This window comes from Paralichthys olivaceus, chromosome 13, assembly GCF_024713975.1.
Source record: "Paralichthys olivaceus isolate ysfri-2021 chromosome 13, ASM2471397v2, whole genome shotgun sequence".
In the NCBI taxonomy this organism is placed as follows: Eukaryota; Metazoa; Chordata; class Actinopteri; order Pleuronectiformes; family Paralichthyidae; genus Paralichthys; species Paralichthys olivaceus.
The window spans coordinates 6,501,965-6,745,757 of NC_091105.1; the positions used below are offsets into that span (position 1 = coordinate 6,501,965).

General features: G+C 41.4%; 16 protein-coding genes and 1 non-coding gene across 36 annotated transcripts; 12 read left to right on the top strand and 5 right to left on the bottom strand.

Moving 5' to 3' along the window:
* The first annotated feature begins 81,748 nt into the window (after positions 1 to 81,748).
* LOC109632990 (ribonuclease ZC3H12A) lies at positions 81,749 to 88,005 on the top strand. Its single transcript, XM_020092563.2, has 6 exons — positions 81,749 to 82,098; positions 83,006 to 83,442; positions 83,980 to 84,119; positions 85,554 to 85,788; positions 85,933 to 86,039; positions 86,175 to 88,005. Exons 2-6 carry the CDS (start codon positions 83,078 to 83,080, stop codon positions 87,170 to 87,172), a joined length of 1,845 nt encoding a protein of 614 aa, XP_019948122.2. The 5' UTR covers positions 81,749 to 82,098; positions 83,006 to 83,077; the 3' UTR covers positions 87,173 to 88,005.
* A 970-nt stretch (positions 88,006 to 88,975) lies between these two features.
* On the bottom strand, positions 88,976 to 91,513 carry LOC109633014 (centrosome-associated protein 350). 4 transcript variants are annotated; one of them, XM_020092597.2, is made up of 8 exons: positions 91,376 to 91,513; positions 91,064 to 91,155; positions 90,899 to 90,983; positions 90,426 to 90,610; positions 90,247 to 90,343; positions 90,016 to 90,160; positions 89,551 to 89,790; positions 88,976 to 89,175 (listed from the first exon to the last, which is right to left on the bottom strand). In XM_020092597.2, the coding sequence occupies exons 1-8, from the start codon at positions 91,389 to 91,391 to the stop codon at positions 89,118 to 89,120; spliced, it is 918 nt and encodes a 305-aa protein (XP_019948156.2). In that variant the 5' UTR covers positions 91,392 to 91,513; the 3' UTR covers positions 88,976 to 89,117. The 4 variants fall into 4 exon arrangements, with proteins under 4 accessions (XP_019948156.2, XP_069393561.1, XP_069393560.1 ...); XM_069537460.1 differs by having other exon boundaries at positions 91,064 to 91,180; positions 91,376 to 91,510; XM_069537459.1 differs by having other exon boundaries at positions 91,064 to 91,180; positions 91,359 to 91,498.
* On the top strand, positions 91,422 to 101,402 carry LOC109633013 (mucin-21). 5 transcript variants are annotated; one of them, XM_069537454.1, is made up of 11 exons: positions 91,422 to 91,550; positions 93,519 to 93,647; positions 95,067 to 95,135; positions 96,720 to 97,790; positions 97,926 to 98,000; positions 98,139 to 98,173; positions 98,318 to 98,413; positions 98,934 to 99,096; positions 99,268 to 99,329; positions 99,468 to 99,569; positions 100,246 to 101,402. In XM_069537454.1, the coding sequence occupies exons 3-11, from the start codon at positions 95,099 to 95,101 to the stop codon at positions 100,495 to 100,497; spliced, it is 1,893 nt and encodes a 630-aa protein (XP_069393555.1). In that variant the 5' UTR covers positions 91,422 to 91,550; positions 93,519 to 93,647; positions 95,067 to 95,098; the 3' UTR covers positions 100,498 to 101,402. The 5 variants fall into 5 exon arrangements, with proteins under 5 accessions (XP_069393555.1, XP_069393554.1, XP_069393556.1 ...); XM_069537453.1 differs by lacking the exon at positions 91,422 to 91,550 and having other exon boundaries at positions 92,952 to 93,647; XM_069537455.1 differs by lacking the exon at positions 91,422 to 91,550 and having other exon boundaries at positions 92,952 to 93,647; positions 97,929 to 98,000.
* A 1,314-nt stretch (positions 101,403 to 102,716) lies between these two features.
* Positions 102,717 to 122,301, top strand: inpp5b (inositol polyphosphate-5-phosphatase B). 6 transcript variants are annotated; one of them, XM_020093471.2, is made up of 23 exons: positions 102,717 to 102,992; positions 104,007 to 104,077; positions 104,388 to 104,485; positions 104,761 to 104,790; positions 104,902 to 105,012; positions 106,184 to 106,327; positions 111,660 to 111,747; positions 112,863 to 113,033; positions 115,061 to 115,162; positions 115,449 to 115,563; positions 116,453 to 116,569; positions 117,216 to 117,403; positions 117,537 to 117,648; positions 117,741 to 117,850; positions 118,584 to 118,719; positions 118,834 to 118,944; positions 119,194 to 119,359; positions 119,613 to 119,848; positions 119,977 to 120,084; positions 120,537 to 120,621; positions 121,063 to 121,190; positions 121,298 to 121,409; positions 121,824 to 122,301. In XM_020093471.2, exons 1-23 carry the CDS (start codon positions 102,819 to 102,821, stop codon positions 121,931 to 121,933), a joined length of 2,823 nt encoding a protein of 940 aa, XP_019949030.2. In that variant the 5' UTR covers positions 102,717 to 102,818; the 3' UTR covers positions 121,934 to 122,301. The 6 variants fall into 6 exon arrangements, with proteins under 6 accessions (XP_019949030.2, XP_019949031.2, XP_069393544.1 ...); XM_020093472.2 differs by lacking the exon at positions 102,717 to 102,992 and having other exon boundaries at positions 103,933 to 104,077; XM_069537443.1 differs by lacking the exons at positions 102,717 to 102,992; positions 104,007 to 104,077; positions 104,388 to 104,485; positions 104,761 to 104,790 and having other exon boundaries at positions 104,994 to 105,016.
* Positions 122,302 to 122,823: 522 nt separating this feature from the next.
* On the top strand, positions 122,824 to 137,127 carry mtf1 (metal-regulatory transcription factor 1). 2 transcript variants are annotated; one of them, XR_002202998.2, is made up of 12 exons: positions 122,824 to 122,959; positions 124,059 to 124,575; positions 128,079 to 128,317; positions 129,583 to 129,714; positions 130,547 to 130,620; positions 131,234 to 131,355; positions 131,755 to 131,832; positions 132,045 to 132,147; positions 132,228 to 132,874; positions 133,190 to 133,259; positions 133,605 to 134,274; positions 135,775 to 137,127. XR_002202998.2 is itself a non-coding variant. In XM_020093251.2 (11 exons), exons 2-11 carry the CDS (start codon positions 124,117 to 124,119, stop codon positions 134,057 to 134,059), a joined length of 2,379 nt encoding a protein of 792 aa, XP_019948810.2. In that variant the 5' UTR covers positions 122,824 to 122,959; positions 124,059 to 124,116; the 3' UTR covers positions 134,060 to 137,127. The 2 variants fall into 2 exon arrangements, 1 of the variants encoding a protein (XP_019948810.2); XM_020093251.2 differs by having other exon boundaries at positions 133,605 to 137,127.
* A 1,331-nt stretch (positions 137,128 to 138,458) lies between these two features.
* yrdc (yrdC N(6)-threonylcarbamoyltransferase domain containing) lies at positions 138,459 to 142,934 on the top strand. The gene is made up of 6 exons (XM_020093254.2): positions 138,459 to 138,765; positions 139,807 to 140,002; positions 140,091 to 140,205; positions 140,285 to 140,404; positions 140,570 to 140,700; positions 141,750 to 142,934. The coding sequence occupies exons 1-6, from the start codon at positions 138,597 to 138,599 to the stop codon at positions 141,814 to 141,816; spliced, it is 798 nt and encodes a 265-aa protein (XP_019948813.1). The 5' UTR covers positions 138,459 to 138,596; the 3' UTR covers positions 141,817 to 142,934.
* Positions 142,935 to 144,233: 1,299 nt separating this feature from the next.
* LOC109633410 (glycoprotein endo-alpha-1,2-mannosidase-like protein) lies at positions 144,234 to 156,180 on the bottom strand. The gene is made up of 4 exons (XM_020093253.2): positions 153,887 to 156,180; positions 151,375 to 151,484; positions 145,742 to 145,818; positions 144,234 to 145,004 (listed from the first exon to the last, which is right to left on the bottom strand). Exons 1-4 carry the CDS (start codon positions 154,398 to 154,400, stop codon positions 144,368 to 144,370), a joined length of 1,338 nt encoding a protein of 445 aa, XP_019948812.1. The 5' UTR covers positions 154,401 to 156,180; the 3' UTR covers positions 144,234 to 144,367.
* Positions 156,181 to 157,130: 950 nt separating this feature from the next.
* Positions 157,131 to 166,161, top strand: lin28aa (lin-28 homolog Aa). 2 transcript variants are annotated; one of them, XM_020092761.2, is made up of 4 exons: positions 157,131 to 157,269; positions 158,087 to 158,259; positions 162,130 to 162,314; positions 165,060 to 165,414. In XM_020092761.2, exons 1-4 carry the CDS (start codon positions 157,260 to 157,262, stop codon positions 165,277 to 165,279), a joined length of 588 nt encoding a protein of 195 aa, XP_019948320.1. In that variant the 5' UTR covers positions 157,131 to 157,259; the 3' UTR covers positions 165,280 to 165,414. The 2 variants fall into 2 exon arrangements, with proteins under 2 accessions (XP_019948320.1, XP_019948321.1); XM_020092762.2 differs by lacking the exon at positions 157,131 to 157,269 and adding an exon at positions 157,507 to 157,646 and having other exon boundaries at positions 165,060 to 166,161.
* A 3,643-nt stretch (positions 166,162 to 169,804) lies between these two features.
* mecr (mitochondrial trans-2-enoyl-CoA reductase) lies at positions 169,805 to 173,870 on the top strand. Its single transcript, XM_069537447.1, has 10 exons — positions 169,805 to 170,136; positions 171,391 to 171,488; positions 171,647 to 171,778; positions 171,861 to 172,004; positions 172,209 to 172,311; positions 172,402 to 172,504; positions 172,614 to 172,687; positions 172,786 to 172,846; positions 172,936 to 173,008; positions 173,105 to 173,870. Exons 1-10 carry the CDS (start codon positions 169,967 to 169,969, stop codon positions 173,266 to 173,268), a joined length of 1,122 nt encoding a protein of 373 aa, XP_069393548.1. The 5' UTR covers positions 169,805 to 169,966; the 3' UTR covers positions 173,269 to 173,870.
* Positions 173,652 to 177,356, bottom strand: smpdl3b (sphingomyelin phosphodiesterase acid like 3B). Of its 2 annotated transcripts, none has more exons than XM_020092752.2 (9): positions 177,108 to 177,356; positions 176,640 to 176,762; positions 176,320 to 176,533; positions 176,027 to 176,124; positions 175,775 to 175,918; positions 175,500 to 175,669; positions 174,948 to 175,128; positions 174,632 to 174,771; positions 173,652 to 174,465 (listed from the first exon to the last, which is right to left on the bottom strand). In XM_020092752.2, exons 1-9 carry the CDS (start codon positions 177,118 to 177,120, stop codon positions 174,103 to 174,105), a joined length of 1,446 nt encoding a protein of 481 aa, XP_019948311.2. In that variant the 5' UTR covers positions 177,121 to 177,356; the 3' UTR covers positions 173,652 to 174,102. The 2 variants fall into 2 exon arrangements, with proteins under 2 accessions (XP_019948311.2, XP_019948312.1); XM_020092753.2 differs by having other exon boundaries at positions 176,640 to 176,708; positions 177,108 to 177,245.
* On the top strand, positions 177,324 to 182,056 carry rpa2 (replication protein A2). 2 transcript variants are annotated; one of them, XM_020092759.2, is made up of 9 exons: positions 177,324 to 178,305; positions 178,430 to 178,524; positions 179,284 to 179,385; positions 179,548 to 179,661; positions 179,909 to 179,983; positions 180,454 to 180,570; positions 180,709 to 180,855; positions 181,269 to 181,363; positions 181,624 to 182,056. In XM_020092759.2, the coding sequence occupies exons 1-9, from the start codon at positions 178,293 to 178,295 to the stop codon at positions 181,709 to 181,711; spliced, it is 846 nt and encodes a 281-aa protein (XP_019948318.1). In that variant the 5' UTR covers positions 177,324 to 178,292; the 3' UTR covers positions 181,712 to 182,056. The 2 variants fall into 2 exon arrangements, with proteins under 2 accessions (XP_019948318.1, XP_019948319.1); XM_020092760.2 differs by having other exon boundaries at positions 180,712 to 180,855.
* Positions 182,057 to 182,182: 126 nt separating this feature from the next.
* On the bottom strand, positions 182,183 to 188,624 carry themis2 (thymocyte selection associated family member 2). Of its 2 annotated transcripts, XM_020092749.2 has the most exons (7): positions 188,600 to 188,624; positions 187,411 to 187,533; positions 186,894 to 187,034; positions 186,407 to 186,808; positions 184,319 to 185,544; positions 183,972 to 184,086; positions 182,183 to 183,304 (listed from the first exon to the last, which is right to left on the bottom strand). In XM_020092749.2, exons 2-7 carry the CDS (start codon positions 187,511 to 187,513, stop codon positions 183,207 to 183,209), a joined length of 2,085 nt encoding a protein of 694 aa, XP_019948308.2. In that variant the 5' UTR covers positions 187,514 to 187,533; positions 188,600 to 188,624; the 3' UTR covers positions 182,183 to 183,206. The 2 variants fall into 2 exon arrangements, with proteins under 2 accessions (XP_019948308.2, XP_069393545.1); XM_069537444.1 differs by lacking the exon at positions 188,600 to 188,624 and having other exon boundaries at positions 187,411 to 187,623.
* A 16-nt stretch (positions 188,625 to 188,640) lies between these two features.
* On the top strand, positions 188,641 to 192,696 carry ppp1r8b (protein phosphatase 1, regulatory subunit 8b). Of its 2 annotated transcripts, none has more exons than XM_020092756.2 (7): positions 188,641 to 188,782; positions 189,227 to 189,287; positions 189,593 to 189,746; positions 190,575 to 190,792; positions 191,230 to 191,374; positions 191,670 to 191,734; positions 191,897 to 192,696. In XM_020092756.2, exons 1-7 carry the CDS (start codon positions 188,727 to 188,729, stop codon positions 192,248 to 192,250), a joined length of 1,053 nt encoding a protein of 350 aa, XP_019948315.1. In that variant the 5' UTR covers positions 188,641 to 188,726; the 3' UTR covers positions 192,251 to 192,696. The 2 variants fall into 2 exon arrangements, with proteins under 2 accessions (XP_019948315.1, XP_019948317.1); XM_020092758.2 differs by having other exon boundaries at positions 188,776 to 188,983.
* LOC138413601 (small Cajal body-specific RNA 1) lies at positions 189,356 to 189,514 on the top strand. The gene has a single exon (XR_011245982.1). It is a non-coding gene; the product is annotated as a small Cajal body-specific RNA 1 (non-coding RNA).
* Positions 192,697 to 193,063: 367 nt separating the features above from the next.
* On the bottom strand, positions 193,064 to 201,755 carry cyp4t8 (cytochrome P450, family 4, subfamily T, polypeptide 8). Of its 2 annotated transcripts, XM_020092751.2 has the most exons (12): positions 201,148 to 201,755; positions 200,398 to 200,542; positions 200,215 to 200,259; positions 200,000 to 200,127; positions 199,179 to 199,303; positions 198,891 to 199,045; positions 197,789 to 197,895; positions 197,206 to 197,396; positions 196,983 to 197,116; positions 196,678 to 196,742; positions 196,103 to 196,185; positions 193,064 to 194,765 (listed from the first exon to the last, which is right to left on the bottom strand). In XM_020092751.2, the coding sequence occupies exons 1-12, from the start codon at positions 201,325 to 201,327 to the stop codon at positions 194,591 to 194,593; spliced, it is 1,533 nt and encodes a 510-aa protein (XP_019948310.2). In that variant the 5' UTR covers positions 201,328 to 201,755; the 3' UTR covers positions 193,064 to 194,590. The 2 variants fall into 2 exon arrangements, with proteins under 2 accessions (XP_019948310.2, XP_069393546.1); XM_069537445.1 differs by lacking the exons at positions 200,215 to 200,259; positions 200,398 to 200,542; positions 201,148 to 201,755 and having other exon boundaries at positions 193,168 to 194,765; positions 199,179 to 199,335; positions 200,000 to 200,121.
* A 1,342-nt stretch (positions 201,756 to 203,097) lies between these two features.
* Positions 203,098 to 205,983, top strand: med18 (mediator of RNA polymerase II transcription, subunit 18 homolog (yeast)). The gene is made up of 3 exons (XM_020092764.2): positions 203,098 to 203,459; positions 204,426 to 204,520; positions 205,320 to 205,983. The coding sequence occupies exons 2-3, from the start codon at positions 204,448 to 204,450 to the stop codon at positions 205,874 to 205,876; spliced, it is 630 nt and encodes a 209-aa protein (XP_019948323.1). The 5' UTR covers positions 203,098 to 203,459; positions 204,426 to 204,447; the 3' UTR covers positions 205,877 to 205,983.
* Positions 205,984 to 212,016: 6,033 nt separating this feature from the next.
* On the top strand, positions 212,017 to 241,039 carry LOC109633011 (forkhead box protein O6-like). The gene is made up of 2 exons (XM_020092594.2): positions 212,017 to 212,642; positions 239,173 to 241,039. The coding sequence occupies exons 1-2, from the start codon at positions 212,154 to 212,156 to the stop codon at positions 240,895 to 240,897; spliced, it is 2,214 nt and encodes a 737-aa protein (XP_019948153.1). The 5' UTR covers positions 212,017 to 212,153; the 3' UTR covers positions 240,898 to 241,039.
* The last annotated feature ends 2,754 nt before the right edge of the window (positions 241,040 to 243,793 follow it).

The following is a 243,793-nucleotide window of genomic DNA, read 5'->3' on the forward strand; positions in this document are numbered from 1 at the left end:
AATAAAAGTTCAGGTCCTATTTTCTATGGCAATGTGGAAAATCACAAAGGGAAACCGTACAGAATAAATGTTACAGATGGAGAGGCTAAAAGAGAGTAGAGGGTAAGTTCCAAGAATCGTGATAAAATAAATTATATCTGAGACTGGGATTTCTAAGGCATCTACTGTATTTGAGGGAGCTGATGTGTTGAGCATGACAAGGTCTTGAGGATTCTTTTTGTCCACATTGTTTGGACTGCTGCCACCTCTCTCTGCCATTGAAAATCCCCCCAGATTTGCACTTTGGAGGTTTTGCCAGCTGGCGTATTTATGATAAAAGCCACACCTAACTAAATCCTGCACAATGTGGTGTGACTGAAAACAGCTCAGATTGCGTCCAAATTGTTGCTCTGCTCCAGGTGATTTAAAAATCTCAGAATGTCAGCCAGACCCAGCTGCTATCGATGGCTGAAATAAGAATACTGTTATTATGCTAAAGCATTTATCAAGGAGATCTAGGAGAAATAGATATCGAAATTTTGCTGCTTCAACTCTGCGAGTCCATGGTCAGTTTTGGGTCATTTCAGAATGTATATTAGATTATCTGAGGAAATGTGGCTAAGGACAGTGTTTGCAGTAGTTATTGGTGATGTGGGAGTAATCATAGAGGATTTGGAGGAACAGCAGTCTTATTTTGGACTTATTGATTTTTTAACCGCCACTGGCAATGTTAGGAATTCCAACCCTCCAACTGTTTTTTTGCGAGGAGTATTAGAGCCCCTCCTGCACCCACAACAGCACACTCACACTCATTGTGTTCCCTGGTAACACTTTCAGATATTTTAGGGTTCACTTCAAACCTCAGTTGCATTCGTTGCCCATCGGCTGTGTTTTGTTGCCAGTTCAATTTACATGTTATGCATCTGGTACACATTCTGACAAGTGTAAAAATTGCACAGCTCTATCAAACCCCAGGCTTTCAGTGGAAAGCTTAGCGAAGAGCTCTCTTAATTTCTCTTGCTGATCCAGTCCCTCCCCATTTTGGATCCCTGCACACATACTGTTGTGCATTACAACCAGCGTCTATACTCTCAAGCCCCTGCTGCCTGCCTCTCCTCTTCTTCCACATCTGATTTCTGGAAGAATGAAAGCTGATGCCCCTGTAGGGTTTCACTACTGCACCATCATCCATTGATTCCTACTTTTACCTCCAAACTATGCTAAAATGCAACTCACTAGAATCCTACACTTTCTATAATACAACAGTGAGATTAATATATCTTGTAATTCTCTATGCGAAATGTAATTTGCTGAATATCAATGGCAATAAATGTGTTGGCAACTGCATGAATGCTGTGGACATTTGTGTCATAAACAACATCAACAGTGTGTTAGCATTGTCACTATATGAGGATGTTAGCATGTGGATGCTTTTTAGTATTTTGCTAAAAGAGCTGCTGTGCCTACATATTCCATACAATGTATATAAAGATGGACGACGCGTCTCCACTTCCTGCCACAATGCAGAAATGAAGCCAAAATATAAAAAATGTGAACGCTGCCATTGCCTTGCACTGATATCGCCATTTGGAGCCAGGGTCTGCATAGTAGTGATAAAGGGATGGAGCTGTGGTATCAAGGTCCTGCCGATACACATGCTTGACCAGTTGTAAGTCACAGCTGTCCAACTATGAATAATAGAGAAACATTTATTTCACGTGTACTTTTACTTTTTAGTTGTTCCCATCTGCTAACATGGAGTTGTTGGGCTTTACCAACACTGTAGTGAACCACCAGAGGGCGATTGACATGAATGTTGACTATCATTATATACAGTCCATTACACATCATCACAGTCACCGTCACTTATTGAATATTATTTTACATCTCTGGACTGTTTGCACAGTGATACCTTCTACTTAAATTCACTATTCAATAGGCTGAGAGTTCAGACTGATTAACAGGCATTGTTAAGGAGACTTGCATGTAAGTTGAATTCATGTCCCTGATGTGAGCTGAACACAGTCAGAGTTTTTCTCATCTGCCTGGCCTCTCTCACTGGACCAGGCGGGATGCCTCTGCTGAGATCATGAAGTGCAGAGCAACAGTCGCTTCTACATCAGGAATCATCTTGTAATTACTGTAATGCTAATCAGCCAGTAATCACCTTAAGAGCCTGTCGAGCCCTTGACAGAGCATCGCGGGGGACATCATTCTCATCAATGTGACCACACAGCTGACACAAGTCTCATCTTGTTACAGGGCCTCATTTGAACTCCCTCCAGCAGGAATATGCTGACGGGGATATCCACCCTCCAGCTATTGTTCCTCTTCTAATATCCTCAAACAGAACAGTTTCAAATCGAGCTTTTCACAGAAGTGAGCGTGAGGAGAGGACCTCCACCGCTGTTCTCTAATTTCTCGAAGAAATCGTATTTTCAGATGGATGTAGATGAGAAAGAGAATAATGATACTTAGAGGGATTTTTTCCTACTAATTAAGCTCAAGGAGACAACTTCCAACAACCTTTTTCGCCAACCAGTGGTCAAAAACCTAAGGAAGCTCAATTTATAATCATAGAGTGCCTACTTTACCGAAGAGTCCCCTTATCAAACCACATTTAAATTCACTTGATTTAGATCTGCACCTCAGTGCACACACTCAGAAATATCAGTCGTCTAACTTTGCCAGAATTTTTTCCAATCAAGATCAAGAAATTGTCATACCCCACCCCTCTACAAAATTTTATGGAAATCCATCATGTCAAGAAATTGTCATACCCCACCCCTCTACAAAATTTTATGGAAATCCATCATGTAAGTTTTGCGTAATCATTCTAACTAACAAACAAATGCAGATGAAAACCTAGTCTCCTTGGTGGAGGTAATAAAACAGAGTAAAGCAGTCTGTCTTGACATTTAAAAAACTAAAATTTTTAAAAAAATCAACGCTTGTTGAATTAATTTATCAAGTATTAGGTTTTTTTCTGCTGATCAGTTGATGTCGATAGCACAACAACTCCTTTAGCTTCTGCTCAATCATAAATTAGAGCCATGTTCCCAAAAGCCCCTCTCATAGACTCCATGTCCATCCAGTGAAAATAAGAGCTGTTTTTTAGTGTTGCGGTGCCAAATGGAACATGAGGTTGTTTGATGAACAGAATGATAAGTCAAGCATGAGTGACTCATTTGTCCCAGAAGACGGGACTGCATTATGGTAACTTCTCATTTGGTATTCTCTGCTCAATTGCATTGCTATGCATTCTGTTGTTACTCTTTGCCAACATGTTATCGCTTTATTGCAGAGCTGCCACTATTTCATTGGAGTAAACATTTGTGCTACAGTCTATTAAAATGGTTATGAAAAAACACACACCGTGAGTCATTGTCAAGGTGTATTTATTCCTCATTTGTGAGAGATATGAAGGTAAATTTAATATCTGAACTTTTAAACACTTTCATTCAGTCAGTGTGGGTTTTTCCTGAATATTAATGAGAAACAAGCAACCCTGGAGAGTATCTTGAGTGAGTGACTGGTGAGCATGCTCTGCCCCACTGCCCTATGTTCAGCTGTGGCATTGTTCATTAAAATCCCCTGAGAAACAAATGAAACTGTGGAAATAGCATAATGGATTTGGCTTTTCTTTCCCTCTTGTATTAAGACGTATTTTACGAATGCAAATACACATTCAGTGGACCTCCCGAGCTTCTGTTTAATTAGGGGCTTATATACTATATTTTTCACGGCTGCTCAGAGGCAGAGTTAAAAAAGCACTCAGGAGTCAAACTGCAAATAAGGCACATAGAGCAAGTCATGGGGTTTTATTCTGTGTCAACCGCAGCCTTTGGTGCTGCCTGTTCCAGAGCTCTTTTTAAAATTACTCCTCCTTACCTCCTTCTATGGCCAATTTTTCCACCATTAAGCTGACAGATTTACTCTCGTGATTTAATTCAATCAATTGGAAAGGGCAATGAGATATATTCCAGCCATGGGACAAAGGTCTGCATCATTCGTCTGCACTCAGTCCAAGCAAAACAATTATACAAATAACCTTTGAACACATTACCTTATTTACTTCATTAGGTTAAGTGGTTCCCTTTGAGCTACAAGGCCAGATAATCTTCACTTGACTCCGACTTGGCCACGACAATGAGCTGTATTTTAAGAAAATGCAGCAAATATAAAAGGTCAAAAGTCATCTAGCAGCATATATCTGTCAGTCCACATCCACGCCAATTGCCTTACTTTCATGCACTCACATTGAAATCTTGCTTCCATGCCGGTAAGAGCTTTTAGTCACCTTTTTATTGTGCAGCTCTACAAATGGGAAAAAAAAAGGATTGCAGCATTTTGAGGTGAAAGTGGTTAGTAGTGAATATAGACTGTCACTGCTGGGAGAGAAAGAGGGAACGAAATGAGAGAAAACAGGTACATCTCCCCCAGGTCTATAATCCTGAGATTACTGTTTGCTCTGGGGCCTGTCTGACTGCACTCCGGGCCGCCTCTGCTTCACTTCTAATCTCCTCGGCCCCAGCTGTCCAAGAATTGATTTGAAGATTCTCTGAATCAATTACTCTTCTGTCCAAGGTCTCATTGCCTGTGATAGATACTCGTACGTGCACATGCGCACATGTATATATGCACACATGGAAAAAATATAAAGAGGAAAATACACGCACACACACAAAGGCTATTTGTGCCTCCGTAGTAAACACTCATTCACAGAGGTTAATTGCAAAACCTTTGAGACACCAGTCTTGAACCAGGCTTTGTCCTTCTCTGTTGTATCTCATACAGTTGGGTATGAGGCCATTAACTGGCCACAGATGAGATTTGATCATTTACTTAGTTTACGTTCTCCACTAATTTGGTTGTGAAGGTTGAAAGAGCTTCCACCTTCATTTCTCATTGAGAAAATATTTTTACATTGTTATCTTCACCAAGGAGTTGAGGTTTCCCCGCTCGTCCATTTGTTTGTTTGTTTTATTGTCAGCAGGATTATGCAAAAACTACTGAATGGATTTCTATGAAATGTGGTGGAACAATGGGACCTGGGTCGAGAAAGACCCCGCTAAATTTTGGCGTAGATCTGGGCAAAGGGGTGGAATCATTCATGTGTACATTTTGTATGAATCTGTGCTTAAATTCAATCGATTTATATTTACTTCTCCCTTTTCCTCCACTACATATATCAGCAAATATTTGTACCTTCAACTCCACCACATTTGTACAATGCACTGCGTTACATGTTCACATTGTTTATTTTATTTTTAAAAGGGCCATTATTGAGACGCAGCCATAATAATGTGATAGACCTTTGTTTTAGGGAATAGGATACATTCAGGAAGTTCTTTTACTTTTATATTTTACTCAAGTAAGAAAGCTCATATGAAACTTTTGCTTTTACTTGGGAACATGTGTGTCCATTTATTTGTACTTTAAATAGGATAAAATGTTCAAGTACGTCCTCCACCTCTGTAGGAATGTGTGCAGTTTGTTGCAGCTTGATTGAATTTAAAGTGACTGTTTGGCCTCGGCGCTGGTATGAGCTTGAGTGCCATCCTATTTTGTTTACAGTATGCCATAGTATGGTGCAGTTATTTAAAATCTGCTACCACACCAGATGATATCATGTACAATACTGAATGTTTTATTCAGTACTTCTGCTCATGACCCTGAATTTTTCAAGTGGTTGTAATAAAATGAATTGGATAAACACTAACACAAAATGCTAATGAAATGGAGTATTTTCAAAATACCTACTGTTAAGTTATTTGTGAGTACAATTCCCCTTCATTGGTCAGGTTTAACCACAGACTTGCATTCCTAAATGTATGAATAATGCATGTGAGCAGGGAATATGGAGGTTTCTGTGTAAAGGGAGAAGAAGCTTGAGCATGAATGTTGACCAGTGCCTTCAATTGAGCTTATTATTTATTCATCTATTTTTTATTGAGTCATGGAAAGCCACAGACAAGCCCACAAATGTATTATTGTGGAAGCAGTGGAGAAGAAATTGACTCCTTTGGTGCAGGGGAACTTTTAAGTTGAACTTGCCCAGCCTCTCAGCAGTAATTATTATCTCTCCATACAGCCATGCAGCGTGGAGGGGGAGAAATCCAGGGAAGCTGGCATTATTTCTTTCTCTCGTCCAACGCTGTTTGTAGAAGCTTAGAAATGCAGTTTGCAGCTGCAAAATAATTACAGTTTATTGCCAATTAAACTAATGAGTTCTAAAATAGCCTCAAGTGTGTTGTCTGACAAAGCTGCGTAAAACTGCACACTGAGAAAAATCAGTAATGTAAGAAATTCAGCAGGAAGAATTGGTGATAACTAAAGGGAAGGAAATTGAAGGTCAGTCTAAAAGAACCCGTCAAACACACACTTCTCCCCTCACACCTGTCTGGGCTGAAGCACCTGAGTGTAGAAAGAGATGTGCTGCTCTTTGATAGATGTCATCCCCAGGCTTGGCCTCCAGATCCTCCCTAAGCTGCTCATCGTTAATAATGCAGCATGCTCTTACTCAAACCTGCCTGACAGATGTGCATAGATTGAGCCCGAGGTTCCCCGCTGCTTGTAAACAGTCTGCAGTTATTTTTAGGGGCAGGTTTTACTACAGTTCTACAGCGTGTTTTAGGTAGAGGTGACTCAGACAAAACAACAGAGTGAGCCAATTTGTCACTTCCCCGAAGTCTGCTCTGAGGTGACGGAGCGCCACGACTGCCATTTTGGTCCAAACTGAAATATCTCAACATCTATTGGATGAACTCCAGTGAAACTTAACTGACTATTATGCTCATGAGAGGATGAACTCTAATAACTTTGGTGATCCTTGGTTTCTTTTGAGAGTCAAAGTTTGCCAAAAAACATTCATCTCTGGTTCAGGATGAATTGATGGGGCTTTAGTGATCCTTTGACTTTTCATCCAGCATTCCAAAGTCAAACTTTCACTTTTGCAATTATTTTATAACCAGTTACATGCAAACCAAGTAACATTCCCATCAGCCCTATACCTACTTTGCATAGTTGCTTATTAGCAAACATTACCAGACATATTAGACAAACCATACCTGCTTAAAATTTGAATGTTAGCATGATCATCATCATCATGTCTTCAAGCTGACTTTAGCAATTTGCTCAAAACAGAGCTTTACAGAGCCGCTTCCATGGCCATGGGCTTTTCTTTTTTCTTCAGCGAATCAGATGCCAAGTGTTCAAGACTCCAGTGAAAGAACAACACAAGACAAATGTCTAAAGGAGATATTAGACAAAACTTAAAAAGATATTCACCAGGTCAATACAGAATACCCTTTTCTCATGATAGTTTTGCAGATTCCCATTTGAGAACCACTGCTCCAGAGGATATTTTAGCACATCTCTCTTACATGGCACATTAAGCATGCTGTACAGGCCTTATATGCACCAACAAGCATCTACAGTTGACAAACAACAGGATTCCATGCACTGATCTGACAGCCAGGCAGCTTCTCTGCTTACAGTGTGAGTACCTAAGAAATAATTAATGTCTTTTTTATAATACATTGCATTTTGTATTATACATTCCATCATATTATTTATATTTCAAACTATAGCTGGCATCAGATCACAGGTATAAATTAAGATTTAATATGTTAAATGTGTTTGTTTGCTGATCGTAGCTTGCGATGACAAATGGGAACATCACAAACAGCATCTACACATGTACAGCAACTGTTTTAGTATGAACTCTCTGAACTGTGTGTTTGTGTCACTGTCGTTCGTACGCTTGAGTTGTCTCTTAAATGAAAACAGGGTTCAGTACCAATGACAAAAACAATTACTAAACCTTTTAGCTGTACTCCATCAACACTGTGTTCCTATGAAACATGGAGAAGCTCACAGTACAGCAGCTCTGCAATCCACATCAAATTGCACTGTAGAGCTTTCCATTATTTATAAATGGTCAGTCAATAGTGAGGCCTTTTCTCTGAGGGGCTTTCACCATCACTCTGAACATCCAGTATGATATGTGATGGAGAACAAGCGTCTCAGTGTGTGATTTTTATTGTTTTAAAAACTAACTGTAGTTATTTTAAATTAAGGCTTTCGCTGCATTTCAATCCGGAGGGGGACTGATCGGTTATGCTGCTGCCAACCTACCCAGCAGTGAGTCATTAGAGCAACAGTAGGATGAGTCAAGGCAATGATTCATAATAGAAATGAAAAACGAGCGTGACTGTTGACATTAGAATTCAGTGCCATGCTCAGTGATGGGATCAGTTCACATTAACACTCTGTGGTCAGTTGTGGCTCTTACTGTAACTGTCACGCAGTTAAAGCTGCTGAAGCTTGGGAGATGTTGGTTCAGCTGCGGGGACGTCACATGGACTGAGCTTTGAGACTTCAGATAAATGACTCTGACTTGACGTTTACTGTGTTTACTTGAAGGCTACAGCATGTGAGTGAATAACAAACAAATATAAAAGCCTGCCATACCACATGAATCTCATTGCATTGCCCTCAGGAGCTGTGCATTTAATTGTGTTTGAAATAAGCAGCAGCAGAATGCAGAGCAGTGACCCGACATCTGGAGTTTAAATCTGATCCTTAATCGTTCAAAACAAACAGAAAGAGCATATTCCAGAAGTGTCTCTGCCGTACTGCTGATTTTGTAATGCTTGAAAAGATGCTGCCACCTTTGCCTCCGCACAGATGTGAGGGGCCAAGAAGGCGCGACAGTGTGGTGTCCCTCGCTGGCACCCCTGTGTCAGCCATCATTGCAGGGCCGCGGTGGCACTGAGGTTATTAAAAACACAGCCTCTCCATCTGTCAGAGCGTGGTGTGTTTCTGGCCTTTTGTCGCTTTGAAGATGCAGCCTGTCAGGCTTTCCACCCCATGAAGTGATGGGAGATAAAACCAAAATCCGTTATCAGCATGTCTGTCAACTATCGACAATCCCATCTGTCTTCCCCGATAAGACTCGTCTCGCATCACGGTCTACAATTTTCACAAGGCGTAGACAATTCTTACTGATGCTTCGAAAAAAGGGAAATGTGATAAAATTAGAGGCAGTCTCATTAAAGATTAAATTTGGTAAATGTTGAGCCTAATAGAATTTCTACTCACACAGAATGGTGCGGGCAGAAAACACGAGCAGCTACAGTTTGAACTCTTGAGTTCAGTTCAGAGTTTGAGTTTCAAGAGGCCATAGATGTTTTCGTATAAAAATGCTGCTGCCTCAGACCTTAAGAACTTCAGATGCTGAAAATACTGTAATATGCAGAAAAACAAGACAACTCTTACTGCAAAGCAAAATTGCTTTGACGAATGCATCGGTTAGGGTTCCTTCTGCAGAATATTCTCCATTCAGGATAACTCAGTCTCTCTATATCTTTAAAACGGTTTAATACGTTATACCAATTAATGCAGCATGAACATTTACTATATTTTAGCGCTATCAGTTTCCAAAACTTGTCTCCAAACAATACGCTGGGATTCAGCCAGCAAATCAGTTTGTGGACTCTCACTGAATGCAACAAGGAAACAAAGCATTGCAGTTGCACAACACTGCACGCGTTAAAGTATCTGTGTCTGTACACCAGTATGAGCGCTGCATTATTAATATACAGTATGAAGGCAAATGAGCGTTGCCATTTCAGAAACCAGATAATCAAATGAGAAAGAGTGGAAATAAAAGCTGGATCAATAATGAATGAATTTGTCCCAGATTTTTCTGCTTGCAAAACCCGTCTGCAAACCAAAATTTAATATCTTGTGTTGCAGGAAAAAATTATAAAGTTTTAATTTCATCGTCATGTGTTTTTCAAGTAGTTTAGAGTTCTTACTGTGTTCATTCTCTTGTTGACATCAGTAATAGAAAAGTTCAATTCCAAAGTCTGGTATGCATTTTAGAGTGCAATGTCTGCATTTATAAGTAGTTTCCTCTGCATTCTACTCAGAAGATTATTTTTTGGGGGTGAGTTTCAATATTTCTGTGATATCTGCACACTATCATACATTTCCATTTCACTAGAAATTCAGTCATCAAATGTTAGTGTTTTATATTGAGCAGCATCTAGTGCTGCGAGCATAGAGAAGAAAGTCATGCTGTTACTTTTCAATGACTCCCTGTAAATAAAGAATCTAGGACTCACCATGATAAAGCTTCCTTTCAGTGTCACCTTCATTAAACCGAAGTTTTCCACCAAAAATAAAATAAAAATCTCATATTTGTCAGAGCTGCTATTTTAGTCTGTGTACAGGCATCAGATAAATCTCATGGTCTTATTGAGGTTGACCACAGTAACATAGATTTCACTGAATGCAACATGCAACACTTGTGTCTTTGCTGTAGGCCACTGGTATATTCATCTGTTAGCACCGGGGGTAAAAAACTTTATCATACTCACGACACAGTAATTGTTTGTAAAAGTAAATTACTTTACTAATAACTCATCAGTAGAACTAGTTACTTGTTACATTATTGTTATTCCTTACATCTTCTCTATGTGTAGAAATAGTGGATGAGATATTCTCACTGATATTCTCACTCTTAACTGTACGTGCAGGCAGCAATCTGGATGTTTATAGTACATTTAGTTGTAAAATGCCTTTGTTAAACATAAAACATTGATATATTATAACAATGTTGAAATTGAAGCCAGTTGTGGCATCCTGGGCTCTTATTTGTCAATGTCATAGATTTTAAGGCTACATTAGCTTTCAAAGCTCGTTTGCTGCAGTTTTTAAAGGTTTTCCTCTCACTGTGGATTATCTGCAGAGTTCAGTGGCTCCAGTAATTAGCATTTGACTTGAACATCCTCTTTTTCACCCCCGCATCCCTTGAGTTGTGCATGGTTTCAGTCATACCCTCCCACTATTCCACAATTACAGGCCTCCAGTGTTCTTCAGAGGGAAAAGTAGTAATGGGCCATTATTTCAATGCTCACCAACCATAGCGTTTATTACTGGCTGCCCAGACTAAAGAGCAGAGGTGGGACCACTGGTGGAGAGGGTGGCTCCTGCCTCTCACAAGGGATATACTGGGAAAAGAACAAACCCGCCTAAATAAACTGTTGTTGGCCTCAGTGAGAATACACTTTCAATGTTTTCAAATTGTCTGGTTGTAAAACTCAGAGGCTCTCAAATAAATGTAGTTAATTGCCAGAATAACGATTTCAACAACTGGTCAAATTGGCCGTTTAATATGAGCTTTGGATATTAACTTTAGATTCATAAGAGAGAGACTAACTATGCAGTCAAGGGAAAGTCACAGTAAACTCCAAATGAGAGGAAGGACGGGATGATGGGTGGAGAGAGCGAGGGTGCTTGGTAAATGAAAAGGGAGAGAGAGAGTGAGTGAGAGAGGACAGTCACCAACTGACTAAAAAGTGGCCTTTTATCATTTATTCATTTGAAATGCAAAATCGTGGAGGCAGACACTGAACATCCCCAACTAAGCCCTCCTCTCCTCTCCTCTCTTCTCCTCTCTCATTTGCATTGAAAGGACTGCAGGGTTCATGTGAAGGCTGGAGCTCATGAGCTTCATGGCACCGTGTGGGCCCCTTGAGCCAGTTCATACGCCCACATGTTAGAGAACATGCAAGACCTCTGAGCAAAGACAAGGCAAACAGCACTCACTGCCCCCACTCACATTTTTGGCAGCTGTGCACAAGGAGACACAGACTGGGATAAATACCCAAGTGTTGTGTCTTAACATGTAACATGCTATGAGCGCTACTGCCTGCCTCGCTAGAGTGATTCAATCAGTTTGCATTGAACATTAACTAAAATTAAAATAAAGTCAAAATGAGCACAACAAATGAAAGTCTTTATTTTGCAAATAAATAAAACCTTTGGTTTGTTTGGATTTTCAATAATTGTTCAAAACTTAAAAAACCAGAACATTTTAATAAATATATATTTTTTGCATCAGCAATGTGCCAGTGATCGCTACATGGTGTAAATTTCAGTACAGGCTAACAATGTTGCTACTCTATAATAATTTGTAATATGACGCGTAAAAGCATCCACACAAACAGTTAGCTGCTGCACTGGGTTGTGGGTGCTTCTATGTGACTACACTAAGGAGGTTTTGTTATTGTCTTCGTTTGTTTAACTGCAGAATACAGCAAAAACTACTCAACCGAGTTTTACTTTCTTTAACATTGTGAGATATTGTGAGAATCTTTAAAAATTCAAAGCAATATGCTGAATAATAAACTATAACTGTGGTATCTTTAGAGTTTACAAGCTACATGTTCACATCAACCGTACAATTTCTCTACATTCTAATGTGGCCAAACTAAACTGCCAGTTTGGCCCATCTCTCTAATACCTGAAAAATCCAATCTACTCTCGGCAGAAAAGTATTATTCATTAGCCTGAGGAATTGACACTCCTCAAAAGCATATACAAGTACATTTAGTATATTTTATTTATATTTTTGTATTTAAACTAGTACAATGTATTTCAAACCACTGCTGTGGTATAAATATGTAAATTATATTATCTTGACTAAAAGAGGGTTTAAATATAACCAGCCAAAGAGGAGGAGTAAATGATTTGACTAACTCTGCATGTACATCTAAAAGGATGAAATTGAGCAGAACTGCAGCCACTGTGCAGTGATCACCTGAGCACGGCTCCAGCTGGACTTTCATTTGGCTCCAGAAATCCCACTAACTACAAAGAACTTTGTGTCCCACACTGTGTCGTGTGTATCAGTGTGTGCATGTGTACGGGTGTGTGTGTGCACGGGCTTGTACATCCGGCAGACGCTGTACTGGAGGGAGGGGGCAACATGCTGACCGTCACTTTCCCTTGCTGTCAGGACCAATCAGTGTCTGCCAAGTTAATGGAGAACACAAAACCTATTTAAAAGCTACATTTACCACTTGGCTGATTCCATTACATTGTGTAATTTCCAGGTGTCACATTTCCCCTCCACACGTCTGTCTTAATGCTCTCCCTAGCACCCTCTGATTAGTCAGCCTCGGCTGGCTCCCCGAAATCCAGTCTAGCAGAGCACCCCATCCGTTTACATCCTCCTTAAAGGGAAAAAGTCCTCACTGCACATTTTATTTGGGTGTTCAGCAAGTTACCAAATAATACTGGACACCAGCCTGGGCTGTAAAATGCTGAATGGTGCAAGCTTCCTCTGTTCTTGGAAGGGTCGATCCTTATATGTGCCATCCTGATTTTTAAAAGTTGGTCCAGCATTTCAATCCTTTTTGTTTCAAACTCAGAGTTTGAATCAAAGTCTCTGTTGAGTTTCATGGGTTGCTGGTCATGTCCTGGAGCCATTGTCATGTATAATATAATATACACAATACAATGTTGTTTTTCTTAAAGCCCAAAATAGAACTCAATTCATTTTTTCTGCTTATAACTGTATCAAGATCAGTGGAAGCCCACCATTGATTGGTTAATAAGAAGCAGCTGAGTGAAGTCACCAGTTAAAAATCAGTGTTCGATTCCCAGCGGTGCAAACGCTGGTCAGGGGATAACCTCCATTGCTTTGTCAAACATGGTGCCGATGTTTAATCAGGGGCCAGACATTGAATTGTAATCATCCACAGACCCAGGAAATCAATGTCGTTTGAAGATGCAGTCGAAACCTTCATTTAATTTGTGGCATGAACTGTCACTGTTTTTCAGATCCGGAGCCACATGGGAGCCACAGCTACCAACTGTTTGGCCCAGAGAAATCCTGCAGCCTAGAAAACAAGTCATTTTCTCCTTCAGAGTTTATAGTGAATGGAGTATGGGCACCTCCTCCCCGTAAAGTCACTAGCCTTTTACAGTGTGTTATGTGTGAGGACACTCATTATAATGGGTCATCTTATCACTCTATCATAACTATGTGCTCAGAGGGAGGTTGAAGCTGCCACACATGTTTTTTGTTTTGTTTCCCGTTTTGTGTCTGAATGTGAGCTTCGACAGTCAGGTCATTAGAAATGCAAAGCCTTGCCAACACGAGGATCCTTTTCGCTCCTTTTAATTACATGCAATACCCAGCAGTTATGAGATCTATCGAGCTGCCAATACTTACAAGTGGGAAAATAATGACATAATTGATTTCAGAAATGGTGATCATTGCTATTGAACTAGCACGGTCCTCAGTGTGACTCACCAGTCATAACAGATCAACACAACTTACAGAAGAAATGCAGGCAGATAATAAGATATAGACCAATGAGGATCTTTTCTTCAGCTGCTTCAAGGTTGTATTGTACTTGTTATAGCAAAGCATCCAATCAATATCATCAGTTATATGTTAATTCATTGATACTTTGAGTACTATTAATAAATGTGAATTGCATTTTTGCTACACGACAGATTCATTCCTCTCTTCTAACTGCTCATATAAAAGCAATGGTTGGGAAACACTGGGGGGTGCCTCCTTATTTTAAGTGCAGCTGAAGTCCAGCCCACAGCAAATTACAGGTCAGCAAGGTTGGTATGTATATTGGGTCCTCCCACTCAAGTCACTGCTGAATTGCCCACTGTTGGAGGAGTATATTAAAAGGACCCAAAGGGCCACTAATGATCTGCTCTCCATCAATGTGCTGCTTGCCAGGAAATGTCCCGTGCTTTAATTAATGATTCTGAAGCTAACAATCAATTCAGGCGTATGTTAAAGGAATTAAATCTGTCCGCTGAAAATGTACCCATTTGGTGGGTGGACGTGGTAATTGTTAGCATTACTGACAGTCGAGCATGTTGTTTAAAAAAGATAGAGGAAAAATAACAACAAGGCAGGCTGTCCATCTTTCCTTGGGTCAAATGGAGTGTGCGGATAGGGTAGCATTCGTCATGTGAGCTGTGAGCTATTTTCTGTCTGCTGACTGACTGGAGGCGATCCTTTAGGAATTCATCATTTATCAAACCGGTTGAGATCCCCTCCGGCAGGTCGGGAGCGGATGAAGCCTGACACCTCTGGGTTTGCCTGGAGAGAAAAAGGCCAATCGGGATGCATTAGCTCCAAGCCTAACTACGGCATTATTACTACTTTCATTAAACCGGGCTTACAGATGATAACAAATGAATACTCGAGCACCATGGGATCTACGGCTACTTGCACTCATGCAAACAGACACATTTTTTAAACTCTTTTTCCTTATTCCTCTCTCTTCTCACACATTGAAACACTGCTTTGCACTGCCACAGAACTTCAGGGGTAAAACTGTAATTAAAGTAAATGCTATAATGCTAATAAAACTGTTCACACTGGATATTTTGTGAATATTTGCATATTTAAAAGAATAACTGCAGGAAATAGACCCTGGAAATGTCATAATAGTCACAGTATGACTTTACCTTTCAAAATGGATAATAGGCTTACTGACTAGTTATTATTACAGAGCATTATGTCCATGTCTAAGTGTTCTGAAACAGGTCTATGCAGCTTCATAATACATCTAATGGAATGATTGAATCGTTAAATATTACACAGTTGGAAAAGGTTTTTCCAGATAACAACAGTTAGAAGAAAGTGTGAATGAGTCAATATAGTGAGGACAGGAATCTCTGCCCTTTGTTCTCACTGTGCGTGCATGAAATGGCAACACACAGTGAAAGAGAGGACATGACGTGTCATACAGACAGAAAACATAGAAACCAGGCTGGTTGAGCTGTGGAAACAGAATACTTGGCTGTTTAATGTTTTCATTCCGGAATGGCATATATGGTCAAGGCAGCCTTCTTCTCCTTTGTTAGCACGGTGAAAGCAAACAAACGTTGACTTTTCCTTCTTTGACAAAAGCCACAGGGGTCCCTGTTGTCTTGTAGGCCCACACACTGGGATAAACGCACCCATAGTCCCTCAGGATAAAAACATGCTGGTGTTACACCACAGCCTACCACCATTCAGGAGGGACTCGCAGTCCAAGTCTGCAGGTGTCACACAAGTATGCTGAAACACAAGTCTGTGGTCAGCTTCTACCCTGCAGATCTTAAGCACAGCCTTGTAATCTCTCTCTCATCTAACAGAGGCCTATACAGAGTATCAAACACATGCCCACAGAGAAGCAAAACCATACACTGTGACAGAACCTTCCATTTCACCAAAAAGGTACGAGGACAAACATCACAGCGATCTGCAGACACAAAAACCTTTACACTGTACCCGAAACCCCAAAGTGAGGGAAATTGTCATACCAGGACCCAATCTACCAAACAGCCTCTGTAAACATGCTTGAACCAGACTGTCTTTAAAGATGGACGACATGTCTCCACCTCCTCCAGTTGTGGAAAAAACGAAGCTAAAATGTCACAAATATGGTGCTACCATTTAGCTAAATTTGCACCAGGGATGGTTGCTGAAATATCGTTTTGATTCTTAAAAAAAGAGAAATTAATGGAGGATCAGGGAAGAAAAGAGCAATTTCCTAATCTTTGAATGCAGGGGGAGCAGAGAAGTAAGGAAAGGTTGACAAACAGAACCAAAGCTCCTGACTGGATGTGACACATTAACTATGCACTGTGCATTATTGTTTGATGGGTTTATTATCAGAAATGATATTGCTTTTTCATTTGGCAAATAAAGGTAATAGCTGACTCACAACATCCATGTACACTGTGTGCCGTGTAATATTGCATAGGAAAGGCTCACATTCCCTGGCCGAGCAGGCGCAGGGGTTTCTGGGTGCTGCTCTGCAGGGTAGCATAGTCAAGGCTGTAGAAGCTGTGAAGAGGTTTTTGAACTAGAACTGCAGACTGAGAGAAAGACACTTAATACAGGTATACTTAAACACCATCTGTATTCAAAATTAATTAAAAAAAATAATGATAATAATAAAAGACGGTTTTATTCACAATTAGAATTTTTAAAATATTTTTTTAATATTATTTCATCAAGTTCTAAACCCAGACAGATCATTTGTCTGGTGCATGCTTAAAAACACACACTCATGTAAAGTATATATATATAAACACTCATGTACATGTCTTTGTTCATCTCCTGATACTATACATAGCATATTCTAGCAGGACTAGTAATGAATGCCCGGTGGGATGACATGAATATGCATGACCACATTTGGATGTGTATATTTTTCATCGTGTGTGCTTGGCGTGTACTCATCACTGCTTAAAATAGTAAGTAATGTTAATATTTATATTAGCTAAATCATCAGCAACTCCTTATTTGCAATTAAATATATTCAGCATGCCTCATTTGTTTACATGTAAATGGAAGGTTAAGGTATTAAATGTGAAATCAATAATTAAAAGGAAGCACTAATTGGATGATCGTATTTCCAATGGTTTAATGGAAAGAGCTCCCAGTATGGGGACCCATAATTAGATTCTCTGCAGCTCTGGGTTAGCAGCCTTTGGTTGAAAATTTCATGTTCGTGTACATGAGGGCAAAGAAAATCTCTCAAGGCAAACTACTGCACTGCCTACATGTATTTAAGTGTCAGCAGCAGAATGTTGTGAATTCTTAAATATCATGTAAACAAGAAACCTGGTTTCTGCAATTAGGGGTCAGAAATAAGTTTTCTTTTGTCCTAGCCAGATTTCTCTTGGAGGAGGCTGGCTTCTTTAAAATATATATGGATAACCAGGTTTCTAATTGGCTTTTTGCAACGATGCATGAGCATAAAAGAAAACTCAGAATTTCAGAAGTCTAAATAACAAGTTTATTATTGTCTATTAAGGTCTAAAGCAAGGTAAAAATTTACAATAACCATGTTACTACAGCGCATGTAAACATGTTCACGGATAACATGTGTAACATTATTTTAATGATAGCAGTAGATAAAGGTCTAACGTGGAATTTGCCTCTGTACTTTTAATTAGCTGATGACATTATAGTGTAAGATCCCTTCAGACACTTCATATCTTTCACCTCGAATGCAGCTGTCTTGCTCTTCATTTCATCCGCTGACATCTTTTCTTTCCCCACAAGCCTGCCTTTGACTTTGAGTACCTATTGTGCAGTTTTCACCCAGACAACACCTGATGCCACAGCATGGTCACTAGGCTCCATGCAGCGCGGCACACAAAGAAGATGAGAGCTCCATATCATTGTGCTTGGGCACATGGACGCCTGAAGATTCAGGCAGTCATACGAACAACTCATGTACATAGACTTGAATCAATAAAGAAATGAAAGTTTCTTTATTACAGTCACTCCATCAGCCAAGGGTATGGCGGTTTTGTTTCGAAGAATGTTTATCTCTATTTGCCATGTTTGAGAAGGGGGCCACGGCTGGATGATGTCAGTTTTGCTTCACTGACTCAGTACATTAGGTCGACTATTTGCTCTATGTGAGAATCAATAATGGAGCATCTGCAGAGGACTATTAGAGTCATAATCTTACATGAGGCAGCATCCCCATGATTCACACAAAGAACACCTTGTACAAGGTTAATGTCAAGAGTTGCAAAAAAATCTAACACTGTAAAACAAGTATTGGAAGGGACAAAATATAATAACCTAAGATGGAAATTTTTTTTAGTCTTTTTCCATCAGGCGACATCTGTAAATCAAATTTTAAGTCGTAATGCTGTGAGATTTCTGATGGAAATGTCCAAAGGTGTGAAGATGGACAGATCTTGTCGGTCGATGTGATACATCACTAGTGGTTTTTACACATTTGGGAAGAGCTCCTGAACATCCCAATGTTTTTTTTTTCTCCTTTCTTGTTTCACATGGTCCCTGACTCACTGAGCCATGATTGTACCATGGGCCCTACCTCTCATCAGGAACTCTTCAGTTCAGGCAATCATTCATGCCCTTACCTGTGTTCCCCTGGCAGTTGCTATGACAACAGCCTCCGCTTGATCAGCCGCCTATTCGTAGAGTGACACTTGAATGACCACTTCATGGATCAGTGAAAGGCACCCATCTGGATAAAGAAATACAGAAAGGTGTGATGATAATGATCACAGAATCATCGATCACTTTGAACTAAAAAAAGTTTCAGTTCTGTCTCGTTGCTCCACAACAGTAAACCAGTTTCAGATACATTTGTCTATTGACCAGTTGACCATGAAAACCACTGATCCACGAGGCCACGCTGCTTAAGGTCGAACTAGATTGATGCCTGTGTGATCATTTATTAAAAGATGTTAAACCAAAGAGGAGCACATATTCTGAAGGATAGAGAACGTGTTCATACAGCTTCTCTGGCAGAGCACCAGGGGAGCACTTCTTCCAAACAAGCGCTGCACATGGGTTTTGTTGCTATGACAACAAAATCTTGACAACACATCATCATCGCTTTTTTATGATAGATTAGCATCAAAACTTAATTTTTTACTTTGGGTGGGGAATGACTCGAGGATGAACCCATTACATGTTAGTGTGGACCTGGATAAATGAGCAAATCCAGGCTCTTTGGCTGCCCTTGTTTTGCTTGCTCCATGTTGGATGACCTCATTGCTGCTCTATGTGACAGCCATAGAGCAGGTGATGTTCTGTTGATAACAGCTTACAACATTTTTACAATGTATGTGAGCAACATTCAGTAGCGTCCACACAGAAAAACATGGCACACAAAAGATTATGCCGTGTGCAGCACTTTTTCTCTTTGTAGAAAAAAACTGCTGGTGCTCTGAAAAAATGCTCTTTGGACAAATGCTCTTATAGGATTTCTTTTCTTCTGTGTCTTTTTTCTCATGAGCTTGCTGACGTTCTCATGATGTCTGTATCTGTGCCTTAAAGATTTTACTGAACTGAACTGAGAACCCAGCAGCAGCAGCCATTTAATATATTTGCATTGTGTTCATCTTTGTAAATTCATTTTCACCAAATACTACAGGACTGAAGAGTTAATGTTTCCTTTAAATCTTGAGTTGGCTCCTACTCGGGAATTAATTCACTGAAACTGTTGTGTAGTAACTGATATTGACTGATTTCATATGTTTAAAATGTGTGAAAGTAAATTCCTGACCTTTGCAACAGTAGTTTGACAAGAACAATCATTACTCAAAGTCCACTTACCAGCCTTGTCCAGAGTTTTCAACCCTATCTAATGATCACCTGACATTACAAAATACTAGAATTTCATAACGTCCTATATATATATATATATATGCTAAAGAATCCTGGACCAGCCTTTTTCTCTGGCTTCTTCCTTTGCCATAGCTACACGCATTCCATCAACGTTCATGGAAATCAATTACTTATCAACATTGTAAAAGAAAATGTAGTTTGTTTTTATACATATTATAATAGAGTATTTAATTTTTTAAATACAGGTTTATTACCAACTTCTGTGGCTAAGTTTATTCGATCAGATAGATATTCTAAATATTCATGTAATGCCATTCATTTTAATCTTACATTCATATGTGAGTAAACTAAAAGCATGTAACTGTGAGTGAGCATCATTTTTTCATGACAGGCTGTGCAGCACACATGCTGTTACCAACCGATGTAAAGTGTTGCATGCTGATGCCAGCTCCTCTTGTACTCAACAAGACGGCAGATCAGAGTTTGGGGAGACTCTCTGTCCTGTCATTTCCATAAACTGATTGAGTTCTGATAAATAACCACGTCAAAGTACCAAAGTGTCTTTATTTTCATAGAGGGCTACACCTGAGGCACACCCACAAGCAGACAGCCCTCAATAAGTGAATAATTACCTCTGCCAAGGAGGTAATTATTCTGTTTCTGTTTGTTCGTTGGTTAGAAGGAGTACATAAAAAAAACTACAATACAGATTTCCATTACATTTTTTGGAGGGGTGGGACACGGCCTTAGGAAAAATCCATTAAAGTAATGGGAAACACTGCTTTGACATGGCAAGATAGGGCATTAGCCTTGGCGGAGGAATACACAACTTAAGATCCCTTATTCTGGGTCACAAGAGGCAGATTACAACCATATTCATCCAAAATCATATATTTTCACTTTTCATTTACATACTTGTGTAGTTGTCGTACATGAAGATTACAAAAAACAGACATAAACATTTGCCTCCTTATTCATACAGCGGAGATTAAAATGGGAGTAGAGCTGTCACAGAACAAGGATTACACATGCACCTTGCAGCAAGATGAATGCTTAACTCTTGTCAGCGGGGTTGTGTTGCAGTGAAGCTTGGGCTGAGTGCTGCTGATGCAGCTCAAAGCATCGCATGGAGCGTATCATGAAGCAGAGCGGCTCATACAAATGAAATCCTCTGAAAATGCTTTTCATTTTCAGCTGTGTGCCACAAAAAATGGTTTTGCTTATTGACTTAAAATTGGTCCGATCCTCATTAAACCGTCTGGTTTGGGTACGATGGCTGAGTGACATCTTTCAGCATCCCTTTTTATTGGTTTTAATCATAAACGTGTCTTTGGCTTAAGCAGAGAAATGCTCATCACTCAGTGGATTCAAGTGAACAAGTGTTGCATGTGATTCAACAAGCAATACAACTCATATTTTACTTGAAGTAGCACTGATACTCCAAGCTCCTTCTCCTCAGCTCGATACGGAAGGCGTAGATGCATTTGCTGTGTAGCAGTAATGTTGCCTCGAGAGCGGAGATACAGTAATAGACTATGACAGGGCCTTTTCTCTACCTGCCCCCGGGGCAGTTAGTCATGTGTGGTTGAAGTCGAGCGAGCCCTCCCAGGACCTTTCCAATCTGAAGCATATTCTGTCAGCAACCCCCATCTCCCCCTGCAACATTCTGCTCATGTCATCTATCAATCTTTACCTTCGCTTATTCACTGAGCCCCATAGTCAGGCCCATAGATGACAGGGACTGCTGGTGCTTCTGGGGCTTCACAGCTCCTCCCTCCCTCTGCAGCATGTTGGTGGAATGGGCCATCGAGCAGCAGACGGCCGATCACATGTGACAGTATGAGGACCGCAGACCTTAGGAGGAGGCTGTTTGTGGCGTAAACAGGCTCTGACAGCAACACTGACTAACAATACACACAGCTACAGAAAGTGGAGGCTATTTATATCAGCTAACACCCCCCCACCCAACAACCAGGTGACAGTGCAGAGATGAAGCACGCAGGAGACCAAAGCCCCTGACATGAGAAAGGAAACAAAACAAACCTCTTCCTGACAACACAATAAGTGGATATGAGGAGTCAACTTTCATCTTAGCAGAACACCTTAATACTGCTGAGATGTCACTTCAGCCTCTTTTATATTTCAGACCTATCCGCTGCAAGCTGCCGTCATAAACTGGCAGTAGGAGGTTAATAAAAGGTGAATGGACAGGCGTGTACCTATACGATGTAACTGATAATGCCAAGTAGCCTTTTATGGAGGAGCATTGTCCCACTTTGGTGCAGAGCAGTCAATGGCAATTTTTCACATCTGTCATGTCATGGCACCTCAACAGTTTGGCGAAGTCCCAGCCAAAGTGCTGACATCACCACTTCTGCACACAGACCAGATTGTTATTTTTTACACAGTGAATTATCAAGATCACCTGAGACAGTGTAGGAACGCAGCCTGTTTCTGCAGCAGCGGGATACAATTATGTGAAATGACAACGTAAAATGACCAGTATACTGTATTTTTCAACACATCCTAATTTAACACTTTGCGTGATGAAAAAAACATTTCATAAGTGACTCTTACTTTTTTTCCTGTTATGAAAGGTGATTGAACCTTTAAAGTTGTGGCTCCAACATTATGGAACATTATATTTGTTGACATTATAATAGTGCTTTCTTTCTTTTTATCTTAATTTCTTTGTTTTATGAAAGAAAATATCAGATTACTGTTCCCCACCATCTCAGTCATAATCTGTCTCAACTTGCACTTTTCCCCTTATTTCATATCCACATCAGCTATCATAGGTGCACTATTCCACAGGCAAGACAAAACATAAACCACCAAAAAAAAGAAGCACAAATAATTGAAAGCAACAAAAACAGTTTTGTTGTTTTCTGGAAATACAAGAACAAAAACTTGCTAATACTCAGGGGTAATAGGGCAATGCAAGATGGGAAATGGATTAAGAAATTAACTTGTTTTCATCTTGTTGCAGCTCATTATTTCAAAGAGAATAAGATATTAAGATGTTTTTTCGATAAACAAAGCCTGATTAATATCCATGGCAAACAATGTCTAATGGTTCCTGTCTTCTTTGAGATTATTCTGAAAGAGCTTCACATGGTACAAAGAAGCCTTTCATGCAGCAAACCCCCACTAAAAAGAAAAAACTAATCAACAATAATTCAAATAAAAAACAAAATCACACTGTAGCTGTCAGGAACAAACAAATAATCCTGAAAGCAAAAAAAGATGAATTACTATTTGAAGTGCATGTCCATTCATTTAAACGTTTTACTAAACCGTCAGCTTGAGTCCCACAATTTAAAACTTTTGTCACTGTTAAAAAAAAAAGAAAGATATGTTTTTGTCACATATTCCTGCTCAGCTTTGTGATGTATGAATAATTACTCTAGTAAATATTTTGGATTCAAACTGTACAGCGGCCCAATGCTGGCTGAATTCAAACAGGTGGTTTCCCATAAGGACAGAATCTGCTTCATTACTGACTCAGAGTTGTCAACTAGATCAAAGAGGATCCGCAGCCTCTTTCGTTTTCTGGAGGGATACGGCTCCGCGTATGGCCAGGCAAAAGTAAACAGTAATGTACTGGTGGGGGGGGTTTCTCTCTGATCATCAGCAGCCTCAGCGTCTACTCTTTACTTCTATGTAGATCTTAACAGTGCATGAAAAAGAGAATAAATTAAACCGTAATTCCAGGTGGAATCTGAGAGGCATTGATTTTTTTGCATTCCATTGACGATGAGCAGATAAGAAAAGGAACAAGCTCCGTGACGCCTGAACCCTCTCGCTAAATAGATACAAACGAGGTATTTATGTGGCGTTGATGGCGAGTGGTTGTCATTTCAAAGGTTCCCATTGCTCCGCTTGAACGCGTTTAATGTAATGAAATAAGTGTGATTATTAAATGGATCAGAGGAGGGCTGGAGTTTTATTTCACCTTTTATTTACTCCTTATTGATGATTATTTAAAGGAACAGTTTGGTATTTTAAGAAACATGTTTGTTCTTCTTAAGAATATTGATATCACTCAAATCTATACAGTTAATATGAAGCTACAGCCAGGAGATGGCTTGCTTAGCTTATCACTAAAATGCTCTATCTGAAGGTGAAATATATCTGCCTACCAGCATTAGTAAAGCTCATCAATAACCTTGTGATTTCTCCTTTGTAAAGGTATTTTTTCCTGTAGACAGAGCGAGGCTAGCTGTTTCCCTCTGCTCCCAGTCTTTAAGCTAAGCTAAATTAACAGAATGCTGGCTCTAACTGTATTTTTAACATATACAAATGAGAGTCGTATCTTGACAATAAAGTCTCAGCAAGACAGTGAATTGGCAAATTTTTCAAAAAGCCAGTTTTTTAAGAAAGGTTCCCAATGTTATCATAGGCATGTTAATGTATATGTACTTTATTACACTGTGATGCCAATAATTAAGTGAACATGCAGTTTTTCATAGTTAAGCATTTATTAAGTATGACACACAGCGAAAAACTGAATATTCATCTCCTCGTCTCCACATCTAGCTCAGTGGTCATTCTGCTGCAAATAATAAATCATTGTTCAAGTCAGGAGAAACCTGGAGAGCAAAATCTGTTTTCTCTAAAAGGTACTCATGCCTATTTATGATAGCAATTGATTATTCTTATTGTCTCAATAACATAAACAACCTTTCATTGTTTTAGCTGGAGCCTGAATAAACGATAAATATATAACATATACATTTGCGAGCTTTCAATGTGCTGTTTGGCAGAAGTACATTACATGAGTAAATGCACTTACAGGCATATTTTAGGGACGGATATCTAAGAGTGTGTATAATTCGGTGCACATCCAATTAAAAATCTGGATCCAGCTGATTTAATTGTGCTTTCACAAGGAGACAGTTGGGCCTTGGCAGAGAAATGAGCTCTGTCATAGCAATGTCGCAATGATGACATTAAAAGCAACAACATAATCTCTTTTCCTGACCATCTCATATGCATCAATGACGGATGCCACCATTAAAGCAGCATAGACTGGATATTTCTAATATGTACTCAGAAGTCGGGTGTTTTGCTTTGCAGCCACCATTTTAATGTAGCATACACTCACATAAAATCTTATTGATTGAATGAAAAAGTGCTGGCTTCCACTCCACTCCGGCATCCCAAGCAAACAGCACTTACAAATTGTGATCTATGATGAGTAAAACTCCTCACACTGGCAAGCTGCCCTTTCATTTATCTCGGCGAGCGTAATCACTGTTTATCTGTTTCGCATCATGGCTCCCACCTGCACAGCACAGTCACTTTTAGTGACATTAAGTGAACATGTGGAATTCACTGCGCCTGGGAATACTGCCTCCAGCACCATCCTTCCTGGTCCTTCACTCTAATATATTCAGAATCACATTCATCTCTGCTAGCTGATTGTAATATTTTGGTTGTAAAAAATGGTGAGAAGTAGAAAATACTTAATATTCAAACAGGTTAATGGTTAAAGTTATTCCTGCAGTTGAGGATAATATATTTAGGCAAGTTAGGCAAGATGAAGAGCCAAACAAGGTGTGAGGAAAGACCAGGGGGGAGTTAATGATAGAAAGGCATCAAGAGGAGCGATATGGTTAGTGATTAGATCTTACCACATGGTAGATGAGTAATTCATGTGCTTTTAATGTGCTACAGCTGCAGTCTAATGAGAGGAGACCTGGCCACCAGCTCCCCCTGACTCTGCAGTTATCAGTCACCTCACACGTGTTATGGAGACAGATACTAGAGATTTCCTCTATCTGCCACGTAAGACAAGAGAACGAAATAGAATTTAAATAAGAATAATACAATATCATGATCAAAATAATAGAAATGAATATAATTAGTGGCTCTAAATTGCTCGTTGGCATGAATAGAAGTGTGAATCATTGTTAGTCGACGCTGTGATAGACTGGCAACGTGTCCAGTTTGTACACCACCTCTCCCCCATTGTCAGCTAGGACTGGCTCCAGCCCCCCAGAGATGCTCAAAGGATGAGCTGTATAAATAATGGGTGGATGGATGACAAACAGATGGATGCATCCATGAAAACATGCAGTTCTTCAACTCATACACCCCCTCTTCTTTGCTTGGAATTAATTATTGGTCTTGTCAAGTGCTTTGTATGTAAAAAAAAAAAAACATCATGATGTTGAATTGTAAGACAATAACTGTCGTCCACATTAGTCTGTTGATTAAAAAAATGTTTTGTTATTCCTTTGAACAAACAAGGATTTAAAACTGCCAGTTCTGTCTACCCAAACACCTCTTTACATATCAAGTGCTCTATAGCATCCTCATTGTTATGCTAAGAGGGCTGGATTCATATGTGAAGGGTTTGAGAAATCATGACTAACAAAGGGATCTACACTGTGTGAATGGGTGGAAGTGCAGGGTGGGAATGGCAGAGCAGGCAGCTAGCAACAAAGCAGTGCTGGCAGTTCCTGTGCGGCTTTGACTTCCAAGAAGCTTCTCATCCGACACAGAGCTGGGCATAAGAACTACTAGCCCAGTCAGGAGAAACCCTAATAAGGTAAGGCCTTATGAATTATTGATTGTGATGCCCCCCCTCCCTTCCCACAGCCCAGCTCTCCTTTAAGATACAGATTCCCTTTAAATCCAATAGGCTTTGCTTGGCTCTCAGCTGTGGCTCTCTGAGCACAGCAGCTCTCCAAGAGAAAGAGAAGCAATGGATGTTCCAGAAAGAGAAACCAATTAGAGGCGGCATGGTGTCCTCTACCCTCCCTGTTCCCCCCACGGTGCCATCCCATGATCCTTTAACTCCTCTCCATTGGTCAGAGTCAAATCTTTCCCCAAAAAGTGCCCCTCTAATGTTTGGCTGCCGTTCTTGATCTGTGGGCCAGGCCTTTCTATTCTCTGTGGTCCGCCGCCCAGCCCCTCAATGGTCAGTCCGGACCCCTCAGATTGACAGCTTGCTCATCTACTGTGAGACCACACTGTTTGTTGTTGACATCAACAAACAAACCCACAAGTCTCTAGATCACTAACCATTCTGTCAAATGCACCGACAATGAGAAGTTGGAGGTTTTCAGTGGGATTAGATGATCAATGTATTCCCCCGTCTCATTTTGCATTCTGTTAACACGTCAGTCACCACTCAAGGACAGACAAGGCTGTGTGCTTAAGATGCAGAGACCACATATATGAAATGGTAATAGTAGCAAGTAGCTAATCTAGTTTGATGGTATTTGCAGTTCATTGCTGTCTGAAGAGCAGTCGCTGGAGTCTGCAGCTTCTCTCAAATTATTGACAATTTACCAACCATGTAAATAATCAAGCAATCAGTCACTCTCAGTTAAATGCTAACAACTGCTTTGGAGCTGAAACAATGTGTTTAGCGATAGAAATTGTGGAATAGAACATTTACAGGGCAAAAAGGCAAAAACTCCTACTTCCAACTTCTTGAACTTGCAGTATGAAACTTTTGTCCTCCTGACAGTGAGAGAATTACACAAACGCTGTTGACGACTGTTTTCAGACATGAACCCGGGAAAATGTCTGTAAAATTGGTTTGTCTTTGAGATGTAAAGAATACAGCAGGAGATTGTCCAGGTCAGAGGCAGGACATGACGTACAGATTCTGATGAGGACTGCAGTGTTTTTGTTTGCAGCTCATCAACACTGGCATTGGCTCTTATCGTGAAAAACTCTTGAATCACGTCTTTCCGATTTGACACCGTCATTGGTGTGTTCTTCGTGCATGGTTACTCTTTTTCATAATGAGATATTTGTATCCTTTTTGTTTTCTACGTTTTTGCTTGTCAATGTCATCAACATGCACTGAAAGCAACTGACTCTCATGTACAGCCCCTCCAGAAAATTTCAGGAAAATGTCTGAACTGTCTGAAAGCACCTTATTATGAATGCATTCAAATGTAATTCGTTCCTCTGAATGCAGAGTTTGATTCTGGAGTATCATAACGTTTTTTGGATTCTTGAATAGGTTGAGTGCAGTTTTATTCATTCTCTCACTTCATTGACCAGGGGTGAAATGATTTGTGCTGAAAAGGGCAGTGTGAATGAGACTATCATGGAATGTGCAATATTTTACTCCAATATTTCTTCTCCCTTCTGACTAATTTCACCAAAAAATAAAATTTTTGGTCTCAAGGCTATTTGACTTGCATTTACAGACAAATTGCAGAGGTTTTGCTTTTTTGGTCTTGTTTGAACTGAATCAAGAAAAAAAAATCCTAAATGAAGGCTGAGATTCAGTATCTGTTATGGAATCTGGGGCCCACACACACACACACATAAATGAGTGTGCAGGGAGATCTGGTATTCATGTGGTTGCTCACCTCGAGGCAAGTTCTTCACTTATATATGACTGTGTATAGTATCCATTCCACAGCTCGCCATGTGAATCTCTGCCTCTCCCTCGCTCATCGAGGCAGGTCATAGGGGCTGCCGGATAAGCAGAGCTATATTGAAATATTCAACAGCAGTCAGACTAGACCAGGGTGTTAATGCTTGGTGTCTTGGTGTGCAGGACAGAGAGGAGGAGGAGAAAGATAAAGTAAAGAAGTAGAAGAGGAGGGAAAACAGGAAAAGGGATGATGGCAGACCCTGGCTAATAAACTTTCTGAAGCTTGACATTTCCCAGTATGCAGAACCCTTGTTAGTTTCCTGACATCCAGAGCCCTCTCCTGGCCGGATGGATTCCCTGTTTGCCATTTTGCTTCCCGCTTCCACTCATTCATCAGATTTCTGCTCCTGCACACCCTCATACCCCTGCACTGTCATTACACATTAGTACAGCTGATTGTTATCAAAGGGCTCTCTCAAGACTATAAATCTGTAGTGTGGAAACAGCAGCAATTGAGTATAAGGTGAGAGTGTGTTACCAAACTCTACAAGAGCTCCTATAGTGATTTGTGTGGTTAAGGAAAAATGGTTGACATCAACACAAAACACTGCAGACAGTTGCTTAATCTGACTCAGACAGAATTGTACACTGCGTGAAAAGCAACCGAAAAATATGAAACTCATGGAACTTTGAAATAATGTTGATAAAATGATTATGCTTACATCAGGTTTTACCTTTATATCCAGGTTTGATGAGAAGCCTGATCCTTGTGATTCGACTTGTAATTATATTGAAAATAGATGCAGGAAGAAGAGAGCGCAGGTCTGATTTACTGCAAAAATAAAAAGAGCACATAATCACCCTGCTCTTTTTCTCCAGCCAGAACATGGTGTATGGCTTATTAGGTGAATAATGCGCTTACAACTGACAAGCCGCTGTTGACGACAGATAATACAGTGAAGGATGAAAAGGGGGACGAGAGGAACAAAGTGTTGAGTTCAGAACATTTGTTCTTTTTGGACATCATGAACTCTCTGCTGACCTAATCAAATCACACTTTGACCTTTTACAATGGGATGAAAAGCAATATACTGTGAATTACAAGTGGCTCACCATAACCTGACAACACTGTCTCATAGAAATCACATGTCTGAACAATTAAATCACAACAGCAAAAATATTCAGCAGGAAATATAAGGCAGACAGAATTACATTACATTACATTTAGCTGATGCTTTTATCCAAAGCGACTTACAATGCATTCAACAATGAGGGTACAAACCATGAACAGCAAGAATCATGTAAGTACAAACTACAAAGTGCTACATGTAAGTGCAATATATAAGTGCAACTAAACTTTTTTTTTTTTTGACGATGGTTATTAGACCATCATCTTCTTGACCAAGGCGTAGTCAGAAGAGATGGGTTTTTAGCCTGCAGCAGAAGATGTGTAGACTTCTGCAGTCCCGATTGGGAGCTCGTTGAATTATTTCAGATCAAATCTTGTTATATAACCTCAACCAATCAAACTCCTTTGTTTTCTCGACCCATACATCCACCCCAACCTCTTCCTTATGTGGACTTGGTTGCTTAATCTACTATAGATCACCTGACCTTCTTCTTTGCTACCATCATAAATACTATTGCCGCTGGAGGTTATCTAACAATAAAACACATCTATAGGTCTTAATAACCTGCTCACACAGACGACCTATAGGCTCGTTTTTTACAGGAGGACAGGCATCCCACTGCATGCACACTCACACCCATTGCATGCTGAGATACACTCAAGCTGCCCGCATTAACAGTATCCAACAGTGGAGAAAATGGATCACAACCAAATTTGGCTAATGAGATTATTTTTTTTTTCTTTCACACAAATTACGTCATTTGCACAATCTTAACACATGAAGCACACACCCCCTCTCTGGAAGTGTGGAGCATTCCATGTTTGTTGCTTTTTTGAAGTCCTTTTACTATTGACACTGTCAGTGAGCCCAGCAGTGTGCATTAGACATTAAAATCTCACAATATCTAAAATAGGCCTCTGAGCATTAGAAGGAACTCTGCTGCTTTTAACTAGCTCTGGAAAATGGAAGCTTATGCTCCCCCAGTCCTTTGTTTCCTGATGGTTCCAACTCCACACTGCAGCAGCTCTGAGGAGCTTGAGACTTCAGAGGACCCTCTTGAAGCCATAACATCAACCATGCAGAGAGTAACACAGAAAGTGTTACAACAGTGTCCTGGGGATTTGACTGTTTTCAGGATAGATAAGTAGGAAAAGCTTGTGTTAACTTTGGAAAAAGTCGCTTGAGAAACCCACCACAATTCACCTCTCCTGTCTGTTCTATAAGCCCACAGCATGAAAAAGGGAATTAATCTGTAGGCATAACTTATCCACCAAGCTGCAGCATCAACATTAGAAATAATGTTGATTCAGCTTTGATTGTTTCTCTTATACGTGAAATAAAAACAGCACAATTTGGAGAAGGTTAGAGGTTAAACCAACTCTGTGGTACATTCTGATTTTTCACCCCACAGGGATAAACAGCTCATTTAATTGTTAAAAGTTAATATGATTAGAAAAGTTAGATAAATACAAATTTCATTTGTACATTTCTCTGCAGCCCTTTCCCCGATATTGCGTTGTTGTTCCCACTGAGACAGCGGACACAAATGCATAAATTAATCAACTGAACTTAAGAAGGCCCCACACACTCCCTGGATATGCCCGCCTGGAGAATACAATATTGATGTGGCTAGAGGAGGAAACTTCCCAGTTCTTCTCCTGGAGGTCTGCTGAGCCCTTAAATCAAGGTCAGAGTGAGTCACCACTAGTCTAGCAGAAGAATGTGAGGGGGTCAGAGGTCAGGAGCACAGGGGAAACTATGCTGAATGTCAAACTGAGGGGAAGATACAGCAGACCAGACAAGGCAACAACACAGCCTTGTGCTCAGCTAGCAGCCCTGGTCTGTTGACAGAAGTGTTTTGCTCATTCTCCGAATTGTCCAGCATTGCAAGTCCAAAACAGATCAGACTGACACTGACCATGCACCACATGCTGGAGCAAATGTGATAACATCACAATGGACAGCGGGTGAAGGTGGCTAAAGGAACAAATACAAACATGTTTGTCTCCTGAGAGCTCAACAGGTAACATTACTTGAGATGTTTGCAGCGGCAGTAATTTTGAACATAAATCAGTGTGATTAGACCGACCTTAATTGGCACAAACCACCATGTCCCATCCACCAACATGGAAGAGGTGAGGTTTATAACCTACACTGCAGCCAGCCACCAGGGGATAATAAAGGGTTTCACTTTTGGAGAGCTGTCGTGTCCTCCATCTTTATGCAGTTCATGTTTTCAGTCATGAACTCATGTGCTTGAGCACAGCTGTCAGTTTACCAGATATGAAACCAGAGACTGTACCTTTGTGAACAATAATGGACAAAGAGGTCAGTGGGACCAAATGGAGCAATAATGTAAGTGCACTTGGTGGTTCCCAGGTGCACTGGGGACAACAGCACATGTGAACTACTCTGTCCCTCTGAAATATCTAATCTGATTTTCAGGGACATTGCTGACATGTGATCCAGGAGGATTATTGAATTTGACCCTTCACCATCCTCATGAAAACCATTTAACTTTACCTACAGCAATAGTTACCTAAAACCAATATGTGTTAATAAATGCACCTATTTCCAGAGTTAGATTAAAGTATGTATACAATTTTCATGTTGATGCAGTAATTATGTATCTGCTTAGACCCATGCAATAAGCTAATCAATGGCAGGCTCATGTTATATCTTTATTCAGGCTTAAACTGGAACTGGATGAGACACAAAGCCTGTATGGAGAGATGCATCATGGATTCCTATCTTACAGTAAAATGTTTGCGTATAGGGCTCCAATATTTCCTTTTGACCATCATGTTCTTCTTTCCGTATTAATAGAACCCACAAAACATCTTGGACTCATAGATTCTTTTCTGAACGTTTCACAGTAAGGAGCCTGCTGAGTGGCACTTTTTTCCTTTGACCTGCACTGAGAGAGCAACTTTATTCTTGCTTTGCTTTCGTTCAATATCTAATGTCAGCAAAAAACTTTGCTGCACATTTCTAATCCATTGGTAACATAGTTAGCATGCATTAGATCAGAGGGATAACATGACTTGTTTACAATGTTACATGAACACTGCTGTCACCCTGACCATTCTGCCAAACCCCTTCACAAATAAGACTTTTCAATAAAGCCATGCGTTATAATCCGGTTAAAAATAAAGAGTAAATAACCATTGAATATTCGTATTGAATTACCTAATCTGACAAACTGACATAATTCTTATTGACTGCAGCCCATAGGACAGGTAGAAAGGAAAAGGATCTGAGAAAAGTCAACTTAACAGCAGGATAGTATTTAGTTGTGAAAATATAAGTCTGTTACTTGATTCTATCCATAAGCCCTACTTTACTTTACGTCAGTAGATTTTGGTGCTTAGAACAAAAAATAAATCAGAACTTCAAGTAAAACACATGCAATTATGAGTTTACGCTCCGATTGTTTTTAAATCAATAAACACGTTTTCCCTGAGTTAGAACTTTAAGGCCCTGAAGGTGAAATTTTCCTCCTTTCTCAACGGGACATGGGGGTTGATATAAATTACCACAGCAACTGCTCATTAACACCATTGATGGGCTGATTAGCTGGTCATGAAATCACTGTGCACATTGTGTGCATAGCAATCAGCTCCATATTTTTATCTGCAGCGCACATCGTCCCAAACGGATGCCAGGAAAAGGGGGGAAGACGAGAGGAGGGAGGTTTGATCAACTTAATTAAAGCCTATTAGACATTCAGTGAGGTGGATTGGATCAGCTCTGTATAGAATAGAAATGAATGGAGGAGACGCTGATAAATGAGAACGAGCTGGTGTACAAACAGACCAGAGCGGGATAACTATCAAATAGAGAAACAATCATGTTGTCCCAGTTCCAGATTATAAAATAGAGGCATTACTCAGGGATAGATTGCCTGGTGTCTGCATACACCCTGCTGGGTCACTGGAGCCATTACTGGAGCTTATATTTTGACATAAAAATCCTGCTGTTCAGCCCATCAGCTTGTATGTAACTATCATTAGTCTGTCATAAGACACAGAGCATGCAGCAATGTTTTGCTATAAGAGACGGAGAGGACTCGATTCTGCATTGACTGTCTTTACACCTGGCCTATTATCTGGCTAATAAATGAGGTTATAAGCCTGTATTTCTTTTAGGTATGAATGAAATCCCCTGGCTTTATATGCATAATGTAATAGACATCACTGATGGGGGCCTTGGAAATGCAGGAAAATGACAACTGCAATTACTCTGTAAGCCGAGAATTTACATCATTCAAAAGATGAAAAATGTGCAGGCTTAGGGAATGAAATAACGACTCATGTTCATATCCTCAAAGTGAGTATTCAAACAGGGAGGAATGACATAAGAGCAGCACCTTTGCATTGAGAGGGGCGCTGAAACACCTTCAGACCTGTCATTACTGTTCCTCATGAAATGAGCATCAAAAGAGGGGAAGATCCCCCACGGTGACATTTAGAAAGTTGCCATACCACCGCTTTGATATTTCAAACAGATCGAGGTTTAAACATGCTGTCTTTGAAGACTCTGGGTTTCTAGAGAATGTCAAAAATAATACAGACACTTTACAGAAGGGGAGGATTTGCTTATGTTTCATCAAACAGTTTCCTTGATGAAATCTGATGCTGCCCAGCGTACAGTAAAAGCAAACACGAGCTCAGAGACAATTTTTTTCTTCCCGTTTTCTTCTCATATCCTGCATATGCATCTGTCAGACTATCACTGAAACACAGCGCAGTCTGTATGTACTGCGAGCAGTGTTCAGTTGTACATGTCGGTAAAAAGCAGAGGAACTGAAAAGCTGCTTATGACTAATCTCTGAAGAAAATAGATCTCTACTTTTATTTATGGTATAAATTGCTGTTATGCAACTCGATATCTGTTGATAGCTAAATGCCTCTGCGGAGGTAAAAGAGTGACATTTAAATGTTCATACATATTGTAGTTTGCCAGGTTATTTATCTATAACCTACTTTTGAATATGTTTTGTGCTTTAAACCTATAATCAGGTACAATCCTTTGAACCTTTTTTGTTGTAATTAAAAACATAGATTAAAAGATGGATTTGTTGTGTTGCTTCAACAACCCACAATCAAGCAGTTTCTCAATGCTGTCGATAACAATTCTTCAAACCCAACAACAACCAGGTTCAAGGTGGAATGTGACATTTCTGACCACTTGTATGTCTATGGACCACTAACAAGTGGGTTTGTGTTGTGCACTGCCACAAGGATGCACTTGCACACACAAATACGAGGCCAACATTATATACACAATACTTCTTTTCCTGCTGATCGAGTGTAAGTAAAGGCCAGCAAAGGCAGTGAAGAGAAAGTTTAACAAAATGAGCACACACAGATGTAAACACATTAGAATATCTATTCAAAATGCTGAAAGACATAAAGGACATAATGTGCTTTTTCGTTGTGTGTTGTATAGTTTTTTTATGGTAAAGTTCTGCAAATTTTGAAGGCCCAACGTCTCCAATAAAGGGAGCAGACATCACAGATCCTGAAGCTCCTGAAATGTTTTGTCAATAGACCGGCCAATCATCATGATGTTGTGTGACATCACGATGCCCTACATTTGCATAATGCACGCCTAGTGACCAGTTAAAGTCAGGTAAAGCGAGAGCAGAGGCCGAAATTTCCTACATGCCCCAGAAAAGGTTGACCAATCACAAAAGAGTGAGCCAGCTGGCCAATCAGAGCAAAGTGGCCATTATTATTGAGGAAGTTTTTCCTCTCCACAGTCGCCAAAGTGCTTGCTCATTGTGGGATCTGTTGGGTTTCTCTATATGAATACGATTTTAAGGTCTTGACCTTGTATGTAAAGTGCCTTGAGATAATGTATATTATGATTTGGCGCTATACAAATAAAATTTTATTGAATTTAATTGAATTATCGAGAGGGGGAGCTAAAACCAAGCATTTCAGAAAGAGCTGCAGCGATGGAATATATAAGGAAAAGTGATGAGTTTTCTGAACATAAGAGAATGTTAACCTTTTCAAGTAATATTGTAAATTAGAATTATGAAACTTAATATGATTTTTCTAAATTGTAAAGTCTGCTGGAACACTGTTCCAGAGAGCTGCAGCACTACAAAGTGTTTACATTTGCAATTATAACTCATACATCTAAAAGGATTAGCATTCGTTAAGAGATTACTTGTTGTACAATTACAACAGTGGATGAAGACATTTTGTCAGAGAGAGCTACAATATAAACAGACTGAATATTATGAAATTCTGTCTTACTCCTGAGTTAGCCTTCCCTGCTGGCCATGACAAGTAGGCCGTACGAAGGGTGCTCCTCCCCAACACCCACAGCAGCCAAATAATGGTTTGTTATGGCCATGCCATGAAAAGTGATGCAACACCACTTTGGCCATCCATGCTTACTCACCGTTAAATAGGGATATCTCCTTTTTTTCCATAACACCTTGCTCCACTGCTCTGTCCATCATAATAAGAGTTCTTGTATCCTGGCCCTGCCTGCGAGAGAGTAATCGGCGTGAAGCAGAGAATAACATATCACTTGGTATGCCTGGAAGCCCCTGCAAAGCCATAGCTCTAATGAAATATTAATCTGTGGCTCCCCACTAATGATAATGCACTATCAGGCATGAGTTAGTCCAACTGAGGCAGACGCTCTTACTGTCACACTTGTGTTGTGACAGGATATCTCTGCCATCTCATCCCACAAATGAGATTTGGATCTGTGAATGCTTAAAGTGCTGGACTGCTGCTTTTATTAATTCTTTACAGCCCATGATTTCCTCAGACAGCTGCACTTTTGACCTTTCACCCAGTAGCCTGTTATACAGAGCATGTGACTATTAAACTGAGGGCTTACTCTAATGGCCTGTGGTTCTCTTTCTACATCTTTCTTTCTCACTTTCATTTTCCCTTTTTGTTTCTTTCCATCCTTTGTCACCATTTTAGATAAATGTACTCAGCTTTATTTTTTACTTGTATTAACCATCCATCCATTAGCTATAACCCTTATCCTTTGAAAGGCTGATGCCAATCCCAGCCCTCATTTGACAAGAATCAGGTCAGGTCTTTTTAATATAGAAATACTTTCAGGCAAACATTTCCTTTCATGCCTTTCAGATTCTCTGTCAATAGATTAATCAAATAACCAACTAATTCCTCCTACTTTAGATTTTGTGATTGTAATTGATAGAACTTGATATACTTTATGTACACATACAGAAAAAGACAATTCTGAATTCAGATGAGACCTTACATGAAATCAACAATGTTTGATCCATCAAAATATTCTGGAAAACATATAAAAGCCAGCTTTAAAGGTCCAGTGTGTATTGTCTAACAGTATCAAGTAATAAGGTTGCAGACTGGAGACAACTTTATACCCTCTCCTGAAAACTTAAAAGGCCCTCTCAAGAACCAGTGTTTGGTTTGTCTATTGTTGGCTACTGTAGTAACATGGCAGACTCTGTGGAAGAGTAACCTCTCCTCGATATAAGAGATTCATGCGAAGCTAACAAAATCACAACAATTATTAGTTTCATGTGATTATACACTATTGAAAACATAATTCTGCATATGGAATTACATTTTTGTTCAAACTTACACAGTGGTCCTTGCACAATGTAAGATTAGATGAGTGGGCCCACACAAAGAAGTACAATACTCTCCAGTGTCCAAAACATTCTCATATTGATTGTACCACGCTGAAGCAACACTGTCCAACAGTCGGCACTTATCTTCACACATTACACATGCAGCTCTAAACACAGAGGTACAGCACATGCTTTTGAAACACATGAGATCAAATCTACAGAGAAGTTGATTGACAACCAAGTTCAAAAGGAGTATTTTATCACTTAGCTTCAAAAGGGAATATGTTGCTCTGTCCTACATTGAGGCAACGCATATTCCTTTTAACTTGAAATTAATTTCAGCCAAGCAAGGAGGGAAACATTTGTGTGCAAAATAATAAGGCCCTTTCTATCAATTCTTTGGGAGATGCTATCAGTGCTTTTTGTAATGAAACCGGAGATCTAATTCAAGGAGGAACTCTGTTGTCAACAGTGATTTAAAACTCACAGCAGAGGCCCCTCGCTGAGACGAACCCTCTCAGCCACTAAAGATGAGACTGAAAATGTTGTTCCCTCCACCAGAGATGACAAACAGAGTTTTGCGTGTCATCTTTGAAAACACTCAATGCTTGTGTGCGTTAGCATTGAGCACCGTGGTGAAGCTGCATCCAATGCACATGGTTGTCCCCTTGTTTTGTGAAAGGCAGGAACGTCGCCTCCAGAAGGGAGTCACTGCTACAGCTGAGGTCACAAGGTCAAGGACAAGAGGCGTTTGGAGTGGGAGAAAAATGAGTTACACTCTCTGACAAGCCGCATCCTGAGTGCAGTTTTCAATTACAGCAGTAGTTAGAGTGTTATGTGTGCATGTGTGTACCGCGTTTGTGTGTGTACGCGTGTTCATTTCCAGGAGGAGAGTCAGCCAGCAGGATCTTGGCACGGGGATCCCTGCCCATCAGGACTTGACGAAGGGAACAGATGGAGCTCTCTGAGGTGTGCTCTCGGTTTGGAGTCCCCTTCCACCACACCTCCGCCCCCACCCCCACACACTCATCACTCCCTCCATCCACCACCACAGCCAGCTGTGGACAGCCTCTGCAATTTCATCAAAGCAACTAGTCATTCTTTCTAGGTAAAGCCACAGTCTAAGATCCCTCGAGAAGCCGGCTTTCTCTCGAAATGCATGGCCTCATGTGCGGGTGACACAATACACAAGAATAAAAAGTGAGAGGATCATCTGAGTAATGTGTGATATTGGTGGCGGGCCAGCCGTGCTGTCCCTATCGCTACAGCTGCTGTAATTGGGCTAAATTAAATGAGTGTTGTTAAATGATATGAGTTCTGCCTGGCCTCAGAACGGGTGAGTGCTAGTTCTCTCTCTCTCTCTCTCTCTCTCTCTCTCTCTCTCTCTCTCTCTCTCTCTCTCTCTCTCTCTCTCTCACAGTATTGATTCAGATATGTTTTATTTTCCACAGGATAATATAGTCTGACTCAGATTTATAAAACTTTTGTTTCAGGATTGACAAAACGCTTTCAAGCTGCACTAATCAATATTTTTCTATTAACAGTGGGTCCCATGACTAAATGTAAAGGTGTTGCTCATAGTGATAAACCCACACAGAATTATCACTCTAACATCTTAGAGTCTTGGTTTCGATTCGCGTTCTTTAAAAACTTTAATATTTTGTTCACTTTTAATCGCTGTCATCAGCCTCATGTCCAATATCGGTACAGAAGTAAAAAAGTCAGATCAACCCACAGAAAGACAAACTGATAAAGTGATAACGTTTGAAAGTAGCTGGTGAACAAAGTGGAGCTTTTAGAGCCAGATATTTCCCGCAGGAGTTGGTGGAGACCAGAACACCTAAAAGTTGTTTCTCTCATTCGCTTGGTGAACAGAGAGTCACCTCGAAATGAACACTAAAGTTGCTGTGTGTCCTCTGGATGTGCTAGTGGGTAACTGTAAGCTAACACAAGAATCCTATCAAGGTGATAATTTGTCCCTGCGACCAAAAATATCACTGAATCCTACTTTTAGTACAATCTTAATTAAGTTCACTTACAAACCTAAGATGGTGAATAATAATAAAAATTGAATTAATTTATTGCTCTTCTATATCAGCTAACCTTTAGGGTGGCACATCATTTTAATGTAAATTAACCATGTGCCTTAATGTAGATTTTATCACTTACTTCACTCAACGTTATTAAGTCAGAATTAGAACGGCACTTGTAGAGCACATAGTGTACCTCAGATATCAGTCCTCGGCAGTATGGCTGATTGTTTTCATAAAGATTCATTTTTATTGTGCATTCATGTCATCTCGTGAACATCATCTCAAGTTGGAACAACTAGCAAAGCCCACAAAAATGTTGGTGCAAGACATTGTGCTGATGATGTCAGCAATTTCCATTATTTTAGAATCTAAATTATGTGTTTGCCTTTCGCACTTTATTTTATTTTGTTTACAGCGTCCATGTCATCAAAGCACTCGAACAAACCAAAGTCGGCACAAACAATGACAATTGAGGAAATTGAAGCTTCCAAGGAGCAAACAAATCTGGATCTGCCCCTTTGTCTGGGTCCACCCCAAAACAAACAAACAAACAAGCAGGGCTGAAAACATCACCTCTTTACAGTCAACCTCCAGTGCACCATAAAGACTGGTTTTAAACAGATGTCAAATCAAATGAGCAGCGCTGCATTTTCATACCCAGCCCTCGGTGTTGTTAACAGAAAGATTATGATTCCAGGCACATCCACTAAACGCTGCTGGATCCCTGTTGACACCTCCTCTTAAAGCTGTTGCATGTAGATTAAGTCACTCTTTTTTTTCGTCCGTTATCTCTTTTGTTACCTAAATAAATAGACCAGCTGTCTGTTTATTTGTCGGCTTTCTTCCACTGGCATATTCTAATCAATACACTATAAGGTTTTAATTAATCTGCAGACGGCTTCTGTATGTTCTCTTAAAGATAAAGAAAAGCAAAAGCAGACTTTGCTTTTTTAATTTCCCTGCATTGTTTATGCCTATGATTGCATTTCTACCAACCGACGGCGCACATATTCAACAAACTTTTTCAAATCTGCCAGGTCGAACTCATTATGTTTCAGTCGGTAATGTGCTGCTGTTATTTTCATGAAATGTATTTACCCCACAAAAAAAAAAAAAAAAAAAGAGTTAATGCTGCTTCTCACAAATCTCATGCTTACACCAGGGAGATGCTCCATACACCCTTGAGTAGATGCACTGGAGCAGTTGGGGGTTGAAGACCTTGCTCAAGGGCACCTAATTAGTAGTTGGGGGCAGGAGATTATTCGCTCTCCTCCTGCACCACGAGAAGTTCAATCTGGTGACCTCCTGCTCGCAATCCTGCTTCACTAACCTTGAGGCTACAGCTACCCTCCATTGTATAAAAAAGGAGCAGGGAGCGACCTACAGTACACCAATTGCAATCTAGCATCACCACATTAAGGTGTTTTCCATGCTTTTGTCTTCCACTGTACTCCCGTGTGAATCAAAAGGACGGAGCCGGTCTTTTTTTCCACATCCTAATAACCTCTATAATCTGCCCAGTGGTTTCTCATTTATTATTCTTTATCGATTTTCATCATCAGTCCTAAACCTCCCCCCCAGCCCTTCTCCCAATGAATCATTCTCCTCTCTCCTCTCTCCCTCTGTCTCACACACACTTTCTCCAGCTGAGGTTGCAGCTCCCAATCGATTCAGTGCCCCGCGCATATGAAGTAGGGTGCTTTTCAGTAAAATACATCACACTCATGCATGCTAATAGTTTATTGTTTTGCAGCCAGATCTAGTACAGAATGCATTCAGAGGAGCGGGTTATTGTCCAATGTGTGAATTGCGGTTCGCTACGCGGAGACAATTTATACTATTCGACGGCTAAATTGACAAAAAATAAAACTTGGGAGTGGAGCAAGAAACATTTAATATATATGAGGAAACACCTGCAATGTTTACATAATGTGAGAAAACTCTGAGAGAAAGTTCAATATCAGCGAAAACATTTTTTAAAAACTATATACAAAAAATTATTCAATTGAATTATAGAGAAATCTAAATTATGTAATTTGTTTGAAAAGTACATCTGGCCAAAAAGATTCACCTGTAATTGGATAGTGTAATTTAAAATCTATTTAAGAGTGCGGCTGCAATTTTCAGTTAGAGTTAATGAGTCATTACCTCCTGTGTGTTTGTTTGCTTACCACAGAACTTGGTGGAGTGATGTGTTGTGGGTAAGGGAAGAAATCATTTGGATCTGGTTCGTGGGGTGGGTTTAAAAATCTTTTTTTTTTACTTTCTTTAACACTGTGAGAGAGAGCGTCTTTCAACATTTTCCTTGATTTCTGAATATCAAGGAATTATTCATGGATCTTGATGAAAAAAAGTCAGTCAATATTTATGATTGTGTTCAATTTGGTGCAGATACAAATACAAATCTGGATCTAGTCAATTTAAATGTGGTTTTATGTGAGACATGACCATATAAATGAAAGAAAATGTCACCACACAAAGGATTGTTACGAACAGTTCGATTAAACATACACTAATCAACCATTTAAACAGGTAACAGTGGATGAGCAGTGTATATCCTTGGCATTTCTTAGTTCATCTGTATTACTTTAAGTAATTAAAAGAAAATCAGCCACAGCATTAAAGGTTCAGTGTTTAGAAGTTAGTGACATCTGTTGGTGAAGTCACATGTTGTAGCTGAATACAACTCCCCTCACCCTCCCCTCCCAAACATGAAAGAGAACAGTGGCAGCCTTCAGTTGTCATAAAACTCAAGGTGTTTAGTTTGTCCAGTCTGGACTAATGTAAAAAACATGGAGCCACCGCTTGAGATGTAAATATAAAGGGCTCATTCTAGGGTATAGAAAACATCATCAGGATTATTTTATATTCAGTTTCTGCCTATAGATCCCTTTCACCTAAATCTTACACAGTGCACCTTTAACACCTGATGGGTGTTCGTATGTTTCCTCTCAGTGCAGGTGTATCTGTGCAGCAGAGCCGGAGTTATCATTGTTTCACACAGCTGCACTCTCTGTGGTGCCAGTGGGTCAGATCCACTTACTGAACTTTCCACCTCTGTGTGTTTTCTAATTTCCTCTGAGCAGACTCTCATGTCCTCGTGATCACTATCTGTGGAAACAATGCCGTGAGGGATTAATAACTTGGGAGATGGAGGTGGTGATAAATGATGCCTTGATGGTCCCCTGTCTCAGACCGTACAAATTAACTCCAGTTCTCTTGCCATTATTTCTCTTGCTTCTCTTTGCTGCACTTACTAAAGCCACTCCATTATCTTACCGTACCATTCCATTGTGTTTGATGGTCATCATCAAGTTTCTGAAGTTTGCCAACAGCGGAGAATGAAAATGTTCACGGCTGTTGCTCTGAGTCACTAAAGATGGAAGAATTTTAGTATGATGGATGATTTGGATCAAATTTGATAATTTAAAATGCTTTTCAGAGTTTAACAAAATGTGTTTACGATTCTTAAAATATTGTGTCAGCACAATATCTGTGTAGAATAATAACCTTCAGTGTGGTGTGTCGCTCCTCTGAGTAAGAGTATTTACAAAGATTTTGGCTCAATTTTTGTAGAGTTGAAGGAAGTGGAGATATGCTGTCCATCTTAACTTACAGTCCATGGTCGCAGCCCTGCCCTCTACGCAGTTTGATCTCTCTGACTGTCAGGCTGCAGTGTAACAGTGACGTGAAGCCTCAGATTGTGTCTCAAGATGATAAGAGATATATTGCATCGACCTGCTTTAAGTTGTCAGATCATAAATTATCCTTCTTCACCTCCATGTTTGGATAGCACATCTGATCATGACCACCTGCTCCAGGTTCTTCACAACAGCGTTAATCAAACAGAACATTTCTTGCTACCATTGCTGAAGACACTGCCTCCTGCTCCGTGTGCAGATTAATGTTTCCTTTGTATCGATAAGTCTAACTTCACACAGCTTCTGGATTTTCTATTATTTTGTGATGTGTTGAGTATTGAAGCAGAATACATTCCTGAGAGTAAGCATATTTGTCATCATGTAGCTGAAGAGAGAGAATAAAAATGGAGAGAGATTTATATCTGACTCAAAATGATAAGTACAGAGATGATATTTCCTGTCGTGGGAAAAACATACATTCAACCAAAGTAATTAATTGTTTCTTATGCTGTAGTAAACAAGAGGGTGCTTTGACTTATTATGTGAAAACAATCATAAACATTGTCGTTCCAAGATGGACAGATGTATGAATGGATGGATAGATACATATGGATTAATAGATAGCTAGATGGATGGATGAATAGATAGATGGATGGGTAGATCTTTATGTTACAAAATAGTGGGTTTCATATGATATATTTTTCACACACACACACACACAAACACAAGTTAAGCAGAGGCAGGTGTGCCCATTGGAATTCTTCTGGCTCAAGCTGTGTTGAAGAAAATAAAAACATTGAGAAAACTGAGATGACATGTAAAGTGCTTTCAATTTTGATCCCTTTCCATTGGTGTAAAATATGTTTTAAACAGCCACAATGGTTTATGCACTTATAGCTGCTCTACTCCATTAATGGACTTTAAAGTTGCTGAGTTACGCTCTGGAAGTCCCATGAAGTCGTTCACAGGTCAGGCTATAGGCTCCGTGAGCGTTTCAGTGGGCTACTACTGGACACATTCATGATTTATCAAAGATCAAATAATGATATTTAGCCAAGAGAAGTCAGCAGATTACGAAGCCTGAGTGTGTGGGAATGACTCATGATGGGGTTGTAAAACTGCAGCCGAGCACTTACTCGCCATACGGTTTAGTGGATTAAGGAGTGCCACAGTCACACTCGCTTAAACGACTGTGTCAACAAGGAACGCATCTCCCAAGTCACTGGATAAATCAATGCATCGCACGCTCTCCGAGATGCTTTAGAGGTTATGCAAATGAACGAGGCTGGGATGTGACATTTTGAAGGTCCTGGATGGATCACCCCTATTAGCAAAGGCTTTGACGGATCTTAAAAGGTACTCCCACCCCTCCCGTGATGCAGGTTTATTCTACTCTCTCACTCCTCTTTCAACATGATTTGTGGTCAGCAGGGTCAGCGGTGAGTTCATATAAAACAAACAGAGCCCCCGCTGTAGGGGAGCCCACCTGTGAAATGGAAGCACGGAGCAAAGAAGCTGTCAGGACTCAAGAAGCAGAGGGTGTGTAACCTATTCGATGTTGCATCAGACTGAACAAATGTAGTGAAAGAAACCAGGGCTTACTGAAACCAAGACCGCTGTAGTGTATGTTTGTATCACTCTGTTGTTGCACAGCAGTGATTCATGGAGATGAAGCCTGTAGTACGACAGGCTGTCCGCAGCCACTGAGCCAGGAGCCCAGCTTTACCACAACAGCAATCAGAAGCAATAATTGTTCATGTGCAAAAGTATCACAATGGAAACACACACATCATAAAGGGAGAAATGAATGTCATCGTCATTCTTCCTATTAAAGGGTGAATATTGTTTGCACAGCACCCAGGTGACATGCTTCATATAAATTGGTTGCAGCACTTAACTGATGAGATGGCAATAGCCAAAAAAAAGAGGCACATTACATTATGGTAGATGAGGCTTTTTAAAAGTCCATAAATGAAATGATTGAGGTAAGAATAGAGGCTGATTGAATGCTGACATACAGCAGCGCTCCATTAGAGGTGGCATCTTAAAATCCCTGATGTTAGCTGCAATTACCACTTCACCACCAAATTACCAATACCAATCAATCCAGTCTACATGTGATAATATTTCATAATGATGATGAAAAGCATTGGAGGACTGATACTGATATTCTCTGCACACTGGAAATACCCCTTCTGCTATGATTAATGATTGGTTCATCTAAAGGAGATGAAGATTTTGTCTCTAATCTTATTGGTTAAGATAAGTCAAGGCATTGCTACACTATATGATCAGATTTTCGGACTTTCTATGTCATGATATCCCTCCCACCGTATAATCAAATAAATTATTTTTCAATCTATACAAGCATAAGGTTGTGTCTATATTTCTGTAGAATACAGAGAAGTGTTTATGACTTCTTCATGACACCACTAATCAAATGATGTAGACATTCTTTATCTAAACCATTTATCCTTTGAGGATCATGGGGGGAGTTGGAGCCAATCCCAGCAGACATTGGGTGAGAGTTGGGGTAAACCATGGGCAGGTTGCCAGCGTATCACTGGGCCAGCATTCAGAGACAAACAGCACTCACACCTTTCAATTAACCTAACCACTATCTGCATGTCTTTGGACAGTGGGAGGACACACACAGGGAGAAAATGCAAACACAACCATGAAATTCAAACCCAGCACCTTCTTGCTGTCAGATGACAGTGCTAACCACTGCAACACTATTTTGCCAGTATGATATAATGTGAGAGGGATGTTTTACTGATCAATATAAGCTTGAGATTGTCTCTCCAGCCCAGTTATGTGCAGATACTGTATCTTTGGAAAATGTGTTTTAGCCATTTTTTTGTTGACCTTTGCACGGTCAATTCCAAAAGTTAATCATCTGGAGATAAACTCCCACGTAATACTGCCTCAGACTTTAGTGAAAACATGTCCATGTATTTTTGAGTTACTTTTGCTAAATGACTGCTCATTCTGAAAGCACTAATAAGAACCTTCCAACTGACATAATACATAATACAATACATTTTTATATTGATTCACTAACACATCCACTTATTAATAATTCCAATTTGAAAGAGTTATGAGATTTATTTCCAAAGATGTCCTGAACAATGAATTATTTGTAAATAATATATATATGTCATAAATTAATGAACAATGCTGGTAATTGCATGCAATTTCAGTTTGAACATCACATTATGTGTAACCACCCATAGTTAAATGATGTGTTGCTGCATTGCTCTTTGCACTGTCATCACTGCCCCTAAATCTTCATGAGAGCAGAACAGCAGTAATAATAAATAATATTCAAGTTGTCATCCACTAGTGGGGGCTTTTTTACAGAAGCCCACTCACTTCTTCATTATGCTGCAGCTTCAAGTCCCAGTATTAAAGACAGAATTACGGTCCTTACTGGAGCAGAGAGTTCAGAAACAGAAGACATGCACTCATTCATACCAAGGGACATGAACAGTCTCAACACAGAGAACAAAAAGACGAAGGAATCACTGGGGATTTCCTGACGCTTGTCACAAAGGACCAGAGTCATGAATATTTAAAGCGGTACCACCAGATGAAAAGTCTAAAGGTCTAAAGCTGATAACATCAAAGTTAGAGGAGAAAACATTTTATTAATTAAAGTCGGCTCTGTGTACCTCACTCAAATTACTGTGTGCTGTCTACAAATCAAATGCTTTTTGTAGACTTTGAAATTCCATATAGCTTACAGACAATACAAGCGAATCATGCTTTAACAAAGGAAGGTTTCACTCTCTATTCATCTCTATCGGCTCATTCAGACCTTCTCTTACACAAGAGCTGTGTCCCAATTCAGGGGCTGCATTCGAACACAGAGTCCATCATAACATTGTGCAAATAGTCTGTCACATTTCAAAAGCTCCTCCATACACAGCAAACAAATGCATCCTTCCATGTTCGAGCAGTGAAGTTGGCCTGAGGTGGATCCACCCGTTGCATCCTTCTTGGACTTTTGGAGAACCCAGGCAAAAGGGTAAGGGGGAATCTGACAGTGGGTTTGGTGTAGTTTCATTTACAGAGCCAATCATTGAACTCCCACTGCTGCAGACTAATGTAATCAGCTGTTCTCAGGGGCCGCCTCTTAGCCCACGCCCTTGATTTACTTACCCTTGTGCAACATTCCTTATAAACCATTCATTCCCGCACCATGGTCAACCCACAACAAACTGTAATTCTGCTGCACAAACTTTCCGGACTTCAGCCAGAGACAACCTGAACTTTGTGTTGTGTATTGTTAACCCTGACTTTAATATTTACAGCACTAATCTTCGAGGAAGAGTTTCGGGTCAGGAGGGTAACACTTTCACCTCAGAGCTGCCTGGCATACTACGATCTTTTATTGCTGAGTGGCTTAATTGAAGCAGTTGAGGCTATTCTTGATCAAGGGCACGTAAGAGGCCGCAGCCGGGGGAACTGAGAGCGGTTCCTATTAAACTCCCAGACCATGTCCCAGACCTGCATTTTTTCAGGCCAAAATTTAAACTTGTGACCTTGTCCAGTGTTCAATTTATATCCATTAGGCCGCTGCAGTGCCAAAAAATTGATGACTACTACAACCACTCCACTCGGTGTTGCAACATTATGTGCCTTGATATGAGAAACGGCATTTTCGTTTTGCACCCGCCATTCATAAATAGATCCTCATGTCTCCATTCCATATTTCACTGGAGGACAATGGAGTGATATTGAGGCATGTCACACAAATCTCCACTGGCACAGTCTGACATCTAATCTAATCTTGTCCTCCCTCCATTTCTTTTCACTGCTGGTTTAACAGACTATTATGCTTTTAGCATTCGTGGCTTCCGGTGCACGGACCCTCCTGTATCTTATTGAGCGACTTCTCATCTCGGCAGGACATTTGATTTACCACGGCTATGGATGTCAGGGCGTCTCATAAACCTCCGCTTAGTCATTTATTTTGTTTATCCACTTTGGAACAGATCAGAACTTTCCAAGGACTTCACTGCACTCATACAAGTGCAACAATTTAGTCCTGGAAATTAGAGAGAGATGAGCGACAACACAATAAAAACCAATCAGTTAAATCAGTAGATGCTATTATACATCAGAGTGTACACAACATGTGAGGCAGGTTTCTCTGCATGTGTTTCATTATTCCTTTTTGTGGTGGCGTATGTATCAGTGTTGAAGCAAAAAAAAAAAAAAAATGTTGTGAGTCGTCTCTTTATTCTGATATTCTCATCTCTTGCTGCAGGCGAAGACAGCAATACACCAAATGCACACCCACATGCATCATTTCAACAGCACCCCCTTTGGTGACAAATCCATTCCCACAAGCATTATCCAACATAATATTACACTCCAAAATAGCAAGACTGTGAAAGGATGGACTCATACAAAACGCCAGAGCAGAAATTTTAATCGCCCTTCATCACATCTAATTAATCACATTTACGAAACCATTTCTTCTCCCTCTCGTACCACACATCCTGTATGAGCGTTTTTAATATGAAGCCATTTATTTAGTAAATGTAATGATTAATATGAAGCTGCAATGCAGGCTGTAATTTTAGAATAGTTTATTGATCATGGCCCGGGGCCTTTGGCTCTGGGTGATATATGGGTCTAACATATGAGCAACCTGTGCTGCGATGCAATACCTGTGGTACACAGATGATGAAGTCACGCATTCAAAATCACATTAGCATGGCTTCGACCAGTTTTACATAACGTATCCCCAGATACCACAGTTCCCACAGGGATGTGAATAAAGCATAAGGCCCTATGCAGTATCTTCCTGTGTTCTAAATATCCTCTCTCAACTTCTTATAAATGTGCAGTATTTATCATTTGGAATTCTACCACAAAAACCCTCTGTGTATCACTGGGGGAAGGCGAGGGAAATGGCAAAGGGAGAACTGGAATAAATTATTCGCAGACAAATCTTTTATTCCAACAATGAGCACAGAAAACAAGTGTGCCAGCTCCCCCAGTAATTCAAGAGGTACTTTTCTTTTGTTCTTCCCTTTGTTTTCAGTGCGAATGTGGAAATAGAAGTTGCTAAATAAGGCTCCTCCCATTTCCCAACTCCCCACGAGTTTCATCTGTCTTTCTTTCTTTCTCTCTCTTACTTGGCAGCCTCTCTTCAGCAATAGATCATTACCTGTTGTCTGCTTCTAGTATCTTATACCTCTGAGTCAGGCCCATATTTTAAATTGCATGTGACAAAGTCCGCATTCTGAGATGTCGAGAGCTGCCCCTCCATTGTTTATTAAGTTTTCCAATTGAATAAATTACCTGTGGTGGCCGCGTAATTGACTTGACCTTATAAAATAACAAGAGGGATGGCTCTAATGTGGCACAGTGGACGTCACACCTTTCCTCACCTTGTATGACCCCCTCTTTTAAAGTCTGGACTGGATCGCTCTTATTAAGACTTCATTACTGCAACACTATCAATATTTCATCCTCATTGTCTGCGGCTGCTTTTGGTTGCTGGAGTAGATGATAGTCAGGGTGGAAGAAAGACTTGGTCGAAGGAATGAGATCGAGGGAAAGGGAGAGGGAGCTCTTTCATCATGTGTTGAAGCAAACGTGGCTGTAGCATGGGGTCTAACATAATGAGTCCCACACCCATATTAACGTGTAGTCGTGTTTTTATGTTTTTTTTGTTTTTTTTAAACCCAGCATGATGAGCGGAGTTTCCAAATAAGACAGTTTGCTTTCAAGCAGCTTGGGTACATTGGAACCCCAAAGGATCAAATTTGCACTCCTTAGAAAACCTCTAATAATCTTGGCAACATCAGCAAACTATACTGTCTCGGTGTTGTCTAGCTTCTCAGTTAAACTGTACGATACATGCATGCATCTCCAATTAGTAAAGAAATGCTCAAGAACATTTTCCCGATATCTGAGTTTTGTCCAGGGATTCAAACTGAACCCAATAACAGCCCACCTCATCTAACCCTTATCTTGTTTCCTCTCTGTATTATTACAACAGTCCAGGTGCTGCACTCTGGGCCGCTTCAGGGTAAAAAACTCTACAAGTCTTAGAATAACACTCTGTTTTTCTCCAGTAAAGTATGTTCTCTCTGCCAGCTCCATCTCTTGATCACGTCGAGTGCTACGTCAATCTGAAAAAGTATCACAGTTTCTCCAGGAACGTTTCAAGGCCTGCCTCGTTCCTGCTCCTGCGATTCAAGTGCTTTCTTGAATTATTGATGCCCCACAGGTGGCTACTGTACGTGAGTGATGCATAACCTAAAGGATTTTGTTTAGAAAAGTAATATTCGCACTAAATCACTGTTGAATGTTACAAATTACCACAGTAGATAATTTACCAACATTTAGAGGTAAAATGATTTTGTGGTTGTGAGGTAAAGGAGGAGCTTCTCAGCATCCACCAGCAGAAGTGCTGCAGTGATGCAGATGTTTTGTACAATTAAATGTGTTTGCTGGTTAGGTGTCTGTTTTGTGTGTGTGTGTGTGTGTGTGTACATGCTGTGTGTGCATACACTGAACTGCTCCGTGTGTGGAAGAGAGAGAGAGAGAGAGATATGTTGAGATACCTGGCATCGCTGCTGCCTCTGTTTGTTTGGCTCCAGGCTTTCAGACTGTCAGTGCGAGGTCTGTGTAGTGAAACAAAACATGCTGTCATCTCCGTAACAAGTCTCGCCGCCGGGACATGACACACACACACCTCAGTGAGACGAGATGCTGCGCCACAGCCTCCATCTCTGCACATTCTGGCTCCAGCAGTTGACACTTAGGACAATCGCCACTCTAGGGATTTAAGGAAACGTAAAGATTCCTATGTTTTATTTATTTTTTTCATGACATTTCTTTAGCCTTTATGCAGCAGAGTCATTTTTGTATAAGCACATTGCAACTTGCCAAATTAGCATCGGTGCAGATATGGTATCACGCAGTCTGAAATGTGGAGACAGACGTGTTGACCCAGGAGGAGGTGAAAACGCTTTTTTTCTTCCCTCTCATTTCTGAGCCAACTTTCATGTTGTTTGTCTTTGCCCATCTGTTGTCTAAACGCCACGGTCCTGGAGGCACATCAGCCCTAGTCTGTAAGCTGTTACAGACGAGAAGTCAAGCGCCTCTTTCAATTACTCTCTTATTGGCCCAGACCTCCCTCTGGACAGGCCAGGCCCAGTGTCACTCCTGCTGGTAATGAGAGGAGATCACTCCCCACGGAGGAAGTGTCTCTTTGGGTTTGCGTTATGTGTCCTCCCATCCTAACTCGACAAATAGGAAGTACAGGGGGGTTGTGGCTTTTAGCACATGTCTACTGTATTTGTGTCCTTTTCTTTACTTCGCTTTTGTTGTTTTCCTCAACTGAAATCACTTCACACACACACACACACACACACACACACACACACAAACACCTTCTTTTTCCTGATCTCCACAGGCCACATCAAATCTGTGACAAATGAAAAGTACCTTTTTTCTTTTCTCGAGCCTCATGTGACATTTTGTTCACCAGACCACGCTGCCCTTTTTCCCTGCCTGCAAGTTGTCTTTAGCGGGCTAGTGCAATAACAAATAAAACCAAAACGACTCTCACAACTCAACTTTTTGCTTTTCCCCAGGGATTGTAAGTGTGTTATGTGTGGAAAAGGAGGGGGTGGTGAGGGGTGTTGGCGAGAAGGTTGAGTGCGTGTTTGCATTTCGCAGCCAGACAGCTGTACACCAGCCCAGTGTGAAGGTCAGGGTACAGCCCGGCTAGCAGCAGGAGATGTCACACCAGGACAGGCCATGGCAGCCATGCACAAAATTGCCTCAACAGATCACAGACCGCCACCCATCTGCTGTGACGCCAGATTGGGGGGGTTGCAGAAAGTTGAATTCAGTGGTCGAGCTAATAGCCCTCTGTGAGATTCACCACAGTGGTGTGGAGCCATTTGTAAATTCTTTGTTCTCTCACAGATTTTTTGGGAATAGATTAAATGTGATTGAAAAGCTCTGCGATTATAACTGAGGTTTCACATCCAGCACTGAGTGATTGTGGGATGGTGGTGTGACTAATAATATTTAATTTAGTCTTGAATATATGAATTACTTAAAGTTATTTAGCTACCTAGTAATATTATGTTATGTCATTCCCTCCAGATGTGACAACATGATGACCTGTGTTGTTGCCAGGCAGCACTTTCAGTTCACCATCCCACCTTTGACAACTTGTTAGTTTGTCCTGCAGGCAGCCTACGTCACACCACCTCCTGTAGTGGAAGAAAAACAGCCAGAACTGCCAAGACAAACAAAACAATATTGCAAGTCGGTCATAAGAAACAGCCACGGGTATAATTACAGGCAAATATAGAGACGTTTATGTTTTTCCAAAGCTGCTTGAATGTGCAAACACTTCTCAAAAGCAAACCTGTTGCATTAGTCACAAAGTTTTGAAACAGACTCTGGATGTAAATATAATTCAGCGGCACATCATCCACTTTCGAGGAACCTGACAGTCAGAAAAGTCAGAAACATGTAAACACGAACATCATCCAGCAAAAAGTGATGTGACTCAACTGTACACGAGGAGAATGACCTGACAAGTGCAGAGAAGTTTCTGCGTCAAAGTTTAATTACGTTCTCATAGTGTGGAAATTATAAAAGTGCTGACCTCTGGGAGAATTTGATGGCTTGCAGTCACACTGCATAGAATATGTATTATTATTATATACAGCTTTGAGATTGGTTGGAGGGCTGAACAGAAAGTCTGTGAGCAAGCGCCTGTCTGTCTGCAGTTTCTATTTCTGTTTCCGTTCTCTGTGGCTGATGTGTCCCATCTTGGAGGAGTCAATCTTCCTCACAAAGGAGGAGCCTGCCTTCCCCGGGGACATCGTTTATTCATGTATCAGATTTATTTTTTGCTGCCATGGCCTCCCAGGATTCACACCGCATTTATTACAGGGGGGTAATGAAAATTGAATTCATATGGCAAAGCCCCACATGCATTGTGTGACTTGGGCGCAGTGTGAAGGTCTCCTCCCTCCTCTATAGTCTGCTGTAACCACACTTCCTAAGTTGATATAGAAATTTGGAGTTTAAAAAACTTTTTAAGGAGAAAAACATTTCAATTTGAAAGAAAAAAAAATGACGGCGAAAGGTATTTTTTGTTTCTTTTGCAGTCTTAGTTCGCTGGGGGAAGAAAATCAGCTGCTGGCAGAAGTGAAGCTCATCTGCTCTTTGGAAAAGAGTCAAACATCAGCATGAAGTTGAAGTTGCACAGATGCATTAATCATCTCATATTTATTTTAGTCCAAGAAACACAGCTAGGTATGTCTCTTAAATAAAACAATTATTTCTTCTCATGACGTTTTGGACTGAATTTCTCCATGTTCCATTGGAAACAAAATGTCAAAGATTAATCGGTTCTACATAAATTAGCTTGAATTGGCTTCGTTTCGTTGGAAACACAAAGGACAACTAAAGTGGTGAGACAGCTTCAAGAACATCAGCATCAACACGTATTATATCTGATTATATCTGTGTTTGTCACTCGTAATAGATCTTTATTATTCATCTCTGCGTAAAGTGAATACAACTTTATTCACTTTATTATATCAAACTAGATCTTAAGTTAATGTTTAGCACACGGCTAAAATCACAGTTTGATTGACCTCTGTCTGTCTTTTCTCATTTCTTGTCGTGGAAAATACTGAACTTTATTAATTGCCTGCATAAAGTAACATTATGCAACTGAGCTTCTTCATTAATTTATATAGTTAATATTTCTTGGGCTGGACAGCAAAAAAGAATTCAGTTATAAAACTCAAAATCTATCGCTGTGTGTCGAGATGCTCTAACCCTTCATACACAGTCAACAGGAATACAAGAGTAAGTGGCAGCAGATTAACAGTTACACAGACGCCTGTATTTGAAAAACACATCCAGTTAGTCTGAAGGTGCTGTAAGTTCAGAAAGAAAGCAAAGCAGAGGGCTGGACCTTTGTGTAGTTTATCCACCACAAAGAGCATACACGCTAGTGCCACGGCAGCGCCATCACTGTGTGTGTGTGTGTGTGTGGGTGTGTGTGTGTGTGTGTGTGTGTTTGACAGCTCGGCCTCATGCTGATTTGAGGAACTCCTGTTTCCTTCTGTATTTACCCTCAGGTCTCTCTCTCCTTTTCCCTCTCGTCTCTCTCTCCATTATGAGGAAGATTTATACATTTCATGGATAAGCAGAATTTTTCCATTTTTCACAGATGCATCTCTGACAAATTCACAAGAGTTTGCATCTTTTCAGTGGCTCAATCACATTGTGTAAAATATCTTCTTTCTGCCAAAAAATCCAATTTTGCAGAACAACTTCACTTGTAGTGACTGTGGCAATGCATCATTATAATTTATTCACTGATCATTTATTTTGTTTGCAACATTTATCCGTAAGTATTTAGATACTGCAGCAATCAGATAAATGTAGTGGAGTAAAGAGCAGAATACTTAAGAAAAGATATAAACACAAAAATAAAGAGTAATATGTATAATCTAAACCGAATATATACAGTATGACAGTACTGCATTTGCTTTCTGCCTCTGAAATAACAATGAACTTTGAACCATTAGGATAATAAACACTATTTGAAGTGAATGATTTGTTAAATAGTTTTCAGTGTTTAGAGTTTATATTAAATCTTGCCTGCCTGCTGAAGATAGTAAATCCCTCCATGCCCCCTACAAATCACCTGCTAAGAACACGTGTGTGTCCTTCTCAATGAAGTGTTTCACAGATTCATAAATCTTGGGGATTTGACATCGCTGAGTTTTGTGGTGTATTTGGGCTGTATCATGGATGGATGACAGATCAACTCATTGAATGAATTATTCATTTATGTTTATTTATGGGCTTAGATTAACACTTTGAAATAGTTATTTTTAGTGACATTCCAGCAAAACCTAATTCACACAGGACTGCCATGCTCAACGTGAAACTTTTCAAGTGATGCATGCCAACTCACAGATATTAAGTCAGCAGCACACAGATTCAAATAAACTGACAAAATAAAGAAATGCTCTGCACTGAAACAGGGAGTCAGGAACCTTCAGTCTCTTTCCTCCAACAAGTCTTCATCTTCTCCTGCTTCATCTTCCCGTTCGCCCCCCCCCGATCGTTTGTCTCCTTTACCTTGAGTATATATTTCCTTCATCTGTCTCCACACCGCCGTCTGCTGTGCCGTCTGCACGACAGGTTGGCCTTTTTAAATGACTCTTTGTCATTGTGTGGAAGCGTCAAGTTACTTCGGTGAGCTGTTTGCCCTCAAGTGTGAGGCAAAGAGGACAAGGGTAGAGGGAGTGGCGGAGTGATGGGAGAGGAGGAGATGAAGGGAAGAGGAGGCGTACAGAGGGAGGAAGGAGATGAGAAAGGAAGGAAATCAGATTTAAGGAGAGAAAATAAATCCCCCCTTCGCCTTAAACGACAGTGTGAGGGAGCATTTTCCGTGGCTGATACAACAGCAAATTATGAAAGATAATCTCTGGTGTGAGTGTGTGACACAGTGATAACTTGGGCAGGTGGAGAGGAATCCTTCATCCCTGAGTCCAGGAGTGGAGCCAGCTGATCTTATCAAACATGGCTGATGAGGCCTTTGCTGCCGGTAATTTTTTTCCACACTCTCTTTCTCCCTCTTTCTCTGTGCCCCCTCCTCTCTCTCCCATTCTTTCATTTCTGTCTTACAAGCTCACTGGGCCTCGGTCTGCTGACATGCTTCAGCACAACCACTAAGCACATCCCTACTGTCGGGTCCTGAGTTCACACTGCTGACACTGCCAATTCATTAGTGTCCACTGACGCACAGCCAAACTCATAACGCCAAGAGGCATTATTTTATTTTCTAGATCTTTCCTTTCTCGCTGGGAACCTAAATCAGGTGGAGAGTGAAATGACAGTAAACTCATATTCTGAGCAGCTGAAGCCACAACCGGGCTCATTCATGTGTGGCTGCCTTCCTCTCAGCCTTTTCAACACTTTAATTAAATTGGATCTGCCTCCTAATTATTCTAATTGATAAATTATAACTTGATTATGTCACATTACGGCTCTGTAAATCTAAAATGCTCATTTGCTTGACAAATGCAGCAGTGACTAACGTGCATTTGAAGTGAGCATGGGATGGCCTCAGCCGCACTGAGGGGAATGCGCAGTGCAGAGATTCTCCCATTTATTTTTCGGTTGCTGCGCAGGGTTGGTGATTATTTGTCTCCTTTAATCACTAGAAGCCGGTTAATTAGAGCCCTTTTCATTTTGTTTCAATAACTAATCTGGGAATTGGGGGTCTAGAATTTATAAAGCATGTGCTGTAATTATATCCAAAATACATTACCGTGCTTTTTTTCCCTGTGTGTTCGATTCTAGTTGGGAAATGACAGAACCCATGGGCTCTATCGCTGGAATGGCTCCTCTTTGAACCACATCAGCCAGAGCTTGATGATGTTCAAATTGAAAACAAGCTCTTACAGCGGGAATTGTTTAATGTTATGAAAATTTCAATATGTGCAAATGGGAATCTGTGAAGTCAGGGGTGTTGCTGCTCACCTCCCCGCAAACCAGGAATGACGGGCAGCTCAATCACGAGCCCATCATGAGTTTAGTAACAGGCTGCGGGTGCAATTGGTGCAGTGCCGTCTGCAAACACCAATTTATAATAACAATTGAATGAACAATAATCTTTCCCAAGATGCCTGCTCATCTCGTTCTCACCTTTGACCTTCAGCATGACCCACTGCATCAGCTCCACCGCCTGCAGGCATCAGCAGCACACAGAGAAATGTGTGGGTAGCAGGTTCACATGTATGTGTGCTGTATGTCTCTGTGCGTGTGAGGGAAAACAACGCTGAGAGAAGCAGTTGGTGTGTGTGTGTGCTGGGTGCAGGGGTTACAAACCCTTTGAGACCTCATTAACAAGGGAGCTTTCACCACTTTGTGTCATGCGGCATCAAAATGTTGACTGCTGCTCAGAGACCGATAACGGCCAGAGAGGATGAGCACATAATTTGAGTCATTTTAACTTTAGTTCAGTCCGAAACATTCTCATCAGACTGAAGTCGGAGCTGAATTTACTTTTGTTGCTCATTTAGAAGCAAAACAAAACCTTGAAGAAGAGGAAAGGCAAACAGAAACAAGGAGTAATGATGATATTCATGTGCACATGATGCAGCAAAATGTAAAATCTGTGTTTCTTATGCTGAAAGTCAAAAGGTTAACTCATAAAAGCTAATTAAACGTCTAAAATCGAACAGCATGTTGGTGAAAGCTGCGGTGAGATCGCTCTGCAGCACCTGCTGTTGGTTAGTGAGTATGAGCTCGCTGCAGCAGTAACAGATGTGTGCACTAATGTATATATGGCTGGTTTGTTATATGAATGAGTGTGTAGCGGATCAGCTGATGATCATCTCTCGTGGGTAACATAAATTACTTCTTGCTGCTGCCTGAACTGAGCTCTGTTCACGCAGGCGTGTAGACACACATCAAACATCTCTTGTCTCCTTCTCATGTTGTTTTCAGGATGAGCAATCCCCACCAGCATTGGAAACTTGCTGGAGGAAGCAAAAGCAGCCTTATAGGTACATGTTTGAGAGGGAGCCTACAGCATCGAGAGGTTTGGAAGTTATAGAACTGGAAACACAAAGACACAACCAATATATTACTGCTGATAATGTACCGGACTAATGAAGAGCGAGTCTCAGCTGACAGTCATGTAATAAATCAAATAACCAATTCAAACCAAACTGAACTAAAAACTGAACACATGAATATACATCCTAGTAATAACAACTTCCTAAAATTATGTGTAGGGCTTATGACCTGCACTGCAACAAGCCACCAGGGGGCAATAAACATGACGTGGCTTCACTTTTGGGGAGCGGTCATGTTCCTCTTTATAGCCAGTCTGATGATCTATGATCTAAACCACCCTTTGGTGCTTTAGATGCGCCTGTACTATCAGCTTGCAATAGTTAACTGGATGTGATTGGAGTAAATCATATCACTGAAGTTAGAGTTAATTTCATTAAATGAGTCGTTTGTTTCCTCCTCTAAATCTTGGTGTTTGCTTTGGAGTGATCATCTGACCTCTGGCGTTTCTTGTCCTGTTTGCAAAGTCACCCTGTTCCAAGAAGCTGGTGACTGCACCGTACATCATAACAAGAAAAAGAGACGATGGCCAAACATACTAAATAGAAATATCTAATCACTGTAAATCTAATGGTCTTTTCAACGATGTATTTACATAATCTTTGAAAAGAGCTAAATGTGTTGACATCATGTTTGAAAGGGAGTCTGCCCTTATTGCTTAGAATAAACATTTGCCAGTAAAGGATTTATCTAAGACACGACGTCCTGTATTGAATATATATTGTAGAATGTCTCTCAGACAACTTTGACCTTGACTGTGTGTTTTACATAACGTTGTAGATGATTAGACCTTCTTAGCATTTAATCATGTGCCATTAGAGGTGGAACATTGTTATTGTTCCCTGGATCTGCAGAAACAGAAAAGGTGGAATGAATGTATCCTGTTCTGATTTTTTTTTTCACAAGATCAACTTCAAACTGAGTGGGGTTAATTTTGAAGTTAAGTAAACATGTCGGCTCATTCTACAGACTGTGATGGCACTGGAAATTTCCCTCTGACACGTAAACCTGAAGGAACTGAACGTGTTGTGTGAGCTATCGCCGGCTTCATCTATTGCTTCTGTTTCATGTTCTCTCTCTGAGGAAATTGTATTTTCCTTGTTGCCACAAGCTGTGATTTCTTCTCAGAGAGGATGGTTTTCATGTTAATTATTCTTTATGCAGATTTACTGATACTGACTACAGTGATGATGCCTGTGAACAAAGTGATTGCACAGGATTTAACATTTTCTCTTTTTTGTGGCGTGATTACATGATTTGTATTCAGAAGTGTATGGAACTCATAATTACAAAATTTCTCATGACTGACTTCTGAGAAGAAACAGCAGAAAGAGGCAGAGATGCAAATTCCGTCAGTGTAGTTTTGAATTCTGATCGGGCGATTCAAAAACCTCCACAGCACTTTGAGTCTTGATTTTTGTGTGTTCGTCCCCGAGCTCACACTGACGGCATAAATCTCACTGGGTGGAGGCCAAGGACAATATTGAACAACCAACCACAGCAGAGTGACAGATTGATCTACCGTGAACATGATACACATGTAACCGCACTATTCATCTTCTCACTCTGTCAGCGTATTAAGATGCAAGGTGTGTTTGTCATGCCCTGGTAAATAAACTTTTATTGCATCAAAGCCTCAGGGACTCATCTGAATATTTAAAATCTTTGGATGAATGCTCTGATTTAGTAGCTTTGAACACCCCCCCCCCCCCTCAGGGTGCTGACAAGAATTTATGAAAGTCAGCTTCAGTTGATCATAATTAATCATTGAAATGACAGAAAGTAGATGTTGTTTGATGGGAAATCGTGAAGAATGTCTATGTATTTATTGGTAAATTAATTAACATGTAGCATACGGAGACTTTATCAAGAGCAAATGCTATTCTTTTTGAACTTTCAGCCATCCAACCCAAATGCTAATGAACAAGAAGAGGTTATAATATCATCATCGGAACGTGGCGGCGCCCAAAAATCTGCCTTTCACATTTTAGTTTTGTGTTTTGAAAGAAAAGTGGATATTCTAAACTCTGTGTGTTCTGCACTCTGGCGAAATATCAAAAGTGAATCTTCCAGGGATAGTGGGTTCAAAGCAATATCAAACCCTCGATCCATCATCAGTGCCGTATACCTCCGCAAAAACCCATATGAAGTGAGGAAGATATTGATCATGATACAGACACAACGAAAATCTGTGTGAGGTCAAGAAAAAAAAAGATCCCTCCGAGGGACCTGCAATTCCCACAATCCCCAGTTAACCTGAACATCAGCACAAAGTAAAGCGGCTCTCAAGGTCAGAAGAGACGCCTCTACCTACATAAATCATGAGAGGAGTCATCACAAGAAAAACTCGAATGCCCATAAGCGTCACTCAGCCTGCCTGTGTGTAAGCATTTTTTGCTCAGTGTTTCCTCACAAAGGCGTCCATGAGATTTTTCTCCTCTGTTTTCTTTTTCAGTTTTTCATGATTCATCTATTTTATCTTCATGTTTGTTCCAGGCTATCCAGTAAAGCCGGGCGTACAGGCCTTTGTGCACAGCTGTTCCCGTCTTCTTATCGCCTCTGTGTGTTTGTACTGTGTTAAAACCCCTCTAAGTGAATATTCACCTTGCCTTGAGAAGCGAGCCTCTGCTATCAAAGTTTCGGCAACCATCTGGAAAAGAAAAAAGGGAAAACAAGCAAAAATAAATCCCCCAAAATTTACTGCAGAGAAATGTTGATGTGAAATGTGTTTTTGTCAGTAGCTTCTGCTAAATGATTTTAAAGCTTCTACATTCCTTAAGAGACAGTTTGTAATATACATTTACCGCCATCATCAGGCAATTATACCCACTCAAGTCTGGCTATAAATGTGATCTTATCAAGTGTCGCCCTGAAGGGGTGGAGCAGATCTTCGAGCAGACTGCAGAGTAAAATGAAGACATATGTTAAAAGCATATTCTCCATTCAAAGGATAAAGCTGTTAATATTTCTGTATTTTTAGTCATGAAAAGACTGAAACCAGCAATATGTTAGTTTGTCTCTCTTCTCCGCCCTGTACCCATGCGTTCCTGAGGAAGACGTGGTGAATCTTTAAACATGCATCACTAAAAGTAGATGTACTTCAATATTTTTAAAAGTTGCAGTAACTTTCCAAAACAGCTGGGCACTATAACTTATATGTATGTATATGTTTCTTACCTTGGTTCCACACTGTTTCATATTCAGTAGGTAAGAGAGAGATAATCCCGATAGGATAGAGAACGCTCGGTTACGTTGTAACTTTGGTTCTCTGAGTGAAGAGACTATCTCTCAAACTACGTACAAACGGAATAGGATATTTCAATTGTATTGGATTTGGCTGCAACGCTGTTTACCTGTTTACCCCTAAAGCTCCAAAAGTGTTCTGTGGACTCAAACACTTCACCCACCCCTCCATCGGCAAAGTGGTGAGTAGATAATGAGTGAATTTTCATTTGTGGGTGAACTATCCCTTTAACAAGTGTGTTTGGGCTCTATATGCCCCAGGTCCCAAACACCATCGTTGGGAATCACTGTTCCTCGTCATTTTCAGCAGCAGGATCGTAAATGTTCATCGTAAGTAAAAAACACGTCACCTAGTGCAGCGATGCAGCTCATTAATGTGTTTTAAATAGTCTCTGGACAACGATGGAGCTCTGAGGCACAGAATGAGCTGTGTCAGGGTTTATCTGCACATGGACCTGGTAGCTTCACTCTGATTTTTGGACTTTTCATGGGAGTTGTTAGGAGTTAGGAGTTTAAGTGTGAAATCCTCTAATTTACAAGAACATGATATAATTAAACTGTGCTTCTCCTCCATGTACAATAGTACTACATTACTACTGTTCTTTATATTAAACCTTTACTGTTTAATGACATTTGTTCCATGTTGAACTTTCATATCCATTATACCATAAACCAAAAATGATTACTACTGCTATTGTCATTATCCATATACATTTACACTTTTACTAAACAACCAAAATATTTTAAAGTTTTAATTTATTTTATTGTTTTCTCCTTTTATACTAACAAAACATTCTACTATACTATTATACAATAAAATAACTATTATTCTTATTCTAAGTAAATTTATACTTTTATATTAAATACTATTTAATACCCGTACCTACTTTTAATATTAATTTATACTCTTTTTTGTTTTATTGTCATGGGAGCACATTTAATTTATATTCCATAATTACTCTATAGTAACAATATAATACCTGTGTTTTGTTCCATCTGCTATGTCATATGTTGTGTTTATATGTTTCATGTCTCACTGTTTTAGTATGATCATAACTGAAAACAGTACATGAGGCCTTAAATTAAAGAGAGGTTCTGCTTGAAAGGACAGTTTGACTTTGATGGTCCTTGCATGGTCTCTCTTCTGCCTCCTGCAACAAGCGCTCACTCATCTGCATGTTGTTGTAGTCTGTTTCCCACAAAGCCCCATTAGCGTTTCTTTATCTTGAGTCTTTGATGCACCTTTTGAGAGAAATGCTTAATTAAATAGTCGATACTTTGTAGCAATTCCTGGAAATTTGCTTATTATTGATCCCCCCCTCCATCTCTCCTGCTGTGAACCAGATGCATTTCTCTATTGATCCCACATCAGACTGTGCAGTGTACCGGCACAGTATTTTTAAATCTCTGGCTATTACACATTGATTTAAAAAAATGTTTCATTTTTTGCTTCAAAACACTCACAAGTTTAGTCTGAAGAGGAGCAGTTTTCTGCTCAATAGCAATACCAGGCTCTCGTGGGTTTTAATTGGTGCTCTTATGATGAAAAATGCAATTATTTCCAAGACTTTATCCCAGGTACTGTGATTTATCATTACCAGGCTCATAATAAATCCTTTTCCTCTGTCGTCACTAGCATCATCATTTTTCTGACAGTGTTTGAACTGTTCCAAGGCAACTGCCACCTCAGTGTTAATTCATGCCTAATTTACATGATTTCTATATATGGCTCCTACTTCAAGGTGCACCCATTGCGGTTTCTGATACAGAGGTGCTTTGTTGTTAGGAAACGGGGCGGAAAGAAAAAACAAAAACAAAAGTCTATTCCTGTCGAGCGACAACCCTCCGCAGTCTCGTGGATGTCAGAAGTTGAATTTACAAGACAAAGGCGGTGAGTTCACTGCCGACACGCAGCGAGTCTCTCTTGACAGACGGATGAAAAATAAACGGCAGCAGCTCAAAGAAAAACACATTTTCTGTAAGCTCGAGTAAGACATTCGCAAAGATGTCCACTGTTTCTAAACGGCAGTCGGGGTCTGTCACTTTATTCTCTCTGTAGTATCTATTAGCCATGTGTTTATTGTCGCTTTTAGTCTCTACTTTGTTTTTTTCTTTTTCTTTTTCACTGCATCTACAGTGCATCATTATGTGACAGTATTTCACACTTCAGTTCCAGTAAAATTATTTATTGGGAAGAACCTTTAAAAGGTTAATATGGTGAATTCAAGCCTCCTCTTGTCTCAAATGCATTTAAATTTAGATTTGACCGAGTATTTTGCTTGCAATTAGTCTTTGAAATTTGAATGCACTGGTTTCATGAGTGTAGTATTAAACCTAATCATAGCAGGAAGTCCAGTTTTTTCACATTCATTTCTGCCTCTATCCCAGTTAAGCCTGTATATGTTTGAACTGTAGATTTAACACAAAGTTTAACTTGTGTATTTAAGAGAAGTCCCTGCGTATGAATCTGTAATGATGTTTTACTGAGCCTCAGCTTATGAATATGCATGTTTTAAATCTGGGAGACTTCCACGCTGTTTGGGAATTTTCCCCGGCAAAGCGTGTCAAGCATCACATGGTTTATGCTACAGGAGGATAACTGACGGATAGAGAGAGAGACACTGTTAATGTATTCAAACAGAGAGAAAACAAGCAACACATTGTCTGATAGGCTGCGTGTGCTGTATGTTCTCTGCCTTTGTGGCATCGGTATCAGCAGGTGGTCGCACAATGAGGCGCAAATTCTGGGATATGACATCAACTAAACTGATTACAGATCTGTGGTGCTCTTTCATCATTTACAGCTATCACTATAATATTCAGATGCAGATATAGGTTGTGGAGCAGTTAAGATTAATGTCCTTGTTTTACAGCAGAGTTCAAACACGGGTTCTATGCAAATACACCAAGGAAACAAGGGATGCAGCAGCACTGGGTTGTGTTCCACTACTGTTTCCACATTGGCTTCCTTGTGGTTCTCATCCAACTCTATAGTCGGCTCCAGTTAATTCCAGCAGAGTGTTGGTCCATATCATGTCATTTGTATTTGTCAGTTTTGCACTCAACCCAGCGGTATGTAGCCATGACGACAGCTCATATTGTGTAAAGTTTTGGGATTTCCAAACAACTAGGGTTATTGGGATTTGTGTGTGGTACCTACAGCACCGGAAAAATCCATTTAAAAAAGCAAAGACTCTCTTCATACAACCACAGACGTCAAAAACAGTTGTACACATTAATTCATTCACCATGCTGTATATTTAAGATATAGATGTGTTGTAATATTTAAACTTTGCATTATAAGGTTGATATTTGACAGTCGTGCTCGTGGAAAAATTGAGGATTTTGCAAATTTAATCACCAGAATTTGCAGAAGAAATGAGATTGTGGAGCTCTGTGGAGTAAACAGGGAGTTATTGTGGACACAGCCGTGGTTTTGTGATTATCTGCAGTCATTGGCTCAATAATGCTGGAAAGAGATGTTGACATTGAGTTTGTCAAATGTCTTTAAAACCACAAAGGATTTGAACGTGTGTGATTTCATTCTTTAATAAAGCAGTTTAGCATTAGCAGCTGTTTAATTCACCTCAGATTATTGTGATCTCAATTTTCTTTTCTTATTTCTTTTTTATTAGAAAAGTGTGAAATGTTTCTAAAGGGACATGTTTCTTGAATTTCTATTGTTATTATTTAATAATGTTGTAATTACTGACAGCAGGAGACTTACATTACCATTAATCGATGAATTGATCTGGATTTTTTGCAAAATATAAACCTTGTTGGCTCCCTCCATCTCTCTCTCTCTCTCTCTCTCTCTCCCTCTCTCTCTCTCTCTCTGCATATGTGAGTGAGAGACTGTGCCTGTTACTGTGCCCATGCAGGTGATGAATGACCAACAGTGGATAAAGTACACAGCAATAACCTCCAGGCAATCCAGTGCACACTTAGGTGCAGGCCAGCAAATTTATCATTCAATCGTCAGAGGAGTTTTATCAAATGTGTTTTCTCCTGTGTCTTTAGATCTGTTTTACAGTTTGTAAAAGTGACTCTGAGTCAGTGTTTGACAAATGTCATTGCAGCCAATACCCCAAAAACCCACTCAGAGTTCAAATCCATAATCCAATCAGAATTAAACAGCGACCCTGACAAGAACTGGAAATATGGCATCCAGATAATTCAATAATATTTTTGTAAATTGTCAAATTTTTAAAAAGCGGACAGAGGAGCAAGAGAGGTACTACAACAGTATGCTACAAATAAACAGATGACCTCCCTGTCTCTCCTCTCTCTGCTCAGACAAGTGGAATGCGTGGGTTTGGGCGGCGTGGTGTAGGAGGCACAAACCCTGCTGAGCCCCGTGGGCTATGAACACTCATCAGCACATGGAGTGCACTTCACAGTCTTGAAAAAGAATACATACACTCCCCCCAATCACACAAATCGGTCTACAGCAGTGGAAAAGTTGCCTCAGCAAACCGCTTGTTTATTTCTCTCTCACAGGCTAATTGTTAATCATTTTCATTTTAATTGTGGTAGTGGGACGGGTTCTCGATCTGCGGTGGCAGGCCTCCCAAGGCTCGCCATGGCGTTAATGTGATGTTCGGTTTAGTCTTGCAGCAGCAGTCTGTCCCCCCAGCCGCCACTGAGCACAGCATGATGGCAGCCCATGAGGGACGTTACCAGGCCAGCCTCTGCGAGGCGTAATATGTAAGCTGCTTCTCTCTGGAGGCAGGAAGCCTGGTTCTCTGTCTTACCAGACTCTTGCAGCTCTCTCTGGGGGCTTGGCAGTGCCCATGTGGGGGTGGCAGTGATTGATGATGCCCACTCCATTTAACACACAGTAGAAAGCCAGAGGCAGATGGGGATCTACAGATGTATGCTTCGCTGCAAAACAACACAAACCCAGGTCTCGAGTAAGTTAGCTTTGCCACAGTACGTCAGTGTGCTGTTTTACAAGTGATCATGTTGCCATCTTCCTGCAGATAGACCATCCTATTGAACATGTATCATCCAAATTGGCACATGTCAGGGGAAGGGTAACTAATGATTCATACTTTATCACTAAAGGCAAAATGACATGAAGCCTGTTTAAACATTATTCCACTCTGTGGGTTTTTTAAATGCATTACACATGACATTTAATGCATGAGTATTATGCATGCATGAGTATTCTTATTATGCAGTTACTGGACCATTATCACTTTGTGTTCATGTCATGTAGTGTAGTGCCATGACCAGAGAAATTGCAATTGTGCTGCAGGTCATCATTTGTTCATTTTGAAGAAAATGTGTCTCCCCCCCGTTTCTTCCACCAGTTTGATTTGACGTATTAATCTTATCGACTTTACAAGAGTGCAGATGTGAATAACTTAACCATCCCAAAGTTATTTTCGTGCAAAGGGGGGAAGAGGGAAGGAGGAAGTTATTTGTCGGTCTGCTGAAGTGGGAGGAAGTCCCATTTAATTGGATTTTGATGTGCCGTGTTGTCATGGCACCCAGATCCCATCCTTACACATGAACTTATGTGGGTCTGTGCATTAGTGTGTGTGTCTGTTTGAGCATGTAAGACAGAGGAGCAAGTGAGAGACGAGGTGGAAGAGAAAAGGAGACAGATCGACAGACAGAAGAGTAGAAAGGAAAAAAAATAATTAACAAACGAAGTGAGTCGTCATAAAGAGTGTTGGATGATGGAGGTATGAGCAGTGATGATGTTTGAGAGAAATTATTATTCGGTGCACATTTATCATAACGGGCTCAGGCTGCAGCTGGTTAAGTGGCCACAGATCCCTCAACCAGTGGCAAGTCAAATCACAACCAAGAGGTTTAGTGCATGTGTAATGAAGGGACACAAAGTCCATCTGCATCTCAGTCTGCTTTCATGCTTTGATGTGGCATGTGCTCTATCTCGATTTATCTCCAAAGGCAACTATAAACCACAGATTAGCAAGACACACACACACACGTCGCCTGTCTGTGCTGGATGAGGAGCGCAAACACAACAATCCTGAGCATGTTTTTAACCCTTAATTAACTGGTAAAGAAAACGTTCCTGTTTAAAAACGACAGCTTTACACATTTTATGAATGCCCACAGCATCTTTCCTCACTTCCCTGGAAAGGTTAGGAGTGCCAGCATTTGCCTAAAGGCATGCCACTGCTTGTTCAAGTTCAATTTTTGACATTTTATTTTTTTAGAGACCCCCAAATTCCAGTTGAATCAGAATCTTGTGCTCCTGCTAGCTTTTAACAACTAGCTATTAACGTCAAAGCAGCAGTTATTGTTTTTGAACAATAGGGGGGAGTAAAATAATCTGTAAATCTGGCCATGTTAACAAAATGGCAAGTTTATGCAGAGAGAGAGGAACATTAGTATTTGTTTGGAGTTGTGTTTGGGCATGGCACAGTGGTGCAGTGGGATGCCCTCACTGATTCTAACCTTAGTTCTCCCTGTGCCAACATGTGTTTTCTCTAGGGCCTCCCGCCCAATGTCAGCTGTGATTAGCTCCAGCTCTCCCCAAGATCCACAAAGGCACTAAAAGGCTTATTTGAGCTAAGGGGTGCTTCAAAGATGAGGATAATTCCTGTAGGTTTGTTGCTAAAAGTGACCTTTTTCATATTATAAATTGCAGTGTGAACCATTGTTATTATACAAATATTGATCCATGCAGAGTCTTTGTCAAAAATATATAGTTTTACTGTAGTCATGTAAATAAAATAATCAAAAAAGCAATGATATTTTATCCAATTATTATTTCAGCAAGAATTAAAATCTATAACCATCATGTTAGAAACTTGCTTTTCTTATTTTTACTTGTCGAATCATCATGAGAGTCATGAGGTGAAATGAGGTGGACCTTTAAATTTGAATCAGAACAGACACGTGCATGTTTGCTTCCTTCTTTGACTTTGTGTTTGTGTATGAACAGTGAGCCGAGCTGGCTCTGAGCCCTATAGACTGAAGTTAATGGAGCTGTGAGCATGAGGTGAATGCTGTTATCAATGGGAGAAAAAAACTACCACAAATATTTCATTCTCTTCAGAAACACTGTCGCCTTAACTGCTGGTCCCAGTCCACAGAAACCGTCATTAGTCTATAAATCCGGCCAGTTGCCAAGGATGCTAAGTGCGACATAAGGCAAGATTAACCATCTATCCTCAGAAGTACCAAACTGAGTTACAGTTGAGTGTGAATGTAAACACTAATATTGACATGGGGAGCTCTTAAAGCTTAACTGTGCACAGGGGAGCTCGAGCCAATCCGGTCGCTCTCACAAACACACAGAAAAGTCTTGCATCACAGAAAACATCCTACTTTTATGAGTGTGAGGCGTTTGATTCTGAGAGGTGTTCCCAAAGCAGCCAGCAGACACTCGTGAAATCATTTACAGGAGTCGTAATTTAGAACAACAATGGAGGATGATTTTAAAGAGCGAAAATGAGTCTCAGTGTGTTAAATAATACTCTGACACTCCTCGTGGTGATGACTTACCGTGTGCTCCGTATCATTTTCATATCGTATCATCTTCTTTTGGTTGAAAAATAGATAAGGGTGCACCTCTGTGGTGCGTGCGAGCACTTGGATCCCACGACAGTGTCGACAAGAATCTGGAGCATCCAAATTTAGTCAAACGAAATCCAGGGTTAATCACCCAGGATGCGACGCAGGCACTCAAACATCTGTTGGAAAAGAGAAAGCGTGGTGGCTTGCATGGGAAATTCATCTGCTTCTCAAATACATAGAGGGAACAGAGAAATTACTTTCCAATGTCTGGGTGAAGGAAAAAACATTAATTCGTTTCAACAACTAAGCTAAAAATGATGTTGGAGTAATGTCCATCGGAGTGTTTTGACAAAGTCACCACCTATAATTCCTAATTGACTTCCCTCTCGTTACCCGTTTGCTTCAGAGAGATTAATTATGCTATGTAGGAATTCTCAATAGTGTTTCCTTCTGAACAAAATCCAGTTTCAAAGGTAGGCATGCAGCTGAGCACACACACACACACACACACACACACACACACACACACACACACATACACACACACACACAGCTTCAGTCTGGTTTTATTAAGCTAGGCTGTGCAAATGCTGCAGATATTAACCCACATCAACTGACGGTTTATTGCCGGCCAAGTGAGCTTAAGTGGCTCATAAAAAAACATCAAATATTTGAAATTCAAATCTGCGAAACGTGGACATGAGATATGGTGATGGCCGCACAGCTCACGAGCTCAAGCCTGCACTCGAAGACGCTTGGTTCTGTCTCTGCTTTCTGTCCCGTTTCAGTTTGGATCTCAGACTCTGTTCTGAGCAGTGTCGTAAACAGCTGCTTGAAAGGGAAATTCTCCAAAGAAAAGTTTTCCTCCAGCTGTTAAACAGAGTAAAATCTTGCCTGCTAATTGTCAGGGAGGAGGAGGGTTACCTTGAAAACACTCTTCAACCCTCACTTCACATTAAGTCCAACCAATAGAGAAAAGTGAAGAGCGAATGAAACAGACTTCACTCCGGAGGAAAAAAAAAACTTAAGACAGGCTCCTATGGGAAGATCCGTGCCCATTCATCTTTAATGTATCTCAACTTGTGCTCCGAGGCTCTGAGGACCGACAATGGAGAACAGACGGAACGAAGGAAGAATGGGGAAAAGGAAGGGGAGACTCTGGAAGGAGAAAACAGAAGACGAGGGGGCAGCTTACCGGGGAATAGGAGGATACTGTGAATGATTGATGAGCAGACAGGGCTGTTGGGTGCATTCGCCAACCAATAAAAAATGGACTAATCAATCCTCTTCACTTCCAGGGATCACATCGCCATCACCGTCACTGAGCTTGTGGGATTTTTGGGAACTTTTCAGTCTGTTCACCGACCAGTTTTCAAGAAGCAAACACGTTGGAGGAGTTGGAGCCAAATGGTTTCCAGCCAACTGGAGTCTCTCCATCACCTCTCCCTTTTTCAATCTCCCTTTTCCCTTGCCCCTGCTGTCTGTCTGCCCATCTGTCCTTTTGTCTTTCTATGTATCTGTCCATCTGACTGTTGTTTGGTTAATTTGCCTGGATCAATCTTCTCCCCACAAAAAAATGTCCACACTCATCTCCTGTGTCATTTCCCCCTTGACCACCTACTCTCACCAGTGTAATTTTCCCACCAAACTCACCTCCATTCATGCTGCATCCTGATTAGTCTTCTCTCCCACTTGGTGCCATCTTTCCCTCCAGCAGCTGCCGCGCTGGTTTTAGCTAAACACAGAGTGACCCCTGCTGGTGGAGAATATGCTCACAGGCGGCGTCTTATCCCTCTACTCTGGGGGGGGACATCATCCGTGAAATCAGCCTGGCATCGGCTCCACGGAGAAAGACCCTCTGCTCTGTCTCTGGGCCACGTTCACCCCCTGCACCCCCCATCACTTGGGAAGTAGCAGCAGTCAGCAGGTGGGGTTTGCCCCCCCTGCTTCATACTTCATGTCTCCACAGTGTTTTCTCCCTGTGATTTTATTACTACGACTGACGAAGGCTTTAAAAGACTTGAGACAATCAGTGCTTCCTGTGGAACAACAATAGTTTCACTGTTTCATTGTGAGGTGATGCACAATCAAGTTCTCACATTATTTACTTCAGTAAAACTAGTGGCAAAATAATATTAAAAAAACCCACTCGAGTAAAAGTATTGCATTTTGAATCACAATTATTGAATAACAAATGTATATTTGCTAAATATACATTTGTTATTCACATTGGCCCATTCAGATATACTACTGTATGTAGTATGTTGTAATATATATACAATAATTACATTAGTATTATTGACCTCATGTAAGCAGCATATTGAAATTTTAATTCTTAATCATTTTTATTTAGTACTGAGTAGTTTTGTATAGGCTTTATAATATTCTATACATTTATTAAAATTCAAATATATAATAACAATAGCAATCAAATAAAAGGACACAATTTCCCACTGGAATGTAATAAAGAAGAGTTGCTGAAAAATTCCCCTTCAAAATTATACCTATGGCCACTATCAGCATATGTTATAAATATATATATTTTATATCAACAAAGTGTAATGTGGTTGTTTCAATCAATCAATAAATCATCACACTTTGTCTATTGAGCACTTTTCATACAATGTAACACAAAGTAATTTACAGAATAAAAGCAATAAAATAATACAATCCTTCCACCGCATCTACGAGTAAAACAATATGAACAGAAACTAAGAAACGTGTTTATATAAACTCAGAGAATTAGCACCACCTCAGCTTTTAAGTGCTTTTCAGTCGTAGTTCTTGTTTTCATTCAGCAACTTTACCATTCTACTACATTTTTCATCATATTCATTACCTGTTTTCCCTTTACCACTTTTTCCCTTTTGTACATTTTCAATTCGGACAAATCTGTGTAGAAACCCTGGAAACTCAATAAAAACAATTTATAATAAAAAATAAATATTGCAGACAACTTTTCACACTTGGCCGAGGTGGAAAAATTGTTGTATTGACAAAAGCAAACTGTGACTGATTGCAATGGAAACAGACTTAGCAAATAAATCATGATATAATATTTGAGAATGACCTTCGTATTGTTATATTTCTCATGGCTCACAAACAATGTATCAACAATATAAAAATATTATCTCATTAATATATTTTGACCTGGTGTCTGAGCTGGATTAAATCAGACCATTTTCATCCGCATTAATTTCACTTCCTGGCGTAGGTCACTGTGTGGTACCCTGTGTGTCTGCAGACTTCAATTCAATTTTCAGCAGATTCACGTCCGCTACTGAAACCGCAGTGACTCATCCATCTGAACTACAGCAGCTTCCTCCAGAAAAGAAAGTTAATATCATTGTATTTATCTGCCGGTGCTCTTAGAAGTCAAAACAGAGAGAAGTGAATCATCTTAAATTTTTCTAAGACGCTTAAGTTATGACACAGCCGGCAGAGATTTCCTTTGAAATGTGGAGCGCAGCGTGCCGCGGCTGTCGACAGTGAATTAAGCGTAATTGGGTTTCAGCGCAGAAAAATGTCCCGCGTTTGACTTCAAGTTGAATTTTGCTCAGAAGGGAAGAGAATGAATAAGACATGCAGATGGGAACGTCAATATGAACTACGGGTTGGCTCTTTTGCTTTCATCGCTCACGAAAGGCATCGTGACACTGCCGTCTCTCTTCAGGGGGATTCAGTTGGACAAGTGAAATGGATGTATAATCTTGAAATAGGTGATGAGAGAATCTCTTGGTTTGTTTGATGAAATCATGTCGAGCCGTCCTTGTACTGAGGAGGGATTTACTCAATGATACACAGGGAAACGTCACATGAGGATAATTCACTAAAGTGCTGATAACCTTGGAAGTAAAATATCACCTCAGACATGAACTGAAGGACTTTCACGTGGCGAGTTGTACCTGACTCCCCCAGCAGCCAATCATGCTCTGCTCAGACGTGTGTGGTCACCAGGCGATAGACACGGCCCCTCTCACACTCTCACTGGATTCATTCCATGATTTATTCCAGATTTCATTTGATGAGACTGACCCTTCGCCCTCGCCACACAGGAGACTGAGTTATAAACGTCAGCCGTGAGATTTTGATTTAAGGAGATCCGAGTGATTAAAAAGTTAATTGTTGAAATGTTGTCGTGGTGGCTTGTTTAATTATGGTGGACGAGCGGATTCATTTGGGGGCTCGACTTGAAAATAGCACTGCGGCTGGATAACTGACACCGTGAGGCTTGTCTGTGCGCATTCAGCTTTATTTACTCTGCAGAAGTCACAGCAATGACCCCTGGGGAAAATAATTAAGGTGGAATCAACATTTCATGGCATACGTGACGAGCATATCAAGACAATTAAAGCTCTTCAGAAACAAAGGGGAACGGGCCTCTAAGCGGGAGAAAATGCTGATAAGCAGCGTTCCGCAGGTTTGAATTGTGAGGTACAACAGACAGTTTGGAGCATTCAGATGCAGCTTATCCCCAGGCTGCCGCTTACACAGGATAATTAGGTCCAATGTTGTAGCTGGGGGAGGAAGCTGCTGGAGTGGGAGTGCACACATTCAATCATCCTGTACTTTTTACAGTATTGTTAAGTACTTGAATTATTCCCCAGTCATGTCACAGGGGAACTAACAGACTGCTTTACCTACTTTATTTCCACATTTGTCAGGGAAATATTCATTTCCACTGATTTATGTGTCGGATCGTATCGCTCCATCAGCATTAATGTATTCCCATGTTCTTGAGAAGCCATGAGGCGCTTTTCCGCCTCCTGCAAAGTTTGGACCAGGTCGTGGTAAAGACCCCACAGGCCGTTTCTTTTTGCATAAATGGTCCTTTTATTCCACGCCAGTAACACAGCAGATACTCAAGTGAAGTTTGTTTCCATTGTAGAATCTTGACCCCTATCTCTCCATGTGAATCAGAAAAGAGCACATTCAACGATTGGTCAACAAGGACACAGCGTCAGTGAAGATACTAGTTCACGTTAACGTCACCCAGTTGCAGACCTGCAGCACTGGCGTTTACGGACGCTCTGAACGTAGCACTGTGTGGTGCAGCTGCAGGTCATTCGAAATGTTTCTCACAGTAGCTGCTGCTTGTGTTTGTTTTATATCTTAAAGTGGATAAATAGCTTATGTGTCAAATGTTGGGGATGGAACTACTGATAATTTTTCATTATTAATCAATAGTTTATCTCATCATCATCATCTTTAGTAGATGAATCATTTACTCCATAAAACACCAGGAAACTGTGAGGAATGCCCATCTCAGCTCCATGTCTTCACATATCTTTTTATTCAATCACATGAACCAAAGATATTCAGTTTATGATGATATAAAACTGAGCTAAGCAGAAAATACGAGAATTCAGGGAAGCTGGAGGAAAAGGATTTTGACATATTGTCTGTTTTAAAAAAGGAGTCAAGATGATTATTTGTCCATTTGATCAACAACGATGTTATGGCTGCATGTGTTCTTGCTCTTTGTGTTTATATTTAGGCTCACTAGATCCTGGGGTATAACAATTAACACATCAGCCCATTTATCGAACTCTTAATGCTTAAAGCTTTTTATTTCAGAGACGGTAATAAATGATAAATCCACATTATGAAAATAAAACTAATAAAAGGCGACATGTTTCACAGGTATCAACACATAAACACAATCATTTATACACATTCAACATAATTGGAAAACTAAATGATGGTACCCATGGAGAAATATGAAGTATTTCATGTGTGCTGTACTCATTTCACGCCTGATGGAGTCCCACCTTTAACCGGGAGGTGCATGTCTTCGGATGCAGTTTCAGGCGCGGGTATTCTAATAAAAGAATAATGGAAGCATTCTCCTTTTTTAATTGGACATTGTTAGAATGACATATCAATCGTCCCTTCCATGTATACTGTAATTGAAACGTTCCCTATTTCCCCCTTCACTGTCTCTCTATGCAGAAGATTGAGACTGCTTATGTTGGGCAAATCTGCACAGCCTGTGTCATTGCTTATTGTCGAGTCTGCTTTACTGAGCATCACATCAACATGTTCATTCCAATTTTTATGTTTTCTTACTCATGTTCATGTGGATCATCAATTCTTCTGGTGTAGATGCATATAAATGTGAAATGTGTTTTTGATTTGTCAATATAAGCTGCTTTCAGACATGCACTGAACCCTGGAGATCCTCCGGACAGTCTCTCGAGGGGCTTTATGTCCGACTGAGAGCCCCCCTGTAATTTATACATTACATCCTGCCTCCGCCTGTAGCACCACCCCTCACATGGAGGCTGCAGAGATTTGTGTTGTTGTGAACACGTCTTAGCAGAGAATCTCCTGCTGGGATGCACATGTGTGAAAGGAAACCTCCAGAGAAAGTCTGGACTCATTTCTCCAGACCTCCGAAGTCCATGCCCAACAAACGGCTATCAACAATACTGTTAACATTGGTGATTCATTCCCCATTGTAGTTTTTGTCTTGTGCAATTTTCCATCCCCAAAGCTCTGATTCCCATTAGCATTTTTGTAATTATCCAGAAATTCTATTAAATGTCTTGGAAAATAAATGACAACAGATGATCACCCTATTAAACCCGCAGCTAAAACCCAACATAATGTGCACAGTATGGTAAGGTAATCATTTTCATTAGAGGGGGGAAAAGCAGTGAATTGCTACCTGTGTTTAACTACTCAAAATTCCATTTCAAGTATTCATGGCATGAAGCTGACAAGCGAACTGAAGCCGAGCAAATAAAAACTGGCAGCAGCTGGATGAACGGCTGCATGTTTGGGTCATGATAAGGAAGAATTACACTTTTGCACATCACCGAGGGGAGGAAGACAAAGCCTGGCGTGGGGTTAAAAGTGTTATAAACTGTTGGAAAATAACCCAGTGGAAAAATAAATTAAACAAAACTCTCTCTTGGTGGTTGAGGCTTTTCCACAGTGGGAGATGTAAGTGATTCAAGGCTCATCAAAATCACACAGTATGTCCCCCAAAGCACACATAGTAAAAAGCATGATAGTGGTCCGCAGGGCAGGTGTGGTGCTGTATCAGTCTTCAGAGGGCGTTCCTAATGGAGCCATTACAGAGTCAGCTGTCATCTCCACAGAACTTCATTAATCATCACAAGAGGGATCACTCCTGCTCATTAAACAGTAAACCCTTCACATCCACAGTCTGGACGATCAAATTCACCCCTTCAGACTCTTGTCCAGATTCTCACCAAGCCGTCAACTCATCCGTCCATCGATCCGTCCTGCCATCCATCAGTCCATACATCCATCCGTCTATCCATCCATACATCCGTCCATACATCCATACATCCATCCATAAATCTGTCCGTCTATGACATCTGACTTATTTTCCACCTTAGTTTGGCCAACATCAGTCTGTCCCTCTCACGTGGCCTAAATATTTGATGTTTCTGTCAAATGCCAAAAACTTTTCTCAGACCCTGTGGCAGCTTTAGATTACATTACATGTTAGGAGAGTAAGTGATATTGTAATAAGAATGAAGTGAGAGAATAATAATAACAATAATATCAGCACATAAACAGTATCAGAGACTGTATGTAAAGATGGATGATAGGACAGCTCCCCAAAAGTGAAGCTGAATGATCTTGGTCACATCCTGGTGGTTGGCTGCTGTATATTAACCCAGCCTCGCCCATGTTAGTGGATGGGAACTCAACCAAACTAAAATAATGCTATAAAGACAGGGTGAAATGTAATGATTGACAGCTGAAGCTGACTTGTGATTGGCCAACACGTGCATCAGCAGGATCTGTACCGCGTCACACAACAATCACTATGCAGCCTCTGGCAAATGATGTCAAAAAGCAAGATGGCACCCAGTTTATCTTGGTTTCATTCTTTCTCATAAGCAAGTGGAGATGCATCGTCCATCTTTATAAACAGTCTATGATTTGAATAGCAATGTCAAAGTGCAAAATAGCTACTGTACAAAACAGCGTATTGCTCACAACAAAAATTGTTGAACAATTGGTCAGAAAAACAAAACATGTGAAATTGTCATCTTGGCCTCTGGAAAATAGTCATCAGTCGAAAACACAAAGGCAGAAGAGAAGCATAGATGCAGAGCGAGAAGGGGCACAAGGCTACTGGACGTTAGCACAGCCATTTGGCAGCTTGGCTCCAGAGGGCCCACTCGCATTGGGTGTGAATCAGAAATCTAACAGCTAATGGCAACAGTCGCCCCATGGTAGCACTACTGACAGCAAACTAATGCCCACACACACAGAGTGGAGCACATGAGCTGTCAACACCCCATCATGACCCTGTGGCTATAAACTGGCAAAGAAGAAAGAAAGAGAAGAAAAAGAGGAAGTGGAAACTGATGCATGTTATCTCTTTTCCCAACACCTCTTAAACACACTTTACCACCAGAGGTGAATATTCATTTTTAGTGTTTTCATAATCATCAAAATGTTGAGTCACATTTCAAAGTAGAGGAGAGAAGAGGTCAGATCTATTAAAGCATGTATTTAAAGCTGTCACCTGTCCATGTGCAAGAGGATGATGGGAAATTAGAATAGAACCAAACAAGAGATCAAATTGAGTTATCAGGAGATGTCCTGTAGGGGCTGAACTGGGTTCAGATCTGGTTACTGAAATGATTTTAAAGCTTAAGATTCACATATTTATATGTCATTTTAACCAAACCATTCATTGACCACTCATGTCTTTTTGCATTTGGACACATCTGCATTTATATTTCCTATTAAATGAATCAGGTTTTTCTTTAAATTGTCCTTTCATCATAGGTTTGGTAGAAGTTATCTTTAGTTCATGGTGTATAAATCTTCCTCTTTTCTTTAGTTTGCCTTCAATAAGAACTAGCTGGAGACATATGCTCTACTGTGTGCTGTTCCAGCTGCTTGTGTTTTTAAAGGGGTATTGAGACTCTGCAGGGAGATTTCCCAAATGTCCCAGAAAATAAAGTTGTTGGAGTCATGAGTCAAACCACAAACTTTGTAATAGAAAGTCTGTGTAAGAAACGCAAGGAGTTTGGAAGACGTAGGTATTTACCAGACATGGGTCAAAAGAAATAATGCTATTGGCTGCATTGTAGGAAAAATATGATCTGGTGGAGGAAGAGCACCACTTCAGATTAGTATGAATTACCTTTAATAACCATGTATTTTACAGTACAAGAAAAATGAAGTAAGTTAAAGCATATATTCAACAACAATGTCAAAGCCTCCCTGGCCAAACCCTGCAGGCCGTCACGAGATGAGCGCCAAGTAGATTGACGGAATTGCTGAAGAGCAGCATTCCTCCAGATGAGCAGTATCTCGAGCGTTCAGCATCACCACCAAGCCGAATCAAGTTTGTCTTATCAGCAGACAGGTTGAACCACAACACTGAGCATCATCAGCAAAGAGCAGGAGCCCAGAGGGGATCAGACATCAGAGTAATCAGCCACTAAATGTAAGAAAAAGAGAGAAGCTGTCACACCATGAAACTCGTCTTTACTCAGAGGAAAAGGACAATTCTCTTTAATAATGTTCCAACAACCACCATGATTTACTTTGCAATAAACAGAATTATAAAACAATCATGTGATTTTTTTCATGCTCAGCATCTACAAGACGTAACCGTCCACATTGACGGAGACGAGTCCAAAACCTGGAGCCAAAGCCGAAGAACAGCAGCTCGTTCCAGACGTCAGCTTAATCTTTCTCGAAGCTGCACAGTAGCACACATGGCCCCAACGAGACTGTCATAATTCTCAATTTTAAATACATTTTTCACCGATGCTCCACAGCGTGTGGATCAGCTGAAACTCACGCTTCTTTCCCTGAGATCCAGGCAGAGATTGCATTAATCACCACAGTTACCCCTCCTAAGTGAAGACAGAGAGCAACAGCTGGGGGAGAGGAGCTCAGCTTTAAACAGTACAGAGTGCAGGAGGTTCAGCCATCGCTTCTTGTTGTGCATTCTGACATCAGTAGTAATGAACACCTTGGGGCGTTGCCGGCCTGCCTGAGCATGAACTGCTATCACACATGATGCTGGGCATGGAGGCAGTTATTGTCTGAGTGTCTTTGTATGAGCTGGTGTTAGTGGGTCTGTGTGTGTGTGACCATTGCAGTGTACACTCCTCTGTGCACCTGAACGCCCCGGTGCGTTGCTGCCTTTCACTGTGCAGATGTGAGTAATATGCAGAATAACAGGAAGGCCTTAATGACCTGGTCTGACAGGAACAATTAATCAGAACGTTGGTGGTGCTCTCGGACGAGACCGGGGCGTCACGCTGAGGTTACACCTGCAAGTGCTGGAGCTGCAGTGGGATCCAGAGCACCAACACACACTGATCTTTAAAAGATGTATGGCTGGCTGGACTGCTTTTATTTCAAATAAAGAAACATATGCACACATGGTTTTTTCTTATTAATAAATGCTCAACTCAGCCACATACTAAATATATTTTCTCATAAAGAAAAGTCTTGTCTAGGCAAATAAAACTAAATTATAAACATTTCTATCTTGTATCCTCAGCTATAATGTCTCAGTCTTTTACAAAAATAGAAAACAGTACACATATGGACAGACTTGAATTTATTTTATTATTTTCAGTCTCATTTTTCATGAATTTTTTGGGTTTAAGTCCAATATTTATTCCCTTTTTGCTCTGTTTTGTTCTCCACCACCTCCTTAGGGAGGTGCCTGGCTATTCAGCTGCTGAATGTGCACTGAACATAATGGAGATATATTTCTGCAGGTAGGAACAAAATGTGGATATTTGATGAACTGCTGCATCTAAAATGCTTGAAAATGAAATGGTACAAAACAAAAACCGTAAAGCTGCAGGGTTACCAAAAACCAAAATAAAACAATAATCATAAACATATACACATTTTACCTTACACAAGAATATGTCACACTTGTTCAAGGATTATTAATTGTCATATGTTAATTTGGCACTATGAGTAAATAACTTTTTAAGGAGGCAAGAAAAACACATCGTTAATGACTGGTCAGTTGTAAAACTGGAAAATGACTCTAATTAGGAGAATCCAAAATTAGCATACATGATATCTGGATACAAATACAAATATCTTCAGTGTTTATATCTCAGCAGGTAGATGTTCACGAACAGCCGCTGCTACATTACAATTCTGTGCTCACATCCTGCTTTGGGAATTCAGTTGTCACTAATCACAGTAAATCAAATTAAACGCAGACTCAAACCCGGGCGCTTTCCATTCTGCTGCTCTTTTGTCCAATCTTCTGTCAGTGCTGGAGCCACCTAGCCAGTTTCGATGCCTTGCCTCCACTACACACTCTCACTCACACACACACACACACAACACCAGGAGGTCTTTGCTTGCTGATCTATGTAGGACAAGCAGTGGGGTGTCTGAAGTAATAAATGAACAAGATGAATGTGGGGGATATGTTCATTTGAAAGCTCTTGTCACTGAGGGTTTGTCGTCTGGCTGCACAAAGGGTGGAGCCGTCCTGCCTGATTTGCTGTAGATTCAAACCGTGGCCAAATTGGAAATCGTGAATCACTCTGACACCGTTGGCGCAAGATGGATTACTCCAGTTAAAGGCTGCCTTTTCTTTACTTTGGTCCTTTTTAAAGAAATCATACAAAAATTAATTTTTCTGACAGACGGCCGACCTGGGCAGTCAATGAAAGGAACAGCAAAAGGAGGCAAGGACTGAAGCACTACAAAGCCGGTCTTATCAGCGCCGCACTATCCCGAGCGCATCCAAAAAGCTCTCTGCAGCACAATGGGCCTGGCAGAATATTTGATCAACTGTCTCAGGTTTAACAAGGCTTGCCAAACTACACCTGCTGGAGGAAAAAGATATGCCTTTGAGCAGGGCACTGCCTCCCTCAAGATGTTAAGGAAATAAGCGTTTGATGTTCACAATACCCAGTCGGCACTAATCTCATCCAATCTCCAGCTCTTCAAGATTTGCAGGACTGAACAATGGCTGACTGGAAACCAACCTCACCTTCCAGCATAATCCATCTATAAATTACAAACCAGTACACTCACACGACTGTGGACTAAATAGAGCTTTTACAGACTGAATTCAGTGCAATATAAATGTCCTTAATGCCAATGACACGGTGGATATTAATTCATGGTGCACTTGGAAACTCTCCCACACACAGTCAGGTGGAGGATAACTCACTTGGACAGAGGTATAAATTCATGTGCTCCCTGTTTCTTTCTGTCTTTGAGTCTGAGTTGGATATGTGTGTGTGTGTGTGTGTGTGTGTGTGTGTCTCTGTGTCTCTGTGTGTCTATGTGTCTGTGTTCACCCCAACTCATCGTTGCCGGCTGCAGCTCATTGCCCTGCAGTAATATCAGGCCTTGCAGACACCTGGGACCAGTGGTGTGGACCCTCAGAGGAGGCAACCGCCTGGCAACTGGCCCTGATTACTTTCTCCACTCTCTGGAACTCAACCCTGTATATGCCATTAACCAGCTCCACGCAGTGTGATCCCAACTCGACCGTGCCATTAACCCTGTACACAAAGGGTTGTTTACAAACGTACACACACACACACACACACACACACACACACACACACATACATACACACGACACACAACCCCAGGTCTTAACCACCAGCATCATGTGAGCACAGCCTGTGCAGCTGGATAACATGAAACAAGAGTGACATCTAGTGGCCAACTTGGAGCACAACATACAGGGGCCGTTACATACGAGCAGGATTTGAATATAATATAAAATAATATAAAAAGAAATGTGGCAGAAGATGTGACTCTTGATTATATTGTCTGATAACTGAAAAAAGAGTTTAAATGTGATCTCACTATAAACTCACTGTTGCCTTCCATACACCAACCCAGTGTGGGCGGAGTCTCCTGTGTGTTTAACGTTAATCTCGCACATCACACTTCCATATGTGTAACATTAATTATCCAAATTTCAATATGAAACACTCCTAAATAGATAATAAAATAAATACATACAATAAAATCAAAATAAATTACAGATATTTGGGATGCATCAAAAAAGTACTAATAACTAATAACACCAGTGATAATACACAGAATATGAACAGTTGTATTTAACCATCGAAAAATGCTCTAATGAATCACTTTCTGTAGCAGTTTGAAATATGTTGTCTTGAATTCTTGAATTCAACTGAAAATATCCAGGTTATGTTTCTCAACATACTCATTATGTTGAGTAAGTTTTCATGTTCTGTGATACAAACACGTCATCATTTGTTTCCCCAGGGTGAACTGAAACGTCAACAATAATCAGACTAGATGGAAAAATACAGTTGCTGAGGGCGGGGTTATGGTTTGGCCCCCTTCTCACCAGGGGGCGCTGTTTCCCAACATATGATTTTCCTTTTTCATTTCCTTCTCAAAAAATAAATTGAACAGGAGATTATCTCATATACAAGAAATAAAAACACTTAAATCAAAAAATCACATACATTCTTATATTTATACCAAATGAATGAAGGGATGTGAAAATGTCAAACTACACATACATCCTTAAAAATAACCAGGACAATACTCCAAATAGGTTGACAAGGACAAAAAAGACAACGAAACAAATTTAAATACTTTGTCCTCCCCTTATTTTACCCTCATATAATTATAATACCTCCCATCACACCTTCCCATCTTTTAAAGTCAACTAGAGAGTAAACTTCCACCGGCTGTATGTAAATGTAAAACAGCCACAGACCAGCCTGTACATCAGGTTCACGTTGTATTTCCTTCTCTCACTTTGGAAACACTTTGTCTCACATGTGACTGAGCCGCAAGGAAAGAAACACAACCTTATCTGACGTATGCAAATGTTTGAGGACTCTGCGCGTCTCCCTGTGGAAGAGTTTTTTCAGGAGGGAGGTGCCAAGAAGTCTGAACATTGTCAAAGCTGCTGAACGTGAAGAGGACTTCACTGGGACTTCCGATCACACGAGGACAAGAGGAGACGCCAGGAGACGCCAGGAGACACCAGAAGACACCAGAAGACACCAGCAGGTAAGTTGTCGCTTCGCCTCTGCAGTGAGATTTGTTAACGATGAAAGTGAAAAGGAGGCTGTAACCTGAAACCTTTCACCCACCGGTTCCTGCAGACATGTCCGACCTGTCACCTCTGTCAGAAACAGCTGTATTCTTACAGTCAGTGTGTATTACCTCACAAACTGTTAGCATACACTTTACTGCGAACACACTGTGTGGAAAGCTGCAGCCTTCCTCCCTGTAGTTACCTGACAGAGGCCGATCACACTTTACAGTGAGAAGAACAGGCCTCTTTACCTGATGGTTGCTTTTGTCTCCTGGTGTTTAACAAACAATAACCAACGTTGAAACTTATCTGATGCCGTTTGTTTCTCTTCCATGTTCTTGAAATATAGTATATATATTGAGAAGTAACATGGAAAATGGAAGATATCACATTAGGAAGGAATAGAAACTTCATGGCTTGGATGAATTATAATGTATGAAAACTTTTTGGAATGTTCTGGGTCCTATGATTTGTGTTTAGTTTATACTTACATCACAGTGCCCTGGTAGACCCAAGGAAACTAAAAACAACATAAGAGCAAGATAGTCTCACTAAGTTGCACTGTGGCTTAATATGGCTAACACAGTTATTTTAAAAATGATGATTTACTCTGTTTTGTTATTGATTAACTGATTTATCTTTGTTGCTCAAAAGATGATTTCTCTATCTGTACTTTAAACACAAGCCTTCACAAGACGACTGACCTTCATCACATTTAAAATTCCAGTTGACATATCCAAAGATATCTGTCAGACTGAGATATGTGCGTTAGTATGGAATAAGATGCAGAACGTCAAACAGAAACAACAGATTGTTAAGATATTCGATTTGAGTTAATTCAACATGTATTCCTAATAAATGTCATTTTTCTTCCGTCAGTCAGTGAATATCATCCAGAGGAGGATATAACACGTCTTCTATGCAGCTGAATAGAGGCCCAGATGCTCCATCATGGATCAGGTACTTCCCAGCCAGAGCTCAGCTGCAGGTCTGCTGGAGCCAGACAGCGAGGAGCTCCAGCTCAGGGTGGGCTCCTTCAGGAAACTGGGTTACTCCTCAGAGGAGGTCAGGTCTGCTCTGAGGAAGCTGGGGCTCAGCACAGACACCAACTCGGTGCTCGGGGAGCTGGTCAGGATCCGGACCAGCACCGCACCCTGGAGTTCTGACGGAGATGAGAGGAGAGGCGGACTAAAGGACCCTCTCCTGCCTCCCAGCTGGGCCAATGGACCCAGAATCACGACACAACTGGGGCACCAGAAGAATACAGAAACAGAATTGAGACCTATTGTGATTGACGGCAGCAATGTTGCCATGAGGTAAATCTGAGAGCAAGTGTTTCCTCTCTTTTATGGGGCCAGTAGATCAGTAACTTAAATCATTATCTGTCCTTTTCGTGGTTATGTTTGCTACTTTGAACTGCAGAGCTGCCACATATGTACACAAAGAGTTACTGCATCCAGCGACCTCAGGGGCTGGTGTCATCGACCTGGGGACAGAAAACTACCTGTAGTTTCAAACTACCATTGCCTAATGCCACGTTGTCTTTCACCTCTGACCCTGAAACAAATGCATCTTCCTCCTCCGCGGTGGTGGAAGATGTTTTTTTAAAGGCGTTCACCATCCTGTCTGTGCACGTTTTTGCAAAGGCAGCAGCTACAATATGCAAATTCCAGAGACACACCTCATGATAGATAATTAAGTGTAATGTAAATACATGACGTTCACACTTCACAGTAATAACCTGAGGGGAGGCCCCGTCAATGAGAACACTCACGTTTGAACAGATTTACTATTTAGTCAAATTATCTGTGTTCATTTATTTCTACTTGTTCCCCCGCCTCTGTCTTTTACAGCCACAGCAACAAGGAAGTGTTCTCCTGCCGAGGCATCCAGCTGGCAGTGAATTTTTTCCTGGATAGAGGCCACTGCACCGTCACTGTGTTTGTTCCCAGTTGGCGACGAGAGCAGCCCAGACCCGACGCCCCCATCACAGGTAACAAAACAAGAATGTACGACACATTCCCAGTCAAAGCAGAAACGTGTGATTGGCTAAACCTTAAGTTAGCAGAGGCAAACACCATTATTTGACTGTAAAGTTTTGCAAACAGGTAAATTCAAATGATAGATAATGGTTCAAACAGAAATAACATTAAACTCTTTCTTTACCTCTTTTACTCCACAAATTTGCAGATATACGCAGTTTTTTTAAATGTGGGAAAACCTGTTAAAAAGGTGATTGACTGATTTTTCCATCACCAGTAGAGGGGTTTGCCTCTCTGTAGCTGTAGGTACATGTGTATTCCTCTATCTGTTGTATTCCCTCAGCAGTCTTGTGATAATGTTTGAATGTTGTCCGAGGCTGAGCTGCGGAACACGTGACAGATGCATGTGGCAACACAATCAAGATTATGAAAGAGAGCTACTGAGTTATGTTTTAACACGGACCCACGAGAGCAGCGGGTGTGGGAACCTTAAATGATTTCCTCCAGCACTTTCCATGAGGTTACAGTATGATGGTGTGATAGTCGTATGGCAGCAGGGCACAATAAAGGGCTCTACATGTTTGATGGCTGAGTCATTAAGGTTTCTGGGTGTATCTGAACAATCCATGTCAAGATCACGGCATCTGACTTTTGATGCCTTTTATTCCATCTCTTCTTTCCACCCACTGATAATGACAACAACAACAACTTTCAAAAAATGAAGAAGCTTCTGCCCTTTTCAAACTGATGCATCATCACCTTGTGCCTCTCAGGATTTAGTAACCGCTGCTCCCCAGGGTGGAGTAATCAAAAGGATCTGTTTTCATTCAGCGAACAAGGAAGTAAAAATCAGCCTGCAGTCATTCCAGGGAAAGCCCCATCAGGAAGTACAGCTGTGTTTTTACTCCCACACCTAGTTGAGAGTTGCTCAGGCTGAAGTTAAGTGCTGACAATCATCTACAGTAGGTGGTTGAGTGAAGACAGTCACCCTGAAACACACAGACACTTGTTAACAGACGTGGTTGAACGTACTGTCTGTGTGTTTCGTGTCACCTGCAGGCCTCTTGGATGGTTCATTTCATTTCACTTTGAATTTGCAATAAGCGCTAACAATGCACATATTGTGTTTCCATTCACTCATGCAGGTAGAGAAATATGATATTATGTACATGGAGATAGTTCTGATGTTGGTTCAGGTGATCTAATGCCTTCTTTGTGTTCTGGGATTTGATCGCTGGAGCTTTGTCGGATGGTTCTTCTTTTTTTTCTTTTTTTTTAAACCTTGTGGTTATTGTTGCTTGACTGTGCAGTCGAGGATAATGATCAGTGCATGTCACATTACATAACAATGGTATGCAGCTAATATACAGCTGTGATAATGATACACCACAGTTAAATACAGCGTTAAAGGGTAATGGCTCGGACATGATTGTTTGCATTTCCAGACCAACACATCCTGATGGAGCTCGAGAGACGTAAAATAGTGGTGTTCACGCCGTCGCGGCGAGTTGGGGGCAAGAGAGTGGTCTGCTATGACGACCGCTTTATCGTGAAGTTGGCGTACGATTCGGACGGAGTGATCGTATCCAATGACACCTACCGTGACCTCCAAGGAGAAAGGCCTGAGTGGAAGAAATGCATCGAGGAGAGGCTCCTCATGTTCTCCTTTGTGAATGACAAGTAAGCAACGAGTGTGTTTCTCTTTTCCATCACTTTCCTTTTCACAAATAAGATTTAATGCAGCTGCAGAGGGAATTCTACAGCTCGAGAGAAAATCCTCCTCCTGATTTCTCATAAATGCGTTTTATTTTGTGTTTCCTCCAGGTTCATGCCCCCTGATGACCCTCTGGGTCGCCATGGCCCCAGTCTTGACAACCTCCTGAGGAAGAAGCCTCTGCCTACAGAGACGAAGAGGCTGCTCTGTCCTTATGGTGAGATTCTATTAATACATGTGTCAGGAGGAGAATCCCTTTAGCTGCAACGTAGATGCATTGGGTGTTTTTTTTGGACAAAACAAAAATGTGGCTCATTAATTAAATGACCTTTACCTTTTTTTGTTTTCTCAGACAAAAAGTGCACTTATGGCATCAAATGCAAGTTTTACCATCCAGAGCGAGCCAACCAGTCCTACCTCTCTTTGGCTGATGAACTGAGGGAGAAAGCCCAGATTTCTACTGCGAAAGAAGAGAAAAAAGTCACATTATCACCCAGACAGCTGCAACCTGACACAGGACCTGCTCATAAAGCAGGTTCTCATCCTCGAGACTCTAACACGGAGCTTGTGAGAGACGGGCAAAGTTCCTCATATCCAAGTGTCACCAGTGAAAACAAACTGTTGTACTGGGAGGATCCTATGAAGAGTTTCAATCATTTGCTCCACTCAGGCCAGAGTCAGAAAGATTGGCCTGGGCTGCACTCGGCTCCCAATCATTACTACACCAACGTCTCTAACGAGTACCTGGATTCAGGCTTCGGCTCTTTTGACAGCCAGTACTCTGATAACTTGCATGGCCTCAGCAACTCCCACAGACTCAAGTCCCAGCAGCAGAGTGGCCTCACTGGAACCAGACACAACAACAGCAGCCCCTCCTGCAGATGCTGTTCTCACACTGGGCCCTCAACAGCTCACCCACAACACCACAGGAGCCTGGACTCTCATTGTCACCTCAGCTATGCTCACATGTTCCCACCAGCTGTGCCACATCATAACAGCCTCCCCAGCCCACTCCATTATGGCGGTGCCCCCCATCAGCAGCACAACTACTGGTCAGATCCCTTTCAGGGGCTTCCCCAAGCCACAACATCATGCAGTCTCCCCTCTTCTGTCCATTCGTCACACTCCCACGACTCTTGCTGCTCCTACAAAGGCCACGAGTATCACTCCTGGGGCCAACAACCTCCTGCTGCCTTTGACCCACAGAGGATGGAGCTCCGCAAGAATCTGTACACCATCTTCAACCCACATCTGGTGGATACAGTCATGGAAATGTTCCCACATCTGATGAACGCAGAGAAACTGGCTGAAGAGATCCTCAAGCTGAAGACTCAGAGAGGAATATTGTGATGAGCTTCTTCCCTTTGCGCCCTCAGATCAAACAAGGTACATGACCTCGGTTCTATTCTAAATACTTTTTAGTGTTTCTTTACTTGAATGATTAAAGCTGCATGCAAAGATGTTTAGTTCTGTGAAATAAAAGTGAAATTTGCCTTAATATTTATAAACAGTTTAGACATTATAAATGTCAGAGTGTCAGAGTGAATAAATTGAATTCTCCGCCTGGCCCCCTCGTATAAAGTCAGCTAAATCTCCGAAGGAGCTGATGTGAGAACACACTAGGAGATCCTCCGCAAAAATGGAGAATATCACCTTGTCATCCATGTTTTGGATTAAAAAAAAATAGTTTTGATTGTTGATGCATATTGTGTCAAATGTGATTTATTTAAAGTTCTCATGTGACAGGAAATCACTGTATAAAGTATTACTTATTCTTTTACTTCCGCTGTGGTTCTCCAGAACAGCCTGCTGTTCAGTGTTATCTCTGTGAGGTGTGTATTTCAACACATTGTGGCCAACCATTGTGTTGATTCAGGTAATCAAAGTGTCCAGGCTTGCATGTAGCGTTTACAGTCAACTGTAATCCTATAAGGAAACTGAGAAAAAGACTTTCATGCTAGTAAAGGGAATTTGTTTGGTGTGTGTCATTAGCCGTTTCCTGTAAAAAGGTTTCATGGAACACTCATAGAAAAGAGTTCTTGAAACACGACACACACGTTTGGACTAATGTGTGACTGAGGATGTGATATATACCTACTGTAAATTTAAACTGTAAGATACAGTAATTGTGTCTGTAAAAAGAAAAAACATGTCACTGTTAATAAACTAATGTGTCAGATATTCTCTTTTCCTGTTGGACTTGAACCAGTTTTTCTAAAGCTTAGTTAGTTTTTCTGTAAATAGTTTTATTTTTCCAGTAACAGAGGAACCTAGTGTCAGCACTCACTCGTGCTTACATCACAACCGACAATTCCTCCTGAATTTCACAAGTGCACTTCAGGTCACTTCTGTTTTTCCAGCTGTGATCTAAATGTACACGATTCAATGACTTTATTCGGACGGCATTATTCCAGTATGAACCAGATTAAGACAACAGTGTAAAACACACAGCAGATTCAGATAACCTCAACCTGAATGAGGTCATACTCACATCAAATTAAAACGTGGAGTATTAGTATTAGTCACAGTTTACAGACATGTATTAGTCTTGCGTTATAACGTTCCATTGGTGTTTTCACAGCGTTTTGCAACATCGGGTCATCCGGCAGTTACAAGCTGCTTGATGTCATAATCAGGGATGGGCATCCAAATGTATTTTAAAGTAAAATAAAAAGCACCTTTATTGTTAGTGCATCAAAATAACAGCAGCCACGCGAAGATGCATATTAAGAGAACTTAAATCTATGAATGTAGTTGTATGTATCATCTGCTTCACATTGGTTCATTCATAAACCTCCAGGCTTTGGTTTGAGTTTTTTCAGAACAATTGACTCTGAGGCGAGTTGTTCTCTATTTGCTTAGATCAAGAGGCCCTTCAGGCGAATACTTGAGTGTCATTCAGAAGAAGACAAATGTTTGCACTCAACAGGTTTGTAACACCTCCTGTTATCATACTTTAAGTTGGTGTTGGTTTTTCAGTTGAGCCTGACGTGTGTTTGAAATTCTGCATTTTTCTCTGTGACACATTTACCTTGTTGTTTGTTTTATTGACAGACCAAATCTACAATTTGCACATAAAGAACGGTCACACACTGTAACACACTGCTTCACACAGTGTTGAAATAGTAATAGTATGATACTTCAGAGACATGATACACAACATGCAGATTTTATATGTGTACTATTGTGTTCTACAAAAATACCTCATTACAATAATGCATCAGATCCATGACTGTAACTACTGTTCTCTGGTCAGTTGGTCCTCTATAGAAAAGCTTGGCGTGATGTATTCTCGTCATTCCCAGGCCATCAGTAGTTTGTGGAATGGTACAAAGGCACCGTATCCAGGTTTGCTGCAAAGGGCAAAAAGCAAAGTCAAAATTGAAACTGAATAAATCAACAAAAGATAAAGTAACAGAGAAAACATGACATTTGCATTAAAGCTTTCACATGTGCAACCTATTTAAGTTGCGGGTAATTATTTAATTTCACCATCAACAGAGGACGAGATTTAAGTCAAATGAGTTCACTCCTTACATGCTGTAATAAGAGCTATCAACTTGATCTCAGACTCAGATTTGCATATTCAGGTCTGTCACTAAGGATTTGCTCAAGTATGTGCGGAGGCAGCGTTTGACAGTTGAATACCTGCTGTCAGTCGTGTTGCGTCACAGTCACAGAAGCTTCATTTTTCTTTGATCGCACAATAAGGAAATGAAGTCAGTTACCATTCAAAGTAGCTGTGTCCCCTGTGGCTGCCGCCATGCAGCCCGTGCTCAGGTGTCTGCAGCTCCACGCCAAGGTGGAGTTCTGACTCCCCCTGCAGGTGGCCCAGGTAACGGATTGTTCCCGTGCTGACTCGTCCAGAAGGCAGCATGATCCTGACCCGGTGGCCCGGCTGCAGGTCCATGGGGGAGTGGGGGACAAAAACCCGGTGGGGCCCATAGGACGTCCTCCACGATCTCACACTGAAGGAACAGGAAGGCTCAGTCAGTAACGAAGCCTGAGACGGTGAAAGTCAATTCTACAGGACTTTAAATCAGGGGTTCCTAAAACTCCCATGGCCCCAGCTCCTAAAATAAAGATTCCAGAGACTTGTGACCCGTCTTCTCCTCTGTGGTGCCTGGTTGAAGCATATGAATGATATTTATTTTAGTTTGTAGTTTCACATTTGCTGCACACACGTCCTGTACCTGGTGACTGAAGACGAGGAGGATGCGAGTCTTGAGCTCAGCGCTGTCGATGAAGATAAGAGACTGTCTGACAAACTGCTTGTGCAGCCGTCACCTCTTGACGACAGCTCACTTCCTCTGTGTAGGTTCATGTGTCTTGAGAGACCTGTCCATTAGAAAACAGCACGTTAAGTCTCTGGTCAATCTTAAACTCTTGCATGTATGAAAAACGTCATATTTCTGTCATTTTACTTGAGCTCTCCTCAAACACTTCTCCATTGTCCACTCCTGACTCTCCCTGATCATCACAAGTGGCCACGTTCACCAATACTCCAGCCTCAGAGGTCAGCTGAGGACACAGAGGGGAGTTATCATTAACAAAGTCATAAACACACACACACACTCACACACACACACACACACACACACACCTGACCACGTAGCTCTTCCTGTTTTCTCTGCAGCTCCGCAAACCTCCTCTCCCATGACACTCTCTCACAGGCGACCCTGGTCTTGAGTGACAGGATGTCTTTCTCAGCTTTGGTCAGTCTCTTGTTCAGGCCGGTCGTGCGGTCGGGGCTCCCCGGTATGGCTGCGATCCCTTTACTTTCAAAACCTGACAACAGAAGTCAACTGGTCACCGAGACACATGTGCTCTTGCACGTGTGCGGAGAAAACTATATTTACAGCAGGATGCAGATAAGATATTTTTCTTTAGGAAGCAGATAAAAAAGAAATTCATTTTTATTAGTTTACATCTATAATTCCAATAAAGAAGTTCAGTTATTAAAATTATGATTATTATTATTATCAGCTACTCTGAATAGAATTAAACCAGTTAAATAAAATCTGTTATAATCAAAGGTTACAATTTTGTTCATAGATTTTTATCGCTGACTCTTACCCACAAGTTGTTTCATCTGTCGGCTCGTCTCCTCTGTAATGTGTTGTTCCCTTGGCAAGAATCTGATTGCATTATATGGGCAAATCTGCAAGATTGATACACAATAAATAACAACCCCGTCTAAACTGGCATTCAAATTTCAATACAAATGCCTCATGCACTCACCCAAAGGAACCTGCAGGTGCACAGTATCCCTTTAAATGTCCATGTAAACACAGTCCACAGGATATAAGCCGTCATGTTGGAGCATTTTCTGACTGGAGAACGAATGATATGACAATCCTGTCAAAAAAATATTTGAGTGTATTCAGGACTGTGGTTTTACTACACTGTGGCTGTCAGAGTCCAGAGGATCAGGTGTAGGCTGCTAAAGAAACTAACTCCTGTGGGTGGATGCTGCAAACTCAAACAAACACAAAACACAGACAGTGACAAGGATCAGACGGAGCTGGACACTGACCTTTGCCAGAAGCTCACCTGTAGACCGTCCCATGTGAGGTCATATGAAAATAGTGGCTCCCATTTCTGCTCAATGGGCCTCTGTGTGTAGTCCTGCACGGCCAACGCTGCTAATGTGTAGCACACAGAGCTCAGTGGCCTGTTGCTACGTATCAGGTCTGTGTGAACGCTGCTGCTGACGACTGCTGGGAAGGTAAATCTTCTCTAATCTTCTTAGTCATGCAATGACAGAGTGTAGTTGTATCCTGGCTGTTTAATTTGGTCTGCCGAGCCTCAACTGTAAACAATAGGATCCCACATGTTAAAGCTGTTGAAATCTGTCTGTTGTGTCAGTGAATCAGAAGAACTGAGGAAGAATTAAACACACGTCAGGCTAAAATGTGTGTTTTTACTTTTTTTAGAATGGACTCCCACAAACACTATTCTAAAATGGAACCATGATTACGAGATTAAAGTGACACTTAGTCAATAATTCTGTGTTTTCAATCATAATACAATTCAAATGTGAGATTTGGTCCCAGAATTATATGATGCAAAACAAAAACACATTTAAAATAACAGAAGGTCAACAAAGTCTATACAAAGTTCTGCCCGTCAAACAAACTGCCTGACCTGGTTCGTTTCATTTCCTCGATGAGATTAGTTTTCATCACTGTTCAGTGGAGGGTGCTGTTCACCAACCACGTTAAAAAGCTGTTGTTTAGGCTAGGGCAAGTATTTGTTCCCAGTTGATTATTCACAGTACACAGAGTTTTTGGTTTCAGAGTAAAGCTGGGCGTTCAAATGAAACGTGAGCCCACAGTTTCCATCTGTACGGTGTGAATTTAGTCCGAACTCCTTCCTTGTCAATTTGTTGCTTTTATGAAAGTAAGAAAAACACTCATCTCAGGTCATGTCCTTACACAAGCACACGCATTTTACATACGTGTAAACAAACAACCAAACAGTGAAGCTAGATTCACACCGTTTCATCAGCTGTGTAATATGTTTTATGTCATTTGATTATTGTTTATAGGATAGGCAATATTTTGCAAAGTAATTTTTTTTTATATTTAGATGGACGTATATCTGGACTTAGTGAAATTATTACCAAGATACAAAAACATAATCATACTCTGTAAGTATACACTATATATTTTTTATACAGGAGATTTCTCTGACTGTACAGCCAAAATACTTTTTAGGCCACAGAGATTTGTTTGCTGCAGTACTGGGAGTGGCCCCAAGGGGACAAAAAGATAGCAAAGCTAAGTGGCTGCACTTACCAACTAATAAATGCAATGACTACCAGATGATGCAGACTGAGCCTTTTGGATGCAGTCATTATTTCACTGAGTGATATACAGAATGTAGAATAAACAATCACACCATGCCGCTGGGTATGTCAATTAACGAGCAGATAATTCTCTTACAGTAAAATTCAAGGCCGAAATTTATGTTATTTTTAGAATATTTCAAATGATCCTGTTTATCCTTCCATTATTCATCCAAACACAACAGACACATTTCTTTGTTTCCTGCAGCTGCCATGAAGAGAGTAAGGATTTCTGTCACCCAAATTGTGCAAGTGCCTTTTGTGTCGTGTCCAAGAATTCTACGTTCTTTGGGCCACAAAGGGGTAATTGTAGTGTGAGGGGGCTGGTGGGCAGAGAGCGGGGTCTGATTTCACATTGTGTTGAACAGAAACCAGAAGGTTTCCTATACAACAGCCCACAGGGCACTGCAATCTCACCTGTACTCTTATAGGCCAGCAAAGGCTTAATCCACTGAGTTATTTTGGTAAATCTTTAATTGCAGGGTGCACAGTTTTAATTAAACTTTATCAAAGCAACCCAACACTGCAGCACGTTGTAATGTAATATCGTCTGTTATGTTAAATCGACTTACGGGAAAATGGGATTTAAAGATATTGTGATAGCTGATGGTGAACGGGGAAATTAAAGTATTCATGTTGGGGATGGAATCTGTTTTTAAATTCATTTCTAAAATTTGACCGTATCAATATCAAAATATCCAAAATTCCCCCCCGTCAGAGATCATCACCCCATCAATTCTCAGGCATCTTTAGATCCGCCCAGCAACAGGAGGCTGTTAGTCTCCTCCTCTCACCCTGGTATAGCTGTGCAGGTGAGAGTTTCCACTTATTACGTTGCCACTCCAGTGCTGTCAGCAGGAAGGAGAAGGGGGGAGGTGACGGAGGGCAACAGAGAGAAAAGGAACACCAGTGTGAGAGAGAGAGCTCATTCACTTCAAACCCAGCTGACAAAACGTCCTGCAGAGTGCACCCCAGGTGAGTCGCCTCCACCGATTTTAAATGATGACTTCTGTATGTTTTAAATGTAACTAAATGCAGCTTAGACGGGGAATCTCAAGGTGATGAAGGACAAAAACTGTGTTACCACAGTGGATGCTGCAGCAGGGGGATGTTGTGGGATCGTTTATGATTTGCTAAAATTTGCTAGAAACCATATTTAATGTGTAAGGTATGTTATCTAATGAGAATATGAATGAAAAACAAGTATTTTCATATATATAGATTCATTCATATAATTTATTGAGAGTCTTAGTTTCCAAATAACTAATTCCCCTCATTTCAGATAGCTTGTAATTTTGTTGTTTTGTTTTTAAATCTCAAAACTGCCTTAAAATGAACTGATTCTGTTTGATAATGAAATTACTCCCAACAAAAAAAACATTGTCAGGTTCTGTGTTTGTAGCGTCTCCTCAGACAGGCGTCATTTATTCTTATCAAAGTGAGTAGAAATGTGTTTTCTTATGAAGGTTTCCCTTTTTCTATATTCTAATACAAGATGATGCTGTTATTTTAACTGGTCTTTGGCGTCAACTTCATGTTTCATATATATAACATGATGAGAATGTAAGTTTAAGTCAGGACGACCACGAGGATGTGGTTTAAAACATGAGCTCTTCAGCAGCTGGACACACTTCATCATGCAAAGAACAGAATAACTGTTAGATATCCAAACTTCACTTCACCAATTAAACTCAGCATTTCGACCTAGATGCCAAGATGGCTTATGTTGTCACTCAGTTTCCAGGGTGTAGAGCCCTGAGGAGTCCATGCTGGAATCCAAGGGAGAGGGGAAAATAACAAGCCACCTGACGGTTCTCCCAAGGGAACTGATTGAGGAACAAACACATTTTAATTGTGTTTGCTGATTTGCGAACAGAGACACTTATCATATAATTGCCAGTGACTGCATGACCTCATGAGGGGGGGAATATCACTAAAAACTGCTCGTCAGGCTTAAGCCTAAAATGTTTTATTCCAGGAGCTGCAGATGTTCGGGAATAGGTAAGTGCAGCATTAAATCTCACATTTATCAGTTTCGGGTTCTGTGACTCAGCCAAACAATTAAAGGATCAGTTTCAGCAGAACAATTAGAGGATTGTAAAGAGAAGAGAACACAGATGACTCCCACAGATCTAAAGAGCTGCCCACTGAGCGCGACAGTAATTCAGTGAGTCCTATTAGCATGGGTAAACAGTTTGAACTGTGCCCACATTACCATTCATCATAAAGATCCATTGTCTGCGCACAAATTAAGTTTGTGTTGCTCAGTTTGTTCTTGTTTGTTGGTTGTCATTACGTCTGCAACAAAAACCTTGTGTACTTTAATAGGAGAGCATCCTGCAGCTGCCCATTCATGTTTATTGTGTGTTTTACCTTAACATGATTTTATTACAGGCTGGACAAAGCGCTCCCACCCTTTTCTCCACATGACAATGGCCTCTACCACTGCTGTTAAAGACACAGGTATGAGTGTGTGTTTGCTCAGGCTTTTAAAATCATTGTCAGTGGTCACAGACACGTTCCCTTATTTGAACAAACCTTGTCTGTCAAGTTACATCAGTTGTGTTTGTATATCATGAATGTGTCTCATAAAGATATTGGAATCTGTACAACATACACAATTCATTACCTTAGACCTAAAATCAAGATATGGAAAAACTCCAGAAAGATAAAGTAAACAGAAATAAAAAATAGTTGAATTTCACATGTGAAAATCACAGTAATAATTCAGTCAAAGCGCAGGAATATACAGTATAGTAGGATCTGTTTGTCTTCTCCTGCCGAGTGACGTGTGTGTGTTGCAGTGCAGGTGTTTTTAAAAGATGCTCCAACTTCTCAACCAACTTCTTCTGCCAATAGCGACTGTTGGTTGATGTTTTCTATCCAAATTAATTCAGTGTACTCTAAAGAGTAAATTATTTGACTGCAATACATGATCAACTTTGTAAATTTAATGGTCCATAGTTGCCAAACTGTAAAGATATGAACAGGGGCAGTCTGGAAACTGGGACTCAATTTTCACCGTCCCAAAAGCAAAGACGTCCCACTGTCGCTCTCCAGTGAATTAAACGATGACACATGCACGTTGGCTTGGTGATTATTCACAATGCTGCTTGTGTGGCCTCACACCTGCATTTACTCCAAACCAGCTCCTCTGATGCGTGCATTTTATTTTGGTAAAAAGCGTCTGCAGCCACGCTAACAGCCATGTGAGGCTGTATTTAGCCACAGTGGTAACATGCTAACATGCTCACTAAGACTTTTGGCCATCATCCATCATGCAGCTCTTTATCAGATGTAAATTGACTTTAGCATGTCGACTTGCTAACATTTGCTAATGAGCATTCTTCAGTATGTATTCAGATTTTATTCTCTTCTCATAACTTCCCTTACAAGAAGTTAAAGCGAAGCTAAAAATACCTGCCCTGCTGCTATAGAGGCAAAGTTTCACCAAATTAGTTTGATCACTTAATGGTAGTTTCTGAATATTTAAGTCTGTGACAGACTGAAACTCCCATTCCGAAGCACACATTGCTTTCATGGCGAAACTTAACATAACTACCTCAGTCTGATGTTGCACAGCATGATTGAAAATAAACTACACATACCTGCACTTTATACATATTTGTTGTTACTGTATTTATATTTATGTCAAGGAAGTTCGTAGATTTGAATTTGAATTTGATAAAGACCTACGTTAATCCTAGAGATACAGATGTTTAAATATTTTACTGGATAAGAGAAAAACCTAAACAGATTAGTTCCAAAGTATTGAAGGTTCCATCTCTGGGTACCATGTCCATCTGTATCAAGTTTAATGGCAATCCATTGAACCGCCAGGAAAGGTACCAAAGTGGGATAATAAATATCTGTGCATAATGGCGTGGCAATGGATCTAAGCCTTGACCGATGAACATGTCCCATGAGACACCCTGCTAGCAAAGATCTCTAATAAGCCATTTTGAGAAATGCACTTTTCCTGATATTATGAAAAGCTTAATACTGCAATTAAATACATGTTTCCTACTATGTTTCCCCAATTGTCAGGTTTCACAGGCGCCCTGCTCCTCCTCCTGTTAGGACTGCTCCTGCCTGCAGTATTAGTGTCAGGGCAAAATAACACAACTGCAGCCGTGACAATGATCAACACAGCCTCACAGCCAACCACCATGACGTCTGGAGCAGACAGCAGCACCACCCAGGCCCCCACAGCAAATGCTGCAACACAATCCATGACCGTCACCACAGGACCCTCCACCTCCCAGGCCCTAAACACCACCTCTGGGGCCACAACAATGACCACACAGTCCACAAGGCCCGACATCAGCAGCACCATCCAGTCTACCACCTTAGGAGGTACGGCACTCAACACCACCACCCAGTCCCCCACAACCACTGCAACCTCCGGGGGCACCGCACTTACCTCCACCACCCACTCATCCTCCACCAACACCACCTCTGTAGGCTCAGCATCCAACACCACCACCCAGTCCCCCACAACCACTGCAACCTCCGGGGGCACCGCACTTAACTCCACCACCCACTCATCCTCCACCAACACCACCTCTGTAGGCTCAGCATCCAACACCACCACCCAGTCCCCCACAACCACTGCAACCTCCGGGAGCACCGCACTTAACTCCACCACCCACTCATCCTCCACCAACACCACCTCTGTAGGCTCAGCATCCAACACCACCACCCAGTCCCCCACAACCACTGCAACCTCCGGGAGCACCGCACTTAACTCCACCACCCACTCATCCTCCACCAACACCACCTCTGGAGGCTCAGCATCTCACACCACTCAGTCCTCCACAGCTTCTGCCACATCTGGAGGCATGGCAACCTCCGGGGGCACCGGACTTAACTCCACCACCCACTCATCCTCCACCAACACCACCTCTGGCGGCTCAGCATCTAACACCACCACCCAGACTCTCACTACTACAGCCGCCTCTGGAGGCATTGCATCCAACACCACTCAGTCCTCCACAGCTTCTGCCACATCTGGAGGCATGGCAATGACCCACAACCAGTCAACCACCAACACTCTCACCTCTGGAAGTTTTGCAATCACCAGCACTCAGTCCTCCACAACATCTAACACATCTGGAGGTATTGCATCCACCACCACCACCTGATATCCCATCACCACTAGCACCTCCGGAGTCACAGTGATCACTGCTACTAACCCGTCCACCTTCAATATCTGTCGCTTCTAATTCTTTTCTTTTTCTACTGTTGGTTCAGCAGCCGTGACCCAACCCAACATCACCACGATGGCCTCAGGTGGGACCGGTTTAATTCCCTCCTCTTCTTCCACTGGTATTGTGTTTGCTTTTTAATCAAATATTGAGACGCTTCAATCCAATTTCCAGTCTTAGTTTTTCCCATTTAAAGAAAAGAAGATTATTGGTTGTTTTCTGTTCTTCCATACATTTGACATCCATCTTTTTGCCACAGGTGGCATGACTGGTACCAATGGAACCACTGTCTCTGTGAGTAGGATAGGCCCACCTCTTGAGAGACAAGTGTTTTTCTGTTGTCACCTCTTCTTCTTCATCATCCTCTCTGTCTCTCATCTTCATCATCCTCTCTGTCTCTCATCTTCATCATGTATGTCTCCTCTATCTCAAACACAGATGTCCTGTCCCTCATTCAGCTGTAACTACTCGGAGTGCTACAGTATGTACAGCAGTCAGAATGCCACATCATGTCCTGCTGATTCCTTTTGTCAGGTAAGGAGACAAACGACTCTTTAGAACCTCACGAAATGATTTAATGCATTGTTTTAAACGATAGTATAATTCAATTAATTAATTTCAACTTAGGTATTTAGTAATATGTACATATACAGGAAATTATACAGTTGTTTTACTAGTAATTAGTGTTGTGTCAAAGAAGTTGAACATTGACAAGATGTAGATTTGTCTGTAAGTAACTCCTCAAAGTTAAGGTTAATGATCCTTTTCTGTATGATTTGCACTTAAACTGTGTAGGTTAGAGCCTGAATAATATGATTTTAGGGGCTGATGCCAATATCAATACAGGGAGTAAAATATTTCCGATACCAAATATTGATTGATATATGTATAAAAAAAACACTTGGCGATGAATACAACCAAATATATTGGACTTGAATGAAGAAAACAAACATAAGTCAGGCTCTACATGTAAATATAATGGTCAGTGATATTCATACAAACAAGAGAAGGCAAAGTAAATACTCTCCACTTGTGTCGTTCTGTATCGTATCAGCTGATGAGGCAGATGAACATGTTCTACACCGTCAGCTGCAGTGCTTCGTGTGCTGACAGCTGCATCAACGCCTCCCAGATCAACTGCACTGAGAACTGCTGCAACTCTACTGGCTGCCTCAACAGCAGTTTTGCTTCCATGATGATGATGAACATGACCACAGGTAAACAGACCTCACACCTTTACTCCTCCTATTCCATGACTCAGAACTGTTACCTCTGTCTTTATCGTGTTCCTGTGATAAGTTATTATATTTTATTAAATCTCGTGAGTCAGCACTTTAAGTCTTTATTTCATTTCTTATAGTTTGACTCTTTTCTTCACATTGTTTTAGCAACTGGAACCACAACAACAATGAAATCCAGTACAACTACTACCACCACTGCAGTAAACAATGTAAGGACTGACGGCTGCATGTGTGTGTGTGTGCTGGGTACAGTGTGTGTGAGCAGAAAGCTTAACTTGTCTTCTTCTTCCTCCAGTCATTTGGTATTTTAAAGTCAAACAATGTAAATGTAGTTCTCTTTTTTTCAGGGAAACAAGTGTCATCGAGGTATGTGTACTGGCTCAAATTGCTACACAGGTTTTAAAACCGCAGCCCTCCAAACCTGCTCGTCCTCACAGCCACACTGTCAGGTGAGAACTGATATTGAACAGTGTACTTCAAAAGTCACCAACATCCATAATGTTGATATAATGTAGCTCCAGGAACCCTAAATACTTCATTTCTACCAATAAGATTCAAGAAAATGTTTTATTCTCTCGGGTCCAGGTTCATTACAAGTTCTGATTTTCAAAGAATACGTCTTTGTCCGTGATTATCAACCTTTAAACTGTCCTGTGTCGTATCATTAAGGTTGTAAAACAATGTTGTTTTGCTATTGATGGACACAAATACAAAGTAAAAGTTCAAAAACGTACACTGAAAAAAAACAACTTCAATAAATATTTAATTAGTAACACACAGATTAATGTAGTTTATTTAAACTAAGGTTATAGTTATATCAACACAATTGAGAACTTTGATTTGAAGAAAAATAATTTGCGTGTGTGATACCAATTGAAGTATTTTAAAACTTTAGGATTATTTTAACATTTTCAACTGCCTTTCTCAGTTTATCTTTACATGCTATATACATGAAGATATATTAGTATGATGAAAACTTCACAGTGCTTTCACAGATGAATTCACAAACTCCGGCGGGTTATGAGCAATATTTAAATATCTCGGCCTCACATTTAGACGTTTGACCTCACGTATCCTGCACATATACACATATACAGCTCTATTCACTCACTGTCGTGTTTGCAGCTGAAAAAGGAGACAGTGGACTCCTCGCTTCAGTGGACGGCAGGTTGCATTTCCAACTGTTCTGACAAAACCATATGCAAGGACTCCACACCACCCCCGTGTCATCTGGAATGCTGCAACGCCACCAGCACCTCTTCCTGCCTGTGGCTGAACGGTACACTGAATGTCCCCTCGTTCGCCACAAGAGGCCCTCTTCACACAGAACTGATAACCTGTTTGCTCTGCCTGCTCGCCATCACCCTGATGCTGTGAGGGACCAAGAGCAGGCTCAGTTATTATGTAGGTCATGTTAGATATCCAGAGCTTTGTATAACTCACTTCCAAAATTAAAGCAGGTTACGGTTTACTTCATATATCTCAGTGATATTCATATGTGATTGTGCTGTATATATAAATATGGGATAATATAAATGTAAAGTGATAATGTTGATTTTATTTCTTTTTATTGAAGATTCTCGATCACATTTTTATTTCAGTTTCAAGACCAGTAACAAATGTCTTTTGTTTTTCTAATTGAAAGCACACATCACTAACTTCAGGAAAATCTTGTCTTTATAATAAACTAAATAACACATTAAAAAACGTTTTTATTGGAGTGAAGTTTAAATTAAAGCTCAATGCTTTGTTTTAGCCATGACCTTGCCCACGACTTATTAAATTTCCACTCTCACCTGATTTTTAGACACATTTTAAATTTTGGATGGGTGAGTGAGCCTAAACACTAGATTTTAGTGGTCGTGAGCATTTTGTACCATGTTTTTAATAAAACATTTCCCCCTTAGATGAATAATTTTTGAAGCCATTGCAAGAGTAACGCAGCTAAAAGTCTATATGCACTTTATGAGACTCAAACTCTGAGCTGTCACAGGATGTTGTGAAGGTTTGCTGAAGAACTACTGTCAATGTAATCACAATGAAATGTGCAATTCAGGACTTTTTAGCTACTTTTTGTCAAAATATTTTTTTTGATGTGGTTTGGATGTGTACGTGGTGTACAAAGTATATTTTTTGGTATAATGGTGTCATCTAAATGTTACATGAAATCAGACTGGTGTCAGGTTGTTCTAGTTTTGTGTTTCTGTAAAATATGATGATAGTGCCTGAAGAAATATATCTAATAAACTTTATGTTTGGTGACTCTTGATTTGATGGCGTTCTCGATGGGGTGAAAGGTGAAGATATTTCTTGGGCTCACAGAGGTTTTCATCTGTACTTGTATGTTTGTCAGATATATAGATAGACAGACAGATAGATAGACAGACAAACAGAAAGACAGATAGATAGATGGATAGATAGACAGACAAACAGAAAGACAGATAGATAGATAGATAGATAGATAGATAGATAGATAGATAGATAGATAGATAGATAGATAGATAGATAGATAGATAGATAGATAGATAGATAGATAGATAGATAGATAGATAGACAGACAAACAGAAAGACAGATAGATAGATAGATAGATAGATAGATAGATAGATAGATAGATAGATAGATAGATAGATAGATAGATAGATAGATAGATAGATAGATAGGCAGACAGACAGACAGACAGACAGATAGATAGAGAAACGTGCAAATTCACATTTATTGCAGGAGCAAGCAGAGAGTTTGGACAGAACCTGTGCGGCTCAGGGTTGTGAGAGTTCACTTTTTGACCACAAGGTGAGAAGTTGTAGCAGTGTCACACAAAGACTGCAGGACGAATAACAATGGAACTTGGTGGAAGGAGTGTGTGGGTCAGGGAGGAACCCATTAAATATTAGTGCAGATTTAACATTGCGAGAGTTACATTCAATTCATGGACGTTAATAAAACAAATTCAGACACATTTGTGGGGACCGACAATGAAATTTTGTGCAGATCATAAAAATGAGGTTTCATTTTCCTGCCCCCCACAATAACACTGTACATCCCCTCACCTGTCAAAAGGTGAACTCTCAAAACCATGAGCCCTATAGTTTCTGTCCACACCAAATCTTTCGGATTACTCCTGCAGAATCTGTGAATTTCTTTGCACATCTTATATTTTAGTCATGTTCCGACCTTTACATATACAAACAACTACTGCAATTCTGCACGCTTGTCTCTCATTTTATCAGCTCTTTTATTTAGTCTCTTCGCTCTACGTGCAATGCCCTTGACATGCTGCTGTAAATAATTCCCTAATTTGGGAAAGTAAATCTATCTATCTATCTATTTATCTATCTACTAGGGGACTGTTGCTGAATAAATGTGGGCCTGTAGGTCCATTGAGCTGCGGGATCATCAGAACTCCTGAAAATCTTTTGATACGACTCAGTTAAAGACCTGATCCAGGTCTATTGAGGGACATAATCCTCTTTGGATCCGTCGCCCTGCTGCTGAGGCCTGTTAATCCAAACCAATCCAAACCAAACCGAGTGGATGACACCCCCAGCTGTGACGTCACGGTGGGTTCTGAATCAGTGCGTGGCAGAGACAGTGGGTCGGGCTGGGGCAAGGGAGGAAGGAAGGAAGGAAGGGAGGAGAGGGCTGAAACATCTGGATTAGAAGAGGGAATAATGTCGCTGCTCACGCGTCTCTGCTGCAGATGTGTGACAGAGAAAGAAATCAAAGTTTGATCGAGATTCACGTGGAATATTCCTGCGAGTTGTTTACGAGCTGGAGAGGGAGAGAGAGAGAGAGAGACAGAGACAGAGACGTCGCTATGGATCAGTCCGTCGCTATTCAGGAAACTTTGGAGAGAGAGGAAAACTGCCTCATAGTATCCTTCACAACCTGCATGCAACTATGAATGTACTTTAAATGTAAGATAACGTGACTCAAGCTAAATTAAACCTGCGCGACTCTTTTGGAGAATATCAGAGTCCGCAGATCAAACAGATTAGATCAAAGCTCTGTTTCGTTGTTTACGTGTCTCAGAATAAAAACTTCCGGATCTGTGGATTCAATGAAAACAACGTATTCGACACGTTGTTGTTTTTTCACGAGCAGGTTTAGTTTGGGTGGGACTTCCCACGCATCGAGTCCAAGTTCTGTAGTTGGAGCTTTCTTCCACACGGTGGCAGCTTTGTGTCACTAGCTGCTGTTTAAAGTGACTGGCAGCGTAAAGAAAAGTTGTTGTTATATTAGTTATATTTTATTTTTACATCTGTCTGAGCTGGAATTTTAATCATTTGATTACATATGCGTAGCTTCATTGAAAACAGTACATTGTATTTATAAGCTAATCATGTGTTTTGTTCGTAAAATGGGTCCATACGTTTGTAAAGTAACTAGTAGGCTGTCTACGGCTGTTAGGTAAAGGTAGTAGAGTAAAAACTGGGAGAAGTATTCAAGGGAAATAGGGTAAGTACGTCAAAACTTTATTTAACTGTGTGTATTTAGTGACATGACAACAATTGCTAAACACTTTCAAAATTGAAGCCAAACTTAGTTGAAATTAGTCAAATTAAAACTGGGCCATATAGAAAAAAGAGTAATCATAACAATAAATGTACCATTATTATTTTTTAGTTAAAAGATTTTGCTCCTGTGTAAAGGTTTTGATTTTAATCTCCTTTTTTATGGGCCAAAATATAACAAACAGCAAAATATTCAGATCTGAGGTATATGGATTATATGATGTGCTTTTAGAATGCTTACATATTGATATTGATGTGATTCTTATTAATATTGTTTTATTCCCCAGCACTACAAGTCATATTTTTGTGTTTAGTTATAAAGAAATATGCAAACATATTTTCGCTATACCCTTAACTGTGAACATGCCGTCCAGTGTGAGGTCATGTCTCATAGCATCACAGAGAGCAGACTGCTGGGCCTGGTGGAGTCTTCGAAAGAACATGCGTGAGTTTTAAAAGAAAAGTTGTAATTGGCAATAACATGACTTCTCTGTGTGTTGTTGAACCAGATGCTCGTATTCAAAGGTTCACGGTGTCATTTGTTAAGAAGAGGAATTAACTGTGTTGTGTAACCCATAGCAACACCACAAACTGAGATGATAGATTTCACTGTGTTGTGCAGTAGCTCTACACTAGTTTCAGTTAATCCACACCCTGTTACCCTCTCATTACATTTGGTTCAGATTGCTAAATACACGTGATAAAAAAGTAATTTGAAAAAGAATCTAGCCTGATTTAAATCCTGTATTTTGTAGAATCTTTATTTATACTCATCGAAGGATGGCCATCACCGCTGATGACGTGTCACTGGAGGACATCGTACCCGTCTCCCTTGACTTTGCTGTTGTGGAGAGTGAGCCGCTTCCATGTTTCACATCATGACACGTTCGACTGACAGCAGACTGAGTTATATTCTGATATTCTTCTCTTTTTCTGCTAGTTTTTCCTCACCCTTGTCCAGGGTTGAGGGCAGAGGATGCTGCACCTTGTTAAGCTTTGAGGCAAATAGTGATTTGTGAATACGGGCGATACAAAAAATATTAGATTTGGACAATGCATGAAAATAACTTGTTTCTTGTTAAAAATGACCTGACGCTACCATTGTCTTTCATTCTGCACTTTATTTAGTTTCCTCCCCAGAGGAGCTGGCAGTCGTGGGTGCGTTTGCCCTTTTTTCTTAATTACAAATATGCTCATATACATTACAAATACCAGGTAAAACTGAATATCACATGTTTCTTTCTCATGATGTTCTTCATCTGATTCTAGGGGCTGATACCAGGGTGAGAGTAAGCTACCAGGAAGAAGAGCTGGAGCTCAGACTTCCTTTTGGGTCTCACTCACGGCTCTTTCTCAGTGAGGTCAACAGAGCGTGGAGTGGTAGGTCAGCACTCACAGTCTGAGGCGAAGCGTTTACATAACATCCAGCCAGTCATCGCTTTTTGTTCAGGGCTCCTGCAGCCTCTGAAAAACCCTGAAAAGCTTGTGGAGAGTATTTTCCGTTTGACGCACATGACAAACTACAATTCATCCAAACCAGACAGTTGTGCAATCATCTGTTGTACAAAGCTGATCATCTTTTGCCTAAGAAGTTCATATTTTTATATCCTCTTTCTTGAACAAAGTTGGAGTCACTATGTGTGAAGTACAAATAACTTTCTCTTACAATGTTTGAATAAAACCTGCCCAGCCAGTCTTCAATTGCCCTGGGGTAAAACAACAAAACTAATTCGAGCCAAAATAATCTTTATATCGATATATTTTGACATGAGATTATTGTTAAATACATTTTCAAAAAATATGAAATGCAACACAAGTGTATTTGTGGGACTGTTGTTGTCTCACAGCTTTCACTATTGGCTGGCAGAGAAAAAAGGAGCGACTCAGACAGACAGAGAAAGAAGGGGTGGAGTTGGAGGTGTGTACTGTGTTTAGTTTATTTCTGTCACCAGCTTTTACAAAGGGACCAGACAAAAACAGTATAAAAGGACGTGTCACTTCCTCCTCGATACTTCTCCTGGACTTCTTTTTAACTTGTAATCTGAATAGAGGAGGTCGGTTGATGGGTTGACAGACGCATTTATCAGGGATGTGTCGCTTTCGCCACTGGCTCACTACTCTTCGCAGTGGAAGCATGGACGAAGACCTGTGTGTCGCGTGTGTTACATTTTTAGTGGAACGCTAAATGAGCTGCTGGGGCTTTTGACCCGGTGGGGGATACCAGTGATGGAAAGATTAGAGGACCAGGCTCCGGGTGTTGTTAAAACGAAGAATATACAAAATGGTAAAGGTAAGATGGATTAAGTGAGATTCCTGAAAGCGTTTTCCTCAATACACATTTCAAGAAGTCTAAATTTGAAGGTGGTTTTACAGAAAATCGAAACCTGATGTTTAAAAATGCTTTGGAAATTAGAACAGTTCTTCTTCACACAATATATATATACTATGAATCTTACTGTACCTCCTCCACATGTGCCTGAAAACAAATTCAAGCTGTTTTTTTCATCCTGACTTGTTCTGATTCTCTTCCTCTCTCTGTCCGGTTTTTCAGATGTTTGTAAGTCTCCCACACACATGCCCAAATTCGGGTGGATCAACAAGTACCACAAAGCCAATAAAGGGCCGGGAGTTGTCAAACAGGCGCTCGCACCCCTCGGCACAACTTTCGCTAAACTCAACCAACACCGGAAAACAGGTTTGTCGTCAATTTTCTATTTGGGTATTTGTTCACAGCTGGTGCTTGAGTCCAGTAACGCTCCAGTTGACCTGTTTTGGAATATGTTCATTTATGCAGTTGGTGACAGGTTGCAGGAAGAACGGGGAACGCTCTTCTTTCACTCCATGGCATTTTCTCATTACATCATAAAACTGGATGGTTTCAAAAGTGTTACTATTGCAGTTGAATGCCATCCTCCCAGCATGTGTATGATTCGTGAGAAATATACCAGACTGACATTTTGACTTGTCATAGCAGAAAGATAAATTATGGCTCCATTCCATTCCAGTGCCCCAGTGAGCCGGGACGCTGAGTCAGCATTAAAACAGGGCCATAGTCCTGCCAGAGCTACAGGACAGTCATTATTAATATCATTATCATGAATAACAACACTTCTCCTGCTGTGATGTGGAAATGACTGCCCAGACTTTTTTTGTACAGCACCTTAAAAGACGGTCACTAGGGGGCCCTTAAAATACAGGGATTAGTCAAAAATAGAAAATTGATTCAAAAAGCATTTTTTTTAAAATGTCCTAGCTCTCATGAGTTTTACTTTTCAAAAACACATAACAGAGCCAAACTAGAATGGTGCTCAGTAGAGAGCATTCCTATGCCAAGGCCGGACAGACCTACACATGGTTGTTCATAGTGTTTAAGCATAATCCTGAACAAGTAAACCAGCAAACACAAGTGAAAACATCATCTCCTCAGTGGAGTTAACTGGAGGGGTTTAAAATCAAGAGACCTACTATATATTAAGTGATGAGAAACTTGGAACAAGGATCCATGTGTGATCTTTGAAGGTCACAATGAAAATCTGCTTTGTTTATGAAAAAACAAATGTTTGTGTAGTTGCAGTAACATGACAAGATGTTTTACATAAAGAGTTCACACATTATGTTTGTGCATGCAGGGAGCCATGCTGTTAATGACTGTAGACTGTATATAAATAAACATATATATCCTTATATACAGTCTATGTTTATGACAGACTTACATTTTTGTGCAGATTAATTTGGGGTGAGGATGTAGAATTTCTGTTTTCATTGTGAGAAGGGGCTTTTGCTAAATTTTGTGTTGATTTGTCAGAGAATAATTCATGGATCTTAATGAAAATAATAAAAATGTTCAGGGGACTGGTATGTGGGGAAATTGGTTTAGGATCCAAACAAAAACCCAGATCTAGTGAATATAAACGTGGTTTCATTAGGGAACTGTTGGGCCTTGGTGGAGGGAACACTCTACTGAGTACACTTTGTGTTTTCGACTGTCTTTTGTTTGTTTTTCAGCAGAATTACACAAGAACCACAGAACTGATTTTCATGAAATTTTGTGGAGGGGTGGGCCATGACACAAGATAGAACTTATTCAATTTTGGATTTCTCAGAGAATAATTCAAGGGAAAAAAATCAGGCATGTTTTAAGGAACTGATATTTGTATTTGCAATTTGGTGCAGATCAAAATGAAAATCTAAATCTAGTGGATTTAACTCCGGTTTCGTTAGAGAACTGCTGTGGAACACTCTACCCAGAGTTTTTCATCGTGTATTTATCCCGTTGAAATGCATGAGCGTCACTTAATGTTGCACCAGTTGTGATGTTGTGTGCAGCCTGTAAACGGTGAGAAGGTTGTGTGCAGCCTGCAAGCGGTGTGGTGTTGTGTGCAGCCTGTAAACGGTGTGATGTTGTGTGCAGCCTGCAAGCGGTGTGGTGTTGTGTGCAGCCTGTAAACGGTGAGATGGTTGTGTGCAGCCTGCAAGCGGTGTGGTGTTGTGTTCAGCCTGTAAATGGTGTGGTGTTGTGTGCACCGTGCAGTCTGTAAGCGGTGTGATGTTGTGTGCAGCCTGTAAACGGTGAGATGGTTGTGTGCAGCCTGTAAACGGTGTGATGTTGTGTTCAGCCTGTAAACGGTGTGATGTTGTGTTCAGCCTGTAAACGGTGCCATGTTGTGTGCAGCCTGTAAACAGTGAGATGGTTGTGTGCAGCCTGCAAGCGGTGTGGTGTTGTGTGCAGCCTGTAAACGGTGTGATGTTGTGTGCAGCCTGTAAACGGTGTGGTGTTGTGTGCAGCCTGTAAACGGTGTGATGTTGTGTGCAGCCTGTAAACGGTGTGATGTTGTGTGCAGCCTGTAAACAGTGTGTGGTTCAGCTCGTGTCTCTGCAGCAGCAGCAGCAGGTAAACTCCTCCCACCACAGTTGCATGGGCAGGTCTAACTGGACTCGGTCTCCTCCTGCACAGAATGAGTGGCAGCGGTGCGGGGAGATGTCTGAGCCGGTCAGAGCCTCTGGTATGAAAACGATTCCAACATTTACTGTTTGTCTTCAGGTGCTTTAAAAAAAAAAGGCCACTGCAGTGTGTCCTGTTTAACTAGCTAGCTCACCAGCTAACTCCAGCTAGCTAGTAGTAGTTGTTGCTTCCTAGAGGCTAACTTTAGCCAGGTTAGCTCCAGGGCCAGGTTCGCGAGGTGAAACAAGTGTTTGTGCGGAACCTCACTGGTTTTATTGCTCATGTCAGTCTCAGAAGCTATCTGTCACCTTTAGCTCATCTAGCCGAACAGTGCTAAATGCTAACATTGCTCTGTGCTACATGAAGTTAGTGGTCGTTGCTGTGTGACACAACATGACACACCCGCTGTGGCAAGTGTTGGAGTTTCAGTGTTTGGGTGACACACACTTGAAACACACACTTGCATCACACCGTCGTCTTGTTTCCAAAGAGACACCCTCGCTAGCTTGCGGTTCATCCTCTTAGCTAGCTTAGCCTGTTAGCCTCAAATCACTTGTCTGCAAACTTTCTGAGAGATGAAGCTGCTCCGCATCGAGCTGTGAGGGAAGAGTCTCTGTAAAATCAATGCAAGTGTTTTATTACAGGAGGAAGACGCGATGCTGTTGGTTTACAGCTGTGGAGCTACAGTCCGAGATCCATTCCTCTGCAGAGGATTACTTGTAACTGAGAATGAAAAGGAAGTTATGAAACACTGAACTTTGTGCAGCTGCAGATACATTGCTGCGGGTGTATTGATACGGAAGAGACTGACACCAGAACAACGTTTGTGCTGACTTAAGATCCGCTGCAGATAAAGAGAAGTCCTGTCTGTCAGGCTCCATGCACCCAGCAAGTTTATTAAGCTCATTAAGCTCATTAGCTGGTTAATGATACTAAAGCAATGAGCAGGAATGTGAGACATGCTGAGCTGATAGTCACACACAAGACCCTCATGGGGTCAGGGCCTCACTGTGCTGGGGATTGTAAAATAAGCAGCTGCAGTATTGTTGGTTTTGGTCGACAAAGTGTTTAATTACAACAGCATAAAGCTGAGTAGGTAAAAGACAATGAATCAACGTCCATGACATTTTATTTTTGTATAGCCCATATTCACAACTCACAAATTGTCTCATAGGGCTTAACAAAGTGCAACATCCTCTGTTCTTGACCCTCAACAATAGTAAGGAAATACTAGAAGAAAAAAAACATAGAAACCTCAGAGAGGATGTTCAAAACCTAAACATATTAAACAAGTCGAGGTAAAGCAGCCGTGAGAGGGTGTAATCTGTGGATGACTAATATCATGTATGCTTGAAATTAGTCCTAAATGATTAGTATAGTTGAGGATTTGTAGGTTTACATTTTGTGAAAGTCACTAACTACCTTTTTATGGATTTAAATCAAGGTTCTTCATTTTCATGATAAGGGTCATTTTTTTATTGTTCATTATTATGGTGCTGCATTTTTCACTGATATGGTTTATAGTTGGTGTTCAAAGCGATAACAAACACTGTAAATTTCCCTTACTATAAGATAAACAATCCAAACTAAAATGGGGATGAACCAATCTCTAAAGTTACTGTAACTCAGAAAGCGCTTTAGTCAATTTCCCAGTTACATGCGGTTTTTCCTTGTGTGCACAAGATTTTCTTTTTAACCTGGAGCATGTGTTAAGTTACACCCTTCTAATGTAATTTCACAGTTTGCTGGAAGTTTTCTCAGACACACAATGGGCCATGTTCTTTTCCATTTAACACAAACACCACTCTTTTTCAGTCAAAACTTCAAAAACTATGTTAGTAATGGGGACAGGTCAGATTGTTTTTGTTACCTTATTGAGTATTGTACCAAATGTTCATAATGAGACAACTGGCGCATTTCCGATTTGATGACCTTTTCTTAGAATTGCATTTCACAACCTCTTTTCTCGGTAAAGTCAGAGTGATGAGATAATTTCTTCTGTACAACAAAGATTCAAAACAAATCAGAAAAAAAACTTTAAAAAGTGTACTGATACAGTGTTGTTGGTCAGGTGCACTCTTAAAGTAGTGCACCGTAACTTTTATAGAGTTTAATTTCCTGTTCAAAGAACCTGGCTTTCCCTTTTAGAGAAGCCAGCTGTGTTCCCTGCCAAGCTGCAGTAGACAGGGCCCATGCTGTCTCATACCTCACACTCGCCTGTGAAAGCCAGCTACTTGGGATGCACTAACTGTTACCAACCACAAAAGACCAGTTCTGTCGATTGACCACAACCGAGCCATGACTTGGCACTTTTTTATGATTGACTTGTTATGGTTCTTGGGCATGATACGCTTAAATTTATTCAACATAATAATTATTAAAGGGTTGAAATGGGTTTGTCAAGGGCTGGGTTCTTTCTCATTTGATACTTAGGGCATTTTAAGATAATTCTGTTAGGAATGACACTTAAGCAGTTTTCAGACATGACCTGTGGGTAAAATATGGAGAATTGGCTACAGAGTTAACCCAGAGTTTGCTTTTCACACATGCACAACACGGTGGGAGGTTTTCTGCACAACAGCAACAAAACCTCTGCATTTTTAAGGCGAGAGATGGAGCAGCCGGTGCAGCAGACAGAGGCAGGAAGTGACGTATTGACTCCGCTGATTCCGTGATTTTCTTGACAACACGTAGACAGTGGATATATTCATTAGTATTAGTTTTGTTTTAAATTTTTTGCTTGTGTGAGAAGAGTCATCATCCCTCCCACTTGCTTGTGGTGAATCCAGCGGGGATCCCCTGTTGTGTACCCTCATAGACTTCTCCTGGATCTCAAGGAGGCCAGGTGGAGAGAGTCCGCAGAGACTGAAGAGCATCTCACTCTGACTTTTGCGTTCACACATGCATCTCCTCTGGAGAACATACGGAGGAACAGTGCTTGTCTGAAAGCAGCTTAAATAGCTTGCACAAGACAGTGACACAGTCTTAATAACTTAATGTTATTAATTACCTTTATGCTCTGTTTTGTAAAAAGTAAACTAAAACTTATTTGCTAACCATCTTGTCCTCTGCTTTCTCCAAACAGAGAAATCAGACAAAAAGGGAAGTTTAGAAAAGGAAATTGGTTCCAACAGCGGTGTACAGAAGTCCAGGGTGTGTCCGGGCCCAGAGAGGTGAGCCCTTTTTAATAATTCACACGTGGAAGCTTTCAAAACCAAAACTCTCTATACAACTGTGTATTCTTACACAGTTGTATAGAGAGTGTACACAAGTGTGGATTTGTGTGAGTTATTGTTTATATTCAGTGTTCAGACTGGTGTTCTTTATAATGAGTAAACATGAAGAATACATTTCCTTCCTTATACAGAGCTGTATTTGCGACGTGTTTGCTTTTGAGCTTCCTTCTTCCTTCTTCTCTGTCTGTGATGAATCGCTGCCCCGATTATATTTCTAACTCGACTGGTTGATGGATGAGTACAACTGTAAGGCGCAAATTGTAGTTGTCAGTCTACATCGCCTGAGTCCTCAAAGAAGAGATTTATCCAACAAGGCACCTGTGACTTTACTGCATCGCTTGAAAGTTACTTCACATTATTAGATTCACTTAACGCAATGTCAAATGCAATACATTTTACATTGAAAAGCCCAATTGCCGCACTTGCTGCAGTGTGTCCTCAAAAGTATGAGAAAAGTTTAAAAGTATAAAACAGCAAATAATTTCAGTAGTCAGTTTTATAACAGGTACTGTTTACATACCCCAAAACAGCCTGTGAGGCATTCAATTCAAACCTTTGTTGTTAAAATTTACAATGCTAATTTGCTCTGTTCATTTGTTTAATCTGAAAGTGACAGTTGCCTTGGAATGAATGACTCTACTGTATTTTCTAATATGGTATTTAGTTATGGTTTTATTCCTCTTCTCTTTTACTCAGTCTGTACTGATATCAGGGAAATACTGCGTTGCCCCATAGTCTTGTCTCTATTGTGCCTGTGTTGATCTACTGTTTATCACACTGTTAGTCTGGAGCAGAGTTATGTATGTCTCTGGTGTGCCCTCATTTAATTTCCAGCTTTTAGAAGAGGTATTACCTGATACAAGTAGGTCCAGTAGTACTGTTGGTGCAAACTGATAACTGTTCTTTGGTTGGTGAATAGAAAAGTTAGCACACACACAATGATCATCCAGACACCTGTTCCCCCTCTGACATCACACCAGAGTGACAGAATGATCTTGGTCTGCCTCCACTAACCCAGCGTCTAACTCTTACTTCTCCTCTCGGGCGTGCAGTCCAGCCATCTCCAGTCGAGAGTACCGGGATGACCTGGTGCACTCCTCCAGCCACACCCCGTCAAACAAAGCTCAGATACTGACCATGCCTCAGTTCAACCTGCGTGACAACCTCATCAGGTGTGAACTGCTGAAGAATGAGGACCTTTACACTTACCTGGAGAACTTCAGGTATGTGGCTGTCAACGAGTGCTTCATTTATAAATCAGGAGGTCAGAGAGGGGATCTGTTCTGGTGGGTCAGAACACTTGATTGGTGGTCTGACTCTAGTGCCTGGAGCACATTGAAAATCACAAAAAAGAACATCATATGTCTCTATGTATTTACCTTAAACAGAGTTATAGAATTAGCAAGGAGGTACATAGAGACAGCTGCTTACAGCTTGGAGCTGTATCTCTCTCTTCATGTGGTTTGTTAAAAATGGTGGAAAATTGAATTAGAAGAAAGTGATTAATGACTCTGTTTCTATCATAGTGACTCCAAACTAGATTTTAGATAACTTCAATGGGAAATAAAAATGTCAGAACAGTTAGGATTAAATATTGCACAGAATTAATTTAAAGATTTGATGGTGATAAAGGAGTTGCTGAGTCCAATTAGACATGTGCCCGTCCCAATTTGGGAGGTCCCAATTTTGTTCTGGCAGGGAAGTGAAAAGTGCTATGGGATCATACACCATTTAATGTACAGGGGTTTGACAGGGTTTCGAGCCTAGTCCATTGTACTTTTGAACCATGAAAACATAGCATTCAACTGATGCCACATTATTACAATAACTAAACTCTTCTTAAGCCTCACTGTGGTGATTTGTCTCTGATATCTAGATGGAATACTTAGATCTATGATACTAGGACTATGATCCTACTTCTACACCCAGAAGGAACATTCTAAAGGTTTGAATTTCAGACACGTGTAATTGTACACTGTTCTACTCTGCTGATCAGTTGAGACCTTAAAATACTTTAGACTTGTTGAGCCCACAGTGTAGCTGTGAGCACAGTTTGGAATCAAGAAATGGTATGTAAAAAGATTAAGTCAACATCTGTGGGTTTGTATTTCTGTGTACTTAGCTCTTTGCTAATTTAAGCACTACTGTCTGAGACGCTGTCTAGAAATGCACCAGTTTAGAGGGTTAATGCACTATAGTAGTAAGTTGTTGCTCTTTAGCTCAGATCTAATTGATTGAGGATGTTGATATTCCTTTAAATACCAAGACATTTTTCGTTTTTTTTTGTTTCTGAGAAATAACTACACTGCCTCCTGTTGGTAGATGTCTGCCTTAATTATTGTCTTCATCAGAAACAGCAGTTACATTGTGCTGGGAGACCTGAATTGTCTGATTTATTTTCATGTTACACTCCAGACTGAGAATGTACAAGAAATCTTTGCTGATGTGCAGATTTCAAAAAAAAAAAAAAAAAAAAAAAGGCTTAGGAAAGCAGCAGTCCATGATTTTTGTATAAATACAGCTTCAGCATTTTTCCAGGTAGCTGAGGACAGAGAGTTTTGTGCAGTAAGGTGTGATGGTGGTCAGCACAAAATAAAGAGTTCTGTGCTTTTCCTGTGCATGGAAGGAAGTTCGTATTTCAATCTGGACCTGCAGGATAAATCTCAGTGGGGATGCACCCTCTCACCATTTCACACAGTTTGTGTACTTCAGCAAGGTACTGAAGTTCCAGGAGGCCTGCTCTGCTTATTGAGCTACTTCACACATTCGCTGAGGTCCAGACATTTTCCTAAAATGTTCTAGAAGGGCTGTATGGGAGAACAAAAATATAGAAGTCAGTTCTGGACATTTTCTGGAACTTTTCTTGCAAATTTGTCCGGAAAATGTCAGAATGAGCCCATGTAAGCAGGAAGCAGGAAAATTTAGTGAGTGAGTTGGCTTGTTGATGACGTTTCTCACAAGACACAAAAGTGGAAGAACACATATATCTCCTGAATGTTGTATATCAATAAATAAGGGTGTTGCTGAAAAAGAGCAGTTTCTCTTTGAACCTACATAAAACAAAATTTCAGGATGAGAGAGAGTGCTGCAGCAATCAGCTTAATATATTGAGGTAAATTAATCTCCCCTGATTTAAACTGCGAATAACAGAAGAGACTTTGGATTTGTTGTCAGCAGGTTAAAGTCAAGAGGAAATGCTTGTTTAAAGTAAACTCTGTATTCTCCTCGTCTCTCCCCCATTCTGTCACAGCTTTTTCCTCGGCACATACAATGTGAATGGACAGACGCCAAAGGAAAGCCTCAGTCCTTGGCTGAGCTGCACTCAGGACCCTCCTGACATGTACTGCGTGGGGTAAGTCAAATTCACCCCTGCTTAAGAAAGGCAGTGCAATTCTCGACTTAATCCCATCACACATACAGACATACAGTCCTCAAACCTATGACAAACATATGCAGGCATTGATCACGTTTTACGTAGGAGAACATGCCCTCCCACAGATTTAGAACCGTGCGCCCACTAATCCTGCCTACGTTTCTACTACTTTGATATGAGAGACTGGAAAAGTTGAGTAAATACCTCACAAGCTGTGGGTGATGTGGGAATCAAAACTCAAACTCCCATTTGGCCTTCCTTATAGTTTCCAGGAGCTGGATCTCAGCAAAGAGGCTTTCTTCTTTAATGACACCCCCAAAGAGCTGGAGTGGACGAAGGCTGTGTCCAAGGCCTTACATCCAGATGCCAAGTATGCCTTAGTAAGAAAATCTATTTTTTTCTTCTTTAAAGTCGTCTTCCTGGATCTGTATATGTTAAAGCCAAGTCCACTGTATTCTGCCTTTACAGAGTATATTTAGCTTCTTTTGTGTTAACATGGAAACTAGTAGCAGATTCTCTGTTACTCTGAGTTTCCAATGTTTTGTGTAATGGTCAAGTGTCGTGGATGGAATTTTACCCTAGATATCATAAAGAATAGCTATGATAACCCTGCCAGTTTGGTGAGCATTTTCAGACTTTAATGTTTGAAGATATTTTCTGTCTTTGTCTTCCTCTTATTTACTTTCATCTACTTCCGTTTTCTCAGAGTACTGACTCTTGCTTATCGTGTGACTTTTTTTCTCTGCTTGGCTGCTTTCCTTGAGACCTCATAGGGCATACAGGATGTCTGTAAGTCACAGACCTTGTATAATGACAAGTCATTTCCTCATCAAGTGTCAGTGCTCTGACTAAAGCACACTGACCTTTCTGTAACTGACCCTCTAAAAGCCTGGCAGATGGGAAAATAAATGTTTTCACATTAGTATGTGTATGTTGTTTCTTGTTGGATTGACAGGGGAGGCTTATCAAACTGTTTTGCTTCCTCCCATGCACAACTGTGTAATATCCTGGGATGTTCATGTCCGTCTCTGTTTTCCTTGAGTTAAGTCAGAGGATCACACTAATCTGAACTATCCAATTTGTTTTTGTAGCTGCAAGTGAAAAAACTCTAAGCAGCAAAAAGGTGTTAGGCAGCATCGTAGGGCTACAGAGTCACTCTTAACTATTAACCACCCATGAATTTCAAATATGCAGGAAATTGATATTTTAAACAACTCTTTCTTTCCTGTATAAACTGATGTTTCTTTGTTAATTCGTGCTCTGCTCCAGGTGAAGTTGGTGCGTCTGGTGGGCATCATGCTGATCTTCTATGTAAAGAAGGAGCATGCAGAGTTCATATCTGATGTGGAGGCAGAGACTGTGGGCACTGGCATCATGGGAAGAATGGTAAGACTGGTTTTACGGGGCTTTTATTATTATAGATGCGCAGGTTTATCATGTAGGTTTGCTATTATAATGTAAAGTTATTACATGTTCAAAGCAGAAAAAACGCTTAAGTTTCTGCAATGACTGTTCCTTGTATTTTCTGTGATGATGAAATCCAGGTGTGCTGCCACCAGTGAATGAATTTAATGTAACTGTGGTGGAATAGACAAATACTTAAACAAGCTGAACCAGTGTTGAGCTCCATCCCTCTCTTTTTATCTCTCTTTACTCGAGAGCTTGTTCATCCAGCCCCTCCAACTTTGTTCCTCACGCACTGTTGCAGAATAGGATATTCTTGTCTTGTATGCAGATATGCTTACTTAGCAACCTCTGCAGTGTCGAGCAGATGGCAGGCTGGTGACCAGTAGGGACTCCATCCTCTCCTGCAGTAATGAGACGCTGGCTTATAGTCTGCACCAGGAAATGACAGAAACCTGCCAAGTATTTAACTCAGTGCAACACTGGATCAGTGTCAAACAAGGGAGCTCGAATAACTGCATATAATCTTATTCAACTTTTTTTTATTCTTGAATCGGTGTAGATGTTCGACTGGCATTAATCTTGACTGATTTTATCGTTTCTACTTCAATCTCTCACTTGCTCACAGGGGAACAAGGGTGCTGTGGCAATCCGTTTTCACTTCCACAACTCCAGCATCTGTGTGGTCAACTCTCACTTAGCTGCCCACATAGAAGAATACGAGAGACGTAATCAAGACTATAAGGATATTTGCAGCCGTCTACAGTTTCGACAGCTTGAGCCTACACAGACTCCACTCACTATAATGAAGCATGAGTATGAACCATTAATACAGTTAAAGGTTATAGTATGATTAATTTAGAAATCATAGCAATACCATGACACACTTAGCTTTAGTTTTGCTGTGTATTGCAACTTCTCATTTGTTGTTTTCTCTTTGTTTCATTAGTGTGGTTTTATGGGTCGGAGACCTCAACTACAGAATCAGTGACCTTGATGTTGGCAATGTGAAGGAGCTAATTGGCAGGAAGGACTTTGAAACTCTGCACAGTTATGATCAGGTATTTAGAATGGTCTTAATCTCTTTTCTCTCTTTGAATAGTCTGTATGTGTTTATGAGTGCTGATTCTTACAAGCTGCACTTGGTCCTCAGCTCAAGAGGCAGATCGATGAGGAGGCTGTGTTTGTTGGTTTTGTGGAGGGCGAGATTGATTTCCAGCCCACCTACAAATATGACACCGGCTCTGACAAATGGGATACAAGGTAATCTCGTATAGCTGCAAATAGCTGGCAGTAAGGACATCATTCTTCAGTGGTACGATCACGCTCTTAGTTAAAATTAACATAACTGCAAAAAGAAAGTTGTGTGACATATTCCAGCTCATCCCAGATATGTTTCACTGTGTAGGTACTTAAGTCTCCTTCATTGTTTAACGCTGCATCCAAACTGTATACAAACCTCCCTTTGAAGAGTGACAGGTCTTTGACAGCGGAAGCATCTTTGTACCTGTGCTACAACTACGCTAAAACCACTTAAGAATCCAAAACAAATGTTTTCTTGGAGCTTTTCCAAAAAGATACCGCAGGAGTATACAACAGTAGATAAACAATGAGAAAACTCAGGTGGGTAAATATTTATTTAGTAATTTGACTGTGTAGCAATGTTTGCTCATCTTTCCTCACATGTTTTACAGTGGCTCCTTACAGTGAATAAGAAAACTACATTAGTTTTGAACTGGTGGCATGAATCAGTTTAGGCAACCTGAACTTTTTTGCTCTCAATTAACATCATTAATAAACACAGCTCAGCCTTAAAATGGTCCCAAATGTTCTGTTCTCACGCCAAAGAATTTCCATACAGGGATCATAGTTTACTTTGATAAAGAATGTGCAAATGCACCTTCATACAAATGTAATATTTACCTTCATTATTTTATCTAATAAGAGATGTAATGAACATGCTTGAGAATTAACATGTTAACACTTCTGCATTTAGTGAGAAATGTCGCGTGCCTGCCTGGTGTGACCGTATCCTGTGGAGAGGGAAAAACATCAAGCAACAACTTTACCAGAGTCACATGGCTCTGAAGACCAGTGACCACAAACCAGTCAGTTCCCTGCTTGAAATTGGGGTAAATGACTCTGATTTTATCATTAATTTGTTCTCATGAGGTTAGAAACATAGATTTGAAAAGTACATACATTTTTTACAACTGATTGTTTCTTCCTCCTATATGTTCCTACAGATCAAGAGAGTAAATAGTGAAGCCTATAAGAAGACATTTGAAGAGATTGTGCGCAATATTGACAAAATGGAGAATGAATGCATTCCGTCTGTAACCCTGTCCAAGCAGGAGGTAAAAGTTCCTATCACTTTCAGTCCTATTATAGTGTAATGGGAGCTGTTTTATCTTTCTGATGCACTTAGTACAACAAACTGCCTTCTCATTATGCCCCTTTAATGACTTCAGTAAACCACAACTAATGAAGCAGTGTATTGATCTCAGGCTTTGGGCTTATTGCAGGTATTTAAGGATACAGTTACAAGCCATAGAGTCGACTTTTTCTTTTAATCTCACCCCATGAATCCTTCTCTCTTCTTTCAGTTCCACTTTAAGGACGTGAAGTTCATGCAGCACCATGCAGAGACATTGAGCCTCTTGAATGATGGGCAGGTCCCGTGTCAGTTTGAGTTTATCCAGAAGCCGAATGAGTCTACATACTGCAAGCCCTGGCTCACAGCAAACCCCCCCAAAGGCTTCATCGCTCAGGGTGAGTTACACATAGTCCCAGTTTCTTCCAGGAGCCACAACTCATTTTTTTTTAAAAGCATCAAGGTCGTCCCTTTAGGTGCACATTCCTTATTCATAGTGCAAGATGAAATTTTGTTGTAGATTATGGATGTCATGTTGCTTTATAAATCCTCAAAGAGCACTACCTCAGCATTTGTAGAAACCCCTGTACAACATAATTCTAAAATAGTTTAGTAACCCATTACTTTATATGTGCACCCCTCAACATCAAGGTGGTTCTGTGGACATTGACCTTGAGGTTTTTGTAAACCGCTCGACTGCGCCTGAACTTAACTCTGGCAAGGAACAGATCGAAGACATCCTGGTGCTTCACCTGGAGCGTGGAAAGGACTATTTCATCCCAGTGGCAGGAAACTACCTGCCCAGCTGCTACGGCTCATCCATCCATTCATTGTGTCAGCTGAGGGAGCCCATCCAGGACATGCCGCAAGAGACGCTTCGTGATCTTGTGAGTGTCCTTGAAATAACTCACAACTCACAGCATATCTTGTTTTATACCTTTTCAGATTTACAATTTTACACAGACTTAACTGTTTTATCTTAACTGTTCTTTGCTGTGTTTGTTCTGAACATTAGGCAGAGAGGCCTGGAGATGAGAATGCAGTAAACGTTGAAAAGCCTCTAGACATTCCTAAAGAACTCTGGATGATGGTGGATCACTTGTTCCGTAATGCAATCAAACAGGTCAGACAATCTGATGCCAATGCTTCTGTTTTTGTGCTGTAATAAAATCACAGAACACTGTACTTCTCCTTAGTTTATGTTTAGCACATTTGTTCGTGACAGATTTGTATTGTTATGGTGATTTATGTGACTCTTGGCCTCCTCCCAGGTTTTAGTGTGGTTTCTTTTGTGGACAAATGTATTAAGCAAAATAAAAAGCTTAAGAATACTTTGGTCACAAAGTATGTCTCATTAGTTGTGCCTGCCAGCCAAGTAGCTTTGTGGAGTCTCTGCATTGATTCGCTGAAGGGAATTAACGGTGATTTATTAATTTGATTTAGGTAGTTTAAACATGGGTTGTTTCTCTAGATTTTAGTCTAACAAAGTCCTTTTTAGATCCGCAACCTGTTTGTAAATTTCTAATGTGCTTTTTAAAAACACCAAGACTCATGGGTTTTGTCTTCCATTTGCAGGAAGACATATTCCAGCAACCTGGTCTCCGGAGTGAATTTGCAGAAATAAGGGATTGCCTTGACACTGGCATGCCGGATTCTCTTCGTATCCTTCAAAACAGTCCCCAAATTTGCTTAAATTCATATTCAGAAAGCATCACAGTTTAGTTACCTCCGCCAAGGAGGTTAGGATTCTTTGTTGGTTGGTGTATTCGTAAGCAAAATGCACAAAAACAACTGAATTGATTTCCATGAAACTTGGTGGGAGGATACTGGGGGTCAGGTAAGAACTCATTACATTTTGGGTGCCTGTCAATATCAGGGTGCAAATATGGGATTTTTTTTCCCTCACTTAACATTTGGAGGTTGGGCGTCTCAACATTTTCACTGTTTCCAAAGGAATAATTCATGAAATTCAAAATCTAGCTTATTTGGGGACCGATATCTATGAGTGTGTGAAATCTGGTGCAGCTTGATTTTGAATGATTCCATTCAATATGAGGCAAGTCTTCTCAGATTATGACCTTAACTCAGTGATGACCTGCAGCGGGCAGTAACCACTCAGTGGCAGAGGCCTTGCTTCTCTTTCTGGATGCCCTCCCCCAGCCTGTGGTCCCCTACTCCTTTTACCAGCAGTGCCTAGAAAGCTGCTACAATGCCAGTCAGTGTGAGAAAGTGAGTGAGACAGAGAATCACGATTTATCCCCTGAAGATGTGTTGAATTGAAGTCTCAATCTCTGTTTTATTTATTTTTTATATATGATCATTTATTTTCTGTGCAGGTTATTTCCATGCTACCTCGGTGCCATCAAAATGTGTTCAACTATTTATCTGCCTTTCTGCGTGAGCTGTTGAAGAATTCTGCCAACAATCGATTAGATGTCAACATCCTGGGTAAGGAAACAAAGCAGGTTGCTCATTTGTGAATTTTGCTTCGCGATATAGTCAACATGTTGAATAAGAGAAGAGAAAGTGAGGAATCAAGCCAGGAAAAGTCCAAATGAAATGAAAATCACGTTTTATTGTTCAGCTCTGTTTATGACTCAGGGATTGTTTTCAGTAAATGTTTCATTACTCAGAGAAGCCTGATTCCTTAAAAAAAAAAAAAGTATGCCCTGTTTGAATGAAGTTTGAATAAAGACTTTATAAAAACAAAATGAATTATGGCTACATCTATAATGCTGGTCTATCATTACTTAAAACATGTAAATAACTGAAACATCTGATAAAGATAGTTACATAAGGCTTAACAAAAGGAACCCTTTGTTATACTTTGCAATATGAATAATTTATATTCTTCCTGTGTAGCCACCATTTTCGCCTCCTTGCTCTTGAAGTCGCCTCAGAAGCAGGATCTCGCCGAAAAGAGGAAGACTCAGGAGTTCTTTCAGCACTTTCTGTCCCAGGGCTCCTCATAGATGGAAGACTTCTCCACCGTGTCCTTCATGCTGATGCTCAACACTAAAAAACAATGTACAGTTTAGTATTTGTAATGAACCGTACATGAAATGAACTAATGAATTCTTATCTTCCGGATGGCTCTTGTGTAGATATAGTAGAATCACTTTAAGAGACAGTTCTTATCTGATATTAGTTTGTTTCAAAGCAATGTTTATGGTCTGTTGATGGACAGTTTATTGTATTTTGTGGAGCATCCTAAGAGACCTAATAATTTTTAATGTATCTATATTTTATTTAAAAAAAAAAAAAGAAGATAATTTGTATCATGATGTTTCTGATTGCAACAGCACATTGTTTTTATTTATAAAAACAGTTGGAAACAAAAGTGTGTGACTGGTGAACCTGAATTTTATCACTCAAATGCTGCGTTCCATGGACTTCCAGTGTGTTGGCAAACAAAAACATGGTTTGTCATGACAAAGTAGAAAATTATACAGTTAAATGAGCAGTGAAGCCAATAATCAATCTAATATCTTGGCACAAGTTGACATGATGGCAGGAATAACGACATAAATACATAGAGAAGAGTAGAATTTGCATTGACTCTTAGTTTACGGTGTTAATATGCATGTGCAGCCATCTTTAAGTTAGAAGAGGTGAATATGAACATCTGTCCCCATCTGCCCTGCGATTCAACTTCCAGATGCGTTCAAATGCACTTTTTACTATTAGGAGAACGAAAATTCTCGACTTCCCCAGTGGCCTGGAATGCAGCGTTAGTGCATCGACAATAAATTCGTATCAGTAAGTTTTACGATCATGTATCCGACAAAAAAAATATCAACGTCACTGAACTATTTATTCGTTGCATTATAGATTCACAAATGTGTAGAAAATACTTATAGATATTTGATTTCCCATAATTCATCTGGAATCGCTGGGAGTTCCTGACGCTGAGAGGTGGAACAGGGAGGGGAGAGAGAGAGAGAGAGAGAGAGAGCGAGCTATACATCCTTAGGGTCGAGCTTCACATCCCAGCTCAGGTAAATGAACCCTCATGTCTGTGCCTTTTAGCGCGACTCGTTATCCCGGGATAACTCGTCACCTTTTGCAGAGGAGACGGGTCACATCAGCTGTCGACTGTGAGCTGGCTAACGGTGCTAGCTCCCGAGCTGAAGCTAACGCTGAGCTAGAACCGTTGCTAGTTGACTTAGCCATCAAGCTAACGTTTTGTTTAGCTAACAGATATGTGGCTGGAGCTAAAAGACAAAAACGTGACTGGTAACGTCAGCTCCACAGTTGAGCCTGGCAGCGTTTTAAAAATACGAATAGCGGCAGACGTGTTGTTTAAAAATACACGAATAGCGACAGGTTTCGTATCTGTGCTTAGCAGCTAGCTAGCTGTGAGTAACCAAGATGTATACTGTTACTCACTCAGCTGTAACAATCAAACGACTTCAGTCACTTGCCAGGAGCTGTGTGTTTGTCCTGCAGTGAACATGCAGGGTCAGGTACAGAGAAGTTGTCTGACGTTGTCATGTTATGTGACATCTTTCATAAGTTATTCATGTGGTTTGGTGATATGAGGAGATTTAATCAACAGGAAATCATCGATCTTGATGATTTGCTTGCAGACTGTATCCGCTGCTGTCTCGTGACATCTGACATCTGACAATGAATTCAGAAACTTCTACATCCGGATGTTAGTTCCCTCCAAACGGTGGTTCATCAAGAAGCATCACTGCGTTTTAAATACAATACAATGTTGGTTCTTGTTTACGAGCAGACGTAAGAATATACATTTACTTCCTTTCATTAGTGAGGGGACAGATGTGCACTGTAGATGCAGGTCAGGTGTTATGTGATGATAAACAGATTTGCTCAAGATATGGAAACATACTGGCTCCGAATGATATCAAGATCAGTCCATACTGATGATTATCACCATACATGTCGTGTTATTGTTTGTTTTAAATGTGAAGACGGATTTCTGCTCCTGAGTGAAGGTTGTAGTTATATGTCTGATGTGAAGCACTTTTAATTGGTTTGTCCATGAATAGTGCTACACAAATAAGTTTCTCTTAACTATAGCTAAACAAAAGTAAGAACAAAAACCCATTTTACCCATTGATTTTATTTCAGGCTGTAACAGTTTAAGTGTGCTGTCCTCCTTGCCAAGGAAGGAGAGGCACCAAGGACCATGAGTGAGAATGGCCCTCAAACGGAGGCGCCCATGTACTTTGAGGTGGAGGTGGATCACCTGGAGCGGGACGACGAAGAAGAAGAAGATGACAAGATCGGCTTTGTCAAAGACGACCTGATCGCTGAGCCTTCGTCGTCATCTGGACGAGTGTACGACCGCACCACAGTGCTCATAGAGCGGGACCCCATCCGGCTGGATGAGGAGGGTGAAGAGGAGCTTCACTGTGCAGGGGATGAAGATGGTGTCATCTTTTTAACAGAGGGGGAAGGCGATGAGGACGGCTCTATGGTATTCATGACGGACCCTGATGCCATGTCACAGGGTTATGTGCACCACACCATTTCTGCTGACCAGATCCAGTTCACAATAAATCCAGGCTCGACGCCTATGCCACGCAATATAGAAGGGGCCACACTCACCCTGCACTCTGAGTGCCCAGAGACAAAGCAGAGAGAGGTAAGTCTAAATAAGTGCATCTCTTCCAAATGTAAAATATATAGAACTGCTAGATATAGATGAAATGAATGTTCCACTGAAAAGATACATTGCTCCTTGAATGATTCCCACAGGGAAACTGTTCCATTAGGGGTAAAAAAAAAATTGAAAACTGCTATAAAATAGAAATTATTATCATAATTAACAGGAAGTGAGTAGAGAAATGTGAAAAATGTAAAAGATAATGTGTGAGTGAGAATCAGAGTACTATGGACGTGTGCAAACAAATTAGATAAATAATAATTTAACAATAAAATGAACCTTGATGTGTGAAGGTAACCTGATGAAAAGTGTAAAATGGCTCCACAGTAAATTAACATTAGAGCACTGATGGAGCTGTGCAGAAAGGGAAGGATTTGTATAAGGAAATAGCCATAGAAAGAAAGTTCCCCCTGTGGCCATGACTGGAAAACTCAGTAGATGTGAGCTTCTGGCTGATTGTGTTCCTCTGGCTAACCAGAACACTGTGTGAAGGGTGGAAGATGTTTCCATGATGGAGAGGAGATTTGACAACATCCTCCTCTTAGCACGTAAATGCAAAGGGTCCAGCTCCCACCCCCAAGACTGATTCAGCCCTCTGTTAATGTCTGTCACCCTCAGGATAATGCCCCAGCAGACCACAGCATAGAAAATAGTGCTGGCCACTATAAACTCATAAAACATTGTTAACAGCATGGTGTCACAGATGTTGATGTACCAGAAAAAAACGGATGCAGGAAAAAAGATTCAACTGTGACCCTTCCTGCTGAGAGTCCTTGAGTTCTTGGTTCAGTCCAGTTTGCTGTTAAAGTAGACACACACATATTACTAATCCTGCACCATCCCTCTCATTTCCCCTTGTGGAAAGAAGAGTAGTAGGAGTCCTGGATCTCCTGAATTCCAACAACACTTCCTTTGTTTTGCTGATGTTGAGCTACAGGTTATCCTCTCCATCACCCTGTGGTACTCTGACACATCCTAAGGCTGTAGATGGTTATTATTATTTTTGCTTGGTCAATAGCAAAACTGCATTTGGCCTACTCACAACCCACAGGGATCTTCCTGTGGTGAATTTACCATAATATTAAACCTATCTCAGCCTAATTAGCAGAAATGGACAACAAAACCATCTCACATTAAGTGTTCACTGATAAAGCCAAATGTGAAGCAGGCACATCCCCAGTTTGCAGTACCTTTCTTGTCTGTTGTCATTAGCAAATTGCACAAATGGTTTATATTTTCATCAAGACTGCAACAAAATGGCACAACACTGTCGAGATGGTTCTGAGTCATCGGGAAAGGGCCAGATTCATGGTGATGTGTCATAACCCTTTTTTTTGTAAAGATGATTTGTTCAGTTGAGAGTGAGGGCACAGTGTCTTAGTGGAGCATTGTGCCTTTGGTACTTAACCCACCAGCCATATTGTCAATAAACAAACAAAATGCAGGTTTTTGTATTTACTGTGTTTGCTTCATCTTGGTATGTTATGTTGGATTGTCTGGATCACTGTTATTTTGCCTGCATTATTGGTTGGTAATGATTTAGTTGTTGTTTGTCATTGTTCAGACATTGTGACTGTGATGACAATTGCTAAGGCATAGAAGGAATTTCAAAGGGGACTATAAAGTATACCAGTTACTTATGATACTTCAGTATTTCCTCTCAGAAGTGCACACACTAGAAAATACAAAACACATAAGCAAAGCTAAATCCATCTTGTTATTTTGTCAAATATTAGTTTGATGTTGCCCATACGTATTCATTGCTTTTTTGTGGTACATTCAAATAATCCCATAGTATTTAGTAAATTGTGACAGTCATTAATATGGGTTTACTGTGGTGTGGTTAAAAATTAGGATGCTGTTTTCATTCAATCAAATGTGTATTACAAAGAAAAAAAGAGGGAAGTCCTGAGAATGACACATGGATAATTACCGCCTCCTGCTCAGCAAGAAATGATCAACACATTCTCACATCAGAACCATTTCATTTGTAATGGAATTATGTTTTCCACTGTTCGTGGGGAAGACCAGAGCGTACAGTGCTGTCTCACAGTCATCACAGTGGTGGTGGAGAAGAGTCACGAAGTGTGGGAGATGAAAACAAGCTTAAACAGACATCCCACAGTGGCTTTGAATGGGTGTTGGCTTAACAAATGTTATCTCCCACATCGTTAAAATCAAAGTGAATTGCTTTATACTACCCATCATTCACATTAGTGTTTGTCAGTATGACTGAAAGGAAGTTGAATCAGCGGTCATGTTACTGCACATGCACCAGCGTTGCAAGTTTTGTTCTTGTTACAGTAAATGTTATTAAATGAATGTGAGCATGTGAAATGAAGCATTGAGCAGACGTGAACACTGAGGGGTTTTCACTGATACATCAGTTATTTTCTCTACTAACAGAGGCTCCATTCAAACAGGAGGAGAATGTTTGATGCTGTGTGGGTCCTGTCTGTGAATCATTAACATGTAGATGAATTAGCTCTTTCAATCGTGGTGTTATTCACAGTCATTCAATTGATCAATCACACTTAATTTGTTCCGCACTTTTCATACAAACTTTGTAACACAAAGTGTTTTACAGAATAAAAGCAATTAAAACAATACATCTTGCACATCCACACACATCAAAGTAATATGAACAGGAACTGAGGAAACACAATCATAAATCTTGTACATTTGAAGAGGAAACAAGAATAAAAGTCTTCAGATGTATATCAATTATTCACATTCTGGGCAGTTTTTAAGTCTTTTACCGCTTGTGTTTTGGGGTTTTCGGCTATTTTGCTGTAAAATAAATGTTGTTTTGCTGGTCTTGATGCCTTTCTTTTAGTCAAACTATGCGGCCAAAGTTTGTCTAGGTCTAGACTGTAGTCTTTTATTTTGAATGTCATGTGAATGGGAAACGGTGCAGTTGTAAATTGTAATTTTTATTATCTCTAAGAGGTTACAGGAATAGTGTCAGCTGAGAATGTAGCTTGTCCTGTCGAGGTGGTGGACCACAAGCTCTCTCCCTCTTGCTTTGTGTTCAGCCCTGTGTAGCGTTTTCGAAGAACAGAATGGACTGCATTTATTCACGTTGCCCCGGGGGTTTAGTGTGAGAGGAGAGCAGCAGCCATACTGCAGTGGAGATCGCTGCTGTGGAATACAATTGGATGGGATGTATTGCACTGGGGGTTAGGCATCATCGCTGTCCTTTGTGCTCAGCTGCTTCATGTGCTGACGGGTGGCTGAGTCATTGAGTTGAAGTCCCCTCTGAAAGGTCACATCCACTCAGACTGTCACTTCATTGTATGGTGAGGTTGGGTTTTGCTGAGCTGAATTAACAAATAACTTTCTCCCTGGCTTTTCAGCATTAGGGACTAGTTTATGTTTATTAGTAATGTTATCTTTTTTCCTTATCTTCATTTGGGTTTTCATACAGTACCGCTGCATTCAGTTTACATTGTTTAAATAATGACCTTGACTTCTTCTCTCAGGTGAAGCGCTACCAGTGTATGTTTGAGGGCTGCACAAGGACGTACAGTACGGCGGGAAACCTGCGGACACACCAGAAGACTCACAGGGGCGAGTACACATTTGTGTGTAATCAACAGGGCTGTGGAAAGGCCTTCCTCACCTCTTACAGTCTCAAGATCCACGTCCGTGTTCACACCAAGGAGAAGCCGTTTGAGTGTGATGTGCAAGGCTGTGAGAAAGCCTTCAACACACTGTACAGGTGAGTCTACATGCAGCTTAGTTGTTTTATTTCTCCTCTTGGTGTTGTTTTTATGGTGATTATAAAGTCATGACAGGCTCCACCATAAAGTGGGTGGCCAGATTACAGGTTACTGGACCATATATATATATATTATTATATTCAACTGTTTCATATAGAATAGTTTTATGTGGTGGAATGACCCCAGGCACTGTTTCAAGTAGCTTAAAATCCCTCATGTTATCTTTAATAGCATAAGAAGGAAATCAATTCGGTCAGAGGTGAAAGATACACAAAATCAGTGCCCAAAATTAGAATAGAAACGATTAATAAAAGGAACAATTCAAAGAACGAACAAAACATTATTTCAGAGTACTGTGTTTCAGGGTACTTTCCCTCCTTAACAGCTTTCTGCTTTCTGATTATCCATTGTCCCTATGAAAATACATCTTTTAATCTACACCCAGTGTGGGAACATTGCACCAGTCACCATGCATTTCTCTAGATCCTGCAGTTTTGATTTTACATTTCAATTAGGTTTTTAAGCTTTTTGGCAAAGGGATGTGTTTGGTGATCTAAGACATTATATATCATATTTAAAAATAATTTGAATCTACTGCCTGAATGATGTGAGACTGGTTCAGCAGATGAGTATAAAACATGTTTTTGACTACACTGGGCTCAAGAAACAGTGAAGAGGCAAGATGTGACACAGCGGGTTTATTGATGGAGTATGGCAGCAGCAACCAATGACCAGAACGACTGATAGCTCCCTCAAAGCTGTCGCCATCGTAGAAAAAAACCCGATCATTTTGATGTCTCTCTCTTTTGCTCAGTGCCAGATCTGTTCTCTGTACAGAGGATCTTTACCTTTTTAGATTTTGCTATGAGTTCACATCAGTGCCCTGCGGTCCGTATTGGCTCTGTTGCCGTGACAACATGTCTCGGGCTTGGCAGAGGCGTGCCACTGTTATCAAGTCCTTGTCAGAGGCTGTTACTTAGGGCAGCAAAGCAGTGGCACACATGGGTGGATTGTCTTTTCAATAACATTACTTTCCCCTTGCCTCCTCCTTGCCCACAGATCCTCTTATACAACTCCTAGAGAGTGTGTACTTTGCTTAGGAGTCTCGCCGTCTGAATTGATTCTGTCGTCATCTGATTGTGCCCTCAACTGTCTCTTTTTTATGCTTTGTAGACATATTAAATTAAGTACAGCAGCAATCAACACATGCTGCTTAAATGCACTGTTTTGCATCGTGGTTAAACAACCTTGATTGTCTCCGCAGACTAAAAGCACACCAGAGACTTCACACAGGCAAGACATTCAACTGTGAATCGGAGGGATGCACAAAGTACTTTACCACACTCAGCGACCTGAGGAAGCACATTCGCACGCACACTGGGGAGAAGCCATTCCGGTGAGTATTTCCATTATTACAGGATTAACTCACTCTGAGTAGAAGATGAAGGAGCAGTGATTTTTATAATGTGATAGATGTTCACAGACAGCTCAGTTGTTAGTAGTTGTACGTAGGGCTGGGTGATAAAACAAAAAGGATAATTATTGCCAAATAACTTTTCCTAGATGGCAATATGAGACATGGTCGATACAACGTTGATACAACTCATTCCATCCATGTTTTGACAAACAACACCAACAGTCAATTATAATGAGAATAGCAGCACTCCGAACAATCATGTGGCTAGAAGAGAGTTACAGCCACGCCAGGTTAGGTAGACGCACACAGCACATGTAGGAGGAGCAGCCAGCAGTAGAACTCGTGCTAATGTTTTGGATACTGCAGCCGTGCACACAAGTACGTCGTAGATAAAAGAGAAAATGGTGACAGGAAAGGTTATTGAAAACTCGAGGGAAGGCGTGAACAAAGAAGACACACCAATGGGTTCGAAAGACGAAGACATTGTTGAAAAGAAGGGTCATGGGAATTTGTTAGTGAGAATATATTTGGGGGATTTAAAGTTTGTCAAGAAAGAGAGTAGCTATAATACCATATCCTTTTTCCATCTGAAGCAGAGATGACAGAAATAGTGATTTGATGTATATATTGTGATATATATCGATATCGACTGATATGAAAAACATTATCATAAGATTTTTTCCATATTGCCAAGCGGTTCTATTAGGAGCATAGCTTTAATGAAAATGCTGAATCAATTCCTCTGTCTTTAAAATTATCACTGACTATTTGCATTAGGTCTGAAGCATGTTTTTACCATTTCTGTCCTCAGGTGTGACCATGACGGCTGTGGCAAAGCTTTTGCTGCAAGTCATCACCTAAGAACACATGTACGGACTCACACAGGTACATTTCAGGGATTGTTATGTAATCTTGGTCTATCTTGAGTAGATTACACAGACATGTTTATTTTTCAGCTATGCTTGATTTGCATTGTCACCAACACAGAGTTAAAGTTGAGTAGCCCAAGCAAATAGATTGTTGTCATTGTATTCACTGTGTCTTCATTTCTGAAGTCTGTTTATAAATGTAGATAAAAGAGCAGCAATGTAAAAGGGTGTGTTCATGTGCACTTGGACAAATTACTTCCCCAAAAGAAAGATTCCAGTTTGTTACAGCTGAGGTCAAGGTCTTTCCTCTTGTGTTTGTTCAGGGACAGAAGTGGCCTAATGTGTTTCCCTGGTAATCTTCAAATGATCAAATAGAACCTCATGTCAGGTGAAAACAAAAGTGAAACATTAGACCCTCAAGCTGCTTGTCTGCCCTTCCAGTCATGTAGATGCTGTAAATCGATAAAATAAGAAATAAATAAGTCATAAACTAGTCAATGGGCATTGTTTGACTGATGCAGAGATAGTGGATGTCTCAAGTTTTACCCCTGGCCTTTCTTCTGCCTGACAGTTAAGATCAGCGTTTACGTTTCATTCTCATTCTGTATTCCTCCCCTCTGTCTCTATAGGGGAGAAGCCATTTAACTGTCCCAGTGACGGCTGTGAGAAGACTTTTAGCAGCCAGTACAGCCTGAAGAGTCACATCCGGGGCCACGACAAAGGACAGACCTTCAGCGTCACCCTCTCTGAAGTGAGTCACTGCACAGCAGCTTGTCATTGTTGCACACTTTCGTCTCTTGATTTCGCCACATTGTTCTTGTTCTCCATTTGCAGCCTGAGAGCAACATGACACTATCATTCTTGTTGTAAAATTTAGGTCTCAGTCACATAACATGGAGAGCGTGTCAGTCAAAAGTTAGAGGGTTTCACACCACACTGGATTCATTTATTATCATTATTAATTATTAATCATCATCATTAATTAAATAATTTACCCTGTTTGCTAAACTGGTGATTTTTAGTCTTTTATATTAAGTTACAGTAAGTGTTGCAATCTTTTCCAATTTCACTCTGTCTTGTTTGCATGACTCAGCACTTGAGCGCAGCAGTGGCAACTTTAATTAGGAACTTTTCCTCTCTTTAATTACAGGATGCAAATCACTCGCTGTGCCTCAGTGACTTGAGCCTCATCTCTACAGACTCAGAGCTACGGGAGAACATCCAAAATGTAAGTGTGGCCTTTGCTTGGGGATTAAAGATGTACAGCAACTGTCAAGATGGAGATGTTCACTGATGCCAATTTTTACGAAGGTTTTTTAACATCTTATCTCAGCTGTCATTTTGTGTAATAAGAATTGCGAGGTAAAACAAGTTATTGGTTGTAATAATACTCTGTAAAGTATTTTGATGTATTAATTAAATCTTTTAATATTTTTACAGGCTCAAAATTTGGACCTTAACAACGTGACGCCTGTGAAAATCTTTGAGCTCATGTTCCAGAGTCCTGAAAATAGTGTCAGCCAAGATGATGCCCATCACAAGGGTAAGAACATTTTAAAAACCTGTCAGTTAAAATGACATCAAAGGTGCTTGTTCTGATGGAGTTTTTATTTCCTTCCTCAGAGAGTCTTGTCGAAACCTCTGCCCAAACAGGAGCAACCGATGCCTCGACTCTCATCTCTTTCTCTATCCATCCTACCTCCTCATCACCGTGTTCCCACACAGCTAGTGACATTGAGGCTTTTTCCCAGCTCAGCAAGAGTTCTTTCTCTCCGGCCTCCACCTCTGCATCTGTCACTGCTGCTGTCGGCTCCGCAAAACCTTTCATGCAACTAACCGGGTCCCAGCAGGTCTCAGATGTGCCTGCTCAGGCTTCTGGCCCAGCACCAAACCCTGCCCCCTCGCAGCACTTCATGGCACTGCCGACCACATTCCTGCAGACGGACAGCATCACGCAGACCACTCCCCTACCACCACCCAACTCTGCTCCGCCTGCAGCGGCTCCAGCACTGACCACCACTATACCAGGCACTGCTGCTGCGTCTGTTGTTGCAGCCACCACAACAGACGCTCTGGCAGCCGTGGCTCAACCTGTGCCTTTGGCCAACAACCCTGTCCCCATCTCCAGCCCTAGTCTGCCTCCCGCCCCAGCCACCATCACCATAGCACCCACTCAGAACCTGCTGCAGCCCAGCTTGGTCATGTCTGACCAGAACCTCCAGTGGATCCTGAGCAGTGCTGCCAACAGCCAGCAGAACCCAGAGCAAGCTGTGAGTAATGCTCCCACACTGTATATATACGTAGATGTGGTGACTTGATCTGTCCTAGTCTTAATGTTGAGTTGCCAGTTAAAAAACAAACTCTTATTTACATTGCAATGAAAATTAAAGATATTTATCAATTTGTCTTCTAATCTGAATTAGATTATGATAGAGGGTTACTAAACTACAGTCAGTAATACAGAAAGAATGAATTTGGCATAATATATCAGCTACATCCCTTTGATACAGGAAACAACTTCATGAATCTTTAATGTTTCCCCAACTTTTTTTTTTTTGTCTGCTTGAATTTATGTTTGTTCACAGTCACAAAAAGGAGCTCCAAAAGTGGAAAAGGTTTTCTTCACTACAGCCATACCAGTTGGAGGAAATGCTGGTAAGTGTAGTGAATTATTAATATACTAACTTTTATGCATAACTTTCATACAAGCTAAATCGCACCTTTGTTTTAGCATTTAGGTTAATGATTTTTTTAAGTTATTGATAAGTGAATATTTTCTATTAATGATTACATTTTTAAAACGTCATAAATGATCAGGAGGAATCTGAATTTCCCACACGCCAAGAGTCAAACACCCAATAAATATTCAATTTAACAATTGAAAAAAAATTACCAAAAAAGGAACAAGCTTGTTCCTTTATTTGGTTTATTAAAACAGTGGGCATGTTTAAAAAAACATGCCCACTGTTTTTTTTTTACTTATTTCTTCATCTGTTTCAGGGAACTCAGTCCAACAGATCGGCCTCAGCCTCCCAGTCATCATCATCAAACAGGAGGAATCCTGCCAGTGTCATTGTGCCTGCAGGGACTCTGCTAAAGACAAGAGTTCAAAGAGTGCCTCCTCCATCGTTTCAGCCCCTGTACCGCAGCAAGCACCAGAGCCCCCTCCTCCCCCACTACCACAGCCCCCAGAGCCTCCCCGCCTTCCATCCCCCTCGTGCTGTCTCCCCAAGTCTTCCTCCATGGTGGGTGAGGTGAGCCTGGAGGCCGCCTCTTCTTCTTCATCTTCCTTAGCTCAGACTTTCTCCACGTCCAACCCTCCCTCGGCTGACAGTCTAAGCAACATGGACGTCTCAGACTTCCTCTCCCTGCAGAGCCCTGGGACAACTGCCAACATTGAGGCGCTGCTGCTGGTCACGGATGAATTCAACATGGCCACCGACGGCAATCCTTAAAAGAGCTGCCTTCTGAGTCTGGCACCACGTGTTCGCCTGTTGCACCCACTCATCCACAGTCATCGATTCCACCCACATCTGGAGTCACTGTCCTCAGTGACGCCTCGTCTTTCTCCTTATATAGCGTGTGCTTGGAGCCCCCCGTACCTGCAGTGCATTCTGTTCTGTATGGTATTGTGCAACATATATACACAAACTCTGATGACCCTTCTCTGGTGAGACATTACAGTAGTTGCGTTTTTAGAAACAGGATTAGTTTGCTTATTGAGATTTAGCAACGTGAATGCTAATTAATGCAGGGAAAAAGCAGTAGATCCTTTGTTTAAAAGACTTAATCAAACTGTATATAATAACCCTGAGTGTTGTCCAAGCACTGATAACTGAAGAGTTCCAGTTTTCTGGCTCGAAGGTCCTGAGCAGGAAAACAAACGTGTCTGTATATCTGTGTACTGTACTACAGGTCCCTAACAAATGCTTAAAGCTGGTATGCAACTGACCAGAATGCACTGTATGTTAGAAGAAATTGCTATAATTTTGTCAAGCATTGCTCCCAGCAGGAATTTGAAGGGGTCCTCCATGTGGCCCTGCCTATGGCTGTCGAACAAGATGAAGTGATTCCCTCAGTATTTTGGTTTTCTAGGCAGGATTCTCTCCTATTTCTTTCACTGAGGAAGAACCTGTGATCAGATCTGCCTGTCTCTTCAAGTGAAATCAACACATCAATAAGTTGCCTATAACTTAAGATTAATTTAAATTTGTACATGTTAATTTATTTTAATGCTTGATTATTTCATTATACTTGTAATACTATTGTTTTCAAGATAGCAGAAAAATCTATTAATTTATTTCAATCATTTGTTGTGTTTTTAAGTTGAAAATGTTTGTTACTGAATTGTTTTCCTATGAACGTAATGGGTTTCGCTAAAAGCAAGTTTTCGAGGAAAGAGGCACCGACGGTCGATGCAGAGTGAAGCAAATTATCCTCTAGGATCTGCTTGTTTGCAGAAGTTGTCCACAATGAAAACAGTAACAGTACTGTCGACATCCCATGTTTAATAGGGCTGTGACCCTCTCAGGGATGCATCAAGTCATAACTGATCCTAGTTCCCTTAATCTGTCGCTCAGACATGCGTTTCTCTTCACCCGATGCTCCCACACTTGCAGTAGCCCGACGTTTTTTGCTGCACTCTTCCCTGTTTATTGCACACTGACTTGTAAAGTGAGTAATCCGACAGCTCTCGTTAGCTGAGGTGCAGCACCACTACAGACTTTTTGTACACAACTGCTGTAAAGTAGCATTTAAAAAGATGGTGTCCTGGCGACAGTGTATATACAGTACATTTTAGTGTAAACATATTTGAGAAACTTGTAGATTATTCTAGAATTTGTATTTTTGTATAGACTTTTGAATTACTAACTCTTGAGCGTGAAGCTAATGTATTCCCTCGAACGTTGCACCCCCCCCTTCCCCAGTCACATTCACTCAGAATATTGTGTTTGCTGTAGTTCTACAAGCAGCTGGGTTTCTGTACAGTCCCCATTGTAACAAAACTATATGTAACACAGCCCCCTGCTTAGAGTATAATTTAACAGTATTGCTTCACATGGGACATAATGCAATGATGATAGAGCAAAGGCATTGTGCCCTGTATACTAGAGTGTAGAGCTGCTCGGCCTTACAACATTAACTGTTCTGTACCTCCTTGCCTTGACAGTCTGACATTGATCCGACACGCTCATCTTCACCAGGGCTCAGGAGACTCGCATCCAAGAGGAGATCACACGGAGGCAAAAACCCTGAGACAGGAAGCTTTGATTCGTATCGTTTTACAGTTGTAATGTTGTGGATATGCAGCATTTAATAGATTATATACACACATGGCTACGTAAAAGGTGCAGGTGATGTGATTCTATGTTTGAGGTCCAGGTTGTAGGATCAAAACTGACATGTTGTTAATATCTGGCTTTTTTGTTTCCCTATAATTTGCTGGAGCGGAGCTTTCCCCTGATTCATGTGTTAAATGTGTTTTGAAAGATTATGTGCTCTGAACCATTCCAAATATGCAGTATTTGCTGTCAGGAGCGTCTAAATCTGAATTTTTCTCTGTTAGATTGTGAAATGTAATAGTTTACTCACCGTTTTCCCTGTCAAGGCACTTAAAGACATTACTGCCAAGAGTTCAGCTCATACCATCAACACATTGCTATCCATGCATACTGTCAGTGAACACAACTATGCAATTTTATGTGGCATTTGCAAGTTTAAATACCGACTCCTATGACAAAAAAGTTAATATATTCCTCCCACCACAGCATATTCAGCTAAAACCTGATATGCAGAAGTCAGTGGCAAAAGTTGTCTTTCCAGTGTAAACATTGAAGCATGCTACTCCATTCTATTGCATTTCAGATTTGGAGTGATGTGAATATGGACTTTGCAGTGTGTAGTTCAAGTTGCATCACAGTTTAAACCTTATTGTGCCGTTTTTCCTCTGATGTATCTGGTTTAAAAAACTGGATTTGTTTGATGGAGCTCCTCGTGAATGAATGATTCTGTTTTAAGAATTGTTTTTTGTTTTTTGGTCAAATGTAAGCAGCTTTTCCTTTTTTTTTAATGGGTACATGTTTCTTTCAGGCTCACGTCATTTTATGTGATCATCTCAGCCTTTCACACGTTTCAAATTTGACATTTGGATCATTTGTTGGCTCATCCTCACAGAGAAAAGTCAAACTTGCAGCTGTAGATGAGGTTGACTTCAGCAAATTGCTGATGGTGACATTTGTTTGGAAGCAGATAGTTTGTTCACAAATGTAAAGCCAGAGTTTTTTTTTTTTTTTTTGGAAACTTTCCAAATAGGCAATATTTACAAAACAGAGGGAGAGGAAACAATATGCTTCCAAAGGAATGTCTTGACACCCAAAGAGTGAAGAATCGGGAAGGATTTGTATTTTTTTAAAAGAATGTATAATGTGAAAATGTTTGCTTATGCTTGTTTCGTATAAAGTAATATTAACTTTCTGAATTGAGAGCAATATGATACTAATAAAACCTTATCCTTGTCACTGTACTTTTTCACAGTTTATTATAATTACATTAAAAGCGTGCTTTTCCTCTTCTGGTCACTTCTGCGATGGTAAGGTCACATCCTGGAGAGATTTCCTCTGTGGGAAATAACTGGTTAATTTTCAAAATCTGCAATGTGAGACAAATAAAACTGTTTGCAGACATGTACTGAAGTCCAGATAATGTTTCCCCCACACGACAGATGAAGAACTGAAAAATACAAATAACTCTGAATAAAAAAGAGGTGGCATACACGTAGAAGACAAAGATGTTAAGGGAGCTTTCATGATAAAGGTCCTGCCGGTGTCTAAATGTGCTCACTACTGCTCCGGAGATCTCTGTTAAGTTGTGAATGCATCTAACCGCATTGTTGATGTGCTAAAGGCAAAGACTGGAGAAAGTCTGGACCCCATTCTGCAGACGTCCCCTGGAGTTCATGTCTGAAAACAGCCTCAGACTGAGAAACAGAAGCTCTCACCACTAGAACATCACTGAGATCCTTCAGGTCGTTCAGTACCCTCTCACACATGTTCATCCCCTCGGACAAGGTCACCAGTCTGTTGTTGACCTCCTCCAGCTGCTGTGAAGGGACAAGTCACCAGTTCTTTTGGTCATAGATCCAAAGATTCATGTTTGAGATTAAAACTGACCTGTTTGACAGTTGAAACACCGTCTTCAGTCCTCAGTGTCAGTTTATCTGCTGCAGAGTCTGCAAATGTTTCACACAGAAAGTTCCATAAATGCTGACAAACGTCAAAAGTAAACTGATAAATGTTGGATTTATTACCTGTGTCAGAAGCCATGACAACAGACATGTTGGTTCTATAAACACGCTTCCACTCTGTGTGTTTTTAAGCAGGCGCTCACAGGTGATTTCAGTCTGTCTAATGAACGAGGGCGGGTCACCACATTTCTGTGCCCAAAGTGTCTGCAGGAGGTTTTGAACAAATGCCAGAACATGCTCGAGATATTACTTCATCTTTCACGAATAACACAGAGTCTATATAAGACAACCACCCGCTCCTTAAGTCCCACACCTTCGTTTCAAATTGACTCTGTCAAAGATATCCAAGAAAACAGTATCATGAAGACCCATGGACTCATGGAGAGGAGGCCTATAGATTCTTCTGGAGTTGATTTAAAAATGTTTTATTATGTATTATTGTTATTATCATTAGTGGTAGAATTAGTAGTAGCAGAAGTAGATGTCGCAGCAGTCGTAGAATAATTCTTCTTCTTTTTATTATTATTATTATTATTCTGTGTCATTTGTTGTTAATGTTTCAGTGTTGGCTGCTGGCCCTTTAAGACGCGTGTCGTGATCGTTTAAGGGGCGTAACCCGGAAATCTTCGTCACTTGATCGGTCGACAGCACGTTGCTCGTGTGTGAAGCGAATCCTCCCTGCAACATGAAGTGTGTGTGTGATGAAGCGTGTGTGTGATGAAGCGTGTGTGTGATGAAGTGTGTGTCTTATGAAGTGTGTGCGTAGCGTCGCTGGTGAACTGATCAGACCCGGAGCTGCTCCTCGTTCAGCCGCAGCTCGTCGCCTCGCAGCGGACATGTGTAAAGAGCTGAGGACCAAAGTGCTGCGGTTCCTGCCGCCGACCTCCAGCGGGCCCACGGTGCACCAGGAGCAGACAGGTGAGTGTGTCACAGCTGGAGAACCAGAGGAGAACACGTGGCCCTGTCTGTGTTTGCATCAGCCCTACTCAACATTACAGTGTGTTACATCAGATTCCTGCTTTTCCTGTTGTGACGTAGACCTGCACAGCTCAATGTCGGACAGTAAAGTTAATATCATAATAATAATACACGTTATTTGTCGAGCAACTTTCAAAACACAGTTACAAGGTGGTGAACATTTAAAAAATGAAGGCAAACTATAAGAAACGATTTAAAACACAGCAACAGAGTGCAGACAGAAATGAAAACGATTCACTGGTGAGAAAAGTTCCAAAACAAGATCAAATGAAACATAAGAATTGTTAAATTAGAGATAAGATCAGAATATGTTTAGTTGATAAACACACAGCTGACACCCACAGAGCAGTTTGTCGCTCAGTGTTCATCATTCATTTCTTTTTAAGAATGAACTGGATTCATAAAACATTTTTAGGGATTGTACCTAATTTTCTCCAATCGGTTGGTCATGGCCAGAGAAGGGACTCATACATGTGTCATCACATTTAAAGGTTTCATATTTAAACAAACAGCAGTGACTGCCCCTTTATCTCTATTAATCTTATAATTCCTTGAGATGTTTTTATGCCTCCACGCTGGTGAAAGCCAGTTGGCGGAGACATTATGTTTTCGGGTCCGTACGTCCGTCCCAATCTGGCACAAACATTCACTTGGACGCACTTGATTTTGTTAGCCAAAGGTCAGAGGTCACGGTGGCCTCAGTATGTTTATCTTGAATTGAATCATTTAAGACCAGCTCGAGGGAATGTCTTCAATTGTGGCACAAACGTTCACTTAGACTCAAAGATGAACTGATTCGATTTTAGTGGCTGAAGATCACAGTGACCTCATGAATCTGGAAGTTAAATCATGTTTACAGAAACTGGTGGGGGGGGGGGATATAAAATCGTGGTGCTGTACTTCTAGTTACACTGTGTTATCATCATACTTGTCTTCACTGTGGGTGTTGCCTCGTTGACCCTCGTTTCTTTTGAACGGCAGATGGTGCTGACATCCTGAGATGCACGGCGAAGGCCCTGAAGGAGGGTCACGTTGTTGCCGTGCCCACAGACACCATCTATGGCCTGGCGTGTCTGGCTCAAAACTCTGATGCTGTCAGAAAAACATACGACGTCAAGGGGAGGAACGGACACAAGCCGCTGGCCATCTGTGTGGGAGAGATCCAGGATATCTACAAGTAAGTGAGAGGAAGACGCTGATCTGGGTCCAACGTTAAAGCAGCGTTAAGCCCACGGCTCAGCTCGATCTCGTTGTCGTGTCGTCAGGTACTGTAAGGTGAACGTGAAGGAGGAGCTGTTGGGTGACCTGCTGCCCGGTCCCGTCACTCTGGTGTTTGAAAGATCTGAAATACTGAACAAAGATCTCAACCCCTTCACCTCGGTAAGTTCACTCCCACAAGTGGATCTCTGTGAAAATATGTCACCAAATGATTTAATAATAAATATCCTCTATCCCTCAGCTTGTTGGTGTGCGTATCCCAGACCACACCTTCATGAGGTGTCTTTGCCAGATGTGTGGGGAACCACTGGCGCTCACCAGCGCCAACATCAGCGCACACACCAGCACTCTGGAAGTACAAGTAAGTGGAGACGATGCAGGAAGGAAAGATGAGACAGGACAAGTAGAGAGTCTTAAGTTCATGTTTTTAGGTTTCACTGTTTCCCAGCAATGAACTTCAGATTGGAAGAATTTTACTCTTTTATTTTATTTTGTCTTTAACTAAACTGCTGTTTTTCTTCTGAAGGAGTTCCAGGAGCTTTGGCCCAAACTAGCCGTGGTGGTGGATGGTGGACCAATCACAGACAAGAGCCGACTCGGATCAACCGTGGTCGACTTGTCAGTGCTCGGGAAATATCACATCATCAGGCCTGGCTGGTAAGTTCCTGCTGCCACACTACATGTACAGTTTTCACAACCTGCAGTGACATAAGACTTTAATTTTCAAATCTCAGGATAAAATCAAACCAAGTGATGATACGCACAAGATTATTTCAACAATGACTAAAAGTTTAGCAAAGGAAAACCTCAAACAATACACACTTTTCCTATAATACATGTTTGACCTCTGCAATGTCAACCAGTTGAGGCATCATGCAAAGTAAATGGATTTAAAGTGAAAACTATACGGTCACGTTACATTTCACTGCAGCTAAACTGGACCTGAGGATGTGATGTGAGCTTCAGGTTTCAGTTTTGAAAAACGCTGAGTTTAAACGTGCACGAGACTGATGATGCAGTTTGTCATCAGGTCGTGTAACAATTGTTCTCGAACTATGTGATGGGACATCAGTAGAGGGACGTCTCCATTTCCACACTCACAGCAGCTGCGTTACTATTGGCTGATTGTGCAGTTTTATATACAGGGTGAAGTTGAACAGAAGGTTCAACTAAAATGTTCCAAAACCTTGGGGAGAAAATTCAAGTGTCTGAAGTGTGTAGTAAAAGTGTGATCGTCGTTGTCGGCCACAGACTCCAAAAAATGTGTCGGTAAAGTTCTGGCTTTTTTAATAATTTTGCAAAAGCATCAGAGCTCGTGCATGATTTGCGAAACCTGAACATGAAAAGAAGAAATGATGCTGTGGAGGTGGAAGCTTATTCTCCTGAATAAAGATGGAGAAGCAACTCTTTATAAATCATCAGAATGAGGACGAGCCTCCCATGAATCTCCTGGAAACAAAACGAGTCTGAGCAGACAGAAGATTTAAATTCTCTGACCACTGAAACTGCTCCCGGGATGATTGTTGGTTAAAACATGGCTGCAGTTTACGACACAACTGATGAGTGATGAAATGTCACACGGAGTCAGTGTAATATTTTGTGTTTGTTCTCCACATCGTGACTCAGCTTCCCCTCAAAATCCTCCCTCACTAAATCTGAGGGAGCCTCGCTACATTAAACAGGACATGTCTAATTCTGTTTTTCAGCGCCCTTTCTTCCACGGTTGATGTGCTGGAGCGCAAATATGGACTGTCAGCGGACTCGGACAAATGACCTTTGAACTCTCAACACTCCACAACACGGGCTGAGACGCACAATTAGCTTTGACCTCGGGGCTTCCTCAGAAAAGAAGAAATCCTTTTTCTATTTTTGTGTTCACATAGAAGAACAAGAGACTAAAACTTGGGAACAAGTCTTAAACGACCGATGGCCGAAGTTGTTCTGGTGGAGGCTTTAAGATCTGGGGTTACTTTTTCCTTTGATGCTTTACCATGTTCCGACTATCACATTATGTGGGATTTTAAACTGAGTGTCAAAGTTATCAACCATTTATTTAGAAAAATAAAGTCTGCTACATTTGGGAATTTCTTTGTTCTGTCAAAGCAACTTGGCATCTCTGAGAATACACTGGTTTGAGTCAATATTATACTTTTATTTTGATAACGGTCAGAGGTGTGATTTTAGATGTTTGACACGTCTCCACTTCCTCCCACTGTCCAGAACAGAAGCCAAAATATTGTGGATATGAATCTGCCATCTCACAGAGATTACATCATTTGGAGTCTGAGCTGCAGTGTTGAGGTCCCAATGTTTTATACACACACACACCTCAGTCTCAACATTTGGACTTACATCAGTGTGACAAGAACCTAATAGGACAGAATCCAACTTTGAGAAAAATTGATTTGATGTGTACTTTGATTTTATTTTGGCCCGTGTCCCATTCACTAAAATGGAGGAGGTGCGGTTTTGGACCTGTATTGCAGCCAGCCACCAGGGGGCGATGAAGGTGCTTTGGCTTCACTTTTCGGGAGCTGTCATTTCATCCATCTTCATTTACAGTCTGGATGTGACAGGCGCCCAACATGTGGCCTGGATGAGTCTTGTTGACAAGATAAACAGATGATCATTTAAAATGCACTGATTGTGCATCAAAGTTTGAGTTCAGAACTATTTTTTAATTAATTTATGAATGCTCTGTTTACAATTGGTCGGCAGCTGCGGTCACAGTAACTGTTTTTATGTCGTAGCTTAAAATAAGTTTATACATTTGAAAATGCTGCTGTAACACATCAGGGTCATGTGGTTGAGCACGCGGAGCAGGTTTAAATTCATCACCGTGCGTTGACTCATTTGATGAAAGTGCCACAATAAATTCTCAGTTTTCCATACTCAGTCTTTGTCATTCATAAAAAGCTGTTTGAGACAAACCTTATTTAACTTTCTGATTCTTTATGGCGTATGAAATCAGTACTTCAATACTTAGGTGTTTTGTTGTTTTAAGTGTCCTTCACATGGACATCAACCAAATAGATAGAACTTTTTTTTTTATTGTCTAAAGTGTCTGAAATTCCTTTGATCAAATGTAAATCACACAAATCCAGATCACAGAGTTTTTTTATTCAAATCACTGAGACCGAACTTTCAACACCTTCAACTTCTGATTCTGGTGTTTTTACCGAAAAGAAAATCACGATCACCCAATGACCTTTTCATAAAGAGAATCACACCAAAATTCCGATTGATTCGGGGAGCTCTGTGAATATATTCATAATAAAAAGGCCAAAGGATGTTTTTGTTCTTCAGGCATTAGGCAACTTGCAGAAACTCCATAGATTCACTTTACCAGGCAGATAAATATTCCAGCACACAACACTTGTTACAACTATGTTTTTATATTTCAGCTTATGTGTTGATTAAACAGTTTTAGTGTTAAGTATTGGTGGGTAGATTTAGTTACAGCTGGACAGAATCAAGTTAGCTGCCTCTTCATGTTTCTAGTTTTAATGCTAATAAAACTCTCCTCTTACGTACTTAACCCCCACCCGCTGCTTTTAAAACATCATGTTCTCATCATTTCAACAAGTTCTCAATGTTAGTGTCCCACTAATGCGATCAATTCTATTTGACTTTAGAGAGGCCAAATGAGAAGGTTGCATGGGGACACGTATTTCAGGCAGTAGTTTTTACAGTTTGAGCTCATTTTGAAGTATGTAAAAACATCAGAGACAGTTTTACACAGCATTCTAATAGTACGTACCCCAGACTGACTTTTTAATGGAGCTTTAACCAAAGCAACCTCGTACAGTCTTGTTCTTGCAGATCAGCGTGTGTTCACAAAATACATTAACAAGAACTCTCATATCCAACTTAGTTCAAAAGTAAAAGCATCTTTACATTCACTCCCCACTCGTGTACACACCGTAAATAAAGATGGTTGACGTATCACCCCTCCCCTCTGCCATCTTGAGCTGTTGATGTCATTTAGAGCCAGAGTCTGAACTGTAGCAATCCTGGAGCGGCGCCACAGTATCGAGGGTCCAACCCATTATGACATTTCACTCATCAAATAACTAATTAAAACCAAAGTTACCTTAAAAAAACCTTTATTAGAGTGAGAACATGTCTGACACCATCTGAGGCAGGGTTTATGACCTGTACAGCAGCCAGCCACTAGGGGGAGATCCAGATCATTTAGCTTCACTTTTGGGTAGCTGTCACATCGTCCATCTTTATTTATGGATGAGTCTTTACATTCTCTCTCATCTCGTCCGCTCCATGTGAACATCCACTGGAACACGCTGTTTCACGTGGGTTTGTGAGCTCACATGAGCCACTGCTCCTTCTCTTTGTTGAACTGCTCCGCCCAGCGGCGGGTCAGCTCCAGGTAGTGGTCGGGTCCATGTGGCTGGTAGTCCAAGTACACGCGGGTCACAGTTTTTTTAGGCATCGCTCTCTCTATCTGCGTCCCCTCGTGCCATTCGTTAAAAGACGTGATAGTGACCATCTCAGGCCGGACGTTGAGCGCCGCCTGCAGGGCCGTCTCGTAGTAGCGACCGTTCACTCTGTTGCGTGTGTTGTGGTTGTTCCACGGCCGGATGCTGGTGTCGATGTAACCGGGCCCCACGCTGGGGATGAAGAGGAGGTTGTTGCCGTCACAGAAAGCTTTGATGGCCTTCCAGTTCTGGTGAGACGAGCCGAAGGAGAAGCCGTTGGAGGCGAAGTACGTGTACATGCCGTCGAAGCCACCCGCCAGGATGTCGTGCTTGTGGCGCTCCTCCACAATCAGGGCGATGAAAATGGAGTCATAGGCTGAGCCGCGAACACTGTGGGAGCCGGTAGGAGTCAGGAACTCAGACCAGGCCTCTGGAGGCGTTAGGTAGGAGTCGTAGATGTAAAACAGAGGAAGACTCTTCCCGGTGCTGGAGGTGAACTTGTAGAACGCTCCGTGGTCACCGTACCTGTGAAGACAATAACAGCCAAAATGACAGCATAACAGATTGTTCTTTAAAGGAAGACAGAAAACCGATTACTTTGCAAACATTAGAAGAAAGTTTGTTTTCAGTCCCATGACTTTTCTATTGAGTCTGGAGAATAAATAAAATCGAATCTCTATCAGTTAAATGGATTTATTATCCACTGACGACCATTACTGTGGTCAGCAGGAGCCACTGTAATCTGTGCATTAGCTTGTCAGACATGGTGAGTTTCAAACTGACATTGGAACACGAGGACAACAAGAGAGAAGATACATTTCCCTGGAGATACAAACATTTGTAAAGAGCTAATGAAAGAGCTAATGAAAAGTTACAGAAGGGAACTAAATCTCTGGATCTTCATACAACATTCAGTGACAACCTGACCAGTGATTGGTTACCTTGCTCAAAGTGTTGGGCAGACACACCAATCACCAGAGCGTCTCTATCGAGGCAAAATATGAAGATTCGCTTGTTATTTGCTTTTGAAAGATTTTGGGAAACTGAAACCTTTTATTGGATTGACCTTTTTTTGTTCCTTTTCAGAGTAGCCCCAGAACTACATGTTGGAAAATAACTTCAAACAACTCATTCATAAGTCATGAGTCTGGTCTTATATCATCAGAAAAGCTTACTTCACATCTTTCTCTTGCATGAAAACTTAATGTTCTTCTATTTGAGCTGACACAATGATGGAGAAGTGCCTCCAGACGAGCTCCTACCTGTCAATGATATACTTGATGTTGTCATGCACGCTCTGGTCGTTCCGGCCTCGGTACGGCTGGATGTGAAATGCAACCTGGGAAAAGATGCAGACAGAGACTGTTGGTTTCCATTCATCATATTAGTGTCATTAAAAACAATAATGCTGCAGTCAGCACTTACACATGACCTTTATAAGTATTGACAACAGTGGAGAGGCTCCGTAGCGGGTTGACAATCCAAGTAGAAAGAATGATTCATGTAACTCCTCTTAGTAAACTAAAGAGTAAAAAGAAAACGTTTCTACCATTTTAATTATTAACAAATGACTGATTGTCAGATTTGACCCTACAGCAAAACATGACACCAAGCTACAGCCCCACAGATGTTGATCAATACTATCGGTCGATTTGAGCCGTTCACAGACACATCTGCGCTCCAATGTCGCAAGAAAGGTCTGTTTCCAGTTCAGTGGAGTCTTTAGTTGCTGTCGGCCTCCTACAAAGAATCTTTCCTACAGAATGTGGCTGCAGAGAACCACATTTTCAATCTTTTCCTGACAAATAACGTCAAACTGTGTTTTTCTCCCGGAGTGGAAACTTCAGAATATGTATCTGTAAGATATTATTATTGCGATTGATGAACAAAAGCAGCAGAGGAACAAGGGACCCAAAGTGACACGGACAAGAAAAGTAGAATATTTTAAGGGCACACCCTGAGAATTCAGTGACTTTGAATAATGTATGATCGTAGCGAAACACTTTTCTTCTCCAGCAGCGGACACCCAGGGGGAACAATGTGAAGGAAAATGGCTTTTTTAATATAATGGACGCCGACAGGAGGTAAATGGATGTGAGTTGTCATCAGCAGAACTGAGACAGGGTTGACTGAGTCTACGATGTAAAGCTACTGTTTTAAACCAGATGTAAACCTCAGGTAAACCTGCATGCAGTGTGATATTTAGCTTTAAACATTATCCAGCAATTGATTTATGAAAAAGCTTCTTTGTTACCTGTGGTAATAGTGTCAGGTAAAATCACAGACTGAGTACCTTTTCTCAAAGATGGTTTCTGTCAAGTTCTTATCGCACTGATGTTTGGTCAAGTTCTCACTTTGGTTTTAATGAGTTATATGATGCATAAAAAGGGATGAAACCATGATTGACAACTGAGACTGGATCCCGATTGGTCGAGCTTGTATTTCAGCGGGATCTTGATATCAAGGCTCCTCCTCCTGATCACTGATGCGCTGACTCTGGCTCCTTAAAAGCAGAAGTTGGCTGCTCCTGGATCTGGAATATTTCGGCTTGATTTTTGTGTAGATGCCCTGTCCATCTTAATATACTGTCTATGAGAGACACAAAGTGCTTTTATGTGCAACATTTTTATGGTGCCAGAAGGATTTTACTTCCTAAATAAAAATATTAGTAAAGATCCAGGCCTCTTGAAATCCAAAACTCTCTGTGCACAGTGAAGTGAGATCTGTATTGAACCTATGTTAAAACGTTGTGTGAGATATTAGAGAATATAAAGCCACATAATGATCAGACAGATGTGGGGGGGGGGGACATTCTGCTCCCCTGTTCATTGCAGCAGAGGGTCGGCCACCAGAAAACTCGGCTCATTTTCCAAACACACTGGAACATTACTCGGCGGTAATTTAGAAGTAAATGAGACAGGAGTCACATTTTAAGACCTCATAAACATTGACAGCATGAGCCTGGAACCAGCCCAGCGTGATTTATGCTGAGCAGAATGGAATTTAATGCCATGTCATGCAGAAAGCAATGAGGCAGGGATGTGAACCAACGCTGAGATAAAGGTCCAGACAATTAGATCGATTTCAACAAAACTAAGCATTTTCTTTATTCCAGACTGTCAGATTCACTCTGTAGCCAGTGGATGCACACACCAATGTAAGGTCACAAAGGACTGAAGTCTGTGCTTCTGGAAACAAGGAAGTATCCCTGATGCCATCACTGGGCACCCACGGGCCATATTTCCCTGTGTACATGCAACTACATGGCCTACTTACTAGATGGAAATTCTACAGCCCCTCGGGGGGCAGATTGTTCAGAGGCAAAAACGGAGTCATGGGACTCGTGATGCACATTATCCCTCTGCTCCTTCCCTCCTGCACCTAGCTTCCAACCCCCCCTCTGTCCCCATCAAACCGCCCCCACCCTCCCCTGGGCAGAAAGACTATTTCGGCTCCTCTTCAAGCTGAGGTCGAGCAGCGGCACCGCTGTGGAGGCTCCATGTGATCTGCTCTCCAACCCAACAGCCATACACGATCCAAGAGCCGTGTGTGGGTGCTGCTGAAATCCTGCTCAATTTATATAATAATCCAAAAAAGTACATTGTTTTATTTTGTGGTGGTGCACAGAGAGGGATCTGTGTGTTTTTAGCAGTGAGCTGAGGGATCGACAGTGTGATGGGTTTGTTTTTAGCTCTGCTCCCGTTTCCATTAATCCTCAAATTTCAAGCAAAGACAACATGAAAAATACCAGATGTCCTCTGGTTCTTGTTTAATATCTAAATAAAACACAAATTAAGATTTCACTACATACAGCCTATGTATATATACTTCTAAGAATATCTGACACAAGCTCTCTATCAGAAAAAGTGTTTAATGTGAACTTATAAAAGTATTCTATAAAGTACTTATAAAAGTTACAAAAACTTAGTTTGGTAAATCCACTAACACGGAGGACACAGGGATTATGATTTATACTATTTGCCAGGCACCAGGGGGTGATAAGACACTGGTTTCACTTTGGTATCTTTATATACAATCTATGGTCGAACCCAGACAAGCGTTATATTTAAACTAGGAACTAGACTCTCGAGGGCCGGATGTTTTCTGATGCATTTCTCGGATTAGCCACATTGCTTCTTCAAACACGTGGCTGTTACCGCTGCTCCTGTGAGATCATCTGTCTCTGTTCCTCTGGGCCTCAGAAACGAGCAAATAAATGATTTTACGTTGTTGCTTCTGAAAATTAGCATAAGTAGCTGCAAATGATCAGAGCCAAAGTTCCTTACCTTGTCAGCGTTTTTGCAGAAATTATGCAAGAAGAAGCACTTCTGAGTTAAGTGTCAGTGCAGTGGGAATAGTTCGTCACAAACAGGATGCTTACAAACGCAACGCTCAACATGCGGCTGCTGTACATGCACTGTAATTCAAGAGCTGCTCTAAAGACACAAAGACATGCAGCTTCTTCTCATTGCAAACATGTACGTGTTGATTTATAGAAAATATACAATCAGTTTTTTTCCACATATTATTTTATAATTATGTCATGCGAGCTGGGTCACTGATGACAATCAATCGTTGCATTAAATTCAATCTATTAGCGTCTCCCCTGACAGCACCATTTGTAAAACCTTGTCAGCTCAGCGTTGCGTATCTAATCCTGTCCTTCTTGTCGTGCCCTTGCACAGATACATTATTTCTTTGCCTGGAGCCAAACAACAGAGTGAAAAAAAAACTGTGATATCAAATCTGACAAGCCGGCCTAACAGACCTACTGCCTCTCATCCCATTGGTTCAGACAGTGAGAGGTCAATATGTGTCACGTTGCTGCTGGAGAATAAATCATCTTAATCCAGATACAAACGCAGGACAGATAATGAAGCTATTACGATGATGATCCTTTAAATCACTTTATGTGACATTGACCTTGTTGATTAATTTAGCCAGATGTAAATGCATGTTTCTTTGAAGGCTTTGTAGTTATTTTTGGTGCTATACATATACCTCAGTGCAGCTATTATGCTAATTTTAGCACAGATACAGTAGTGAAGGAGGAGCAATTATTAAAAAACACGGGCAGGTGCTCAGAACTGTTGAAAAATCTAAACACTGTGGCCTCAGTTAAATATTTTATTTCCGATGAACTTACTTCTAAGTTGGCATTGATTCCTCAAAACTAACTAATGTAAAAAAAATTAATTGCGGCTTGATATTTTACAGTTTAACCATTAACTTCATTATAAAAAACTATAAATGAAAAGAGAACGCAAATATGAACATTTATGTAAACTTTATGTAAAATGTGACCATAAATTCACATCTTTTCTGTGTTTTTTATTCTATGAGGTAAACATATTCATAACAGCAAAATAAACTGATATATCTGTGAAAGGCTCATATTGGCCAATATTATTGACCAATATTATCGTGTGGCTCAACTCAAAACATCTTGTTTTTTCAGTCCAAAACCCCAAAATATTGACTTTACAATTATATTTGAGAAAGAGTAGAAGTAAAATATATATTTGAGGCTGAAACTAAAGAATGTTTGGCATTTTTAACGACTTTTCCGCTGAATCAACTAATTGATTCCACTTTAAAAATTCAGACGAAACCTGATGTTTTTTACGTTTCAGCAAGGACTGCTAAAGGGTTTCTCCTGTTCTTGGTCCTTTAGCATCTGGTCTGCCTGATATTTCTTTACTTCAAATGTGTAGTGTGCTGTGCAAACACTGTTGGTGCATTATTAATGGAATGCTTTGACACAAGAAACCTCTTACAAGCCAGCCTCTGTTACACACTATGTCATTTTAAATGCATTCATATAGAAAGAATGGCAGCTGGGTAGATTCTGATCAGAACACATGCTCACATGACGAATCTCCCTTCAACTTTTAGAAACATTTTACAGTGGATGTCTTTCAAAAAGGACCTGGAACACTCAGAGAGAGCAATGTATATTCTTGTGTCTCTCTCCCCTTCCTTTACTCTTTCTGTATCTGAAGAGCATCTGACATGAATTGTATCGCATTACGAGCAAGCATTACCCGTAAAAGTTTAATAAGCCTGCGATTCAGTGACAGGAGGCAGAAGGACCAACACAGTTGTTTTCTCCATCGCACCATTTTCCGACCTAATTGGCAATAGGTCATGTGGTACTGTTACTCCCCCACCTCTCCACCCCGCTGATGTGCTCCTGAGCTCATTCAGTCCTCACAGAACTACTGATCCAGCTGCAGCAGCAGCTCTTTGCCCCATTTTTAGGATAAGGGATGTCACTGCAGCATCCAGAGTCAAACCCATGAGTGACAGGGACAGCTTTAAATGAGACTGAGCAGAACCAGCTGAGCTTCAGCAGCTCTCGATCTTACTCTTCAGTGGCAAGAGGAAACTGCAGCTTTCACATGTAACTCATTAAAGCACAAAGGCTGTTTTAAAACTACTTTTAGAGTTAATTGTATGTGTTCTTAGCTGAATTTTATTCTTTGACTTTGTTATTTTAGTGTTATTGTTTTTTAGTTATGTTCTATTTGTTACTTGCTTTTGTATTTTTTCATCTGTTGGGAGTTTTTGTCGTTGTTTTGCCTGTAACCTTTTATGCTTCTCTCTTGGCTGCATCTTTCTTGTAAAGGAGTCTTGTTCACTGGAATTTACTTGGTTGAATAAAGGTTAAATCAATAAAAATAAAAGTATATATCAGCACTATTGAAAACCAACTCTTCCATCAGCTGCTGACATTAAAATGGACAGGTCATTGAAGAATCATCGCTCATTTTCCAGTGACAGTTTTGTGTATGCAGTGAAAAGTGAGCTGAAGATGAGGTTTATTGCTCTTAGCCCTGAACTCTTTCCACGCATTGTTTCTGGTTTCACACAAAATGCGTTGATGCCTTTTTACCTTGAGGTTGTGTCTGTATGCAGCATCCAGTAGAGCTGGTACCAAATCCTCAGCGGGCTCCCCATTGTCGTCAGCCAGGCCGGGAGGATACCAGGACAGGACCAGAACCCCTAGAGATACAAAAACACAACTCTGAGGCCAAAAGCACTGGTGAATACCTCAGAGTGTTCTGCTATCTGCTGAGAAACTATATCTAAAATGTTAGCTCATGCATTGTTGCTGTGATGTATGGATTTCGTGCAGATTCCCAGAAATGCTGACAATCCTGCAGGGAGAAAAACAGGGTGAAAAACGTTCACTTCCATGAATCTACACTGAGATTTTGACACAGCCTTTCACATGGTTTTACAGACTCAGTTGAGAAAAGTGAGAAAACAGTCAGTTTTGCTTTTATCTAAAGATCTGTAATATCAATTAGGGTGATTTTATTGGACTGAGACAGACACTGATTAGGTTTGTGGCAAGATGCTATGTGCATGGATGGATGATGAGACAATGGGTCTTTCGGCACAGATAAGCAAAAGACACCTGACCCTTAGTGTATAAGGGGCCAGAGACACGAGACTTAAAACAACTTTAAACAACATTCTGCCTCTCTGGACATTTTCAGCTTTATCTGGTCCTTTTGCATCTGCGTTCATTTTGTGCCTCATTATGTTTTATTGCTTCTCTTCGGGGTGATTTTGCATCACTTTGTGGTTATTTTGTATCTTTGTCATCGTTTTGTGTTTATTAGTGGTCATTTGTTTTGCATTTTTGTGTAGTGATTGTTCTCTTGATGAACTCAACCATGGCGGTACAGAGGAGAGTTGTTTGTTTGAATGCTGACCTGCCCATCACCCATATCCTGCATTTGATTGATTAATTGATGTGTTAGTTGCGATCTCTCTGCACGGACCGAGTTTGTGACAGCTCATAAATTTCAGCAGGGAAATGCTTGTTCATGCTCTGATGCAGGTTTAGTAATGACTTCATATCGGCCACAGGGGTTCCTGGCTCCAGAGGAGATCCGGCACATTGGCTATGCACTCGGAGTTCACTCATTAAACACGTCTGCTTGCTGAGGAGCTGTGGAGACAATTAGATTACGATGCTGAATTATATCTGCATGCATAATAAAAAAAATGGCCACTGCTGTTCATTTTGTTAATGTGTTTCTGAAGTGGGATTAGTCGTCCCTCCATGAGACTTGTGCCGGCTGTGGTGTCTAATTAAATGGATTAGTTTAACTTAGTATTGTGAGTCGTCCATGATCCATCTGTCAGGGATGGGGAGGTTTCAGAGGGCTGGGTGATCTGGTCATTATTCTGGATGGTGTAAACAATATCCTACTGCGCCGCAGGACCGACACATCAGGACCTATCATGTTTTGGCTGCTGATGGCTGGACACACGTGCGGCTGTTACTCGACACCAGAGCACAGGACTGTGTCTTTGAGGGAAGCCACAAGTGTGTTTTTACTTTTAAAAAAGCCGAACAACAAACTTTACATTTCATGATAACTGCTAATAACTGATCTAAGCCTGGAATTGAGATAAGGAACATTAAGTCTGGACATCCTTGCAAACAGCATCCAATTGAGTACAAGTGCTTTAAATTAAGATTATTGCATTCCCCTCGGAGATTTGAAAGCTTTGTTTTAATAAATGTCTTTATCATTAAAATCATAATTTTTTTTTTAATTTTTAAAGGTTTTCAACAAACCAATTTCAATGTTGTGTGCTATATTCCATATAACTTACTCCTATCATCACTACTTACTGCCACGTTACTTTAGTATTAGTTTACTCTCTCACATAGCTTACTAAGTTTACTGTTTTTCCATTTCTATTGTCATTTCTATTGAGCACTGATTCTGCATTTAGTCCATTTACACGTTTTGCTTTCACTTTCAGCACTTTTTAGCCTGCGTTCACTTGGCTAATACACGTTATACTTTTATTTTTAGATGTGCCACTCTACTGTTTTATTCTCTGAACTCGATTATTTGTGTAAAATCTTAAAGCACAAACTGGAAAGAGGATGTCCTTTAGGATTATAAAGTCTTATCTCTTATCTTATGGTATCTGAACCTTTCTTAATGACCTTTAATTCAAACTGAATTTCGTTGAACTGGTGCAGTGATAATAAAGTCTTTTAGAATACTACTAATAACATAGACTTAAACATTTGATTTGAGACTCACTGTCTCATCTTTGAAACTGTATACATATACATACATATATATGTACGTATATATATATATGTATGTATATATATATATATGTATGTATATATATATGTATGTATATATATATGTATGTATATATATATATATGTATGTATATATATATATGTATATATATATATAATAGTCCTAAAGTCACTTCTCTGTCTGTTTCAGGGTCAGTGAGAGGAGCTGTCCACTGGAAGTGTGGTGCTGAAAAGAGGCAGCTTATTTCGGATCCAGGTTTCTGTGCAGCTCTTCTCTCTGCAGGGTCACTCTGTTCCTACATGCATCTGTGAGCTGTACCTGCTGCAGACGCTCCGATCTGCTCCATGTGGGACTCCAGCACGTCCGGGTCCCTGGAGCTGTACGGGTTGAGCTCGGGGTAGAAGCTGGAGCCGATGTCTTCGGGCGGCATGTGTCTCCCTCTCGGGTAGCTGGATGCGATTTTGGGGTCCCAGTGCGGCAACAGGATGTGGTCCCAGTGGATGTACTTGCCGTCCATTTGTGGGTTGCCGTAACAGCTGTAGTAGAAAATGTGAACATCGTAGAATATGGTCCCCTCGGGTCCGGAGTTGGACAGAACCGCTTTGGTGATGCTGCTAGCCGGGCGGGCTTGACCCGGGGAGGCGGTGGTGTCACGGGACACGGAGCGCCGGTCCACCTTCCCAGCGAACATCGGCAGGAGCTCCAAGCCCGGAGCCAGATCCGAGAAACCGTCGCTGGGGGGCTTCAGGGTCCTCAGTCCCATCATGGTCCCAAAGATGAAAAGCGTAAAGAGGAACAGGGCGATGCACGCTTTCCTCCGGAGCCGAGCCATGTTCGAGCGCAGATATACCTCTGAGTTTGTCCTGCACCGAGAGTTCACCTCACAAACCTGCGAGCTTCTCCTCACGTGCACGTCCCTCTGAGTTCAACCAAAAAGTCTCTACATGGTTGCAGTCCTGCAGCAGCAGACTACTTGACGCAGTTCGCTGTGGGGGTTTTAACTTTAACTTGTTCTACAGCTTCATCGTGGAACATGAGCTCTGTGCGTCCTCTGCTCTGCTCCTGCTGGAAACGTCCTGAACCAGCACTGATCTGCACCGAAGTGTCCAGCGCCTCCAGCTGGTTGTTTGTCCCGCCCAGGATCTGATCCATCCACCTACTGGGCACATGACCGGAGTCCACATGCTGAGTGAAGGATTACAGCCTCCAGTAGTTGGTTGGTTCTTGTTCCTTACTTCATATTGTGGATTCTGCAAGATCACGACCCAAGACTTTTATTTAAAAAAAAACAAACAACAACCACAAACATTAATTTGGGTGGTAGGATATACTTTGATTGTTTGTATCAGAAGCGAGATCCCTATCTAATATCCTCATTTCATTAAAATGTCATAATGTTAAACTCCAGCGTCTGATTCGCTGTGAACAGGGAATTCGGTGATATACTGACATCTAGTGGTCATTTTATAGAACACACGGCAGTTTTACCTTGCTGCCTTTGGGTTTTCAGTAAAGTCAGAATAAGATGCCACCATCTTTGTAGTCCATTGGCTGGATATCCAAACACCTTGGCTTCCGGCCAAGATAATATGAGGCAGCACTTAAGGCTCTGACCTTCTCCACAGGAAACGATGTGACTGCTGACACCTCATTAGATTGTTTTCCTCGTCCACTAACAGGTTTAGTCTGAGCAGAGGCAGGTGGCCCCGTGCAGCCTGGGTTTTAAAAATGTCATTGTTGTCCAGTTTTAAATTAATCTACAACATCTCAATTTACAGTTATTAGTCAAGAAAATATTCTTTCTCATTACAGTCAAACTTTTTGTAAAATTGTGGGTACATTGAGTTTTGAGATGTTGATAAAGTTAGTATGAAATTCTCATCTTACAAAACTACATTTATTTTGTTGTTCAATAAATGTGGGAAATGCCTTAATTGTTTAATAAATTAGGGATATGCATATTATTCAACTTCAAAAATCCCAAATAAACTACAGGAATATCACTTTTAGATTAAAAAAAATATCACAGATGGAAAAAATTCCTTCTCCAATCTGTAATATCATTGTCCATATCTGTATCACACAATGACATCTAATTTTCCAATCAAATCAAAAATAGAAATCATAACCAAGTCAAAACTATTAATATACAAGAAAAAAAGCAAAGACGTGACTGTATAGGCTCAGTTTAAATAGTTTAACAGGTAAATTGATTGAATGGAATTTTTGCTTCATTTATTAATCAGATTTCTTATCTTGGAGGTCTACATCTCTCTGGGCGCAGGTTTTTCTGTTTTTTCTTTCTTGAACGCACCATTTTGAATCACTTTCACTCTCTGATCTGTGATGTAATCATTTCTATAACTATGGGTCTTTAACTGTGCCAGTTGTCAGGTTTGGGGTCCACAAGGGGTCGTTGTAGAAGTGGTGCAGGAATCGACAGGTCACCTCTGACATCAATTGGAGGAGGTGGAGCTGGAGCCTCCGCTCGCACAATCCAGTAAATCGTTCAGATCATTAATCTGCACGAAAACAACTAATTCAACCAATAAATCAGCCTATAGCTATTCTTTCATTTGTTAAACGTGCAAATAAAAAAATAAAAATTATATATCGCCTATTTGATATTCGGGCCTTCTTTATTTTAGATTTAATGATGTTTTATGCTGCTATGTTTCTAAAATTCTACATTATTATTCAATGAATTAGGCTATAAATAATGTTTTTTTTATACATGGACTACATTTGACGTTGGACTCGGTTATAAGATCACTTTCCTGTGTCCTCGATCCATCCATCATCCCACAAGGACACGAGTCAACATTTTAACATGACGTGATCAATCACTATTGATCCGTGAATTCGTTTGACCAGCCAGGCTTGTTTTCATGCTGCCATATTGTTTTCTCTCTTCTCTTTTCTTTTAATCCGTTTCGTGTCATAGTTTAGCTCAAGAAGGCTTTCTGTGTTTTTCCTCCTTCACTTTTTCAGCTAATCACCTCGAAGGTTTGAGTTTAGCTGCACTTCCTCTTTCTGGAAAGAAGAAGAGTGAAAACCCTTCCCCCTCTATGCTTCATGTTGATTACCATTACAAACCTTTCTCTGGTGTGTTAGGACAGCAGCTACCAACACTAACAACAAGGAGGAGAAGACACACACCATGAGAAGAAATAAGAAATAACATGCAGTATTTTGAAATAAATAATCCTTAACTGAATTCTTAAAGACATTTTGAATTGGATGTTTTAAACCAGGCACTCTTACTCTCATATTTTACTTATTTTTATTTGCATAGTATTTATTGGAGGAAAAGCAGGTTTATCTTGTTTTGTGCAGGAATAACCTCAGTGTCCAGTCCTGCAGGTAAAACACCCACACACCATGACATCATACACAGACACACGTGTTCATTTTATTTGAACAGAATTCAGGATTCAACAGAAAATTTCTCCTTGGAGGTGATTGGTGACTTCTCACATTCGGGGCCCTTTCCATGATGCAATCCGGCTCCTTGGGGATTGTGTAATTGTGAATCACGTGGACGTGACCGAGGGGAGTGAGTGTGGGGGGTTTGTTGGATTGGAAATGGTCATTTTAGTGACCAGCAGCTCTGACCACTGCAGGAGAGAGAGTCAGTCCACAAAGAGGGACACGGCAGCGGTGCACACTGGGAGCAGACTGGCCCTGCAACATGGCAGAAGGTATGCTGGGAGTCTTCTTTTTGGGGAGGGGGAATGGTTGAAGTGGTTTCTGTGAGGGGCTGGGTTTCCTTGCATTGTCTTAAAGTTCTTTTTTTTGTGGAGGGGGTGATCTTCACCAAAAAAAAAAAAATCTGACCCCCCACCCCTCATTGTTTAGGGGGATAGGTTGCCAGCCCTCTTTTGTTTACCCCCTCTCCCGCTTTCCCTCTCGCGGCGCAGCTTCTGCTCTCTACCGCATTTTGCATGAAAGTGGCAATCTGTGAGGATTACCCAGCTCCAGGGTTCAATTTAAAAAAAGGATACTGTAGCTTGGGTGCTAATTTTGACTCTAGGCTGAGGTGAAGACATGGGCTCCGTTTCTAACCAGGAATTCCCAGGTGGAGTAACGAAATAAGCTGCTTTAAAAATAAGATAATTAAGCATTTTTCTGTGATGCCAGTTTTTTCCCCCTCTTGTATTGTTCACACACGTGATCTAAAATGCATAGTCAACGCTTAAAATGCTTTTCAAGAAATCAGGCAATCATGTAAAAATCAAGATGAGTTATTTTGCAGAATCTTGAGAGGGGGATATTTGCTCTATTGCTGCTTTTCTGAACCACTTTAATCGAAATTAAGCGAAAAACGCAGCCGATGCGCTTCTTATTTGTGTCTTCATTCAATCGATCTGTATTGATTAGTGATGTGGCAACGGAAAAAAACAGAAGATACTTTTTCGGCCTTTTGAAACTTAAGACAAGTTTGTTGTTTTACAGACCACATGCTTCTGATGCATCCTTTCGTTTAGAGTTAACTTTACGCACACTTTCCCTCTGCAGGAGTGTGTAAGACTGAGGAAGATGAGGGACCGAGCACCGAGGAGGACTCACAGCCTTTCCACGGCGTCGGCCAGTGCAAATGGTTCAATGTCCGCATGGGCTTCGGGTTCCTGTCCATGAACACCCGGGAGGGAGTGCCACTGGAGGAGCCGGTCGATGTCTTCGTCCATCAGGTAGGATGAGCAGGATCAGCAAGTCATGGGCTGGAAGTTGTAACCAAACATTTAACACGGCTACAAACCAAATCTGCCAAAACATGTTGCAGCAGGTGAAATACATTTCTTCCCAGCATGTGATCATCATCACCTGTTTCCAATGCAGCTGGATTTATTTTTCCAACAAGCTGCAATGACTCATTAACCTGCATGAGAATAAATGTATGACAATAAAATGTACTGAGGAGTTTTTATATGCAATATTTGAAAGTTAAGACAAAATCGATCCCTTTATTTAACTGTTTTAGATTCAGGGTTTAAAATGCAGCAGCGAGCATGGTGGTGCTTTTCCCTCAGGGGAGCAGCGTGCCTCCCTCGTGGTTTTTCGTGCAATGCAGTGAACTGCAGAGTGCATGTGAGAGCTTGCACATTTCTTCAAGCAGACATCGATGCGTAAAAGATGCATCCATGGATCATAGCGCGTCCTGTGTGAGCTGCATGAAATCTGCTCCCTTAAAGAAGAGGAGACGTGAACCGTCAATACTCACTCTAGAGTATAATGGGTGGATTTTGTCACATATCAATGCGGGTGATGCACAAAAAGCTGCTTAAAATCAACTAAAATTCACAAATTAATTATGTGGGGTTTATAGTTTTACCTTAATGAAAATTTCATAATATAAACAGTGTAGTTCCTCTATTAAAATATTAGAGTATGCCTTTTAAACACAGCCACTTTTCATATTCAATGCTTTATGTGGTATTTAGGTTTAATACAAAACAACTGCTTTATATATACTGATATAAGACTTCTGTTTTTACTGAGGGCCGGGAAAAAAGGTAATGTTTTGGGGTAAAGAACCACATAGAGTGCAATCTTCTGATTGACAATATTTTATTGTTGGCTTATAGATTTGCCTTAATGCACATTTTACAATATAATTAAGGCAATTGAGATTTTTTTTTTATAGTTAAAATATTAATTATACAACATCTCATAATCAATGCTTTGTGTGGAATTTAGGCATAAAACAAAACAGTTGTCTAACCTATATTTATATAACACAAGTATATGAAAGCTTTTTAAAATGGCCACCCTTTAGATAAATGTAGTTTTAGAGTCCACAAACTTCTTGAGTTTTTCTTATCCTAACTTCTACCAGATTTAAACAAAAACAGTGATGGTGAAGAGGGAGGTGTATAGGGCTGTGAGGGAGACGGGGGTGTGCCTCCCCTCCTTCTCGCCTCCATCGCTGTCTGATAAGATAAAGACTTTGCATGTGAATGAGAGGAGACTCCACTCGCTGCTCATTCACCTCAAGGTTCCTGTCGTAAAGTGATTAAGAGCTCTTGTGTGGCTGCATGTTATAAAAGCTTGAAAGAGCACAGGGGGGGATCTCAGGCTTTGAATTGAGGTGATTTTCCTTGTCCACTCACCAGCATGTCACCACCCTCCAAGACCACCGACTGTGGGGAAATTTTACATTTGAGAGATTTAACTTTAGCCCGTAATTTCCACACAAAGGAGCTCTGTTAAACTTATGAGTTTATTCTCATTAGTTTGCATGTTCCCACACCATCCCAAGTGTTTACTGTTCATACTGATGCATATAAGAGATTTGATTGCTTTGAGGAACAGTTGTTACGAAACATGGGTCGATCAGATATTTTGCTAAATAAAATATTACTTCACCTGTGGTTGGAAATTTAGGTTTGGTGTCACTTGAGGTTTAATGGCATGCTGCTTAAAAACTCAAATCAATCGGCAAAACCCTAACACCTAACCATGTCATGAAAACAAATTGATTACTGCTCCATCATCACATCTTTGCTTAAGCAACAGCCTCACTGTGGTAGTCTTGTTTCATCCATGTGGTAACCAATGACTTAACTTCCCTCTCTGTCGCTGGAAATGTTAGACACGTGTGTCAATGATGGATGTAAAGGGGTTATGGCAACGTAAGAGGCCTCAGCCCTGAAATTAGTGGCCGCGTGTCAGGGAAAATTAACTCCCAAGGTCCGCCAGCCTTTGTGCAGGTGGACAATAGAGCCATGCATCCAAATGAAGCACCCCTCGGCCGTGACTGAGGCCCTCTTTGTGGAGGCAGCACCCCTGCTATTGTCCCTCGCTGCTCTGATGTCTTTCTTTGCCTCACTGTGCTCTCCCAACACTTTCTGGACAGAGGTTACAGTAGACCCAGTAATAACGCCTCAACATCATGCTGTACGCCCAAGTTTGAAAGGCCCCACTCAGATCCACTACCTGCATGTGTGTGTGTGTTAATAACCTAATGTGGGCATGTGGCTGGTGAGAGTCCGTTATGGGGGTGGGGAAGGTCACATCGGAGAGGAAGTGGGTTAACGGTCATCAGGGTAGAGAGGCCTGATTGTAGTGGTGCTCTGAGGATGTCCATGCTGCCACTCTAATGTCATGGCTCATCAATTGTGTTCCCTCTCTCATCAGGAGAAGCAGAAACCATGAATCTGTTTTCACATATGAACAGTGTTTGGGGAAGCACATCACTGGAGTTACACCAATACAACCGGAGATAGTCTGTGTGCAACTCTTTCCTCCCAACTAGAAGCACTCAGTTAGGTTAAGGCAAGAGTTGGTGCCTGGATAGAACAAGTTCAGGAGAAACAATACAAATCTAATATTCTCAACCACTAGCTCCATTAATGTAAATTCCCAAGACAATGACCAGCTCTATTCACACATGGGCCCTTAGTTAGTTAGTTAGGAGCTGGCAAAGTAAAGTCTGGTTGAACTGGTTCAGAAATTTGCATTCTTACAAACGGCTCCTCTGCTGGAGTCAAGAAAAGTTCAGGGCCGGAATGCTTGCACAAATGAAGGTGTTGTTAGGTTTTAATGCTCAAGAATCACTAGCTATGTTTGTAATGATTCCAAGATAAACATTGAGTTTTGACGTAGACAGATCACAGACTTTCCTCACAACTAAACCATGTGCTTTGAGGAGCTCTGTTTGATTCCTGGTGGTTTTGGCAGACCGTAAAGAAAAGGGATTCATTTCTATCAAAACTAACCTGCTACGGCTGTGATAATTTAATCTCTGCCCTGCTGAGGGAATTTTAGAGAGGGGTAGTCCATGTTAGGCTAGTTTTGAGGGTTTATCTTTAAAACCACACCTCACTCTCATTTCCATCACTGCCCTTTCCTTTCATTGGCAATTAGAAAAGATGAGCATATCAAGAGGGACCCTCTGAAAGGTAACGTCACGTAACATTGAATGAATAAGCAGTTAAGCAGGATGCTTTTCCCTCAACTTTTTCCTTTAATGTCTCTTTGCCAAACAACTATCCAAGGAATGTCTCCCTGACCCCCCCCCCCCCCAACCTCACAGAGAAGCCCTGCTGCCTTCTCACCCAACCCCCGTCGCTAACCCCTGCATCCTGCAGTTTAGGGTTAGTGGCGATGGTCAGTGTGTTCGAGCTATGTGATGTGGGTGGGAAGAGGGATGGGGGTGGGGGAGGCCGTGTGGAATGCCGTTCCTCTGGAGGGGGGGATGGGTTGAAGGTTATCCTCATCAGCTTTACCTCTCAAACACGGCAAAAAAGACAAAGCAGCATCAAGGCGATGGTGCAGGGCTGAGTGAGCTCAAGCTGGGAACAGCAAGCTTTGTAGTGTTTGTCTATTCATCACCTTAAAATACCAGGCACCTGATAAGAGCTATCAGACAGTGGAGAATGGGTGGGGGGTTGTTCTCAAGGGTCAGAGTCTCCACTTACTCAATTTGGAGTTATACTCATCACTATATGGGGTATATCTGCAATATGTGACATTTGTGATAAGACATTTTCTGTCCCTGTTTCACAAGTTTCACAAACGGTAACATGGATGCTGAATCCTGGTCCCCTGTTCCCCTTCAGAGCAAGTTGCACATGGAAGGCTTCCGCAGCCTGAAGGAAGGCGAGGCAGTCGAGTTTACCTTCAAGAAGTCATCCAAGGGCCTGGAGTCTCAGCGAGTCACAGGACCAGACGGCATCCACTGTGTGGGCAGCGAGCGGAGACCCAAGGGGAAGAAGCTCCAGAAACGCCGTTCAAAGGGAGACAGGTAAGCCATGATGAAATGGTAGAAAAAAGTAAAAGGACATCTTCATTTTTGCCTCTTTAGGAGGAACGACAATGAATGGTATAGCTGTGTTGAGACGGAGCCAATATTATTTTCAGAATGGAAATATTTCGATGTTATGTTTGTGGAGACAATGTGTATATTTATCCTCAGTGACTATCTTCGTCACAGTCAGCTTGAAAGTGTCAAAGCTTCATCAAGGCTTCGTCAATCCATCTTTCATGACTTCAACCCAAGTCAACACCGATGGGAGATTTTAGGTAGAAACCACAATGAATATAAACAAGCGTGTTTTAATTCAGACAAAACACCAAAAGGAATTTGTGAAAAAGAAAAATCTCTTAAATAATGTATTCCAAAACTCAAGGCTGCTTTTCATTAATGTTAGTCAATTAAAACGTTCCCTCCAGAATTTAAACCCATCTGTTTTATTTTAATGTTGTGGCTGACCAGTGTATAAATGCAGTTTTTGTAAACTAGGCGAGGCTAATATTATATATATTATAAATTGCTACTGTTCAGTGAAAACCATCTATTATTCAACAGTAAACAATCAGCCATTGTTGTGTCCACTTTGGATCAGATATACAATGGTGTTTTAGTTTCTCCCCATTTTCCTTCCCCTTCCTCAACCCCCATCTCCAGCCCCAGCAAGGGTCACACCAGCAGGCTTGATGTGTGACCTGGATCAATAACTGTTTAAATCTTCTGGGCCCCAAGTGAATTCACACCCAATGACACTCTCTCTCTTCCTAAACCTCTTCTACCAATGTATTTGTCTCCAACACTAGTGATTTATTTAGGTGCAGAAAAACATGCAACTTTGTGAGTTTGTTGATAAAAACCAAACCGCAGACATTTCCACAATTATTTAAAATTAGGATATAATTTCCTGGGTCCAGGTGCTGTGAAAGTTACAAAAGCAAAAAGTCTGTAAATACATATTATCTATACTCTACAAACATGTCTTCTAAAAAGGATTCGTGCAAAGGAAAAATGTTCCTCTGAGTGAAAGGGGAAAAAGAGCTAAGGGGGCCTTGATTTTTTTTTTGGGGGGGGGGGGGGGGTCATTCTTTGAATATCAGTAGCGCGGGGTTAGAGGTGTATCAACTTCACCCCCCTGTCAGTTGTGATTAGAGCCAGAGAGTAGTCAGTGTGAGAACAGAGATCACTACTGCCTCAAAGAGTCCTGGGAGGCCTGCTGTGGTTCAATAACTCTCTCAAGACCACACTGATCCATGGATAAGATATTGCTCCCCCTCTAGCAATTTTCATCATGCAACACATTTCATGTGTTTCATGTGTTAATGTTTGATTGGTTGATCACGTTTATAGCCAATAATTTGATATATTGGCGATAGGAGGAATGATTATCATGTTTGATTCCACTCCTTAGTTTTGAGCTCAGGTCTGGCCACTGGAGTCGGCTATATGACTGAGGGAGGGGAAAAAACCTCCTGTCCATTTAATTGATAACAGATGCAAGAGCCTGGGCGAGGGGGTGAAAGGTCACTGTTGTCATGCCAACAGTGTATGAGTAAATGCAAGAGGGCTGGGGGCTGGGATGAGATTGGGGGTTAGAGGACTGAGGAGTGTGTGTGAGGAAGGGGGGGGTCAGGGTTCAGAGGTCATTACTGCAGCTTTTTTAGACAAAGGGGCCACTTCCCTTTACCTCCACTTGCCTCCTGATGGATGCTGATGTTTGGAGCTTCTGTGAAGTAACAGCACAGACCTTGACACCAACCCTTAGGCAGCAGCTACAGAGGTGCTCGACACCCTCCCTGTCCAAACTTCATCTGCTGATGCGGTGCTGTTAGGGGGGTTGGGGGGTGTCCACAGTCAGTGGCACACACCAACCATCCAACGCCCACCACCCATCTGTCTCCCGCCCCTGCACGCGTGGCCATTCTATAGAATATGTTTAAACAGAGGTGGCCAATGGGACCCCGATGGCTCCCGCTGACCCCTCATGATGTTGATTTCTAAAGTTCAATGCTGATGAAACGGATGTTTTGCACAATAGAGTCCAATGGAAAGCTTTTGGCAGTGACAAACGGACAAATAGGACAAGCTGTTCACAATCGTTTGGATAATGTGCCATGGTTACCATACCAGGTGCATGGAAACACTTGAGCACCGCTACTTTAAGTCTGTAGTTTGCTTAAATATTCAACTCTTTCAAAATCTCCGTCTTGCCCTAAACGCTTCCTAATATGAAAATTTTTATTTTAAATTCATTTTTAACCATTTAATAAAATAATGACAGTTTGTGGAAAGGCTCAAAGACTGATGTTGTGTGACCTGGAATGCCCTCACAAGATTTACATCCAATTGTAAACTCAAATCGTTCCTGTGTGTAAGGACGCCATCTTGTGGCAAAGAAGTGCAACTTAAAGTCAACTTCATTTGGATATTAAAGCATTGCTGAACATGATGATGAAGTATGAGATCCATTTTCAGAAATTAACATGTTAAGCTTAAAACCCAGATATCTACCTCAGGTTTAAGATGACACAAAACAGAGATTATTTTGAATGGAGATTTCTCCAGATTAATGCAAAACATTAAAGTACTAGATGTGCAAGTAGCAACTGTTGGTTTCATATCAACTCAAATGTTTACGATATGACATAGTGTTGATTGAAGCTTACTTCCCCCAAGTGCTAAAAATATAATTGAGGGTTTAGGCACACATGACATCTGACTAAATTCAATCTGCTCTTGTAGGTGCTACAACTGCGGAGGCCTAGACCACCATGCCAAAGAGTGCAAGCTACCACCCCAGCCCAAGAAGTGCCATTTCTGCCAGAGCATCGACCACATGGTTGCCAATTGCCCAATCAAAGCACAACAGTCCTCGCCTGGTTCTCAGGGAAAACCGTCCTCCTTGATAGGAGATGAGGAGGAGCACAGCCCCTCGGCACTGCCTCCCGAGACCTCCGATTAAATGCAGGTATCGGGCAACACTGACGCCGGGGAAGCACAGAGGCCAATCAAACTGCTTTGATGGAGGGACGGGAAATGAACGACCCCCTTTCCAGTTGTCGAAGCTGCTTTTGGAACTACCTCAGGTTTAAAAAAATACTCATAGAAAATGTTGCTGAAGTTTTTTGTTTTGTTTTTATATCATTTGGTGTAACACTCAGGAATACTGCTGTATTATTGCACTCAGAACGCTTTCTAAATGTATGAATCACTGCTGTTTTTTTTGGAGGGCATTGAGATTGTAGTGAGTAATGCCATATAACAGAATATCTTAATGAGTCTTTGTAGAACCTTCATTGTTTTTTGTAATATTGTGCCTCTCCTGTGGGCATTATACCTCCTTGTTTTTTGCGTAATACTCAGTGTTTAGTATGGAGCTACACTTTTGCCGCCTTACCCTTTAGTCTTCTTCCTGACTGTTACACCTCACTATCCGACAAGGCAGAGATGTGACAGTTAGTACCTCTGTAATGAATGTTAGCTTGCATATCGCATGGGAAATGGGGAGGGTTTATGAAAACACATGGGATGGGTTTTAGGGTAAAGCTACAGGCAATGTATTGGCATCGGCCAATATTGCAGTTGACCATCCAGTTTTGCTGGGGCCAAATGAATGTCAGACCAGAAGAGGTTTTCAGCTTTTGGTCAGTTTTGTTTTGTCATTTCATTATTTTAATCCAGCGTTTTGCTGTCTGTCTGAAAGGTGCACTGTTTACCTCATTGGTGCATGTTTGGTCTGCTACTAAAAGTATCATCCTAATGGCAAACCAAATATTCTCACAACACAGCTTTGGATGTTTGAGATGTGAATTGGAATTAAATCAAATCATTTTGCACTACAGTATTTACACATGATTGTCATTAGTTGTAATATATCTGACGTTAGAGTGATTTAGAAATTCATGAAAATCTTGCTCTTGCTGACATCTAGTGGTTGAACATCTCAGTTTTCAGACATGTTCTGAACTCTGGATAATATCTGCAAATGTCTGAGACAAAAAAAAGTTGGGATAAAGTCCAGACACATTGCTGGACATTTCATTACTGAGTCACGTCCTTTAGCAAACTTTATCATGTAGCTCACCTGCTCAGTTGGCTGTCAGTTTCGGAAATTGTCAAAATTGGACATCCAACCCTGACGTCGGAAATGTTGGTAGATATGAGTGTTTTTCGACAATCCAACAGGCCATTTGGATGGAGTATACTGGCCACTTGAAGTGTGGTTGGGTGTTGTCTGTTGTCCTAGGGAACGTGATGTTGTGTGGTGCCATCGCTCCATGCTACATCGTAGGAAAACATGCTGTCCACACTATTTTGTTGAGAAAACATGATAATTAGACCGGGTGCAGTTGAAGTTACAACCAGAGGAAGCAAATGCTGCTTTTCAATCTGGTGTTAAATGACTCTTCAACCTTTCAGGGAGCTGGAAGCATTACGATGATGAACTTTCTATCAACAATATATTTTCATTTAATGGCTGCTGTGTTAAGGGCTGCTGCTATATTACCTCAACTTGGATTTGATAGAATTCCAACTGTGAAACTTAACTCTATACATGTACAACATAACTTCTAAAAAGATACTTGACCTGGACTGAGTTAGTGAGATGTCCAACTAGCTCTCCTCTTGATACTTGAATAAAATGAGGCAGAATCAGACATGATGTTGCCAGTGGGATGGCTGGTGTTTTTGTTTATATCCAGTGTGATCCATTTCTAGGTAGTTATTTAAGACATTACCTCCCTATGACCCTTAGTAGGGTGATAGTTCAGGAACATCGAACCTGTGCGGAGGAGCATGTAGAGATAGCTAGCTAATCAGCATTTTACTCCCATTTTACAGGAGAAGCTGACGAGACTTTTACACCCAATTAATATATATGTAAAATTATTCTAAAGCTTTTTTAAGAAAAAAAAAAACATTCTACTTATTTATTTTCATCCATGAGTGCTGCAGCTTCTCCGGCTCCTGTCGAAGCCTCTCAGCAATGAATGTTTGATTAGACATCAGAAAACTGCCAAATGTCATTCAAAGCTTCAAATATCTTTTTACCATCATGGTACTCATGTTGCTTTGTACATGTGTGCTTAATAAATCATTGTCCTTAATAATCCAATGCAGTATGAACACAGTGAAACGGTAATATTGCAATACAAGAGAGTAACAATATGCAGCACATACTGTACAGGTACAAAGTATTATGAGGGTTGACTTTAACTGTGTTTCTTTGATTTCCTCTGGCTTGTATGATTTATTTTTTTCTATTTTCTATTTTTTTGTGCACAATGAGTCTTTCAGAAGAGAGGCACAGTGTTACTCCTATCTATGCCAAAGCCAATGCAATGTTACTCTGCACTAATCATGTGTAAGATGCATTCATTTCTTTTTTTATATATTCAGTTTACGGTCTTTTGAATATATATATATTTCATATTTTATACTTTATTATTTAGATTTTCATATACCTCACACAGTCTGTTGCTGGTTAGGAAAAATAAAAAACCTCCACTCTTTGTCTCATCTCAGGAAATGCCGGTCTGAAAACTCAGGGAATGCTTCAGATTGATTAGAAAGAGTCGGAGTGTTTATTCAGGACAGAATCACAGTTAATTGCTCATGATGTGAAACACAGGACAAGGGAGCCACAGAAAAAAGGGCTTAGTAGTGTCTGCTTTTCAATGTCATGGTGCAACAGCTTCTCTTTTTATCCACAAAAAGTTAACAATGTGAAACAAACTGTTTCCATGCACACAACACGATCTTTACATTTTTCTCTTATTTGACATAACATGCCATGATATGATATATGATATAAAGAAAATGTTCCACTATTAGTATTTTTCCTCTATAATCGTAGTAGATGGGGATGTAGTAGAATATTGTTAAAGGGATTGGGGCTAGTAGTATATAATCTGGGGTTGTCTCATCTCAACACATGGCCGATACTTGGTGTTTCAGACTATCAATGCTTTCGACAAAAAGAATGTGTCATGGACGAATTAACAGTCAGATCTTGTTTCATACTCCACTTTTAGTTTGTGTTCATATGTTTTCCAATTTTTTAGAGGGTAGCATAAGGAAACATAGTTTTGATAATTCTACTCAGGATATAAAAAGGACAGAAAGATTGTTAAATCAAGTGGTCTGATTGGATTGAATACTCAAATTGTTCTGCATAATTACATTGAACTTTCTTGTCTCTGCATTTGGGGTAAACACAGATGACTTCTGTTCATTTGTTTTCATTTATCTTTTTAGAATCTACTCAATACCTCATCTGTTAAACTCTTAGTCTGTGATTCCGACATTCACTATTAAGATAAAGGTCGAATGAAAGTGTTGAATTGTAATGTTTGCAATATTCTGCTGTACGTAGATGTTTTCAATGTATCATTTGAAAACCGAAGTCCACGAAAGACGTTCTGATTGCAACAAGCCTGTTTGACCCCTCATTGGTGTGTTATTGTGATTTGATTGTCGGGTGTTAGATGGGTTAGATATACCTTTAAAAAATCCTAAAACCTGTAAGACTGCTCAGGGTATCGTTTGCAGCACCTCATGCTTTTCGTAGTACTTCTTGTTTGTGACCATCAGCCATTTAATTTGTGGTGTTGTATTTTATCAGGTAAATGGCTTGAGCTACTTCCAACGTGCATTTGTTACTGATAAATGTATCAGTGTTTACTGCCATAAACCTACAATTACCTCGATCTCAGGCAATTTAATGGCTAGTTTGTCAATGATGAGCAGCATGTAGGCTTTTCAAAGTATTACTGTGACTATGTTTATGTGTAAAGATTTGCTCCATTTCCTAATAAATGTCAATATCCATGTGTGTTTGTCATGTTGTCATATTTGTTTTCAACTCACTCACTTTTATGTTTTGCCAATGAAGAAATACTTTGGGAATTTTAACTTAAAATCAATAATACAACATAAAAATACTCATACAAGTTTTCTCAAGTACAAGCACAGAAGTAATAGAAACTAAAACATGTTTTCATGCAGGACTTCACACAATGGAATTAAATATGCACACATTTTTTTCATCTAAGTAGGCTTTAAGTAAAAATCAATTGCTGTAAATAGGTGAGTAAATGTGAATTCACATCCACTTTATGTGTGCAAAGCAATTCTTCCAGCACTCTTGGAACTATTAATACTCTTGATGGAATTAAATGAAGAATTTTCTTTCATAAAGAAAATGTATGTTGATGTTAATTGTAACTTTTTATGTTAGCTGTATTTACTTGGTGTATCTACGCGGATCTGTGTAATAGTTAAAAATGAATGTGAAACATTTCATTCAACTGTTATTTTTGCTTTTCCATGTGTCGAGAAATTGTTTTTGTTTCTGTTTTGATTTGACTGAAAGGGATATGAGAACTTCACAACAATAATCCAAAACATGAAATGAAGAAGCATCTCCAGAACCAATTCCTCTTTTTTCCCCTGGTACAAAACAGAGCTCATAGTGGTGCAGTACCGTGTCTCTCCACAGAGGTCGCTGTTCTCTGTTTATATCACACAACCTCATTCAACATGGCCGCGCAGTGAGAGGAGCGCTAGCAACACTCGCAGCTCTCATGACGAATATCGCCGCGTAGTGGGGCTAGTTTTTCTTCCGTTGTGAAGTGACGTGTGTCGGGATGTGGCCGCGGCTTCGCTCGGTTTGTTCCGGAAGCCGGACGATCTGCAGGAGAGGCGCTGCTCTGCCAAAGCTAACGGCTAATGCTAACGCCTGTCACTCCAGCCACTCAGCAGCAAAACACTCAGCTCTTCAGTACAGGAAACACGGGGACCCTTCTCAAGTCGTTCAGTAAGTTTTAATTTAAACTCAATTAAATTCTAAGTTTTTATTCTGAGTTTGTATTAAGTCTGTGGAGCAGGTGGTTCACCAAACGCACATTTGTCTCAATAACGAATTCGTCGCCATCATTTGAGTGTTTTCTCTAAACCTGTAAAAAGTTGTTCTAAATTTTTCTGTTAAACATTATTCTCACCTTTGAGTCGCTGGTCCAGGTTAGGGTCACCGCTTCCTTTCTTCTTCTGGTGTTTATTGGCGGTTAGCTTGTCGGTGCAATACCGCCACCTTCAGGACTGGAGTATGGAGCAGTCGATTGGAAGAAAACAAAACTAAAATAAACTGTTTCTCTCAGTTGTTGATTAAAACATAATGTATATTCCTTTATTTCTTTCCTTACTTATTTTCTAATGTTATTTTTTGCTTTTCGTCTTTTAAGATTACGATTCCTCTTTATGGTCCCACACACAGCATGCAACATGCAAACATGGGGAAATTTGACCTCTGTATTAAACCCATCACGGAACACAATCCACACAGTGACCACACACGGAACAGTGGGCAGCCATGAAGGCGCCTGGGGAGCAATTGGGGGGTTCGGTGCCTTGCTCAAGGGCACCTCGGCAGTGCCCAGGAGGTGAACTGGCACCACTTCAGCTTCCGTCCATGCTGGACTTGAACCGGCCACCCTCCGGTTACCAAGCCAAGTCACTACAGTTTTCTAAAAGTGTTGACAGGGTCAGTTTCCCTTCTGCATTTTGTTCCCTTCAACCATTACTGCCCGATGTGAAACAAAGATGAGACCTACTGCTTTTCTTCATCAAATCTGGATGAGGGCTTTGACAAACAATTTGTTTTATTTTATAGTGTTGATGACTGTTTTTTGTAAAGTTAGAAGCCCAGTGATGATCACTTTGCAATTATTTTTATAAAATAGTCACGAAGTGCTGCAAATTAAATTAAAGCTGAAAAAAGTATTTGTTTTTTCTTTTTGGGGATTATTTCTCTGTTTACTAATTATCTAATCAATAAATCAATCAATCTTTTCAGCACTAGTGCCTGTTGTTATTATTTGGTTCATCTATGACTATAAATGTTAGGTTAACATATAAATAATATACTTCTCATACTGTTGTTGACTATAATCATGTAATAGTTTATGAGTGTCCATGATACATTTCAGCAGAATTTTTGTTCCCTTTTTAATTTTAATTTGATTTATGTATTCATAAGGCAGATAGAGACTTTGAGTTTTTTTCTGGTTGCCAGGTTGGAAGATATAGATCTGCCACCCATAGGTGCAAAGGATGTCCTGGTTAAAATCCTGGCAGCCCCCATCAACCCATCTGACATCAACATGATTCAAGGTAATCCAGTAGATAGTTACATGCACTCCAGAGAACAACACTCATTATTGCCTAATTTAAAAGCAGCTATATACCAAGAGGAACATAAGAAACAAAAAAAAAGCATTTATGTTCTGTTTGCTGTGAAGATCAGTATTTTATCTGACAGTGTTCCCTAGGTACTTATGCCATCCTGCCTGACCTCCCAGCTGTTGGAGGCAACGAAGGTGTGGCCCAAGTCGTAGAAGTGGGCAGCCAGGTCACATCTCTCAAAATGGGAGACTGGGTCATCCCAAGAGATGCTGGTCTAGGTAAATTTCTGTTTGGATTACAAGACCACACTGTCCCAATTATGTCCCCCAACATTAACTGTGTGCTTATTTTTATGAGCAGGTATGTGGAGGACAGAGGCAGTGTTCGCTGAAGATGATGTCATCTCGCTCCCAAATGACATTCCCCTGCTGTCTGCCGCCACGCTGGGGGTAAACCCCTGCACTGCCTTCAGGATGCTGTCTGACTTTGAAGATCTTAAGCCAGGTTAACAGATCCACACACATTATTTTTTAGTCACACATACACATTTCCTTTGATTTCTCAGAGAATATTATTTATTCAAGAACATTGATCTTGATCTTGTTTCATAAGGGGACTGTAGGGCCTTGGCCGAGGTATGCACTCTACTGAGAAGCAGAAGTAGATGTTGATTACAGCTACTTATTTTGAACACTTCCCTATTTTCAGGTGACACAGTGATCCAGAATGCAGCTAACAGTGGAGTCGGGCAGGCTGTCATACAGATTGCTGCTGCAAGAGGAGTGAACACAATCAATGTCGTCCGAGACAGGTTAACTCAGTCATACTGCTCGAAATCTAATAACAGAGAGGGTTTTTTTTCACTACTGTAATGAACCTTCTCATTGTGTCACTTTCAAAGGCCAGAGTTCACACAGCTCAGTGATAGGTTGAAGGCCATCGGAGCAACTCACGTGATCAAAGAAGAGGCACTGAGGCGGCCTGAGTTGAAGGAACTCTTCAAGGTCTGTGGCTCTAAGACGACTTCATACATATTATTTATGATGTTATTTTGCTGTGGTTGTTCTTGTCGGTGCATAAACACAGTCTGAATATACTATGTTTCTTTTAAAGACATATCCAAAGCCAAAACTGGCGTTAAATGGAGTCGGAGGCAAGAGTGCAACAGAACTACTCCGTCATCTACAGTGAGGATGCTGAATAAACTTTGATATGATGTAATAACCTTACACTGCAGAGACAGCTGATCATGAAATGCCAAATTATTAATTTGATTTTATTCCAGGATCGGAGGCTGCATGGTGACATATGGAGGGATGGCCAAACAGCCGGTTACTGTCCCTGTGGTGAGATGAAACTGTGTATCCTCATAGTTAACATCACATTTCACAGTGACAAGATTTCTTCGCACACTAACTTAACTTTGTCATTCCAGAGCGCTCTTATTTTCAAGGATGTGAAGGTTCGGGGGTTTTGGGTCACACAGTGGAAAAGAGATCACTCCAAAGGTGGGTCAGCATGGAAGTACCTCTTTGCTAGATAATGATACCAAATGATTCTTTTTAAATTAATTTCATGAGAAACTCTACTAACTTTCTCCTTAGATGAACGAGCATTTAGAGCCATGGTAGATGAACTGTGCTCCCTCATCCAGCAGGGAAAGCTAACGGCTCCTGCCTGCACAGAGGTGGGACTGCGAGACTACAGCAAAGCTCTTGAAGCATCTATGAAGCCTTTCACTTCAGCTAAACAGGTTCTTATCATCTGAACGTACCGGACTTGTCAAGAAAAACTATCAAGACCACAGTATATGAACTGAAGTGTATAGTTTATGTGTCAAATTCACTGCTCCAGCATGTAGAGAACTCAATAAATGTGTCTTTGATAGGCTCAAAGTCCAGCATCTGTTCTGCAGTGACACTTTACTGGCAGTAATCAAAAACTCATTAAAACTTTATATAGAGATATGAGATACCAGGAAACATTATAGAACCTAGATAATGCAGCTTTATCAGTAGTAGATCACATTACATTTTAATGACACAGACCTGAATAAGTGCAATTAATATTTATCAACAGAGTTATTGTGAAATTTCTGATATTACAAGTGTGTTTATTCTTTCCGTGGAAAACAACATTCATACAACTGAATTTGATTTCTGGGTTTATTGAGTAAAAACAGTAGAGTTTGAGAGGCAATCACAGGGTAATAGAACATCTGGATTTGCTCCAGAACATCATAGTCAATGTGTTGTATGTACTTCAGCCTCCTGAGCCACAGGACGACCTCAAGTGTTTGACTGGAAATGAAGTGTCCAACAAGCACCAATAAACCACATCAAAGAGGCTGCACCTAAAGCTAAAGCCAAAGGTTGTTTTGTTTTTCCTTGCTTCACTACATGTAGTGAATGATTCAGTCAAACTATGGATGTCATATAATTTAATGAGATATGAAATTGTCCTGACTGTTTAAAAGCAAACATGTCCATGGCCACAATATATACAGCTCTTGATCTTGAATTAAAGTCTTTTCTGATCCAAAAACATCCTGAGGCATCAATAATATATTTTAAACATCCTCTGTGATAGGTGACGACCATCATTACCGACTGGCCAACACCAGACTTACAGCCACAGAGATGAGTGGCAGAATCCCACTCTGAATAGCAGCGGCACCTTCTTTTTGCAGGCAGCATTCGTACTTCTCAAAGTCCACCTCTCTGGCTGCACAAACGTGGTCAATGCGGCAGTCGCTGTCACACTCTGTCAGGTCATAACTGACAGAGTTGAACTCGTAGTACTTCTGCAGGTAGCAGCGGTTGTTAGCTATGCGCTCCAGGACCTGGTGCATGGAAGCTGGGGAGGCGTCCGGCACTCTGAAGCTCTCTGTAAGGCGGTACTCTTTCTCCCAGCGCCCACGTGCTCCATTAGCATGAGTCAGGTTCAGATAATAAGTCACCACATCCTGAACGTGTTCAGACAAATGGTTCAGAAACCACAACAATGATCGTTGAAAGCTTTTGAATGGAGGGTTGCATATCTTTTTAAAGTAGATTTAGGCTGTATACTGCACCTTAGAAAAGTTTCTAAAGATATTCAAATGGAGGTTACACACAATGACATGAACCTACTTTGACCAGGAGTGTTTGGGTGTCATATTCAAAGACACGAATCCCAGGGTTGTTTGCGCCATCCTCGACTCCAGGAAGTGTTGTTTTCCACGGTGTGACCCCTGGGCTGAGGAACATGGTACTGATAGGAGAGCGTGGCTCTGTATAAAGAAAAACAGGAATCCATGCTGATTTACATTATATCACAAATGTACAGTATGAATGCAGGGTCCCCACAGGTCACAGAAAAAAAATCATCCAAGCATCCCAGTCGACTCATTCAGCACTGATGCAAAACAAGGGGCGGAGTGGTAATATCATAATAGTAAGACTTTACCCTCTGAGCTGTAGAACATGCGGAAACTGTCTGTGTGGTGATGGCCAAAGAACTGCCCGAGGATGACAGAATGATGCCTCTGAATTAACTCCAAGTATACCTGGTTGAATTCAGACGTGAACCACGGCTTAAATCTCTTCTTCTCAAAGAAACCTGGGGGGACGTGGCCAATGATGTAAACCTGGCAGAGAAACCAATGTAGAGTTGGTAAAAATGATCTGATGTAACTGTATGAGCTCTAGTGTTTAAACTGATCCACCTTTTTTTTACAAGGCTTGGGTTGAAATGGGCTGGAGCTTAATTCCAGACAGTGCCCTTTCAAAACCTAATTTTTTATTACTCATAGTACAAGTTATTCAGACTGAAAGTACTTTTTTGTTTACCCTGGTAACCAGCATTGAAAAGAGGAAAGAATTACTCATAATACACTGAATGGTTTATCACTTATTTTGGCTGAATTAAAACCACTTAAAGGTGGTAAAATAGTGTGCCCCCTAATTTCAAATACAATTAAATCCCTGTTAAAAAGCATGGACAGACACAAAGCTTTACCTTCTCTTTGTTGTTGGCGGCCTCTGTAAGAATACGATCAGCCCAATTGAACTGGTCCGCTGGATCTTCCATACCCACGGTCTCCTTGTTTTGGTCATAATAGAGGTTAGTGTTGAGGACCAGCATCCTGAACCCTGTTCGATTCAGCAACCTTTCTGTGTAATATCCACCTGTACAGACATAATATTACAGAAAACGCACTCGGACACGTGCCTTAAGTGTGATTAGATTAATTGGAGAGCAACTGTCCATTTGTAAGCACCAGCTCTACTCACCTTTTCTAAATGTTTCTTGGGACTCAGGATCCAACCAGTCCTGCCACATTTCTGCTGTCTGGTTATAGATGTTGTTAGAGAATGTGGGAAGCTGGTTCTTTTGGTGGTAGTCATGGTTTCCCAGGGCGGAGTACACTTTAGTGTCTAAGGAACGAAGAACTTCCATCATTAATTTTAGTTAATCAATACTGAAAAAATTCAATGTTGTTGTTTTCTCCTTTAAAACTCAACGTCTCTTGACTTGAAACTTACGTGGAAAGACCTGTTTTATAATGTGAGTGAGGCGGCTGATAATGTGCAGCACTTTCTTTTCATCCAGGTATTTATTGGGTACATGTGGTGTGTTATCTCTGAGGAGCAAAACACAGATTATTTAAAGAGCAGGAATAATGCTTATAATTGATGTATTCTGTTGCTGCTTGGGGCCAAGCTGTGACCCTAACGCAGGACATTTCATAGCGGAGGTCTAAACACCATGATTATGAAAGTGGACTTGGGACTTTATACAAACCAGCAGTATTCATAATGATCCAGTCAGTACATACCCTGTCCACACGATGAAGTCCGGGTCTGGTAGAATATCCTTCATGGCATACACAGAGGAGTTGATAAGATGCAGTGGTGAGTCACAAACATAGTCTCCATACTTCCCAGCATTGGTTGCGGGTCGATTGCTGCTTGAGTTGCACACAAGTTCAGGGTCATTGCTCAGGTTGAACGTGTAGTCCCAATGCAGATCTGTGATGTGCCAGAAGTTCCCTGGATAAAAATAAAAACCGTTGAGTTGATCCTGGATGGTGCATTTCAAGATACATTTCAAGTAGCTATATTGATACAGGATGGTTATTCTGGTGCTGCTTCTCACCTGACAGCGCATGAGCCTCTTTGAACAGCAGATAAGACAGGATCAGCTTCACCACCGACATGTTGAGCTCTTTGAAGAAAACAAGCATCCGACGGAGGTTAAGACCAGGTTTGAGAGGTAAGTCTATAAAAGGTCGAAGCGAGATAAGATACAGATCATCATGACGCGTGTTAGGCTTCAATGTTTCCCATATCTTTATATTTGGTTCCCTAGCTGATGTTAATAATTTCAATTATAAAACCTCAGATAGCCTAATATGGGCTTCACCAGACCTATAATAAAAAAGTTCAAAAGTCAATGTGCATTTTTCTGATTTAAAAGGAGAAGCAGCGTCACTTTATTAACAGAGTTTTGGCTGCAAGCCCAGAACAAAACTAAGTTGTATTGTAACACAACTGGTAGACTGATGAAAGAACTCTTTGTAGGCGACAGATTTGAGAATACCATAATAAGACAGCAGATACTCACCAAATCCCTCCATTGGAACTATTTTTATGCGGGCTTAAGATAAAATCAGAAGGAACTATTTTAACTGATGCCCTCAGTTACATGTACACTTCAAGCTTAGTGGATGCATTTGTCTATTTTCTGTCATCTGGTTGTTCATGTTTCCATTTTTAAATGTCACACTGAATATAACATAAGACGAAACAGGACTTGTGGTTTCTGTGCTGCTTTCAGGGGATGTTGGTGCTTCCCTTTCCTGATCCCTAAATTACTTTTCATAAAATGACAGCACAGCAGAGGAGCACTGAGGGCCAATGGATAATGTGTTTTTTGTTGCACTGGACCAGAACATTGTATTGTGTAACCACCTTATGTTCACTTCTCTGTTCATTCTGAAACTAACATATAATTGTATACTGTTTTGATACATTTAATTTGAATTTGACAACATATCCGACACACGGTGAGGGTTCATTTGAATGTAGTTATTGTTAAATAAAGAAAATTAGATGCAGAATAAAAGAGAGTTTAGGTCAACATTCTCCAATTCCACTGTGTAGTTTCAGAAAGTTTGTAAAAGATGAAATAAAATAAATCTGAAGAAAAAAAAAATCACTAAATAGATAATAATAGCAACATAAATATTCAGTAAAATGAATTAAAGATTCAGTGTGTCGAATTTAGTGATATCTATTGGTGAAGTTGAACGTTGCTTGAGGATATTATTGTTCTCCTATTAAACATTTTGTCTATGACAACAGATTGTCAGTTCACATATTTCCCACAGATCTTGAAGGCAGCGAAACCTTGATTGTCCCGGTGTACTGGATTTTTGATCTTGCACCTCCCGAGTTTTGTCTTTCAGGTACTGTAACCAACGCTCTGCACCTTCTTTAATAAACGACACTGACTCAGTTGTCTGGTGAATAGAAAGACGTAGCGTGTGTGTGGTCATTGCTGAGGGTTGGAGTCGATAAAAACACACGACACGGGAGAATAAAAACCACCTGGCAAGACAACATCGGGGGGAAAACGCTCCGCAAATCAGGACATTTCGCGGGACTCCTTCACCGCGCATGCGCCGTAGGTAGAGTTTTTCGCGGGATCCCACCAGGAAGTTTTGAGAAGGGTCTGCTCGCTGCTGTTGACTCCGCTCGTCTTATTGTCTCACATCAGGTTTTACTAACTTTAACACAAGGCGACAACATGTGGAACCAGGGTGAGTTCGATGTTCACACCGGCTCGTGGACGCTGTGTTGTCGACACCGGCTAACGTTAGCTGGACGCTGGTTAGCAAAGTGTTGTGTGGTGTCCCATGTGAAGTCTCGTGTCTTTGTCTCCAGGAGGATACAACGAGTCCAGTGTGGGTGGAGGTTACACTCAGTCTCCGGGAGGCTTCGCATCACCTTCTCTCTCCCAGGGAGGAGAGAAGAAAGGGGTCAGTACTGCAGTACTACACGTTACTCCCTGGAATCATGATTCACAGACACACAAGTGTGCTGAGCATCAACAGTAGATGACATGACAGTGCACACTAACAAACCTGTATATAATATGTTTATTTTATACATTATACATATTGTTATATAAATGTATACAACCACATTTCCCCCTTGTTCACTTACCTTATCGAGATTATGCATTTTGCTTGGCTCAGAACCACACAACAGACAGGACAACACAAAAGATAAACAACAAGTTTTATTGCAGTACAAAACAAAAAGAATCTTAAAGACTAAAACGTGTTGGGCCCTCTCTGTTATGTTGCACTTTCCTGTTATGAATATATTTGGTTCATCATTAAATCATAACGTTTAACCCCCTTCTTCACATTGTGTTGTGATAATGGTCATCTGTGCATACATGACAATGAAGCATCTTGAATCATGAACGTTCCTGTGTGGGGATGCAAACACTGACTGTAGGTTGACTGGTGAAGTTCAGCTCACATAAACTGATGTTAATAGCAGGATATCTGCTGGTCTTTTTTTGTTTTTCAAAGGGTAAATCCCTTAATGCGTTTACTCTGCAGCTGGCCTCTGTTCAGGCATGACAGACAGGTTTTGTTTGTGCTCATTTTGTATCTCTTCGCAGCATCTTGCTTTGTGGTCATTCTCTGTCCGTGTTCCCTGGATAGTAATTAATTCATGTTTGTAATACACAGCTGTAACGGTGTGTGTGTGTGTTTGTTTTACAGAGAACTCGTGCAAATCAGATAATCCCCTGCACCGTGTCTCAGCTGATGTCTGCTTCCCAGGCGGATGAATCGTTCAGAGTGGGAGATGTGGAAGTTGCACAGGTAAGCCGAAGGGAAATAACATGGAAATAACTTTGCATTGTTCAACTCATTGTGTAAATACACCTTGTTTTATGCTGCATATACTTAAGCAACAAAACAAATTGTTACACATGTAGTCATTGAACTTTCCCAGTTGCTCTGCTCACAGTTCATGTGTCACAGGTTACCTTCGTGGGTGTCATCAGGAGCACGGACAAATCCATGACCAACATCCAGTACAAAGTCGATGACATGACGGGCGCTCCCATGGACGTGAAGCAGTGGGTTGACACAGAGGTTTGTGGGGATTCTTTTATTTTTGGATATGAGCTCCTCTGATTATATTACGAGATAGTTCAGAGAACTTTTTAGACTAGCAACTTTATTAGATGAACACATTTAAGATCAAGAACTAGACTAAATATCGTGAATGACGTTTTGCAATAATCATAAGTAATTAATAATAATAGTTAATTAAAGTAATCATTTGTTTGGGACATTACAAGACTCCAACCCTAACCATATTCTCCATATTATTGTTCAGGATGCTGGTGTGGACAGCACTGTGCTGCCCCCAGGCACGTACGTCAAAGTTTCTGGAAATCTGCGCTCCTTTCAGGTGAGTTTAAAGTCCTACATTCGTCTTAGTTTTAACACTATATCAGAACTCACCTCTTTTGTTTCCAAATGTCTCCATTTGTGTCCTTCCAGACTTTCGCACAGCCCTCGAGATTTCAAATTAAAACCGGACCAGTGGCATTTCCAAAGATTCTCAGTTGATGCTCAAAAGCTCTGTTGTATTGTATCAGCAGCCACCAACATAGCAACAGAAATGCGTCTAAAAACTAAAATGGATTATTGTGGATGTAGCATTAGCTCTATGATCTCCTGCAAGGAGTCATGACCCTATGAAATTAAAGTTTAGAGATTAATAAATGTATGGTTTATTGCTGAGCAGCTGTACTCTGGTGTTCACATTCACAGCCTATATAGCATATGTGGTTTTCTGATGGGGGGTTTTGTGTTTTTGTTTTTTGCTGTGCTATGTGCTGTTGTACTGAGGGTGTGGGTGTTGTCTTCCTGTCACAGAACCACAGGTCTGTTGTGGCGTTCAGCGTCAGACCCCTAGAGGACATGAATGAAATCACCTCGCACATGTTGGAGGTTGTACAAGCACACATGGCGCTAAGCAAACCTCAGACCATGGTGAGAGAAAATAAGCATAAATCCCAACATCCGTTACTGTTGGTTGTTAAACAAAAATTTGCTTTTCTTGCCTCCATGTTTGGAAATGTCACCTTTTCCTATTACCTGGAATTTATTTTATTTCCATTTCTCCTTCAGAAGAGTGTCGGAGGAGGAATGAGCAGTAACGTCACACCCATGATGAGGCCAGACATGGGCAACAAGGGGGGCATGGGAGGAATGGGTGGGGGCTACACTGGCGCCAACGACATGACTAAGAACGGGTTGAGCGGGAACCAGAATCAGGTAAACCTAAATGACAGATTAATATTAGATGTATAGAATACACTTCTTTGAAACATTATGTCTCCATTGTTATGTCGATTAGACGGACAAGAACCCAAACTCAAATATATAAAAACCTGGAATTTGTGCAGAGCTTTTTATAAACAGTCCATGGTGCAGAGTTAATTTGGAAAACTTTGTGTTCATCCTACCTGTTTTATCTGCAGTAAAGATTTTATAGTTTAGTGTTTTTTATAGACTGAAACTTACAACTGTTCATGTGTGTGTTGAGTTTCACTTACACAGGATGTACATTATCATTACTGGCCCTTCTAATAATACTTCCGCAAAGAGAAGTGGTGAAGTAGCGAAGTAGCTTTTCTTGTAGATTGAAACTGTTCACATGTTTCGATGTCACTGTTCATGACCTCAAGGTGCTGAGTTTGATAAGAAGCTGCCCAGAGCCGCAGGGCATCAGCCTCCAGGACCTGAAGCAGAGACTCAGTGGAATAAGTCTGACTGTTATCAAGTAAGAAAAGTTCATTTTATCCTTATTCATGTTTTACCTGTTCCTCTTCTTGGCCTTTTTTTAAGAATGTCGAAGGTTTTCTCTACCCTTGTTTTGACCAAATGGAGTTCCCCTCCTAACTTAAAAAATGTCTCACTAACTTATCATCGCTCACTGAAAATTATCTTCTGGGTAAACATGGCTACAACCAGTTGTACTTCTTCATGATTCAATTTTGTGCTGCAAAAGTACAATTCATATTTCTTTTTGTCTTTTAACAGGCAAGCAGTGGAATTTCTTAGCAATGAAGGTCACATCTTTTCCACCATCGACGAAGACCATTTCAAATCAACGGACAGTGACGATTAGACACCTTCCCATTCATGGTGGTTCCTTTTTTGAATATCAGCTGAAATAAATTCTTAACTTTAACCAAAACCACCAACACCCACAGTTCCTTTTCTGTTTAGTTGAAAACATATGGTTTCAAGTTTAGTTTACGTGTTCAGTATTCACAGAATTGCTTCTGCTAATTTGCAAGCGGAAGATTTTCAGAGTCGTTGTAAGCAGTAACTAAATATTTGTTTTATGTATTTTCTCCCTCCCCGTGTCCACTGTAAAGCATTTTGTAATTTTAAAGCCTGGAAACATAAGTACTTGATTTATTTTCGTCTATTTTATTTTTGACAATATTAAAAGATTATTTGAAATACAGTTTGGTCATCTGCTGGGAACTCTTCTTTTTAAAGGTTTATTTATCATATTTGTGTCACAGATTAATGTCGGTTCATGTGCAGAGGTCACTTCAAACCTTGGTTTCACATTCAATCCACACAGCCCTACAGTTAACAAGACATTTTTTATTACGATTTAAATAAAAATTCTTGTACATGTGTATTTGCACATTTAGCAACAACAAACTGACTCATGTAGCTTATGCTTTCGATTTTTGTCTTTTACTGAGTCCACCTGTAGCAAATTAACTTAACTGGCAAGATATATAAAGACCAGCACATCTGACAGTAAGAAGACACTGGTCAACACAGTAAACGTGTGTATACAAAATGCAAATAAAGAAATAACTCTCAATACGTACAAGAGGCCCCGGTTTTAAAGGTTTTCGACATTAACTTGATGGCTTTGGTTGTGAAGGCAGAGCTCCTGTTATTGTAGCTATAGAATCCATTAAGCCACCATTGTGCTTACCCCAGCAAACATGTATACGTATGTAAGGAATGAGTTTGACATACATTAAAAGCTTATACGGTAAAATTTAAATTTTGCAATGCTTAAAAATTTTAATTTATTGAGACAGTGAGGTGTACATTGAACATTTCATGTTTTTTATTCTTGAATTTAACTGTATCATACTATTCCTGCTAAAACCTTTTAAGTAATTAAGAATTGCACATTGTAAAGCTATTATATATACAAAATAAATAGTTTCAGGCCCAAGTTACCACACGGTTGGGATTAGTTTGAATAAACATGCTTATTTAAATACAAATACAATATTTGTCCAGTGGTCTAAGTGGTTGTCTGTACACAGCAACACCTCAGCCACTAACAAGCTTGAAGAACAGGGAACAAGTTAAGCCTGAATGTTTGGACGTTTGACAACATTTATGGTTCACCAAAAACTCCTCAGGGTGTTTTGAATCTTGCTCTAATAGATTACACTCAATAACATGATATCAAGCTCAAATATCCAACCTTACAGATGTTTTTTTACATGGGAATATGAGTTTCAACACAATATCTGATTTAATGGAGCATTCGGTTGCTTGGTCTGACTGTAGAGTCTCTGGGATGCAGTCGAGAAATAACACAAAACTACAGTATGAGATTTTCCTACTGTAATTTCTTAGTAGAACTTTACATTGTTTTGTGATTCCTGCATCATTGTCAACAAACTATCATCCACTGTTTCATAGTCGTGGTCACTGTCCACATCTGCCACAGCTGGAGGGAAAGAAGCAAACAGTTAATCAGTTAGTGTATTCACAGTGTCTCACATCCCCTATCAAAGAGGTTACGTTGGTTTTTTAGGTTGTAAGAAGAAATACACAAAAACCACTGGACGGGTCCCCACTGAACTTGGTGGAATGATTTGGTTTGGCTCAGAAAATAACTTGGTGCGTTTTTAAACATTTAAATTGATTTCTCAGATAATAATTCATGGATCTTGATGAAAACAACCAGGGATGTTTAAGGGACTGATATTAATGACTGTGTGATCAGATCCTAATCAACATCTGGATCTAGTGAATTTAAATGTAGATTCATAAGGATACTGTTACACGTAACATTCTAGTCCTGTGAGGACAATGCATGATACAATTTCTTTGATTCATTTTTGTACAAAAACTCCAGAGCACAGATCTTAAGTGGGTGACATGGTCCTTCATTTTCGTGAAAAATATTTGTTTTGCCTTTTTAAAACTTCATACTTGTAACCTGCATTTAAATATTATCACCTACAATTGGAAGTTATGGATTTGGGGCAGATTGCTAAATATAAGATCAGGAGAATATTGTTGGGTTTGGTCTTGGATGTCATCAGGTTTTTGTACAGTAGAAAAACATCAGACTTGTTGTGTACGAGCACTGAAGAGCTATGAATATGTACCTGTCTTTATAGAAACCTCCCTCTTCACGTACATGTTTGGCAGGGCCTTGCTGGTTGTCACGTCAATTGAGTGCTTTCGTGGTGCAAGTGGCGGCGGTTGATCTTCGAAAATAACCTGCACAATAAGAGGAAGAGAAAGATGCTCTCTTTTATCAAACACACAGCTTCTTTACCACAGTCAAATGTGGAAGTACTTTGTCTTGGCAGTTTCTAAGAAAATTTACTTATGAAGAAAAATGTCTCTCAGCAGTCAACTGTCTTGTACTTTACAAAGTAACATGAGACAGATGTGTGGTTGTGTTAAAAATGGATCACAACAATTTTAAATGCAAGAAAGCCATACTTACTGGAGGTGGGGGAGCTGGGGGTCTCTTTTTCCTGTTTATAGTCAAATTGGCAAAGTCTGTGGTCGTGATGCTCTCGTCTTGTCGAAGTTTTGATTTGTCCGCTTTGGTGGGCTTCTTTGGAGGTTTAAATGATTTTCTCGAAGTGTCTGAAGAAGACAAATTTCGTTTTGGTGGCCGAGGAGGAGGAGCTGCATCCGAGTTCCCCCGTTTGTGGTATTCATAAAAGAATGTGTCCGTCACCTCGGTGACCCTGTCCACGTGGCAGTCAGGGGGCTGATCGCTGGGCCATGGCAGGGGGTCGTTGGTGAAAGAGACAGACATAGAGAGCCACTGTGTTGGGATCTTAAAACAGTGGTCTGGCCTGTGGGGAAAACTCGCCTGGATGATGGGCTCTGATATGGCCCCTTCTATTTTGAGACATGTATGCCCAACCAGCGGATCAGTCTCCATTTCATTGTCCCGGTTCACAATTTTAACATCCAGAGGAAAACTGAACTCCTTATCCAAGTCCCTGAGTCTGTACTTCTTGTTGTCTGAGAGCACCTCCATAAAGTGAGCCTGCATGTACAGAGGCAGAGAAATCACCTCTATCTTATCCTTCTGCTGGACCCTCTTATCATCATCATCATCATCATCATCATCATCTCCCTCATCAGGCTCTTGGAGACGATGACAAATCAGTGCCTCCACGGACTGCTTCTGTTCCTTGCTGCTTCCACAAGGCAGCTCCATCGTGTCACAATGCATAACCTCTAGCTGTTCACCCACAGTGAGCGCAGGCAGGCCCTCCTCCTCAACCTCCTCACAGCTCCTTGTGACACTCAACCTCAGACCCGGTGCCTGGACTGAAGCGACGTACAGCTCGTACACAGAGTTAAACTCTCTTGGCCGCCTCCGAAACCGCCCACCGTATTGCTGAGATACCAGAAAGTACTGCTGCACCTTGCGGCTCTTCAGACTCGAGAATAAAATCCAGTCCGAGGTTCCTTTCTTGTGGAAAACCAGATGCTTGCTCTTGCTAAGTTCTGGCAGCCAGCTGCACGTGAACACAGAGTCGGCCTGTGGGTATTCCAGTACCTCCACCACTACGGGGAACGATTCATCTGGCTGGGACAGGACCTCTGTCAGACTGAATGGGGTCACAAAAGCTACATCTTTGCACTGCTCTGTGACATCGATCACATCAACCTCTGAGCTGGATGAGAACTTGAACACATTCTTCCTCACTGTACAAAAAAAAGGGAGAAACAGTTTTAGACCACTCAACCCAAACACCATCTCCTGCCCTCTCATCTGCTCATTCTCCTCACAAACTCCAAGAGACAACACCATACTCTCGTTCTTGTCACACTTGACTGAACTGACTTTTAAACCAGATGCCTGGCCGTTCAGGATATCTAACTTTCTCCAACGCTGTCTACAGAAGCCATGCAGCATCATCGAGGGACCACAGCCAGGGTTCTAAACTCATGGTTCAATTTACGCACAACAATCCTCTGCATATCTGCTACCTGCCTGTTTGCACCAATTTTTTACTCACCTCTCTGAACTGTGCAATAACTTAAACATACTTCTAAAGTATTCTGCATAATGTGAATAGCATCGTATTAGATTATTTTATATGGAGTTCTCTTACTTTATTTAAATTTACTTATCAAAGTCCTGCATGGCCTTGCTCCTACTTAGCCAAGCGACTACTTGCAGCCGAGCCCATAGTGGGCATGGAACTCTTCACCTGAGGAAGTTTGTAAGCTCGTTTCCTTTTTTTGATTCACTCCTCAAGCCTACTTTTATGGGAAAGGTTTTTTTCATGTAGTACTGGTGCCTATCTAGTTCCTATCCATGTCTTATTACTTTCATTTTAGCCCATTTGTTTTATTACTACACTCTTTTACAAGCTCCTCTTGATCTGATTTCATCTAGACTTATTGTATTGCTTTATCCTGTTCTCTAAGTTCTTCATAGATACAATTCATTAATATTATTATTATTTAGTGAGCTCATCATTGACAAGTAAAATTGTTATTAAATTCATGTAGACATTAGAAGGATATATAATCTAAAATTTAAAAAGGAGGTTATTCTTACAGTTCATGATGGCGTGGACTTGGTATATTGGGCTCAGGATAAGTGGCCGTTCACATTTGGTGGTGCGAAACTTTCGACTACGCAGGCAGGCAGAGGACATGATCTCCCCCAGAGTGAAGCACTCCTCGCTCTCACACTCGTAGAACTCTCCTCTGAAAGAAAGAGGGATGCACACTTCGGCTGAGACATCCTGTTCACCACGAACGTGGCAGCGGACCTGATCCTTCTCAACAGAAAGCACCGTCAATTCTCTGCCAGCCGCCAGTGTGAAGTTGTCCAAAGTCATCTTAGAGCGGCTGGTGAAAGTGAAAGGCAGGCAGGAGTCCAGACCTACAGGCCTCAGACTCACCATCTCCTCTATCGTGCTGTATGGCATCTCCTCTGGAACAACCTTGTACAAGCCTAAGAAACAATCGTGAGTTAGTGGTCGGCTGCAAAACACATTTACGTGATCTCACTACAACCAAAGTATACAGTACAGACCCACCTGTGTGGCTGATAGGGAGCTCAAACGCCTCCTTGTTGCTGATGTATTCACAGCAAACTGATTGAAGCTCCATATTGATGACCTTTATTAGATCCCCAGTACAAAAGCACACTTCACTTCCAGAGAGTTCATATATCGATCCTGAAATAGAAAGAAAGAAATTGAGCAAAGAAAGAAACAACCAACAAGATCAAAATTCTTAAATCAGATCAATGATTAGAATTTTTTTTTTCTCAACTCCCTCTCAAACCCATATCTTTTGAAATATCTATATATAAAGAACATTATGAATGTTTCAATTTTTTATTTTTTTTATTGGGCTGCAATAACTTCTGGTTTGGGGTTAAGAAAAGACGTGTATTCTACAAACTGTAGATATAAATGTATGGAATAGACTCAGACACAATACAGAAACCAGATAATCTTATCTCCTCAAGTAGTTTCCCATCAGTTCAACTTTCTTTTCATCTATGCTCACAATCTCAGTTCACAATCACTAAATCAATAAGAGGCTTACCTTGGAAATAGACTCCTGAGATGACCTGCAGGATCTTTGGCAGACACTTATTGTCAAATGATGCGATCAACTGTTGAAGTGGCAGACCAGTTTCGCCCTCCATCACTGCTGTGTCTCGCCGTGCTGCAACGCAGAACAAAGACAGATAGCAAATGACAAGCACAGCAGAAAAAGAGGGTGCTTTGTCAAAAACCACAAACATGAATGAGGAAGTTGCTGTAGCAGTTTGCACAGTGCTTGCATTGTCAGAAATGAGAAGTTGTATTGGCATATTATAATGCATGTTTGTTTCTGTATGAAGCTGATTTTCGTGGTATCCCAAAGGAATGACGTACCCCATTATTAACAGACACAATCATTAACTCTTTTAAGTTGTAAAACAGCTTCACATCACCCTGATGTGGTTTCTGTCAAACAGATTGACAACTTTTTGATGCAGGTTCAGAATCACATGGCAACTGTTAGGACAGATTACACACGGGTGGATAGAAAAACTCCCTCATACTGTCACACAGATGCCAAAACACAACATTAATGGTTGATTTCAGATTGCGTGGGTGCACATTTTCCAGTAAAGCCATCCTTCTTACATTAAATGTGCCTTGACTCAGATGACCTCAAAGCACCTTCACTTCCATCTGTGGATCTGCACTACAGACCAATCCTACCCCTGCCTCAGTGACACGACGAGGCTGCGCCTTTACAGCATCTGTAAAAACCCACAATACTTTCCAAATGAACACTGCAACATGCTTAAAAGGTGGGCCTGAACTTCTTGTGGGGTCTACTTCCCCTTACCAACAACAGGTTGAGAGAAGTCACATAGAGGAAATGGCTTGGGTGCATGGCACAAACCCTGAGAGTTCCCAAACTCTTCTTTTAACCTTTCTTACAACAGAAATTACAATGTCATTTCAACGCACTAAACTAAAAATATGCTAAATGTAACAAAACACATTTGATTTGAGGGCTAAAGAAAAAGCAAAAAAGAATACACAGTATTTACACAAACATATCCTATTTGTTCACGACTGTAACTGCAGAAATGAGATGCATTTGAAAACCAGAAGCTTCTTCTTCACATAACTATTTAAAAATCTGAGGTTCTCATGTGGTTGTCGAGGGACCTGACATCTGTTCCTGTTCTGTGTCATTTCCTTCACTCATACACATGATGATTCAGTCTCACATTGATTTCAACAGGTTTGGTCTAACTTGGCTGCAAAGTGCTTTTCGGGCTGCAAAACTCCGACTCCCATCGTGCAAAGGTGACGTTTTTCCCATCATGCCGCGCGGCTTCTGGAAGATGAGGCAAGATGGCGACTAAAATAAGCACAGAGAGTAGTCCCCCTCCTTTCGATTGTCCGTCATGGTGAGGAAACGCACGTGTTGAAGTGGCGGCGGGTTGTTCGGGGCGCAGCGTTTGACGCGAACCAGCCAAACTACGCTCGGGAACTTATTCGAGTCTCCTTCGTTTGCAGAGAAGCGTGGGGCTAGTGCAGCTAGCGTTAGCATCTCGGCAAGCTAACGAGCTAACCCGTTAACGCTGGAATGAATGTATTAATGCAAGAAGGTGCATGTACAGGGAGGTCCATGTGATCAAGACACGATACTTTAATATTGAATTGAACCTCGCACCCCTTCTCTTGATCTGTGGGAGTAATGCAGGAGATGTAACACGTTAGAAAGAGGATGTGGTGTTTGTTTTTACGAGCTGTAACAAAGCTGATGTATCAATTAATCACAAGTGTTGCATACATGCATGTGGTCCAGGGTGTTTAAATGTTTAAACCGTCCACTATCTGTTTCCTTTCAGGGCAGGAAAGGCTCCTCAAGGGCTCCATCTAGACGTGATGAAGGGAGACAAACTGATAGAAGTGAGTGGAAGCTTGTGAATGCTCATTAACCATCAGTTAATTGGTTTTGTTAATGCATGAGTCAGTGAATGCACCAGATACAAGCCTGACAGTCGACGCAGTCCCACTCTGGGTTTGTGTCACATATGGCTGCATGGTTTCAAACGGTGCGAGAGCAGCGTCAGCCCTGAGATTTAAGCTTGGCAGTGGGGAGCATCACTGTTGAGTTATGGCTCAGAGGCACAGACACACACACTGCAGATTGTTTACAGACACTTTCCACCAGCTGCTGCTCCGACTGTGACGCTACACATCTGTCCCCGTAGAAACTGATCATTGATGAAAAGAAGTACTACCTGTTTGGGAGGAACCCGGACTGGTGTGACTTCACCATCGACCACCAGTCCTGCTCACGTGTCCACGCCGCCCTGGTCTACCACAAACATCTGAAAAGGGTCTTTCTCATAGACCTCAACAGCAGTAAGACACTATTCAGCACCACACCCACTGTCTGTATTCATTTTATATTTAGGATCATTGTCTGAAAGAGTTTGAGATACATGCAAAGGGCTGATAGACTAAAACAACTGACTTGCTAACAATAGTTCTATTCTATACAGTTCACATAAAATATAGCAGAACCAATTAGTCAATCATTATTCTATTAATATCTGATTAATTGTAGAGTTAATTATTCAGTCAGAAAAACAGACTTGATTAGTGATTTTTTTAAGCAAAACTTCCAGCATTTTAATTTGAGGTTTACCTGCTTTATTCTTTTATATAACTAAATTTAAATATATTTGAGGGTGGTCTGCTTGTCAGACTCAGCTCTGTGTTATCACAAACAATATTAATTGTTTTTTTTACTATATTTTAAGGTTTCAAACTTGCTTCTCTTGCACTGTGCAATAAGGGAGTTACAAATTGTCACTTTTGGCTCCACTGGCCGTTATAATGTGGTAACATTGGAATAGTATTACATTTGTTATTCGGATGATTTGTGACACTTGGTGATATTAAGCTCCAGAAAATATATGGTTACACACAGCTCATAAGTCCTGTGGGAAAATAAAATGCCAATTAACATAATGTGGAACTCCTATCTAATCTTAAACTACATTTATAACTGGAATCATAGGCCGATTGATAGACTTTATGTCAAAAACTTGATTCATACAAGTTGATTGGTTCCCAGAACAGAAACAGTTTTAAGTATTGATCTTAAACTGCTGCTCCATCTCATATGCCTGGTGTGACATCAACACATGTTTTGACGCTAGGTCTGAATCACATTCTATATTTTAGCACACGGTACTTTCCTCGGACACATCCGTCTGGAGGCACACAAGCCTCAGCAGGTCCCCATAGACTCTACAATATCTTTCGGGGCCTCAACACGGACCTACACCATCAGAGAGAAACCTCAAACCCAAGGCACTGCTGGTACAGGGGACACTAAGGTGGGAGAGGATGAGGAACTGAAAGGGCTGCTTGGGCTTCCAGAAGAAGAGACAGAGCTAGAGGTACGTTTATTTTCTTGGTGAGAGTAACAATGTTTTAATTGTATGCTACAAACATTAACTAAACCAAAGACAAAAAAAAATAAATGCACCACGTTTCTTTTTTAAACCACAAGTTGCTTCTTTCGGACGAAGTCTTACAAATTCAATAGAGTTAAAATTCTATTTGAGCCATTTATAGGTTTTTTACTAGATATGTTTGTAAACTGTAACACATACAATTTTATTTTCATTATCAAAGATCATAGATTGTCAGACTGGTTTGAATTCATGAGGCATTGTCCATAATTTTAGGAATATACTATTAAAGTAAGATCATTATAATAGACGCACATCCATTTCATTATTTTCCTGTCCAGTTTAGTAGTGTTGTGTTAGAGTAGAGATGTCCTGGTCATACCACATTGCAATTAATTTTCTTTTGCTGAATAAAATGACAGAACCTGACAGAGTTCAACACAGCTCACAACAAGCGCATCTCGCTCCTGACTATCGAAGAGGGAAACCTTGAAATCCAGAGGCCTAAGAGGAAACGCAGGAACTCCAGAGTTACTTTCAGTGAGGAGGACTCCATCATTAATCCAGGTACAAATGAAAGTGAAGATGGTGGCAAAATAGCACAAGAAACATTCACACAACTCGTGCTAAAGGAAATTAGATTGTGATTTAGATTTCAGTTAATATTTAACTTTATGCTAAGTTTACTATTCAATTGGATATATTTTTCCAGACTTGTTAATCATAAAAGATTTTGATAAATTTGTTTTTGCAGTGAGTTGCCTCCCTAACCAAACTCTTTCACTGATCAGATATGTGCATTTCTACTTTTTGTGAAAGTAAATGTTAACAACAAAATATTAACACTGTTTTATATTTGCAGAGGATATAGACCCCTCGGTGGGACGCTTTAGAAATATGGTGCAGACTGCCGTCGTCCCCATTAAGGTAACCTGTGATTTTGTTATTTTTAAATTCCTGATTAAAATTGTTGAATTTGAGTATATTGGATACATCATATCAGTGTTGAGTTGGGTTACTTAGCAAAAACAGTTCTGTTGCATTAACTTTGTGACTTTAAAACTTAAAACTTTGTCATCATTGTTGTAGAAACGGAGATCTGAGGGCCAAAACACGTTGGGTTTGGATGACATGACTTCAAAACGTATCCACGGCTACAACTTGGGTGGGGGTCTCTATGGGGACTTGCCTCCCACTAGTCACGAGAACCAGCCAACTGGAGCTCCGGGAGGTGCGGCCATGCAGGGAGGGCTTCCCCTGCCCTTCCCTAATCCTGCACCAGAGGTGGACCTGGCCCCAGAGGCTCCCCAGCCTCCTGTCACCCTCAACCCCACCCCCGTCACAGCCCCCTACCTACCAGAGACCCACAACGAGCCACGCAAAAAGAAATATGCCAAAGAAGCTTGGCCGGGCAAGAAACCCACCCCTTCACTACTCATCTAACCAGTTTGCTAGAGCTGCTGACTCTCAGGTTACCAGTAGTACACCAGGAACTGTGACCTGGCGGAGGTGGAGTCACTCGCTTCCCTTTTTTATTGATTTGTTGTGTTACACATTATCATCAGAAAGACATCACGCAATTTAACAGGGCTGCGTCTCAAGATATCGTCTACTTTATTAAGTCAGCAGTTGATATTTTGGCAGGAAGAGTTCGATATTTGCGACTGTGAACAAATATAAAAGGCATACTCAACAGACTTGGCCGTGAGCATTTTAGTACCAGAAATATACCTGTGTGTGTGAAAGGCTACAAGGATATCGTGAATCCATAAGTTATGTTTTTGATGTGATGGATGTAAAGAACAGTTTTTTTCTACTAAACATATTTCAACAGTTTTTTCACGTCGTCAATATTTTGATAATGCTATTAAACAAATGGCTTAAAATTACTTTTGTATGAGATATTTTATTGTGAAAAGTCAAAAGACGTCAGACAGGAAGTCAGCCTCTATGAAAACACAGGGCTGCTTTTTATTTTGACACAATGTGAGGACGCTCACACAAACTATTCGGCCATCACGACTGATAGAGGTGTTTTACATCTGTCCTAGAAGCCACTAGAAGGCGACTTGTGTTCACAGGTGTACTGTGAGGTCTGACCGAAAACCTGCAAGTACAATAGTCTGTAGCCTGTTGCGCTTCACTTAACCTCGTCCAAAAGCTTAATGGCGTTCCATGAAAGTGCTGTTTAAAGCCTGTATATTTAAAATGGTTTGTTGCCGACTTCCAGCTTCAGTGTCTTGTAAATACATCAGGTTCTTTTTTTTACTTTGAGTGTTAATTTGAGCTGTTACTAAGTAGCAACATAATAAAATGTACTCCACAGTAACAAATACATTTAGTGGCAAAATAGCAAGAGGTTTGGATGTAGGAAGTTTTAATGGTTTTGTAGCATGTCGGCATCTCTCACATGCAACAGATTTCGATGCAGTTAATGCAGATACAGTTAATATTTTTGTTTTACAGAGCCAAGCTAAGTCATAGGAATGAAATACACACACAGTAAACCATGTACTCTTACGTCAAGATAAGATCCTATGAAAAATCGCTATCACTTTTATCAGATATTGTTTCCTATTATTAAAAGGTAGAGAGGGGTAATGGTAATCACACCTAATTATCCCCAACCACTTAATGGCAGGTATATGACACTCAACAGTTTGCACATGACATGTGGCTATTTGCATTTTGAGGAGAAAACAACCCTAAAAACCCTGTCCTGGGACAAAGATAGGAAAGACAGTGTTGGTTGTTTGACCACAAGGGATAATGTGGTTGCCCCTAAAGATGCAATGCTTTCCAGAAAGATACGTTTTCCTTGATAATTAATTGGCTGTTTCACAGGATCCTAAAATAAACAAAAGACTGAATATTGGAGATCATTTTGACAAGCTGTGCTGGTGACTTTTTTTTGTCTTTGTGGACCTGTGGATTTTGTAATCATGACTGTAAATAAAGAAATGACTTACTTTTGACTCATAAACTCTACCGTGTTTTAAGCTGTTGCCTTGTACTTGGCATGGATGAATTGCCTGTATTCTGATATACCTGATACAAATTTGCCTTAGGGAGAGTACTTTTTCAAGCTTTACATACAAGCAAGTCAACAAGCTAAAGATTATACACCACATCCTGAAAGACAAGACTTAATCCTTGAGGAAAACACCTCATAAGTACTTTGGGTATGTTTCAAAATGCTTCAGGGTAAACGGTCCCTCAGTCCTTGTGTACTAACTTTAAACAGTGATAGTGAACTGATAAGTGAAATAATCCAAATTAAATGTTCACACTACAGTACTCACATTAAAGTTCCAGGGTGTAAGGGATCTATTGGCAGAAATTTAATGTAGAATAATCCTCATGAAGTTTTCACTCGTTCATTTCATCTAAATTGTATGAATTGTAGTTTTCTTTGCCCCAGAAAAGGCCCTTTATATTTAAATTCTTTACATTTACATCGAGGGGACCCTCTCTACGGAGGCCGCCATGTTTTTTACATTAGTTCAGACTGGACAAACTAAACACCTTTTGAGTTTTTATGACAATTAAAGGCTACCACAGGTTCTTTTCCATGTTTGGAAGGAGAGGGTGAGGTGAGGGGTGTTCAGCTGCAACATGACACTTCAATACTAGATATCACAAAATTCTACACACTGTACCTTTAACAAGCAAAAATTAAATATAAGTACAATTGTATTAGTTTGACCTGGCTTTGAATCAGCTATCATCCACTACTAAAAAGCAGAAAGAATGTTATTTTTCATCCATTTTCAAAACACGCATCTATACTTGAGCTACAGGTTTGATTTTAATGTGGACGCCACTGAGCGAGCGCATCACCAGTCTGGCAATTATCTTGGGTTTGCGAATGGGGTCCTCTGTCAGCGTATATCTCCTCAGCGTCAGGGCTGTCGCCACTTTCATCTCATTCATGGCGAAGGTCTGACCGATGCAGTTTCTGTTGGAAGGAAAATGTAAAATTGTGAAACAACATGAGGAACATGAGCAATGAAATGCTTTGAGTTGTGAAGTGAGAGTTGTGCAAGATTGTCAAAATAGTTTTTCATTCAGAAAAACAAGTGTTTTATTTGGGTAAATCTCTCAAATTAACTTGTGCAGACATAATATCAGTTAGTGCAAGGGAGTGAATAGAGTTATAGAAACACCTGGAAAGAGCTCTGCAGGGAATGTTAAGTGATCAGTTTTGATGGGAAATCTACATTTGATCAGTTTTTGTATTAATGTTCTGTGTTTGGGCTGTGTCATACACAGAACTCTCAGTTATGTTGTAACCTTGGTTCTCTGAGCGAACAGACTATCTATCCAACCCTGTACATATTGAATATTTAACGGAGTGGAGAGACAGTCTTGATGCGATTGATAACAGATGAATTAGAAGCTTTAACTACCAATAACTTTCACCAAATTTTACTAAAACTGAAACATTTGTCCCCCTAAAATATGGAGCCTTTTCAGTAGAGCAAGAATAAGCCTGTCAGCCTCAAGAATTGTTTTAAAGGTACAGTGTGTTGAGATTAAATGTTGCAGCTGAACACCCCTCACCTCACCCTCTCCTTCCAAACATGAAAAAGAACCCGTGGAAGCTTCAGCTGTCATAAAAACTCAAAAGATGTTTAGTTTGTTCAGTCTGAACTAATGTAAAAAACATGGCGGCCTCCGTAGAGAGGGTCCCCTCGATGTAAATATAAATTATTTAAATATAAAGGATCAACAATTCATACAATTTAGATGAAACAAACTAGTGAAAACATCATGAGGATTATTCTACATTAAATTTCTGCCAATAGTTCCCTTTCACCTAAATCTTACACACTGCACCTTTTCGTGTCTTTTTTGCTGCGATACAAAGGCCGAAGTCCGAAGCAAAGAAACACTGCTTCTGCCTCAAACGCATTTGCATTCCTGACTATTTTGTTTTTTTCATAAAGCGTCCATGTCACCAAGTAACTTGCTGCTTGGGTCAAGTTACCACAGAACAAACAATTATTTTGTTCCTGTGGCAACATGAGGAGAAACACACACTATTCTGAACTGAGTTGCTTCAAGTCTCATATTCATCAGCCGTTTTAACCTTGATATCCTACTCTGAGGAATAACTGATATTTTTTCTTTTGGGGTTTCTGGACTTTTTAAAATTAGATCAATCCTGGGATACACTAACCCTTAATCATACCTGACGGCTTTTTATTGTGTTGGTGAAAAGAAGGCACATGTGAGGCTACACATCCTGAGTATTATGACATCTGTAAACTGCCTGCTCATGTGTGGACAAACCTTGGCCCAGCTGAGAAGGGCACAAATGCATGAGGTGACCTTTTGGAGACATTCTCTGGTAGGAAGCGCAGTGGGTCAAAGACCTATGAAAATGCAAAAAGGAAAAAAAAACACCAGTGTGACATAAATCACACATTATGTAAATGTTCTCATTATCTTTTGTCTTTTTGGTCATGCAGTAATATTGTATTTCCCCCCTGTTATAGTTGCCTTACTAATTTCCTGTATAGCCTCTTTCCCTCTTTGTCTTTAACTATTTGTCACGTTTTTATTTATGTAGATAACTTGGTTTTGTTACCAAGAGTCACCAGGATATGACATGTAGCCTCTGGCACTCAACCTAAAAAAGCAGATCAATGTGTGACTTTTTGGCTTGCATGAGCCAGTTTCAGCTTTCACTTCAGATGCACGTGGAGACACTTTCTGATAAAGGGCCTCTGATATCTGAGGGCTCACCGGTGTGCACTTCAATTATTCCACATGTTATGTGCACAGTAAAGGGGGGGGCATTATTCTTACTTTTAGTGGCCACATGTGAGCTTTCATATGCTCAAAACAAAATGATCTTGACTTACATAAGGGTTTTCCCAGACGGCTGGATTCATGTGCATCCCATAGATACTTGTTCCGACAAGAGAACCTACCAACATGAAAAAATAGGGGTATTAACATTAAGGAATGTGGATGGACTGGACAATACATTATGTTAAAACAGTTTCACCCTGGGTGACAACCAATAAAAGTTAATATTGCAGCTTTAACCAGTGGGGTAAAGTTACAGGTTACAGTTTGCTGTACTATCTATTAATGTGTAACTTTCCAAACACCAGTAAACGTCATGTTCTCTATTTCTAACTACCAACATGAATGCACCACAGACCTTCAGGCAGAGTCCTTCCATCACAAAAGGTCATGGGTTTGGTGATTTTTCTGGCCATTCCCGGTACAGGGGGGTAAAGACGAAGGGATTCTTTTATGCACATTGTAGTGTATGGAATTTTATTAAGATCATCCCTAAAAATGAAACATAAACAATGTTAGAGCTCATCCAATCCAGCACAGCTTGCCTTGCACATGCCAGTGTTTTCATTATACAAGCTTACCACTCTATGGTGTCCTTGCCTTGCAGGACCTCTGTGATCTCGTCCCTGCACATCTGCTGGTGTTCTGGGTTGCAGGCAAGACAATAGAGGATAAAAGTGATGCCGCTGCTTGTGGTGTCATGGCCCTCGAACATGAAGGTGTCCACTTCTGCTCGTAAATCTTCATCTGACAGACCCTGCTGGTTCTCATCCTAAAGGTGCGATAAAAAGACTAAATAAAACATTTGCCACTGCTACTACTATGACAGCTAATAGAAATAGACAGTGTCTGGTTTATTTTTAAATCACGACATTATAAAAGCACAATAAAAGGCAGTGGGGTTGGTCTTGTGTTATAGAAGTCAGGGAGATAACACGTCTGTTTGCACCTTCACTAGGTCAAAGGTGAGGTTAATGATAGCTGAGGGAAGTATGCTTTCCAAAGTGTGTAGAAATTTGGAAGGAAAACTTGTCTATTGAGCTGCATTTTATGTTATGAAATTTATGTAAATAAATTAATGTTTTTAATTATTATTTTTTTATTAATAAGATAATGTGTAATTTTGTAAAATCAGAGGTTAGAGCCTCATATCATAAAACATACTCTTGCACAGAGAAGGATGTCCAGGAAGTCCAAGTTTCTCTTGGCCTGTATCCGGTTCAGCTCCTTCTCTTCCTTCAGTGCTTCTTTTCTCTTTCTTATAACATCCTCTTAAAAGCACAAGATAATGGAGGATTATTTGCAGACCCAATCTGGCTATGCACAATGCAACATGATCAGTACCATCTGGCACATGCACACAAAGACATTAAAGGGGGCTTGAGCCCCTGCCCTTTTTGTTCCTGGAGAGTGAGTAGCCTTTTCCTAGCATTTTTTAAATAATGAATATTATCTTACTGTTAGTGCTCAGCCTCCCTGTCAGACAAATACATTCATTGAATAAACAATCAAAATATCAGGTCGGGAGATAAGTCTATACCCTCCCTCCACGTCTCATGCACAGTGGTGAGCACAAGAGCTGTGGACATGTCTTGATTCTTAGATGGATCGATAAAGAGACAGAACATTATATAATGATAACACCGCTGCTCCAGGACAGACGCTCCCAAGTCCCATGCGATTTTTGAATTGAAAAACTTATATTTGTAAATTAAAGCAAACTTGTAATAACAGTAACAGTCTATAATACTTTTTAAGGCACACAAAAGGGAGCTCATGTCTGCCATCAGCCATGTGCGGTAATATAGGAATTTGTTTTATGTGATACACTGAAATTCATCGAGATGCATTGCTGGAATCGTTGACTGCTGAATGGTAATCAAATCTTGAGGCTAGTGAAGGTGAGTAGTAGTGAGTTAGTAAAACATGGAAGAAATTGACCAAAACCTCAAAATTGAGCAGTACATGAAAAGCAATGTTTTTGCCTGTAGTGTCCTGCCTTACACTGCATAATTTTAATTGTAGGCTCCTCATCGAATAACTATTCATTCTATGTGTTACTATGTTAAGTATTAAACAATTTCGTGAGTGTATTAAAATAAATTGTTAAGTAAGTCAACATTTTTAATTTATAAATAATTATGAGGAGTGCCCTTTTTCTCACTTGAGCCCTATCCCTCCAAAATGTGCACGCCCCTAAGTACCATTTAATTTGGGACTTGTTTCTGATGGTCATTCATCAAATGATGTGTGCAGCAGAGCTTACCTGTATGACTGTGAGCAATCCTGCACGCTTTCCTGAATCTAAAGCCGTGTGGGCTGAGGTAGAAAATGAGGTTGTTGTGGTATGGAAACGTCCTAAACCGCAGGTTGACCAGAGAACTGAGTTCATACACAGATTTGATGTATGCATTTGTTCCACTGGAATGAAAATGTAGGCAAATGTTAAAATTTTGATTTCTTCCACAATTGAATAAGACAGCTGAGGCAGTAAACAACTGAGAACACAGAATTTAAACTGTGAATGATGGAAGGACAGTTTTTATGGACTCACCTCTCAGTCTGACAGTTGCTGCTGTAACTGAATGCACATTTCAGGATGTTGTCCAGTGTCATAAGGCTCACATGCTCAAACAATTCAAAGGTCTCATTGGAGTTTCCATAACTTTCCCATTTGTCCTGGCAACAGTTAGAGAACGGATTTGACATCTCTGCAGGAGATGGAATAAAACTATAATATACTCATTTAAGGGATAGTTCATCGAAAAAGGAGAATTCACTTATTATCTACTCGCCACTATGCCGATGGAAGAGTTTTTGAAGTTTTTGAGGGGGTAAACAGTGTTGCAGCCAAATCCAATCCAATTGAAGTATACCGGACCTCTTCTTCAAATGTAAAAAAAACAACAGATAAAAACATAAAATGCCTCCATACTGCACCTGTGGTGTAATCCAAGTGTCTGCAAGCCCCGACATTTGCATGACACTCGAAATGCGTCGTTTACACCAAGTTTTAAGCCCAAATGTCCTCTGATATCCTCCTCAGAGCCGCGTTCATGTTATTATGGACACACTGTAAAATGTGCGTTCGCATCGCTACGTCCACTTGCATCGCTACTTCCGGTAGTGACTTTTAGGCTTAAAACATGGCATGTTATGTTTTTTTTTCTGCTTTATTACATCTGAAGAAGAGGTCACTTTGGCTACAACACTGTTAACCCCTGAAGTGTTTTGTGGACTCAAACATATCACCCACCCCTCCATCGGCATATTGGTGGGTAGATAATAGGTGAATTTCAATTTTTCTGTGAACTATCCCTTTAACTTGTTAAACTTGCTACTTCAATACTTCGTATTGCATTGTGATTTACATACCAACATAACTTGAGTCGAATCTGACATCAACTGTGTGTATTGTTTCAAGATATCATAATGGAAACCTCGCGTCAAGAGCCGTCTGTGCCGAAACCACTTCTGACCCTTTGACACCAATAAACCGTCCCCTGAAACGGACAGAATATGTGTACGTGAATTAAAATCTAAACAGACTACCTGTAATGATGCAACACACAGACAAAGCATAGTCTTACCTATCCAAGTCTTAATAAACCTGTACGCCAAATCATCTTTTGGTTCTGTTAGGAAACAAACACATGGTTTTGTTACTTTGACCTTTTTATTGTATCCCATGGCCCAGTAGAATATTATAGAAAGCACATTTGATCACACTGTTGTAAGGATGTATCATAAAAAAAGAACAATCGCTAACACACCTGTTGATGCCAGTATGGTTTTTGCATAATCTGGGTGGTGAATACTGAGGAAACAAGTAAAAGGACCAAACCACATTGGGAAAGCATATGGATACTCCTGTATCCACTCCATCATGCGGTCAAAGTCCTTGCCATCTTGTTTAAACTGAAAGAAAAATCAAAAGGTGAAACATGAAACATTCAGTTATGTTACCTGCACAGTTTGCCAGTCCTCTATGAAGGACGGTTTCTATTTGCTTGAGTCATGATCTTTACCAACTGTGTGTCTCTAGTGGACAGGAGTGAAGGAAATACTAAACTTGACTATTATTAACAAAATGTGACAAGTATCAAAAAGTACACATTCAAAAGGTGAAGGTATTAACTTAAATATAATTTGTATTATAATAACAAAACACTGTTTCTTATTGATCCAAGGAATGTTTTTAGTGAACAAAATATTATTTCATTCACTTAAATAACATGTAACTTTAAATAATATGTCGGGTCAAGGTAACTTCACATCAGATAAAGATAGTGCAGTACCAGGACCACTGAAATTTAGTGGAGAAAAAAGTACCACTCAGATATAGTGGAATAAGAATAAATGCAAACACTGGAATACTGGCACCTGAAGTGTAGATGAACATCACAACATAAATGTGTGGTGATATCCCCACTGTTGAATGATGATAATGGCTCATCTATTAACTGGTCCCAGTGCAGGGTGCTGTCTAACAGCTGAGTTACAGAGACTGCAGAATGTTTTACCTCAAGGACGTGTCCAAACAGCCAGTGTCCCGGGGGTCCGGGGAAACACTCGGTGTCTCTGAACGCAGCTTTTCTCTTCAACAACAGGACACTGAGTTTATAAACAACATAAACGAGACAGAGCACAGCCAACAAGTGATGCACGCGGGGCACAGTCGCGAGAGCTTCGGTGAAGTCCATACTGAGGAGGAGGAGGAAGAGGAGGAAGAGGAGAAACTCCTGGTGCAGGAGAAACTCTTCAAACTGATCTGGGTGCTGTTAAACTGCGAGTATTTGAGGTGGTGAGAGGAGGAGTCTGCAGGACTAAACAAATCTCGCTCTCTCTCTCGCGCTCTCGCTCTTATTACTCGCTCTTTCTCTCTCGCTCTCTCTCGCGCTCTCGCTCTTACTCGCTCGCTCTTTCTCTCTCGCTCTTACTCGCTCGCTCTTTCTCTCTCGCTCTCTCGCTCTTATTCGCTCGTTCTTTCTCTCTCGCTCGCTCACGACGAACCAGAGACGCTGTTTTTATTTATTCTTTTCAGAGTTCGACCAACCACTTCGTCAAACTTGCTACGACACGGCTGTGGGTGGGTCTCATCTGCAAGAACTACAAATCCAAGAACAGCAGTGGAGTGAGCCTGCTGGCCACGTGGTGCAAGGACAACAATCTCTCCCTGTTCTCTCCTCCTCTGACCATCGATGGCACAGCTGTCTTCAGAAATACTCGACAGATAATAAAGATATCGCCCCGTATGTGATGACAGATTATGTGTTGATTATCAAATTATCACGTTATCAGTTTTCTGGGAACGCAAATGTTGCTTGAAAGTGGAAATTCAAATAAGCCTTGTAAGAATTAGCGGTGGGTATTAACAGCACGAGTACTTTTTATTTCAAAAAAATCATAAATGGTGTTGCATGATTTGTGAGACATATAAAGGAATCTTAATCTCAACAGAATAAATAGAATTCACAAGAGAAGTCCCACTTGTTACACATTCTATATGTTAAACCCATTTTAATGCACACAGTTGACTCAATGCAACACCTTCAGGAAACGGTGTGGGTGAAAGTCCCGATGAAGTCACTCTGCAGCGGCTGTCAGACCACTTCCGTCAGACTCTATGTAAGACCTTCTGATGTCTTTTGTAGATAAGCAACACTGATATTGCCACGTATTAAAAAATACACTTTTAAGAAGGATATAATTAATATATAACAGAATACTGATGTTTCAGCATGTACATACTGACTTAACTTCTTGTTGGGATGTCAAGCTGTGATACTTTGTCAACATAAAACCAGAGACTCATACACCAACTCTTTCAAATGGTTTTAAAAAGAAAGACAATTTAGGTATTAAAATATTTCTCCAGACAATTTTCATATATAAAAAAGCAACAACTCACGAATTATTATTGTAACAATTATGTTCTGTGGTGAATGTTATTTTACTTAACACTTAAAGTAAGTGATTACTATTTACATGACAAACGATCACCAGAATGTTCCAATAGATTAAAACTGACTGTGAATTAGGCGTGTTAGTTTAAAACAGCTGCTGCAGCAATTGTGGCAGCTGGCTTGTTAATCAGTATTAAATGACTTATAATAAATAATAATTCTAGATCTAAGGTATGAAAAGCACTTATATTCCTGTTCAGTTTCCCTCTCTGCTTTTAATGAGAGTTTGGATGCTAGGGATGCAAATGGTGAATGGTCTGTATTTATATTGTGGTTTTCTACTCTTGACTTCCACCCATGCAGCTTGAAATGATACTAAAACAGTGTACGGGGCAAATATTGCTGCACCTGTATATTTTTGAGCTAGTATCTCTATAATTCTGGCTACTTGACTTGAGTACCTTTATTTAAAAAAACTCTTATTTCAGAGTGACAGTCACTTCCTCCATCACAGGCAGGAAAATAAACTCCCGTCCTGTAGGTGGCTGTAGTGTGTAAAGCTGCTAACTTGAGCAGAGCAAACCGGAAGAAGAACAGAAGCTTCTCATTCATCTGTCTCCTCTCTTCCTCTGATCGGGTCGTTTGGCTCCTTCCTTTTTCTTTGACTCTTTTTCCCTCCTGTTGGTGTTTTTCATCACATTCAGATGCTTCAAGGCTGAAATGCTGAGCACGGTCATTTGAGCGGCATTGATGCTAACTGGTGAAAGCTAACTTAGCTAGCAGCTAGCTAGCTAGTTAGCCGTGTGTTGATTGAACGAATCGGTGAGGCCCAACTGGAGCCTCGGTCTTTACCGCGGAGACTCCTCCGAAGACGAACACACCAGAAACAAAACCCGGGGTTCCTCGTCTGCATTTCCTGGGTTTCTCAGGTAATGGAACGAGTGAGGTAGCTAATAGAGTTAGCTTTAGCACTGGTTTGCTACATGCCCACACTGGCTGCTGGGCATCAACATGTGACCCGAACAGACTCGTATTCTCCAAGTTTTCAAGCAGTCAAATGTAACTGGTAAACTTAAAAGAACGAATGTTGATGCTATAAATTCCCACATGTCTCCTTTTTACAAACCCTCAGTTGATATTGTTATAGGAGGTGGAGGTCCACCTTCAGTTGGCAGTTTATTAGGTACACCTAGTTACTTTTAAACTGTCTAATCCCACAGACCTGCAATAAACACAAGCTCCATGAGTTATACTGCACAATTAGTAATTGTTCAGAGTTGCTGATTCAACTTTATGCACATTTTTGAGGTTGCAGTCTGGAGCTGTTGAAAAGTATTGTGTTAAATAGACAGGTGGTTCTATTATTTTGTCCACCCCGTTCATATCAGTGTGGCCAAATAACTGAATTGTCTATCTGCATTCTCCAAACTGATCATACACCGTGTGTCGCTTATAAAGTGATGTCAATGCAACACAAACATTACTCTTCATAAAGCGGAGTTATTGCACAAGTGTTATATTGAAACAGTGCAGTGTTTTCGTTGGGTGCATAACAGAGAAGAAGGCAGTTAAAGAAATAGGACAGATTATTAAATCAAGGTTCATTTTATGATAAGATAACAATATGAAATATACCTACAGATTATGTCTGGTCAAAACATCATGCAAACACAACAGTGTTGGTAAATATTTGATTTCTACTTTTAAGAGAATTGAGTGAAATAAATAAATTCAATGAGTTTTGATTTAAATATCGAATGTGTATATATTGATTTTAATGTGATGAGTGCATTGAGACATTGATCTACATGAATTTCAGTAGTAACTGGTCAAATTTGTTCAAGGTATTAATATGTAGCCTACTGTTGTAGTTAATGTGTATCTTTTTCCTTCAGATTTAGAAGTGCCTAAGTAAAGATGGAGGCTCCTCCTGTCACTGTGATGCCAGTCACCGGCGGCACAATCAATATGATGGAGTATCTACTGCAAGGTAAGATTAGTTTAGATACAGCTGCTGCAGAGGACAGATGACAACACATCTCAGTAATAGACTATAAACTGCAGTGTTACAGGACTGAGTGAGACAAAGAAAATACGTGATAAGTGGCAAGGTTTATCACTACTATAGTGCTATGACATGTGATAACTTAAGATGTCAGTAACTTCAGTATGTGAGTGTAGGAAAGTGCGGTAGATCTAAAGCCTATATCATTCTGTCATATACCTAACAACCACACAATATTCTGTGTCACTTAAATGCATGAAACAGGCTATTTAGAAATACACACTGCATACACTACCAGTAAGAACAGTTATATTCTATATAGATGGGTAAATTGCTTTAATGAGATGCTAGGAGATCACGAGCTGCCAGAACATTTTATTTAGATAGATGATGGATGGATGAAGACTATCCTTCCAAAAGATTTTTCCCCATTTGTTGTTTTGATGACGTTTATACCGTTGTCTAAATCATCTCTCCTAAATGTTCAGAGTAATCTGTCCTCATTAATACAAAGTGCATGAACAAAATCTCAGAAATACTGTCAATAAGAAGTCCTTCATGAAGATGATGATGATTTATTGCAGGGCTGTTGTATGCAACTGTAATATTACAAGCATTGTCAGCTTAAAACTCTGTCTTAATGAATTCCAGCCTTTGTAATGTGGCAGTTTTTCAGACTTTTTGTGAAAATGTACAGTTATGATCACAACATACTGTGAAGTCTAAGTCATCTCTACATCATTCAACTGCTTGAATGATGCTTCTCTCCCCTTTAACCATTCAGGCAGTGTGTTAGATCAGGCCCTTGAGAGCCTCTTACATCGCCTCCGAGGTCTGTGCGACAACATGGAGCCTGAGACCTTCACAGATCATGAACTGGTTTATCTTCTGAAAGGCCAACAAGGCAACCCCTTCATTCTGCGTGCCCGGCGCTCCCTCTCCCACCCCACAGCTCCGTGGCACCTACGCTACCTGGGCCAACCTGAGGTGGGAGACAAGAGCCGCCATGCCCTAGTCCGCAACTGTGTTGACGTGGCGGCTTCTCACAGCCTGCCGGAGTTCCTGAATGAGATGGGCTTCCGCATGGACCATGAGTTTGTGGCGAATGGACACATATTTCGAAAAGGAGCAATGAAAATCGTGGTTACCAAACTGTCACGCATCCTAGTACCAGGAAACACAGAGAACACGGAGCGTCTGTCACTTTCATACCTGGTGGAGCTGAGTGTGCTGGCGCCCGCTGGTCAGGACACTGTGTCAGAGGACATGCGCAGTTTCGCTGAGCAGCTCAAGCCCCTGGTTCACTTGGAGAAGATAGACCCGAGCAAACAGAGACATTAACTTGACTCTTTCACTTCTACTATGGACAAATTCTCATGTTTCTTCTGTTTTTTTACATCCTTGTTCTCTTGTTTCCTAAAATGAAATACAGTGCATCTTTGACTGAACACAAACTTCTGGTCAATTTGTTATATGAGCTGGAAAATGTATTTTTATTTATCGGCGGGTGGCACCCAACGTCAAATGTGATATCACTACACAACTGCATTCCATCAATTTCCACGAGAGAAAGTTTATCACACTGTCAGAAAGTTATATCATACCTTAGTCTAACTTAAGCCCAGTTTAATAAGTTGTTTTCATTCATAGTAAGTATTGATCTAGTTGTTCCAAGACTGGTGGAGTGTTGAATTGTTCATAGATGCAACACTTGTGAAGTGTTTGGAATAAATAGAAAATGGTAGAGGAAATGGAAGCAGCGTCTTGCTGCAGAGAGTTTAAACAGTAAACGACTGACCTTTGTACGTCATAGATTTTAAGCAAAAACAGATTACTACTTCTTGTATTGTAATGGAGCATAGAGTTACAAAGGAGGCTCCTGGGATAAGTCATCTTTCTTTAAAATTATTGTTTTTTTACTTTGTTAAACTGAGGTGAGGAAACTGCCACAGCTCACTAGTTACTGATTTTATTTACCAGGAAGTACCTTTCAATCCAATTTCATGATTGTATAAAGGTACTAAGTCCTTTTTGATCACTTGATTTTCAATGAATGAACATGTTCATTGTACACCACTAGGGGTCTCTCTTGCTCTTTGTGTAACTCCTGACAGAAGTGAGCTGAAAGCTTCCTCAGATCATCTACAGGAGCTGCGGTTGCCATGGAAATAATTAGTTGTGAGATCTGCACATCTTTTCCCCCCACTCTAATTAGCTTTCTCAATTGCTTAATGATACATAGACCTGTGAAAGCCTTTCTTTCTATCCCCCAACAAAAGCATTGATTTTCCTTCTCTTCCCCTCTCATTTCTACTGTTAACCCATTAGTGCCTCTTTCATGGGAATTTGAGCTGAGACTATTGTGTGTGTGAAAGCACTGCAGCTCCCTCAGGTTATATATATATACTACTGTGTCGACATTATGGCCAATCCACTGTGGAGACTGAAGTAACTAATGCACATCCTGTCAGTTATGATAATAACGTGGGCAATCTGACATGAGTGCTTCTAATAACGCTGCTACAGGAAGATGCATTTGCAGGGCTTGCGATGTAAAGTGACCATGTGCGTGTCTGAAGGGAGAGCTCGGGGCAGATGGCTGTCTCTACACGTTGACCTACCTGCATATCAACGCTGATGAGGACAAGTTCGCTGAGGTGGAAAGGTGAGATGACATTGCTTCTGCTTACATTTTGTGCACCTGGGAAACCACCCTTTGACCATTTTAATATACTGAACATATCGCTGAAAGATTTTGTGTATTTTGAAGGCAAATATTTTTACTGCACAAATTGAATCTGTATTTATAGCTCCACCCTCTACATGAAGTTGCCTGTCAATAAGACTGGATTATCTGATGGAGACAGTTTCATGTTCCAACAAGCAGAAGCAGACTACTGGCCCTTAGGACTGAAGCATGATGTTTCAGCTCTGAGTGAATTATGTATTAAAGAGGCAGATGCCTCCTTGCCCAAGGCTTTATATGTCCAGCATGGATACACTACAGTCTGCTGGCTTTCTTCCACTTAAACTTGTGTTTAGCACAGTGCTCTTTGGTGATGAGCTGGACTCCCACTGCACCTCCACTCCGCATTGCCTGGAGAACAGAGGCATAGCTAGGCTAATCAGTGTCTTGGCATCAGGCCTGCTCGACTATTGTGGATGTAGCCAACCACTGACTTGCACAAGTGAGGGATTTAGCTTGTTGCCAGAGGCAATATGATAAGCTGCATGGTTTATTTGATGAAATTCAGACCGGAGTGACACCCTCTCCCAACACATGTATGCAAAAATCCTGATAAGTCTGTGAATTAGGTTTCACAGGGGGTTAGCATACATGAGTGATCATCAAACCTGACTAATTTTCATTGTGGGTTTGTAATTGTGAGTAATGAATATTTTGTGTGTCGAGTCTCATAGAGGCTGACACATCTGTACTTACTATACAGCAAACAATAAGTTTAATTATCAATCCAACCCTTTCTTTTCCAATTCACTTATTGATTGTTTTGTCTATAAAATGGCCAAAAATAGTGAACAGTGTCTGTTACATATCCCAAGTGTCAAACATAATGACATCCAACAGATTTTTCTTTACGACCATCCTTAACCTACGGGTATTCAGTTTGAATTTATTGGGAGAAGCATCATTTGAGAAGCTGGATTCGGCAACCATTTCGCCTTTTTGTTTGTAATTGACCTTAGTGATTGATTATATTTCAGACACATGTTGGAGATGCATAGTGCAATCTATTTAGTGTATGTCTCAAACCTTGTTTTCTAGTACACAGTGTAACAACATAGCTGCGCTCCGACAGTCTTTAAACATCTTTGACATCATCAGTTTATAACACAATTAGGCCCGCTGCACTTTTGGGTATGAGACGAGCACACACTGATTTTCCTCTCTGGGCCATTTGGTTGCTCTGGGTCTTTAACTGTTAAATATAATTAATTGACCATGCAGACGGTGTTAGTTAATCATATTTTGTTAGACCTCTGAAATGGGGATAGAAGCCATTACCTGCACATGCCTTTGCTTTCCACTCCGCAACACAGTCTTAATTAAAACTCCTGGCACCAGTTGTCTTTGCTGCTTCTGAACATAATGTACATAGTTGGCAGCGCAGATGCCAAGATGCCACCAAAAATCTGGCTCTTGCTCGGGGCAGGAAGTCTTTAAGTTGGCCTGCTTTGGGCCAGTGCCACAGGGGTAAAAAAAAATCCAGCTTCGCCTACTCAGAAACATTCCCAATAGTTGGATTTGAGCCCTCTCCTTCCTGTGTCATTGGGTGCCCATATGCTTGTTAGAGAGTGTGGGTTGTTGCCGAGAGGGGTGGAGAACCAGGGGAGGTGTTTTCCCAGACAGGCATCGTTCTCCCAAGGGTGTTCTTGTGGCTCCTTCAGCTTCCTCTTTTCCTAATCCCACAGGGCAGAGTGGGGTGCAGGGATGAATTGCACAACATCATGAGGTTGCGAGGGATGTTTAAAGTGGCAGGGCCAAGGAAACGAGGATGGGCCTGGCAGAAATTGGCAGAAGAAATAAAATTTGTCCCTGATGTGAATGAAATTCCAGAGAATGTTTTTAGGGTGCAAATTGACAGGCACAAAGCTCTGTCTTGTTGTTGATGTGGTGTGCTGCCTTGCTTGTGGCTGGCTAAGATGATTACTGCCGTGCAGAATATTTTGTTCCAGGATCAGCCAGAGCCTGAAGCCAGCCACGCTGTCTCTGGAATGTCTGGTATGCGGACAGTATAGCAGTTAGCCTGGAAGGGACCGAACACATACATAGTTTTTAAAACTTGTGTTGCCTGGACCTTTTCTCTCCTCGTCCTCTTCCTCAAGAGCTGAATCTCTGGAGATTCACCCCTACTGCAAGCCTGTGGATCTACTCATTTGTCTTCTTGATGTTCACAATTACTTCTCTTTCTCTATGTGACACATTATGTAATCTCAAGTGTCACCAAAATTATGGCCCTCTGGAGTTTTATTTGTGAACAAGCATCGCAAGTAAAACCTTGTGTTGGAGACCAGAGGATATGAATGGCTCGTCTGTCTCCAGCGTTGGATTGATTGTTACTCTCGCCACATAATTAGAAAAATATAGTAATTACCCTTTGCTCAAATTTATATGTGCAATAAGGCTTGTAGACATTTTTTACATATGCAAACTATTAGCAACATGGCATTTTAACCCACGTGATCTCGCTGATGCTCAGCCGCTAAGTCACTCCATGACACACCATGACACATCCTCCCACATTTAAAAGCATGCTATTTTTGACACAAATTTCTCAACATCAGTCATGTCTGAGTGCACAGGGTGGCCATGTTGTGCAACTTTTAAGTACAGCTTCAGTCCACGCACACTTTGCATGATAAGGGTGGGGTTCTCCGCGAAGTTCAGCCACCTTACACAGCTTGAGCTTGAAAATAAAAAGAGTGTTTTTCTGGATTTAGTGTCAGATTCAGAGATTGCATACCTCCATGTTTAGAGACAATCTATCATTCAGCTGTTGAATATTTTTGACTGCAGTGCCTTCATAGCAACATGCCCCCACAGGTCATACTGATTACCCATGGGCTATTAAAATGCCTGCATGGAGAGGCTGCGTTACTCCCAGATATTATCTGAAATTGTGTAAATGTAGGACTGTTTGTAAAAGTCCATGAATAAATAATATCCTCCGCACAGCAACAGAACAGGTGTTAGTGCATCAAAAAACATGACGCAGAGTTTCGCTGTGAAAGAGTTCAGCAAATCTTCTCTGGATGGACAGAGGAGGAAAAGGGTGAAGTTCAGTGTGAAGTCACCAACCCAGATTTACTCTAATGACGTTCACATGGGAAATAGACAGCCAATGGGAGTCGAGCACCTGTGACTGTGTGCCCGCCCTGCTGTCAGATTTGTTTTTTTTGGGGGGGGGGACGCAGGGGCGGAATCTCCCCTCGGTCAGTGCAGGCATGTGTCCGTGCGCCAGAGCTGCGTCTCTCTGGCAAAAATTGAGATGATAACGTGCAAGTGTTTTATTCCTCTTCACTTTGGCTGGACTGTGGGGCAGAGATTTTTTTTCCACACTCCTCACTCTGCTTGGCCTCTGTACGTGGAAAAAAAGCCCCATTTCCCCTCACTCCTGCCGGATTAAAATCTAGGGTTACCTAATCTCTCCTAATCTGCACTAAATCCGTCTAATCGGCATAGAAAATTACACTCACTGAGGTATAGCCCGAAAAATAATCAGCAGAGGTGAAAACCTCCATGCACGCCCAGCGGGTTCTCCCTGGAGGGCATTTTTAGTAGCACACACACGCACACACACACACACACACACACACACACACACACACACACACACACACACACACACACACACACAGTGCGCGGGACAATTTGTTACGCACAAAGGCAGATCACATCAGACGCTGCATTTGAAAAAAAAATCCGAGATTGTGCAGGAATTTCTACTCCACATTGTCTCGTTTGTATTATCAACCCTGGACGTTGAGGCTGCGTGGCGCACAAAGCACCCGCATGACGCACTGTCAGAAAAGGTCATTATTAGCTGTGATTAAGGATTTTTGGGGGGTTCTGCTCCTGAGGTGGCGGAGAGAAGGACAGACAGGAGGAGGAGGAGAAAGAGGGAGAGAGTTCGGGATTTCGCTGTAAACCACGTTCGGAGTATTGATTTCGTGAGCGCACTCCAATTGGCAGCATCTCCACTACAGCGCCGGCGCGTCATCCTCAGTTCACATCGACGGAGCGAGTTGTAAGCAAATGAGAACATGTGTGGGATCTGAGAGAGTGAGAGAAGGACGGAGAGGAGCGGGAGGAGGTGTGATGAAAAAGCCATTTTTTATTCCTGTCATCCTGACAAGTGGTTACCAGATTTGATTGCCGGACTATTTTTTTTATCCTCCTCATCCTTTATGTTTTCTCAGACTGGGAATTTATGGATTCGTCACATGCGCACGCCTCTTCATTATAATTGCAGACAGTTGGGTGCTGTTCAGGCTGAATGGACTTGAATGTGCCGCTGCCAGCTTAATCCGTGCAGACTGGAAGATTTAATAATTCACGGTAATAACGCATTATCGCCTCAGTGGTTGCTCTCCACACAACCCCGGTGATTTTGTTCCTCTTTCTTTTACCCCTTCTCTCCATTCTTCCTGTTTTTCTTCTGGAGGATTTATCGACGCAAATCTGCCCCTTATCTGAAATATCATCTGTTGCTGCAACTGGATTGAAGAGCCCCCCACCCCCCCACCCCCCATGACTGGCTGCGCTGAGGTGGTGTGGACGGTTCAATAAGAAGCATTTCATTCACCATTTGACAATTTCTACTCCAGATGAAAAATGGACGAAAAATTGTTATTACTTTTATTACTTCTCTTATCTCTCCACGCCGAGCTGTGATTTTCTTTTTTGTCTCCATCATGATCCTTCTACTCTGTTGAATTGCCTCTTATTGATCCGGACTGTGGAAGCTGAAAACCCGTGTCACAACGCGAATTTCACCGTGAAGTCATATTAAGGACAGTGGGGGAAAAACGGAATCGTGGAGGTGTTTCCCCTCCCTTGTTTTTTCATTTGATTTATCCCATTTCAACTGAAGGGTAAATGTTGATGATGGAGGACGACGAACTGGACGCTCATCAGGTTGATTCGGATTTCGAGCCGCAAAGCCGGCCTCGCTCCTGCACCTGGCCGCTGCCGTGTCCGGAGGACTTCCCCGGCGGACACGAGGTCAGCGGGGGTCTCCCGCTGGCCAGCATCAAGGTGGAACCGGAGGACGTGCCGGCGTGCAGAGCGGGGCTCGTGGGCGGCGCGCCGGGAGAGCTGAAACATCCAGCCGGCGCCCCGGCACCCACGGGCGCGACGCACCCATGCCTGGCCGGCGCGGCGCTCGATGTGACCGGACCGCTGCGCAAAGCCAAGTCCTCGCGGCGGAACGCGTGGGGGAACCAGTCCTACGCGGATCTCATTACCCGCGCCATCGAGAGCACCCCGGAAAAGAGACTCACGCTGTCTCAGATATACGACTGGATGGTCCGTTATGTGCCCTATTTCAAGGATAAGGGCGACAGTAATAGCTCAGCTGGCTGGAAGGTAAGGAGTGAAAACACACGGGCCAGCGTGGTGGAGCTTTGACATGTTAATCAAAAGTGTCCACACTGATAGTAACCCATGATAAACCATTATTCTTATTCACTATCCTCCACATCCTACCGTGGGATTCCGTGTCGGTTACGCACGAATGGTGACACGCGTTATCTTGTCTTAGTTCATTACTGCCGACAGTCATTTCTAATAGATCAGAGATGGCACAATGTAATAGACTGGAGTGGAGTCTCTTGCAGTGTGTGCGTAACAAGGCTTTGCTCATCCCAGCCTCAGAGAGCAGCTCATGGTGTGCAGCGTCTGTATAGTGCATGAAACCCCTTCATCAGGACCAGGACCACACTGGTTTATGATTCCTCTGCTGCAGATAAATGTGGCAGATAAACAGAGCAAACTATTGAATGCATAATCACAATACACAGAATCTCCCTCCACTCATCAGTGAAAGCATCTAGGAATCAACAGAGGGACACTTGTTGGAGATCACAGGTCAGCTGTCCACAATGTAAATATTCAGAGCGGCTGTTACACAACTGACCACAGTCCACCACCACTGTCTGGCTGAGAGCCGAGAGTAACCTCCTGGACATCTGCCCGTGTTATCAGCCTCTGCTCCTATAGAGCCAGTCATTACGGCCGTCTGAGGACAGGGAGCAGGGGCAGGGGGATCAACCGGGAAGCAGTGCTTGTCCTCATAGTTCACCTCTGCTGGGCTGAGACTTTGAGACTAGATGTTAAGTTTGCTTCTGATAATACTGTCATTTCCATGGCAATGCATGGGAAGGTAAATATGCCAGAGGCTGTATAATATGAGAGCTCTGTCAGTTATGAAAAGCTATAGATTGTTCATAATATCATATTTGGGCTTACAGGATCAACAAAACAGGATTTAGAGAGGACCTCACTCACTTCTTTTACACAAAAAATCATTATTGAATCAAGCATTTATGCTTATGGCTAAATTTATCATTAAATATTTAAAACAATAATTACTGAGATGACGGTATTGTGTTATTTCTGCCTGTGCAGAACAATCTAGGTGTGTCTTTCATATCATCACGAAAGATCACAGCCCAGAGTAGAGACCTGCATTGATATTATTGTCGCTCTAGAGGAATTAGTCCTTCGTCAAAACTTGTGTTGCCGTTGCACAACATAAACTCTGTCACCACCTAAAGTCTCCTCTGTCGGCCCCAGATTTAATCACAAGCACCTGACTGACGCCTAAAGCCTGTCCCATTAAACTCAGTGTTGCTAAGGTGTGTCTCCAGGTAGACTTAGTTTCATTAGCTCTGCGCTTCCACCACAGTGGCTTCAACCGCAGGGCCTCTTTATCTTTAGTGCCAAAGCCCCAGTCTGCTATTTATGAAACTGCAAATTAGGGGGTTTGACAGTGGCAATCTGAGGTCCTGGGCTATTTCAGGCCACAGGCGAGACGTGGGGCCCATTCCAGGTAATGATGGGGGATTAGGTAAGTCGTTTAAAGCAGGCAGCCATAATGTCAGTAACAGGCTGACCTGGTTCTGGTCAGAGACAGAGTGGTAATGTAAACATACACTTAAACGTCACATGTGCAGCTTAGTTGCAGGAAAACAAGCTGATTGAAATATTGTCCCTCAGCAGCACACATACATGCATGTACACTAAAATAGTAATTTCTGCTATAACCACCTACCCAGGTAGTTTATGGTTTTTTAAGTGAACTTGACTCTTCAAATAAAAAAATCATTGGTGCTTTTTGAATACACAATTAAGCTCTGTAGGATATTTGTTTTGGTAGGAGTGAAACAGAAGTTCCATAAATCTTAATTTTTGCACACTATGGCATTTTTGCACAGCATAAACAGAAATGTATGTGCCTCAATAGACATTTCAGGACTGAATGATCTGATTTTTATGAGAGCTGAGCAGTAAAGGATCATATGGTAAGTCAGCTTCTAAAGGTCAGCGTGAGGCCACATGTCCCGAATGTGCCATGTGCCCATCTTGAACCCTGCGTCTAAACCCAACAACCTCCCGCCTTCACTTGCACACAACACAGGTGCACTCTCACATGTGTAATTTTACAGTCATATCAGGCAATTATATTTGACAGCAGTCTTTGCGAGTTAGAAAACATTACTTGTATCATCCACTGCATTTTCAATCTGAAAAATCATGCACGCGCAAAAGCATTTGATGTGAAACAGTCTGCTTTATTCTGTCATGGCAGGGGAAGGGGAGGAAAAAAGATAAAAGAATTGTTGGTAAGCTGCTGATGAAATAAAATGAAATTAAGTGGTATAACTTGACAGTTCATGTAGGAGGCTCTGGGGTTTTGGGGCGGGGGGGTTGGTAGGCGGGGGATGACCAACTAAAAGCAAAAAGAAACCTCTGGAGACAGTTTATTGAACCTGGATCATACATGGTGGTTGTAGGAAAATAATCATCAAAAGCAGACTGTGTGTTGTTACTTACGCTGTTGTGGAGAGGATGTGATACTAGCTCGATGATGGGTGCTAGACAGCCAGTGCACCTAGACAGTACCATTAAGCTCCTATAAATATCTAATGGCTTCTGGATTCTAGGAAGGCTACGGTATTCTGAGGTCACGGCATCCTAATCAGCTCCTTACTGGAGGAAGGTTACGTCGACTTGTGTACTTGAGAAGAACCCTGTTACACTTTCCACTGGGGTGCTAGCCAGAAGTGCAGTGAAGATTAGCGGAGACTAAATTGGCCTTTATTTTCCAGTGCCCTGTTGCTAGGTTGATCCACGGGTGTGTGTGTGCGCATTCCGCACTTATTGGTGTGAGAAGCACATGTCAATTGCAACAAAACACATCAGGGTTTGGTAGTGTTGTATGTGTCTTTGTGGGTGCTACTACAGGGGGAGGGGCTGTCTTCTTCTATAGGCATGTGTGTTTGGCCCTGCTGATTGGTCTGACAGCATGTCACTGCGGAGAATGGTGTGTAGTCTTGCTTTTGACTTCATAATGCCGCTAATGGTGGGGTTTAAAAGGAACTTGGTATCGGGATTGCCCTGCAGGCGCCTTGTAGTTCATAAACTTCAAGGGGGTTAGATAATGCCGTTGTTATGCCTTTTGGTTGGGGAGGGGGTTTGCGTGATTGTGTATGTAAACATGTATGGGATATAAAAAATCCTAACAATAAAAATCAACACTCTTGGTGTAGTAAATATATTTCAATAGAAATTCAAAATGCAATTAAAACTACAGTGCATTTCTGTGGAATTCCTCTGGCAGATGTAACGTACAACATATAGTTTGCCCTGTATGTGTTTACACTGCAGGGCTTTCTCCAGCACGGCTGTCAGATGCCAGGGCATTGCACAGTGGGTTGCCAAGGGTGCCAAGCAATCACTCAGACAGTTTAATCCAAAGCCACTAGACTGTTATGTATAAAGTGTCTTTAGGTGGAGGCCTTTGAGGAGCCAGCAGGGCAAGAGGTCAACAGGGTTTCAGTCAATAGTCCAACAAACCAGGAACATGGAACTTAAAACAAGAAAAAGAAATGGGACGGTGACTGCACAGCAGTGAAAAGGAAAGAAAGAGCGGCATGTAAGGAAATGGAGAGAATAGAAAGAAAAGGTGTCTGTATACATTATGTATAGTCTTATCGTCGGTAGAGCCACACAACGCGTGTATTTGTAACAGGGCTGGATCATATCACTTTGTCTAATTGATTGATGGGTAAAGAGAAAGAGTCACATAATCCTGTCACTACGGGCTCCGGCAGCTGCAGTCGAGAGGCACTTGGCAAATATGAGGGATATGAATGTCAAATGTGCAGCGAAGAGTGTGTTTGTCAGGAGCTTAGCATGAAGTGAAAAGACTCGAAACTTCCAGAGTGTGTCTGTCATGTGTGCATGTGTCTGTTGTGTGCATGTGTGCACAGGGATGCATGCTTGTGTCACCCGATGATGGTTGGTGAGTCTGGAGAGACTGGAAACTGTCCTAGACTTCAGCTGATTCATATTTTATCCTTCGTCTTGGCTCAGGAGAGCAGAGTAATTTGAGAGTGCGACAGATACACACACATACACACTCGCGCAAAATGAGAGCATATGATGCATGCTGGACAGATTTACGGTGTAGGATTATGAGCACCTTACATCTCCCCTTGGCTTCTGCAGCCGGAGCCAGGTTGGGTTCAGGCAGTATATTCAGGTTGAGCTGGGTATCTGATGCCAAGAAGCCCGTTCTCACCGCCTTTCCGCCTGCAGCCTTCAGGCAGCCATGACACTTCATTTCTCACTGAAAATGATTAATGGACATGCAAATTACCAAAGCATGGGCACGCATTCAAATATGGGAGACAGCAATCAGGAGACAGCAAAATGAAAAACAATATCATTTTGTCTTTGATATTACTTCACTCTCTCTTATCACTGTATGGAGCAGACAACCATGTTATCTCTCCTTATCTCTCCGCCCATCTTTTTATCCATCCAACATTCTATACATTCTTAGTGTTTTTTTTCTCCTGCTGCACAAGGGCCAATTGAGGTGAAGAGTCTTTCTCGTGGGAGCTATGGCGTCAGGTGTTTGAGCTTTAGCAGTCTCCAGCCAGTGATCTAGACTTTTTCTTAGCAGCTTGCTTCCTCTTATCTAAGAGAAATCTCACATCTCACATTATCTCAGAGATAATAGGATAACAATGCTGGATTTTTTTCCCCCCAGCTCGACTCCTCTCAGCTATTGGGGACTTTTGGAGCAGAATAGAAGGGGATGAGACCGTCAAGTTCCCAATTCGACAGGGTTGAACTAATTTGGATGTTCTTCTCAGCTGAACTTCAGCGGTTGAAACATTTCTTACCAAGCCCATTACCCATGGTTCTGCATTTTCTTTCTTTTTTCTTTTCTAACAGCCATTTGGTGGCATTTCTTAGAATATGAAATGCTTTTCTTAGTTCATTTTCTGAAGAAGCATAGTGAAGCATAGAGAAATTGTCATTCTTTTCCCATTGCACCATTTAGGGTGATGGTTTCCACTATTCCCTCTGACTCAGGCTCACAGACATTTGCACGAAAAACATAACACACTTGCGCCTCCATGAACCACCCATGGAGGAACACTCTGTTCTTGGGTGGGGTGAACATTTTTTATTTTTTTGAGAGTGGAGGGGGCTGACCGAGAAGCGGAAGCGACTTTCTGCGGTGCTTGTTTTGCTGTCTGATTTGTTTTGAAACCTGTCTGACGCGCTGCGATTGGCTCACACGGAAGGCGTGGCGGTGTTTGGTGAGCACCCGCGGATTTTTTGGCAAAACCATTCACAGCTGCAGGGACAGAATGTGGTGTGTGTTTCTCTCTGAAGCTGTTAGTTTGGTGTCATTGAGATTAGGTGGGGATGGCCTCAAACGCCTTATGGAAGAGGGAACAGAGAAGTCTTCTTCTCTTTGGGGTCTTAATTTCATTGTAGTGCATTCCCACATTTCAATAAAGTGGAAGTAAAATTCACCATGTTCCTGCTCACTTACCCTTTTGCACTTTCTATTGTATCCCTGTGACTTGTCGTCCCGCTAATTAAAACTCCGTGTACTCACTGCTTATGCACTAGTTTAGATGGTTTGCAGAACAAAAATAGAGGCAGGGCTCACAAATCTTTGTCAGCTGAGTTAACAGTAATATTATTCCCAGACAACAGTTTTTGATTAAGGCATTTTTCATCCATGACAAAAAATACTTTCCAAAATAACTAATACGCAATAAATGACTCATCATATAATAACTGACTCAGAAACAAAATACCTCGGTGTACTGTTTCACAATGTAATGTGGTGAGGAAAACACCCTGTATCACTGCACTAGCTTGGTTGGCTGAATGGAGGCTTCTTCTAACAGGTAGGTTTATTTTATCAAATTCAGTCAAGTGCTATGCTGAAGAGAAAAGTCTGTCAAATTCAATCTGACAGCAGTGATTGGAGTTATTTTGTGCGGGAGAAATGTGTGCACTGCATATGTTTGTAATGGCTCTGGATAGTCACCACTTCAGCATGTGAATGAAATGCGTTGGCCCTCATGGTGCTGAAAATTTCAGGCTCCATGTGCAATGGCATGCTTGTTGCTCATCTTTGTCAATGTGCATAATGTGTGATTATGCTGTGCATGTTTCTGAGTGGATTTCGCTCCCCTCTTTCCCTGTGTAAGTGTGTGTGTGTGTGTGTGTGTGTGTGTGGATGTGGGTGTGTTGGGGGGGTTGATGGGCTCAGTGGGAGCCCGGGTCCCGGGGGAACAGCTCTCGTTAATAATTCAGACGGGGCTCATTATCAAGGCAGCGCAGATTTCTCCCTGATTCCACCTTAATTGCAGGCAGGCTGCTCCACTCAGGCAGGCGGTAGTCACGCTGGGTCGACTCTTTCTGTCTCTTTCTCTACCACTACAGGGCCCCGCTCTGCTCCACTCTGTTCTGCTCCGTCTCCAGTACTCCCCCCCTCCGCCTTCCCCACCACCAACACGGCCTCAGGCTCGCTGACTCCGTATCGGTGCGCACCTTAATAGCCGTACAATGCACATACTATTTTTATTTGTACTTAAAGATGTGCCTCATATACTTCTGATTAGATACAGACCATGCACTGTTTGGGGGCGTCGCTGTAGAATGTTTTCGTTTCGCTGGCCAACAAAGACGTGAGCTGCATGTTGATCTGCTCGACTGTAGAGCTAAACGTTAAGTTAGTTTATCATAGTGGTTGATCAGCAGAAAATTAATCATCAACAGTTTTGATAATTAATAATTTCAGCCATTTATCACCAGAAAAAGACGTCCAGCTTCTCAACTGAAATAAACGTAGCTTCCTTTTACTTTTCACATGTTCAGAGGTGGAGTAAAACTGGGTCTGTTGGTCAAGTTATGTCAAATTGTCATGTTTGATTAAAGATACATTTTTAGTAGAAATAACTCTTATTGATAAGGGAAACAATCGCAAGCTGCAGCCCTTGTAGGCTGTATGATTTACGCTTCATGGTCGAGGTACCATTTGTATACTCACAGATCCATCTAAAACATAACCCATAATGCTTTATGATGCACACAACACAAAGCCTAATGTGTTTTCCTTTTGTTATATGCTCTGTGATATATTATAATGGCGGGTTTATCCTTGAAATAGCCTATAGCATGTTATCATACTGATGACACTACTGCGTGTGCGTTGCCCTGATTGATATCCAGCTACAATAATACTCCTCTTCATGCCCATCTATAGTCTTATGTAATGTATCATGTCCTCATAATTTTCACTGACTGATGGGTTTCCATTCAGTCCATTCAGTGAGGCCCCGCTGAGAGAGCATCATAATGGGCCTGATCTTGTCATACATGTATATGAATATTTCAAATCAAGCCATTGTAACTAGATGGGGGGGCTTTAGATAAACAACGTAGATGCTTCTTCCTCTTCACGCTATAAGATGAAGTATGCTCCAAGCGGTATTTCTCTCCGGGCCACAAAACCGTCTCCCCACAAATCAGGGCACCCATATTTCCTAATGCAATTTTTCTCCTCGTCGGATATCTCTTCCTGCATGTATGCAAGCGATTGATGGCCATGTGCCACGCATATTGCCATGTCCTGTCCCTGAGAAAGCGATGATGTATGCCAAGCTAAACGCTGTATTTCTCAACGCTTCATCTCCGGACCTTCCTTCCTGGCAGCCACGTTCCCGGATTTCTCGCTTCTCTCCACCTGTCCATCAAAAGCACCTGTCATGAGCCAAAGGATTGTGGGAGGGAAAATAGAAGCGTATACAAGGGCCGTAGATCAGTTTACCTGAGCTTGGCGGTCCCAGCGAGTGATGAAGGGAGCCGCCTCACAAAGGGAAATGTAGTTAACGTTGACTAATCGGAGCAGGTGGACAGGGGAGAAAAAGGAAGGGAGTGGCGAGGAGGAGCAGCAAGAGTTATGTTCAAGAAAGATGCTTGTTATGCTAATGGTTGGTGGATATGCTGCGGCTGAACCACGCGCCCGTGGCTGATGGATGGAGCTGTAGAGGTCACGTCGGGTAATGGCTGATCAGGAACCGGAGTCGCACCCCGCTGAGGTGTAATGTCGACTCACCTGAGCTGAAAAGACGGAGCCGACCTTGGAGAGAAATCACTTCTCATTTGAGGTCCTGCCCGGGCCTGTACATTTGTATGTGTAAAACAAGCCATGTGTGAGCAAATCTGTGTGGGAGCCAGCATATGCGCGGGGCGGTAACGGGATTGAGGCGAGGTTGTTGGGTTATGAGGTGACTGCGAGACCAGCTGGGGTTGAGGGATGTGTGGCGAGGCGGTTGGGGGGGGGGGGGGGGTTGAAATTCTTCCCTCCCCAGTTGGATTTGTATGTCACTTGCATGAATCTAGGTCAGGACACTGGGTCCGGTGTTTAGTATGCTGACCGTGTGAGGTCTGAACTCCGAGTCTGCTCATAGCCCTGAATGAACCCACCACGTCTGCCTCGCTCTGTCTCCGACTGTCTCCTCTCCCTTTCTCTTTTTCTCACGGACCCTTTTTTCCATCCTCCTCTCTTCCCTTTATTTCTCCCTCGTTCTCTCTCTGTGCTCTGAGCCTTTTTTCAATCCCCTCTCCTCTGTCTCTGCCTTTTTTCTTTCCATACCCGAGGCCCGTTTTTTTTTCTCCCTCCCCTGCTTTCTTGTGCTCTCTTTTTCACTGTCAGTCACTCACAGCCTTCTCTTCTCTCCTCACTTGTTCTATTTCACACTCTCAGTCCTCCCCACAAAGTAGCCTTTTTATCACTCATTTCCCTCTTCCCTCGCTCATTTCTCCTGCTTCTTTCATGTGCTTTTGAAATCCCCTTTTCATCTTTAGCTCTCTCTCGCGCGCCTGCTCTCTCCCTCAAACACACACACACACACAGGCTCATTCAGTCATTCTTTTATTATCCCAAAACTAAAGTGATAAATGGCTCTCTTTCTTCTCCGTAAATGTCACTCGGGGAATTGTCTCTGCTCATTGATTGACTGGAGTAGAAGGATGGCCACACATGCACATGCGCCGGTCGTGCACACAGGCAAAAAAAGAGACAGACTGAGAAGAAGAAGAAAATGAGAGAGAGGGAAATGATCTATTATTAGAAGTACAGCTAGGCTGGGACTGCAGTAGTGAGGGTTAACCTCTGGTCCTCTCAGGTCCAGCTTTTTCTCAGACGCTGATGCATCATTTGAAGAACTTGTGCGGTTGCTTTATAATGAAGCTTCGGTTCCTCAGCAATGTTTTTGCATTCGCTGGGAAGCTGTAGCTCGACAGGGGATCAATCACAGTTAAACAATGTGAGCTGGCAGGCCGGCCGGTCTTGCCATTCTTATCTTTTTAAAGTGATGTGATGCAGAATGCATAAGTGTTATTCCCAGTATGATCATTTAGCTTTAGCTTATCCTTAACTGTCAGAGAAGTGCACGCCAAGGAAAAAAAGGCACCAGGGCCAATTGTTCAGAGCAGGGTGTGTGTGTGTGTGTGTGTGTGTGTGTGTGTGTGTGTGTGTGTGTGTGTGTGTGTGTGTGTGTGTAAGTAAGTAGGGGTTAATAATGCTCAGTCATTTTCTTAATGTCTCATTCACCCTGCCTCAGGCGCTGGAGCTTGATAAAGGTCAAGACTACTGGTGGTTACATGTCGTCTTCCCTTATTTCATTCTCTTCACTGCACAGCGGGGAGGTGGGAGGAAGGGTTGAGGGGGGGGAATGGAGAAGAAAAGAAAAGTCCGCGGCGAGCCAGCGATGCCGCCGATCCACGCGTCTTCATTCTCAGAACCAGGATAAAGAGATTTAATAGGGAGACAGTGGGGAGACGGGGGCGGCCGTCATAGCCACCGAGGAGGGGATGAAAATGTTAAATTGATAGAGAGACAGAGATAGAAAGACAAGTAGGGGAGAGCAAGGGAAATGGAGGGGGCAGGAAAGGAGAGCTAGAATAGTAGAGAGTAGATTATAGGGCTTCCAAGCAGGACTGGAAGCCAGACTTGGCTGCACTTCAGCTACACTCTGCACACTTCAGCTCAAGTGTGCGTCCATTAGTGCACTCCCGTTGCACTCAGAGAGCCGTGCACTCCGAGATGCAAGACACATGCACTCGCACACGTAGAAACACACAGAGTAAATTTCTCAAACTCTTCATACATGCAAAGCCCCACAGACACAGTTGGCTTACAGTAGCTCTGCCCTCACACGTTCACACACATTTACCCAAAAAGCTGCACTGACCCAGTCTTGCTCCGCCTCCCCTTCTCTCTATTACTCTCTCACTGCTACACACACACACACACACACACACATGCACACACACGGACTCTTCACTAGCCACCAGATTGCTTCCCGTCAAAATAAATAATTAAATGTGCGCAATAACGGCTTCCGAAAAAAGATCCCTCAATTAGTGCAAAATGGGTAAGTGGCGTGGGGTAGGGGCTGCGGGGGGGAATGTATTTCGGGAACACAGACGCACACACACACACACACACACACACACACACACACACACACACACACATACACTTACACACAACCTATTACATAAGGCAAATCATGACCCAAGAAGGTTTTTTATGCAGTTGTGCAATGGTAATTTGTCCCCCTCCCCTTTAGCAATCAGCTTAGCAAAGTCTTCTCAAATCTTTACAAGTGATTCATTCCCAAAGACTGGCCAGGGAGGAGATCTAGATGTGTGGCAAGGAGGTGTGAGAGGGGCAGCCGAGGGAAGCGGCTGGAGTCAAGGCTGTGTGTTTCTGTGTGTGCGTGTGTGGGTGTGTGGAGCTGTCTTTGTACTTTTCCAGGCCTGAGTGTGTCTGGAATGGTGATTAGGCAAAAAAGTAGTAATTCATGCAATGGAATTTGTACAAGCGAGAAAGAAAGCGATGCAGAGCTGAACACTGACGTTCCTTCTTGAGAAGTTTATGTGTGTGTGTGTGTGTGTGTGTGTGTGTTGTGATGTTTCCTTGCTATGATTAGAGAACGCAAAAGACAGGATGAATGAACGTGGGGATACATGTGGTTGGGATTTTAACATCCTGTTTGTCTGTGAGGATCAATAATTACATTAGATTAATTGTATAATCAATGAAATTAGGAGAACATTAAGACAAAAGCTCATTGCAACCTCTAAAGACCAAAGTATCTGAAACTAGAAAATGTATTCAGGAGAGCCACAGAGGTGTATTTATTCATTTGTGTTTACTTTAATCCACCTCAGACTATTAATAACAGGTTTACGCTTCATCACCAGACTAAAAGTTTTTGTCACTCGTATTTATTATTTTAATATAGAAATATTGCAATTGTAGTGCATGTGCACTGAAGTGTTTTCTTCAATTAAATGATAAGATTCAGATTATAGTTTTCATCCCTGTCCATTTGTTTCCTGGTTCGTATGTTGGTTTGTATGGAAACAAGATTTCCACGAAACTTGGCGGAAGAATGTGGGAAGTATTTGTTGTGAACCCATAAAAATTTGGTGCGGTCGCAGGAAATTATTTTTCTTTAACGTTGCGAGAGAGAACATATTTCAACATTTTTCATTATTTTCCCGGGAAACAATTCATGGATGGAACTGATATCTATTAGTCTGTAAAATTAGGTGCATCCTCATTGTATTCAAGGGGACTGTTGGGCCTTGGTGGAGGTGTGTGCTCTACTAAGTGCAGTTCCATTTGTTAAGGCTTTTACATTATGTGCACTAACCTAACGTCCCCTGTACTTGTGTACTTGTTTGTACTTCCAGATTTCACCTCATCACTCAGTAAACCTTCTCAGTGGACGTTAGGTCTATAATGAGTCACTTTTCTTTCTAGAGGTTATTAACATACCATAATTACCATTTCGCGCTTAATGCTTGTGGTTGCCTGATTTTTAGCAAAGTTAAAGTGAGTAGTGGGAACAGTTGCATACGGATTAGCAGTTATTATTGCCCTTGTTAAACTTCAATTGTGAACATTCTGTGCTCACCCCTTGTTTGCGGGCACAGTGTAATTATGTCAGGTATCATGTTCTCTGTCTCTGTTGGCATGTCTGTGGCCGAGCTTCTTTGCCAAGTTGGACGCTTTGGCTCCGTTTGCCTGCGTAGCTTTCAAACATCCTTTACAGCCGGGCTCTGCGGTGTCCATGAACTTGCCCTGACTTTCGGCCTTGTAAGTGAAATAATGTCATACTTCACTTCTTCAGTCTGCTTTGTAGACTAACCACGTTTTTTTTAACATTAAAGCTAAAAATGGTTGGCATGCACAACATGCCTGCAGGGGAGTGGAAGTAGAGCACCACACACACACATACACAAACACACACACACACACACACACTTCTCCACTGTCACAGATTGACACAACTCATATTTGGGCTCTAATTAAAGCACTGTCATTCTATAAGAGTTGTTACTTAAAATGGGACTTAATGGAATCATTAACAAATGATAAATTGTTGTTGACCGACTTAATGTGGATCAAACAATCAGGTAATTGCTGAAATAATCACTTTATAACCAGCCTTTAGTGTCTAATTCAACTTTTTAAGAAACACACCCTCTCTCTGGTTGTGCTACTTCATATGTGTTTTGGTTCGTACCAGTCTTAGTCTAAGTTTGACAAATTATACATTGTTTGAAAGCTCTAGGTCACTTGGTTGTCTCTGTGCAAACCATTTCAGCACTATCATATTGTTGTTGACACTGTTGGTCCAGTATGGCTCAGTTGTTTTTCATCCCAAAAAATACTACCACAGCAGATGACGACTCAGGACGCAATTTTCTGTCGATCTTTCAAGCTCTGTCGATTTTGAGCCGTACTGCACCTGAGCCAGATGTTTTCCCCAATTACAGGTGTGTGCTGTGTAAAAAAAAAAGAAGAAGCAGGAAGTAGGGAGGGTTTAGGACGCATCTGACCACATATCTTTTGCATTGAAAACATGTTGGCAGCAATGAAATCTGTACACAAGTGGTCAGCTGGACACTTTAGGGACACATGATAGATACAGGTGTAAAGGGTGATGTGTCTCAGCTGTCCACTTGTGTCAGATCATCTAAAACACTTGGTAATGCCTGTTGTAAACAGGGTTTATACTAATTTTGAGCTTTTCACTGGAAATCTTTCAAAGTAGACCAGGCTTATGACTTTAATCTCATTTTATAATGAGCACTTTATTTTTGGACCCGTGCAACACAATTCTGGTTTCTGTTAAGCTGTTTGAGTCCAATATGGGACTGATATGCAGACTTCAGTGGCCGTGTTACACTGTCCCCATTGCACCTTTGTCAGTCGCATGTGTCCTGTGCAAACGCTTGCATGCTAGACTCATATCTGACTCCATACCTTCGAAATCCACTCAACAGAGCTGGCATCTTGCCACACATCCTGCATTCCTTTACCTCATGATGCCACTGACAGCAGGTGCCAACACACAAATCACAAATGTTTCACTGGGACAATCTCTGCGTGATAAATACTAAAACAGTAAAGCAAACAAATGGATCCATGAACCTGGGAGCCCACTGACTAAGCAAACTAAGGGAGATTTAGCACTCATGCTAACACAGCTAGCTTTGTAGAAGCCGCTCTGTTTGTTTAAATGTCAGGCATGTTGATTCTGGTATTCAGCACAGGACATCGCAGCACAGGTCACAGACCTGGAGGGATAGAGGGAGATCAGAGGGATCGCTCTGACTAAAGAGAGTGTGTGAGTGTAGGGGATGATCGAGGGAGGGGTGGATGGTGGAGCAATACACATGAATGTTGACATGAAGTATACTGATGTAAAGTAAAGACGAATGGATGGATTGATGGGTAAATGTGCAAATGAATAAGCTGAGGGTTGAAGCAGTGAAAGCCTGACACGCATAACTGCAGGGGGATGAAGTGCCAGGGATGTAGCGAGGAATGAAGACAGAAGTGAAAAGAACTTATGTCTCACATGTGTAGAACATTGTTTCACCTTGCTGCGGTTAAGAGTAGGTCAAGTAGCAATGATGCTTAGTGCAAGGAGAAGATCGGGAGTGGGTGAAAATGGGAGCAATGGGCTGAAATGGAAAGATGCAAGCGAAGAGGGGGAAGCAGGATGGATAAATCTGGAGCCGGGGAAATGAAAAGCTGCAACGCACCGTGCTTAAGTGAGGGCACGACTTCAGAGATGTGGGGAGGGACAGAGAGGGTCAATCAGAGATGCAGGGTGAAAAGGGGTAAGATGGATGAGGGGAGGGAGAGTGACAGAGAGGGGGAGAGAATGACAGGGGGGGGGGCTGTGCATGGCGGGGTCTTTGCGGTGGGGTGATAGCGTGACTGAGAGGAAAGTGCACTGCCGTGTGTGTAATGCTCTCAAGACGGATATTAAGACGCGCTGCCCGACTCACACAGTCACTGCCCCTCTCTCCCCTTTTCTCCTTTACTCTCCTCCATTCTGCTCCCTCTCTCGCCCCCTCCGTCTCCACTAATGATCCTCGCATCCTGCCACACTGCCGGGCTGAGTGATGCCCACTGACAGTCGCACTCAGGCAGAAACGCTGCAGCCCCCTTCCAGGAGTGCTGTCACATACATGCACGCACGCACGCGCACGCACACACACACACACACACACACACACACACACACACACACACACACACACACACACGCACGCATGCACGCACACACACACACACACACACACACACAGTATAGCATAGAGAGGTGCAGCACTTTCTCACATACATGTATCAGCTCATGCTAAGCTGACAGACGTATATGTGTGTGTGGGTATGCGACTATAACCCTTGCCCCACACACACACACACAACCCTTCAGTGGGGCTCACAGTCACGCACTTACTGTAAATATGCCTCCATCCAGCTGCATCTGCCTTCAGGAATTTCCATGTGATGGATAGATGTGGGCCATCGAGGTAATCACAGGGTACAGCTCACTCGTTAATGATGCTGCTAGTGTCTCTTTTGGCCCCTGAGCTCGAGGACAAATACAATTGTAACAGTGGACATGCTAAAAACGAGAAGACAGCACAAAAATAGGAAATACACAATAGATTTTGACGTCAAGTTTTGTTCAGAGGACACAAAAAATGCATTGCACAGAAAAATACCAGGCCACACTGAATTTTTCAGTTTGTTTCTGCAGGTATGGCAGCAGTGTAGCAGATTAGTCATTCAATGCACTGCGTAGGTAATCTGCTTAATTTTTTTTGCTATTTAGTTCATTGAAGTATTCTGTTGACAGCAAAGTGAAATATCTCGAACTCAAACTCTTCTAATCCAGCAAGTTTCGACAGTGCTTTTACTTCTTGGTCTGCACTAAGATGATTCCTCTCTCACTATCTGGTTTCCTTCATTCATGCGTTGGCAGTCGAGTGAAGAATCAGGAAAAGTGGCTTGAGATGCTATTAAATTTAAAGTTGTCTTTTCTGTATGGTGGCATCCCACCGATGTGGCATTTATAGGTAAGAAGTGAAAACTTTTGTAGTTGGCTCTTCTTATTCAGACACTGGATGCTCTATTTTGGAGGCTTTCTTGTACGTATTGCTTTTGTCTGATGTGAGTGATGCGTTGGTTCCATCATGAGGAGATTCTGAGATTAGACTGTAATTTTTCTTTATCTGATGGTAGATATGATGCTTTACATCCTAAAACGTTTCCCACTTTCAGAAATAAATCCCCTGCCATGTCCTAAGTTCATAGAGAGGAAAATTGTCATTACAGTATTTAATTTCAGTCATTGCTGTTGGACAGAGAGTTCTCGCAAAGCCTCGCTAGGTCACAAATGTCGCTGACATATAATAACTACTGCAGCGTCAGTTTCGTGAACAGTGAATTAACTGATTACACAGATCCACATAATTCCACTGTATCTAGAGAATTGTACGGATACCCTTTGAACGTGTCTCTTTAAATGGAACAAAATGGAATAAAGCAAAGGTTTGAATTAACAAATGATATAAGAATAAGACGTGAATAAATAAAAGCTAATTACCTCAGAATATTAATATTTGTTGCGTGAAATTCATCTGCATTCACATGATGCTGCTGAAGTTAAGAGGCTTCAACCCCGTCTCCTACAGATTTTTATAAAAGCAATTTGTGTTTAGTATTGTATGTATTGTTATTCTGAGACTGCTTTGATGACGCTTCTAACATGCAACAGATGCAAAATGAAAAAACTAAAATAAAACAAATCTCCCTGTGAAAAAGTTGCGTCTCACATGAAGAAGACACATTTGAAAGTGTCAAGAGAGTTCGTGGCGATTAGAGCAGACGACCGTGTCGGGTGCTGTAAACAAAATCATGTGATCTCTGCAGCGGAGTTAATGCGACACTTCCTGCCTCTGTCTGCTGCACCCGGCGGCGGATTTGTTGCTGTTGTGAACATGTCAGAGAACCTCCTGCTGTGTCGTGCATGTATGAAAGAAAAACTCTGGGTAAACTCCGTAGCCAATTCTCCGGCTTTTCCCAGAGGTCATGTCTGAAAATGGCTTTAGTGTCTTCCATGTCTCATCATTTTTCTTATGTAAAATAAGCCTTCCCATCGTGAGCAGCACCATCCCTTCTCTGATTCCATACTTCTCACTGTGAGGCACCTTCCATTTTCCCGCCTTAATCCAACTGATGCAAACAGAGGCCTCTATCCGGACTGCTGAGGAGAGGTTAGGAAGTAGGTCAACAGCATCTCACTCCTCTAATTAGATGCTGGGAGTGTATGCATGTCAGTGCATTTGTGTGTACGTCTGTATGCGTCCGCACGCTGGCTGCTCCTAATCCGGAGATGGCCTCTATGGTAATCGAGACGCGTCGTAGCCTGCATTTCTGTTACTCGCTACATGTTTTCAAACATTTTTGTGACGTCGGTACACGATGAGGCGACGAGGAGTCAGTGATGAGGATGGAGGTACACTGAGGAAACAAAGCGTCCTTGGGGGTGAAAGAAAGGGTCAGATTTGCCCATAAAAGATGAATGTGAATAATTGTCATTCCCAAAGAACAAGCTCCGGTTGAGAGGGCGCTTTGACCTACACGTCCTGCGTCTTGAGCAGGTTAAGATTCATCCCATCAGTGAGATGTATAACCGCAAGTTCTCTGTGGAAGTCGACGGCATTTAAGGTGAAAGAGCTCCTCACCTTCCTCTCCAGAGCCCTGTGGGTTTGTTCCGGCCTCTTTCTGAGATGTATCCACGTAGGGGGTAAAGGAAGACATTCCAGCTGCTGCAGTTTTAATGCCTGCTCGTGCTTTTTGTTTATCTCAGGATGTGTACGTGCCTTAACATGACCAAGAAACTGATGTGACCATAAAAAGCCAGCGTGAGTCATTTTGAAGTTTTCATCCCCAGAAATCTATTGTACGTCAGCTCAGTGGGGGGCGTGTGCAAAGGGCAAGGGGGTAAACAATCGTAAGGAGACAGGACGAGGGATCATACAGAATTTTTTTGTGTGTGTGTGGGAGAGAGTAGCGGGAGGAAAGAGTAGCGCAGGGCTAGTCTTAATTAAGTTTTCAGGAGGCTCTTAAAAGGTCATGGCATGCCTCCGCTCCCCCTCGCCATCACCCCCGCTGCACCCCGCCGAAATTTCACTTTCCCCCTTCCTCCCCTCCTTCCCCTTTCCCTCCCTCACCTCCCCGTTGCGATCTATCCAGTCATCAGCCCCCCATCTGTGCACATTAGCCATTCATGAACACACTCATTAGGGTGGGAGTTTGAAGCGTTTGTGTTCACTAGTCTGCGGCTGGAGCGTGGCGATTAATATTTCAGCGTCTCCCGTCGAGGAGCTGAGAGCAAGGTTGGCCCTCTTTGGCTAGAGAGGGAGAGAGAGAGAGAGTGCTTCACCCCCCTCTTCTACCCCCAACCCCAACAACCCCCCCCCACCTGCCCTCAGACAGCACCACAACTTACAATACACTGCCCCCTCCCCTATTTCTCTCTATTGCGTACACTCTCATGATGTGGATGCATATTTTTTTCTCTCACACACACACACACACACACACAAGACCCTAACTCAAACTGACTTAATTGGGCTCTTTTTGTTTCAGGAAACGGGGGGAGGGTGGGTGCGGGTGAGGCAAGAGGGGTAAATCCTGTCTTTTCTTGCCCGCCCCCCATCTCACTCTTTCCTCTCAGCTTTACAGGGGTCTCTCTTTATCTCTTTATCTATCTATCTATCTCTCTATCTATCTTTCTTTCTCACCGCCTTTCATTTTCTCTCCTTATATGAGCTTGTATTGAGTTGGTCAAGCTTGGGTCGGGGTTGGAGAGGTGGGATGGGTGGTATTCTGTACTGTACACACACACACACACACACACACACACACACACACGCACGCACGCACACGCAGGCCTCATTCAGACTAATCAATACATTCCTGCGTACATACTGTACACTGGTACTTAAAATATGAGAATCTAAGGCAGGCAGGAGTATCGTGGGTTTATCAAGCTGTCAATATCTGCAGCGCTGCTCCTGAATACAGAAATCACTTGACCCTACAGGTGTTCAGACTCTGTTCACCTTGACTTTACAAGGATCCAGTTACTGAGCCCGTGTACACACGAACGTGGATTAATTTTGAGACTTCTTTTTCTCTCGGATTTCCATTGACAGAGAGGCAGTGAAAAGGAAATACCTCTCATTCTCATTCCTTCTCATGCAAGTCATTAAGATTTCATTCATTTTTGTGAATCTTGATGAAACTATTCTATACATGAAACACATTTCTAAGTGACTTTAGTGGCTTGGGCTTTTTCACTAAGATACAATTATGCTAACTGTTTCTACGCACCCTATTCAAAAAGGACACAATAGCAGAATCGATGTCACAAAACCGAACATTCATATATCTTACAACAGTCTTTAGCCAGCGTTTAAATCTGTTAAATTCCAATGATCAAATGTAAACAATTTACCAAAGACACAAACCTTGGTTCAAACTTTCAGGTCTGAAAACGCCTTTAATTGTACTTTTTAACCTCGGACCATGTGACTACACTAGCTGCTGAATTTAAATGACACATAAAGTTGACAATTGAATATCAAATATATTAATTTAATTAATAAAAGCTATAATCACAGAGATATGAGTCAGCTAACATGAGGTCCTTCGGTTGTTTGCAAAAGCTTGAAAAGTTGTCAATCATGCATCACAGTTTTTGACAGCTCCATTAACAGGTAGCATTTATAGCCATCAGTCACGCTCAAATCAGTATTTTAGAGTTGTGCAGTCTGGCAACAGAAACTGAAAGATGTCAAGGACAACGTTCCGTAGTGTGCATTTTACCAAAACACACTAAGTGAACACAGAGAGGTGGATGTGCAGAGTCTTATCGTGCTGATGCCAAGAGTAATGACAGAGTTTGTTATAAACTCTACGTCCATTTGTCTAGACAGAGGAAGTAGGTGAAGGTCAAGGTTGATTAGGAGGAGGCACGGTTGCAGAGAGAATTGCTTCCACACAGTCTGAAGCAGGGCCCCCACATTTAAAGACGCTCTTTGACTCTCCTTTGTTCCTCCGTTGTCTTTATGTTCTTCATTCACCTCTGCCCTCTCAGCCCCTCCCTCAGCAGATACACCCCCCCACACACCCTCGGCTCCCTGTTTTTCATTCTGAGCATGCCATTCTCCATCTTATCCATATAGGTCTGTGAATAAGTGGGAGTCTATGGGCTGTGCGTGAGTTAGTGGAGGTCTGCGGGTTGAAGTGCGGCATGTGGGTCGGCATTCATGGGGAGCGGTGGTTGGTGTGGCGCACACTGATGGCTAATGAAGTTCCATTGCACCTCCATAGCCCTATTAAACCGCTGCCCCCTACCTCTACCCACTTCACCCCCCACCTCTTGCCTTGTTTCTCCCCGAGGGAGAGAGTTGGCAGGGAGCGAGCCGGCTGCTATGGCAACAACAAGGAACCCTCCCTCTCCCACAGGTCTCCTTAGCAACTGGTAGCTTGGCATTGCAGTAATGAGTGTGCCCGATGTGCCAGGCTTTGTGTCATGTTGGCATGTGTGTGTGTGTGCAATGTTCGTGTGGGAGACAGTGAGTGAGTGTGTGCATAGGTGTGTGTGCGTGCGTGTGTGTGTGTTGTTTAGTGCAGTTTGCCAATTTAGGTGAGAGTTAAAATGTGTGACGACAAAAGAGATGTGGAGGCACGACTTGGTGCCGCTCCAAAAAAATTGAGAAGCTTATTTTATTAAAATGTAACTGGCACTTGACTGATTCTACTTATCTTTTTCTCCGTCTGTGTGTGTGTGTGTGTGTGTGTGTGTGTTCTGCAGATGTGAGTTTGTATTTCTATGAATTCACACATTATTTTTTTCTTCTCTATGATTGCGGTCATTCTTCTCTGTACTGTGAAATTGAAACAATTAAAGGGACGATCCAATGAATTTTGCATGCCATGTGCATGGCTGCCTATGAGTTTCCTGCTCTGCTGAAATTAAATTAAACGGTGAGAATGATGTTTATTAAAGTGTGATCAGAGGTGTGCACTGACCTTTAGAATGTGGGAAATGAGATTCTCATTGTTATGAATGAGATTACGTGGAGGCCGAGTGCGGAAAAAGCCCAGGCCTGCATTGATTCCATTGTTGGCCATCAGTTTCTTTGTATATAGCAGAGGGAGGTTTCAATATAATCAACTCCACACTGTGCCTGTTGGCTATTAAATGGACTGATACACAAATATAGACACACAGGCGCTCACATAAATGCAGATTGACTCGCGCACGCTTGCACACACGCATATCTTGCTGATCTTGTAAAAAAAAAAAGCTGTAAAAGCCTCTCCAGAAATGTGTTGGTCTGTAACAAAAGCATGGCAAGCCCAATGGAAAATGTTAGTTTGCTCCCTCGACGAGGTGTGAAGTGCGAGCAGGCGGCTGGCCCCACAGGTGGCCCAGCCCAAACACCTGTTGTGTGAATCCTCAGTGGGAGGGCGTGAGCTCTGCCTACCTTGCAGATCCCAGTGGAAAAATCACATCCATTCTACACTGTGGCACATGCCTATTAATTTGCCCTCATCCACTCTGAGGCTTCCTTGTTTTGTGCGTGGGCGTCAGACGTGATGCCCAGATTGTGTCCCCACCGGAAACGCTCAGCTGACCCTGGCATCATGTGAGCGGATTTTCCGATCCCCTATCCGGGTCTCAGATGCTCTACTAAGCTGTCAGTATCTATTTATATCCACCAAAGCTGCGGCAGCCCTTCTCCATCCCACACCCTGCCACTCTGATGCCAACTCTACCCTTGGCGCCAGGGTGGGCACGGCTGATGAGTCGCCAGCCATTGGCTGCAATTAGTGCACAGTCAGGCAGGAATCCCCTACCAACTCCATTACACCCCTCTCCACAGCCACTTCCTGTTCGGAGGCTAACAGAGACACTACCACACACTTGCTTTCCATTTTAAGCCTTTTTATAAATGGTACCAATGCAGTGTTGGAATAATTGGGTCGAATACAGAGCACCTTTCACAGTACTTGAATCACTCTACTGTGCAAACTCAGTCTATTCGAGGACAATGGCATGCACATTTGAATCGTACCTGTTCAGATTGGTGTTGAGATTGAGTGAAAGTTGTGTCTGTAATAGGACAGCGATTAGAGACGAGTCCTCCAGTTATTGGGGCTCAGCTCAGCTTTTTTTCTTTATGGATCCCATAAGAACTGAAGCTTTTGACAGGCGTATTTATTCAGTAATAAATTACTAATGCTGCCAATCCTCAGAGACCCCACAGTGATACACTGAGACAGATGCAATTCCTAATCCCAGGTTTATTTTTTTTTTTCTCCAACGAGGGCTTTAATGTGCCGTGCATGCCAATGCAGTCGTGACCACTGCTGTGGAGGCGATGATGACATGTGGCAGAGAAGTAACTGTTTCTCACCTCCTAATAAAAGAGACTCCTTTTTAATCTTTTCAATTTGATTGTATTCCAAAAACAGGCCTGTCTGCCCATCTGTCTCTCCTAAAGAAGTCTCCTAAAGGGATTTTAATCATCTGACTCTGGGCTTCTCAGGCAAATAGCTACATCTCTCTTTCTGTCTCACATACCCTCTGTCTCCCTCCCTCCCTCTTTCTCTCTCGTACACAATTTCCAGTTTTCTGTCTTGTAGTTACTGTCATACTCTCACTTGTCTTCTCCCACTTTCTGATACCTTATCGTCTCAGCTCCTTTGTGCCATATCTGTGCAGCCATTAGGCTCTTCAGTCCCTCTTCAAGTCCCCCTCAGACACATTAAATTCCCCCAACCCTGTCCCTATTAATCCACATGGCTCTAAATTCTTTATTTCCTTTCAAAGGGACAACGCGAGCCGTGACATCAATCATGGAAAGCGAATATTTAGTCGGCGCTAATTTCCACCAATAGCCTGGAGACAGGCTTAGCTGACAAAACTCATTCCTGTGCTGAACAAAACTGCTTGTGTTGAAATCACCCCTCCCCCTGATCCCTCCTGCCTTCTGCACAGGCAAATGCAGCATCACAATAAACACAGTTAGCGCTTCTGTTACTCCCCCTTGATTTAGGCTTATCAAATGAATGTGCACCATAGAGGGATACCCTTTGACAATACATAATGGCTCCATTCTGCATGAAATGGTTTGGTAATACCAGTCGAGTGTGGCAAACGGCTTTACCCGGTGCCACTACGAGAACAGCTGCTGTGTTCTTAGTTGGGCAAGTGCACCACTCTGCTTCACCCTTGAGGTTGTTTGAATCGGGTGAGTGGTTTCTTTTTGCCAGTTCCCAGACCCCACTCACAGTGCCTCGTTCCTCACTCAGTTCTGTTTGAATGAGTGCACATTCGCCACAAGATGGGACCTATAAACTGTCTGACCTGTTTCCTCGCCCCTCTGTGTGTGAGCATGTGTGTGAGCGGGAAATATTCAGAAAGGGTTCTGTTGGTGGTGGTGGTGGGGGGCTAATAGAGGGGGATGGGGCAAGTGGGGGGCATTTTGAGGGCACCCCTTTGTGTGGCTTGAAGGGGCCCCTCGCAGTACCTTTATCTTTCCCACCCCCAGGCCCCTCCACCTCCTGCTGCATCCCCTAGCACTGCTGCCCCCCCCATGCCAGTCAGGTTAACCCAGATGAGCCATTTAGCCCAATATAACAACCCCTATCTACATCCACTCCCTATGCTGATGAGGACACAGAGGGCAGTATTGGACACCAAGCCAGTTGGGCATAGTAACAAGCCCATAGCTGTTAGACATTGCTGTGCAAACACTTGGATATGGTATATTGAGCACGGATATTGGCCTCATAATGCAGCTGGATTGTGTAGCTAGCCGAACTTTGATGTGTGTTAAGCCTCAGCACTGATAGCCATTAAACATCATTGATTCCCAGCTCTAAATAGGCCTCTCCAGTCCCTGAATCAAAGTGAGTTTACATGGAAAAAGGGAGGCGGTGAGAGTAGAGCAATTGATTGTTTTTGTAAGATTTCCAAGATCCAAATTAATGGTTCTTAAAGAGGTTATTACGGATGAATAACAAGAACCTGTTTCTGCTCATCAACAAATAATCAGCTATAATCTGTGGGATCAAATAACAAAAGCAGACATTTCTGCCTGTTTGGCTCCTTCATGGAGCCAATGCAAGGCCCTTCTCTGTTCGTCCACCTGTGTGCTAAATAAAAAAGTGTAGGATTTGTTTGCAAAAGTGCCTAAGCCTTAATCTGAGGACAAAGCAGCCTATCCATTGTCTAAATATCTAAATAAGCTATTAGGATTTTTAGGTCTTAATGAGAGTTGAACCCAAGCTGATTGCTTTCCTGCAACCTAGAGAACCGTGTTCACCTTAAGTGACTTAGATTGGTCTGCAAGCTGCCATCCTCAACTAATTTCACTTAAACAACTTTCAGCCTGATTTAGCTGGTTGTAGGCTGACTACTGCAGATGTCTCTGATGACAAAACAAAGAAGTTGCACTGCTACTTATGACTCTGTCTGTTCTTTTCAGCACTATGGGACCAGGCAGTGCATCTCTCTGCATAAGCCCAGCCACTGCTTCATTCATTATTTAGAGGCCTCTCCACTAGGTCCATTGTATTAAAGGGGTATGATTTGAATAGGAAGTAGCTTCCTGGACCCAGGCGTGTGATGTGTGTGTTCCCCCGTCATTGTATGTTTCTGTGGGCTTCATCCGTCTGCCTCAGCAAGCCAGGGGGCTGAAAGAGAATTTCCATTTTATGAATATTTAAAACATAATAAAGTTTTCAATTTTATTCTATTCAGCCCGTAGGGGTGGAAACGTGGCAAAGGCAACCCTCAAGGACAGCACACAGAGTAAAGGTAGTCAGTGCAACAGAGGCATCAGAAATATGGTTAACATCAATCAGCTCAATACCTCAGAAATCGTTTATCAAAATACACACAAACACACAAACATTGGCAATAACACTGCATCCTAAAGGGGTTTTACTGTGTCCTTATTTCCCACAGCTCAAACTCCCCTTATGCTGTATGACTATTGGATCATAGCATATCCGGGCAGCCCACTGTGTCCGTGGTGACCTGGCATGGCTCTCCGTGAGACACCCAGCTGGGAGTGCCCCTGAATCAACTTGGGATTAGCCCAGGATTGTCTGGGATTACTCTGGGATGGAGGGGGATTAGCAGTGACTGCCTGTTTCAGGGGCGTGAGGGCCATAGGCTGGCCAAATTGCCCCTGACTCAGACTCAGGGAACAGGAGGCGGACAGAACCACACCCATGGTGGAACCACCTGCAACCCGGGCTATTCTTAGATACTAAAGTACACAAACACACAAACAGGATGACAATGAACAAAAAACCATGTGGTGGAAAACTACACGACCGGAAGCCAGCAGCCAGTCAGGATGAGGAGGATGATGATGGTGATGATGATGATGCCGTCACCGTGGCTGACCACCATCTGAAATCTCTCAAATCTCTCTTAGCAGGTGGATTCATCAGTTTAAGAGGGTTTGGACGATGACAAATCCCTCCAAGTTCAGTGGGGACGCTCTTCCCTCGTATGAGGATAAATCGTGATTTGGATCAGACAGGTCACACAGAGTTGCAAGCATGAAGTGCGTCAGCTCTCTGAAAAATGCCCCATTTTCAGTGGTGGATTGGCATGAAAGCTTACATATGTTTTAATTCAGGCATGCACGGGACTTGATGGGGAAGATTTGGAGTGGTATGATAGGTGGATGATCCAGCCAGAGTGAGACAGGGAGTTGGCGCGGCACGTAGAGAAGCCGTCAGAAGCACGGAGCGGGCATCCCCTGCGGACCTGCACTGCCGAGATGAAAGGCTGTTTAGTGTTGGAGCAGCCGCATCAAACAACCGCCTCCTCTTGCATCCATTCTCCCATCCCCCACTCTTCTTCCATCTCTCTCTCTCTCTCACCACAATATAATATAGTTCTACACGTTTTTGCACGTTTACCTGGTTGCCATGGTTACCCAATGCTGGAGGTGTCACAGTAAGATAACCCAAGGAGGCATTCACAGATCACCTGAATGCAGTTCGCCTCCCGTTTGTGTTCTCTGCTGCAATTTGATTTATTTGTTTCCCTGCCGTGCAGTTCAGTGTGAATACAAATAATCTGCAACATGATAGAGATGGTGGAAGTGGGAGTACTCTGCAATCTGAAACAATCTATTGTACCAGCATATTCTTTAACCACAGGAAGAGCTTTAGATTTGATATTTACCTGCTCGAGCGACAAAATGCCCCACACGCTACAAAAATGAGAATTGCAATGACAGATTGTTGCACATCATGAACTATTAGTATTCAGCAAGCATTGAGATGTAAATGATAATAATAAAAAAACTATATGCTTTGAATTACTTAGTCAGTGACTATACATGCTGGTGTTGAGGATAATGCGAAAGTAATTGGTGACACACTGTATAATTGAAGGCATAGAGACTGAAAGCACAGGTGGAAAACGACTTGTGTGCTAAGAAGTCTGTGAAAAAAAACAAAAATCCAGCCGAGTTGAAATATGTAGCAGACAGTGACAAAAGAGAAAGAGGGAAAGTGATAAAGACAAAACATGGGAGGGAAAGGGAGATAGGGAGAGAAGGTGGATGGTGGAGGGTGGGAGACATCCATTAGCCTTCCTTGCTCCTGGCTCAATCTTACGATACCCCCCCCAAGAGCAAAAGAGACAGGGCTGGCACCGAGCCAGTCTGGCACCGACTTCAAACATACAGTACACTCAACCACAGCAGCTTACATCAGCCTGGCTGAAAGGAGCAGTAGAGGAGGACAGATGGATTGATGGAAATGAAAGTGGGAGGATTGACGTACATAAGGAGAGTGTCTCATGACTGACTCTCAGATCGTTTGCTGAGGTTTTACAGGGTCTTGCTCTGTGTCAGCTGCAGCTGTCCTTCGGACATGATTGTGTTGTCAAAAGTGCTCTTAGTTTTCTAACTTTGGTTGACACTGATTGCATAGTGGGTTGAATATTTAATTTGAACATTTACTGAATTTATGAGCAGTCCTTTTATTGTTGTATGTCAGAAAATCATATTTGCCTGTGTAACATTTTATATCAATAATTTTCAATAAAAATGGTGTGTTCTTCTTATCTCTCCGCAGAACTCCATCCGACACAACCTTTCCCTCCACACACGCTTTATCCGAGTGCAAAATGAAGGGACTGGGAAGAGTTCCTGGTGGATGCTGAACCCCGATGGAGGGAAGATGGGCAAGTCTCCACGCCGGCGGGCAGTCTCCATGGACAACAGCACCAAGTACCTAAAAAGCAAAGGCCGCATCAGAGGCAAAAGGGTTGGCCGTCCTGGGATAGGAGCAGGGTCTGCTGTGGTGGGGCTCCAGGGCTCCCCCGATCATGGCAGCCCACCACAGAAAGGCCTCCCAGGAGTTGGAGGTGCGACTGGGACAGATGGAGAGTTTGACGCCTGGACAGACCTCCATTCCAGGGCTAGTTCATCAGCCTCGACCCTTAGTGGGCGTCTGTCACCTATCCTTGCTGAGGAAGAACCTGAGGAACCAGAGGAGGGTGGCTTATCCTGTTCAACATCCCCCCATCTCTACCCCTCACCGACCAGTGCCCGTTCCCCATCCATGGGAGCTGGGAATCGCTGTCCCCCCCTTGAGCAGCTGCCTCAGCTGGCTAACCTGGCAGGTGCCATCAGGCTGGACGAGCAGCTCATGGAGGAGAGTTATCATCACCATCACTCACAGCAGCAGCAGCAACACCAGCAGCACCCAGCTGTTGGTAGACTCAAGCAGCAAACCCCTGTTTACCACTATAGCTCTGGAGTGAAGGGTCAGAGCTCTTATAGTGCCAGCATCTATGGAGCAACAGGCATGGGGATGCTGCGTCACCACTCACCAATGCAGACCATTCAGGAGAATAAGCCAGCCAGTTTCTCTGGAACCATGCGGGCATACTCCAGTACCAATGCCCTGCAGAGTCTGCTAACAGGGGTTCCAGCTGGGCAGCAATACTGTTCCAAGGACATGATGCTGGGACAGGAGAGGGAAAGCCATCCTATGATTGGTCAAGCTAGTAATGGAGTAAGCTCCAACCATCATGGCCACCTCCCTGGTCACCACAATGGTCACAGTCACAGCCACAATGGACCTCATAGTCACAGCTCAGCTCATAGCCATAACAGAACTCACAGCCATACTCCAAGTCATAATCACAACAGTGTAACCAACCACAACTCACCCCACAGCCTCGTTCACAACAGTCACAACCTCAACCAGAGCCATAACCACACACCCCCACGGGCTGTGGCCCTGGCCCCACGTGGCAACAGCAATCAGCTGCAGACCTATAACCACAAAGCTCCCTACCTGTACAGCCCCCCATCACATGCCCACCTCCCTGCCTCCACCACCCTACCCCCAAACCCAGCAGGTATGCTAGGCATGCCCCACGACTCCTGCCATGTGGCCGCTGCCCCACACCCCCGTCAGAACCATTACCCTGACCCCCAACACCAAGGTATGACAAACGGACCTTACCACCATGGCCAGGGGATGGGGAACAGTAGCATTGGAAGCAACTATCACGGCTATCACCAACCTCACACCCTTGAGAGACTACCAGCCGATTTGGACATTGACATGTTCCATGGTAGCTTGGACTGTGATGTGGAGTCCATCCTCCTCCACGACATTATGGACTCTGGGGAGGAGATGGACTTTAATTTTGACTGCTCCCTAGCCCAGGGGGTGGGCATTGGCATGGGTATGGGCATGGGTGTGACCATGGGCATGGGGATGGGGATGAGCAGTCTTGCCAGTCCTCAGCAAGCCCACAGCAACCAGAGCTGGGTGCCAGGCTGAAGTCAAGGACAACACATCCCACCCACAGAAAGAACTACCCCACCCAAGAAGCACTGTGCTCAACTGTGATACTCCTGACTTGACACAGAGACTATACGACCAACACCCCCATCTCTCTTTGTTGTCCTGACAGTTCTTCTGTCACCCCCTCCTCTTTTTATTCCCCTCCCCTCCAAGATGTCACATTAGGTTTTTCCTTGTACTAGCTATACTGTGATGACAATCTCTCAGCTGTGATTGCCCAACATCGCTTCTCATCTACCATGAGAACTGAACTCTCAATGCACTTTATTCCAAGTGGGTCACATCTCACAGTGCAACACGTTCACAGAGCAGCTCAGGCAGAGCTTGGCATGTTTTGTAAGGTGGCGACGGGATTTCAAAGAAATCAAAAACTCAGTTGATAAAATGTCAGAACCTGGCATCGAATTAAAATCGGACCCGTTAGTTTCATATGCTATCATTGTCAGTGGTGAGGACAATCCATTTTACTTTATTTTTTCCAATAAAGCCCTGACTTCATTTTGATTTGATTTTTGTTGTTTAGAGCTTTCCCTTATTTCAAAGTATATTTTCATTTTTAATTGATATATGAGTTAAAAGTTAATATAATATTGTTAGATTTAACCCTGGTTTGAGTATTTGTACGACAGAATTCTGATGTGAAACCACTGTAGTGGTGACATTCACATAATCATTGCTTCCAATTAATTATCTTACATCAACAGTGCTGTTATTTACAGCTTCATGCATTCAGTCCTTGGCACTGTGACTTTTCGTTTCAATGCAACATTCTGTCAATGACCTTTTGCCATTGCTTGGAGAATTTTGTCACTACATCGTTAAAGGGATTCTATCATTACTGGCTAGCATGCAATTTGGTGAATTAAAATGTCATATCACCTTGTCTCACCTGTTCTTCTTTTGCCAGCTCCCCCCTCTCTCTCGTTATCTGTCTCCCTCTCTCTGCCTGCCAGTGGAGACAAAGTGGCCATTTCTCACACCAAGCCATTAATGTGCTTTGATTGAAATTCAGCATCTTGCTTTTAATCTCCAAAGTGATGTGGCAGCGATGCGTCATTATTGAGAATCTACCGCGTTGTCCTCCCATATCTCACCCCGGCCGCCCGGGCCGCCACTCGCCTCTCCAACTTAATGTGCCAAGAAAGCGAGACAAAACTGTGATTAACGCCAAGTCACTCTGCCTGCTGTCCTGCTCTGAGAAGGGCCAATGTCACTGTCCGCTTGCCTGCTCACAGAGGGTACAAAAAATAGAAAAGATGGAGACAAGGATAGAACAAGTCTGTTGTTGCAGTGGGATCCGTCATCAGCCTCAGTTTCCGTGCTCATTGGGCATGTGTTTGAAAACATGTAGCGTATTGGTATCGTAAATCATTTCCATATCTGTATTCTGTGTTCCCTTGTTCCCATGTTTTCTGGGCTTTTACCCTGAGCGTCAACAACTCAAATAGGTGCAAAGAGAGGAGATTCACGGAGAAAACAATCAGTCAGTCAGAGTGGCATGAGTCTACGTCAAACAGGGTTGTGATGCCCCACAGCCATCCACATCCACTTTTTGTGTGTTTATTCTGTTGTCTTGTAGATGTTGTTGTATTGTTGAAATTCCAAGGACCAACAAGAACAGCGCTGTGATAGCAGCAGTGTAAGGATGTTATTCAATGGAGAAATGACGTTGGTATAGTGCGGTATGACCTTCCTATACTCCAATACTGTGCCCCCCTCACACATGTGCTCTGCTCGATTGTCTCCGTGTTTGTGAGTGGGGGAGACTGAAGCTTGTCTCTCACTGGCCTTGGCAGACAAAAAAAAGAGGACATCCCTATTCTCTGCTTCCCTCAAGCAGTATCTGCGCTTGGTCTGTACCAAGTACAGCACACAAAGGAAACGAGGGGGGTGCAGGGGTATACAGGTGGGGTGGGGGTTATTGTTCCAGCCAAAGGTCAAGCATGGCACAGACTATCAGACCTATTATTGAGGTAAATACTTATATTTCAGGGCTTTTAGCCGCACTGGTTCCACTTAATCTACGTGGAAAATTGGTGGAATTTTCTAAGCAAATGGGCCTCACAAGCAGTTATGTTATAACCTATGCTACAGACATTTAGCAACGCCCTGCTATTGGAGAGAGAGCTATATATGATGTCTAATTTCCTATATTTATTTATGAAAGAGATTGGTCTTTGTCTCTCCCAAATGTGGTCGTTGTTTGAGTCTACTCCCTTCCTCTTTTTTTCTCAGTTTTTTAAGATGTCACTCTCCGTTTGCCCCTTTACTGACTTTTATTTTGTACAAAATCTATATATTAAGAATATTGTATAATAGTTTTTAAAAATCTCAAAAAGAGTATCAGTTTTGTTGTCTTTCTTTTCTAAGAGAATGTATCTCATCATCTGGTGACTGTTAAATAAATGAAATCAAAAGAAGGTCTCTCACCGTTGTCACATATTTTTTATAGATTTTTTTTCTAACATAACGAAGGGAGCTTTTCTTTACAATTCACAATATGCATTGGATTTTCCTGAGCTAACTTGGGCTTGTCAGCTGCACTTTCTCACATGTGCTTGTGCACAATAGCCGATGAGATGAATGAATGTGTGTTGCTTGTTAATTAATTTCTTCATTGTGTAGTTAGTGTCATTTTCAAAACTGCTTTCACACATGCAGACAACCCCTGCAGTTGTGTTACGCCAAGTTGCTGCGTGGGAGGCAGAAACGAGTGGGCTGTATGAATAAAAAAATTAAAAGAAAGGGGGGAATGGACCTTCACGTATGTCGAGAAACATCACTTGTGCAACAGACTGCATGAGAAAGAGAGAGAAATGGGGTGAATGTGTTTGTGAGAGAGAAAGAGGGATAGTAGTTGATAGACAGACAA

What these genes read in the sequence shown, in the direction of transcription:
- LOC109632990 (XM_020092563.2), top strand. Translation starts at nt 83,078, where the DNA reads ATGGATCAGGTACTTCCCAGCCAGAGCTCAGCTGCAGGTCTGCTGGAG. An exon ending in GGCAGCAATGTTGCCATGAG is followed by an intron (nt 83,443 to 83,979) that starts GTAAATCTGAGA and finishes TGTCTTTTACAG; the next exon opens with CCACAGCAACAAGGAAGTGT. An exon ending in ACCCGACGCCCCCATCACAG is followed by an intron (nt 84,120 to 85,553) that starts GTAACAAAACAA and finishes TTGCATTTCCAG; the next exon opens with ACCAACACATCCTGATGGAG.
- LOC109633014 (XM_069537459.1), bottom strand. Translation starts at nt 91,391, where the DNA reads ATGGGACGGTCTACAGGTGAGCTTCTGGCAAAG. An exon ending in ACAGATGAAACAACTTGTGG is followed by an intron (nt 90,611 to 90,898) that starts GTAAGAGTCAGC and finishes TTCTGTTGTCAG; the next exon opens with GTTTTGAAAGTAAAGGGATC. An exon ending in TCCTCGTCTTCAGTCACCAG is followed by an intron (nt 89,791 to 90,015) that starts GTACAGGACGTG and finishes CTGTTCCTTCAG; the next exon opens with TGTGAGATCGTGGAGGACGT.
- LOC109633013 (XM_069537454.1), top strand. Translation starts at nt 95,099, where the DNA reads ATGACAATGGCCTCTACCACTGCTGTTAAAGACACAG. An exon ending in CTGCTGATTCCTTTTGTCAG is followed by an intron (nt 98,414 to 98,933) that starts GTAAGGAGACAA and finishes GTATCGTATCAG; the next exon opens with CTGATGAGGCAGATGAACAT. An exon ending in CCACCACTGCAGTAAACAAT is followed by an intron (nt 99,330 to 99,467) that starts GTAAGGACTGAC and finishes TCTTTTTTTCAG; the next exon opens with GGAAACAAGTGTCATCGAGG.
- inpp5b (XM_020093471.2), top strand. Translation starts at nt 102,819, where the DNA reads ATGTGTGACAGAGAAAGAAATCAAAGTTTGATCGAGATTCACGTGGAA. An exon ending in CCTGACATGTACTGCGTGGG is followed by an intron (nt 115,163 to 115,448) that starts GTAAGTCAAATT and finishes CCTTCCTTATAG; the next exon opens with TTTCCAGGAGCTGGATCTCA. An exon ending in CAAAGGCTTCATCGCTCAGG is followed by an intron (nt 119,360 to 119,612) that starts GTGAGTTACACA and finishes CTCAACATCAAG; the next exon opens with GTGGTTCTGTGGACATTGAC.
- mtf1 (XM_020093251.2), top strand. Translation starts at nt 124,117, where the DNA reads ATGAGTGAGAATGGCCCTCAAACGGAGGCGCCCATGTACTTTGAGGTG. An exon ending in ACTGGGGAGAAGCCATTCCG is followed by an intron (nt 129,715 to 130,546) that starts GTGAGTATTTCC and finishes TTCTGTCCTCAG; the next exon opens with GTGTGACCATGACGGCTGTG. An exon ending in ACCAGTTGGAGGAAATGCTG is followed by an intron (nt 133,260 to 133,604) that starts GTAAGTGTAGTG and finishes CATCTGTTTCAG; the next exon opens with GGAACTCAGTCCAACAGATC.
- yrdc (XM_020093254.2), top strand. Translation starts at nt 138,597, where the DNA reads ATGAAGTGTGTGCGTAGCGTCGCTGGTGAACTGATCAGACCCGGAGCT. An exon ending in GAGATCCAGGATATCTACAA is followed by an intron (nt 140,003 to 140,090) that starts GTAAGTGAGAGG and finishes TCGTGTCGTCAG; the next exon opens with GTACTGTAAGGTGAACGTGA. An exon ending in CCAGCACTCTGGAAGTACAA is followed by an intron (nt 140,405 to 140,569) that starts GTAAGTGGAGAC and finishes TTTCTTCTGAAG; the next exon opens with GAGTTCCAGGAGCTTTGGCC.
- LOC109633410 (XM_020093253.2), bottom strand. Translation starts at nt 154,400, where the DNA reads ATGGCTCGGCTCCGGAGGAAAGCGTGCATCGCCCTGTTCCTCTTTACG. An exon ending in CATACAGACACAACCTCAAG is followed by an intron (nt 145,819 to 151,374) that starts GTAAAAAGGCAT and finishes ATCTTTTCCCAG; the next exon opens with GTTGCATTTCACATCCAGCC. An exon ending in ATCAAGTATATCATTGACAG is followed by an intron (nt 145,005 to 145,741) that starts GTAGGAGCTCGT and finishes TTGTCTTCACAG; the next exon opens with GTACGGTGACCACGGAGCGT.
- lin28aa (XM_020092762.2), top strand. Translation starts at nt 157,616, where the DNA reads ATGGGCTCCGTTTCTAACCAGGAATTCCCAG. An exon ending in TCGATGTCTTCGTCCATCAG is followed by an intron (nt 158,260 to 162,129) that starts GTAGGATGAGCA and finishes GTTCCCCTTCAG; the next exon opens with AGCAAGTTGCACATGGAAGG. An exon ending in CGCCGTTCAAAGGGAGACAG is followed by an intron (nt 162,315 to 165,059) that starts GTAAGCCATGAT and finishes CTGCTCTTGTAG; the next exon opens with GTGCTACAACTGCGGAGGCC.
- mecr (XM_069537447.1), top strand. Translation starts at nt 169,967, where the DNA reads ATGTGGCCGCGGCTTCGCTCGGTTTGTTCCGGAAGCCGGACGATCTGC. An exon ending in CTTTGAAGATCTTAAGCCAG is followed by an intron (nt 172,005 to 172,208) that starts GTTAACAGATCC and finishes CCCTATTTTCAG; the next exon opens with GTGACACAGTGATCCAGAAT. An exon ending in AGCCGGTTACTGTCCCTGTG is followed by an intron (nt 172,847 to 172,935) that starts GTGAGATGAAAC and finishes TTGTCATTCCAG; the next exon opens with AGCGCTCTTATTTTCAAGGA.
- smpdl3b (XM_020092752.2), bottom strand. An exon ending in AGAGGCTCATGCGCTGTCAG is followed by an intron (nt 176,534 to 176,639) that starts GTGAGAAGCAGC and finishes ATTTTTATCCAG; the next exon opens with GGAACTTCTGGCACATCACA. An exon ending in CCGCCAACAACAAAGAGAAG is followed by an intron (nt 175,129 to 175,499) that starts GTAAAGCTTTGT and finishes TTTCTCTGCCAG; the next exon opens with GTTTACATCATTGGCCACGT.
- rpa2 (XM_020092759.2), top strand. An exon ending in AGCAGTGGGTTGACACAGAG is followed by an intron (nt 179,662 to 179,908) that starts GTTTGTGGGGAT and finishes ATTATTGTTCAG; the next exon opens with GATGCTGGTGTGGACAGCAC. An exon ending in TAAGCAAACCTCAGACCATG is followed by an intron (nt 180,571 to 180,708) that starts GTGAGAGAAAAT and finishes TTTCTCCTTCAG; the next exon opens with AAGAGTGTCGGAGGAGGAAT.
- themis2 (XM_069537444.1), bottom strand. Translation starts at nt 187,612, where the DNA reads ATGTTTGTGGTTTTTGACAAAGCACCCTCTTTTTCTGCTGTGCTTGTC. An exon ending in GCTCCCTATCAGCCACACAG is followed by an intron (nt 186,809 to 186,893) that starts GTGGGTCTGTAC and finishes ATTGTTTCTTAG; the next exon opens with GCTTGTACAAGGTTGTTCCA. An exon ending in AGTCCACGCCATCATGAACT is followed by an intron (nt 185,545 to 186,406) that starts GTAAGAATAACC and finishes TTTTTTGTACAG; the next exon opens with TGAGGAAGAATGTGTTCAAG.
- ppp1r8b (XM_020092756.2), top strand. Translation starts at nt 188,727, where the DNA reads ATGGCGACTAAAATAAGCACAGAGAGTAGTCCCCCTCCTTTCGATTGT. An exon ending in CCTTTCGATTGTCCGTCATG is followed by an intron (nt 188,783 to 189,226) that starts GTGAGGAAACGC and finishes GTTTCCTTTCAG; the next exon opens with GGCAGGAAAGGCTCCTCAAG. An exon ending in AGGGAGACAAACTGATAGAA is followed by an intron (nt 189,288 to 189,592) that starts GTGAGTGGAAGC and finishes CTGTCCCCGTAG; the next exon opens with AAACTGATCATTGATGAAAA.
- cyp4t8 (XM_020092751.2), bottom strand. Translation starts at nt 201,327, where the DNA reads ATGGACTTCACCGAAGCTCTCGCGACTGTGCCCCGCGTGCATCACTTG. An exon ending in GATTGCTCACAGTCATACAG is followed by an intron (nt 197,896 to 198,890) that starts GTAAGCTCTGCT and finishes TGTGCTTTTAAG; the next exon opens with AGGATGTTATAAGAAAGAGA. An exon ending in ACATCCTTCTCTGTGCAAGA is followed by an intron (nt 197,397 to 197,788) that starts GTATGTTTTATG and finishes TCGCACCTTTAG; the next exon opens with GATGAGAACCAGCAGGGTCT.
- med18 (XM_020092764.2), top strand. Translation starts at nt 204,448, where the DNA reads ATGGAGGCTCCTCCTGTCACTGTGATGCCAGTCACCGGCGGCACAATC. An exon ending in GATGGAGTATCTACTGCAAG is followed by an intron (nt 204,521 to 205,319) that starts GTAAGATTAGTT and finishes TTAACCATTCAG; the next exon opens with GCAGTGTGTTAGATCAGGCC.
- LOC109633011 (XM_020092594.2), top strand. Translation starts at nt 212,154, where the DNA reads ATGTTGATGATGGAGGACGACGAACTGGACGCTCATCAGGTTGATTCG. An exon ending in ATAGCTCAGCTGGCTGGAAG is followed by an intron (nt 212,643 to 239,172) that starts GTAAGGAGTGAA and finishes ATCTCTCCGCAG; the next exon opens with AACTCCATCCGACACAACCT.